This window comes from Pristiophorus japonicus, chromosome X, assembly GCF_044704955.1.
Source record: "Pristiophorus japonicus isolate sPriJap1 chromosome X, sPriJap1.hap1, whole genome shotgun sequence".
Classification (NCBI taxonomy): domain Eukaryota; kingdom Metazoa; phylum Chordata; class Chondrichthyes; family Pristiophoridae; genus Pristiophorus; species Pristiophorus japonicus.
In genome coordinates, this window is record NC_092010.1 from 33,938,244 (window position 1) to 34,181,818 (window position 243,575).

Sequence of the window (243,575 nt, forward strand, 5' to 3'; positions counted from 1 at the left end):
ACTGCCCTCTGACGTGGCCTTGCAAGCCAAGCAGTTGTATCAATACAGGGAAACTCAGGATGAGCAATTAATGCTGGTCTTGCCAGCATGCCCAGATGCTGACAATGAAAATGCAATGATTTATAATAGTGAATGAGATCCTTGTTTTAGTAAATGAGTTATTGCATCTGATTTTGTTAAACAGTGCTCAAAAAAGCTGTGCCTATTATTCCCCAATAAAGTATGTTCCCATGGAGTGTGATGGATAGGATGTGAGTTTGTGCCCATGATATCCCCACACTATGGCTCCCTGATCATGATCATAGTATCAGGGGCAGAAAGAAGGGATCTTTATTGCTCTTATGCTCCATCTAGTGGCCAGTTGTATTGGAGCGAGATTTTGCCAAACTGACACACATTCTGAGAACTGAAAATCAGAGAAATTTACAGCACGGAAAGAGGCCATTCGGCCCATCGTGTCCGCGCCGGCCAACAAAGAGCTACCCAGCCTAATCCCACTTACCAGCTCTTGGTCCGTAGCCCTGTAGGTTACGGCACTTCAAGTGCATATTTAAATGTGGTGAGGGTTTCTGCCTCTATCACCTTTTCAGGCAGTGAGTTCCAGACCCCCACCGCCCTCTGGGTGAATAAATTTCCCCTCAAATCCCCTCTAAACCTCCTACCAATTACTTTAAATCTATGCCCCCTGGTTGTTGACCCCTCTGCTAAGGGAAATAGGTCCTTCCTATCCACTCTATCTAGGCCCCTGATAATCTTATACACATCAATAAGGTCTCCTCTCAGCCTCCTCTGTTCCAATGAAAACAAACCCAGCTTATCCAATCTTTCCTCATAGCTAAAATTCTCCAGTCCAGGCAACATCCTCGTAAATCTCCTCTGTACCCTCTCCAGTGCAATCACATATTTTCTGTAATGTGGTGACCAGAACTGCACGCAGTACTCCAGCTGTGGCCTAACAAGTGTTTTATACAGTTCAAGCACAACCTCGCTGCTCTTGTGTTCTGTGCCTCGGCTAATAAAGGAAAGTATTCCGTATGCCGCCTTAACCACCTTATCTACCTGGCCTGCTACCTTCAGGGATCTATGGTCATGCACTCCAAGCTCCCTTTGTTCCTCTACACTGCTCAGTATCCTATCATTTAATGTGTATTCCCGTGCCTTGTTAGCCCTCCCCAAATTACCTCACTTCTCAGGATTAAATTCCATTTGCCACTGTTCTGCCATCTTATGACCAGATGATTGATTGAGCTCCTAACTTCAATCGAAAACAAAAGCTGAGTGTTGTCAATTTGGTAATGCAAAGCTTCAGCAATAACTGATTTAGGTGTTAGCTGTGGCTCAGTGGGTAGCACCCTTACCTGAGTCAGCAAGTTGTGGGTTCAAGCCCCACATCAAAGACTTGAGCACAAAATCCAGGCTGACACTTCAGTGCAGTACTGGAGAGCTACACTCGGAGGTGCCGTCTTTCGTATGAGTCAAACCGAGGCCCCGTCTGCTCTCTCTCAGGTGGATGTAAAACATCCCACGGCACTATTCGCAGAAGAGTTCTTCTCGGTGTCCTGGCCAATATTTATCCCTCAATCAACACCTAAAACAGATTATCCGGTCATTTATTTTATTGTTGCTTGTGGGACCCTGCTGTGTTAAAGTTTCAGGTTGATGACCTTTTATCAGAACGGTTTCTTTCCGCAAATGCTGCCTGATTTGCTGAGTGAAATCCACAGCAGGGACTATTTTACATAATTTGCAAGGTTGGTTTAGTGAGGCGCATTTCATTCAACAAGGACAGGCGAGGGTGACATAGAAACATAGAAAATAGGTGCAGGAGTAGGCCATTCGGCCCTTCTAGCCTGCACCGCCATTCAATGAGTTCATGGCTGAACATGCAACTTCAGTACCCCCTTCCTGCTTTCTCACCATACCCCTTGATTCCCCTAGTAGTAAGGACTTCATCTAACTCCTTTTTGAATATATTTAGTGAATTGGTCTCAACAACTTTCTGTGGTAGAGAATTCCACAGGTTCACCACTCTCTGGGTGAAGAAATTCCTCCTCATCTCGGTCCTAAATGGCTTCCCCCTTATCCTTAGACTGTGTCCCCTGGTTCTGGACTTCCCCAACATTGGGAACATTCTTCCTGCATCTAACCTGCCTAACCCCATCAGAATTTTAAACGTTTCTATGAGGTCCCCTCTCATTCTTCTGAACTCCAGTGAATACAAGCCCAGTTGATCCAGTCTTTCTTGATAGGTCAGTCCCGCCATCCCGGGAATCAGTCTGGTGAACCTTCGCTGCACTCCCTCAATAGCAAGAATGTCCTTCCTCAAGTTAGGAGACCAAAACTGTACACAATACTCCAGGTGTGGCCTCACCAAGGCCCTGTACAATTGTAGCAACACCTCCCTGCCCTTGTACTCAAATCCCCTTGCTATGAAGGCCAACATGCCATTTGCTTTCTTAACCGCCTGCCGTACCTGCATGCCAACCTTCAATGACTGATGTACCATGACACCCAGGTCTCTTTGCACCTGCCTTTTTCCTAATCTGTCACCATTCAGATAATAGTCTGTCTCTCTGTTTTTACCACCAAAGTGGATAACCTCACATTTATCCACATTATACTTCATCTGCCATGCATTTGCCCACTCACCTAACCTATCCAAGTCGCTCTGCAGCCTCATAGAATCCTCCTTGCAGCTCACACTGCCACCCAACTTAGTGTCATCCGCAAATTTGGAGATACTACATTTAATCCCCTCGTCTAAATCATTAATGTACAGTGTAAACAGCTGAGGCCCCAGCACAGAACCTTGCGGTATCCCACTAGTCACTGCCTGCCATTCTGAAAAGTCCCCATTTACTCCTACTCTTTGCTTCCTGTCTGACAACCAGTTCTCAATCCATGTCAGCACACTACCCCCAATCCCATGTGCTTTAACTTTGCACATTAATCTCTTGTGTGGGACCTTGTCGAAAGCCTTCTGAAAGTCCAAATATACCACATCAACTGGTTCTCCCTTGTCCACTCTACTGGAAACATCCTCAAAAAATTCCAGAAGATTTGTCAAGCATGATTTCCCTTTCACAAATCCATGCTGACTTGGACCTATCATATTACCTCTTTCCAAATGCAAGTGATGTCATTGCAAGTGACATCACTAGCAGAACCATAGATCTTCAGCAGGCGCTGAGAATGCCCGGCTCATGGGCAGGATGACATCACGGGTCAACCGAAAACCACAAGTACCCACACTGTCGCAAATCACTCCGTTAAACTAAACACTGGGTGAGAGCTGCGGTGACTGATGGGGAATTGTTTGTGGGTCACGGATTGTTAACAGGTTTATTGGGTATGAAGTGAATAGTGGCAGTGTCCTGACTTCCATCCAGTCCAATGACGTCACTTGCCACATACACTTTCCGAGAAATCAACTCACTGCCGTACATGGTCAAGAGCATGATCCAGGTCTTGGATGGTGGGGGGGCGGGGCTGGGGGGGAAGAGTGAGTACGTGATGTGGGTGTAAAGGGGATGGGGATGGAAGAACACAAGAACATGAGCAACGCCCAACAGAGGTGGGAGAACGTGATCCGTCTTCCCAGCAGGTTCTCCCTCTGATTTCCCCCACCGCCTCCGTTAGACCTGGATCACGTTCTGCCCCCATCCCCACTGTTCGCTCCGAGCCTCCCACCCCACTGAGTTCCTGACCTTCCCCTCGCTCCTGACTTCCTCCCCACCCACCAAAGTTTCTGACTGGCTCCCCCACCCTTTCCACAGGGAGGAACCGTGGCTGAGAATGAAAATGCAATAATTTATAATAGTGTGAATGAGATCCTTGTTTTAGTAAATGAGTTAGTGTCTGATTTTGTTAAACAGTGCTCAAAAAATCTGTGCCTAACAATTCCCCAATAAAGACAAAGTATGTTCCCATGGAGTGTGATGGATAGGATGTGAGCTTGTGCCCATGATATCCCCACACTGGCTTCTTGATCATGATCGTAGAATCAGGGGCAGAAGGAAGGGATCTTTATTGCTCTTATGCTCCATCTAGTGGCCATTTGTAGAGTAACATTATACAGGGCGTCCTTGTAAAGTTTCCGCTGTCCACCTTTGGCTCATTTGCCGTGAAGGAGTTCCGAGTAGAGCACTTGCTTTGGATTGTTCAGCCACCTAAGAACTCATTTTAAGAGTGGAAGCAAGTCTTCCTCGATTCTGAGGGATTGCCTATTATGATGAACATTATAGAGAGATTCTGCCAAACTGAAACACATTCTAAGCACTGAAAATCACTTTATGATCAGATGAGTAATTGAGCTCCTAACTTTAATCTAAAAAAAAGCTGAGTGTTGCCAGACAATTTGGCAATGCAAGGCATCAGCAATAACTTGTATTTATGCAGCACCTTTACCATAAAGAGTGTCCCAAGATGCTTCAGCAAAATGGATGGCAAGCAAGGGAGAGATGAGGTAGGCGACTAACTGCTCGGTCAAAGAAATTGGTTTGAGAAGGTTTTTAAAAAAGGTGTGGCGAGAGGTCCGGAGAGGAATTGTATAAAGCTCACAATCAAGCTGGAGTCTGTTCTCCCCTCACGTATAGGAAACGTTACAAGGACACCCTCAAAGCCTCCCTGATAAAATGCAACATCCCCACTGACACCTGGGAGTCCCTGGCAAAAGACCACCCTAAGTGGAGGAAGTGCATCTGGGAGGACGCTGAGCACCTCGAGTCTCATCGCCGAGAGCATGCAGAAACCAAGCGCAGACAGCGGAAGGAGATTGCGGCAAACCAGACTCCCCACCCACCCATTCCTCCAACGACTGTCTGTCCCACCTGTGACAGAGACTAATTCCTGTATTGGACTGTTCAGTCACCTGAGAACTCACTTTTGGAGTGGAAGCAAGTCTTCCTCGATTTCGAGGAACTGCCGATGATGATGATGACTGATTTCGAGGGACTGCCTATGATGATGATGACCGATTTCGAGGAACTGCCTATGATGATGATGACTGATGTCGAGGGACTGCCTATGATGATGATGACCGATTTCGAGGAACTGCCTATGATGATGATGACCGATTTTGAGGGACTGCCTATGATGATGACATCAGTAACTTCCACAGGGATTTAGGTGTCAGCTGTGGCTCAGTAGGTAGCACTCTCACCGGAGTCAGAAAGTTGTAAGTTCAAGCCCTACTTCAGAGACCCGAGCACAAAATCCAGGCTGACACTTCAGTGCAGTACTGGAGCGCTACACTCGGAGATGCCGTCTTTCGTATGAGACAAACCGAGGCCCCGTCTGCTCTCTCTCAGGTGGATGTAAAACATCCCACGGCACTATTTGCAGAAGAGCAGAGGAATTCTCCCCGGTGTCCTGGCCAATATTTATTCCTCAATCAACACCTAAAACAGATTATCCGGTCATTTATTTTATTGTTGCTTGTGGGACCCTGCTGTGTTAAAGTTTCAGGTTGATGATCTTTCATCGGAACGGTTTCTTTCCAGAAATGCTGCCTGATTTGCTGAGTGAAATCCACAGCAGGGACTATTTCACATAATTAGCAAGGTTGGTTCAGTGAGGCGCATTTCATTCAACAAGAACCGGCGAGGGTGATGTCATTGCAAGTGACATCACTAGCGGAGCCATAGATCTTCAGCAGGCGCTGAGAATGCCCGGCTCATGGGCAGGATGACATCACGGGTCAACCGAAAACCACAAGTACCCACACTGTCGCAAATCACTCCGTCAAACTAAACACTGGGTGAGAGCTGTGGCATTGTGTGAGGGTTACGGATTGTGAACAGGTTTATTGGGTACGAAGTGAATAGTGGCAGCGTACTGACTTCCGGATTCTGTCCAGTCCAATGACGTCACTTGCCACATATAAGCCTGGCTTTCCGAGAAATCAACTCACTGCCGTACATGGTCAAGAGCGTGATCCAGGTCTTGGAGGGTGGGCGGGGGGAGGAGGAAAGATATGGAGATATAAAGGGGTTGGGGGTGGAAGAAGAACATGATCAACGTCCAACAGAGGTGGAAGAATGTGATTCGTCTTCCCTTCAGGTTCTCCCTCTGATTTCCCCCCCCTCTCCGTTAGGCCTAGATCACGTTCTGCCCCCATCTCCACTGTTCGCTCCGTGCCTCCCATCCACCCCCCAGAGTTCCTGACCGCCCCACCCCCCAAAGTTCCGTCTTGTTCCCCGCCCTCTCCACAGGGAACCATGGGTGAGGCCACAGCCCTGCGGCCAGGCACCTGCATGATGGGAACATCAAGTGCGCAAGCGCAGCTCTTAGGGGGGTGAGATAAATAGAGTGTAGGCTGTGCCCTATGCATGTGCAGAACGTGTTTGTGCAAATAATCACTCTGATTAAACATTTCGAAAACATAAGTTATGGCCTTCAGCCCTTGCACCAAAAACTCCTGTTCCCTAGCCACCAACTCCCTCCCTCTCCCTAATCTCAGGCTAAATCAACCTGTTTGCAAGCCTCGCCAGCTTATTTGACCCCGAGCTGAGTTTTCGACCCCATATCCTCACCCACTTCCATCTCCGTATCACCATTCCCTGCCTCATTCCTACTTATTACCTCTAGACTCAACTATTCCAATTCTCTCCTGGCCAGCCTCCCGTCCATAAACGCAAACTCATCTAAAATAATCTGCTGCTCGTACCCTAACTCACACCAAGTCCCATCACCCATGCACACTGACCTATATTGGCTCCTGCTTCACCAACGCCTCGATTTTAAAATCCTCATGTTCAATTTTCTCCATGGCCTCGCCCCTCTGTAACCTCCTCCAGCCACCCAAGAACTCTGTTTTCCTCCCAACTCTTGCGCCACACCCAACTTCCTTCACCCCACTATTGGTGGCTGTGCACTCAGCCATCTAGGCCGAAAGCTCTGGAATGCCCTCCCTAAATCTCTCTCCTCACGAAGAAGCTAACTGAAATCTCAGGTGGGCAGAACAGTGGCAAATGGAATTCAATCCAGAGAGTGAGAGATAATGCATTTGGGGAGGGCTAACAAGGTAAGGGAATACGCATTAAATGGTAGGACACTAAGAAGTGTAGAGGAACAAAGGGACCTTGGAGTGCATGTCCACAGATCCCTGAAGGTAGCAGGCCAGGTAGATAAGGTGGTTAAGAAGGCATACAGAATACTTGCCTTTATTAGCCAAGGCATAGAACACAAGAGCAGGGACGTTATGCTTGAACTGTATAAAACACTGGTTAGGCCACAGCTAGAGTACTGCATGCAATTCTGGTCACATTACTGGAAAGTTGTGATTGCACTGGAGAGGGTACAGAGGAGATTTACGAGAATTTTAGCTATCAGGACAGAATGGATAGGCTGGGGTTGTTTTTTTTGGAAGAGAGAAGGCTGAGGGGAGACTTAATTTACTGTAAGAGAAAGGATAACCATTCGTGGCTAACTAAGGAAATAAAGGATGGTATCAAATTAAAAATAAGGGCATACAATGTGGCCAAGACTAGTGGGAGGCCAGAGGATTGGGAAATGTTTAAAAGCCAGCAAAAAACAACTAAAAAAATGATAGAGGGAAGAAAGATGATGGAAGTAAACTAGCACAAAATATAAAAAGATAGTAAGAGTTTCTACAGGTACATAAAAAGGAAAAGAGTGGCTAAAGTAAATGTTGGTCCCCTGGAGGATGAGACTGGGGAATTAATAATGGAGAACAGGGAAATGGCAGAAACGTTGAACAAATATTTTGTATCGGTCTTCACGGTAGAAGACACTAAAAACATCCCAATAGTGGATAGTCAAGGGGCTATAAGGAGGGAGGAACTTAATACAATCACTATGAAGTAGTACTAGGTAAAATAATGGGACTAAAGGCAGACAAGTCCCCTGGACCCGACAGCTTATATCCTAGGGTCTTAATAGTGGCTGCAGAGATCATGGATGCATTGGTTGTAATCTACCAAAATTCCCTGGATTTGGGGGAGGTCCCAGCAGATTGGAAAACTGCAAATGTAACATCCCTATTTAAAAAAGGAGGCAGACAAAAAGCAGGAAACTATAGACCAGTTAGCCTAACATCTATCGTTGGGAAAATGCTAGAGTCCATTATTAAGGAAGCAGGAGCAGGACATTTGGAAAAGCATACTTCAGTCAAGCAGAGTCAGAATGGTTTTATGAAAGGGAAATCATGTTTGACAAATTTGATGGGAGTTCTTTGAGAATGCAACGAGCAGGGTGGATAAGGGGGAACCAGTGGATGTGGTGGATTTGAATTTCCAGAAGGCATTCGATAACGTGCCACATAAGAGGTTACTGCACAAGATAAAAGTTCACGGGGTTGGGGGTAATATATTAGCATGGATAGAGGATTGGCTAACTAACAGAAAACAGAGTCGGGATAAATGGGTTATTTTCCGGTTGGCAAACAGTGACTAGTGGGGTGCCGCAGGGGCCTCAACTATTTACAATCTATATTAATGACTTGGATGAAGGGACCGGACCAAAAGGACAAAGGGTGTTAAAAAAACAAGCCTGAAGGCTTTGTGTCTTAATGCAAGGAGTATCCGCAATAAGGTGGATGAATTAACTGTGCAAATAGATGTTAACAAATATGATGTGATTGGGATTACAGAGACGTGGCTCCAGGATGATCAGGGCTGGAAACTCAACATCCAGGGGTATTCAACATTCAGGAAGGATAGAATAAAAGGAAAAGGAGGTGGGGTAGCATTGCTGGTTAAAGAGGAGATTAATGCAAGAGTTAGGAAAGACATCAGCTTGGATGATGTGGAATCTATATGGGTGGAGCTGCAGAACACCAAAGGGCAAAAAACGTTAGTGGGAGTTGTATACAGACCTCCAAACAGTAGTAGTGATGTTGGGGAGGGCATCAAACAGGAAATTAGGGGTGCATGCAATAAAGGTGCAGCAGTTATAATGGGTGACTTTAATATGCACATAGATTGGGCTAGCCAAACTGGAAGCAATACGGTAGAGGAGGATTTCCTGGAGTGCATAAGGGATGGTTTTCTAGACCAATATGTCGAGGAACCAACTAGGGGGGCAGGCCATCTTAGACTGGGTGTTGTGTAATGAGAGAGGATTAATTAGCAATCTCATTGTGCGAGGCCCCTTGGGGGAAGAGTGACCATAATATGGTGGAATTCTGCATTGGGATAGAGAATGAAACAGTTAATTCAGAGACCATGGTCCAGAACTTAAAGAAGGGTAACTTTGAAGGTATGAGGCGTGAATTGGCTAGGATTGATTGGTGAATGATACTTAAGGGGTTGACTGTGGATGGGCAATGGCAGACATTTAGAGACCGCATAGATGAAGTACAACAATTGTACATTCCTGTCTGGCGTAAAAATAAAAAAGGGAAGGTGGCTCAACCGTGGCTATCAAGGGAAATCAGGGATAGTATTAAAGCCAAGGAAGTGGCATACAAATTGGCCAGAAATAGCAGCGAACTCGGGGACTGGGAGAAATTTAGAACTCAGCAGAGGAGGACAAAGGGTTTGATTAGGGCAGGGAAAATAGAGTACGAGAAGAAGCTTGCAGGGAACATTAAGACGGATTGCAAAAGTTTCTATAGATATGTAAAGAGAAAAAGGTTAGTAAAGACAAACGTAGGTCCCCTGCAGTCAGAATCAGGGGAAGTCATAACGGGGAACAAAGAAATGGCAAACCAATTGAACAAGTACTTTGGTTCGGTATTCACTAAGGAGGACACAAACAACCTTCCGGATATAAAAGGGGTCAGAGGGTCTAGTAAGGAGGAGGAACTGAGGGAAATCTTTATTAGTCGGGAAATTGTGTTGGGGAAATTGATGGGATTGAAGGCCGATAAATCCCCAGGGCCTGATGGACTGCATCCCAGAGTACTTAAGGAGGTGGCCTTGGAAATAGCGGATGCATTGACAGTCATTTTCCAACATTCCATTGACTCTGGATCAGTTCCTATCGAGTGGAGGGTAGCCAATGTAACCCCACTTTTTAAAAAAGGAGGTAGAGAAAACAGGGAATTATAGACCGGTCAGCCTGACCTCAGTAGTGGGTAAAATGATGGAATCAATTATTAAGGATGTCATAGCAGCACATTTGGAAAGAGGTGACATGATAGGTCCAAGTCAGCATGGATTTGTGAAAGGGAAATTATGCTTGACAAATCTTCTGGAATTTTTTGAGGATGTTTCCAGTCAAGTGGACAAGGAAGAACCAGTTGATGTGGTATATTTGGACTTTCAGAAGGCTTTCAACAAGGTCCCACACAAGAGATTAATGTGCAAAGTTAAAGCACATGGGATTGGGGGTAGTGCGCTGACGTGGATTGAGAACTAGTTGTCAGACAGGAAGCAAAGAGTAGGAGTAAATGGGTACTTTTCAGAATGGCAGGCAGTGACTAGTGGGGTACCGCAAGGTTCTGTGCTGGGGCCCCAGCTGTTTACATTGTACATTAATGATTTAGACGAGGGGATTAAATGTAGTATCTCCAAATTTGCGGATGACACTAAGTTGGGTGGCAGTGTGAGCTGCGAGGAGGATGCTATGAGGCTGCAGAGTGACTTGGATAGGTTAGGTGAGTGGGCAAATGCATGGCAGATGAAGTATAATGTGGATAAATGTGAGGTTATCCACTTTGGTGGTAAAAACAGAGAGACAGACTATTATCTGAATGGTGACAGATTAGGAAAAGGGGAGGTGCAACGAGACCTGGGTGTCATGGTACATCAGTCATTGAAGGTTGGCATGCAGGTACAGCAGGCGGTTAAGAAAGCAAATGGCATGTTGGCCTTGATAGCGAGGGGATTTGAGTACAGGGGCAGGGAGGTGTTGCTACAGTTGTACAGGGCCTTGGTGAGGCCACACCTGGAGTATTGTGTACAGTTTTGGTCTCCTAACTTGAGGAAGAACATTCTTGCTGTTCAGGGAGTGCAGCGAAGATTCACCAGACTGATTCCCGGGATGGTGGGACTGACCTATCAAGAAAGACTGGATCAACTGGGCTTGTATTCACTGGAGTTCAGAAGAATGAGGGGACCTCATAGAAACGTTTAAAAATTCTGACGGGTTTAGACAGGTTAGATGCAGGAAGAATGTTCCCAATGTTGGGGAAGTCCAGAACCAGGGGTCACAGTCTAAGGATAAGGGGTAAGCCATTTAGGACCGAGATGAGAAGAAATTTCTTCACCCAGAGTGGTGAACCTGTGGAATTCTCTACCACAGAAAGTAGTTGAGGCCAATTCACTAAATATATTCAAAAGGGAGTTAGATGAAGTCCTTACTACTAGGGGGAATCAAGGGGTATGGCGAGAAAGCAGGAATGGGGTACTGAAGTTGCATGTTCAGCCAGGAACTCATTGAATGGCGGTGCAGGCTAAAAGGGCTGAATGGCCTACTCCTGCACCTATTTTCTATGTTTCTAAATGTAATGTAGCCAAGTTTGCTGATGATACAAAGATGGGTGGGAAAGCAAATTGTGAGGACACAAAAAAATCTGCAAAGGTATATAGACAGTCTAAGTGAGTGGACAAAAATTTGGCAGATGGGAGTATAATGTGGGGAACATGTGAGGTTATCCACTTTGGCAGAAAGAATTGAAAAGCAAACTATAATTTAAATGCAAAAAATTGCAAAGTGCTGCAGTCGGGGGAACCTGGGGGTCCTTGTGCATGAAACACAAAATGTTAGTATGCAGGTACAGCAAGTAATCAGGAAGGCAAATGGAATGTTGGCCTTTATTGCAAGGGGGATAGAGTATAAAAGCAGAGAAGTCCTGCTACAACGGTACAGGCTATTGGTAAGGCCACACCTGGAGTACTGCATAGAGTTTTGGTCTTCATATTTAAGGATATACTTGCATAGGTTGATTCCGGAGATGAGGGGGTTGACTTATGAGGATAGATTAAGCCTATAGACATTGGAGTTCAGATGAATGAAACATAAGATTAGTTAGGGTGCTCGAAAAGGTGGATGCAGAGAGGATTATTTCCACTCATAAGGGAAACTAAAACTCGGGGGCAGTCTTAAAATAAGGGGCCACCCATTTAAAACAGAGATGAGGAGCAATTTCTTCTCAGAGGGTTGTAAATCTGTGGAGGCTGGGTCATTGAATATATTTCAGAGATAGACAGATTTTTGAGCGATAAGGGAGTAAAGGGTTATAGGGAGCAGGCAGGGAAGTGGAGCAGAGTCCATGATCTTATTAAATGGCAGAGCTCACTGCCTGAAGGGTGGTAGAGGCAGAAATCCTCACCACATACCCCCACAAATTTCCACTCAAAACCTCCTACCAATTACTTTAAATCTTTGCCCCCTGGTTGTTGACCCCTCTGCTAAGGGAAATAGGTCCTTCCTATCCACTCTATCTCAGCCCCTCAATTTTATACACCTCAATAAAGGTCTCCCCTCAGCCTCTTGTTCCAAAAAACACAAACCCAGCCTCTTGTTCCAAAAAACACAAACCCAGCTTCTTGTTCCAAAAAAAACCCCCAGCCTATCCAATCTTTCCAGATAGCTAAAATTCTGCAGTCCAGGCAACATCCTCATAAATCTCCTCTGTACCCTCTATAGTGCAATCACATCTCCCCTGTAATGTGTCGACCAGAACTGCATGCAGTACTCCAGAGGTGGCCTAACCAGTGTTTTTACAATTCAAGCATAACCCCCCTGCTCTTGCATTCTGTATGCCTTCTAAGCCACCTTATTTACCTGGCCTGCTACAGTCAGGGAACTGTGGACATGCACCCCAAGGTCACTTTGTTCCTCTACAATGCTCAGTGTCCTCAGTAGTTAATGTGTATTCCCATGCCTTGTTAGCCCTCCCCAAATGCATTACTTCCTTAGCATCAACAACAATGAAGACATTGCTTAATTCATGCCAAACCCCATCAGTATTCAGTTCAGGCTAAACATTGCAGTGAGGGGAAGGAAGAGACAGCAAGACCCTGGCGGGATCCAACAAGTAAACAGGGAGCAAACACAGATCCAACAAGGAATGGTGCAATGGGTAAGCAGGACAGGGTGCCCGCAGCCAAGTTTATGGAGAGCAGGAAGTCAACAAGGAGTGTTTTGAGCAGAAATCATGACAGGTACAAGGTTTCCGGCAGCGAAGGAGTTGATGCAGTACTCATAATGAAGAGGCGATATGGGATCTGACGCTCAGCTTACGGTCAAACAGGAAGCACTGCTCTGCCTTTTCCATTATCAGCTGCACCTACCTAGACTTTTGTAACCTCAAGTCTGACCTAACCACCATGCTCACATTTTCTCTGGGTGGGCAGAGGGGAAGGATATTAGAGAATCAGAATTGGAAAAAACCCCCACAGAATATGGCTAATCACCCTATGCATCTCTGATCCTCGTCACCAAATGCCAATTTGACAGGAGGCATTGCAATGGAGTTTGATTCCATCCTCACCCAATTTCAGCAGATCCCCTGCCAGTTCACAGTTCAACACTGTTCCCCTGCCACTGAGGCTCAACGCAATCCCCTTACCACCAATTCTAGTTATGTTCAATTAACTTCCACAGACCAGGAATAAAACCTCCTGATCCAGGCACAGTAACTCACTACTGGAAATGATGGAGGTGGGAAGGGAAACCTTAGTTACAACACAGAATAAAAAGCAGGTTATAAGTCTCTCTCTCTGCCAAGCAACCAATCAGAAATAAACCACAACAGAAGAGGTACAATATAAATATGCAGACAGACTTTTCAGTGGTCCAACATTTTTATTATTTCAAACCAGATTATAGGATCCGTTAATGTTTACATAGGCTTTGGAGGAGGTCCACGTGGGATGTTGGCCTGGAAAGAAGAAAAGTAAAAAGATTCAGGTCCATACATTCACAGTCTGTTACACAACTAACCAGGCCTGTTCACAAATCCATCCAAACCAATGCCTCTCACAAATGGTCATCCATCACATCTTGATGTTACTGCAGATAACCCACTCACAATCCTTGTAATCAAGCCACAAATTGGGGAGATTTACCTGTATTCTGTTGTATATGCTATGGCAATTTCAATGAATACAAGCTAGCTACTAAAGTGGATTTAAAATGTTTGCGTATCTGTAAAAATGATCATAATATTGCACCCATCATGACCTTAGGGTGTCTCAAAGTACTTCACAGCCAATTAATCACTTTTTAAGTGAAGTCATTTACCCCCCCCCTCCCCCCGCAGACACCAACCTCGTTCTTAGAACAGTTTCATACACATTCATGCGAGCACTATCCGAGGGAAGGAGTGAAAAAAAATAATCACAATCAGGAACTCTGGTTGATTTACCCTCCTATATCCAGGGCAGCAGATATAAACCCAAAATTGAGAATTAGGGCATGGCCTGATTTTCTCCCTCTTCCCCCCCCCCCCCCCAGTTGAAGAGCTTCATTGGAAGAAGCCTTGAATAGCCTGCCAGTGATCTTTGGAGCCCAGTGTCACACCTCTAGTGAATTACAGTAATGGTTCGGTTTAAGAACAAGTCAGGAGGGTAAACTGACGTCACCAAGAAGCCTGGTGTGGTCAGAGACATTACAATTATCAGACAATCAGCAGCAGTTTTGACACTTACGCCTGGCCTGAAACGTGGAGGGGGGGTTCGGTCCTTCCTGGCCTCCCGGGAGCGATTTCTCACCACCTTGCTGTGGATGGCACAGCTGACGCAGTAATGTAACTTCACGTAGAGCTTGGGCAGAACGTATGCTGGAAACAATGAAAAGAGTGAAATTTCTAACAGAATCATCGATGACCAGGTCTGTCTTTAAACAGGTAGACAATCTGACAATCAACAAATTAGAACACTGAGAAAAATGGGCGAGCAAGTCAGCTATCACAGAAACTCACCATCAAAGACGCTGGCCTCCGAAATATCTCTGACTGCAGCAGCCTCCACAATGTTGCGGATAACAAACTTCTTAATGGCTTTGTCTTTGGGGACGCAGCGGGCGCAGTTTGTGCACCTGATTGGCTGGACATGGCCGCGGCCCTTCTTGGCACGTCCGTTGTTCCTTCGCTTCTTAGTCTGAAAGAAAGCCCCAATTAAAAACTATTGAACACGGTCATACAATTTGCCAGTGTTAGCATGTTACTTGACAAAGGAGCGAAGCCAAATATGGCCAAGGCCAACCTTCCAACATGCAGCGACCTAGAACCATGACTGAATTATACCAGCACCTCCAAGTACACAAATCGCAGCATCCTACTTTGTCATGGTCCAGATCACAGCACACGTCAGGGATCAACACACAGCTTTCATAAAATCCTCGAAATTTATGGCACACAAGGAGGCCATTCAACCCAGTGTCGGCTTTAGTTTCTTGGTGCGTACACGTTAACATCACACTGAGCAGTACATTTACCACCCAGTGCAGCTGGGGAGACAGGAAACCATCTCATTTATTCTCACCTCTTTCAAGCTGTGACAATTATTTAGTCTCCCTGTATGGCTCTTAGCATCGGTAGGCCTGGCCCCTCGATTCCTGGAGTGCCGCCTCCCACAATACCCACCAGACAGGGGGATCAAACGCCCAACCCGTCCCCAGGTACAAGTTGCTGCACCAGCACATTTAAAAAAAAAAATGTCTCAATACTCTAAACCTCAGGAGGAAAGGCCTTATTAACCACACATTGCCTTCAGCCACTGGCAAATGTTATAGCCCAACTGGAAACCATGTGCGTCCGTACCCTGCTTAGAACCCGGAGTGGATTCAGCCCCAAACCCGGAATGGATCGGCCACAAAACTCGGAGCCGACCCATCGCCAAAACCCGGAGTGGATCCCTGGACCACCAGCCCCAGCGGACGGGGAGGATGTGGGACGCCGCACGTTGCCGAGGATGGAGGCCCGAACAGCCCGTTTTGGAATCGGGCCCCCGGCAGTTCAAAAAAAAAACTCAGCCCGACCTTCCGGAGGCTCCGAGGGAACTCCGGCGAACCGGTGTGGCGCCGAGCGGGAGGCCGAGGCCATTCAGGCGGCTGTAGGCCTTAGGCCTGGGCGCCGCGCCCAACAGCAGCACTTTCCCGGGGGAAGGAAAGGGGCAGGAGGGGGAGGCGGACGCGGGCTGGTCGACAGGCGGGGGACCGTATGTGCCGGGGCCGGCCGGTTCCCCGCCCTCGGTGAGACCCGGGCTCTACCACCACTCACCATCTTCAGCACGAGTCGCAAAGAGGGACGGAAAGCGGCGCGCGCTCCTTTTATACCTCCGCGCTCAGGCCCAGCCGCCCAGCCACCCGCCCAAACCGCCTCCGCGCGCCCATTTCAAAGCCGCACAAGCGCGAGTCCGGCCGCACCATCTTCAATCTGCGCGGCCTTTGTCCAAACGTCTTTTTTAAATGAAGGATTGGTTCCGATAACGGCGGGGAACTCTTTTCTGTGCCGCGGACGACGACACGTTGTTTGGGCGGTGCAGCCGCGCGTTCCCAGCAGGCAGCGCGCCCAACAGAAGCCGCCAGAGCTGATTGGTCCGGCGGCCTGTCAATCACCGGACACACCAATCCCATCACACCGCCCCGCCCCCGGCTAAAGATCCAATTCCACAGGTACCTCCATCCCGACCACAACAACTTGCATTTATATAGCGCCTTTAACGAAATAAGATGGTCACAGGAGCATTGTAAGACAAAAACGAGAGATAGGGAGATATTACGGGCAGGTGACTAAAAGGTTCATCAAAGAGCGTCTTAAAGGAGATTTTAAACTAGATAAGGCTAACTAGAGGGAAGTCCTGGACACTTCACGCAGCCTAGACGATCATTTCGGAGCTGGAGCAGCGGGTGGAGTCAATAAGGTGCATCCACAAGGCTGAGAACGACGTGGATAGCAGGTTTCAGGAGGTGGTCACCCCACAGCTTAAAAGCGTGCAGGTAGAGGGGAAGTGGGTGACCACCAGACGTAGTAAGTGTGCCAGGCAGGTAGTGCAGGAGTCCTCCCGTGAGTCCATCTCGCTTTCAAACCAATATTCACTTCTGAGTATCGGTAAAGATGATGGTGCCTCTGGGGAGTGCAGCCGGAGCCAATTCCAAGGCACCACGGGTGGCTCAGCTGCACAGGGGGGAGGGACAAAGAACAAAAGAGCCCAAGTGATAGGGGAACGGACAGGCGTTCCTGCGGCCGTAGACGTGACTCGTGAATGGTTTTGTGCCTCCCTGGTGCCAGGGTCAAGGATGTCACAGAGCGGACGCAGGGCATCCTGGGGGGATAAACAGCTAGAGGTCGTGATCCATATCGGGACCAGCGACATAGGTAAAATAAGGGATGAGGTCCAACAGGAAGAATTCAGGGAGCTAGGAAGAAAATTAAAGGATAGGACCTCAAAGGTAGTAATCTCCAGGTTACTACCGGTGCCACGTGCTAATGAGTAGAGAATCGAGAGGATGAACACGTGGCTGGAAAGTTGATGTCGGAGGGAGGGCTTTAAATTCTTGAGACATTCTGGGGGAGATGGGACCTGGGTGTCGAGGAACTTACAGGGTAGGATTAAAAAAAAAGGGACGCTTATGTCATATCAACGGCTAAATACTATAGAATCTTTAGAGGAATATAGAAAGTTAAGAGTCAAAATTAAAAAGGATATTAGGAATGCTAAGAGAAAGCACGAGAAATTCTTGGCCAGTAAAATTAAGGAAAACCCTAAGATGTTCTATAAATATATTAAGAGTAAGAGGGTAACTAAAGAAAGGGTCGGGCCTATTAGAGACCATGAGGGTAATCTTTGTGTGGAGGTGGAAGATGTTAGGGGGGTTCTTAACAAATACTTTGCATCTGTTTTCACAAAGGAAAGGGGCAATGCAGTTCCTGCTATCGAGGAGAAGTGTGATATTCTGAATGAAGTAAATATAGTGAGCGAGGAAGTATTAAGGGGTTTAGCAGCTTTGAAAGTAGATAAGTCCCCAGGCCCAGATGAAATGCATCCCAGGCTGTTGAGCGAAGTAAAAGAGGAAATAGCAGAGGGCTTGATCATCATTTTTCAGTCCTCTTTGGATCTGGGCATTGTGCCAGTGGATTGGAGGACTGCTAATGTAGTACCCTTGTTTAAGAAGGGAGAAAGGGATAGGCCGAGTAATTACAGGCCTGTCAGCCTAACCTCAGTGGTGGGAAAATTATTGGAAAAATCCTGAAAGACAGGATAAATCTGCATTTGGAAAGACAAGGATTAATTAGGGACAGTCAGCACGGATTTGTTAAGGGAAGATCGTGTTTGACTAATCTGATTGAATTTTTTGAGGAGGTAACCAAGAGGGTCGATGAGGGTAGTGCGTATGATGTAGTATATATGGACTTTAGCAAGGCGTTTGATAAGGTCCCACATGGTAGACTGGTCATGAAGATTAAAGCCCATGGGATACAGGGCAAAGTGTCAAGTTGGATCCAAAATTGGCTTGGAGGTAGGAAGCAAAGAGTAATGATTGATTGATGTTTTTGTGACTGAAAGGATGTTTCCAGTGGGGTTCCGCAGGGCTCAGTATTGGGTTCCTTGCTTTTTGTGGTATATATCAACGATTTAGATTTGAATATAGAGAGTATGATTAAGAAGTTTGCAGACGACACTAAAATTGGCTGTGTGGTTGATAATGAAGAGGAAAGTCATGGGCTGCAGGAGGATATCAATCTACTGGTCAGGTGGGCAGAGCAGTGGCAAATGGAATTTAACTCAGAGAAGTGTGAGGTTTGGGAAGGCTAATAAGGAAAGGGTATACACATTAAGCTGTAGGCCACTTAATAGTGTAGATGAACAAAGGGACCTTGGAGTGCTTGTCCACAGAACCCTGAAAGTAGCAGGCCAGCTGGATAAGGCGGTTAAGAAGGCATACGGAATGCTTGCCTTTATTGACAGAGGCATAGAATATAAGAGCAGGAAGGTTATGCTTAAATTGTATAATACTTTGGTTAGGCCACAGCTGGAGTACTGCGTACAGTTCTGGTCGCCGTATTATAGGAAGGACGTGATTGCACTAGAGAGGGTGCAGAGGAGATTTACTCGGATGCTGCCTGGAATGGAGAATCTTAGTTATGAGGACAGATTGGATAGGCTGGGTTTGTTCTCATTGGAACAGAGGAGGTTGAGAGGAGACCTCATTGAGGTGTACAAAATATTGAGGGGCCTGGACATAGTGAATAGTAAGGGTCTATTTCCATTTGTGGCGGGATCTATTATGAGGGGGCATAGTTTTAAGGTGGTTGGTGGAAGGTTTAGAGGGGATTTGAGGGGGGGCTTCTTTACACAGAGGGTTGTGGGGATCTGGAACTCGCTGCCTGGAAGAGTGGTGGATGCAGAAACCCTCACCACTTTTAAGAGATAGTTGGATGGACACTTAAAGTGCAGTAACCTGCAGGGTTACGGACCTAGAGCTGGTAATTGGGATTAGACTGGATGACCTTTTGTTGGACGGAGCAAATATAATGGTAAGTACTGCAGGGAATAGGATACAGCCAGGGTGATCTCCTGTACTAGTTTCGATCGCCTGGATTAGTTTCGATCGCCTGGATGGGTCAGACGAATTTTCCCAGATTTTTTCTTCCTAAATTGGCCTGGGCTTTTATCTGGTTTTTGCCTCTTCTCGGAGATCACATGGCTCCGGTTGGGGTAGAGTGTAGAATGTTTTAGTACAAGGGGTGTCGCAGTTGTGGTGAGGCGGACTGGTTGGGCTGGGTGCTCTTTGCCTTTCCATCATTGTTCATAGGTTTATATGTAACCTTTAGGGCTGCTGACCGAGGGCCGTGTGGCTCTTTGTCGGTCGGCATGGACACGATGGGCTGAAATGACCTCCTTCTGCGCTGTAAATTTCTATGTTTCTATGAAAGAGAGGAAGAGTGATGCGTAGCCACGCAGTAATGGGAAAAGTCCCACACTGGCCGCTCACCGGCTTTCCATTTGCAAGTACTGTGCACGCACATGAATTTAAAGGGAGTGCGCAGTAAAAGGAAGACTTGCATTTATATAGCGCCTTTCACAACCACTGGATGTCTCAAAGTGCTTTACAGCCAATGAAGTACTTTTGAAGTGTTGCCACTGTTGTGCTGCTGGAAACACAGCAAGCTCCCACAAAGAGCAATGTGATAATGACCAGATAATCTGTTTTTTTGTCATGTTGAAATAAAAGAAACAGGCCACACAGAACAAAGCACAGCTTACAGAGAACATTGGCAGAGAGGATTAGGGAGGGAGTTCCAGAGCTTGGGGCCCAGGCAGCTGACGGCACGGCCACCGATGGTTGAGCGATTTATAATCAGGGATGCTCAGGAGGGCAGAATTAGAGGGGTGCAGAGTTCTCGGGGGGTGGGGGGTGGGGGGGGGGGGGGGGTTGTGGAGCTCGAGGAGATTACAGAGATAGGGAGGGGCAAGGCCATGGAGGGATTTGAAAACAAGGATGAGAATGTTTTTTTTGTTAAATCGAGATGTTGCCGGACTGGGAGCCAATGTCGGTCAGCAAGTACAGGGGTGATGGGTGAACGGGATTTGGTGCGAGTTAGGATACAGACAGCAGAGTATTGGATGACCTCAGGTTTATGGCAAGTGGATGGGAATCCACGAGAGCGTTGGACTAGTTGAGTCTGGAGTTAATAAAATCATGGATAAGGGTTTCAGCAGCCGATGGGCTGAGGCAGCAGCGCAGACAGGCGATGTTACAGAGATAGATGTAGGCGCTCTTGGTGATGTAGAGGATATGGGGTCGGAAGGTTATTTCAAGATAAAATTGGACGCAGAGGTTACGAAAAGTTTGGTTCAGCCTGAGACAGTGGTCAGGGAGAGGGATGGATTCGGTGGTTAGGGAATGGAGTTTGTAGCGGGGGTCAAAGGAAATGGCTATGGTCTTCCCAACGTTTAATGGGAAGAAGTTGTTGCTCATCTAGGATTGGATGTCAATAACCAGTCTGACAACACAGAGGCAGTGCAGGGGTCGAGAGAGGTTGTCAGTGTACATGTGGAATCTGACGTCATTTCAAAGTATCCATTGTATGTGAAGTACTTGAGATGTGATAAGGTGCTACATATCAGTGCAAATCTGTTCTTTAATTCTTTACCCTGTGTTTAAATAGCCTGCTGATATACGTTATCTGCTCTCACACATGAATAGCGATGTGGATCTGTAGAACTGTACCTCAGCATGAGCCAGCACCTTCAAGGTATGAGGGGAACGGGGGAGGGAAATATGTTTTTTTGTGTTTGTCGTCAGTGTGGGAACTGTCAATTTTCTTCTTTTAGTTAAGTGACTTTCTCCTTTCTAATTTATTAATTTCTACTTTCATTATCAATTACACAATCTTTCTTCCTACAGATATGCAACAAAATTCTGTGATTTTGCAGTCACCATATTTTCTCTTCCATCTCACTGTATTCCCCTAAAAAGAAAAGTCATAACATTTACAGAACAACTTGTATTTATATAGCGCCTTTAACGGAGTAAAACGTCCCAAGGCACTTCACAGGAGCATTATAAAACAAAATTTGACATTGAGCCATATAAGGAGATATTAAGACAGACAAAGAAGCAGGTTTTAAGGAGTGTCTTAAAGGAGGGGAGAGAGAGGGAGAGAGGTGGAGACGTTTAGGGAGGATATTCCAGGGCTTCAGGCTCAGGCAGCCGAAGGCACGGCCACCAATGGTTGAGCGATTAAAATCGGGGATGCTCAAGAGGGCAGAATTGGAGGAGTGCAGATATCTGTGGGTTGTAGGGCTGGAGGAGATTACAGAGATAGGGAGGGGTGAGGCCATGGAGGAATTTGAAAACGAGGATGAGAATTTCAAAATTGATGCGTTGCTTAACCGGGAGCCAGTGTAAGTCAGCGAGCACAGGGGGTGATGGGTGAGCGGGACTGGGTGCGAGTTAGGACACGGGCAGCCGAGTTTTGGATCACCTCTAGTTTACGTCGGGTAGAAGAAGGGAGGCCAGCCAGGAGTGCGTTGGATTAGTCAAGTCTAGAGGTAACAAAGGCATGGATGAGGACTTCAGCAGCGGATGAGCTGATGCAGAGGCGGAGTCGGGTGATGCTACGGAGGTGGAAATAGGCGGTCTTGGTGATGGAGCGGATACGTGGTCGGAAACTCATTTCGGGATCAAATATGACACCGAGGTTACGAAGTGTGGTTCAGCTCCAGATTGTTGCCAGCGAGAGGGATGGAGTCAGTGGATATGGAATGGAGTTTGTTGCAGGGACTAAAGACAATGGCTTCGGTCTTCCCAATATTTAGTCACAATTTCAAATATATCCATTAACTGGGCTCCAAAAACTCCTTCCCCTTCCACCAACAGCATAAGACAGACAGCCCACCAGCCCTTTAACCATCCTGGATTCTGAGCAATCTCTTTCTTCCCCTCCCCAAAACATATTTTACAATACCCACCTGGCCAGGTGACTCCCCAAGTTCAAAGGCCTAATTTAAATAACTAAAATTTGGTGCATGCAGCAATCCATCTCAAATCCCTCAGTGCCACCACGTGGCTGAGGCTCCAATCAACATGAAATTCAGGCCTGCCAGAAACCTAGGGCACCGACGATTTCTTACCTGTTTTTACCACCATATGGGAAGAGGTCGACTCCTGATCGATATTCAGGTCTTTGTCGTTTTTTTTCGACAAGACTGGAAGTCGGTCATAATCGGGGTGGAACTGCGGTGGTAAGTCCTGGTGAGGGACGGAAGTGGAGGCGAGACGGATTCTGCACTGCTGTCACTCAGCAGCGGAGCGGTGGTGACGTCATTGCGCCACCACGCGCTCTCCCCTCATTTATAGGGGGGAGAATCGGCAATTTTTTAGGATCGGCCACTGGGCCACAAGGGAGGGTTTCAGCCAGGCCAGCAGCCAGGAGGGGGTGCCAGGCTGCCTGTTGACGGCCCGGCCGAATTCGGGGCAATAATTGGCTGGCTGATCAGGAAGTCAGCCGGCAAAAAAAAAAACATGGCAGCCACGGCAGTGCGCCCTCCCCTTGAAGGGCCGCCACGCCGCGCACACACAAAGCAAGGTGCACCGACAGAAATAGCTGTCGGGGGCACTGCGCGGCGGAGGAATGATTTTTGGAGGTAAATTTGGGGCGGATTACGATGTAGGTGCGTGCTAGTGGTAGTTAGGGCTGTTTCAGTGGGAGGGGCAGAAACCTCATCGGAGATATTCAAAGAAGGAACCTCAGGAACGATAGGCACGAAGTTGGTACTTTGCAAAGACAGAGGTATTAGGGTTTTTTTTAGGGCAAGGGCAAGGACAGCAGTTTAGAAAGGGAGGGGGCCAATACATAAGAAATAGGAACAGGAGTAGGCCACACGGCCCCTCGAGCCTGCTCCGCCATTCAGTAAGATCATGGCTGATCCGATCATGGACTCAGCTCCACTTCCCTGCCCATTCCCCATAACTCTTTATCCCCTTATCGATTAAGAAACTGTCAATGTCCCAGCTTCCACAGCTCTCTGGGGCAGCGAATTCCACAGATTTACAACCCTCAGAAGAAATTTCTCCTCATCTCGGTTTTAAATGGGTGGCCCCTTATTCTAAGATCATGTCCTCTAGTTCTAGTCTCCCCCATCAGTGGAAACATCCTCTCTGCATCCACCTTGTCAAGTCCCCTCATAATCTTATACATTTCGATAAGATCACCTCTCATTCTTCTGAATTCCAATGAGTAGAGAACCAACTTACTCAACCTTTCCTCATAAGTCAAGCCCCTCATCTCCGGAATCAACCTAGTGAATGTGAGGAGAGGGAACCATTTACAATGTTTGAGAGCATGGGGGGCCAGGAAAGGAAGTTGGGAGATTAGCAGTTTAGTGGAAATGTGGTCAAGGGGTTCTGTGGACGAGATGAGCTCTGAAGGGGCATTGGGATTGGGATGGGAGTGGTGGAGATAAGACACACAGATTCAGGGTAGGGGCGGGGGATTTAGATTGGTGGGAAAGAGACAAGTATCATAGCTTAAGTATTCCAAGAGAATGAGAATCTTTGGCAGGCCTCGTCTGAAAACATTTGGGAACATGTGCAGGACCTATTCTCCAATGAAGGATCTTCTGACTTGAGTTCAGCAGCACTGCTGGCCAGAGAATGGGGGTGGGAGGGAGAGGGGAAAAAAAGGCAGAGACTTTCTGTGCGGGCATGGTTGAAGGTGAGGGTAAGACAGAGAGAAAGCTCAAGAAATCCTGTTGGAGCAGAAGCAATGAGAGAGATACCTTGTTGGAGGGGTGAAGACAGAGACCCTGTTGAAGTGGGGTGAGATTAGAGAGAGGGAGCAAAACCTTGTTGCAGGAATGGACAATGATTTCTCTGGCTTTGCTGGGAGCAGGAGAGAGGATCGCTGTTGGGGCTTAGTCATTGTCCCTGCTGCAACAATAGAAGCTCTACTAATTTGACCCAGATAAGTTTCTTATTTTATCGAGACATCTTACTAAGTTTTATTGTCTTTCTTAATGTAGAGATCCTCCTAGCTTTTGGATTGGTCCCTGCAAAGTGCATGATTGATAATTCTTTCTTGGTTAGCATGGACCACACAGATCCCAGAACCAGCCACAAAGGTCCAATCTCCCTGACCTACCTAACTCCACAGATTTAGTTTTGCTACTGCCAAACATGGTGACTGTCAGACCTGGAGCTTGCAAATCAACTCTACAACCCCCGCCCCCCTTCCTGTCCAACCCAGCCCAGCCTCTCTGCTCTCAGTCTGACCCAACTCTACAACAGTGTCTCGCCCACTCTCATCCCAACTCTGGAGCTGCCCCACTCCCTCACCACCTGTAAGCAACGCCACAGAGATCTACTATTACTTGTAAAAAGTTCAAGCCAAAGAGAGATGCTAGCTGTGGGCTTGCGGTCTAAGTGTATGTGTGGAAGAAAAATCATAGACATCTTCAGTCATTAAATCCCACTTGCAACAATATAGAATCACACAGCACAGAAGGAGGCCATTCAGCCCATTGTTTCTGTGCCAGCTTTTTAGAAGAGTTATCCAATTAGTCCCACTCCCCCTGCGCTTACCCCAATACCTCAAGTATTTATCTAATTCCCTTTTGTAAGTTACTATTGAATCTGCCTCCACCGCCCTTTCAGGCAGTATATATTCGGGAACAACTTGCTGCGTGAAAAAGTTTTTCCTCGTGTCGCCTTTGGTTCTTTTGCCAATTACCTTAAATCTGTGTCCTCTGGTTACCGACCCTCCTGGCTCTGGAAACAGTTTCTCCTTATTTACGTTATCAAAACTGTTCATGATTTTGAACACCTCGATTAAATCTCCACTTAACCTTCTCTGCTCTAAAGAGAACAACCCCGGCTTCTCCAGTCTCCCCATATAACTGATGTCCCTCATCCCTGGTACCATTGTGGTCAATCTCCTCTGCACCCTCTCTAAGGCTTTCACATCCTTCCTAAAGTGCGGTATCTGAAATTGGACACAATATTCCAGCTGAGGTCTAACCAATGTTTTATAAAAGTTTTGCATAAATTCCTTGCTTTCGTACTGCATGCCCCGACTAATAAAGCCAAGGATCCCATCTGCGTTTATTTTTTTAAAAACAACGTTCTCAATATGTCTTGCCACCTTGAAAGATTTGTGTACATAGGAGTTATATACTGGACAAAAATGTATTGTCATTTGATGTACAGCAATTCATGTAATTTGTAGAACAGGGCCCTCTAGAGGTAAGACTAAACAACCAAGCTGGACAAGCCAGTTCATCACAGAATAATAGAAATTCACAGCACAGAAGGAGGCCATTCAGCCCATCGTCTCAGCCGAAAAAGAGCTACCCAGCCCAATCCGATTTTCCAGCGATTGGTCCGTAACCCTGCAGGTTATGGCACTTCAGGTGCACATCCAAGTACTTTTCAAATGTGTTGAGGGTTTCTGCCCCTACCACCCTTTCAGGCAGTGAGTTCCAGACCCCACCCTCGAATGAAAAAAGTTGTTAACTTCCCTCTAATCCTTCTAACAATTAATTGAAATCTATGCCCGCTGGTTATTGACCCCTCTGCTAAGGGAAATAGGTCCTTCCTATCCATTCTATCTAGGCCCCTCATAATTTTGTACACCTCAATTAAATCTCCCTTTAGCCTCCTCTGTTCCAAAGAAAACAACCCCAGCTTATGCAATTTTTCCTCATAGCTAAAATTCTCCACTCCAGGCAGCATCCTTGTAAATCTCCTCTGTACCCTCTCCAGTGCAATCACATCCTTCCTGTAATGCGGTGACCAGAACTGCACGCAGTACTCCAGCTGCGGCCTAACCAGTGTTTTATACAGTTCAAGCGTAAACCCACCTGCTCTTTTATTCTATGCCTCGGCTAATAAAGACAAGTATTCCGTGTGCCTTCTTAACCACCTTATCTACCTGGCCTGCTACCTTCAGGGATCTGTGGACATGCACTCCAAGGTCCCTCTGTTCCTCTACACTTCTCAGTGTCCTACCATTTATTGTGAGCCTGTGGCTGACTGTACACGTGGATCTCTCCCCAACAGTTGCACTCCATAGTGTAAACATTCCGAAATTCAGTGAACCAATAACATTGTAAGCCTACAAAAATGCGGCTGTACAAATATATCATTGGGTTAAATTCACTCGTTTCAATCAACATGGTAAGCCAGTCCTGCCAGTCTGCACTTGGGAGTTTCCATGTATTGTACAATGGAGGCTAGCTACCAACAGCGACGTCGTTCTTCCAAAACACGATCATAAAAGCAACAAACCCTTTGAGCAATTCTTTCAGAAGTCGTAGCACCATTGCTCCGATTCTCTACCCCACTATATTTTACACTTAGTAAGGGACCATTTGCAAGCACACAAGAGCGCTCATGGGACTGGGGGGGGGGGTTCGGTGTTCCCTATACATCTATACCTATATTATACAAACATTTTGCATATGGTGCATGTCCACCTCAAAAGCGTGCACGGGGGTCAAAAAAATCATAAGTGGCTGAAATAACCACTGTCTGTCTGATTAATAGTGTCAATTGGCTGAAGTATCTCATTGACTAAATGTGAAGCAAAAAAAAAAACCACACACACTTCCATTCAGCAGCAAGCAGGCCTCACAGAACTGATCAAATCATTTCAGATTTTTCAAACTCGGCGGTCTAGAACCAGCAACTACCACGAAAATAAACGAAACCGCTCAAATAGCTTCAAACTATTTTCGACTGTCATTATCCTTCCTCCCCCAGGCTACTGTATACAGCTAGCATTTAGAACCTCAAAATGGCACAATGCTGAGAAAAATAAATCACGGAACTTCCCCATAAAATGTGCTATTTAAATGTTTAAACCATAGAATGATGCAGCACAGGAGGCCGCCATTCGGCCCATCGTGCCTGTGCCAGCTCTTTGAACAAGCTATCCAATTAGTCCCACTGCCCAGCTTTTTCCCCAAAACCCTGCATATTAGTTCTCCAAGGTGTTGTGGCATGTTCTCCAGAGCTTGGAGTCCAAGTACTGCTCCAGTTTGAGACGGGAATTTCACCTGGACCATGGATGCTGGGAACTTTCACACCCGGCTGTCAAATTCTCTTTGCAAGGGATGCAACATGCGAGTGCTTTCCACCCTGCTCCCGATGGAGGCACAAGACCCAAAGTCTGCTGCGACAATCCTCATCACATAACAATCAGACAGAAGATATGCAAACTATGAAGTGAGCAGCAGAGGCAGGAAAAAAAAAAGAAAAGACTTGCATTTATATAGCGCCTTTCATGACCACCAGATGTCTCAATACGCTTTACAGCCAATGAAGTACTTTTGAAGTGCAGTCACTGTTGTAATGTGGGAAACGCGGCAGCTAATTTGCGCACAGCAAGCTCCCACAAACAGCAATGTGATGATGACCAGAAATCCAACCACAGATTTTTTTGACTTTTCAAGCTACTAAATAATTCTGAATCATTGGAATTCTTTGGGGCAAGGAGATTTTTTTTTGCGTCACTGAGGGGGAAACCAGTTGTTTGCGCCAGGGTCACAAGGTGATATTTCGGAGGTGCTTTGATAGTGAGCTCAGACAATGCAGCCAGTCAGTCAGGGCATAGCATGGAGAATGGCCATTGAAGACACGTGTTGGGAGAAAGACTTTCCTGTTCTGCACTATATCTACTTCAGCATTTTACACAATCTTTCATAAATAATTCAATTAACAGTTTTCTAGGAAAAAAAACATGGTTTGGGAATGGGAAAAGTAAACAAAGTGCATGGATCTTAAGCAAGTACTATAAATCCACTGTGGAAGGTAGAGGAAAACAAATATTTTATAATGCAAATAACCGGGTTTGATGAGGGAAAGAGTAAATTATTTTCGTCTTAAACAAGTTTTGTAGTGTTCGGTAAATAGTCAAAAAATTGTATATCTGTGAGGCCTGTATCTTTTATATCAGTTGGAGGAGGGGGGGGGGGCGTTGGTGATTAGTGTAAAGCTTCACCTCGAGTCATACGATATATCATATGATGTATTGCTTCAGTAACGTTGCTCCCTTACAGCATTGGGCAAGCTACCAAGTTCAGGGGCCAAATGGCCTACTCCTGCTCCTATTTCTTATGTTCTTATGCTCAGGCTGAAGCAGAGGTTCTCTCTCCACAGGTACTGTACGCCCCCCCCCCTCAAATCTGCCGTCATCACCCCCTCCTCAAAATACCAACCCTCGACCTCGCCGTCCTTGCAAACTACCGCCCCATCTCCAACCTCCCTTTCCTCTCCAAAGTCCTTGAACATGTTGTCACCTCCCAAATCTGTGCCCATCTTTCCCGCAATTCCATGTTTGAATCCCTCCAATCCCGTTTCCACCCCTGCCACCCCATCATCATAGGCAGTCCCTCGAAGCGAGGATGACCTGCTTCCACACCAAAAAGGGATGCGTTCACAGATGTTACAATGAAGGACCTAATATTCCAGATCCAGAACTACATGTTGAAGGGTGGAAGATGCCTGTGGGTGGATTTTTTTAACGTGTGGTGGCCGTTGCACACCAGCCCCCACACGGGCTCGACAGAGCTAGGTCTTGGTCCAGTGGCAAGGATTAACCAGGACGACTGGAGACCTGCTCTGCTGCACAGACCGAGCGGGCACACACATAGCAGTGTGGGCTGGCTCGTGCTGCCCCTGGGCCCTCGCCTCTTCTCAGCCCTGAACTCACGGCTCTCCTGGGTCCCGGTCACTTCCATCTACAAACTCTTGCCGCTCCTTCGTCCCTCCTGCTGTGCCTGCTCGCACTGCAATCAGCGACCTGACTTTACAGGCGTCGCACTCCTGCAGTGGTATGCCGCCACACGCTGCTCCCTCTGATGGCTCCGGCCTGCTGATCTTCTTGCAGGCCAGGACCGCGCCGATTTCCGGGCTGGGCCAGGCCAGGCCGCTGCTCCCTCTAATGCAGCCTTTCAATCACAGTACTTACCCTGCCACTGTACTGAAACAGCTCTCATCATAGTCACAAATGACATCCTTTGTGATTGTGGCAAAGGTAACCTATCCCTCCTCGTCCTTTCTGCAGGCTTTGACACGGTTGACCACTCCATCATCCAGCTGGGTGGGACTGCACTCGCCTGGTTCTATTCTTATTATCTAATCGTAGCCAGAAAATCTCCTGCAATGGCTTCTCTTCCAGGCCCTACATCGTTATCTCTGGTGTCCCCCAAGGATCTATCCTTGGCCCCCTCCTATTCCTCATTTACATGTTGCCCCTTGGCGACATCATCTGGAAACACAGCGTCAGTTTCCACATGTACACTGACGACACCCAGCTCCACCTCACCCCCACTTCTCTCTCAACCCCTCCACGGTCTCTAAATTCAGACTGCTTGTCCGACATCCAGTTCTGGAAGAGCAGAAACTTTCTCCAATTGAATATTGGGAAGATCAAAGCCATTGTTTTTGGTCCCTGCCACAAACTCCGTTCCCTAGGCACTGACTACATCCCTCTCCCCAACTCCTGTCTGAGGCTAAACCAGACTGTTCACAACCTTGGGGTCATATTTGACCACATATCCGCAGCATAACTAAGACCGCCTATTTCCACCTCCATAACATAGCCCGTCTCCGCCCTCGTCTCAGCTCATCCGCTGCTGAAACCCTCATCCATACCTTTGTTACCTCCAGACTTGACTATTCCAATACATTCCTGGCCTGCCTCCCACATTCTACCCTACGTAAACTGGAGGTTATCCAAAACTCGGCTGCCCATGTCCTAACTCGCACCAAGTCCCGCTCATCCATCACCCCTGTACTCGCTGACCTACATTGGCTCCCAGTTAAGCAACGCCTCGATTTCAAAATTCTCATCCTTAGTTTCAAATCCCTCCATGGCCTCGCCCCTCCCTATCTCTGTAATCTCCTCCAGCCCCACAACCCCCCCACCCCCGAGATGTCTGCGCTCCTCTAATTCTGCCCTCTTGAGCATCCCTGATTATAATTGCTCCACCATTGGTGGCTGTGCCTTCTGTTGCCTGGGCCCCAAGCTCTGGAATTTCCTGCCTAAACCTCTCCACCTCTTTACCTCTCTTTCCTCCTTCAAGAGGCTCCTTAAAAGCTACCTCCTTGACCAAGCTTTTGGTCATCTGCAGTAATTTTTTCTTAAATATGGCTCGGTGCCAAATTTATATCTCATAACACTCCTGTGAAGCGCCTTGGGACATTTCACTCAGTTAAAGGCGCTATATAAACACAAGTTGTTGAAGCAGAACTCTGGTAAACATCTGAAGCTGCATGCACTCCAGGTTCCAGACTACACCTGATCAACTCTACATAAGGTCTAGTCATTTTTCTAAATTACATATAGACATATATAGGAGGGGGAAGGGACAAGCTCTGTGGATCTTTTAAAATAACATATGCCTGCTTTGAGGGACTGGAGAAGGTGCAAAAAAGATTTACTAGAAAGATACCAGATCTGAGATGTTATAGCTATCAGGAAAGGCTGGTCTCTTTTCTCCAGAAAAGAGAAGGCTGAGGGGTGGCCTGATCAAGGTCTTCAAGATAATGAAATAGTTTGATAGAGTAGACGAGAGAAAATGTTTCCACATGTGGGGGAGACCAGAACTAAGGGGCCATCAATATAAGGTAGTCACTAATAAATCCAATGGGGAATTCAGAAGAAACTTCTTTACCCAGAAAGTGGTGAGAATGTGGAACTCGCTACCACAGGGAGTGGTTGAGGCGAATAGTATAGATACATTTAAGGGGAAGCTAGATAAACATGAGGGAGAAAAGAACAGAAGTATATCATAGAATCATAGAAATTTACAGCACGGAAGGAGGCCATTTTGGCCCATCGTGCCTGTGCCGGGCGACAAGAGGCTACCCAGCCTATCCCACTTTCCAGCTCTCAGTCCGTAGCCCTGCAGGTTACAGCACTTCAAGTGCACATCCAAGTACTTTTTAAATGTGGTGAGGGTTTCCGCCTCTACCACCCTTTCAGGCAGAGAGTTCCAGACTCCCATCAGAAATTTCCCCTCTAAGCCTCCCCCAATTACTTTAAATTTATGCCCCCTGGTTGTGGAGCCCTCTGCTAAGGGAAATAGATCCTTCCTATCCACTCTATGTAGGCGCCTCATAAATTTTATACACATCAATTAGGTCTCCCCTCAGCTGATGGAGTTGGATGAAGAATTACATGGATAGACTGGAGAAGCTGGGGTTGTTCTCCTTAGAGCAGAGAAGGTCGAGAGGAGATTTGATCGAGGTGTTCAAAATCATGAGGGATCTGGACAGAGTAGATAGAGAGAAACTGTTCCCATTGGCAGAAGGGTCGAGAATCAGAGGACACAGATTTAAGGTGATTGGCAGAAGAACCAAAGGCAATATAAGAAAAAACTTTTTTAAACAGCGAGTGGTTAGGATCTGGAATGCACGGCCTCAGAGGGTGGTGGAGACAGATTCAATCGTGGCTTTCAAAAGGGAACTGGATACGTACATTAAGGAAAAAAATTTGCAGGGCTACGGGGAAAGGGTGGGGTAGTGGGACTGGCTGAGGTGCTCTTGCAGAGAGCCGGCACGGGCTCGACGGGCCGAATGGCCTCCTTCTGTGCTAGAAATACTGCACATCCACTATGTAAATAGAAACTTGTAAAATTTAAGCAGGACTTCACCTAATTAGAGTTCATATTTTTCTTCACTTCTCAAGGTATTGACTCTTTTTGGAGGAGTCACTCTCTGGTACTCCATCCAAGTTGTAATTATTCATTTGTGAGCCTCGACAGTGTGAGCAGGACATTTAACCACAGGGGCATCACAGCTAGGCCCAATCCAGTCCTCACCTCATGCACTCTTCCAACAGGTACCTCTGACAATTGAAAACAACGAGAAGTGGGAACCTATCTGATTTTCCCTCGTTAGTGGAGGCCAATTGTCGTGCTCCTACCGTCACCCAGCTGTGATCAGCACAGACGAAGGATGGGTCTGAGACCTTCCAGGTCCTATGGGTCAGCTGCTCAGTTGAACCATCAGGGGAACAAATAGAGGCTCTTTGAACTAAAACAGTAGGTGACTAAATCACAGTCCACCTTAAGACAATTCTGTTCCACTTGAATTTCTCTTCTTCGGCAGTCCCTCGGAGTCGAGGATGACTTGCTTCCACACTAAAAATGAGTTCTCAGGTGACTGATGAGACCAATGTGGGACCTACAGTCTCTGTCACAGGTGGGGCAGACGGTGGTTGGAGGGACGGGTGGGTGGGGTGCCTGGGTTGCCGTACGCTGTTTGTACTTGGCTTCAGCTTGCTCTCAGTGATGAGACTCGAGTTGTTCAGCGCCCTCCCGGATGCTCTTCCTCCACTTAGGGCGGTCTTGGGCCAGGTATTCCCAGGTGCTGGTGGGGATGTTGCACTTTATCAAGGAGGCTTCGAGGGTGTCCTTGAAGTGTTTCCTCTGCCCACCTGGGGCTCGCTTGCCGTGTCAAAGCCCTGAGTAGAGCGCTTGTTTTGGGAGTCTCGTATTGGGCATGTGAACAATGTGGCCCGCCCAACGAGCTGATTGAGCGTGGTCAGTGCTTCGATGCTGGGGATGTTGGCCTGAACGAGAACACTGACGTCGGTGCATCTAAGCTCCCAGTGGATTTGCAGGGTCTTGCGGAGGCAGCGCTGGTGGTACTTCTCCAGTGCTTTGAACACAGCACTTCCAGGGCAGAATTCCAACTACCACAGATTAAAGGGCATGTAAAAGAAAACAGTTCCATTAACATTTTCAAGTTTAAAAAAAAAAAAGGTTATGAATGAAATGGATTTGAATTATATTTAAATGATCTTTCTACAGATTGACAGTTGTGGGAAGAAAATGAACACCCAAGTTTCTAACCTTTCATCTCCCCCAGTTCAAGCTCATTTTTGCTTACTTCAGATTTAGTGCTTTTCATGCTATTTTTAGGAAATAAAATAATTCAGTTAAATTTGGTTCAAAATTTTAACCCCAAGTAATGGTTTATAATAGTTAATATTGTGCAGCTTGACAATCCTTCATCAGTCTTAGCAACTGCATTGTTCAACTGGTACATGGCATATAGACCAGAAGATCCCAGATTTGATCCGCAGTCTGTGTAAAGTTAACTGATCACAGCCAGGGCAGCAGTTGGGGCTCAGCACCCAGATTAAGGAGGGGAAAAGATAAGTTCGAGTTCCTGGTGGCTGTCCAGTGACCTTTGCTGCAAAGTATATGTTTGTGAATGTTGGACAATGACAGGATTGGACAGAGCTGTGATGCAGTTTGTCAAATAACCTGCTGCCGGTCACTGCTCAGACTCACCCAAAGAATGGCTAGTTAGAATCATAGGTTACAGCACAGAAGGAGGCCATTCAGCCCGTCGAGCCCATGCCTGCTCTCTGCAAGAGCACCTCAGCTAGTCCCACTTCCCCGCCCTTTCCCTGTAGCCCTGCAAAAAAATATTCTTCAGGTACTTATCCAATTCCCTTTTGAAAGCCATGATTGAATCTGCCTCCACCACCCTCAGGCAGCGCATTCCAGATCCTGACCACTCGCTGTGTAGCAAAGGTTTTCCTCATGTTGCCTTTGCCAATCAGCTTGAATCTTTGTCCTCTGGTTCTCATCAATGGCAACGGTTTCTCTCTATCTGAACCCCTCATGATTTTGGATATCTCGATCAAATCTCCTCTCAACCTTCTCTGCTTCTCTGGTCAATACACGTAACTGAAGCACCTCATCCCTGGAACCATTCTTGTAAACTTTTTCTGCACCCTCTCTAAGGCCTTCACATCCTTCCTAAAGTGCGGTGCCCAGAATTGGACACAATACTCCAGTTGAGGCCGAACCAGTGTTTTATAAAGGTTGCTTTTGTACTCTATGCCTCTATTTATGCTGTATGCTTTTTTAACCGCTTTCTCAACCTGCCCCGCCACCTTCATCTATACCCCCAGGTCTCTCTGTTCATGCACCCTCTTTAGAATTGTACCCTTCAGTTTATATTGTCTCTCCTCGTTCTTCCTACCAAAATGTATCACTTCACACTTTGCCACGTTAAATTTAATCTTCCATGTGTCCACCCATTTAACCAGTCTTCCTGAAGTCTATCACTATCCTCCTCACTATTCACTATACTTCCAAGTTTTCTGTCATCTGCAGATTTTGAAATTGTGCCCTGTTCTCCCAAATCCAAGTCATTAATATATAAAGAAAAGCAGTGGTTCTACTACCGACCCCTGGGGAACATCACTGTTTACCTTCCTCCAGTCCGGAAAACAACCGTTCACCACTACTCTCCGTTTTCTGTCACTTAGCCAATTTTGTATCCAGGCTGCCACGGTCCCTTTTATTCCATGGGCTTCAACTTTTTTGGCAAGCCTATTATGTGGCACTTTATCAAACGCCTCTTGGAAATCCATGTACACCACATCAATCCTCTGTTATCTCATCAGAATACTCGATCAAGATTGCTTTTAACATAACGGTACTGGCTTCCCTTCATTAATCCACGCTTGTCCAAGTTACTGTTAACTTTGTCCTTGATTATCGTTTATAAAAGCTTCCCCACTACCGAGGTTAAACTGATTGGCCTGTAGTTGCTGGGTTTATCCTTACACCCACTTTTAAAAAAGGGTGTAACATTTGCAATTCTCCAGTCTTCTGGCACCACCCCCGTATCCAAGGAAAGAAAGACAGACCTGGATTTATATAGCGCCTTTCACGACCACCGGACGCCTCAAAGCGCTTTACAGCCAATGAAGTTCTTTTAAAGTGTAGTCACTGTTGTAATGTGAGAAACACGGCAATCAATTTGCGCACAGCAAGCTCCCACAAACAGCAATGTGATAATGACCAGGTAATCTGTTTTGTTATGTTGATTGAGGGATAAATATTGGCCAGGGCACCGGGGATAACTCCCCCGCTCTTCTTCGAAATAGTGCCATGGGATCTTTTACGTCCACCTGAAAAAACAGACGGGGCCTCCGTTTAACGTCTCATCTGAAAGACGGCACCTCCGACAGTGCAGTACTCTCTCAGTACCGCACTGGAGTATCAGCCTAGATTTATGTGCTCAAGTCTTATATGGCTCAGAGACGTGGACTATATACAGCAGACACCTCAAAGCGCTGGAGATGTACCACCAGCACTGCCTCCGCAAGATCCTGCAAATCTACTGGGAGGATGGACGCACCATCTCGCTCAGGAAAACATCCCTAGCATCGAAGCACTGACCACACTCGACCAGCTCCGTTGGGTGGGCCACATCGTCCGCATGCCCGACATGAGACTCCCTAAGCAAGTGCTCTACTCGGAACTGCTACATGGCAAGCGAGCCCCAAGTGGGCAGAGGAAGTGTAACATCCCCACTGGCACCTGGGAATCCCTGGCCAAAGACCGCCCAAAGTGGAGGAAGAACATCTGGGAGGGTGCTGAGCACCTCGAGTCTCGTCGCCGAGAGCATGCAGAAACCAAGTGCAGATCGCGGAAGGAGCGTGCGGCAAACCAGACTCCCCACCCTTTCCCTCAACCACTGTCTGCCCCACCTGTGACAGAGACTATAATTCCCGTATTGGACTGTTCAGTCACCTGTGAACTCACTTTGAGAGTGGAAGCAAGTCTTCCTCGAAGGGTTGTAGGTGCGCGTAAAACCATATCCCAGCATTTTCAGAAGAAAACTGGAAAAAGTAAATACACAAGCCAAATTATTGCCATTCTCTCAAAAAAGGCAAGTTAAATTATAACATCCAAAAGTGTAAAATGATTATTGCCCACTAATCTCACCACATGCAGTGAAACACTTTGTATGAAACAGGATCAAATCACTGACAAACTTTGAAATGGACTTTCAGTATTTTCAACAGGGGGGGGGGGTCTAATAAAGGAAGTCATAAGCTGTCAGAATTTGTTTTCACCAAACAATGTGTGTTTATGATTTTTTTCCCCCTTCTGCTCCTCTTCTGAAGGTTGTGACTCATGCAGGGCTTGCCTTCAGATTCATAGCACCCAAGTGTGGGAGTCTAGGTTGCTCCATTTCCACAGCCCGTTCAATTGTTGGGAGTTTACAGACAAGCTTTGTTCTGACCTCACCAGATAGACACACACACATGCACTTTCCAGCAAGTGACGGATTGTGATCAAGAGCTTCGGTTGTTTTTCTTATTGTTCGTTCACGTCGCTGGTAAGGCCGGTATTTATTGCCCATCCCTAATTCCCCTCGAGAAGGTAGTGATGAGCCACCTTCTTGAACCGCTGCAGTCCGTGTGGTGATTCTTATTATAGTTTCTCATAGTGGTTTCGGAGTGGCTTGCTAGGCCATTTTAGAGGGCAATTAAGAGTCAACCACATTACTGTGGGTCTGGACTCTCATATAGGCCAGACCGGGTAAGGGCGGCAGATTTTCTAAAGGACATTAGTGAACCAGATGGGTTTTATAACAATTCTGTAGTTTCAAGGTCATCATTACTGATACTAGGTATTTATTTCAAATTCAGATGGAGGGCGAGAAAGTTTCATCTCAAACCAGTGTACTAAGCTTAAATAAAGGAGACTTTGAAGGTATGAGGGCAGAGTTGGCTAAAGTGGACTGGGAAAACAGATTAAAGTGTAGGACGGTTGGTGAACAGTGGTGTACATTTAAGGAGATATTTCATAACTCTCAAGAAGAATAAGGAGGAAAGGGTGTAAAAGAAAAGATAACCATCCGTGGCTAAGTGAAGAAATAAAGGATGGTATCCAATTAAAAACAAGGGCATACAAAGTGGCCAAAACTAGTGGGAGGACAGAAGATTGGGAAGCTTTTAAAAGCCAGCAAAGACTGACTAAAAATATGATTAAGAAAGGGAAGATAGACTATGAAAGTAAACTAGCACGAAATATAAAAAGAGATAGCAAGAGTTTCTATAGGTATATAAAAAGGAAAAGAGTGGCTAAAGTAAACATTGGTCCCTTAGAGGACGAGACCGGGGAATTAGTGATGGGGAACATGGAGATGGCAGAAACTCTGAACAAATATTTTGTATCAGTCTTTACGGTAGAGGACACTAACAATATTCCAACAGTGGATAGTCAAGGGGCTATAGGGGGAGAGGAACTTAACACAATCACAATCACTAAGGAGGTGGTACTCAGTAAGATAATGGGACTAAAGGAGGATAAATCCCTTGGACTGATGGCTTGCATCCTGGGGTCTTAAGAGAAGTGGCAGCAGAGATTGTGGATGCATTTACCAAAATTCCCTGGATTCTGGGGAGGTCCCAGCAGATTGGAAAACTGCAAATGTAACGCCCCTATTTAAAAAAGGAGGCTGACAAAAAGCAGGAAACTATAGACCACTTAGCCTAACATCTGAGGTTGGGAAAATGTTGGAGTCCATTATTAAAGAAGCAGTAACAGGACATTTGGAAAAACATAATTCAGTCAGGCAGAGTCAGCATGGATTTATGAAGGGGAAGTCATGTTTGACAAATTTGCTGGAATTCTTTAAGGATGTAACGAACAGGGTGGATAAAGGGGAACAAGTGGATGTGGTGTATTTGGATTTCCAGAAGGCATTCGATAAGGTGCCACATAAGAGGTTACTGCACAAGATAAAAGTTCACGGGGTTGGGGGTAATATATTAGCATGGATAGAGGATTGGCTAACTAACAGAGAATCGGGTTGGCAATCAGTAACTAGTGGGGTGCCGCAGGGATCAGTGCTGGGACCCCAACTATTTACAATCTATATTAACGACTTGGATGAAGGGACAGAGTGTAACGTAGCCAAGTTTGCTGACGATACAAAGATGGTCAGAAAAGCAATGTATGAGGACACAAAAAACCTGCAAAAGTACATAGACAGGCTAAGTGAGGTGAGTGGGCAAAAATTTGGCAGATGGAGTATAATGTTGGAAAGGGTGAGGTTATGCACTTTGGCAGAAAAAAAAAATCAAAGAGCAAGTTATTATTTAAATGGAGAAAAATTGCAAAGTGCTGCAGTAGGTTGGTGTGGGAGAAGTGGGTTTCGATTCGTGGGGCACTGGTACCAATACTCGGGAAAGAGAGAGCTGTTCCTTGGGGACGGACTACACCTGAACTATGCTGGGACCAGAGTTCTAGCGAATCGAATAACTAGGGAGGTAGACAGGGCTTTAAATTAAATAAGGGGGGTGGAGGGAGGGAGGTGGAGAAGTCACAGTGGAGAGAAATCTAGCATGCTAAAGAGAAAAGAAAAGGAAGCAATGCAGGAAAGTGATTGTGGTAAGGATAACCAGATTATGTCAGGAAGGGACAGAGCATACAAACAAAAGAGTGCACTAACAAATAGGGTCCAGGTAAGAACAAATAGCGATAAGACAAATAGGGCTATAGTACAAAATAATGTTCAGATGTCGAATAATGTTAAAAAGACAAATTTAAAAGCATTGTATCTGAATGCATGAAGCATCTGTAATAAGGTAGACGAATTAACAGCGCAAATAGATGTAAACGGATTGTTGCAATTATGGAGACATGGTTGCAGGGTGACCAGGGTTGAGAACTGAATATCCAAGGATATTCGATATTTAGGAAGGACAGGCAAAAAGGAAGAGGGGGTGGTGGTGTTGTTGTTAGTAAAGGATGAAATCAGAGCAACAGTGAGAAAGGATATTGGCTCAGAAAATCAAGGTGTAGAATCAGTCTGGGCGGAGCTAATGCGCACCAAGGGGCAGAAAACATTGGTGGGAGTTGTCAATAGGCCTCCAAACAGTAGTGCTAGTGTAGGGGATAGCATCAAACAGGAAATTAGAAATGTATGTAACAAGGGTACTACAGTAATTGTAGGTGACTTTAATCTACATATAGACTGGCCAAACCAAATTAGTAATAATACTGTGGCAGATGAATTCCTCGAGTTTATTTTTTAGACCAGTATGTTGAGGGGCCTACTAGGGAACAGGCTATCCTAGATTGGGTATTATGTAATGAGAAAGGGTTAATTAACAGTCTTGTTGTGCGGGGTCTTTTAGGGAAGAGTGACCATAACATGATTGAATTCTTTATTAAGATGGAAAGTGATGGAGTCCAATCCGAAACTAGGGTCCTAAATCTAAACAAAGGAAACTACAAAGGTATGAGGAATGAATTGGCTATGATAGATTGGGAAGATTCATTAAAAGGCACGACGGTGGATAGGCAATGGCTAACATTTAAGGAACGAATGCATGAATTGCAACAGTTATACATTCCTTTTTGGCGTAAAAACACAAAAGGAAAAGTGGCCCAACCATGACTAACAAAAGAAATTAAGGATAGTATTAGATATTATAGTGCTGGAGAAACTAATGGGACTGAAGGCAGATAAATCCCCAGGGCCTGATGATCTGCATCCCAGAGTACTAAAAGGGGTAGCCATGGAAATAGTGGATGCATTGGTTGTCATCTTCCAAAATTCTATAGATTATGGAACAGTTCCTGCAGATTGGAGGGTGGCAAATGTAACCCCACTATTTAAAAAAGGAGGGAGAGAGAAAACAGGGAATTACAGGCCAGTTAGCCTATCAGTAGTAGGGAAAATGCTGGAGTCTATTATAAAGACTTAGATAATATCAATGGAATTAGACAAAGTCAACATGGATTTATGAAAGGAAAATCATGTTTGACAAAGCTACTAGAGTTTTTTTGAGGATGTAACCGATAGAATAGATAAGGGCGAACCAGTGGATGTGGTGTATTTGGATTTTCAGAAGACCTTTGATAAAGTCCCATATAAGAGGTTAGTGTGCAAAATTAAAGCACGTAGGGTTGGGGGTAATGTAGTGGCATGGATTGAAAATTGGTTAACTGACAGGAAAGAGAGAGTAGGAATATATATAAATGATTTGGATGAGGGAACCAAATGAAATATTTCCAAGTTTGCTGATGACACAAAACTAGGAGGGATTATGAGTTGTGAGGAGGATGTAAAGACGCTGCAAGGCGATTTAGATAGGTTGAGTGAGTGGACAAACACATGGCATATGCAGTATAACTTGGATAAATGTGAAGTTATCCACTTTGTCCTTATGTTTTTCCTACCAAAGTATTATTTAAATGGTGATAGCTTGGGCAATGACGATATACAAATGAACCTGGGTGTCCTTGTACACCAGTCATTGAAAGCAAACATGCAGGTGCAGCAAGCAGTTAGGAAGGCAAATGGTACGTTAGCTTTCATTGCAAGAGGATTTAAGTATAGGAGCAAGGATGTCTTACTACAGGTGTACAGTGCCTTGGTGAGACCACACCTGGAGTATTGTGAAGTTTTGGTCTCCTTACCCAAGAAAGGATATACTTGCTATAGAGGGAGTGCAGCGAAGGTTCACCAGATTGATTCCTGGGATGGCAGGGGGAAGAGGAGAGATTGGGTCGACTAGGCCTGTATTCACTAGAGTTTAGAAGAATGAGAGGGGATCTCATTGAAACGTATAAAATTCTGACGGGGTTGGACAGACTGGATGTGGGGAGGATGTTTTCCTTGGCTGGGAAGTCTAGAACAAGGGGTCACAGTCTCAGGATACGGGGTAGGAAATTTAGGACCGAGATGAGGAGAAAGTTTTTAACTCAGAGGGTGGTGAACCTGTGGAGTTCTCTACCACAGAAGGCTGCAGAGGCCAAGTCACTGAATATATTTAAGAAGGAGATAGATAGATTTCTAGACAAAAAAGGCATCAAGGGTTATGGGGAAAAAGCGGGAATATGGTGTTGAAATAGAGGATCAGCCATAATCATATTGCAGGCTCGAAGGGCTGAATGGCCTACTACTGCTCCTATTTTCTATGTTTCTAGTATAGCGGGACCTGGGGGTACTTGTGCATAAAACACAAAATGTTAGTATGCAGGTATAGGAAGTGATCAGGAAGGCCAATGGAATCTTGGCCTTTATTGCAAAAGGGATGGAGTATAAAAACAGGTAAGTCTTGCTACAGTTATACAGGGTATTGGTGAGGCCACACCTGGAATACTGCGTACAGTTTTGGTTTCCATATTTAAGAAAGGATATACTTGCTTTGGAGGCAGTTCAGAGAAGGTTCACTAGGTTGATTCCGGGGATGAGGGGGTTGACTTATGAGGAAAGGTTGAGTGGGTTGGGCCTCTACTCATTGGAATTCAGAAGAATGAGGGGTGATCTTATTGAAACGTATAAGATTATGAGGGGGCTTGTCAAGGTGGATGCAGAGAGAATGTTTCCACTGATAGGGGAGACTAGAACTAGGGGGCATAATCTTAGAATAAGGGGCCGTCCATTTAAAACAGAGATGAGGAGGAATTTCTTTTCTCTGAGGGTTGCAAATCTGTGGAATTCGCTGTCTCAGAGAGCTGCGGAAACTGGGACACTGAATAAATTTAAGACAGAAATAGAGAGTTTCTTAACTGATAAGGGAATAAGGGGTTATGGGGAGCGGGCAGTGAAGTGGAGCTGAGTCCATGATCGGATCAGCCATGATTGTATTAAATGGCGGAGCAGGCTCGAGGGGCTGTATGGCCGACTCCTACTTCTTATGTTCTTATTCCAGATTTATTTAATTAACTGAATTTAAATTCCCCAGCTACCATGGTTGGAGTTGAACTCACGTCTCCAGATCATTAGTCCAGACCTCTGGATTACTGGTCCAGTAATATAACCACTATGCTACCATACCCACTCCCTCAAATGGAGCAAATAGTCAACAGTTGCATCGTAATAGCCCATAGACTGTGAGTAATCATCCTGACTGAGGTCAGCTAACTCAGAAGAGAACTGACCCTGGCGCCTCCCTGGTCTGCATGGTTCCGTACAGCACCCGGTGGATAATTTATCCACTGAGCTATCAAGGAGAGACCTTAACCTGTAATTATACTGCTGTTCTTTTACTATCTGGAACATCGTTTTTAAAGTACATAAACTTACTGAAAGTACTTTTCCAGTTCTCAATATACTGTAGCCTCTGAGGAAAGTGATTTCCCCCAAACCAGTTAGGAAAATGTACAAAAGCACTGAGCATGTCTCAATTGACAATATTCTCTGCATAATAACTGCTGTGGTAACTCGTTGGTGTTTTTCTTTTTCTTGTAGTTGAGAGGAGTGCATAGTGTGTACGAGGACAGTGTAGAAATGTCAAACTTAGATAGCCATCGTCACAAGTTTGTATTCGTTCCCACATCAATCAGAGGCATCGAAGCCTTTCTGAACATTGTGGTTTGGCCTAGCCAGGAACAGTACAGATTCAGTGCGCTCAACACCTAACTGCACTAACAAACAGGCTTCAGCTGTTCAAACAGCCATCCTGTTGCAGATGTTCATGCCGTGGTGTTTCTGTACAAATCAGTTTGTCTGAAAGCCTGTATTTTGAGTTATCGGAGTTTTCAATTAACCCTTTGAAACCCCATCCCAATAAAAATGCTTTTCTGATCCACAAAATCTGTTAAAATAGTCAGCAATTGCATCATAATATCCCATATACTGTATCACAACAGATATATTGCAACATTCGCAAATTAAATATCGATGTCTTCAGTACCTCTTTGATGATGAAGGTCGCAAGTCTTGAACAGCCATTACTCAAAGCTTGTTCCTTCCACAGTCCCCGTCATCAGACTCCATCCAACCCATTTAATCTTGAGGATTGAAACAGGGATCCTTCTGGTCTGTCGGGCCCAGTGCCACAACATACCTAGCCGAGTAACAGGACTTTTTATTTGTACAAAAAATTGAATGTTACAGCAACACTTAAATCATTGCCCCTCATCCATCAAACTGCTTATTCAGAGAATTATGAAAATGTGAGATATGTCCATAAGATTCATACTTTTAAATCTGTTATCACAGTGACAACACATCAATAGTACTTCATTTGCTGTGAAGTGTCATGGGATGCCCAGAGTGTGTGAAAGGTGCTATATAAATGCAAGTCTTAATTCACTTCAATATTCATCAGGCATGATTTTAAATTTGATTTTTTTTCCCCATTGGTAAATTTGTGCTTAAAATGAGGGATTTTCAGGGATAGGGAAAGTTATTTAAAAAAAACCAACTATCCCAATCAACTACTCCCAAATCAGGCATTACGTTGGTTAGATGCATAGTATAGGCCTTCTACTTTGCCCCATCTGTGTCTCTTTCATGCCAAGTTAACAGTTTTGTGTTACAAATTGACGCCCTGCAAGCAGTACTTTAATTCCATCAATCTGGGGCTGGATGCAAAACCTGCTCACACTGGAGCAGTGTTCCATTCCATCGCACACCCAGGAGGTCAATATCAATTTGTTTGAAAGATGTAGGGTCATTTTGCACTCATAGGGTTGGGAATTGTTTCCCCTTTACCCATGCAATCTCCTCCAGGAGATATGATTTGATCCATGGGCAAGCCAGTAACGAACAGGATTCAAGTGGGCAGGGGGGTAGGAGGAGGGGGGTCATCTCTTCCTTGTTGTGAATGTTGTGCTCATCAAGGTGACGGACATCATTGGTAGAAACGGAAATCCTCTACTTTTCACACTGTCAAATAGTCCAAAGTTTAGATCTTTCGGATGAGACGTTAAACCGAGGCCCCGTCTGCTCTCTCAGGTGGACGTAAAAGATCCCATGACACTATTTTGAAGAAGAGCAGGGGAGTTATCCCCGGTGTCCTGGGCCAATATTTATCCCTCAATCAACATAACAAAAACAGATTATCTGGTCATTATCACATTGCTGTTTGTGGGAGCTTGCTGTGCGCAAAGTGGCTGCTGCGTTTCCCACATTACAACAGCGACTACACTCCAAAAGTAATTCTTTGGCTGTGAAGTGCAGAGACGTCATGTGGTTGTGAAAGGTGCTATATAAATGCAAGTCTTTGTTTTCTTTTAGGTGTTGTGCATGTTAAAAAAAAAAGTTCTTTCTACTCTGCTAAATCAACTTCGAAGAATACTGTTTAAATGTTGTGTTTCCACGTTAGCCGACCGTACACTCGGGGAAATTGTCAGTTTATGGACAGTTTTTGTGCTGTGGACTCATTAGAAACTAGGCTGATGCTAAACAAGCCTCACTTTTTAATAGGACGGTTTATAGAAACATAGAAACACAGAAAATAGGTGCAGGAGTAGGCCATTCGGCCCTTCGAACCTGCACCGCTATTCAATATGATCATGGCTGATCATTCCCTCAGTACCCCTTTCCTGCTTTCTCTCGAGACCCCTTGATCCCTTTAGCCGTAATGGCCATATCTAACTCTCTCCTGAATATATCTAACGAACTGGCCTCGACAACTTTCTGCGGTAGAGAATTCCACAGGTTCACAATTCTCTGAGTGAAGAAGATTCTCCTCATCTCGGTCCTAAATGGCCTACCCCTTATCCTCAAGACTGTGACCCCTGGTTCTGGACTTCCCCAACATCGGGAACATTCTTCCTGCATCTAACCTGTCTAAACCCGTCAGAATTTTATATGTCTCTATGAAATCACCCCTCATTCTTCGAAAATCCAGTGAATACAGGCCCAGTCTCTCCTCATATGTCAGTCCTGCCATCCCAGGCATCAGTCTGGTGAATCTTCGCTGCACTCCCTCAATAGCAAGAACGTCCTTCCTCAGATTAGGAGACCAAAACGGAACACAATATTCAAGGTGAGGCCTCACCAAGGCCCTGTACAGCTGCAGTAAGACCTCCCTGCTCCTATACTCAAATCCCCTAGCTATGAAGGCCAACATGCCATTTGCCTTCTTCACTGTACCTGCATGCCAACTTTCAATGACTGATGTACCATGACACCCAGGTCTCGTTGCACCTCCCCTTTTCCTAATCTGCCGCCATTCACATATTCTGCCTTCATGTTTTTGCCCCCAAAGTCGATAACCTTACATTTATCCACATTATACTGCATCTACCATGCATTGGCCCACTCACCTAACCTGTCCAAGTCACCCTGCAGCCTCTTAGCATCCTCCTCACAGCTCACACCGCCACCCAGCTTAGTGTCATCTGCAAACTTGGAGATATTACACTCAATTCCTTCATCTAAATCATTTATGTATATTGTAAATAGCTGTGGTCCCAGCACTGAGGCACCCCACTCGTCACTGGATGCCATTATGAAAAGGACCAGTTTATTCCAACTCTCTGCTTCCTGTCTGTCAACCAGTTCTTTATCCACGTCAATACATTACCCCCAATACCACGTGCTTTAATTTTGCACACCAAACTCTTGTGTGGGACCTTGTCAAAAGCCTTTTGAAAGTCCAAATACACCACATCCACTGGTTCTCCCTTGTCCACTCTACCAGTTACATCCTCAAAAAATTCTCGAAGATTTGTCAAGCATGATTTCCCTTTCATAAATCCATGCCAACTTGGACCAATCCTGTCTCTGCTTTCCAAATGCGCTGCTATTTCATCTGTAATAATTGATTCCAACATTTTCCCCACCACTGATGTCAGGCTAACCGGTCTATAATTCCCCGTTTTCTCTCTCCCTCCTTTTTTAAAAAGTGGTGTTACATTAGCTACCCTCCAGTCCATAGGAACTGATCTAGTCAATAGAATGTTGGAAAATGATCACCAATGCATCCACTATTTCTAGGGCCACTTCCTTAAGTACTCTGGGATGCAGACTATCAGGCCCTGGGGATTTATCGGCTTTCAATCCCATCAACTTCCCTAACCCAATTTCCTGACTAAAGGATTTCCTTCAGTTCCTCCTTCTCGCTAGACCCTCGGTCCCCTAGTATTTCCAGAAGGTTATTTCGTGAAGACAGAACCAAAGTATTTGTTCAATTGGTCTGCCATTTCTTTGTTTCCCCCATTATAAATTCACCTGATTCTGACTGCAAGGGACCTACGTTTGTCTTCACTAATCTTTTTCGATTCACAAATCTACAGAAGCTTTTGCAGCCAGTTTTTATGTTCCCAGCAAGCTTCCTCTCATACGCTATTTTTCCCCTCCTAATTAAACCCTTTGTCCTCCTCTGCTGAATTCTAAATTTCTCCCAGTCCTGAGGTTTGCTGCGTTTTCTGGCCAATTTATATGCCTCTTCCTTAGATTTAACACTATCCCCAATTTCCCTTGTTAGCCACGGTTGAGCCACCTTCCCAGTTTTATTTTTACTTCAGACAGGGATGTACAATTGTTGAAGTTCATCCATGTGATCTTTAAATGTTTGCCATTGCCTATCCACCATCAACCCTTTAAGTATCATTCGCCAGTCTATTCTAGCCAATTCATGTCTCATACCATCGAAGTTACCTTTCCTTAAGTTCAGGACCCTAGTCTCTGAATTAACTGCGTCACTCTCCATCTTAAAGAATTCTACCATATTATGGTCACTCTTCCCCAAGGGGTCTCGCACAACAAGATTGCTAATTAGTCCTTTCTCATTACACATCACCCAGTCCAGGATGGCCAGCCCTCTAGTTGGTTCCTCGACATATTGGTCTCGAAAACCATCCCTAATACACTCCAGGAAATCCTCCTCCACAGTATTGTTACCAGTTTGGTTAGCCCAATCTATATGTAGATTAAAGTCGCCCATGATAACTGCTGTACCTTTATTGCATGCATCCCTAATTTCTTGTTTGATGCTGTCCCCAACCTCACTACTACTGTTTGGTGGTCTGTACACAACTCCCACTAGCGTTTTCTGCCCTTTGGGATTCCGCAGCTCTACCAATACAGATTCCACATCATCCAAGCTAATGTCCTTCCTTACTATTGCGTTAATTTCCTCTTTAACCAGCAACGCTACCCCACCTCCTTTTCCTTTCGGTCTATCCTTCCTGAATATTGAATACCCCTGGATGTTGAGTTTCCAGCCTTGGTCACCCTGGAGCCATGTCTCTGTAATCCCAATTATATCATATTCGTTAATAGCTGCCTGCGCAGTTAATACGTCCACCTTATTATGAATACTCCTCGCATTGAGGCACAGAGCCTTCAGGTATGTCTTTTTAACACACTTTGTCGCTTTAGAATTTTGCTGCAATGTGGCCCTTTTTGATTTGTCTTGGGTTTCTCTGCCCTCCACTTTTACTTTTTTTCTTTCTATCTTTTGCTTCTGCCCCCATTTTACTTCCCTCTGTCTCCCTGAATAGGTTCCCATCCCCCTGAATAGGTTCCCATCCCCCTGCCATATTAGTTTAACCGCTTCCCTTATAGCCAGCAGAGAAGGCTTTTAACTTGAAATTCTGCCCCACGTGAGAGCAGAAAGTCTGCTGGTCCATTGTGCCATCCAGCAACCCCCTTCTCCTTCCTTAAAAAAAAAAGGCAAGCAAGTTTGAGCCTCATTCTTTGAAGTCGACCACAATAGGTACATAGTCAGACATTTACAGTTTCATTGTGCTCACTCACTCCCTTCCCTCTGTTATTTTTTCCTCATTTGCACAAGGTTCCCCCAGGTTTCAAGTGAGAATGCTTGCATACAGGAAACAAGCATACGCCTTTTGTTTAAACATGAAACTTCTAGCTTGGAGCCGAGGAAGCTCAAATTCAGGTTAAAAGGTTTACTGAAAAGAAATGCAGAAACACACACACTGCTGGTCAATAGTGAGCCTTTGTTGTAGCTTCCTCAATCACTGGATTAGGTGCTGTTTAGTTGAAGCAAGGATTATTTGACCCGCACATCATGCAGACTGTACAAGCTTTGTCTACAGTATAACTATAGCAGTTATTTAGTTGTTAGTGGCTGAAAAAACATTATTTTCAGTGTTTCCGACACAAGTGTCAGGTTGGTTCAGTGGTAGCACTCCCTCCCGAGTCAGAAGGTTTTGGGTTGAAGCCCCACTCCAGAATTTAAGCACACAACCTCAGCTGACACGTCAGTGCCGTATTGAGGGAGCGCTGCACTCAGAGCTGCTATCTTTAAGATGAGATGTTAAACCGAGGCCCTACCTGCCCTCTTGGGTGGATGTAAAAGATCCCATAGCATTATTTGAAGAGGAGTAGGGGAGTTCTCCCCGGTGTCCTGGCCAGCATCAAAAACAAATTAACTGGCCATTCATTTCATTTGCTGTTTGTGGGACCTTGTGCGCAAAATGGTTGCTGCATTTGCCTATATAAAAGTGACTGCACTTCAAAGCAATTCATTTTATGTGAAGCAGTTTGAACGTTTGACAGATGTAATAAAGCACTATATAAATGCGAGCACAATATAAATGCAAGTTATCCCTCAACCAAAACAGATGATCTGATCCAAAACAAAAGCAAAATACAACAAATGCTGGAAATCTGAAAGAAAAACAGAAAATGCTGGAAACACTCAACAGGTCAGGCAACATCTGTGGAGAGAGAAACAGGGTTAGCATTTCAGGTCGATGACCCTTCGTCAGAACACACCAGTTCTGACGAACGGTCATCGACTTGAAACGTTAACTCATGTTCATCTGGGGAGAGAGAGAAACCAAGAAATAGAAGCAGGAGTAGGCCATACGGTCCCTCGAGCCTGCTCCGCCATTTAATACGATCATGGCTGATCCGATCATGGACTCGGCTCCACTTCCCTGCCTGCTCCCCATAACCCCTTATCGTTTAAGAAACTGTCTTATCTCGGTCTTAAATTTATTCAATGACCCAGCTTCCACAGCTCTCTGAGGCAGAAAATTCCACAGATTTACAACCCTCCGAGAAGAAATTCCTTCTCATTTCAGTTTTAAATGGGTGGCCCCTTATTCTAAGATTATGCCCCCTAGTTCTAGTCTCCCCCCATCAGTGGAAACATCCTCTCTGCATCCACTTTGTCGAGCCCCCTCGCAATCTTATGATGCTGCCTGACCTGCTGAGTGTTTCCAGCATTTTCTGTTTTTATTTCAGATGATCTGGTCATTTATCTCATTGCTCTTTGTGGGAGCTTGCTGTGTGCTATTTGGCTGCTGCATTTGCCTACTTTACAACAGTGACTACACTTCAGAAAGTGTGAAATGCTTTGGACCGTTCTGGGATGTGAAAAGCACTATGTATGCAAGGTCTTCATCAGTTTCCTAAAGGAAAAAAATTACACGGTAGGCTTCTTTGCATTTATGGTACAGGTGTGTGTGTGTGTGTGTGTGTGTGTGTGTGTATCTGGCCATGTTTATACAAAATAAAGCAATCAGAGCACGAAGTCACACGTATAGTCGCATTTTGAAAATAACCAACATGTCAACGGGTTCCTGAGTTTCTCAAGTTTATTTTAGTAGACCTTCAGCCATGACAGTACAAAACTTACAGTAGTTTTTCTCCAGTACACAAATATATATAATTATAATATAATACATGTACAAAGGCTCTGGAGCAGTTTTTAAAAGCAACATAATGCAATTCATATTGATCACAGGAGAAAAAAAAAGTCAAGACAATAACGGTCTGTTATCGTACTTACACACGAACATATACGAATAAGTCCATCAAGAAAACTACTGTAAAGAGGGACAGTGGAGTATTGCACTTGGAATTCCGTACATTTGTATAAAAACACAAGATTCACGCATTTTAAACACGCTATGGGTCAGCTTTTTTGAGGCAGCACATCTTTATTAAGATTACACTTTGCTGTCCTCGGACCAATTAATAACGGTTTCAAACTAAACAAAGTTTACACCTAAAGGTTAAAAAACTGCTTGCAAAAATCAAATCAGCAAGGTACAACGATTGCGATTATTCATAATTGATAGTCGATCCAGAATAGTCAGTTCATCATTGCTAATGTCATATTCACATTTTCATGAGGTATATAAGAATATGTGCATGTTTTTTTTTAAATTAAAAAAAAAATCGAAGAAATTGAGGGACTGGGCTTTTCTCCTTCCTAAATCAGAAGTGTCTTAGAATTTTGCTAAATAGCCAAAGACATGCAGTCTACTCCACTTTAGCATGTATCTAGTGTACATACTACAAGTGTATAAACTTTTGAAAAAACCCTCCAAACCATGGAAGTTTCTGCTTTAGGTTAGTGAAACACATTGTTCTGTAGTCCACACATACACAGTGAAATAAAAACAGAAAATGTGGCAATACAAAAGGTCTGTCCGCACCTGGAAAGCAAAAAAGATACTTCTGCCATGTCACAGATGTTGATTGATCTGCATTTGTACCATTTAGTGTTTTTATTTTAGGTTGCCAGCGTTTGAATGTTTTTTTTTAATCTATGCATACAGTGCACAACTAAAATAAATGTCCCACATTCTCCCCACTGCAAATGACAAGGTCATCATTTGTTTAAATAGATCTGTTCAACACCTTAAAGGAATTTCCTTCCAGACAAGCCTCATAAATTTGTGTTTGTGCACCATACTCTAGTATTGACCAGTTCCTGGCGATAAAAGTGAAGTTTAAAAATGGGCTTGCACTTTATATTTTTATTATTTATTAGATATCAGGATAATTATGACCTTTACATTGTCTCTGAATTGTTGGGTCTCAAATCCAAGAACAAAATCTTACTAAAAGCATCCTTCCCTGTCCTTTTCACGTTATTTAGTTTGGCTATACCCTGTACTGTGTTTATAGCCAAAAAAAATGCTTGTGCCAATATGCTTTAATGTTGAGTAGTACACTAATTCACCAGCTAAAATAGTAACACTGGTAACCGCCACTTACCCTCACGTTTGCAGCTCAAGCTGCTCCTTCCAGATACCAAAGTTTGGCATGGCAGGCTAACACTTTACTGAAATGCTGTCTCGATTGGGAAGGTGATCAGATTTTACTTTAGGGAAACCCATCACTTCGCATTGAAATCAGGTGACTGAAGAACATTGTGTCTGCGCAACTTCAAAAATGAGCATAAACAGTTTGGTGACTGCCACTAACCTGGATAAGCAGGATGACTGGTCATTTGTAAAATATCAAATGCATTTATGCCTACTTTTCAACATTAGGAACTGGAAGACAACAGGGTAACTTTGACAAATACAATTATATGTGAGCCAGAAGGCTACTCATATATAAAAATATAAGGGCCAATTTTCCTGACCCTTGTACCGAGGAAATGAGCATTCCCGGTACACAGGTCAGAGAAAAGTGGCAGCGACCCAAGATCACGGAGTCTGCACCGCTGTAATACTGCTTCGGCATTTCCAGAGCTTTCCTGCTGGGGCAAATTCTGGTCTGCACCTGCAGAAAGCCAGACGGTTCGGTACACGGGGCAGGAAGGGGCACTCACAGCCTTATTTCCCAGTAGTGACGCTTGCTGAGCACCCAAGTGCAGGGTTGCCCAGAAAAAGCTGACACTGTGGCCTGCTGCTCAATCCCAGAAGTTCCCTGGGCAGGCCAAAGATCTGAAGATAGACCTCAGTTATTTTTTGTTGTGGTTAATCTCCATCAGCAGCCAGAAGGTCCCAATCACTGAGGCGGCAGGCAGCTACAGGCCTGGGAAGCCTACAGCTGCTCTGGATTCTCCTGCCTCTGCTGCTGGTGCCAAGGTCTTGGACTGTACCAAGGGCGCTCCTGGGCCATTAAATGGCCTGGGACAGGAAGTAGGGGCGAGTCCGGGGTTGGACAGCTGTAGTGCACCTCGGGTGTCTTTAGTACCTGGGCAGAGGAAAATCAGTCATAAAATAAATGCTAATACATTTAAGCTTAATTTTAAACCTTCAGGAACTGGCAGATACCAGGGTAAAGCTGACAAATACAATTATGAGAGATTTCCTTTCAACAGTCTAAAGATCGTATTTCTAAATTATTTTAGTGCTAAACAGCTCAGCTGAATCCTGGATAGGTTAGTTTTTGTACTGTAGCATACTATGTACTGTTCTTAAGTGCAAGATAAAAACAGCTTAAGGAGGGTAAAGCTTTCTGCGATGCATGGCTTAAAGGCAGCAAGAGAGAATATTTGGAAAAATTCACAAAGTTACAGTAGAGAAACGTTTAAAATTCAAACTAAATCTGCGATGCGCCCTTTTTGAAAGAATACTTCTCTCGTATCAGACAGCATGTGCTTGATGCAGACAGTAGAATAAAGATTGAAGCGCACACATAGCTGCAATGGTTTCTAGATGCAGAAAAGATCAAATGAGTTCGATCAAATAGTGACACAAGGACTATAACTGGAAAAAATCCATTATACTCCTAACAGTGCACTGCAGTCATGTAGATGGTAACTTTAATGGACAGCAGTTAAAGGAGGTTAATATTTGCACAAGTAAAGCAGATAATCACTTACAAGTGTGCAGATATGAGAGACTGCTGGCCACAACTTCTTTTGAAACATGCACGAAGAACAAATCGGTTTTGTAACTTAAGTTGTTTGGTAATATTTTTTGCACTCTCAAGGCAAAGGATGTCAGGGGCTGTGGAAATTCACACTTTTGCATTGTATACACCAAATATTGAAACTGAGCTCTCCCGGGTCAAGTATAAAACAGCCAGATCCAGAGTAAAGCTGCCTCAACAATCCACTTCCTCAACTTTAGAAGAGCACGCCTCACTGCACCAGTGCAAGTCTTTCCATTGTCCACAGCAGCTTGTGGACTCGGAGATTTGCGCAGAGTTCCAAAGGTAGTTTCATGCTGCAGACCTATGCATCTGGGTTGAGACTACCAAAACATATTTCAAATAGGACCCGTACAGCTGGCTGAGAAGAGAGACTTTTGTCCCGTGATCTTGTCCGGATTGCAATCCAGTTCTCAGAAGCGAAAAGTTAATGTGTGAACCCATGGCACCAGCCTAACCTTGTATAAAATCTGTTGAAAATTATTCTTGGGTCATCACAAATGTGGAGTGTTTTTTTTAAAAAAGGTGGTCTAAAAAACAAAATCAAGTACAGTCACTGTAAAGCACCTCACTGCCACATTTAATGCTTTAAACTGATTTGAGATGCTAGCACTCGTGTCAGAGCAAGTACACCAAGCTCAGCAGATATTCTGGGATACGGCTATTTTCCAATACAGCTTTCTAAGCTGAGCGAGGACCAGACTACCCATCAGGAAATAAGCAAATGCTGCACTGAGTTTTATCTAAAGCTCTTCCTTTGAGGACAGTGAAACTTCAATTACTGACAAGGTTTAAAAAAAACCTCAAGATACACTCCTTTGACCAGGAGGGAATCCCTCCTAACTCCCTTCCTGGCTAAGCATTCTTTTCCTTACAGCCAGTTATGAAGTACTTTGGAACATTTCTTTGTTAAAAGCGCTATATAAATGCAAGTCAGGAGCTATTAATCCAAGGCATTACTTTTAGTAAAATTAAAAACAGCTAAAAGTCATGGCAAAAATTTAATTTATCCTAAAAATAATAAAGCCAATATTTGAAAATGTAACTTTTTAAAATTAGAGGATGAATATTTAAAAAAAAAAAGGAAATTTAGTAATGAGTTGTTTTTGGTGTTAAGTGAAAAATGACAAGTTCAGAGAATAATCAACTGACAACAGAAGTGATCGATTATCAAGTTCTTAAATAATTCAGCTAAACAACCACTAATCACTGCACCAGCTATAAATATTGACAAAGTGCTTTGGAAAGCTGTTCGAAAAAGATTCAAGTTGTTAGCTCTCGAGTGCGTGACCTGCAAAAGCTTGATTACTTCAGAAATCAAACACTTTTTTTTTTGTATAAAACTACATCTTTCATACAAAGACCAGTGTCCCAAGGAAACACAGGTAGAACCACAGATTTTTTTTTTTGTTTTGTTAAGTTTTATGATTTACAATCAAAAGAGGGCAAAATTAAAATTGATGACTATTTAAAACTCTTTACTGCAACACACACGTACCAGTGGGCGTTACTTGCGTTTTCTGCTTGATCAACATGGTTACAGTCACAGTTATACAGTATCCCTATTTTGCCCTCCTCATTCATAAACTAAATACATACATACATACATAGTCAGTAGATAGAAAAACAAGAAGCTTAATAAAAGGAATAATTTCATTCCAGATTTAAATACTACAAATGAAAAGGCTGGGGTACTGCAAGACAAATGGATGTCTTTTTGTGTTTGTTCTGCACAGAGGAGCCTCCATGCTTGATGATACGTGCAGGTATACTGCTGACTGCATTTAAGAGTGACACAACCCAATATAATCACTTCTTTTTCCTTTTTTGGATCAAACAGCAAGGATAGAAGGTGCAAATCCTCAGAATGTGCGCTATTAAAAAGTCACTTAATCCAAACATAATCCACCCTCTACCCATAAATGGTTAAGCTGCAATGAACTGTTAGAACAGACCAGAAAGAGATGATATATAAATTACATAATATACTCTATATTATATAATTATATATACAGAATATAGTAGTCATTAGGTGCCAGTAACAAAAAGTTGGGCTGCCCGACAGCCATTAGAATGGTCATTCATCACTAATTCAAAACAGCTTAAAGTTTTCTGCCACATGTAAATTATTTTTGGAAATAATAGATTATGGTAAAAGGAAAAACTATGATCATCATTATTTGCAGTTTAGCTCATATTTCAGTTATCTTATTGACTAACATCAGGGACTACAGCAAAGTCTACAAGTAGCCTTTAACAATTCCTACCTTCCATTTTTTTTGATGTGCCCTTTAAACACTGTTAGTTCTTTGTTCGATTTTATGACATTGAGCATCCTTCAGAGGGTTCCCCTCTCCCCTCCTAACAAACGTACCCAGAATTTTACATTTTCTTTCCTACAAAGTAAAACTGGGGGAAGTGCAGATGTGTGAAAGGAAGGTAAAAAGGTTTCTTGGCTTAAACCATCAATGTAAATGCAAAAATTGCTCTCAATTTATAGTTCCAAATCAAATGGAACTACCAAAATGGATCAAATTAACCTTCGTGCAACATGACTTGAGATTCAAAATTTGCAAGGGGACATTCAAATTCTGATCCTAGATATAAACTAGACCTCCTAGCCCATAGTATGCACTAATGCATGCATTGAAACCTATAATTTGATCCAACACATGTGCCGGTCCAAGGCAAAGTATAAACAGCATATAGATGGGATTCAGTTCAGATCCAATGTAACATTTTTGAACCAGATTCTGCCCCCCCCCCCCCACAACAGTGTAAAATAGGGCACAGTGATCGAATAATTAAAAAACATAGGGCTCCTTCCTGCAGTTCCCAGTCATCAGTAGTAGGTATTTGCCCTAAATGCTTTAAGTGGGCAGTTCTTCAAGATTATATACAAGTTAGTTCACTATTGGAGCAAGGTGCTGAAGAGCAATTTACATCACGTACCAATTTTTGGATCAAACAGCGATAAGTATAAAGGCAAAACTCTCATAAGAATAATTTCAAAGAAAAGCTTTTTTTTTGCTGTTGCTGGAAAATCTACTTGCTCCCTAGAGGAATCGACTATTTTACAAAATCACTGGCAAGCCATGGCAGTTGTTGAATATGGAAAAATTCCAGTTGTGGCAGCAACGATCACAAGGTAGTTATGCACTGGTTTCTTGATCTGTGGCTTTATTTACAGATTTTGCAACTTAAAAAAAAAAGTCGCTCAATTTTTGCTGCTCCTCCAGATTTTCTCTCCTTACTCCATTCATGACGGCTCATTTTTGTGGTTTCCACCCCACTCCCCCATCCCAGTCTTCACGCCATAAGAGGGTCAGAGACTGCAGACTGCTCTATAGGTTCATGAGGGAATATTACTGTCTGCGTAGATTAGTGGTACAAGAACTGCACTTGCATCAGACCAGTGTCAATCTGAACTCTGTCCCCCACAAGGTTGCATGTGGCAAGAGAAGAGTTAATAGAAAATAGACCGTATAAACAGTGCATTGTGAGATTTAAAATAATCAATGATGCCATTATTGACAATGGCATGGGTTGTTCCAACAGCAATTTAACAACCCCGCAAACCACCACAGGATAATAAGGGACTTCAATACCTGAGGATTTTCAAACTAAAACTATATTTTTTGGTGCCTTGCTCAGCATATTATAGAATGCTCTTTGGAAATTGTACAAAAATGTGCATGGGGAGGGCTAGGGAAGTGAATATGCGTTCTCTAATGTATAATATACACTGTATGCACTACCTTCCAGCAATCAGATACCAAAATATCTCCGTACCATGTTATACATTTTTTTCCCCACGTTGCCATTATATCTGAAGACTTCTGCCATTTCCAAGTTCCCACATTTAAAAGAACAGACTAGAAACAAAATCACCAAAACATGACTGAATGACATAAAACACTACATATAATACAACAGCTTTAATACAGAGGAGGGAATCAAAGGCAAGAACTTTGCGGAGCTCAGAAAACAATGATAAATGATTCAAGCTTCATTCTGGGAGCTTATGCAGTCCTCTGAACACTTGCCATGGTCTTGCAATTCACTCCCCAGTACCTATTACTGTACAATACATCAGAGGTCACAGCGTATCAAAGAACCTTTTCAAGGGCTAGAAGAGGGCAAGGGAGATGGGGGGGGGGGGTGTCTGTGGTTGAAAGCAGCGCTCCAAAAAACAGCCAGCAGGAGGAACTTTAAGACCACTACACAATGGATTATCACAAAAGTTACTTCTAAAAAAAAACTGCAAAAGTTGAGGAACTCAAATGTCAAATCCGTCTAGCCACCTGAAATTTTTAGTTCAGATTGGACTTGTAAAGGTTAACTTCGAATCAACCAACCAGTATTAGAACGGTTGAATGCGAGCTACATCCTGGTATCCTGAAGTTTTAATATTTTTCACTTTAGGACAATTGTTCAAATTGTAGAAGCCTTAAAGTAAAGCTACAAGGATTAAGCAGTGGACTGCTAACTGGAGAGAACCAAGTTCACATCTTAGCCTTGACTATTACCCATACTTGGACTTTCGCAGTCCTAGCAGAGATGCTTCAAATACAGTGCAGCCTTCCAAGATTTCTAATGTACACATGCAAGTAGGATGGCCAAGGAGTTGGACTTCTTGACTAAAGGATAGTGGGGATTGGCACAGGAAGAAATAAAGAAAACTAAAAATGGTACACTTCTGGGTATCCATGGCTACACAGAAGTTAGATAAAAGCTGTAAATGCCCCAGAGATGTCCATCAATCTGAACAATTTGCTTTTCCACAACTCAAGTGTGAACTGGTTGCATTAATAGTCATTTTATGGGCTGCTGTTCTTCAGGTGTATTGATGCACGTATCTCAACAGCACAATAAATCTCACGGGCATACAGAAAAATTAAACATGTGCAAGCAGCTAGTGGAAATCAAAATGTCAAATCGACTGAGGAGAACCTTCAAATAATGTTAAACATACATAATGAAAATATGCAAAGACACGGATGTGGAAATCCGCTTGTGCAAAATTCATTGGCACATATGATTCCATTGAAAGTATTACCAGTGCAGATCAAAATGTTTCATCAAACCAACAGCCCATTTAATGCCCAAATCTAGTGTTATTGAGCTCGTAGTTTTTTCAAAAAGTTTAATCCAAAGAAATCCTCAAGTGACTGCTGGAAAAATTTAATTTTCAGTATGTTTTTGATCATCTCCTTTACTTTCAGAAACACACAATGGTGTTGCATTAGGAATTAGATCCATTTATGTTCTTGCAAAGTGGCGAAGAAAGCCCATGCAACCATTAGGACATATTGTCACAACAATCCCACTACCATTATGTGCAAAGCAACATACAAGTCACTCATGAATCAAATCGTCTGCACTCATCAAATAAGCTCTCTACCCAGAGTTCCCCAAAGATCTTTAAATTATCAAATAAGAAAGCCAACAAGTTTTATGGGGAGGGGAAGTGGTGGTGATTTGAATCTAAAGGTTCCTTGAATTAACAGCATAAAGCAAGACAGTTGGAATTGATTTAGAAAGTAGTGAGGAGGCTGCTGGAAAGGTCACAGCAGTTACTCCAGGGTCAAAAAGATGACGTTATTTTCACCACGGAAGATGAATTTAGGCAGAAACAAGCATATATGATAAACTTGACTGAGGCCAAGATTCATCACTGTTTTGATACACTGGATATGGGGACCACTTTGCTCACAATGGTTTGCGCAGATCTGAACACTTTAAATACAGCAAAAATGAAATGGTGCTACAGCTTAAAGCTGCAAGGTACTGGCCCACAATCCGAAATCTACTTTTTGGAAAAATAATCAACCAACTCCCTTTAATTAAAGAATAGTATTGCATCTGCTCATCTCTAGTGTAGTCAGTCACATCGGTGTGACTAAGTAGGGCCATAGGTTCCAACCAGATCAACAGCTTGTGATCCAAACTCAGACCCACTTGGGGTTGAATAATACTTCTGAAGATGACAAATACAAAACATTGTACAACGCTATCTCTATAATTAAAGGCACGGAAGGCTATTTGTTTCAAGCTATGATTAAATTGAAAGTGCTTCAAGATTAAAAATAGGTAAATAAGATTTAAACTTGACAGCAAGTTTCCTTGACATGGTTTGTGGCTGTGAACAACATCCACTGGGAGCCATTTTAATGGGTTACTATATGTTGGGTGAGGACCCATCAATAGGAAACAAAAGCTCCATTTAATCTGATCTAAATGTACATTACCTGATTTAGACACTTACTGGACTGCTGGTTTGGTGCAGGTGTTCCTCCTCCTTTAACAGATCTGCTCAACACCACAATGAAAAACCATTTTAGAAATGAGACTCCTTTTAAAGTCAGGTGCAAGCAGAGCTGCATTGCTCATTGACAATGAGCCCAGATTCCAAACCTTCAAAACAAGTTCACTGCACTGGGGCGATATTCCCACTTCGTAAATGCTCGATCTTTGTAGCCTTTTGCAGTTGGATTGCAGTTTTAGCGCAACACTTAATTTGCCAGAATACAATAGTACCGTTAAGCGACAAGTGCAAGCACAAAAAATGGCGCAAGAAAGCATGTCGGACAGATGAACTTACAATCTCGAGCACAAGCCTCCCACACTGAACCATCATCCACCACCACGGCCTAGGATTTCCTATGGTTCAAAGCAGCCCCTCATCTTAATTTCCACCAGGAGCCACTTTTTCTCATTTTTAATTTTATTTAAGAGCTGGCTCAGAAACAATGACCCAAATTTAAAACTTGCTCCCTTTGCATCTAACTCAACTGTGACAGGACAGATAAAATTCATTTCCTGGTTTCTCTGTCCCTACAGCTTAGAGGACTAGCAGTGTTACAGAGACTCAAGGTTCCCCTTATCAATCTGTAACCAGTCCCTTTCCTTCAGAGACTAGAAATACAAGATTGTATCAGAGCGTGGACATAGAAATTTATACTAATATAGCAGGGCTTTTTAAAGTAGGTTTCAAATAAGTGTACTTTGCACAGATTAAAGACTTAAATCTTAAAAGCGTGCTTAAAATAATTGGGATGAGAAAAGAAAAAAGGCATTGAATTTAGATATTGGATCTGAACAAGAAATCGGCAGCTAGTTTGTGCTACCCCAACAGTGTGCAACATATATTTGTGTTGGAAACTAATGTGCAAAGACAATTTAAATACACAAATTCAGAGAACAATTCTTAGAAGTGTCAGTTCAAAACAAATTAATTAAATAACTGAAAATCTGAAAAAGGAAACTGATTAAGAACTAGGGTTGGACAAAAAAAAACTGTGACCCAGTCAGCCCCCCTCAAAACTCACAACCTAGCGTTTGCACTGGTGTCTTAAACTGATGATGTCACAGAGTCTCCTTTATAAAAATCTAACTCCTCCTTTTGGAGCAGCAGCTGAAAAACCTATTAAAGATATTCCATCATGGCTGTATGCGTTCATACAATATCCTTTATGAAAGGCAAATAGATTGTAAGCTCTCCTCTTGCCTTTCTTCTTCCTCTCTCCCCGTGCCCTCTCCCAAGTAAAAACTTTACAGCACCTCACTGGAGTGGAGTAGCTGGTAATATCCAATCCCTCACAAGATGTCCCATTCAGTAATCAGACTGAAAACTGGTTAATGTTTACCATAAATGTGGCTGCTGTGGCCCAATTATGGGACTCGAGCTGACAACCACAGGAGTGTGAAGCATCTGAATTTTTACACTACAGGATTTTATAAATATAAACATTGACAATATTTAAAAACTTCAACATTTGGGAAAGTCCTTTGAATAGATAACACATTAATTGTTTAAAATATATTAACCCTCTTCCTGCAACCATATTTAGTCAGAAGTAAAATATTTATATTATATGATTAAAGTTTTAAAAACTGCACATTCCTACATAACACCCAGACTTCTTCACAGCTTCAAATACAAATACTGCTCCAGTGTTGATGAACACAGATGGCTACCTCTCCCCATCGAGTATTCAGCCCTGCTGTGTTTCAGCCAAAAACTAACGAAACTCAATATGCACATGATAGTTAATGAATTGGGATATCGACGTTGGAGAAGGTTTGAACTTCAGACAGTACTGCCAGGCCACAAGTCAATATATTATGAAAACAGGGCACTCACTGGTGCTCTCAACCATGGAAAGTACAGAACATTAGAAACCATCATGCACCATAAATCTGAGCATTTTATTTTGTGCACATTTTCTAAGTGGTTGGCTACTCCGTGACATCATCAATCAGCTATCTTGGTGGGGAGGGGAAGGGGGAATAGGGAAGATTTAATTACCCATGACCATTAGCCACCAATTCAAAGCCTCTCGTCACCCAAGGTTGCATCATGGTAGTTATTATATCCAACAGTGAGAACGAGGTAGTTTGGATTACCTATGACACTAATTTCGTAAATTGTCTGATTTCACTACAACAGCTCCTCGAATTCCACTCATCCTCCATGGCTTCATGACCCTGTATATTACCAGGGTACTCCCTGGCTCAGCGGACAGGCTGATTACTTTGCACAGGGCAAGATGGGGCATCGTTTCAACTGGGATTTGACAAAGCTCACCACACGTACAGCAGGCAAGTAAACGTGAACCAGCGACAGGATTTGAATTTGTAACCACAGTGACAAAGGAGGCACAATCACTACTACATTATTGGGTATCTTCAAATTGAAGCAGTTAAAAACTTGTATTCTTTTATAAAGGTTACTCTTGCCAACAAGTTTCCCACCCCCCATACCATCACAGAATCTGGCTGGACACCCTAGTTGTGTAACTGGGTAGCCAAGTCACAATACTCTGGGATTAATCCACAGTTTTTGAACTGGGACTTGCAAAAGAAAAGTGGGCAAGTCATCTCTTGCATCATAAGTGTCAAAATTGCCAAGATGTTCAAGTACATCTTGGGCTTATTAATGTGAAAAATGGGCATTGTAAAATCTCAAACTTTGAAGACAAATGTCACCAAGACATAAACATAGGTAGTTCTCTTTGATACAGGTCATTTGGATAAATAACTGTTATTTATCTAACTTAAGAATTCATATGACTCTAAAAGGGTCAGTAGTTTCCACCAGATCATTCTTTTCTAAAGTTACACAAGGTCTTTAGGGTTTAATAACAGTTCAGCACCCTATTATCTGGAAGATTAAAACACAGTTGAAGCCCATTAATTGGGGTGCTTTGGTAGGAATGAAAATCTCATTTTCAATTCATCCCTATTGAGCAAAACCCACCTATACTACCTTATATACATAACAATAAATCAGTGCTTAAAAAAAAGTACCATAATCTGACTCTTCATTAACTGGCATCAACTGAAAAACTGGGCCCCTAGAAATAAGGATTTTTTTTTCTCCACTGAAGTTCAACTAAATAGCATTTAAGGTTAGCATCTTTGTGTCAAAGATGCAACAAAAAATTCTAGATGGGGAACATTTAGTTTTAATTGGAAAATGGAACCAAATTTAATCCCAGTTTATTCTGTAGATTAATCCCTGAAATCAATTATCTTGTCCAACCCTAGTAAGAACACCTCCTTCTTTAGCTGAAGTCAGTGCAAGGGGAGTAGAAAAGTATAGTCCAACTGGCCCTCTCTAACTCACTTTGTGCTCTCCTCGGACAATGTGCGAGGAGAATTCGTACCGATCCTGGCTGTGGTGGCCGCAGATGTTGCACTCAAAAGGGTCTCTGAATCCATGGCAACCCATGTGTATGGTAAACATTACGTGGTCAAGAAAGAGAACCCGGCAGTGGTTACACTTATAAGCCTTAACTTGTTCTCCATCCTCATTTAAGACTCTTAGGACCTCTTTGGCTGAGCTTTGAGCTGCTTTGGCAGATGATGGAGGCTCCTGTGCCTTTAGGTCCTCTTTGGAATAGGCCGGGCTTTGCCTTGTGGCATAGTTACTAGGGAAAGTGTGGGCATTCCTGTCTTCGTGGCTGCTTTCTGTATCTGTGGAATCATGACAACCATTGCTGGGAGACACTCCAAGCTCTACCAGTTGGTTCTTTGCTCTAGAATTCATATGTTCTGACACGTCTTCATGACCTTCTGCTGCCTCTCGACTTCCCTGCGCCTCAACTCGGCTGTGGATGGGATGTACATGGGAGTAGACTGCACTGATCACTGGCGTGATCTCCGGCATGCAACTGGTCATGGGGAGCCTTGGAGGCCTCATTGCTTCTGTTCCTAGATAGGACAGTGCACTGCCCAAATTCTGGTCCATGGGGTGAGGAGCCATCATCTCTACATCCTTCTCAAAATTGGAGTTCATCTCAAAGTGAACATCAGATAGGTTGAGGCGCATGTGTTTATCACCTGAAAAGAAAAGGATTAAGGGTTTAAAATCAGAAAACACAGAAAATAATCTGCAAGGAAGGGAAGTTAAAGGTAATTTAATTTACAATTCTGTTAGATCAATATATTGTAAATAAAATCAGTACCAAATGTCACAATTCTGGTTTCAGCAATGGTAACAATTGAAACCGTCTGTTTTCAAAATAGATTGCAATGTCAGCAGTGCAATAGTTAAAATGAATTAAAAGATGCTTTGATATTCATTCAGAAACACAAATGGTCAACAACATCCTCTTGGCATTATACTGACCCTGTCAAAGTTCAGAATCAAGGATGCCAAACTCTGTTGACCTGTATGTTTCACCATCACAATGAAGACATCAGGAAAAGCAAAGCACTTTGAAACCACAAGCTTGCAAAGGAGCCTTGGGCTATTTACTGACCAGTGGCATATGGACCAGCCAAACTTAATTGAGTGGGTCAGGAATGCAACTTTGAACTAGCACTGGAACAAAAATAATTAAAACTATAAATAAAACCTAAAACAACCAGGGAAAGATCTCACATTTCTACCTGCCAGTGATAGTAAATCTCAAAAACAAACAGGATTCCTCCCAATTTAGGACGTCTCAAAAGTTGCTGCTCTAAATCGCTAACATTTTGTTTGGACAGTGGATGGTTGAAATACCTTGAATATAAACATCTCTAATTTAGAGGTAGAAATAATCGAGACCAATTAAATATATGTTTAAGCCCAACACGAGAACTTTCAAGGCTATCTCTCTTAATCTGGAATTAAATAAAAGATGCATAAAAAGAAAATACAGCCCAACACCCAAACAAACAGAAAATTCTATGACAAAATGGAGCTTTTACTTCTTAAAAGGTTAGTGAGCATTTGCAACTTTGTTGAAAGTCATGTTACACATACACCAAGAGCCAGAATTTTGCATAAATTGGTAAAGCATAACCAAGACTTTATGCGGCCAGATCACCACGATGGATTATGCAGAATGCATTGGACCCAGATCAATCAATTGCATCATCCAGTTTGTTCCTTGTCGGGTTGAGTTCCCCTTTAATTTAGTTGCAAATATAGGAAAAGATTTAAGTTGCCGAGGGGAAAAGCATTTGTCAGGACTAAGACATGGAAAAACACACTTGTTCAACAACCTAACCTTCCACTGTCCTTTTGGGACATTAAAAAAAAAGTACACAGAAGCTCTTACCCACAAATTTCTGCGGAGTAGATCTTTTTCGCTTTGCAATGCTGTTAGCAAGCCTATCTATAAAAGAAGGCCTGTCAGGGGCTGGCTGAAGGATATGGTCAGGCATCACATCCATGTCACGGTTCTCCTCCCCTGCTGATGAGAGAAAGCACCCTAAAATCTGGTGATCAACTGATGCACATTGTACAGGCAGCATTGGGAATAACAGTGGAACTTGCTTTGAACCAGCTTTAGCGATCATTTTATACCGTTTAAATTCTTGTTAACCAATTCTACTTTGGCAACAAAAACAAATCAGAGCTCCATTACATTTTACGAGGCATTTTGCGCATTTGCGCCACAATTAAAGAGACCGACAAACTGTTGGCAACTTTGCCAGCTCTTAATTGTAATTTTCCGGAAGGTGGCGTACAAGCAGAATGCATTTTAGTTTTTTTTTGTTTTTATAAAGAGCATGGTGCAGTATACGAGATATCCAACTTGAACCCTAACCCAAGTTGAGTGCACTCACAGCATTCACTCCATGTGGCATGTATTCTCAATGCAATTGTAGGTCATTGATTTATCCTGTTTGAGCAGCGCCATGTCTTTAACTAGGTCCTATGTGAAATGAGTTTGGACAGCCTCAACCCAGTTTCAAGTAGCCATGGGCCCACAGCACAAAATTGCCCCTGATTTGACATTTATTGGCAATCTCAAACAGGCCATAATAATTGCTGGTGTGCAAAGTGTAAACATTCTTCTCACAGGTGGTCTGCTGAGGCTGAAGCGTTAAAGGAACAGAACAGGCTTTCCCGGGTGTTCTCTATGCCGATACTGGGTGGCTAAAGTGGAAAATGCTCCACTCCTCAGCACAGACATCTTTCACCTGGATGAGAACTAAATTCATTTGAAACAGTTCAACAAAAATAAAGTTTATGGAGGTTGAACAAATGAAAAACCTTTGTTCGCACCAAGTGTTTAAAAACAAATTTTACAGTCACTATTCAGGACATTCAACTGTCGCCAAGGTTCAAAAGGTAAAGGAAGAGCATGAAAAGATTAGAACACCTGATCCCTATTGATAACACCCTTAATGCTCCTTTACCGCTTACCTCCCCAAGGACCTTCCAGTTTCCTATAAAGCTGTGAATAAGACAGTAGCTGCAAATTTGCATTGGTCATTATAATTTTGCGGTTGTAGTATTAATATCGTAGTTTGCTCCATTAACACACAGTTTGGCTCTTCCAACAATTCAATGATTAGCTGACTCGGGTCCTGGGCTCGATTCCTGGTTTGGAGGGGCTGCTACAGCTTTTAGGGGGTGGCGGGGGTGGGAGAGGGAAAGAGAGGAGAAATGAGATAGCCAGGGTTCCTGCTCCTAATCACAATCCTCGTCTTGACTCACACAAAGAGGCAACTAGCAAAGCATTGGATGGTGGGTAGAAGAGTACTCAGCAAGGAGTCAATCTCTTCAGAAGCAGATTATGGTAAAGGCAAGAAAATTGGCAGAAGGAGGGGAGGAAATTTATATTCGATACTGGATTTATATTTCATTGTAACCCAGAAGACTAGCCTTCAGGTAATAAACAGATTTCTTATTTTCAGTATTTGGCTGTTAACTTAGTACTGCATGAACAAGACCAGTAATGTATTAAATATTAATAATGGAAGAGCTGATCCAAAGTCTTCAACATGGTTATAGTGTAAAACATATACCCAAGACAAACACAGCTACTGGACCCATTCAACGGCAGGTATTCTTCTATAGAGTTGCTACAACATTCTCTCCATTTTGGTACTACTGGTGGGTTGATCCCAATATCCCCCCCCCCCCCCCGCCCCACCTAATCTCTCCTGAAGGTACTGACGCATGCTGGGATACAGTGGGTATCATATCCAGGTACTGGAGGGCTTGCCCCCTCTTCAAAGAAGAAAATATTTCACGCGGAAATCTCAGGCACATTGCAAAGACAAAAGACCCAGCATGTAACAAGTATGTTGACCAAGGCAGCCCTCCAGTACCTCAGCCAAGTGGCCATTCTTCATGCACAAGTCTAGATTGAATGTCGGTCGGGTATATGATTGTCCTCACCCTACATCCACACACAGTATTTTGTTGTTGAGGCCACTGGATAGCAATCAGAAGCAGGAATCATGACTGATATTTCCACTCTCTAAACAAGGGTGGCTGAGGCCAATTTTAGCAGCCAACTGCCTTTGATCTTCTATACTAACTATCTGGTACCCAACTATCAGTAATACTATAATCTACAACATCACATCAGTGCATTTGATTAAATTATGTTAAGAGCTGGACAGCATTTCATAGTGAAAGATTTAGGCTGTACCATTAGGTACAAATATTGGATTATATTTGAGTCAGCTGGTGCTCGACACATGCATTTTTTGGATTTTGTGGCTTTAGATATGCATGAAACTGAAGTTTAAATTAACGTGGTGCAGTGGTCGGGAGAGTGGCTAATGGTCAGTCGGGATATGAACCCTACCTGGAATGAAGACAGCTTGAAAGCTTTAACACGCCTACTTCTGAAAGGTCTGCAATTTTAGAGCTGGGAGACAGCAAACAAGTGGTGGCCTGATTCCATGAAAACCAGCGGCACAAAATGAAACTGCCCGATTGGTTTCTATGTACTGCTGTGCAATCTGACATCTTCATTAGTAAGGGTCAGTAGATACAAACTTTACGAAGAAAAATATACAAGTAAACCATCAAAGTGACAGCTGCAGGAATCTTGGTAAAACTCTACTAGTTCACTATAATATGCTATTTAGCAGATTCTCAAACACCCCGATATTGCGAGAGTTCACTGTATTAACAGCAGAGTTGAACCAGTTTACAGACTGCATTTATTAATACTGGAAATGAGATACTAAATCTACTGCATAAATAGTTGTGAACTGGCATTGGTGGAAGCACAACGGCCCACAAATTACTGTTTGTGACATGCGCATACAAGATAAAATAAATTGGTAAATATAAAATAGCATACAAAGGAAGATCACATTAACTCATTAAGCTTTTGTATACTTAAAAATAATGTTCTTGAGCTGTTAGCAACACTGGCAAGGCAGCTTATTGCCCAGCCATAGTAGCCCTAAAGACATCAAGGGTCAAGCATGTAACGGGGAACTGGAGTTACACGTAGACTAGACTAGGTAGGAGTGTCAGGCCTCTCCCCGAAGGACATCAGTGAACTAGTTGGGTTTTTAACAACAATCTGGTCATTTTTTTGTTATGCCAGCTCACAATTTATTGAATTCATTTTCACAAAATGCCATGGTGGGATTTGAAGTCATCACCTCAGGGTTACTCATCAGAGCCATAACCACTGCACTACCGTACCCCCAGATAATATCGCAAACAGTAATTTCTAGGCTTATGTATTGTATTGTTTGGTGTATTCGACCACACAGAACATAACCTTTTATAGTTCATCAAAACAATTACTTATGCAGTGTCACACTTCACTATTTATTGTCCCTCCTCTTCCTTGTAACACCAGCCACACCCCATTCCCTGATTAAGAGGGTGGGCGGGCAAGTTAACATGCTCCCAAGTCTCTAGATGTACAAACAGCCCAGGGTGACAATTTTTCTGTTCCCATGGGGAACGCCTAGCCTCTTGACAGAGACTCAGCCAACATTGCTGAAATTAGAAATGCCTCATATGGGAGTCACAGGTAAAGAACAATAACCTACCTTGTACAGTCCATCACTCTTCACATGACAGTATCCCTCACACACCATAGGAACTTGTCCAATCTGGATTGGTTCTGGAAATCACACTTTGAGCATGACATCATTGAGAGCACCTCTCATGTGACATCCTGCTCCCATACTGTAGAGATGTCCAGGACCTGTGCAATAACTCTATTCTTTTTGATCTATCGTAACCTAAAAATGATTCCCCTAAAAATTCCCCAACCACAAAAACAAAAGTAATGGCCCAGCAGGGTCAGAGGGGATGGTGGTGTACAAGGAATGCTGTAACACAAAGAATGATGACGATCCTACAAGGTAATCTTACTTCATCATTCAGGCACCACAGGCATTACATTAAAGCACCAACATAGGAGGGAGAAAGGCCCCAACAGCGATGCTACAAACTCTGCTGCCAGATCAGAGAAAAACCTGGAGTTATCCAAATTTCAACAGTAACATCTGGTAAATGTGCAAGGAGCAGTCCACATAGCTACCTTACAGACACTCAAAGGAAACCCGATTAAGAAAAGCCCAGGAAGTAACATTGGTTAACAAGCAAGCTTAAAATCATATGTTTGAAGAAGTTTCAATGGTGGGTCTATCAGCTCATTAAGAACCAAAGCAAGCACTCTACTTGGAACTCCTTCACGGCAAACGAACCAAAGGTGGGCAGAGGAAACATTACAGGGACACCTCAAAGCCTCCCTGATAAAGTGCAACATCTCCACCGACACCTGGGAGTCCCTGGCCAAAGACTACCCTAAGTGGAGGAAGTGCATCCGGGAGGGCGCTGAGCACCTCGAGTCTCGTCGCTGAGAGCATGCAGAAATCAAGCACAGGCAGCGGAAAGAGCGTGCGGCAAACCAGTCCCACCCACCCCTTCCCTCAACGACTATCTGTCCCACCTGTGACAGGGACTGTGGCTCTCGTATTGGACTGTTCAGCCACCTAAGGACTCATTTTAAGAGTGGAAGCAAGTCTTCCTCGATTCCGAGGGACTGCCGATGATGATGATGATGATGATGATCTACTTTAATATCCCAGTCAAGAACAAGGGGCAGTCTATCGGGACCAAAGTTATACACAGCTCACAAAGTGATAAACTACCAGACCTGACATTGAGAGCTGAGGCCACATGTGCTCGTATATACTTTCGAGCTAGCTCAAAGCAATGCAGATATTCAGGATCATGAACCTCACATGTGGTAGTGAGGATAAAACTAGCCCATTTATGCTATGGTTTCAATATAAACTCAATAAAATTAAATACAACCTGCACATTCTGTCCATGCATACTGTGATCCAACCTCACATCATCAGATTGGAGCCATTACTCTGAAATGTGTCACTGTTAAAATGTTGTGCCATTGTGTGTCAGGGCCTGGTACCTCAGACGTGCATTAGACACTGCTCCTAATCCGTATTCTAATGACCTTTCCAGCAAATTGTTGCATGCATTCTCTACTGGAGGATCACAAGTTTCACACGTCATTTATTAACTGGACTATCGGGCAGGTCCTGGCCTTTTATACAGAGTTTAATACACAGGGAAGGGTCGTCACTCGAGAGTGGCCCTGATAATGCCTTTTAAAAAAAAAGACATGATTCCCAGAACCGTTCTATAGAACCAAAATCAAGACTGGACAAGTTCCCGTGATGTGTGAATGATACCTGAACGACAAAACACAGTTTCAAACATTAAATACACAGAAATGTATCAGAGTAAGGGGCAGTCCCAAGGTAAAGCTCTTGCTGACCAGATAACTATGCAACACTACAATTATTATTAGGATATGCCACTGCTGGTTACAGGTCTCACTACCCTTGGATAACTGTGGCACTGCTAGGTATAGTCTTTGCTGCCCCAGGCTAACTGTGCACTGCTGGTTACAGACCTTGCTGAGTAGATGGCTGTGGGGGCTCAGCATTCAGACTCTGCAGATAGTTGTGACAGCGTTCCTTGTGCTCCTCCAGCGAACTCTGCTGCTTGTAACTCCGCCCACAGTAATTACATTTATAAGGTTTGCCGACAGTGGGAGAGGAGACTAGAAAGAGACACAAAATTTGCAGATAAGCATTAGGTCGTGCAAGATGTCAGATTTCAAATCTATGATGCCGCACTGAATTGGACACAATATATGAAATGGAAACAGAAAATGCTGGAAATATGCAACAGTCCAACAGTATCCGAGAAGAGACAGGTTAACATTCCAGGCAGAAACCCTTCATCATTTCTAGGCATTTTCTTTTTTTCCCCCTGCAGATTTCTATAATTCTCAGTTTTTCATCTCATCGAGACAACATTTTCAGTTCCAGTCTATCGCCCTAATGCAGTCCCCGCAAGTCACCACAAGATTCATAGATGATCACAGGAATAAAAAGGTTCCAGCTTCTTCCTTCACAGCGCTGACATTTCACAGGCTACTAATGAGCAGTGTGTCAGAACAATTGATATTTAATAGAATTGCAACATTGTGTATGGAAAACCAAAAGTAATTCAATGTGAAAAGCTGCATCTCTGCAAATTAAACTGACTTTTAATCCCTGTGCACAGTAAAGCAATGGACACCTCTAAGATTCAAAACACACAAGGCTCTGATCTGGAGAAGTGTTTGCAATTAATGGGAACAGACACCCACTGGGTTTGACAGCATCTTTAAGACTGAAATAGGTAGCAGTGAAATAGAACAGAATCGGTGGGCAATAGTAGATTCAACACTTGACATGTCAAAATACTGTTGAGCAGAAAAAGTAGGTAGAATACATGTTATGTTACTAGGTCAGAAGACATCTTGAGACATCGAGGAGGACAAGGAGAGATAATGTACCAGGCCGAGATATAATTTGGGACTTTGATTAGGGCCGTCTCAGTGCTGTGGCAAGGGCGGAAACCTGAAATTCAAACATGGAGTTGAGAGAAAGATGGGCACGGATTTGGGAGGCGACATCATGTTCAAGGACTTGAGGATAGGGAGGTTGGAGAGTGAGCAGTGGTTTGCAAGGACAGGGGAGTCAAAGGTAGATTGTTTTTGTGGGGGGGGGGGGGGGGGGGGGGAATTGAGGACGGCCATTTTGAAAGGGCTAGATACAGTACCTGAAGAAAGGGAACCATTTACAATGTCAGCTAGCACGAGACCCAGGAAGGGAAGTTGGGTGTCAGCAATTTAGTGGCAATGGAGTTAAGGGAGCAGGAGGTTGGTCTTATGGACAAGTTAGGCGAGGAGAGGTTATTCGAGGAGTTCGGAAAGAAACTAAAGAAGGATGAAGGATTGGGGCTAGGACAGGGGAGGGGGTAGAGATGGGATAGCAGCAGAGGTAGCTGAACAGATAGTCCCAATCTAAGTGGCAAAAATGAGTTCCTTGCATGTGTTGTTGGAGGTGAGGGGTGGAGAGTTTAAGGAGATGAGTGGTAGTGGAGAAAGCTGGGGATTAACCAGGATGATCCTGGAGTAGTGGCCGATTTTGGCCCGATAGTGAATGATGTGGTCCAGCTAGATAAATGATGGATAGCTAAACCTGTTTTGCACCAGATACCGATAGATTCATCAGACTGGTCAACTTTTTCCTACCCATAGAAGTGGTATTAATCATTGTATGGCTTATCCATCATCACCACTAATCTTTGATGCCCATTTTTAACAAACTGATATGAAGCCTTTTAATCACTGAAAGCAGCAGCTCATATCAAAATGAAAAGTTAAGTCGAACACAAACATTATTTAAGGAGAAGCTTGCCAGTTGTACTGTGGTAGATGCAGTATATATTTCCAGAGCAATACCAATCCCTCTGTTACAAACAGCCAACCTGGTTTCAATAACCAGCTCCTCACCACCAAAACTACTCTTCCTACCTTTAAATATTGGTTCAACTGTTGTGGTCGGTAAACTGCTTACAACACACCCACACAAAAAGAAAAATGCACACTAACCATCCATCTATAGATGTATCTGAACTACAGCAAGCAGATATGAATGATTTCTTCTTGCTATTCCCTGTATAATTATGTTGCCTTCAATTTCCTGGATCCTTAAGTTTGATATACCACAAATGTCCCAATTCTTCCCACTGCATACATCTACTATCCAATCAAAAGCACTGTAGCACAAAGAGAAATCAATTGGATATGGTTAAAATGTTGACTGTACTTCCTCCAAAACAGTGGAGCAATCCACTGGAAGCTGCTGATTCTCTCTTCTCCTCCTCCCCCCCCGCCCCACACTTTATATTACAAGGTTATCTCCGACAGCAAAAAGTGTCAATGAACTCTGCAATATAGAAACAACCCAATTCTCTCACTGCAACATCAAAATCTCCTCAGAACAGTAGTTTTCATTTGGTGCCTCCAACCACTGGATGCTGGCAATTAGAAAATAGGAGCAGGAGTAGGCCATTCGGCCCTTCGAGCCTGATCATGATCCTCTCTCAACACCATATTTCTATTTTTTCCCCCATACCCCTTGATGTCTTTTGTTTCTAGAAATCTATCTATCTCCCGCTTAAATATATTCAGTGACTTGGCCTCCACAGCGTTCTGTAGCAGAGAATTCCACAGGTTCACCACCCTCCGAGTGAAAATTGAAGAATTGTAAACAGACATCCACCAGCAGTACCAAGGTGGGCTGTGGTAAGGCCAACTTCTCGGGATCTTCATAGAAGACAGTAAGGCAGTTTCCACTATCTGGCCAGTACAAGTCTTCCAACATCAGGGATGGACTGGCAAAATCATGAATGCGAATTTGTAGCAACCGCACATGCAGGGACAGGATCGGCACCAACGTTAACAAACAATAACTGGAAATGGTTCAGCAATAAAAAAGGTGGTGCGGGAATTACTGGCTGCTCTGGTTCAATCACATTAGAACACAAGAAATAGGAGGAGTAGGCCATTCAGCCCCTCGAGCCTGCTCCGCCATTCAATAAGATCATTAGCTGATCTGATCTTGGCCTCAACTCCACTTCATTGCCCGCTCCCCATAACCATCGACTCCCCTGTAGTTCAAAAATCTGTCTATCTCCACCTTAAATATATTCAATGACCCAGCTTCCACAGCTCTCTGGGGTAGAGAATTCCAAAGATTCACAATCTTCAGAAGAAATTCCTCCTCATCTCCATTTTAAATGGGCGATCCCTTATTCTGAAAATATGCCCCCTAGTTCTAGATTCCCCCACGAGGTGAAACATCCTTTCTGCAGCTACCCGGTCAAGCCCTCTCAGAATCTTAAGTTTCAATAAGACCACCTCTCATTCTTGCATCTTCAACAATAATTGTTCTTTTTCAATTGAGAATCAGTGAGCGCCCAGTCAAGGGAAACTGCTGAGTAAAAGCCGACCATGTCAGGGACAGTTGCAGTGTAATATTGGCTGCGAGAGTCTATTTTAAAAAAAAAACAAAATGTAATTGTGAGGCAAATGTGAAGTAAATGTACACCGGAGCGCTCTTGGCTTGAGACTTTCAAACTCCTGCCTCGCAGCTAACTTATGCTGCATGTGCATTGTAGATCCACTTCAGGTAGTGCTTCGATAATGCAGTTGCAGTTCCTGGTGATGTAGATTCTGTGAAATTTATATTTCAGGCCAGTTTCTACAGTATTAGATCCAGATTGAAACGACCACATTGGCACTCATTTTAATCTCAACAAGCTTTCTTTTGCGAGTGCTTGGGGCGGGGGGGGGGGGGGGGGGGAAGAGAAGTAAGAGAAGTTAACAACTTTAATGAGCACGGTTGTTCATTTTCATCTACTTTATTGCTAATGTTTTGTCACTTTGTCCATGTAAGCTCAGTCACAGCCCTTTCAAAAGGCACCCATTCAAAATAGAATGCTAATGTGGGGAGTGGCACCATTTTTGGGAAGTGGTTAATTTGATTTTTTTTTAATTCTTCTATTCAGAGCAGAAATTCTTCAGACAATTCACTCTCACATGCTATCTTGCCTGTGTTTTTAAAATCATGTTGCCGACCGAACCGTTCTGTTTTGTTTTTACTTCAAGTTTATACTTTCTTTTCCTCGCTAGGTTCCAGTTTAGATTTGCAGTCTCCTGCAATTATCCTGATCTTCGCAAGAGAAACAAAACCCAATTATGTCCACGTGCAATAGACTGAACAGATAGTAAATCCAGACTACTTTAATGTGTTCAGGACACAACCTTCCCATCCCGCAATGTGGTGCAACATGTTCAGCGAGCAAGCGATATCTACAAGTCCAATTCATTCACCCTCAAGTCAGAGACATCAAGCTGGACTAGGATGAAAATAGAGGGATTTGTTCCTTTTTCTCTCTCCACTTCCCTTCCCTCCATGGAGCAGAAACAGCACTGGAAATACAAGCAGGTCGATCAGTCTCTGGAAAACAAAGAGCTAGAAAATGCCTTTCCGCTGCAGGCCCCGTTGTCAGTTGTGTACCCCATCCAGCATTTTGGGATTTTATTTCACATTTCCAGCATTTGGATTTCTCCCCCCTATAAATGAGCAAACTTTTAATTGTCATAAAGCAATTAAATTAGATTTTAATATGGGAATTACTGTGAAAGTTTAGTGTTGGTGAAAAGGATGGACTATTTTCAAGCTTTCAAATATGATCATGCGATGCGACATCCATAAAAATATTTCAGGACATTTTTTAATGTGGATTCCAAAATAGATAAAATTTGCAAAATGACAGATCATTTAACTTGTACTTTTTTGTTTTGCGACTGTACAGTACAGGTTGAACCTTCCTTATCCAGAACTCCCTTATCCGGAACCACCCCTCGTCCAGAACCATTCCCGGCCACCGGGTGGCGCATGCGCAGAACTCTGACATGCACAAATTGAAGTCTTTCCTCGCTGCCGACTCCCGCAATCGCTGGACTGACCCCGCGATCCACTGCCCCATATGATCTCTCTGCTGCACTCCCAGCCCCAAACCAGCTGGCCCCAATATCCCCTTGCTCAGTACCTGTACTATCCAATTTAACGTGATCACCCCTCATCCGGAAAAATCCTTTATCCAGAACAGGCCAGGTCCCGAGTGTTCTGGATAAGGGAGGTTCAACCTGTACTCCTACCACAGCCCTCAGAAGGCTATAGGCATGCCTGCAAAGTGCTAATTCCCTAACTTGTTCCAAGTGACCAAAAAGACCAGAGTCAGGATTTAAAGGCATTTTCAGTTCAGTCCAGAAGACAGACATTTCATTGCAGTGAATTGACGGGCACTGTGGAAATTTCAGCCAAAGGGTTCCACACAGAGCTCATCTGCCACCTGGCATTAACAAAATAGCTGGTTTGTTTCCAAATTCCCAGATCTAGCTGGTTCAAGCTCTCTCCCACCATTCTCTCTTGGAGCCAGCTGGAATGACTGGCGCAAGACTGGTCATACTGCACTACCCGGTGCCCGAGAATTGGGCCAGTCTATTGGTGGGTGAGAACATGAGAACATGTAGCTGCCGCCTGTTCAACCCATCCACATTCAGACAGTGGTCCGAGCAGAGTGGCAGGAATGGCACTTCATTCGTTTTATTTAGAAAACATTATTGGAATACTACTGGCTCTATCAAATCAAGAAACTTAGCGTCTCTCAACACTGACAAACACACTTCACATTCAATGATGTACTATCAACACTGAATTTAACTTTTAGAATTTGCAATATAATGTACGTGAAGTCACTCATGTGATGAGTTTATCCAGTGAGCAACAACCAGATAAAGCAAGACGATCCAAAGTCTGATTTCCAGTTAGTGTTAAATTAGCTGCTCTCAACCAGTAGGGGAGTTTAGATGAATGAGGGGTGATCTCATTGAAACATACAAAATTCTTATCGGGTAGATGCAGGGAGGATGTTTCCCCCGGCTGGAGCGTCTAGAACCAGGGGTCGGCCATTTAGAACTGAGATGAGGAGAAATGTCTTCATAACTTAATAGGAGCAGGATTAGGCCATTCAGCCCATCGAGCCTGCTCCGCCATTCAATATCATGGCTGATCTAATCATGGACTCAATTCCACTTCCCTGCCCACTCCCCATGACCCTTTACTCCCTTATCATTCAAAAATCTGTCTATCTCCGCCTTAAATATATTCAATGACCCAGCCTCCACAGCTCTCTGGGGCAGAGAATTCCATAGATTTACAACCTTCTGAGAGAATAAATTCCTCCTCATCTCAGTTTTAAATGGGTGGCCCCTTATTCTGAGACTATGTCCCCTAGTTTTAGTTTCCCCGAGGAGTTGAAATATCCTCTCTGCATCCACCTTGTCGAGCCACCTCATTATCTTATATGTTTCGATAAGATCACTTCTCATCCTTCTGAACTCCAATGAGTACAGACCCAACCTATCTTCATAAGTCAATCCCCTCATCTCTGGAATCAACCTAGTGAACCTTCTCTGAACAGCTTCCAATGCAAGTATATCCTTCCTTAAATACGGAGACCAAAACTCTACGCAGTACTCTAGGTATGGCCTCACCAATACCCTATACAGTTGTAGCAGGACTTCTCTGCTTTTATACTCTATCCCCCTTGCAATAAAGACCAACATTCATAGAAACATAGAAAATAGGTGCAGGAGTAGGCCATTCGGCCCTGCACCGCCATTCAATGAGTTCATGGCTGAACATGCAACTTCAGTACCTCATTCCTGCTTTCTCGCCATACCCCTTGATCCCCCGAGTAGTAAGGACTTCATCTAACTCCCTTTTGAATATATTTAGTGAATTGGCCTCAACAACTTTCTGTGGTAGAGAATTCCACAGGTTCACCACTCTCTGGGTGAAGAAGTTTCTCCTCATCTCTGTCCTCAATGGCTTACCCCTTATCCTTAGACTGTGACCTCTGGTTCTGGACTTCCCCAACATTGGGAACATTCTTCCGACATCTAACCTGTCTGAACCCATCAGAATTTTAAACGTTTCTATGAGGTCCCCTCTCATTCTTCTGAACTCCAGTGAATACAAGCCCAGTTGATTCCATTTGCCTTCCTGATTACTTGCTGTACCTGCATGCTAACTTTTTGTGTTTCATGCACAAGGACCCCCAGGTCCCTCTGCACTGTAGCATTTTGCAATTTTTCTCCATTTAAATTATAATTTGCTTTTCTATTATTGCCGTAGTGGAAAACCTCACATTTTCCCACATTATACGCCATCTGCCAATTTTTTGCCCACTCATTTAGCCTGTCTATATCCTTTTCAGATTTTTTGTGTCCTTCTCACAATTTGCTTTCCCACCCTTCTTTGCATCAGCAAACTTGGCTACATTACACTCAGTCCCTTCATCCAAGTCATTCATATAGATTGTAAATAGTTGAGGCCCCTGCACCGATCCCTGCAGCACCCCACTAGTTGCTGTTTGCCAACCAGAAAATTACCCATTTATCCTGACACTCTGTTTTCTGTTAGTTAGCCAATCCTCTAGCCATGCTAATATATTACCCCAACCCCGTGAACTGTTATCTTGTGCAGTAACCTTTTATGTGTCACCTTATCGAATGCCTTCTGGAAATCCAAATACACCACAACCACTGGTTCCCCCTTATCCACCGTGCTCGTTACATCCTCAAAGAACTCCAACAAATTTGTTAAACATAATTTCCCTTTCATAAAACCATGCTGACTCTGCTTGACTGAATTATGCTTTTCCAAATGTCCTGCTACTGCTTCCTTAATAATGGGCTCCAGCATTTTCCCAATGGCAGATGTTAGGCTAACTGGTCTATAGTTTCCTGCTTTCTGTCTGCCTCCTTTTTTAAATAGGCGTTACATTTGCGGTTTTCCAATCCGCTGGGACCTCCTCCGAATCCAGGGGATTTTGGCAGATTACAACCAATGCATCCACTATCTCTGCAGCCACTTCTTTTAAGACATCAGGTCTATGGTGAATCTTTGGAATCCTTTACTCCTGAGGGCTATGGATGCTCAGTCGTTGAGTATATTCCAGACAGAGATCGTTAGATTTGGGGATATTAGGTGAATGAAGGGATATGGGGACAGTGCAGGAAAGTGGAGTTGAGGTCGAAGATTAGCCATTATCTTATTGAAAGGTGGAGCAGACTCGAGGGGTCAAATGGCCTACTCCTGCGCATGTTCTACAGTTGGCCATTCCAACAAAATGATAAACCAACTCCATGATGAGCATACTTGAACCCATCTTCCAATGCAACCACAAAATTCAGTCTTCATACACCATCACTGTAAATCAAATCAACCGTCCACAATGACTCTACATCAGCTCCCAACTCTTTGGAAGATATTCCAATTTAACTTTTTTGTCTGAACCTTCTGGTTTACACTACTGAGCTTTCCAGCATTAAGGAGTTGCAACAGCAGTTTAACAGCGTGTGATAGAAACTTATTTTTGTTCTTTCAGGAGAACTTGAGTTACTCATTGGGGCTGTTGCTGTAGTCATTTTTAAATGTATAAATGCTACAGTTTCAGATCAGCCACAGCAGATACAGCCGTCACCACTACAGCATGCAACAACAGTACAAGCAAGATTTCAATAACAAGGTAGAAACTGCTCTTTACTTATGAAAATGATATACATACAGTAGAGAGCTCATTTTAATAAGCGAACATATAAAAACTAGAAACCAATTTCTCCAATCCGGTGAGAGATGAACAGAAATGCATAGCTGCATCCTGCTCAGTCCATTCACACAAAACCTGCAGCAAGAGTGTCATTTTACTGTGGGAGAACACGAAACAGCTTCTTTAAATGGCTGTGTTTGGGGAAAGTTTTTGCAAAAGGTTGTATTGCCTGTAAAGAATGTGAAATACACTTTCTGCAAATTATAATTTGGACCAAATCATTTGATGTTTCCAGGAGCTATCGCAAACTGTGGGGATATTGGTCCCAAAAACAAAATGCTGCATATCGACCAATTAGTAATGTTATGGAAGTAATCCCTGAAATCCAGAGCCAGATTCCCCTTTCCCCCCACCACTGCTCAAGAAACTCAAATCCCTTTTCCCCAGACCAAGTCTTCTCTGCCCCCACACTCTTTCTACCCAGTGAATCTCTACCTTCTGCCACTCCTCACTGCTCCCACCCCATGCACGAGGTCCGTGAGTTCAGGAGACCAGAGAGGTCCGCGAGGTCAGGAGTCTGAGGAGGAGGAGGGCCGGAGGTCAGTGAGGAGTTCACAGCCCTCGTCCAGGTAGGTAAGTGGTTGGCTGTTTGACTGGTAAGTATCTCTCCCTCTCCTTTTCTCTTTAATCAGATAAGTCTAATTAGAGGAATGGCAGGGCAGCTCAGTCCTGTGGAGTGCATGTCCTGTGGCATGTGGGAAGTCCTGGATGCTTGGCGCGGCCTAGACAACCATGTGTGCAGGTGGTGTCTCCAGCTTCAACTACTCGAGCTCCGCGTTTCGGAGCTTGAACGGCGGCTGGAGTCACTGCAGTGCATCTGCGAGGCTGAGAACTACGTTGATCGCATGTTTCAGGTGGTGAGCAGCTTAAAAGCGTGCAGGGAGAAGGGAAAGTGGGTAAACACCAGACGGAGGAAGAACGCTAGACAGGTAGTGCAGGAGTCCCCTCAGTGAGTCCATCTCGCTTTCAAACCGATATTCTTTTTTGAGCACCGGTGAGGGCAGCCAGAGCCAAGTCCAAGGCACCACAGGTGGCGCAGCTGCACAAGCGGGAGGGACACAGAATAGCAGTGGTAGGGGATTCAATAGTTAGGGGAATAGAGAGGTGTTTCTGCGGCCGTAGACATGACTCCAGGATGGTATGGTGCCTCCCTGCTGCCAGGGTCAAGGATGTCACGGAGCGGACGCAGGGCATTTGGCAGGGGGGGTGGGGGAGGGAAAGAGAGGAAGGAAGAGGGTAAACAGCGAGAGGTCGTGGTCCATATCGGGACCAACAACATAGGTAGAAAGAGGGATGAGGTCCTGCAGGCAGAATTCATGGAGCTAAGAGAAGAATTAAAGGATAGGACCTCAGAAGGTAGTAATCTCCGGGTTACTACCAGTGCCACGTGCTAATGAGTACAAAAATAGAAGGATAGAGAGGATGAACACGTGGCTGGAGAGTTGGTGTAGGAGGGAGGGCTTTAAATTCCTGAAGCATTGGGACCGCTTCTGGGACGATAGCACCTGGAGAAACCGGACGTGTTGCACCTCAACAGCGCCGGGACCAATATCCTCGCGGGGAGTTTTGCTCGTGCTGTTGGGGAGAGTTTAAACTAGCTTGGCAGGTGGATAGGAACCCGAGAACAAATTCAATAGAGAAGGAAGTAAAGCTGAAATTGGAAAGCAAGAATATAGAAAGTGAATCTGTAAGACAGAGGAAAAAGGGTTAGTAAGTAGTAATCAGGGAGATCTTCCTGTGCTAAATGGTATATATGCCAACGATGTCTCCGCAAGATCCTACAAATCCCCTGGAAGGATAGACGCACTAACATTAGTGTCCTCGACCAGGCCAACATCCCCAGCATCGAAGCACTGACCACACTTGATCAGCTCCGCTGGGCAGGCCACATTGTCCACATGCCAGACACAAAACTCCCAAAGCAAACGCTCTACTCGGAAATCCTTCATGGCAAACGAGCCAAAGGTGGGCAGAGGAATCGTTACAAGGACACCCTCAAAGCTTCCCTGATAAAGTGCAACATCCCCACTGACACCTGGGAGTCCTCAGCCAAAGACCGTCCTAAGTGGAGGAAGTGCATCCGGGAGGGTGCTGAGCACCTCGAATCTCAACACCAAGCATGCAGAAATCAAGCGCAGGCAGCGGAACGAGCGTGCGGCAAACTTGTCCCACCCTCCCTTACCCTCAACGACTATGTGTTCCACCTGTGACAGGGACTGTGGTGCTTGTATTGGACTGTTCAGCCACCCAAGAACTCATTTTGAGTGGAAGCAAGTCTTCCTTGATTCCGAGGGACTGCCGATGATGATGATGATGGTTATATACTTCAATGCAAGGAGTATAGTGAATAAGGCGGATGAGCTAAGAGCACAGGTAGACACTTGAAAGTATGACATTATAGCCATTACAGAGACATGGCAGAAAGAGGGACAGGTTTGGCAGCTCAATATTCCTGGTTACATGATTTTTAGACAAGACTGAGAAGGGGGTTTAAAAAAAAGGGGAGGGGTCGCAGTATTGATTAAAGAAACTATTACAGCTGTGAGGAGGGATATGTTAGAGGGATCAAATGAGGCCATACGGGTCGAACTGAAAAAAAAAGGGGCGATCACACTGCTGGGTGTGTATTATAGGCCCCCAAACAGTGGGAGGGAGATAGATGAGCAAATATGTAGGCGCATTTCTGTGAAGTCCAAAAACCATAGAGCATTAATAGTAGAAGATTTTAACTATCCTAATATTGATTGGGACAAACAGTGCGAAGGGTATAGAGGGTGCGGAATTCTTAAAATGCATTCAAGAGAACTTTTTGAGTCAGTATGTAACAAGCCCAACACGAGAGGGGGCGGTCTTTAGTTTTGGGGAATGAAGCTGGGCAGGTTGAAGGGGTATTAGTGGGAAAGCACTTGGGTGCCAGTGACCATAATTCAGTCAGATTCAAGGTAGTTATGGACGAGGACAAGAATAGGCCTGGAATAAAAGTCCTAAATTGGGGAAAAGCTAACTTTGCTAAGTTGAGAAGTGATTTGGCCACAGTGGACTGGAAACAGCTACTTGTAGGTAAATCAGTGTCGGAACAGTGGGAGGCATTCAAGGAGGAGATCCGGAGGGCTCAGGCCAAATACATGCCCTTAAAGAAAAAGGGTGGGAATAACAATTCTAGAGCCCCCTGGATGTCGAGGGACTTACAGGGGAGGATAAAGAAAAAAAAGGGAAGCTTATGTCATATACCGATGGCTAAATACTATAGAATCTTTGGAGGAATATAGAAGGTTTAGAGTAAAATTAAAAAGGATATTAGGAATGCAAAGCGAGAGCATGAAAAATTCTTGGCAAGTAATATTAAGGAAAACCCAAAGATGTTCTATAAATATATTAAGAGCAAGAGGATAACTAAAGAAAGGGTAGGGCCTATTAGAGACCATGAAGGTAATCTGTGTGTGGAGGCGGAAGATGTTGGTATGGTTTTCAATGAATACTTTGCGCCTGTTTTCCACAAAGGAAAGGGGCAATGCAGATACTGCTATCGAGGTGGTGTGTGAAATTCTGGATGAAATAAACAGAAAGAGAGAGAAGGTATTAAGGGGTTTAGCAGCTTTGAAAGTGGAGAAGTCCCCAGGCCCGGATGAAATGTATCCCAGGCTGCTAAGTGAAGTAAAAGAGGAAATAGCAGAGGCTTTGACCATCACTTTCCAGTTCTCTTTGGATTTGGGCATGGTGCCACTTTCAAAGCTGCTAAACCCCTTAATACCTCCTCTCTCTCGCTGTTTATTTGGTACCCTTGTTTAAGAAGGGAGAAAGGGATAGGCCGAGTAATTACAGGCCTGTCAGCCTAACCTCAGTGGTGGGAAAATTATTGGAAAAAAATCCTGACAGGATAAATCTACATTTAGAAAGGCAAGGATTAATTAGGATCAATCAGCACGGATTTGTTAAGGGAAGATCATGTTTGACTAACCTGATTGAATTTTTTGAGGTAACCAGGAGGGTCGATGAGGGTAGTGCGTATGATATAGTGTATATGGACTTGAGCAAAGCTTTTGATAAGGTCCCACATGGTAGACTGGTCATTAAGGCAAAAGCCCATGGGATCCAGGGCAAAGTGGCAAGTTGGATCCAAAATTGGCTTAGAGGTAGGAAGCAAAGGGTAATGGTTGATGGATGTTTTTCTGACTGGAAGGATGTTTCTAGTGGGATTCCACAGGGCTCAGAACTGGGTCCCTTGCTTTACATCAATGGTATACATCAGTGGTCCACATCAATGATCCAATTTGAAGAAGTAGTTTGCAGATGACACTAAAATTAGCTGTGTGGTTGATAATGGAGGAAAGTCATGGACTGCAGGAGGATATCAATCTACTGGTCAGGTGGGCAGAGCAGTGGCAAATGGAACTTAATTTGGAGAAGTGTGAGGTGATGCACTTGGGGAGGGCGAATAAGGAAAGGGTATACACATTAAGCGATAGGCCACTTAATAGTGTAGATGAACAAAGGGACCTTGGAGTGCTTGTCCACAGATCCCTGAAAGTAGCAGGCCAGGTGGATAAGGTGGTTAAGAAGGCATACGGAATACTTGCCTTCATTGGCCGAGGCATAGAATACAAGAGCAGGGAGGTTCTGCTTAAATTGTATAATACTCGGGTTAGGCCACAGCTGGAGTACTGCGTGCAGTTCTGGTCGCCGTATTATAGGAAGGACGTGATTGCACTGGAGAGGATGCAGAGGAGATTTACTCGGATGCTGCCTGGAATGGAGAATCTTAGTTATGATGACAGATTGAATAGGCTGGGTTTGTTCTCTTTGGAACAGAGGAGGCTGAGGGGAGATCTCATTGAGGTGTATAACATTTTGAGGAGCCTGGATATAGTGGATAGCAAGGGCCTATTTCCCTTGGTGGAGGGGTCAATTATGAGGGCGCATAGTTTTAAGGTGGTTGGTGGAAGGTTCAGAGGGGATTTGAGGGGAAGCTTCTTCACACAGAGGGTTGTGGGGGTCTGGAACTCACTGCCTGGAAGGGTGGTAGAGGCAGAAACCCTCACCACATTTAAAAGGTGCTTGGATGTGCACTTGAAGTGCCAAAACCAGGACCTGGAGCTGGTAAGTGGGATCAGACTGAATAACCTTTTGTTGGCTGGCGCAGATACGATAGTAAGTACTGCAGGGAATCGAATACAGAGAATCTCCTGGACTAGTTTCGATCGCCTGGATGGGTCGGAGGAATTTTCCCAGATTTTTTTTTCCCCCCAATTGGCCTGGGTTTTTTTAATCTGGTTTTTGCCTCTCCCAGGAGATCACATGGCTCCGGTTGGGGTAGAGTATAAAATGTTGCGATGCATGGGGTGTCGCAGGTGTGAGAGGCGGACTGGTTGGGCGGATGCTCTTTACCTTTCCGCCATTGTTCATAGGTTTATATGTAACCTTTAGGGCTGCTGACCGAGTGTGGCTCTTTGTCGGCCGGCGCGGACACGATGGGCCGAAATGGTGCCCTTCTGCGCTGCAGAGTGCTATGCCAAGGTTGCACATCCACCACTCCCCACCACTGTTTACCTGTCTAAGAAAACTCCCATTTCTGGACTTTTGTCAATAGCACCCTTCTAATGCTCTCCCACACCCTGCCACTGCCATGCCAGCGCTCCCACACCCCAAATCCCCTGCCCTCACCCCAGGAGGGACCTACATCCCAGGGCCCCTTTTCTCCCACACACCACCCAGTGCTGCCATGTCACAACACATCTCTCCCACACCCAGGTATCCCTTTTCCTAGTGCCCCTAAACCCCATGACAGCCCATCCCGGTGCTTCCACATCCTGCAAGGGCCAGTTTATCCAGGCCCTTGACAATGCTCCCACATCCCATCACCCACACTCCAAAACCCCAGGATCACCTTCCCAAGACTACCAACCAAAACAACCATCCCCACGTCTGCCACAGGCAATTCCTGCAACCGACCTCCAGTGACCGGCAACATCCTTCCTGCCATTTTTCCTCAGTATCCTGGCCTTTTCTTTTATAAAAAAAAAGATAAAATGAACTATACTGACAAATGAACTTTTAACAGTAATCGTTCCCACACAAATAACCACTTAATTGGGCCAAAAAATCCAATAAAACTACAATTTAATTTCTTCAATCACCAAGTCATGTTATTTTACACGTATATCCTATGTAATCCTATGTATGTATGTCACAGGAGAGCCACCAGTAGATTAATAAAATACTTTGAAGGTGATTGTTAATGCAGATAAGCTGAATGCGGACGAGCACACACTATTAAAGTCTATGAGGCACACACGAGGGGAAGATTGTTTGTTTCAAGTTTCAGTACACAAAGGGGATTGGAGTGTGCAGGGGATTACACACTGGCCTTTCACCACTGGAATCTGGATTTGAATCTAACCCAGACTGACAGGAACAACATTTCCTGGTCTTCTGGGTGAGCAGTCCAATATTATAAGGGTTTGGCCAGTCTCAGTCCAAGTCCTAGAGATTGTTTCCTTGAAATAGTTTTCAAAACTGGGATGTCTACCAGCAGCTGGAGAGCAGGTGCTGGAAAATACTCTGTACAGTGTAGAATCCTGCTTGGTGTGGGTATAGAACACTGATGGAAAACACTTGGAAGAGCTGCTTAAATGAACTGAGTTTTCTATCCTGCACAGAATGTCTGGAATTTAGATGAAACGGGATATTTTCTTTTAATGCTTTGTTCACAAAGACCTTGTAGAGATGAGCGAGGGGCTAAAAGGCTGTATAATGTCAAAAGAGATTAGCATTTGTTTTGAATAAGTGATACATATGAAATATAGAAGCCTTTAGTTACAAGCAAAGCTGGAAGCCATTCTGTTTGAGAAATGAGAGAAAAGGTATTCCCCTCATTGCAAAGAACTACAGGAATTCAAGGTGATATTAGAAGTTAAAGGTGGTATTTAGCTAAAGCTAAGGGGGGGGAAAAAAAATAGAGGATTAAGGGAAAAACTCCAAAGATACCAGTGTTCTTGGATAATGCTCCTGGCTATTCAGATATTGAACTGAAACACAATCCTGGAAATAGGACATCATGACTTCAAATACTGGAGGCAGGAGTGATTGGGTCTTTTGTAGCATAGAACAGCCAGCGATACTTGGTGTTTTTGTCAAGATTGGCAGAAACACAAAATATCTCAGAGCTGGTGACTAAAATGGAAAGTCTAAGATACCCGAATAGAAGAGGGCATACACATGAAATAAGGCGACTCACAATCACAAAGAGCTCTTTGTATGGTGTAGATCCAATGCTGAAAGCAGCAAACATTCAAAATCAGAAATTAATGTGAATGAAAAGGAACTATTTGAAGCACTCTTCAGATGGCTTTGGCTATCATTTTTTCACTGCAGAGAGTGAAATAAACAGTCTGCCTCGAAAAATTGTTGAAGAACTCTCTATATATAAAAAAAACACTTTAGGAATACCTACTGATTTTCAGAGACTGAGCATGTTAAAGCACATTTTTCCATACGTCAGCAATGCAATTTTGCCTATGCAAAATTGTTTGCAATCCCATTGAATATTGGCACATGAATTCTAATGTAACCAACATCTTGCTCCCGTAAATCTGTTTTTTAAATAAATATCCCCGTTTAAAGTGGTGCGATAGCTTGAGCGTCAATGAACCACACCAGTGTGGCTGGGCAAAGGTTCTTATTGTGATCCCCTGCAGAGTGAACCCCAAACTCAACCAAGGAGGGATGCTCAGTGTAGGCTAGATACTTCCCCACAGGCTGTGCACTATTTCACCATCTCTTTTAAGTGAGGCCCAACTAAAGCCATGTTGCATTGTGCAATAGGGACACAGTAGGTTTTAAACGCTTCAAAACAAAATGGCAGTTTGATGTGTGAAGGGATAAAGCACAGTAGCTGCATTTGCCATCGTATCCAACTAATGATCTGATGTATACCATCAAACCACTCTCTTATGAACCATCCCCACACCCTGGACTGTTGATCAGTGTTTGTTATCAATAGGGTTCCTTTTTAAAGAGTACAGCAGTTCGAAACACAACCACCAAATTATGGCAGAAGAATATTCTGTAGTTTAACCTCTTCAGCAGCACACAGTTTATTTACACTGAAGAACTTACGTTACAAGTGTATCCTTAGAGGCTTCAAATGAAAGAAATTCTAAAAGACTTGACTAGCAGCAGTTTAAAAAGAAAAACAGAAAATATATTACAGCAGTAACACAACAAATGTAGACGGAGCTAGCACGGTTGGCTTCATAGAATATGCTCCAGCACTGAAACAGGCCGTTAGGTCCATCAAGTCTGTGCCAGTGTTTTCTTGCAATTTACATAAACTGGTTTGCTGTGTGAATGCTACAACTCTATAAAGTTCAATGTTGTTTGAAGAAGCTCCAAACTCCTCTCTACCAAATTCCTCGGAGATTTGGTCTCTGGAGTTTGTTAAAATTTGTTATTGTGGCAGTGGGAGCACAATTGGCCTCTGTCTCTAGTGAAAGGGAGGAGGAAAAATAACAGCCACACTTTCGATCACAGATTACCATCCAGTAAGCCCCACTGAAAAGGTGCATGTTGACATCTGCTAAGGGCAGGATCAGGCACAGCCATGATGCCACTCTGCTAGAACTCACTGTCCAATCTCGTGTGAATAGCCACTTGGGCAAGATACCAGAAGGGTGCCAGCCAGGTCTCGGGGATGTACACCAGCATGAATCACCATCTTCAGGAAAAGTAAGGGGAGAGAACTGGGAAGGAAGGGTGGAGTAAAGTAAAGAACCTAGAAATAAACATTTTAAAAGTAATTTAACAATTTCAAATTTAGAATCTTAAGCCATTAATTCTCAAAAGCCACAAATGACCAAACTAAGGGGGTGAGCAAGAGATGGCAACAAAACATTTTCAATTAATAGATACAACAGGTCTAGTTACCGGTGAATGAATACAAGGAATCCCAATACTGATCAGAACATAACTTACAATCTTGCAGTCACAGCCAAACAGCATTCTTCTAAGATGAATAGATTACAAAGTCTTGCTGAATTCTCAGCACCTTCTGACAATGTGATCTTTGGAGCATCTACCGTGTGCTGTGAAACGGGTATTATAGTCAGGCAATGGTTTACAGACAGTTGGGCAGACACGTGGTACAGCACACAAAAGGCAGAACGTAGGATGTAGTGAAAAAAAAGATTACCAGTTAAGATTATCATAAAATCGTTTCAGCAACATCTGCAGGTCATGTTGGTCTTGTTTAGTTTTCCCCTCAATTGCTAACCTTTCTTTACTAGTCTTGTTTCCCCTATAGGTAATCCAGCTTTATACCACAAGTTAGCCATGGAAAAAAATATGCTCGCCTCACATGTCGAAAAAAAGTCTCCATTTGCATATCGTGTTATGACTGGAAACATTGACATCACCCATTCCACTTGTCTGCCATATTGGTTCTAAACATTTAAAAAATGAAAACACATGCTGGTGGTGCGAATGGCATATTGAATAGGGTCTGATACGGGTTTAGGTGAAAGCGCGGTTGTGAAGAAAGCGGGTATAATTAATTCATAAGTTAGTTCCGTCAGGTCATATGCAGATTTAAAACTAATCTATTTTTGTGCATCTCACTTCGAAAAATCATTCCATATATTTAAAGAAGTTTGCAACTGATCTCACTATTAGCAGCCCACTCCTTACATTTTCCCCCAATACTGGCAGGTCTTTATACATATTCCATATACATACTGGCGAGTGATTCTAATCAAGTTCATATATTATAAAAAGGTATAGGAGAGAAGTGAAACGTAATTTTCACCAGTCACTAAAAAGTGCAGCCTTGACATCACTTGCAAGAAATCAGTGCAGATAGTTTCCTTGGTGTTTTAATGTTAATTAATTTGTAGACACCTCTACAAACACGGCATTTATGGATTTGTTGAGAGTGGAAAATACCCTGATGGACCTTTTTATGCTTCAGCCATGGTCTATATAGAAGCCATGGCAAATTGGGGTAATTTCAGACTTGGAACTTGTGTATTGTTACAGTTTATGTGAGATGAAACTTAATGGCAAAATAGAATACAAGAGGATGGATTGAAGCTGGATTTCTTAAGTTATTAGTACATTGTTTAGTCTCAATGGTTTCTGTAGTCAACTGACAGTTGAAAGTAGTGCAGAAGGATATTTGCAGGAGGGAATAAAAGGCATTATTTGTGGCATTACTGCAGGTTTACAGAGAAATACTTTTGAATGCAAGAGATTCATAGATGGAACAAATTATTTTGTAACCTTTGCTTTGTTGCAGGAAAATAGCTAGGTCGCTGTTAGGTTTCTCTCATACTCGGGAGCGAATGCCTCTATCTCTACAAACCGGAGTTTGATTTTATATACCCAATACCTGATAATGTAACATGACCCAGAGGTCGAACAGAAACGCTGTTGCTGCAATTAGGTCACTGGATTGGTACAGGCCCTCTTGTGTTCTCTTAGCCTTCGGATAGTGAAAGAACAAACACTATCAAGACTGTGACTTAATCTATAAAGTACAAAATAGATTTATTCGAAGTACAAAGTAGCAGAAAGCCAAAACAAAATATTTCACTGGATTACAGAATTTGTAACCTCAATCTCCTCAGGTACAGAAATATGATGTGACCCTTCACTTAACTTACTCAATATGACTACACCTGGACCAATGCCCATGACAATTTATACTTGAGGTTTTGTCATAAGCACTGAGTATTTAGATATTTGTCTTTCTCTTCCTATGAATGCAGAACTAAAAAACGGCAGCATGCTGCTCGAGATATACCTCCCTCTGTTGTTTAGAACTAGTAAAAAAGACTTGGATTTATGTAGCACCTTTCACGACCACCGGACGTCTCAAAGCACTTTACAGCCAATGAAGTATCTTTGGAGTGTAGTCACTTGTAATGTGGGAAATGTAGCATATGGGAATTCAAATGGTATTCTCCAGAGCTGAATATAGTTGAACAATTTAAATTGAATTGGTTTCCTGAACTTCTACCAGCCTCTATATTCAGGCTCATTACCGCCAACTGATTACACAGAATACTCAGCACAGAAACAGGCCAGTCCGCCCAACTAGTCTGTGCTGGTGTTTACATGCCACACCGTTCTGCTCCCATTCCATCACAGCCTTTCCGCATATCTTTCTATTCCCTTTTCGCTCATGTACTTGTCTAGTTTCCATTTGATAGCATCCAAGCTATTTGCCGCAATCACTTCCCATGGTAGCGAGTTCCACATTTTAACCACTGTATTGAGTAAAGAAATTTCATAGAATAAGAGAATGGTTACTGTATGGAAGGCGGCCATTCGGCCTGTCGAGTCCGTGCCGACTCTCAGCTAGTCCCACTCTCCCGCCCTTTCCCCGTAGCCCTGCAATTTTTTTTCCTTCCGATACTTATCCAACTCCCTTTTGAAAGATAAAATTAAGTCTGCTTCCACCACCCTTTCAGACAGTGCATTCCAGATCTTCACCACTCGCTGTGTAAAAAAGATTTTTACGTCGCCTTTCACTTTAAATCTGTGTCCTCTGGTTCTCGTCCCTTCCGTCAATGGGAACAGTTTCTCTCTATCTACTCTGTCCAGACCCCTCATGATTTTGAACACCTCTATCAAATCTCCTCTTAATCTTCTCTGCTCCAAGGAGAACAACCCCAGCTTCTCCAATCTATCAACATAACTGAAGTGCCTCGTCCCTGGAACCACTCTCAAATCTTTTCTGCATCTTCATTAAGGCCTTCATAACCTTCCTAAAGTGTGGTGTCCAGATTTGGACACAGTACTCCAGTTGGGACCAAACCAGAATTTTATATAAGTTCATGATAATTTTCACACTTTTGTACTCTATACCTCTATTTATGAAGCCTAGGATCCCGTAAGTGTTTTTAACTGCTTTCTCAACCTGCCTTGCCACCTTCAAAGATTTGTGCACACATACCTCCAGATCTCTTTGTTTGTGCACCCACTTTAGGATTGTACCCTTTAGTTTCTCATTCCTTATACCAAAATGCATCACTTTACACTTTTCTGCATTAAATTTAATCTGCCACGTGTCCACCCATTTCACCAGCCTGTCTGTCTTCCTGAAGTCTATCATTCTCCTCACTATACTGCCAAGTTTTGTGTCATCTGAAAATTTTGAAATTGTTCCCCATACATCTACGTCCAAGTCATTAATATAGATCAAGAAAAGCAGTGGTCCCAGAACCGACCCCTGGGGAACACCACTGTATACCTTCCTCCAGTCCAAAAACCATCCAACCATCCAAGTGACTGTTCATTTTGTCCCTGATTACTGTTTCTAAAAGTTTCCCCACTACCGAGGTTAAAGTGACTGGCCTGTAGTTGCTGGGTTTATCTTTACACCCTTTCTTGAACAATGGTGTAACATTTGCAATACTCCAGTCCTCTGGTACTACCACCGTATCTATGGAGGATTGGAATATTATGGCCAGTGCCTCCGTGATTTCCGCCCTCAATTCCCTCAGCATCCCAGGATGCATCCCATCCGCTCCTGGTGATTAAACTACTTTAAGCACAGCCAGCCTTTGATACCTTTATCAATGTTTATCCTATCAAATGTCTCCACTACCTCCTCCTTCACTATGTCTATGGCAGCATCGTCTTCCTTTGTGAAGAGAGATGCAAAGTACTCATTTAGTACCTCAGCCATACTCTCTGCCTCCATGCGTAGCTCTCCTTTTTGGTACCGAACCGCCCCACCCCTCCTTTTACTATTTATATGCCTACAGAAGGATTTTGGATTACCTTTTATGCTGGTGGACATTCCATTCTCATACCCTCTTTTTGGCCCTCGTTATCTTTTTCACTTCTCCACTGACCTTTCTATATATAACCAGATTCTCAGATGTATCTGCAACCTGACATTTGTCATACACACCTTTTCTGTTTCATCATATTGGCTATCTGTTTTGTCATCCAGGGATTCTGACTTTAGTTGCCCTACCTTTTGCCCTAGTGGGAATGTACCTCGACTGTACCCGAACTATTTCCTCTTTAAAGGCCTCATTCCCGATTGTATTCATTAGTAACTATCGTGTATTTATGGCTCCAAGTTTTGGATTTTTGGAAGCATTCTCTCCACCCCATTCATATAGACCTCTGTCAGGTCATCTCTAAGTCTGAATACAATCACCATCACTAATGAAGTAGTATTCGATAAAATAATGGGACGAGAGGCGGACAAGTCCCCTGGACCTGATGGCTTACATCCTAGGGTCTTAAAATAAGTGGCTGCAGAGATAGTGGTTGTAATCTACCAAAATTCCCTGGATTCTGGGGTGGTCCCAACGGAATGGAAAACTGCAAATGTAACAACCCTATTTAAAAAAGGAGGCAGACAAAAAGCAGGAAACTATAGACCAGTTAGCCTAACATCTGAGGTTGGGAAAATGTTGGAGTCCATTATTAAGGAAGCAGTAGCAAGACATTTGGAAAAGCATGATTCAAATCAATGTCAGCATGGTTTTATGAAAGGGAAATCACGTTTGACAAATTTGCTGGCGTTCTTTGAGGATGGTGGATAAGGGGGGACCAGGGGATGTGGTGTATTTGAATTTCCAGAAGGCATTCGATAAGATGCCACATAAAAGGTTATTCACAAGATAAAAGTTCACGGGGCTGGGGGTAATATATTAGCATGAATAGAGGATTGGCTAACTAACAGAAAACAGAGAGTCGGGATAAATGGGTCATTTTCCGGTTGGCAAACAGTGACTAGTGGGGTGCCACAGAGATCGGTGCTGGGTCAACAACTATTTACAATCTACATTAATGACTTGGATGAAAGGACCGTGTAATGTAGCCAAGTTTGCTGATGATACAAAGATGGGTGGGAAAACAAATTGTGAGGAGGACGCAAAAAATCTGCAAAGGGATATAGACAGGCTAAGTGAGTGGGCAAAAATTTTGCAGATGGAATATAATGTGGGAAAATGTGAAGTTATCCACTTTGGCAGAAAAAAATAGAAAGGCAAATTACAATTTAAATGGAGAAAAATTGCAAAGTGCTGCATACAGAGGGACCTAGGGGTCCTTGTGCATGAAACACAAAAAGTTAGTATGCAGGCCAATGGAGGTTAGAAGGATGAGAGGGGATCTCAGAAACATAAAATTCTGACAGGACTGGACAGGTTAGATACAGGAAGAATGCTCCTGATGTTGGGGAAGTCCAGAACCAGGGGACACAGTCTAAGGATAAGGGGTAAGCCATTTAGGACAGGGATGAGAAGAAACTTCTTCACTCAAAAGAGTTGTTAACCTGTGGAATTCTCTACCACAGAGAGTTGCTGATGCCAGTTCGTTGGATATATTCAAGAGGGAGTTAGATGTGGCCCTTATGGCTGAAGGGATCAAGGGGTATGGAGAGAAAGCAGGAAAGGGGTACTGAGGTGACGATCAGCCATGATCATATTGAATGGTGGTGTAGGCTCGAAGGGCCGAATGGCCTACTCCTGCACTTATTTTCTATGTTTCTATGAATCTTGGCCTTTATTGCAAAGGGGATAGAGTATAAAAGACGAGAAGTCCTGCTACAACTGTACAGGGTATTGGTAAAGCCACACCTAGAGTACTAAATACAGTTTTGGTCTCTGTATTTAAGGAAGGATATACTTGCATTGGAGGTTGTTCCGAGAAGGTTCACTAGGTTGATTCCGGAGATGAGGGGTTTGACTTACGAAGATAGGTTGGGCCTATACACATTGACGTTAAGAATGAAAGGTGATCTTATTGAAACATACAAGAGGGGGCTCGACAAAGTGGATGCAGAGAGGATATTTCCACTCATAGGGGAAACGAAAACTAGGGGACAATGTCTTAGAATAAGGGGCCGCCCATTCAAAACTGAGATGAGGAGGAATTTCTTCTCTGAGGGTTGTAAATCTATTGAATTCTCTGCCCCAGAGAGCTGTGGAGGCTGGGTCATTGAATATATTTAAGGCGGAGATTGACAAATTTTTGAGCGATAAAGGGAGTAAATGGGGAGCAGGCAGGGAAGTGGAGCTGAGTCTATGATCAGATCAGCCATGATTTTATTGAATGGTGGAGGAGGCTCACTGGGCCAAATGGTCTACTCCTGCTTCTTTTATGTTCTTTTCCGATAGCTGTAATTGCTTGCTTTGCCCTGAAAACATTCTCTGAAACTGGTTTCCATTTGCTTTGCAATCAAAACATATTGCCATAGGAATATTGCTTTTGAAGTGACATTTTGCATTCCAGACAGTGTTGCGTATCCTCTCCAATATGTGGAAACAAGGTAGTAGAGACACACACAAGCAAATGAGAAATTATTTCACAGTAAAAGTAACCAAATTTAAAGCAATAAGCCATAGCTCACAGTAATCAAAAATATATAAACTTTATGATTTGAATGGTAATAGAACTCCGATCGATATTAAAAAAATTGTTTTACAAGCAAAAGGAAAAATTTATTTCAAACAATTGACCATCAAATATTACTAAAAAAAAAACGACTTGCATTAATATACAGGTTGAACTTCCCTTATCCGGAACCCTCGGGACCTGGCCTGTTCTGGATAAGGGATTTTTCCGGTCGAGGGATGGTCACGTTAAATCGGATGGTACAGGTACTGAAGCAAGGGGCTATCGGGGCTGGCTGGCTTGGGGTTGGGAGTGCGGCAGAGAGATCATGGTGGGGTGGGGGGGGGGGGTGGATCGCAGGGTCAGTCCAGCGATTACGGGAGTCGGCAGTGAGGAAGGACGTCAATTTGTTCAGGTCGGAGTTCTGCGCATGTGCCACCTGGTGGCCGGGAATGGTTCTGGATAAGGGAGTTCTGGATAAGGGAGATTCAACCTGTGGTGCCTTTCATGACCACTGGACGTCTCAAAGTGCTTTACAGCCAATGCAGTACTTTTGGAGTGTAGTCACTGTTGTAATGTGGGAATCGCAGCAGCCAACTTGCCCACAGCAAGCTCCCACAAACAGCAATGTGGTAATGACCAGATAATCTGTTTATTTTGTTATGTTGATTGAGGGATAAATATTGGCCAGGACACTGGAGATAGTGCCATGGGATCTTTTACATCCACCTGAGGGGGCAGATGGGGACTCGGTTTAACCTCTCACCCGGAAGACATGCACTCCCTCAGCTCTGCACTGGAATGTCAGTTTAGATTTATGTGCTCAAGTCCCTGAAGTGGTATTTGAACCCACAACCTTCTGACTCAGCGGCGAGGGTACTACCAACTGAGTCACGGCTGGCACCTCAATGGTCTATTATCTTGTGATCAAACTTGTATAGTTCAAGAGTTAAATATAATGCACAAATCAGATCTCCAGAGATAGACTATGGTGCAATGTGAACGCTTTGTAAAATGTGACCATCTGGATAGAGGAATTTACAATCGAAGTGTTACAGTACCAAATTACTATGAGACAACTACTGAGTACACAAAATAAAGCCTATTTTCTGAAACAGCCATTTTTATTCAGAAGCATCAACTCAACACTGGTCTCCACAAAACTATTATAGTCCAGGTTACAAGAAACCTTCACAAAAATACAAAAGCAGGAAGGTCCTGCTGCAACTGTATAGGGTATTGGTGAGGCCGCACCTGGAGTACTGCGTGCAGTTTTGGGTCACCTTACTTAAGGAAGGATATACTGGCTTTGGAGGGGGTAACAGGTGATTCACTAGGCTGATTCCGGAGATGAGGGGGTTACCTTATGGTGATAGATTGAGTAGACTGGGTCTTTACTCGTTGGAGTTCAGAAGGATGAGGGGTGATCTTATAGAAACATTTAAAATAATGAAAGGGATAGACAAGATAGAGGCAGAGAGGTTGTTTCCACTGGTAGGGGAGACGAGAACTAGGGGGCACAGCCTCAAAATACAGGGGAGCCAATTTAAAACCGAGTTGAGAAGGAATTTCTTCTCCCAGAGGGTTGTGAATCTGTGGAATTCTCTGCCCAAGGAAGCAGTTGAGGCTAGCTCATTGAATGTATTCGAGTCACAGATAGATAGATTTTTAACCAATAAGGAAATTAAGGGTTACGGGGAGCGGGCGGGTAAGTGGAGCTGAGTCCACGGCCAGATCAGCCATGATCTTGTTGAATGGCGGAGCAGGCTCGAGGGGCTAGATGGCCTACTCCTGTTCCTAATTCTTATGTTCTTATGTTCTTACATATTTTTACATCAGTACTACTAAAATTATTAAAATGAATGACGCTCATCTTGCTCACAAGAGTGCAAAGTGACATTAGCCTGATCATAATGGTACTTCAATAGGACAGGCATGTACACTTGCGCTCTCATTATTTTAAATGAAGGAAGTCAGACCCAGTACAAGCCAACAGCGCAAACCAATCTCCTGAATAAGCCTCTTTCCCCCAATACATTCGAAATATTCACAAAGAATTTCCCTCACTACAGTCATTCATCAGGCTGAATTACACAACTGTGAATGGAACAACATTTTAGGATCTTAATTGTGTCCCAAAATTACTTTTCGGGTCAAGAAATAATTTCATAAAGCAAGGCACATAATAAAGTTACATTAAAAACCCCTTGCAAGATTCTCTGATTATTTGCACTAGCATTGTACGTTCAACCCCCACAAGTACATCATTGGCTGTGAAGCGCTGTAGGACATCCTTAGGCCGTGAAAGGCGCTACATAATTAACAAGTTCTTTCTTAATATAAAGGAGGGGACTTTCCAGTCTCCGAGGTGGAAGAAGTTACGCACTGCTCAATTCAAAAGAAGTTTTGTCTCATCAGGGATGCGTTTAACTGAAATAAAATAGATGGGTTTTCCATCATTCTGCGCATCTACTATTTATTATTAGCTCCCCTCCCACATTGCATATTCAATATTCAGGATCATGGTAGCCCTCAGGCTCGAGGCTAAAATGCACTTTTACGTAATTAGAAAAAAAATAAAGCATGTATTTTCAACCCAGTTGATTTTATCTTGTAAACTGCTAGCTAGCATGGCTTTGTTCGGTAAAGTCAAACTTTTTTTTTTAAATAGGGGATTTTTTTCCTTCTCTCGGCACCTGTTAACAGAAAATGTGGCACCTGCTCGATTGGCAAGAATGAAAATACCACAGTGATCTCGATTTGAGAACTGCAAAACACAACCAACTAGCACAAATTACTTCAGTTAGGGCCCGAGGGCATGTTTACGTCACGGAACCTTGTAAAAAGATTCCAACTGGAAAATGTTCGTAGTTTTCTCGCTTTACAAAAAAAGTTACATGCAATAACTAAACTGCATGTCTGCAGTGAGAGCAAAATATTTGGAAGAAAAGCTACTTAGCCATCAAGCTATTCTTTCAACAGATCACATTATTTTGCATTCTTATGGATTCTCTCTCATTTCGGTAATCTCTGGAGAAAGGGAAAACCACAGATAAGAATTTTCAAGATAAAACAAATTTCTCCCAGATTGTCAATGGTAATCTTGCAAAATTCCAGGATATCAAACCAACATTACAACCTGCACCACTCAATTCTAGCTAGTTGTATTCAACGAGGATATTTCCATGGTGCTAGCAGCACAAGAACCATTCTGTTCCATGCAATAATTATTCAGCTCGGTCTGCTCTTATACTTATAACCCTTCAGTCTGGTTTGTAACTAGATATTTAACCAAGCTCTTTTACGACGAATACAAACTACTAACTGCCTTTGCCAAGTCTACTCCACTTATCTACTACTCTACATGGGGGAAAACTTCTCATCTATAGCTGTGCTCGAGTTCAAAAGAGTTTTGCATTTACAGGTTTTCAAGACCCAAGCTTGGGGGTCACCTAACCACTACATACCAATCTCTCTCACATTCTCTCCTGTAAGCGTCAGTGATTATTGAGTCATGTCCCCTGCAAGTCGAGATGACCACTGATTCCTCCTGCCTCGTAACAAAATATGCGCTGGAGGAAACAACTCTTGCTGGGGTATCATTACAGAAGTGCTGGCAAGTGCGAGCTACAATGCTGAACATCAGCAGGTGATCATGGAGTGTGTTGCAGCCAAGTCGCTGGAGGGAGGCCAGAACGTCGGCGACCAGCTCTGCTGGATGGGCCACATCGTCTGCATTCCCGACTCGAGACTCCCTAAGCAAGCGCTCTACGCGGAACTCCTACACGGCAAGCAAGCCCCAGGTGGGCAGAGGAAACGTTTCAAGGACACCCTCAAAGCCTCCTTGATAAAATGCAACATCCCCACCGACACCTGGGAGTCCCTGGCCAAAAACCGCCCTAAGTAGAGGAAGTAAATCCGAGAGGGCGCTGAGCACCTCGCGTCTCATTGCCGCGAGCATGCAGAAAGCAAGCGCAGATAGCAGAAGGAGCATGCGGCAAACTAGTCCCACCCACCCTTTCCTTCAACGACTGTCTGCCCCACCTGTGAGAGAGATTGTAATTCCCGCATTGGACTGTACAGCCACCTGAGAACTCACTTTGAGAGTGGAAGCAAGTCTTCCTTGATTTCGAGGGACTGTCTATGATGATGATGCAGCCAAGTTTGATTCTGTCCTCACTTGTCATGCATACATATGCAATTTCCAGTAAGGGGAGGGTCACTGGGTAACGATCGGAGCAGGAACTCTGAGCAATTTGCTCCTCCCTACCCCGAGGAAACATAGGTCAGTTGGAGACACGCTGAGAGATCAGCTTTTGCACCGCCACCCATGAATCAAAACTGGCATCTTCCTGATCTGTATGGATCAGCAGCAAACAAGGCCATATACCCACAGGACCATTAGAGAGCCTCAAACAGATGATCTTTAAGAGAACACTACTAAAAAGGCATACTACAATTAATGGCATGTCGTACATTTTCTTCAAATTTCTTTTCAAATATATGTCCTGGTAAAATTGATTTAAAAAAAAAAAAAATCTTTGCAGCAAACTATGGTCATAGAACAGAAATCGAGACCTCGAGTAAGCCTATTTCCTGCACCTTACTCCTCCCCTAAACATAATTCCATTGTCCTCAAAGACTACTTAGTCAATTTCTTCTTTAATCTTTGAAACAACTGTTGTGCAAGATACATTTTCTTTTATAAAAGTTCACGTTTCTCGCCATGCTCCTCGCAAAATTCCACCCACCAACCTGCATGTGTTCGGAGATGTCCGCTGAGTGCATCCCTTCTCCGACAGGCATAATTACAGAATGGGCATTTAAACGGCTTCTCCCCAGAGTGTAATTTGATGTGCCGCAAGAGGTTTCCTTTCTGTGTGAACGAGGCTCCACACTGGTTACAATGGAAGGGGCGTTCACCTGAGGAAGAAAGATAGGCAGAAAGGTCAGAGCGAGGAAGAGAAAAAAAAATATATTTTTTAAATCAGCTTTTCAACCTAACATCTGTGTGTTCATTAAGGTGAAGGGTGACAATGCTAGAAAACAAAGGATTTTCCAATTTCTGGAATTCAAAGTGATGTACAGGTCATACTTAATTTGGAATGCAACTGACTTTTTGAAACTTGTCCATTTGAACAAGTGAAGATAGTAAACAGAAAATCATTTGCATTTATATCATGCTTTATCACGTCTCTCAGGACATTCCAAAGCGCTTCACATACAATGAATTGCTTTGGAAGTACAGACATGTGTAGGCGAACGCAGCAGCCATTTTACACACAGCAATGAACCCCCAAACAGCAAATGAGGTGAATGACCAGTTAATGTTTTTGGTGGTGTCGAAGAACAGAAGTTCACCAGGACATGTGGCAAACTCCCTGCTCTTCTTTAAATAGTGCCAGTGGATTCAACATCCACATGTACCAGTGGAATAGGCAGACAGAGCCTTGGTTTAATGTGTCATCCAATGAGCGGCACCCTCTGACCACCTTTGTGCTGCAGCCTAGATTTTGTGCTCAAGTGGAATGGGTTCAAATCCAGAACACCGGTTGAGGCTAGAATTCTGCCAATTGAGCCAGGCTGACACTGGATCCAAAAAAAAAAAAGTGGAGGTGTTTGAATCTGACACACTACCCAACCTTCAGACCGCCTGTCGGTCAAAACTGTTTATCATATAGATCACCAAATTTAAAATTGCTTTGGAAGGATCCAATAAGTCGATCACCATTATGATTAGCTGTGTACTCAGTTTAGTGTCATGCTGAATAGTTGATCAGGTTGTCAAGCTTAAACTGGAAGCAGCTACCAGGATGACCCATCTCAGATACAGTATGGTCCTAGAAGCACTTACTAAATGTACTAAATACAACAGAAGACAGACAAAAGGTATCATAATTGCTATTTGAGCATTCAAGATTTTAAGGGTTTGAGCACCAGCATCAGGTATCCTGACCTGCAAAGATATGATTACGAATCCACGAGCTGCTCAATTCTAGCCAGTTCAAGTTGCAGTTAGATGTGCCCAGAAAAAAGAACCAGAGGAAAAATTAGCAAGTAAGAAAACAAAAAGGAGAGAGAAAAAAAAAATCTAACCCACTGAGCACTGAAAGGCCCCTCAGCTTTCTTGCCACACATCGGTCAAAAATTAATCGAAATCAAATTTCATTAAACATACATTCTGTAAACACAGCATTCTGGTAATAAGCAAACAAACCATTGTAATTGTTTCTAGTAAGTTCTGTGCTCTTGCTGAGGGACATCAATACTGGGAAAAGGATTTGTTTTTAAAAAGACTTGTATCTGGTATAGCACAGGTCTGATGCAGGATACGGCTCGCTCTGCCTCAAAGCACGTTAACTCCAACCACACCAGAAACACCCAATACAGCAGTGCAATATTTCCATTCCCCACCCGAGCCATCCACGGGGCTTCACTGAATTTAGCGGCAACTTATTGTAGTCTTGCGCTGTGGGACTCACTTGAAGCTGAATTGTGCCAAACTGGTTACATTTTTGATTTTGCAGAGATATGTTGCTGCAGTCCTCAAATGGGTCGAGAGAAAAAGTGCAAATGGCAAATGCAAAAGCAGAACTCCAAAAAAAAAGCTCCAAGAATATTTGCAGAAAGTTTTTGGAAGGACACCTAAAATGTATGCAAGCTGAACTTTAAGTCCTCAAAATGTTCAGCTGCCAGAGTGGTGTGGACACTGCAGTTCCATTTGTCTGCTCCTATAACCGGAGGCTCCCAGGGACAGAAATAACTGGGCAAACTTCACAGGCAAATAAATCACAAGTGAGTTCAAACAACTGCCACCACAGATAGAGACTTTAAGCCCCACTACATGCCACTCCATTTCCTTACTTGTGTAAACATACTTACCAGTGTGGCTCCTCTTATGTACCATAAGAACATTCGGTCCGATGCAGACCATTCCGCATAGATCACACTTCAGTTTTCCATTAGGAAGGCGAATCCCTCCAGGAGAATGAGGTCCCTGCCCCGTGCCCTCACAGAATCCTAGCGGGTCCGACAAAGACTCATCCGCAATGATTGCTTCATCTTTATCACTAGCGCCATCCTCCTGTGCCAGAAGCCTCCCTGCCTCTTCATCGCTGTACATCTCAACCTTGATGGAGTTGGCTGCAAATGAACATCAGAAATGTCAGATGGAGCCGTAAGACGACAGGGCTAGACACCAGGTACGGGGCGCTGTTCAAGACGGGCCAGCTGGCAACTAGTGTGCAGCAACTAAATTTTGTGAACCCTCATGGAGCATCCTTAGCCAAACATTTGTAAGTTTGAAGCAAGAGAGGAGCCAGCATTATAGATGACCTGTGCCAAACCTCACCTGGGAGATCATTGCGTACAGAAACGGTGGGGGAGGGGGAAATCCAATTCTACAGCACTGTTGTCCTTCAGCTTATGAGCACACAATGAACATACATATATAAATAAAAACACAAGCACTCAAAAACACACAATTCACTCAGGCCATTTCATTTATCCACGTAACTGCAAACAAGTAATTTTTCAGCAACATTTAATGATACGATAGCAGACCTAGAAGACCTCTCCCAGGAATGAAGCAATAATTGGGATAAAAGATGTGAAAAGATCCACTCAAAGAACACAGTTTGGAAATGGACAGAATTGGACTCTTAAGTAATGAATGAGAACTATCAAGCGTAAATGATAGGATGACAACGACTTGGAGCAGCAGACAACAAAAACTGTGGCACGGCTAAGACAGCAGAAGCATTCGGAAAGGACGAGAGCACTCGCTGAGATGGAGAAGACTCGGTAGAAGTAGCAGGACAAAGAAAAATATACACAACAGTTAAAATGAAGCCTCCTGTAACCACTTTCAAACAACCCTCCCTCAAACACTAGTGTGTTATTCTTTCCATTTCCTCCTCTTCTCAACAGCTTACCAATGAACCCTCGCCTCCAGCTGAGAGAGAGAGAGCAGGCAAGGAACATGAATTTCTCCACAAGCACAATTGATAATGAGTGAATGGAACAGGTAATGTAATTTAAAAGGGAGAGGAAATTTACACAAGGTTTATGCTACCTTCCAGCTTTCAAAGTATTTCGTCTAATTTCCACACTTTCAGTGCAGTACTATTTATATTTTTCTTCTGGTTAAAGTAATGCACATCAGTACTGGGAAATGAAACACTTTTCTACTTTTGGTATCTGTGTCAGCATTCAGTATAGACAAATGCCTCTTTACAATCCCTGTATGCTATAAGCACCAAGGCGAATCTCGGTTCGAAGCGTTTGGAGTAGTTTTGTGCTACGGACTTTATCCCTCCCAGGAAATGGTTCAAAACCATCTTGCACTCCTGCAGTTTGGACTGTGTGGAAACCCAGGTCCTAGAGGCGACAGTAACAAGCCATCGACAAATAAACCATTAGAATAATCCAAGAGCCTTGAAATACACCATTAAAGATTAAATTGTTCAGGAGAACTAGGCTCCCCCATCATTGCCATCTATCAAGGTTTATCTTTCAGCCAGGAAAATGGTCAGTTTGGATGATGGCTACTGTGGAGAAGGCAATCAATGCCACTTATACCTAGTCAGCAGAAAGCATGGTTTTGCAGAAAAGCCCCATTCCCATTTCTTTCCCACAACCTGTCACAGAACACTCACTGTGGACAATAGAACAGTACTAGGAATCTAATTCACACCCTCTGGATGGAAGTCCAGCAACTACATTAGGTTCGGTCTCGAGAGCAACTACAGGATACAATCAGTGCTGTATTTAATATAAAAAGGCTTCTTTAAACTTCGCTTTGGAAGCGAGCAGTTAACAATAAAAATTAAAATTCAGAGCAAACAAAACAAGTTTAAATAAACTGGGTTTGAAAGATAAAAAAAATTACCTGCAACTTGAAATTTATTTCTCCTCAAAACTTGAAGATTCATTATTAGACGCAACAAGCGGTGTGAGGGTCAATGAGATTACAGAGGATTACATTTAGAACAGAGCCAAATCCGTAAAAGAAAAAAAAATGCAGTTTCTCAGAATGCATATCTCTTTCCATCTGTTTACGAGAGTTTTTGGATTTAAACTCGGGGATTGCATTCATAGATGCATTCAGTTTAAAAGAAAAAGACACTATGCAGCAGATTCAATCCCAAAATTAAATCTCATTATTCTGGATGAAATGTATCCATGCAATTTGTCATTATATTAGAAGTCCCAAGTCAAGCAGGATACCAACTGGCAAAATCAACAAACCATTCCCACAATCCTTGGCCTTTCAGTTCTATGAATGCAAAATTAGTCCGAATAGAAAAAGATTTTCTACTTTGTGTATTAAAATACCCAATTCAAAAACTGTCATGGCAACCAGTGGATTTGCCATGGTAGCAGACCACTCTAATACTGTAGTAAATGTCTGCGGAGAACCAACTGGAACACTCAAAAATAATGAGCAAGAAAAAAATAACCTGCCATTTAAAACGCAGGTCATATTTTCCAGCTCCACTTCTTTCCCATTTTCTCTTCATGAAGATGCTGGTATTGGCTGTGACATGGGTCCACAGTTGCTGGTAGTACCTTGCTTAAGTGGCTATTCATATGTGAGCTTTGACACAGAGTGCAAACAGCTCATTTGATCGATTTTTTAAAAAGTGGGATTTGGGGAGAGGATGAAGGAAAGAACTAAGGGTGGTGGTGGTGGGGGGGGGGGGGGGGGGGTGTGCTGGCAAGCTGAATATCACACCCGAGCGCAATCCTGCACTCACCATATAGGAGAGTCTGGAGCAGGAATCATGGCTGCTTTTATCCTCTGCTCAGCCCAGGAGCTCGGAGGCTCGCATGCCCACAGCCAAGTTCACCTCGTGGGACACAGACTGAAGTCAAACCTGGAACAACTGGTTTGTGTTGCACTAAGCTGTGTCTGTATCCATTAATAAGTCAATCATCTCATAAGTACATTCATCCCTTCGAGCCTGCGCTGCCATTCAATAAGAGACTGATCTTCTACTTCAATTCCACCTCGCCACACTATCCCCATATCCCTCGATTCCCTTAGTATCCAAAAATCTATCGTTCTCAGTCTTGAATATACTCAACAACTGAGCATCCACAGCCCTCTGGGTTCGAGAATTCCAAAGATTCACAACCTTTTTTGAGTGAAGAAATTTCTCTCCCATTTTTAATCTCTCTCACATTTCTTCCACTGCACACATCATTTCGAGGGCCAAAAGGCAACTATGTGACATGTTCCCTGGCTTCAACAATACTCCTATTAAGACAGGAAGTACTCCAAGATCATCCTGGGGTGACACCTGCCTCTTTGCTTTCCGCTCCCTCTTCAGCACCTCCCAACAGTACAGAACACGCTATATATTTTAACGTCAAACACTCCCCCTTCACGACAACACATTGGAACACCAACACACAGCTCCATTCATGCAATACTGACCAATAATTTTGCTACACATGAGTAAATTGGAATATATTACAGAAACTTAACTTGAAATGATCAATTTGGATTTCTGTGCTCCTCACACTTATCCATAAAAACTTTACATCTCAAACTGCACCTTGTATTTGAACTGTGAGTAAAGAAACCAACCTTAATTTTATACGAAACAAACTTATTGGAAAGTTTACGCAGCACAGTGCACATTTTCACTGATCTTTAATAAAATGAGTACATACACTTAGACAACATTCAACAATTTAGCACATAATGTTGGTTACTTAACACCAGGTTAGAATTCGAAAGTGGCAAAACATCATTCCTACCCCAATTTGGAGAGCACGCATTAAAGGTCCCAAATTGGTTTTAAAATCACACGATAATTACAGATAAGGAAGAACTTTCAGCCCATCTCAGCTTAACCATCCAGAATGGCCCAAGTGGGTCCCCATTATAGCACCCAATTGGGTCTTAAATGATTCTCCCCTCCATGACTGTATCCGGGGATTCCATTTCACATATTTATCACTGTGGTGGAGGTGCGACAGATGAGGGTACGGGGCCCAGGGGCAGCACGGGGCCAGCCCACACTGCGATGTGTGCACGCTAGGTCCGTGCAACAGAGCTGGTCTCCAGTCGTCCTGGTTAACCCTTGCCACTGGACCAAGACCTAGCTCTGTCGAGCCCTTGTGGTGGCTGGTGTGCACACGTTAAAAAAAATCCACGCACAGGTATATTCCATCCCCTCAATTGCCGCTCAGGACTGGAACATCGGGTCCTTCATCGAAACATCTGTGAACTTGTGGAAGCAAGTCATCCTCGTTCGAGGGACTGCCTGTGATTTATCACTGAAGAACGTCCCATCAATCCTAAACTTGTCTTGTACTAGTTTGAACCAGTGTCCCCTTGTCTTCTCTCAATTTAATTTGATGTAATTGTCCGGATTTTCCTTTTTCATAGCATTTACTATCTCATGTGCCTCTAAGATCACTTCTCAAGAAGTCCATCAAGGCTGAAAAGCCCAATTTTCTCCTTTTGCTGCTCACAAGTCAGACCACTTACCCTGGTGATCAATGGAAGGAGAGAGACAGGAGAAAAAGGGAGAGAGAAGAGAAACAAAGAAAAGGGAGGGAGAGAGGAAGAAATCCCATCAAGTTATACTCCATATTTGTGGACTTAATTTAAGAATGACCAAGGCATACCAACTAAAACCCCTTCAACAACATTGAGATTTTATATATAGGTCAGCTACGGAAGTCAGCTAAATTTTGCGTGGAAGAACTTGCAACCAACAAATAAAATAAACTCGCCCTATATGGAGCAAATGCTGCAAAATCAAATAACCAATGGTAGTGTGTGCTTTTAAATAAATTATTTTAAAATAACAGTATGATTAGTTCATATTACATTCGTTGTATCAAATCTTAGCAGCTTTACGTTTCGATGTACAGTATAAACTATTTCACTATAAGGTAGTCTCACCAATTACAATGTTGTCTTAACTTTAGACTATTTCCATTTAACTGCCTGTAAGCCTTTTAAATTATCAAAAATTCCACACTTCTCCCTTTGAGGATAGGCATGGCACAGTTGCTAATTTCATGATTAAATAGGGGGGCTTCAGTAGCATAGTGGTTATGTTACTGGACCAGTAATCCAGAAGCCTGGACTAATGATCCAGAGACATGAGTTTAGCTGAGAGTTTAAGCCCATGACGGGACCGGAGCATAGAAACATAGAAAATAGGAGCAGCAGTAGGCCATTCGTCCCTTCAAGCCTGTACTGCCATTCAATATGATCATGGCTGATCCTCTATCTCAACACCATATTCCTGCTTTTTCCCCATACCCCTTGATGCCTTGTGTCTAGAAATCTATCTATCTATCTCCCTCCCTCCCTCCCTCTTAAATATATTCAGTGACTTGGCCTGCACAGCCTTCTGTGGTCGAGAATTCCACAGGTTCACCAGCCTCAGTAAAGAAATCTCTCCTCATCTCAGTCCTAAGTTTCCAACCCCATATCCTGTGACTGTGACCCCTTGTTCTAGCCTTCCCAGCCCGGGGAAACATCCTCCCTCCATCCAGTCTATCCAACCCAGTCAGAATTTTATACGTTTCAATGAGATCCCCTCTCATTCTTCTAAGCTCTAGTGAATACAGGCCTAGTCGACCCAATAGCATGCGAACGAGGACGACACTTCAGTGCTGTACTGAGGAGCTACTGCACTGTGTCAGTCAGAGGTGGCATCTTTTGGACGAAAGGCTGAACTGAAGCCCCATGTGACTGCTCTGGTGGTTCAGGTGGGCATTAAAGATTCCAGGGTATTGTTTGAGAAACAGCAATTTCGGAGGTGTCCCGTTAGCATTGCTTGCTCAACCACAACACAGATTAATTGGTCATTTGTTTCATTGCAGCTCATCGGCTCTTGCTTTGCACAACTCACTGCATCAGTTGCCGACATAAACAGTCACTGCACTTCAAAGCGATTCACTGTACGTGAAGCACTGAGATATTTCCGAGAAACAAAAGACATTACGTGATTGCAAGCTTTTTGATTTTTTTCTTTTCCTTGGCTTGCAGTGTTACGCTGTTGCTTGGAGTCTTCCAGAGTTATGTACAGCAAGCACTGTTTGGGAGCCATTTCTTGGAAGAGAATTTTTAGGACAGCATCACAAAAATGCAAATACACTGGCAACGAAAGTAGTGGTGAAATGGTGGCCTCGGCAAATATTAGATAACCTAATTGTTATAAAACTCTCCACATGCAAAACGGATTTGCAGCCTTCTCCTCAAGTCTACAGTGTAAAGAATTTCTCATTAACATCCCAAATCACTACACAGAAGCGTAAATCAAAAGAAAAACAAAGGAGGAGATATTAGGAGTCACTTTAAGCTTGGTCAAAGAAGGGCTTTTTTTTTTTTGAGGGTCTTAAAGGAAGAGAGGGAGGTGGAGTGACAGAGATGTATTACAGAACGTGGGGCTAAGGCGGCTGAAGGCCCGGCCGCCAATGGTGGGGCGAAGGGAGTGGGGGATGCACAAGAGGCCAGAGGTGGAGGAACGCAGAGGGCTGGAGATGGTTGCAAAAATGAAGAGCAGAAAGGCGCTGAAGGGATGTAACACGAGGAAGGGCATTTGAAACTGGAGGCGCTGGCAGACCAGGAGACAATGTAGGTTAATGAGCACTGGAGTGATGTACCAGTGGGACTTCGTGTGCGATAGGATTCAGGCAGCAGAGTTTTGGATGTGCTTCAGTTTATGAAGGGTGGAAGATGGGAGGCCAGTCGGAGAGCATTGCAACAGTCGAGCCTGGAGGAGACAAATTCGCAGATGAGGGTTTCAGCAACAGATGGGCTGAGGCAGGAACAGAGCTGGGCAATGTTACGATAAGGGGCAGTTACAGAGGTGGAAGTGGACTGCAGGATAACTCCTGAAAAACCATGTGCACGATTCTGCCAACAGGATAAAGGAGCACGGTTGAGCAGCGTAAGCACCAGAGTCAGCTCAAAGACGCCGGTCTTCCGGAATCTGAACTAAATGAGCAAGTTCTATGGATTTTAACAGGAAAAATGCAACTTGTGTGAAGTCTACTTCCTTAATTTCCTTTTCTGAACAAACGTGCGATGCCTCCTGTATGGTAGTAGAAAACAGTATCGTACAGCAGCCTGGTGAATTACACTCCATGTAGACACGTTTGTGGATCCTCCCCACCTCCTCCATAATGGGTTGACTGGATAGTTTAATGCATGTGCCTTGCACTCAACCCTGCATGAATGCTACCTGGTACTGCACCCATTAGTGCAGAATGACTACCTTGATTTAATTGCACCAGTGTGCCAAACAACCATCAAAACTTTTCATTTTACTTAGCAGCGACAACCTCTTAAATTCCCATTTAAAAAGCCATTTACGGCTTCCTTTAGTAAACAGCAGCCAGCATTGCAACAATCAGTGACAACCTCACCATGCAGTAAGTGGCTCTCAGTAAGTGCAACATTTTCACCATAAAAGTTTTTTGCCCCAACCCCCCTTAGAGCTCAGACAAACATTTATTGAAACTGAAGAGGACTTAAAACAAGACATTTTGGAGTACCCAATTGTCAAGTCTTAGAAATTTACAGCACAGAAGGAGGCCATGTTGGTCCATCGTGTCCGCGCTGGCCGACAAAAAGCTATCCAGCCTTATCTGACTTTCCAGCTCTTGGTCCGTAGCCTTGTAGTTTACGGCACTTCAAGTGCACATCCAAGTACTTTTTAAATGCTGAGGGTTTCTGCCTCTACCACCCTTTCAGGCAGTGAGTTGGGTTCCCAAGCAATTTTTTTCTGATGGCATGACCAATTATATTTTTCATCTTTCGGATGGGACGTTAAACTGAGGCCCTGTCTGCTCTCAGGTGGACACAAAAGATCTCTCAGCGCTATTTTACACAAGAGCAGGGGATTTCTCCCCGGTGTCCTAGTCAAAAATTTATCCTTCAATCAACATCACTAAAACAGATTATCTGGTCATTATCATATTGCTGTTTGTGGGAGCTTGTTGTGCGTTAATTGGCTGCCGCGTTTCCTACATTACAACAGTGACTGCACTTCAAAAAGTACCTCATTAGCTGTAAACGCTTTGGGGCATCTGGTGGTCGTGAAAGGCACTACAGAAATGCAACTTTCTTAGTCACATTTTGATCAGAAAATTTAAAGAATGTGTGAGCATCCCTGAATGCTTCTTGATACTTGCACCATGTTGCATAGTAAAATCAACTGGGAAGGTCCCAATGTTCAATCTCTGGCCTGTGCTCACAGCTGGACAGTAGTAGGACCACTATAACCAGCCTTAGTATCTCTGAGCTTTTCGGAGGAGGCCGGAAAGTATATGCATTTGTACATCGAGTGAAGACAGGAATGGGCTCACGTGTGAAAAACCACATCGTGTCCTGACGCTCACTGTCCCGGCTTACACATGTAGAATAACTATTTGTAGCAATGTAAAAGGCAGCATATTGCAATGTACTGGTGCTCCAATGCAACATGTCAGAGTGGCAAGAGTATAGGAACAGGAGGTGGTCAGTCAGCCCATCAAGCCTACTCACGATTTTGTTAACCGCGCTAGCTCTTGCTTTAATCTGAATTTGCCCTGTACATATACCTGAAATACCGTTCTTCTCAAGTATCTCAATTAATGCTGCATCTTTCGCTGACTGGGCTAGTGCGTTCCAAATTCTCACAACTGACCACATGAAGGCATTTCACCTGCACTCACTTTCAAATGGCTGAATTCTAATTTTATTATTTCCCTTGCTCTGGATTCCTGTACTAGAAGGAAAAGTCTTCCCCTATACATATTCCTTCCCTCATTTTTAACACCTCAAATGTATCATCCCTCAATCTGCATCTTTCGGGAATACAACCCAATTTTAACCAGTCTCTCGTAGTAACAATGTTTCTTCATCCCAGGTATTAAGCTGGTGAATCAGGAGTCTGTTGAAGACCCAGGTTCATGCATGGAAATCCTTTAATGACAAGATCTTAATCTTGCTGTGCAATTAAGAGAAGCCATCAAGTAGAGGTCAAGTGCTTCTCTAAAGGAAAGGGAAAAAAGGCATGAGTCACGACAGAGCACCAGACAGCACAAAACTGGCAGAGACTTGCAATCTGCTGGACTGTCCTCGCAGGGAAGGGTACACAGTGATAAAAACTAATTAAAAATTCTTACTAAGTTAATAGACACCTCTGATGGCTGCAGTTCATCCAGTAAGTAGCTAAGCCAAACCGATCAGCAACATCACAGGTTCGGTATCTGCTCTGTGCTTAGTTAACTCAGTTAACCAAAGCAGCTGCTGGGTACAACAATTGGCTGGGTTGGGGAGGGAAAAAGAAACAAGGTTGTTTTGCTCCTAATCCCCATCTTGTAATCCCTGCTGGAGATGCACATGCGCACCAGGGGAGGACTCAATCAGGAATAAAACGTACAGGTCATGTCTCCTGTGGTTGAAATGCCTGCCAACAAACGTGATCAAGGCTCAAACTAAATGGCTACTTCGATCAGGAACTGGAGGGCGATCAGTGCCAAAGGAACTGGACCACAAGAAGAAGCCAACGCTTCCAGGAGAGGCAGGGAGAAAATTAGCAAGAGGGAAAAGGGACCTAGTAGCACTATTTGGTCACATGAAGACAGAAGCAAGCTACTAACGTATAGGCAGAATCTACGCAATAAACATGAAACTTTAAAATTACCGACATAAGCAGCAACACCACACAAAAGCAAGACTTTTAAAAAAATTGTATAGCGAACACAATGTATTTCCACAAATGGGCTGACCAAACGGTGCCAAAGGAGGAATACATCTTCTCGTGGATCACACTGTACTCAATAACAATCCTGTTAATCAGCGAGAAAGAAGGCAGATTTGAAATTCTTCTGGTTTGCTCTGACATTTCTCAGTAATACCCCAGCACTTAAACCTAAATGTTTTATAAAATACAATAATAGGGACATTTATCAGGAGATTTTAATATCAAAACAGAGGTGGAGATGTAACTAGGGTGGCATGACAATCTCTTTCGTCCACAACAAACATTCCCTCCTACCACCCAGTGACATTTGCAGTAGTGATGGAGACGATATCTGAACCAGGCCGCTTACAAAGAAGTGATCAGTTACCTCCCCCACCTCTCTGGTGTCACCCTTTAGATCCTTTATGAAGGGTCTCTTTCACAGAACGTGTTAATGCTGATAAGCATATCAGAAATGGCTAATGCAGTGTGCGCGCGCGCGCGGAGCGAAGGAAAGAAAATATCAATAAGTGTGGCTACGTAGCAGCACAATCTCTCGCACCTGCATTTGGGAACAGAACAGACGATATTAAAGCAGAAAGGTACCTGCAGTTCCCCTCAAAGGCTTCCATCATAGCTGGAACATCACAAGAAGGAATGGAGTGGAAGCTACCTGCTTCCATACAAACATATTGTCTCAAGACTGCTTTTGTGGATCTCCCAGCAACCAATTCTAAAGCTCAGAAATAGGGAGGCTGCCCACTGTCTGCTGGAGTGACTACAGCACATAATTCAATTCAAGCTGGGTAGATTAGGGTTTCTGTTAAAGCACAATTTACCGACATTAATCAAAAAGATTGACAGATTTAGGTGCCCAAATCTTCTGACCCCACTTAAACAAAAAAACAGGATTCAGAGTGGCCTAGATTTGAACAGGTTTGGATTTGTTAGAGTTGAAACAAACCCATACCCATTTACATTACAAAATATATGCCAGCTTCCTCGCTGCTGAATCTGCCATTCAAACTGCGCAGCAGCTTCAACAACAAATAACTGCACACGTATGAGATTTGCCAAGCTTTGGCCATGACTAGTCTATCCTCAAGGTGGGTCACCTGCTCAAAGATTTCAACCAAAAAATAGCCACTCAATGCATGGACACATCAAAGGCAGACTTTCGCTCCAATTTTGTTTTGCTCACTCTGGCACTGCACCCCCCCACCCCCCGCCAAAGGCAGACAGCATGACTGAGACAAAGAACTCAATGTGGGGAACATAGACCAACATACCACACTACCTGCTCCATACTCGCATCCAACTTTCTTATTCCAGTACTCAATGCAAACTAGTTACTGTGGTTAACCCGGATTAACCCTTAATACTTTCAAAGTTTTTCAAAAGGATGCACAAATACAACGAGGACAGTACGTTGGTCATTAATCATCATAACTTGTGGTAGAGCAAGCAGCTTCTCAAATTACTCTACCACTACTGCAAGAAAACTTGTGATTCCCAACTATAAACAACTTGTATTTATATAGCACCTTTAATGTCGTAAAGGCGTTTCACAAGAGCATTATCAAACAAAATTTGATAAAACTGAAGCAGTGAAAAATGATTTTAATACAGTCTTTTAGCTGGAGCAGGGGCACGTGCATGTAGTGAACGACAGCTACAATAAAATGGTTGCTGACCAGTTGGCCTTTGATGTAGCAGGTCGCAACTCATTTGGAGATGGAAATGAGTACAAAGGTCCTGCATTGCAATGAAACCCATCCACAGCAGTCAAGTCTCCCTCTTTTCTCATATGCTGAAATTAAAAACATCTGCTGATTTCTGAATTACAGACCCTGCAGAAATGCAACCCTTTTGAAAGGCTACTATTTTAACCAATCACTTCACTGAATTCAGTTTCTCAAGATGATACCAGCTGTCGTTTTAATTTCTGGCCTAGCTGACTATATAACAGAAATATTTTTAATTCCTCCTAAAATTATGAAAGTTAGCAATACAGAGTTCTGTGATGGTATTGCATATTCAAACACTATGGCTTCTTTGCAAAAAAAAAACTCCGAATGCTTTTTCCCTTGCTGCAGCTTTTCACCTGGCCTTTCTTCCTCTTTCGTGCATGTGCAGCTTGGGCGCTATTCTCTGCATATTTGCGCTTTCAGAGACACTTCAATTTTGCTGCTTTCCTCCCTGCCTATCCAGTTTCTTCCAAAGGGTCGGACATTCCCCTCCCACTACCATTATCATTGTCTCTTCCACCCCCCGCCCACCCCACCCTACTGCCAAAAAGAACAGGGCCACTCAGGAGACGGACCTAAAAAAAAAGTCACCACACGTCAATGCATGTAGGGAAAGCAAGGCGACTTCAGCTACAAACACAGAGGCAGCACAGAAAAGGACAAGCAGATTACTGGTGAGGGGAAACTAAAAACACAGATGAACTGCAAAGTGCAAACTACAAGAACTAAAAACTGGAGAGAAGGTAAATAGAAAATGCAAGGAGGAGAGAAGCAGGGAAGATGAGAAGCAGGGAAGATGAGAAGAAGGGAAAGTGGAACAGAAGGAGAAACAAGGACAGTAGGGGGGAAAACGATCTCGGGCAATTAACTGGGGCAGGAAAGCCCCCGACTTCGAATGGCAGATCCATACTCGCCACTGATGCTGCAACTCTGGCCCTAGCTGGGGCTGGCATACTCAAAAGTGCCACAATTTAGACTGTATCCATTTCTCAAAACAACACAATCAGAATTGCCCATAGCCCATGTGTCTATCGAGATGAATAAAGCAAGATGCACACTCCCAGCATATCCTCCGAATCAACATGACTAATGCAATGGGAAATGTGCTAGTTATAAAATAAATATACACCGTGCATCATTTCTGAACATAAATGCATTACATAAAAACCATAACGACCAACATTTCATTGGTACTAAAGGGATTCAGGTAAAACCTGCGACAGAGAGATCTGGCCAGTCCACATGGAATGTTTCCCTCTTCTCTTCTTACCCCCACCGTAAACCATTCCAGTGTTGCCCATGCCTCTCGGATACGCTCCTGACAACACATCATTCCAACTCTAGCACGATCTCTCCGTTAAAACTTGGTTCCCCCACCCCCTAAAATTTATTAGTTCGAGTCCAAGTTTAGGATTGATTGCAGTTTAACTGTTTTTACCTTCCCTCCTTCCTTTTTCTGAGTTAGATTTGCAATGGGCAAATAGTAAGGAATGACCTTTTCCTCAGTTGGTCTTGCTGGGACTTGATGGTGCTTGCAATGCCCCACAGTCCGGAGAAGACTTTACAGACTTTGTTTTCAACTGTTTTATGCATGCTGAATCAAGCTTTGTGCTGTTTTTACAGGTGTTCCAATATGTCATTGCTTAGAGTGACAAGTTACGCTGTTTGCATCTTGAAGGCATCTCTTGCTCATTAATAAAACACAGAGCTCGGCAGTGATAATAAAGAAAATAGTCACAAAAGACTCGAAAATCCCAAGGGGCCACTTCTGACATGGAAAAACCCCGGTGCATATTAAACCAACAAGAACAAATGCACATGTGGAGGTACCGGTGTCAATATTAGATGCAAAAGGCATCAAAGACCCAAAAGCTCCCAAGGGGCAGAAAGACTCACGGGGAAGGTGGCACCCAAGACTAGCCCAAAGTTTTTATTTTTAGCAAGCTGGCCAATAATCGTTGACGAACATTTTGGTGCAAAGTTGGCGAATCAACACTGAAAATAGCAGACAGCAATCAAGCACCTAGCACCAAAGCTCCATTCAATCCAGCTGCTCCCTCCTTCCCTCCCTTTAGAGTCCGGTCAAGATCCAAAAGTTAGATTAATGGCAGCACAGACGTTCAAAAAAGTGACAGGCAGACATAGTGCCCTGGGATATTTGGTTCTGGAATTCTCCTAGTACCAGTCAGCCTTCAATTTGGCAGCCACGCTGGGATAGGTGCTCACACCTCACTGTGTATCAAAACATCTATTATGAGACATGGCACTTGTAAATTAAGCCATTTGAAACTAGATCTTGTGTTGGGATACAGTTATGGCAGATGCCTTTCGTAAATTTGTTTTCCCACATTGGCTTTTAACCACAGTGTTTACATTTTACAAACTTATATTGAGAATATAAAAAAGGTGGAAATGTGTCAGTAATAGTTAACCACCACAGCCTGACTTTATAAGCTGGTGGCTCTACCATGCATTTCACACAGGCAAGCATTAAAAAGAGAGAATTTTTTTTATACATCAAATTCTCCTCCCCTCCAGAGGCCATTGACTCCTGCCAGATACAATTCTATGGATGGCAGTCAACCTCTGCAACCTTTGTATGTGCCAATTCCTCAAGTGCGAGCCTGAACAATGGGTGTTGGCAGGCTAATCACTCACAGCCAAGCCCAATTCTGTCTTCAACTGACCATACACATACAAACACTTCCCAACAGAGGTCATTGGATCGCAATCTGGGGTAAGAACCCGAGCTGATTTTTGTTCCCCTACTTGGCCAAGCGGTTGTGGTCAGCAATTGTAGGACATCCACTGCCAACCCAACTGTGATCAGTTAACTCTGCAGAGACCGAGAATTTAATTCTGGAATCCACAAAAAACATGATTCTAAAAACCGTTGAATTTTTAGTAATTGATGGCAGCTGAAATATATTACTCAATCCAAACTATTAAAAGGGTGAAATAAAGGCAATATGGCAAATATATTGCCAAAAAGAGAGCTAGCACAGCCTAGAGACAAAAGCGCATTCGAATACAAGGAGCAGAAATGAAGTGCAATGTGCAAAATAGGAGCAGATGAAAGTGTCAGCACAAGTTGGAAATGGACAAACTGGAGGTAGAAGAGAATCTCCTGAGGCGCTCAAAAGCTAAAAAAATCTCAAACTTTTCCTCCAGCTTCACCAGATTGACCATTACATTTTACAGCTCGTGTAAATGGAATGATATGTATAACAGTTACAGCCTTGAATAGGGCAGCCACCCATCAGTGTTCGAAGCTGCTTGAACAAAACTGTGCACATGCAGCCCATTTCATGACCAAAGCATTTAAAATAACAGCCCCGTCCCTATCCAAGTTTTGGCCAGTCAAAAGATAGCTGGGAAAGATGGTCCAGAAGTGAGTCAAATTTACCTCTCAGGCATATCTCTGATTATTATAGCCTCTTGCAATAAATCTTAACATAAGAAATAGAGGCAGGCTTAAGCCATACAGCCCCTCGAGCCTGCTCCGCCATTCAATAAGATCATCGACCTCAACTCCACTTTCACGCCCGATCTCCATACCCCTTCATTCCCCGAGAATAATATTTGCTCTAGATTCTGTTATCAAGTTTCTACTAGGAAATCATTTAAGCTTCCATTAGTGTAGGACTGGGAAAACAATGCACTGAATGTTCATCGACAGCATTCAGAACAAGAAGAAAATTAGGTCAATTGCCTCCTAGTCCTCCTCCATCACCCCAGAACCATAGAGGTTTACAGCAGAGAGGCGCCATTTGGCCCACTGTGGTTGCGCTAGCGCTTTGCAAGAGAAAGACTTGGATTTATATAGCGCCTTTCACGACCACCGGACGTCTCAAAGCATTTTACAGCCAATGAAGTACTTTTGGAGTGTAGTCACTGTTGTAATGTGGGAAACGCGGCAGTCAATTTGTGCACAGCAAGCTCTCACAAACAGCAATGTGATAATGACCAGATAATCTGTTTTTTTGTTATGTTGATTGAGGGATAAATATTGGCCAGGACACCGGGGATAACTCCCCCTGCTCTTCTTCGAAATAATGTCATGGTATCCTTTACGTCCACCTGAGAGAGCAGACGGAGCCTCGGATTAACGTCTCATCCGAACGGGTAACGAGAGCAATCAAAGTGTAATTGCACTACCCTATTCTCTCCCCATGGCCTTGTATCTTCTTTTACTTCAAGTATTTATCCAATTTTCCCCCTAAAGTTTTTTTTCCAGTGTTGCATGCTGGCGGTCCGCTCCCCAACGGCATTTCGAAACTGCCGGCACAACACTTTGATGAAACTTGTACCGGTGGTTTTCCACAAAAAAAAAAATAGGAATACTGCCGAAAAACCCAGCGGAAATGCTGACCAAATTCCAGCCCACAATGTTTCAACCACAGCCACTCCCCCTGGCAAAGCATTTTGTGCTTCAGCAGCTCTCTATGGGAAGAAAGGTCTCCTAACTTTTCTCTTCATAATGATTTTAAATTGATGACCCCTCAACCAGAGGAAATAGTATTTTCCTATTCATTATTGTAATTTTAGAAATCTCTATTTAATCCCCGCTTGGCTTTCTCCGATCCAGAGAAAATACTCACGCAATGTCTGAGCTTTCCTCAGAAATTTGAGATCTTTACAACGGAGGAAAGAGGTGCAGCTACCAAGATATGGTTACCACACACACGCACACAAACAAATAAGGAGAGAAAGACACAAGCCATGATTACAGATCAGGCCTCAGATGCCACAACAACTCCTGCAATTTTTATTTGCCATAAAAGTCAGTTGCCCCATTAATAATGATTTAGTGCAGCATTATGGTTTTCAAAAATTGAAATTAAGTGAGTTTCAATCTAGCATTTGTTTAATTTCTGCCCTCCTGCATTTTTCAATCAGATAAATTAACAGTTTATTGTCTTTTGATAGTTCAACTATGTCATTAAAATATAGTAAGATGTTAATCCATCTAATTGCAAAGTGTGAAAATACATGAAGCATTTCAGACTTGCGATATCCCCCAACTCCTGTAATTCCAAAAAGGAGTCTTGGAACTAACAATTTGGAGTACATATTGAAACTCCCAAAGCACAACAGATCAAAATGGGCTGTCTGCTGGTTAGGTTTCCGAGTGTATTGCGCTGTTCTTGTTTTTCGTTATTATGCAAAAGATTCAATAGTTAGTGGTGATACTGGAGCAACTTTTGACACTTGCACTCTGGTGCTTATTTAGATCAGATCATCGAAGGCCAGTACCCATCTGCCAGTTTCACAGTTAAACTGCCAAATCTGCCTCTCTTTATCCCAGCAGTAGATCTATTTTTTCCATGGGTCTACAATTCTACCAGCAAAAGAGAGGCAGATTTAGCGCAGTCAACTCGGGAAGCCGGCACATGGGCACACACTATTGTGATCTAAACGAAATAAGCCCCACGTGTAAAAACGTCAACGCCGACATTCAGAGGGGTATAGTACAGAGGCTGGATATTCAACTCAGCACTGGAGACATTAGAAAATGGGGCTCATGAAAGTACAGCAGAATAAATAATAAACACATGAAAAATAAACACTAAATTTGCCTATTCTCCAATTATTCAGGCATGGAACACCCAGCACCACCTTGCAGATGTTTATGTTCTAAAATGCTGCGTTCCAGAAGGCTTCGCATCACTGTAAAGAACCCTGCCACACACGTAAATGAAATTATTCCAATTTATTCCTTTTCAGAAATGCAATGTTTCTGTAAAACTGCATTAAACACATTGGGTCAGAAGTTACTGGAAAAATAAGGGCAAGTTAAATGCGCACGCGGTTATTGTATTAAAAACCCAGCATAGTACAGATACATTGTGAATTGCAAAGAGTCACAACTTGCTGGACAATGTGATACGCCACCACTTAGCTTCACAAAAACAAGATCTCGCTATCAATCTCCCCGTGAGTTAAGAAATTACTGTATTTGCACCGTAAATACGAATAAAACTCACCACAGAAAGTTAAAGCTGGTATTTAACAGTGTACGGGCCCTTTTAATGACAAGACTTATATCCCTGCAATGCCACTCAAGCTTTCCCGCTCAGAAAGGGAACTGAAACTGTGGCGTCTCACTCCTGCAGATAGTAAATTGTCCCGAGAGTTTCTAAAATGTCATGTTTTTTCTTGTTTTTCCTGTGTCTTTTATTTCACTCTCTCTTAAACCAATCTTTCTTTCCCTCTCCATTTCTCTTTCTATATCTCATTTCACTCCAATTCCGATTTCCTCTGTTCCTCTGGCTATCCTTAAATTGAATTGGTTAAGGAGATAGATCATTGGTCCCGTCGTTCACCATGGTACCAGGATCTCAAGGTCCCAACCTCAGCAGTTATCAACTTGCACTTACAGCAATTCGCAGCACAAAATTTTTTGAGAGCTGAAGGGGGCAGGGAAAAACAACTCACGGGGCACGCCACACAATTCTCCGCTCCAGCAAATTCTGGCCCACTATTTCCTTTAAGAGGACCAGTACGAATATCAAATGACTTCCACAGTCTCAGATAAAAATATATATGAGTTAACCTTTCATTAAAGGAAACAACCAAGACAAGTTTTAATATCTTGCTTCAGGGCATTTCAGACAGATCTTAACTGCTCATCCAGTTAGAAGAGTGATACTTTCAACAGAGTAACGTCCTCGCCAACCAAAAAAATTAATCTAGATCGATAAAACTTGCAAACAACCCAAGATGTATGCCAAGAGCTGCAGATTTTAGTACAACTACTGAAAATGCCAAGGATTGTATGAACACAAACTGTTAAGACCCTACCTCCTGTTGAAATTAAATATTTCAGTGGTGAATTCTCTTAAACACTTGCAAGGTATGTAGGTTTCCTACCAAATCAATACTGCAAAAATATTTCATAAATATTTTTGATGTTGAATGTTAGAAAAAACAAAATTGAACCAGTTTCTCTATTCAATCTTAGCAAATCAATTCAGATAATTGGTCTGAAAAATAACAGTCTGAAAAGGGTTAAATGAGTCAAACGAATGCACAATTTTTTTTAAAAAGGGAAAGAGACACATACCACTCAGAGAACGGCTGGGTGAAGAGTGCTGGCTGTTGGGGGTGCTCACCGTGGGACCCACCATCACCCCAGAGAACTCTTTGTCCATTGAAGAGTCACCGCTCCCTGTATGGAAAGAAAAGCAATTTTATGTTTAAAAAGACGGTAATTTAGCGCTGGAAACACAAATCACCTTTTTGATTTTGGACTATGGAAAATACTTTTTTTTTAAATAACGAGGGTGGAAGTGACTGGCATTCCCACAGCAATTTGCAATACAGAATCAACAGTATGAATTTTCAAAAACTTAAAAAGTTCAAATCCTGAGGATTCAACAACATATACAGCACGTCAGATAGACACACAATATACAGTACAACTGCAAGACATTTTCAAAATGATGCATTAGTTCTTGATATTTAGATATTTGGAGTCAATGCCATCCTTGCAAATGCCTGTACTATACAGTTAATTTCAGATAATCCATGGACCAAACACTTCCCAGTCACTCTCATTATACAGTACCAGTAGAGAATTGTCTGATGCATGCCCGAGACTCAGATACAGAATACTGATCAAGGCTTCACATAATTCAGCATCTCAATTGCTCAGTTCACTTGATATATTCGAAATGCATTGGCCAATTTCACTGCAACACGTTAGGTGGCTAATCTTTCACTCATTAATAGCTGCATGTAAAAGCTTTTTTTTTCTTATTTAGATTCCACCGCAGTGTAACGATTTACTGGACGGAGGCACAAATCTTGCAAATCAGTCAATTTGCATAATTCCACACAGAAATATTGATCATACACACAAGTATTCATCAGACTTTGTCAAATGCTTATTCGGATTTGATTGTACTCACTTGGCAATCACCTGGACAGTAGGATAATCTACTGAAATATCTTACACCTTTGCAGGCAAACTTTATACTACTTGTGACCTTTAAATCCAGAGGGGGAAAAATGACTTGGATCATAAATTAGCTGCTTGCACCACACACCCCAAAATCTCCACCAGTTCTTTAGTTGCAATCCCCAAATCAGCAACTACAATGCAGTGGCCAATCTGCATTCCACAAAATTATCTATTTATTTATTATTTAAACAGCATGGTATAATGAATTTTAGTTTAAACAGAAAAGGCACAGCGCAGTTAAATTTTTTAAAAACCCTTAGCAGAGTGAAAAATTGAGTTAAATGAACCGCCAGCTTCTGGAGAGAGACGAGGAACAGCTCGCACAGCCCTGACAATACACAGCAGCCACCACCTTTATATCACTCTCCCTGTGCCGAAATATAAACAGTCAAATTCATTTTTAAAAAGTAACCAAAAGTAAACTGAACATTCAGACAAGACATGGAGAGCTAGGGATGTAATCTGGGGGTCGGCAGAGAACATGAAAAATACAAGAAAGGTCCAAAAGTAATAACGAGAGAAGAGGTCCTTCAACCCAACTAGATCGATACAACGGCAGCTTTCTGTTTGCACCACCGTAACCTGAAATCACCCCCCTCTTCCGCCTTAAACCAAACCCTGTAACAACTTCAAATTCAACATTTGCAAAAAAATGAGCGCTGAAACAAAGCTTCCTTTGTTTAACAAAGCTTTGCATACTCATAAATTGACACCACCTGAATTTTGCTTCATTGGACATCTGTTTATTTTGAGCCAAAGTGTCAGAAGTGCAAGAACATGCTTTATTACAACCTTAGCAAAAACTAGTTCTTGGAATCCACTTGGATTTGGAAATTTTTCAGTTCTCAAGCCCACACACACACAAAAAAAGTTCAAATTCAGAGGCCACAGACAAATAACCCCGAAAATAAGAGTGACGTGATGCATTATTCCTTCTCAACCGCTATGCAATCTTTGATACAGTTGACCATGCCATCCTCCTCCAACACTTCTCCTTTGCTGTCCAGTTCCGTGGGAATGCATTTGCCTGGTCCACTTTTAGTTTCTAATCGTAGCCAGAATATCTCCAGCTTTGGCTACTCTTCCCACCCCTACATCGCCAGAGATGCCAAGATCCATCCCTGTCCCCCACCCCTTCTTCATCTACATACTATCCATGCTGACATCATTCGCAGATGAGTCAACTTCCACATGTGAAGTGTCATCGGAATACATCTCCACCCCCTCTTGTCCCCCTTATGCCGCTGTGCTATCAGACTGCGTGTCTGATATTCAGGCTTAGATGTCTCAACTTTCTCCAGCTCAACTTTCTCTACTGCCTCGCCTCCAATGCCATCCCACTCCCCAGCTACTATTCCAGGCTGAACCAGAATGTTCACCACCTTTCCATCCTGTTTGACCCTGAGCCAAGTATCCAGCCCCATATCCTCTCGATCACAACGATCGCCGACTTCCACCTCCAACATCCTCCACCCATAACTCAGCCTACCCGCCACTAAAAATGGTCATTCATGCCTTCATCACCTCCAGACTTGAATACTCCAAAGCTCTGGTGGTTGGTCTCCAATCCTCTACAAACTCCAACTCTTTCCAAAACTCTGCGGCTCATTTCCTACCCTGCACCAAATCCCAACTGCCCATCACCCCTTTTATTAATCTTCCTAACCACCTCCTTCTTTTTTCCTCACACCTCTGGAGTCTGTCCCCCTACATTAAAGGCTCTATATAACAATAACTTGCATTTTTCTATGTTAAAGGTGCTATACAAGACGTCCCACAGGACTGCACAAAAGCCTAATGAACAGAGAGCCAAAAGGTTGATGGAGTGACCATGAATATGGGTAGGAGAGTTCATATGGAGGGAGTGGTTTAGGGAGGACAGAAGGGCAGTGAATTTAGAGGAGAGAGGGCAAGTGGAGATGGAGATTGCCATGGATGGGGAGCTGCTCAGTGCAGAGGGTGAGGGAGGATATCACTGAGAAACTAGGAGCAGGGTGGGAAGGGTGGGAGGGGATTTTAAAAGGAGAGAGGGGTGGGACATGTGAGATACTCAAAGGAGAAGTGCCAGAGAAGTATGAAAAGAGACAGAGTGTGATTTGATGAGAAAAACTGCATCATTATCATGGCAGTTTGGGCAGAGCAGGTGGTGAAAAGTATATCCAACTGGGGAGGCTTCAACGTCACCTACCATGAGCCAAGTTTTTGTCAAAGCCAGGATGTCAATGCAATCACGCAGAAGGTGGTCGTGGATGGCAATGGTCTTGTGCACAAGTGAACAGAAATTCTAGAGGGAAATGCCGAGGGTCAGTGATTGATCCACGAAGCTAGTGGTGGGTGGAGTGAGTGGGATGTGAAGGTGGTGGGTGAGGTTAGCCCCCCAGAGGGCAGACTGCGCTGGAATGTCATCAAGCCAGGACGACACGAGAGGTGTAGTTGGCTTGCTGCTCCCAAGGAGGCAGTGACGGGTGCCTTGATGGGCTTTTTGGAGAATGCTAAGAGAGGCACAGGGGATAGCTGTGCGCTTTTTCAAGTGAGATTCAAAGTTGGAACAGTGGCAGGAGAGTAGGAAGGTAGATGGATAGAGATGAGGTGGGGTAAATTGGGGGGAGGGGGGGGAAAAGAGAGAAGAAGGGAAAAAGGGAAAGTTGCCATGATTGGGTGACAGGAAGGGGAGGAGTCGAGAGGAAGGCCCAAGAGAAAAAGGATAGGGAATCAGAAGAGACAGGTTCAGATCTGGAATGGCAGCCAAAATGTGGACACAAATGGACACAGGGAACTGAGGTTACACAGCCATGGCAGAGATTACAGGAAACAGGTCCTGCTTGTAAAGAGGACCATACAAATGCAAACAGTTGTTGTTGAGGTGCCTCAAAAGATATTTTCAAATATTCTAAAAAATTAAATCGAAATAGATCGAAAAGAAGATTAAGGGGCGGGGGCGACACTGCTTTAAAAGGCGGCAAATTAATACAATAAAAATAAATTAATACAATACCTGACTATGTTTAATTTGAGAAAATAAAGCTTGCTGCATCACAAATCTATAGGATATAGGTTTAAGATTCCAATCAGAGTAAAGGAATAAAAGAGAATTACCCCAGTCCACTCTCCCCTATTTTCCAGATTGTAGCCATGAAAGAATTCATAGATGACCGGGGGAGCAAGTAAATTGGCTACTCACCTCTGGAGTGGGTAAAGGGAGAAAGGGAGAAGTGTGTGTAACTGTTACGTGGTGTGGGAGTAAATCATGACCATATATTATTGCAGTGCAATGGAACCGTGTTGGTCCAAAATTGTGACAATTAACAGTATTTTCAGCAATGTAAAGTTCCGCTTTGTTGAACAGGTTCTGCAAGGAAACTCATGGATGAGCTTTTTGGCCAAGTGAGAGATAAGGAAAACATTTCACAGAAGTCAAGTCAAAACAAATTCAGCCACAAGGCGGTGTAGAGCAACAGCCAATAATGCCGCCCACCCCTTCCCCTGGCGCTCTCCATGGCATCGCTCAAATCAGGTACTGAGCCAAGTGGGGTGTACTAGCTCATTTGTTGAATTGACTCCACTTTCCCTTATTTTTAAATTTTAAATTTTATTGGATCAGAGCAGAAACAACAGCCCAAGTGATTCCTAGGAAAGCCTGTGCGATGGAAGCAAAACAGCTGCAGGATGACAGAAGCCAAGTAGAGTGGCAGCTGCCAAGTTTTAGCACCACAGCACATTTGGCAGTTGCAGCCTGCCAGTATTTATTATACCCTCAGCAGCTCCACATTTTAGTAGAATCGGACTAATTAAATCTCACCAAAGAAAATGCTTTTCATTCTTGGATACTAAAGGACTTGAGGGATATGAGGATATTGCGGGAAGGTGGCGTGGAGGTAGAAGATCGGCCATGATCTTATTGAATGGCTTGAAGGGCCGAATGGTCTACACCTGCTCTTTGTTTTTTTACGTTCATTCGGATAAATGTGAGATTTACTTGTAAACAAAAGCTGAATTGGCAGAGTTTCCTTCTTGCCTTATTTGGCAACAGTTATAACCTGTTAAAAAACTCTTCCCGATTGAGGACAAATGATATGAACTTCAGTCAATCATCGCTTAATTCTGGACTTCCTGATGTCCTCCTCCAAAAGGGTTTGCAGAAATTTGTTGAAATACTAATTAAACCCTGAGTTAATGACCACGCAATTGAGCTACTAATCTTGGCATACAACAGACGTACTCGTCAAAAATCACCCTCAATTCACGGACATTCAGTTACATATTATTTTGCTCCATAGCCAATGTCTAGTTTTCGCTCCGCTTTATAATTTCACATGGCTGTGAATGGCAAAGTCCCACCATCGGACCGTATATTAATCCCAGCTACGGATGGTGGGGTGAGGGGGGAAATGGAAGGCCACAATGGAAGTGTCAATCTGCCGCTCAACACAATGGGCCCAAGTTTCCACACGATAAAAAAACCTCGCAATTCTGGAGCGTTCTGCAGCTCCTTGTCTGCCTGGCACGGCGCCCAGGGGGGCGGAGCCTACACTCGTGCCGATTTTGTAAGTGGGAGGGGGCGGGTACTATTTAAATTAGTTTTTTTCCTGCCGGCAACGCTGCGCGTGCACGTTGGAGCGTTCGCGCATGCTCAGTGTGAAAAAAAACATTGGCACTCGGCCATTTTTGTAGTTCTTTGTAGCTGTTTAATTTTTGAAATTTTTTTAAATAAAAACACATTAGCACTTGCAGCCTTCTCACTGTCTCCTTCCCCCCCCCCCCTCCCCCGCGGGAACGAAGCGGCTGTTTAATTCCCCCCCCCTCCCCTCCACGGGAACAAAGCGGCTGTTTAATTCCCCCCCCCTCCCCTCCACGGGAACAAAGCGGCTGTTTAATTCCCCCCCCCTCCCCTCCACGGGAACAAAGCGGCTGTTTAATTCCCCCCCCCTCCCCTCCACGGGAACAAAGCGGCTGTTTAATTCCCCCCCCCTCCCCTCCACGGGAACAAAGCGGCTGTTTAATTCCCCCCCCCTCCCCTCCACGGGAACAAAGCGGCTGTTTAATTCCCCCCCCCTCCCCTCCACGGGAACAAAGCGGCTGTTTAATTCCCCCCCCCCCCCCCCGCGGGAACAAAGCGGCTGTTTAATTCCCCCCCCCCCCTCCACGGGAACAAAGCGGCTGTTTAATTACTACCCCCCCCCCCCCCCCCCCGCGGGAACAAAGCGGCTGTTTAATTCCCCCCCCCCCCTCCACGGGAACAAAGCGGCTGTTTAATTCCCCCCCCCCCCTCCACGGGAACAAAGCGGCTGTTTAATTCCTCCCCCCCGCGGGAACGAACGCTGCAGAATTCTCCGTGCCTGAAGCACTTTCACACAGGTAGGAAGATGGTTTATTTAATCTTTTCTTATAAATGTTTATTCAGGTTGGATTTATTTGTATAATATTTGTAGAAGTATAAATAAGGATTTATTGTAGAATTTAATGACTTCCCTTCCCCCCCCCCCCCCCCCCCCCCCCCCCCCCCCCAACCTCGTTCTGGACGCCTAATGTGTAACCTGCGCCTGATTTTTTAATGTGTAGAACAGGTTTTTTCAGTTCTACAAAAATCTTCACTTGCTCCATTCTACTTTAGTTTGGAGTACGTTTTCACTGTGGAAACTTTCAAATCAGGCGTCAGTCGCCAGACACGCCCCCTTTTGAAGAAAAAAATTCTGTTCCAAAGTAGAACTGTTCTACCTGACTAGAACTGCAGAAAAAAAATGTGGAGAATTGCGATTTCTAAGGTAGTCCGTTCTCCACCAGTTGCTCCTAAAAATCAGGCGCAAATCATGTGGAAACTTGGGCCCAATGTGTTTGCTCAAATGAATTGCTAATTTCAGAAACTTAAAAAAAAAAGGGGCCAGGGGAAGAAGTTAAAATTAAAGTTTTAAATAGTCAAATATATTTTGTAAAAAGCTATCCTTGCTATTAAAAAATCAACGGAGAAAGGGGAAAAACAGCAATTGTATGGATATAACTAATGTAAAAGAATCAGTTTTTAAAAAGTAGATTTAGATTATTCCTATTTCTAGATGTACTGAAGCACATAATAAGCTGCTTCATTTAATTTGGATTCTGGAAAGTCTGACATCCAGGAACTGGCTCCCTGCATTTGTACTGTTAAATCCCTTTTCTGTACATCTGTGGCAGGTTCTAATACTTGGATCCAAGAGTTTGACACAGAGCGACGGAAAACTATTTAACAGCACAAACACCAGCTCCTAAATGTTGAGCTCCCAGAATCCAAAATAAAACATTAAACTAGCTTATAAATAGAAATATAAAAACCACTGCTTGAAGTCAGAGTCAGACTTGAAGAAGCATTTTACTGCGTCATGTTTTAAGTAAAGTGTTACTTATAAACAGTGCATTGCAATAATTAGTAGTAATACAAACTCGCAAGATTCCCCTCAAATAACCCGTTAAATCTCCATTTGGCAGAAAGCATTCCTCAACTGTTTTCATTAAATTGGTGCCTGGCCAAATTGGGAGGGGGGAAATCATCTCGTTGGTTGAATGCAAAATGTACGAGATTTGAGGGGGGAAAAAATTCTTTCAATTTGCAATGTAACTCAAGCTTTAAAAGCAAAATCAAGCAGGCCACACTACTGCCAGGTATTTTCATACTGTTCGCGACACATCTTCCTGGAAATGCTTCTTCCAAGAAATGAAACCGAGCCAGCCTCCTCACAGTCTGCGACTGCACAGATTGAGAGAAAGTGGCCCACAGCATCAAGCAGTGTCAACAGATCCATAGCTTCAAGATGCTTCCCCTCTCAATTGGAGAGGCAAATTCTTAATACAGCATCATATTTAGTGGATCTCTCCTTCACACATGAAAAAAAATGTACAAAGTCAGTTCTGGTTATATATAATAATACAAAGTCAGTTCTTGTTTACTGACTTTAATGTTCTGGGAAATGAATTATTAGCAACGTTCCCTTTAAGCTGCGTGCGTGTGGCCCTGCAGTAATCTGGAAGGTCCCACGCAGGCCGCTCACGAGCTTCTCCATCTGAAATACCGAGCAAGCACAGAAAATGTAAAAGGAACGCGCATTGAAAGAAGCAGGCTGAGCCCAACAAAGACAATTTCGAGGGAGCATTGGTTATCAGGAAGACCTGCTTAGCAAATTTTAAAAAATCACCATTTTTCATGTACATTTGGAATTCTGAAATCATGTCAACAAGCAGCAGCATAATTAAATTACACACATAATTCCTTCCTTCTGCAGGGTGCGAGATTGTGCAATTTGTGCTGTGAGCCTGATAAAATACGTGATCTCAGCGAAAATAAAAGAATTACACACCTCCCATGTGGGACAGCGACTGTCATGTACTTTCCCCAATCCAGTAGGCTGTATTCACTGTTCATTGTGTGGTCTCCCCTAGAGTGCTGAGACCACACACAGATTAGGTGACCACTTTGCTATACCACTATTATACCCACAAGTGTGACCACGAGCTGAAACTGCAATCACTTTACAGAAGTATAAACTTAACTGGAGTGAAGTGTACAAACTTCTGTTATTTTGACCAAGTGACCAATCTTCCATCTGTGAGCCAAGACAATGAGTGCTGGCAGTGCGACCGCGTTGGTTATTGCACTCGGAACTCCTTCATGGCAAATGAACCAAAGGTGGACAGAGGAAACGTTTCAAGGACACCCTCAAAGCCTCCCTGATAAAGTGCAACATCCCCACCGACACCTGGGAGTCCCTGGCCAAAGACCACCCGAAGTGGAGGAAGTGCATCCGGGAGTGCGTTGAGTGCTTCGAGTCTCATCGCCGAGTGCGTGCTGAAAACAAACGCAGGCAGTGGAAAGAACGTGCGGCAAACCTGTCCCATCTTCCCTTACCCTCAACAACTGTCTGTCCCACCTGTGGCAAGGACTGTGGCTCTCGTATTGGACTGTTCCTCTCGTATTGGACTGTTCAGCCACCTAAGGACTCAGTCTAAGAGTGGAAGCAAGTCTTCCTCGATTCCGAGGGACTGCCTACGATGATGACGAGGATGGATATTGCAGCCGAGCCCAATCCTGTCCTCACCCTGCATCAACACACCCACTGGGCAGCAATCGGGAGCAGGAATCAGTCGATTTCTATCCCTCACTCCCCCATCATGGGGGACAGAGAGACTGATTCTAGTGTCCCCGTCTGATAACAGATTACACACTGGGTATCAAACCCAGCACCAACCAGGTCTTCCCCTACTTTCTTTCCAGAGGAACTGCTTTCCATCCCAACAGCAACCATACAACACATGCCTATTTACCCTGCCCCAGCCCCACACTATTACACAGGGCCTCATTATTATACTCAAGTGTGACCGTGAGTACCCCGTGGTTCCCCACTTTAACAAGCCTTTAGTCTCTCCATCTTTGGCCTTCTGCACTGTTTAAACCAGGCTCATGAGTATCGCATCTTTCTTCGGAGCTCTCTGCCGTTCTGGTCTGAGCATTGATTCAAACATTAGCTATATCCTCCACTTTCTTTACAGTATGGGGTGCTGGTGACGAGGGGTGAAGATTCATGTCTAGGGAACGGGAGATGGGTTGACATCTCTGGTGTAGACCCTGTATCAGAACATAGCGTCAATGGGGGAGGTTTTTTTTTTCTGTTTTCAGGATGAGCAAAGCCACTGTGCTTTTCCAACATTTTCTGTTAAATTTCAGAACCTCTTGCATCAGCAGATTTTTTTTTTTTTTTTTTTTTTTTAACGGTTCTCCAACTTCCCCTCTGTTTGTATTTGCCTCTCCCATATCGTCACCAACGTTCCTGTTAACCTGTGCAGCCACACAGCGGCCTGGAGGTCCCGCACAGGCCGCTCGACGGCTTTACAATGGAAAAACCGTGCACACGTGGAAATGTGCATGGGCCGTAAAGCTCGTTAGAGGGGCATCGCACTCAAGCAAAAATTAGAGGGAACATTGCTGGTCACCCTCAATTATTTGCACCACCTTTTGTTCTTTTAATGCTTTTTGTTGTCTCACTGAATGATTTTTTTTTTTTATATAAATTCTATTAAGCAGTATGAAAGTCATTCAACCGATTAACTCCCTCTCTGCCATAAGTGTATCTGTTACTTCCCCCCTAACTTAATTAAAATGCTTGCTTATATTTTAATTTTCAGTTCCGATGACATGTATGCGCTGAAATGTTAACTTGTCTTTCTACACATGCTGACTGATCTGTTGTTTGAACAGTCCTTTTTTTTAAAAATAATGTATTTCGATAATGATCCTCAAAAAGGTTTTTTACGTGCATAGGATGCAGTCTTTCATCACTTGTATTTTCTGAAAGTGACATCACATTTTGAATCTTCCTCCACGGTCTATTCAAACAAATTGAATACTTTAAAAAGTATCACAACTGCAGCATAAAAGTAACCTTTATGGCATTGACAACATTTTTTTTAAAAAAAGGTTTGAAAACTATTTGCTCCAAGCCGGGCTGCCTATTTCAGGGATTAGGCTAGGATCAGTTGGCCAACACCAATACAATTAAGGAAAATAAATTTGTTACCTGATCACTTATTGCCATACATTGACTATTTACCTTCTAATTTAAATTCCAGAAGAAATATGAGTCTGCTGCTGAAAATGTAAAGTGCAAGGGTGAAGCACAATCGGTTATTGCTTTTAACATGATCCATTTTCCCCAGAAGATCAATAGAGATTATGATGGGAAATGTCTGGTGTTATGTGCCAAGTATTCACATTTTGGAGATAGCGCAACAGGATCAGGAATTCTGCGTCTTTGTTTATACTTCCAACAAGTTATAAAATGGAAGACAATGTCTCCAGGAAAGAAAATCTGATAAAAAGGATCCCCTTTGATGCTTAGGGGACAGGTTTGGTGTGTGTTAATGTATACAGCTTGCCAAACAGACATCATTTCTGTGGTGCTCCAGCAATGGGAAAATAGTTACTGGGTGCAGGCTGGTTAGGGTACGCATCAATTCAAGGCTTCTCCAATCGAAGCATTTCATGGAAATACCAGGAAATAGTACTGTGGTTTCAATCCGGAAAAATTCAGAACTAACAGCAGAGCCTGCCCACACGTTAGTCTCCAACAGTACAGGCAGCTGAGAGCCTGCCGTGATCTTTTCTAAGTCACTTGAAAAATACTCAGGCGCGCGCACGCCCACACAGAACAGTATGACCTCCATATCACACTGTGTTGCAATCATTGAGAGTGGACCCACTCTGTGCTGGATGTTAGTCATGGTGGTCAATCTCACAGCCCACTGATGCTCCACGGTGCACTTAAGCACATGTTTGCTCCACAAGAAAACAATGTCAACTCGGAGAAAATTGACATGCAACAATTCTTGTGGATCTTTACATAGCTACTACAGGAACAGCACTGGCAGAGACTTGGCAACATAGTGACTGCCTACCCACTTGGTCAAGGGATTTTATATCCCTCCCAACGACATCTCCTATCAGAATACGGCTCCGTAGACATGAGGAATCCTGCAGTACCTTGTCCAAGTGGCAATTATTCCTATATCACCTTGAGGTGTCAGCAGACTATTCATCCAAGGAGGGCGTTGAGTTACATCCCACCATCCACATACATCCACTTCCAGCAGGGGTCACTGTATAGAAATTAGGAGCAAAAGTCTTGGACGACTTTCCCCTCCCTAGCCCAGTGGCATGGAGGTCAATGAGGTACAGTAGCATAGTGGTTATATCACTGGACCAATAATCTAGAGGCCTGGCCTAATGATCTGGAGACGCAAGTTCAAATCTCATCACGGCAGCTAGAATAAAAGACTAGAAGAATACTGGATTGTCGTAAAAACCCATCTGGTTCACTAATGTCCTTTAGGGAAGGAAATCTGCTGTGCTTACCTGGTCGGGCCCGTGTGAGACTCCAGACCGACAGCAATGTGGTCGACTCTTAACTGCCTTCTGCCACTCGGCTATATTCAAGGCAACTCACCACCAACTTCTCAAGGGCAATTAGGGATGGGCAATAAATTGCTGGCCTTGCCAGTGATGCCCACATCCAATGAATGAATTAAAAAATTACAGCGTACCAATGGAGAGGCATTCTCTCAGTATAGACGCAGGATCACAACTTGGAACCTTCCTGGTCTGTACAGCTATTGAGGAATGAGGAAACTAAACATTTCCAATGGAAGGGAGTACCCCTTTACAATACCATATTTTCATTTGCACCTATTTACAAGAAAATTTCTCTTAATGAGGTTCCTTACTAAAAAAAAAATTAAATCATTTTTAGAATTTAGGGGCAACATTCCAAAATGTACTTTTTCTTGAGACAAGAAAGTCACACGTCAGCCAGTGGCTCGCCTCCGTGTCAGAAGGTTGTGGGTTCAAGTCTCACTCCAGAGACTTGAACACAAAAATCTGGGCCAACGCTCCAGTGTAGTATTGAGGGAGCGCTGCACTGTCGGAGGTGCTGTCTTTCAGATGAGACGTTAAACCGAGGCCCCGTCTGCTCTCTCAGGTGGACGGAAAAGATCCCATGGCACTATTTTGAAGAGCAGGGGAGTTCTCCCCGGTGTCCTGGCTAATACTTATCCCTCAATCAACATAACAAAACAACAGATTATCTGGTCATTATCACATTGCTGTTTGTGGGAGCTTGTTGTGCGCAAATTGGCTGCTGCGTTTCCTACATTACAACAGTGACTACACTTCAAAAAAAAGTACTTAATTGGCTGTAAAGTGCTTTGGAATGTCCAGTGGTCGTGAAAGGTGCTATATAAATACAAGTCTTTCTGTTCTTTTATATTGTCATGGATGCGTGTCAATTCTTAATTACAGAATGCTAAAACTAAACTTCTCGCTCCCCCTCCCCTAAAGAGAGTCAATTCCTTCATGAGAATTCAATTCCACAGGGGGCAATTATTTTGCCAAGTGGCCTTATTCACACAGAAGCCTTGACAGTAAGTGCTGGCATGCTAGCTGAATGTGAAGCCGAGCAAGATGTTGCTCCCAGCAAGATCCCACACAAGCCCACTTCCTGTAGGGGTTACTAGATAGTGATCAGGAGCAGGAACCCCAGCCGACTTTCCATCCCCAGGGATTCTACAGCCAATTGTAGAATCCCAAAACTGCCCCAGTTGAGCTGAGCTAAGCAAACTAGGGACCTTCGTTATTGTAATGAGCAAGTTCAACTTCCTTAATCAAAAGCAGTACAGGGTGCTTATGAGGTTGGGATTGAAACACAGTGGGGACTTTTGCACACATCTGTCCTACACCTGACTACAGAGTACTTTCTCCAGACACTGGGCACCCCAAGTGGCAACATATATCATTCCTCAGTCGCAACATACCTCACCTTGAGAAGTACAAAAAGGTACATGAAATCATCACATTAAGGATTATATGTGGGATATTATACGATGATTTTGCAAAGTTAGAAAGGAAACTAATTGCTCCATGAGATGGCAAGTTGAAGTCAAAATGTTTTGGGAGGAAAACATTTTTTTTTGACACTTGGAAAGGTAACCATACACTTTTCCCTTACCTGAAATGTAACCACGACCATTGCAGTCTTCCATGTCCATTTTCAAAGGGTTCTGCTAGAAAGTGAAAAAAAGTGTTATACAGCTATTCTTCATATTAGTGATTTTTCAAACTTTTATATTTGAGGGACCATTTGTGTTGTGAGCAAAAGTGTCAGCTACCCCAGAAATAAAACCGTTACAGCAATAGAATGACCTTGCTGAGCCCCTGGTTACCGCACCGTATCCCTATGTTGCCGATCTTTCCTTTTGTGTGTAAAGTTCTATTTGTAAATAAGACTGAACAAATAGTCTTAGTTTGCACCAGTCGAGCGGCATGATATTTTCCCACCTTCCGAGGCAAAGTGAGAACATAATGGACATCCCCACATATTCTCCAAGTGATTTACCACGATTCCTGGTTAATTGTTGAACAATGGCTATGCTAACCCATATCTGTCAGAGACAAGAGAGACACAGGTTTCGGTTCATGAGAGATTCATCTGCCCGGCCTGTAACAAGAGTACACCTCTAAAAAATGTGATTCTTTGCACCTAGAAGTAAGCGTATGCATCAATTCAAAGCCTCTCGAACACAAACATTTTATGAAAATACCAGGACACAGTACTTCCGTTTTCCTAAATTTACTACTTGTCTATTATCAAAATACACGCCACACACACAAAAGAAATATGACTGACAAAATTCTGTATTTCAAGCAAATAAAAATGGAGGAATATTGTGTGCTTGGATCATAAATTTATTTAAAAGGGGGAAAAAAAAGATAGAGTCCATTGATATTCTATGTAGGATATTATACGATGTTTTTGCAAAGTTAGAAAGGAAACTAATTGCTTCATGAGATGGCAAGTTGAAGTCAAAATGTTTTGGGAGGAAAACATTTTTTTTGACACTTGGAAAGGTAACAGTACACTTTTCAACAATTAACCAGGAAAGCAATTGGGTCCATTTGAATTCTTTTACAATGGGAGTTCTTGGAATTCCTGGTTGAAACCAAGTATGTATGTCAGTGTTCTCAGTCAGGCCAACATCCCCAGCATCGAAGCACTGACCACACTCTACCAGCTCTGTTGGGTGGGCCACATCGTCCGCATGCCCGACACAAGACTCCCAAAGCAAGTGTTTTACTCAACTCCTACACGGCAAGCAAGCCCCAGGTGGACAGAGGAAACGTTTCAAGGACACCCTCAAAGCCTCCTTGATTAAGTGCAACATCCCCACCGGAACTTGGGAGTTCCTGGCCCAAGGTCGCCCTAAGTGGAATAAGAGCATCCGGGAGGGTGTTGAGCACCTCGAATCTCGTCGCCGAGAGCATGCAGAAATCAAGCGCAGACAGCGGAAGGAGTGTGCGGCAAACCAGACTCACCACCCACCCACCCTTTCCTTCGACCACTGTCTATCCCACCTGTGACAGAGCCTGTAATTCCCATATTAGACTGTACAGTCACCTGAGAACTCACTTTTAGAGTGGAAGCAAGTCTTCCTCGATTTCGAGGGACTGCTTATGATAATTGATGATGGTGTCATCTACTTCTTTATTGGTGTCTGGTACTACAGGGATCTGGTTTTGAAGCAGATTTCTTAAGTATACCCTGGTTAACACAAGGTATTGTACTAATGTTAGACTAGTTGTCAAACCCAGCCCGGAAAAGCAGTGAAAAAGAACGCTATAAAATAATTAATATAAAATATAAGCAGTTCTCATTTGATGATCTTCTCAAAGGGCATTAATTAGCAGGCATAAAATTAAACTGGATTCATAAAACATTATAATTGTCTCTGATATCAGGAGCATTCCAATCGTTTTTGAAAACGGCACGGATTAAATTCTCCTCTACAAAGTTATTTAGTGTACAATTATTCCATTTTTCAATCAATGTGTCTGACTGGAAGATCATCTATGGACAAACCCTAAGCATCAAACATTAGGTAGGCAGTTAAAATGCAGAAGTCTGAAAGGGAAAACATTCTGTAGATTTGGAAAATCTAAAAGTCAGTCATCCTAAAATAAATCAATTACTTGATCACTTAAGGTGCAACCACCTGGAATCTCATTTTTTCCTCATTTGAATAACCTAAATAGTGCTATGAAGGTTGTTTTGAAAATCACAAATGAATACTAATCAGAGATGAAGGCTATATATTGAAGAGTGGCATTTTTATAGTGGTTCAGAAAGTTTACTCTTTAAATCCACAGAAGTATTATGCTTCCAGTGTTTTCCAGGGAAGAATTGTGGCTTTTCCTTCCCCCCCCCCATAGAAGCACTTTCAAACTAGCTTACTAGGATTTCAACAAAGCATCTTGCCAATGCTTCAACTTAGACAATATTTCAACTCAGTATCTTTAGGCACACTGCCAGTATTTCTACAATGCGGTTTAAAGAAAATGTTTTCAGGATGTGGGCGTCGTTGGCAAGGTCACATTTACTGCCCAACCCTACTTGCCTGGAGGTGGTGGTGATAGTGAGCTTCCTCCTTGAACCACTGTAGTTCTTATGCTGATAGTGCTCTCACAACGGCGATAGGTAAGGAATTGTAGGATATTGACCCAGCAACAATGTGGGAACAGCAATATACGCCCAAGTGCATGTGAATTGGAGGGAAAATTGGCAGTGATGCTTCTGAGACATTGTTGCTTTTGTCCTTCTCGGTGGTAAGAGGTCACAGGGGGTGTTATCAAAGTAACCTTGGAGAGTTGCTGCAGTTAATCTGGTAGCTTGTAGATAAGGCATTCACAGTGCTCCAGTGGTCATTATGGAATCCACTGGCAGGGTCGCCAATCAAGCAAACTGCTCCAACCTTGTGTCAAGCTTAAGAGTGTTGTTGTGGCAAGTGGTGTGTACTCCGGTGCACTGGAGACCTGCATATGATGGATAGGCTTTGAGAGGACTGAGCCACTCCTCGTACAGTATCCAACCTCAGCTCTAATCAGTGTTAATATGGCTGGTCCAGTTAAACGTCTGGTCAATGGTGACGCCATTGACAGTTTGGGGAGATGGTCATTACCTGGCACAATTTTTATCTGCTACTTGTCAGCCTAAGCCTGGATACTATCCATGTCTTGTATAGGCTGGCATAAGCTTTCATTATGGAGCTGAACACTGAAATAGACAGTGGACAGCTGCACTCTTGACCTTATGATGGAGAGAAGCAGCTGAAGATGGTTGGGTCGAGGGTGCTTCCTTGAGGAATTCCTGCAGTGATGTCCTGGGACTGAGACGATTGGTCTCTGACAACCACGGCCATCTTCCTTTGCATCAGGCACGACTGGTGGGTTTCCTCATCAACCCCTGTTGACCTCAGTTTTGCAGGGTCTCCTTGTTGCCATTCTCGGTTGAATGTTGCCTTGGTGTTGAGGGCAGCTACTCTCGCCTCCCCTCTGGCATTCAGCTCGAGTCCCTGTCTGTGATGAGGTCTGGAGCAGTGTGCTCCTAGCAGGACCTAAACTGAGCTACGGTGAGCAGATTATTTGTCAGTAGGTATCACTTAATGGTACTATTGATAACTCCTTCATTTCACAGATAATTGGGAGGAAGCGGATAGGGTGTTAGTTGGCTGGATTAGATGATCCTGAAACTTAATTTATTCCAAACTCAATTTAAGAGTACAATTTACCTCCTGGCCTTGGAGTTAGCTCCTGTGTGGTGACGCAGATTTACAATAGGATGTGCATTGATCAGGACAGAAAACCTCGGCATGGGTTGGGCTGGTAATTTAGGCACAAAACCTGGATTGGACCAGTCCCAAAAGTAAGATCGGCAAGATCAGGATTTCCAATTCAGCGACAAAGCAATCCAATGAGAAGATATTACTAGCTGGTTACTGCTGTCAGATTGTGTCAAGACCATGCTAGAAGCGCTGGCGCCAGACGCACAGGACAACTGAAAAGTAAACTTGCAAGAATTCACTGGGCCGGTGGCCAAGGAGGCCCAAAGCCGCTTTTATATCATGCTAGGACTCGTACGTTATGATGTTTAAGTGAATCGCAGCAATTTATGATAGATTTGGGAATTTTCAGGGAATCATGGGGATAATGCAAGAAAGTGGCGTTGAGGTCGAAGATCAGCCATGATCTTATTAAATGGCGGAGCAGACTCGAGGGACCGAATGGCCTACTCCTGCTCCTATTTCTTGTTATGTTCAGTTGCAGTTGGCCGTGCGAGACCATGGGACAGCAACTGGCGCCACTCATGAGTCTTAGTATAATATAAAAACAGTTCAAGCGCATTTTCTTCCTGTATCCTTTTTAAGAACCCACGTCACTTTTATACTCTTGGTTTCGACATCCTTCATAAAGTAATGCACCCAAACGGGACACAATGGGCCCAAGTTTCCACATGATTTGCGCCTGATTTTTAGGAGCAACTGGTGGAGAACGGACTATCTTAGAAATCGCAATTCTCCACATTTTTTTTTCTGCAGTTCTAGTCAGGTAGAACAGTTCCACTTTGGAACAGAATTTTTTCTTCAAAAAGGGGGCGTGTCCGGCCACTGACACCTGATTTCAAAGTTTCCACAGTGAAAACGTACTCCAAACTAACTTAGAATGGAGCAAGTGAAGATTTTTGTAGAACTGAAAAAACCTGTTCTACACATTAAAAAATCAGGCGCAGGTTACAAATTAGGCGTCCAGAACGAGGTGGGGGGTGAGGGGGGGAAGGGAAGTCATTAAATTCCATAATAAATCCAACCTGAATCAACATTTATAAGCAAAGAAAAGATGAAATAAACCATCTTCCTACCTGTGTGAAAGTGCTTCAGGCAGGCCTTTCGGGACCGAAGGCTGAACGGGCCAGCCCGAGACTTCGGGCAGGGCCCGTTCCCCAGCACCAGATTTACAGGTAGGTGGCGTTGAGTCGGGTCGGGGAGGTTCGGTTCGGGTCGGGGGGGTCAGGTCAGGTCGGATGCAGTCCGGGGGCGGGGGCGGGGGGGAGCGGGAGTCGGGTCGGGTCCAGTGGGGGGGGGGGGGCGTCGGGTCGGGCGGAACGGGAGTCGGGTCGGGTCCAGTCCGGGGGGGGGGGGGGGGGGGGGGGGGAGAAAGCAGGAGCGCAGGTCGGGTCGGATCGGATCCAGTCGGGGGGGGGGGGGGGGGGGCGCGGCGGCGGCAGGAATCGGGTCGGGTCCGGAGGCGGGGGGGAGTGGGAGTCGGGTCGGGTCCAGTCCGGGGGGGGGGGGGGGGGGGGGGGAAGCAGGAGCTGGCCGTGGGAGGAGCCTTATTCACACAGCCCCCAGTGAGGCCCTTGGGCCAGGGCTAGGGGCTGCGTGCTTCGGGCGCCTGGAGCTACTGCACTTGCGTGCCCAATGTAGCGCGCATGTGCAGAGGTCCCGGCACTGTTTTCAGCGCAGGGACCTGGCTCCGCCCCCCCACAGCTCGTGCTGCGCTGCGCCAAGGGCCAGAGGACCTGCAGGGAGGTGGAGAATACCGAGGATTTTTTTAGGCGCACTTTGTGGCGCGAAAAACGGGCGTCCAGGTCGGGACTGCGCCGTTCTAGTCGCGTGTGGAAACTTGGGCCCTATATTCTTACTGCAGCCTAATTAATGATTTGTGTTGGTTTAACATAGAAACATAGAAAATAGGTGCAGGAGCAGGCCATTCAGCCCTTCTAGCCTGCACCGCCATTCAATGAGTTCATGGCTGAACATTCAACTTCAGTACCCCATTCCTGCTTTCACGCCATACCCCTTGATCCCCTGAGTAGTAAGGACTTCATCTAACTCCCTTTTGAATATATTTAGTGAATTGGCCTCAACTACTTTCTGTGGTAGAGAATTCCACAGGTTCACCACTCTCTGGGTGAAGAAGTTTCTCCTCATCTCGGTCCTAAATGGCTTACCCCTTATCCTTAGACTGTGACCTCTGGTTCTGGACTTCCCCAACATTGGGAACATTCTTCCTGCATCCAACCTGTCCAAACCCGTCAGAATTTTAAACGTTTCTATGACGTCCCCTCTCACTCTTCTGAACTCCAGTGAATACAAGCCCAGTTGATCCAGTCTTTCTTGATAGGTCAGTCCCACCATCCCGGGAATCAGTCTGGTGAATCTTCGCTGCACTCCCTCAATAGCAAGAACGTCCTTCCTCAAGTTAGGAGACCAAAACTGTACACAATACTCCAGGTGTGGCCTCACCAAGGCCCTGTGCAACACCTCCCTGCCCCTGTACTCAAATCCCCTCGCTATGAAGGCCAACATGCCATTTGCTTTCTTAACCGCCTGCTGTACCTGCATGCCAACCTTCAATGACTGATGTACCATGACACCCAGGTCTCGTTGCACCTTCCCTTTTCCTAATCTGTCCCCATTCAGATAATAGTCTGTCTCTCTGTTTTTACCACCAAAGTGGATAACCTCACATTTATCCACATTATACTTCATCTGCCACGCATTTGCCCACTCACCTAACCTATCCAAGTCACTCTGCAGCCTCATAGCATCCTCCTCGCAGCTCACACTGCCACCCAACTTAGTGTCATCCGCAAATTTGGAGATACTACATTTAATCCCCTCGTCTAAATCATTAATGTACAATGTAAACAACTGGGGCCCCAGCACAGAACCCTGCGGCACCCCACTAGTCACTGCCTGCCATTCCGAAAAGTACCCATTTACTCCTACTCTTTGCTTCCTGTCTGACAACCAGTTCTCAATCCACGTCAGCACACTACCCGCAATCCCATGTGCTTTAACTTTGCACATTAATCTCCTGTGTGGGACCTTGTCGAAAGCCTTCTGAAAGTCCAAATATACCACATCAACTGGTACTCCTTTGTCCACTTTATTGGAAACATCCTCAAAAAATTCCAGAAGATTTGTCAAGCATGATCTCCCTTTCACAAATCCATGCTGACTTGGACCTATCATGTCACCATTTTCCAAATGCGCTGCTATGACATCCTTAATAATTGATTCCATCATTTTACCCACTACTGAGGTCAGGCTGACCGGTCTATAATTCCGTGCTTTCTCTCTCCCTCCTTTTTTAAAAAGTGGGGTTACATTGGCTACCTTCCACTCGATAGGAACTGATCCAGAGTCAATGGAATGTTGGAAAATGACTGTCAATGCATCAGCTATTTCCAAGGCCACCTCCTTAAGTACTCTGGGATGCAGTCCATCAGGCCCTGGGGATTTATCGGCCTTCAATCCCATCAATTTCCCCAACACAATTTCCCGACTAATAAAGATTTCCCTCAGTTCCTCCTCCTTACTAGACCCTCTGACCACTTTTATATCCGGAAGGTTGTTTGTGTCCTCCTTAGTGAATACCGAACCAAAGTACTTGTTCAATTGGTCTGCCATTTCTTTGTTCCCTGTTATGACTTCCCCTGATTCTGACTGCAGGGGACCTATACGTTTGTCTTTACTAACCTTTTTCTCTTTACATATCTATAGAAACTTTTGCAATCCGCCTTAATGTTCCCTGCAAGCTTCTTCTCGTACTCCATTTTCCCTGCCCTAATCAAACCCTTTGTCCTCCTCTGCTGAGTTCTAAATTTCTCCCAGTCCCCAGGTTCGCTGCTATTTCTGGCCAATTTGTATGCCATTTCCTTGGCTTTAATACTATCCCTGATTTCCCTAGATAGCCACGGTTGAGCCACCTTCCCTTTTTTATTTTTACGCCAGACAGGAATGTACAATTGTTGTAATTCATCCATGCGGTCTCTAAATGTCTGCCATTGCCCATCCACAGTCAACCCCTTAAGTATCATTAGCCAATCTATCTTAGCCAATTCATGCCTCATACCTTCAAAGTTACCCTTCTTTAAGTTCTGGACCATGGTCTCTGAATTAACTGTTTCATTCTCCATCCTAATGCAGAATTCCACCATATTATGGTCACTCTTCCCCCAAGGGGCCTCGCACAATGAGATTGCTAATTAATCCTCTCTCATTACACAACACCCAGTCTAAGATGGCCTCCCCCCTAGTTGGTTCCTCGACATATTGGTCTAGAAAACCATCCCTTATGCACTCCAGGAAATCCTCCTCCATCGTATTGCTTCCAGTTTGGCTGGCCCAATCTATGTGCATATTAAAGTCACCCATTATAACGGCTGCACCTTTATTGCATGCACTCCTAATTTCCTGTTTGATGCCCTCCCCAACATCACTACTACTGTTTGGAGGTCTGTACACAACTCCCACTAACGATTTTTGCCCTTTAGTGTTCTGCAGCTCGACCCATATAGATTCCACATCATCCAAGCTGATGTCTTTCCTAACTATTGCATTAATCTCCTCTTTAACCAGCAATGCTATCCCACCTCCTTTTCCTTTTATTCTATCCTTCCTGAATGTTGAATACCCCTGGATGTTGAGTTCCCAGCCCTGATCATCCTGGAGCCACGTCTCCGTAATCCCAATCACATCATATTTGTTAACATCTATTTGCACAGTTAATTCAGCCACCTTATTGCGGATACTCCTTGCATTAAGACACAAAGCCTTCAGGTTTGCTTTTTTAACACCCTTTGTCCTTTTAGAATTTTGCTGTACAGTGGCCCTTTTTGTTCTTTGCCTTGGGTTTCTCTGCCCTCCACTTTTCCTCATCTCCTTTCTGTCTTTTGCTTTTGCCTCATTTTTGTCTCCCTCTGTCTCCCTGCATAGGTTCCCATCCCCCTGCAATATTAGTTTAACTCCTCCCCAACAACACTAGCAAACACTCCCCCTAGGACATTGGTTCCGGTCCTGCCCAGGTGCAGACCGTCCGGTTTGTACTGGTCCCACCTCCCCCAGAACCGGTTCCAATGCCCCAAGAATTTGAATCCCTCCCTGCTGCACCACTGCTCAAGCCATGTATTCATCTGCGCTATCCTGCGATTCCTACTCTGACTAGCACGTGGCACTGGTAGCAATCCCGAGATTACTACTTTTGAGGTCCTACTTTTTAATTTAGCTCCTAGCTCCTTAAATTCTTTTCGTAGGACCTCATCCCTTTTTTTACCTATGTCGTTGGTACCAATGTGCACCACGACAACTGGCTGTTCTCCCTCCCATTTCAGAATGTTTAGCATTACCAGTATTTTTGTAATCTATACCCCTATTTATAAAAACAAAACAGTTTGCTATTATAGCGAAGACTACCAAGTTTCAGACAGAGGACAAAGAAACAATGGTAAAAAATACTAAATAAATTCAGGGACAGAGAAGAAGAATAGACGATGGGCCAGAATATGCTGGTAAAATAACAGCAAGTTTAAAGCACCTCCATTATTAATGTGCAAATCATCCAGTAATTTGTGGCGAGGAAGGGATACCCCGGGAGTTGTGAATCTCCACAAATTATTGGACGATTTGCACCACACCGTTCTGCTTAGAAAAACAGCACCTTGCCCTCAACCTTCCTGTGAGTTCCAAGAATTTGCTGCATTTGCGCATTAATTTACAATTAAACTCACCGCAGAATGTTAGGACCAGTACTTAACAGTGTAAGTACCCTTTTTTATGACAAGATTTATGTTCCTGCAATGCCACTCAACCTCTCTGGCCCAGAAAGGGAACAATTGAAACTGTGGAGTCTCCATTTTGCAGGTCGCAAATTGTTGAAATTTAAAAAAAATGCTTCATATAATTTTTTTTTCTTATTTTGCCTGTGTCTCTTTTCTCCCTCTCTCTAAATCCAATCTTCCTTTCCCTCTCTATTTCTCTTTCGGTACCTGATTGAACTCTAATTTACCTAATTTCCTTCTCTGTCGTTCGTGTGTTTCTTTCTCAATCCTTAAATCTCATTGGTTAAGGAGATAGACTGGTGATCCTGTCGTTTGCCAAGGTCTCAAATGTCCCGCTGCCCCTGCATGTTATCAGCTCGCACTTCCAGAAATTTGCAGTGTTTTTTTTGGGAGGGGGGGGGGGGGGGGGGAAGAAAAGAGAAGTGCAGGAAAAGGAATTATGGAAGGGAGAGCGCATAAACTCCACAACTAATCACATTTAGCAAAAGAAGAAAAAACATCCAGTGAAACAGAATGTTTGATCTGGAGTTTTAGCATTTAAACAAAACCCGACAGCACAGGGCTCTGGATTTTCGACAGTAGACAGCAGAAAAACTGCCTCGGAATAACTGTTTGCAGTCACTTGAAAATCATTTGATGGTAATTCTTCTACTGTGAAGTAGAATTAAAGGTACCTTTATCTTACGCGCTTCTGCAGTTCAGGTCACGGGAGTCCAAATTCGTGATCCAGTTCTCTGAATTTACATTGGTAAAACCAGCTTCCTATCCCACCAGCAGAATAAAAGACCTAAATTTTCATGGGTCTATGAATCTATCATCTGCATTTAAAAAAGCCAGTTTTAGCAATATAAGCTGGCACAAAGACATCAGTCTCCCACAACCCAAACCACAAGTCCCAAATGTAAAAGTGCCGTAACCTACATGAGTGTTCATCATCTAACTAGGAACAAATGCTGGATTTTGATCATCATAAAACAGCTTTAGCTTCATCCCACTGATGTATAGTTACAATCATATTAGGGGAACCACGGGTTCAAACAGTCAATGGATACAATTGTTATTATTGCTCATGGTGCAAAGCTACCATCAGTCAGAACCCCTTCCACAAAGAGAATAATCTAGAGGACCTCATGTCCGGTTGGTCAGGGATAGCTCCCTCTATTTGCAACCCGAACTTGATCGGTACGCCAATCTGGACAGTGGTCTCCACCATTCATACAACCTCGTCTTAAATGACTTGGAAGAACCCCAATTACAAGTCATGGCTTCTTCGTACATGTGCTAGTTTGGTAGTGCTTTCATCTGTGTGCCAGAAAGTGTGGGTTCAAGCCCCGCTCTAGTGCCGTAACGCGAGTGTGCTGCTGGAGGTCATCTTTCAAATGAGATGCCAAACAGAGGCCCCATTTGTCAGTTCAGGTGGGTGTTGAAGATCCTATGGTACTATAAAAAGATGAGCATGGTGTACTCCTGATTCACTACAGCTATTTCTCTTCAATGTATCATGGTGGGTGGAGAAAGGGGATGAAAAAGTGCAAAAATGCAGAAAAAACATTTGTTCTAAAGATTGAGGAAATCAGAAATGGGTTTGAAAAGTTGTAGTGCCGAGTCACACAGAGCAGTTGGTATCAAGTTTGATTCCCAGTCTGTTGAGGGAGTGTGGACTTTGAGCAAGAACAGTAACGGGGTTGACTAATACACCCCGCTGTTGAATAGCCTGCTAATATTCCACCATCTAGGCTCGCATATGAAAGATTACAATGAAAGATAAGGTACAGGTAGGCTATGAGAAAGCATGGATTTAACACCAATACGAGTACTGCATCTTCAGGAGAGCGTAACAATGTCGTTACTCTAGTCAAGTGACAAACTGGTTTCCACACTCAAGAAAACGTCCAAAATTGATTCATACTCAAACCTGCGTAATCATTGAGTGAACAAGGATGAAAAAAAAAAGCAAAATACATTTTTAGCACTGTCGTGCTCATTCCCTCCAAGCAGACTCTGTCGGTTTGCATGTACACAACAGAAACAGATTAATTGCTTATTAGGAACTAAATGCAAAATACTTACTTAAAATACTTTGGTTACAATTACAGTTTAGCTGCTCAACATGGTTTGCTTTTAAATTTGGTGTAAAATTTAAATACAGATGCTGACCTGCTGAATTGAGCATGAAACAGTTAAAATTGTTCAGTTAACAGGTTTAGCACACTCCTCAAACAGAAAATGCTTCCAATTCTTCAGGTTTTACTCACTCGAGTGATTATTTTATTATAAAGAATTCAATTAAGTGGCGCCAACAGTAAAGTTTGAGGAATAATTTAACCAGTGAAGTCATTTTTTTTTTCAAAAACCCAGTGCCAATTCATTCCCATCAGGAATCAGTTTTTAAATTGAAACTGCAATCAGCAAGGGAAATAGACAGTATCCAATCCAATTAACTGAAATCACATTGAGAAACACTCTTGACCGTGAAATATTTAGCATTTTAGTTCCTAATAAGCAACTCCTAATCTGCTCCTGTTGTGTTCTCTTGACATTGGAGTGGTCTGACAATTACAATTTAACAATTGCACAACAGAAATTTGGGAGGGGAGTGGGGAATGATTTTTGATAATTTTACCTATCCTACCTTTAAAATAAATATCTCTAGTTTAATCCAAAAGGTAAATGAAAAAAATACTTTGATCAAAATATGGAGTATGTGAAAGTTCAGATCTAACTGAACTTCAGAACACAGTGCAGTAAAATGTAGCACATTCCTCTTAGAATTTAAAACCTGTCAATGAAAGTTTGGGTACTTACAACAGTATCGCTGGGGTTAAACATGATGTGCACGTGTCTCCTTGCTGGTGTAGTACAATGGATACTTTTAGACTGGATCGCTGTACAGCTGCTTCAAATGCAAGTGACTTTGCAATGAAGGAGCTGAACTAGAAGAACAGTTAAATAGCAAAGCACATTTCTACGTAATCGAAGGCTGCTGTCTGACTCACTCGCTATCCAACTTTTCAGATTGAAAATTACTAGGCAAAACTAGAGCATGCACTTTGGTTTAATAGGTGTACCTCCCTTCGAATGAAGTGGAAATGCATTAGCCATTTATTTCAGCAATATTGAAAGGCCAAAGGAAACATTTAGAAATAGAAGTGCTCGATATAAGAAAAAAAAAACAGATTTTCATCCACTACTGGGAGAGCTCTGTAAATGCAGCTATTAAGACAGCCACTCAGGGCTACTTACCAGCAGCTTAAGGGGAAATCATTCCCTTTTTCTATGGTGGCAGTGGCCTCCACTAAGCATCTTATCCCAACATTGCACAAAGAACTGGAACTCACTATGGAGAAAAATTAAGTGCACAAACCTGCAACCTTCCAATCTGTAGCAAGAACACAAGAACTTAACAAACAGGAGCAGCAGTAAGTCATTCGACCCTTTGTGTCTGTAATATCATGGCTGATCTACCGCAACTCCACTTTCCCGCCCAATCCCCACGTCCCTTGATACCTTTAATCATACATGTTCTTTAATGGAATTATAGTAACCTTGTGACAATACACTTGATAGAACCAGGATATGAAGAGAGTACGAAAACTCATCTGTTGCAGTTGTTGGAATTACAATCTGGCAATCAACATGTACCATTGCACTGAATTTTCAGGACAAACCAATAAGCTTGTGAAAAAAAACCAGGCTTTTCATTAATGATGACATTTATGCCAGTGAAAATTATATATTTGTTTCTCCTCAGCTCAGTCCTAAATGGCCTACCCCTTATCCTTCGACTATGTCCCCTGGTTCTGGACTTCCCCAACATCGGGAACATTCTTCCTGCATCTCACTTGTCCAGTCAGAATTTTATATGTTTCTATGAGATCCCCTCTCATTCATCTAAACTCCAGTGAATACAGGCCCAGTCGATCCAGTCTCTCCTCATATGTCAGTCCTGCCATCCTGGAATCAGTCTGGTGAATCTTCGCTGCACTCCCTCAATAACAAGAACATCCTTCCTCAGAATAGGAGACCAAAACTGAACACAATGGGGCCAAGTTTCGGCCTGAGTTGCTCCTGTTTTTTTTGGAGCAACTGGTTTAGAATGGAGTATCTTAGAAATTGCAATTCTCGGCATTTAGTTTGCTCCAGTTCTAGTCAGTTAGAACAGTTTCAGTTTGGAACAGATTTTTTTTCCAAAAGGGGGCGTGTCCAGCCACTTGCGCCTGTTTTGAAAGTTTAGGCAGTGAAAACTTACTCCAAACTAACTGAGAATGGAGTAAGTGTAGATTTTTGTACGCTCAGAAAAACCTTGTCTACACTTAGAAAATCAGGCGTAGGGAATGGGGGTTTAAAGGGAAGTTTACAAACATTAAACACTTCAATTTTACAAAAAGAGTCATCAATAATAAATGATAAATACATCAATAAATCAACCAATAAATCAATCCAAAAAAAAATTAATAAAAAATTAAAAAAAAATAAAAAACAAAACATTTTGTACACCGGGAGTCCTCCAACAGCGTGCTGAGACGGCCCCCCCCGTGTGTCTCTATCTCTCTGTGTGTGTCTCTATCTGTCAGTGTCTGTGTCTCTGACAGCGAGGGGAGGAGGGGAGAGAAGAGGGAGGGAGGGGGAGGAGACAGACAGACAGAAAGCGAGAGCGAGAGCAAGAGAGAACCGGCCCCTTGGACTTACCGGATTGACAGGTTGGGTCCGGGGTGGAGAGAGCGCGGGTCGGGGCGGAGGGGGTCGGTCGGTTGGGGGGGGGGGGGGGGGGGAGGCAGAGATCGGTTTGGGGAGAGGGGGGGGGGGGGGTCGGGAGCGGAGGTCGGTTGGGGAGGGGGGTGGGGGGCGAAGGTCGAGAGCAGGGGAAGCGGAGGTCGGAACAGGGGGGGGGGGGGGGTCAAGTCGGGTCCGGAGGAAGCAGGAGCTGGGCGTGGGAGGCAGCCTTATCGACGCAGCCCCAGTGAGGCCATTGGGCCAGGGCTAGGGGCTGTGTGCTTCGGGCCCCTCCCACACAGTTTTGGGCGCCTGGAGCTACTGCACATGCGCGCCCACTGTAGCGCGCCTGTGCAGAGGTCCCGGCACTGTTTTCAGCGCAGGGACCTGGCTCCGCCCCCTACAGCTCGTGCTGCGCTGCGCCCAGCTCGAGGGCCTGCAGAGAGCCGGAGAATAGGCAAGTTTTTTTTTTAGGCGCACTTGGTGATGCGAAAAACGGGCGTCCAGGTCGAAACTTGGGTCCAATATTCCAGGTGAGGCCTCATTAAGGCCCTATACAACTGCAGTAAGACCTCCCTGCTCCTATACTCAAATCCCCTAGCTATGAAGGCCAACATACCATTTGCCTTCTTCATCACCTGCTGTACCTGCATGCCAACTTTCAATGACTGATGTACCATGACACCCAGGTCTCGTTGCACCTCCCTTTTTCCTAATCTGCCGCCATTCAGATAATATTCTGCCTTCGTGTTTTTGCCACCAAAGTGGATAACCTCACATTTATCCACATTATACTGCATCTGCCATGTGTTTGCTCACTCACCTAACATGTCCAAGTCACCCTGCAGCCTCTTAGTGTCCTCCTCACAGCTCACACCACCACCCAGCTTAGTGTCATCTGCAAACTTGGAGATATTACACTCAATTCTTCATCTAAATCATTAAATGTATATTGTAAATAGCTGGAGTCCCAGCACTGAGCCTTGCGGCACCCCACTAGTCACTGCCTGCCATTCTGAAAAGGACCCGTTGATCCCGACTCTCTGCGTCCTGTCTGCCAACCAGTTCTCTATCCACATCAGTACATTACCCCCAATACCATGTGTTGTGTATCTGTAAAGCATGCACTCCCATGTTCCACCACCAGGGAGCGCATCCCCTGAAGTCCCAAGGGATCCCAGCATCCATTGGGAGTACTGTATATAAGCCAGCCCCCTAAGGCCTGTTCCTCACTCTGGAGTATCTTACTAAAGACTGAGGTCACTGTTACTTTAATCTCCGTGTGTGCAGTCTCATCTGTGTTAGGAACACAATAACTGCCGACGAGGATATGAATCCAACGCAAAGTTGCAGCAAACTGTGGGCATCCTGGAGAAGTTCTCGGAGGGTGAGGACTGGGAAGCCAATGTCGAACGGCGAGACCAGTACTTTGTAGCCAACGAGCTGGATGGAGAAGGAAGCGCTGCAAAAAGGAGAGCGGTCCTCCTCACAGTCTGCGGGGCACCGACCTACAGCCTCATGAAGAATCTTCTGGCTGCGGTGTAACCCACAGAAAAGTCGTATGAGGAGCTGTGTACACTGGTTCGGGAGCATCTTACCTCGCCATCAGCACGCTCTCCCTCGGGTTATCAGTTCTACACGTGCCAGCAATCTGAAGATCAGGAAGTGGCAAGCCACGTCGCCGAGCTAAGGCGGCTTGTAGGACAATGCGAGTTTGATGGCTACCTAAAGCAGATGCTCAGAGACTTTTTTGTACTGGGCATTGGCCACGAGACCATCTTACGAAAACTTTTGACTGCAGAGACACCGACCCTCAGTAAGGCCATTGCGATAGCACAGGCGTTTATGTCCACCAGTGATAACACCAAACAAATCTCTCAGCACACAAGTGCTAGCAATGTTCACAAATTAACTGGAACTGTGTTAACTGGAAATGTGCAGGGCTGAAATCACGAGTCTGCAACTGCTAACAGGCCTCAGGTGGCCCAGATGACTCAGAGTCCGCAACAAAGGATGAATGCAAGGCAATTCACACCTTGTTGGCGTTGTGGAGGCTTCCATTCAGCCTATTCGTGCCGCTTCAAAGGGTATATTTGCAAGAGCTGTGGAACAATGGGGCACCTCCAACGAGCTTGCAGACAAGCTTCTAGCTCTGCAAAACCTGCTAACCACGTGGCAGAGGAAGATTGGTCCATGGTGGATCAAAGCAATTTCGAGCCTGAGAGAGAGCAGGCAGATGCTGAAGTACATGGGGTGCACACCTTTTCGACGAAATGTCCACCTATAATGCTGAATGTAAAATTGAATGGCTTACCCGTAGCCATGGAACTGGACACTGGCGCTAGCCAATCCATCATGAGTAAAAAGATGTTTGAGAGATTGTGGTGCAACAAGGCACTCAGACCAGCCCTGAGCCCCATCCACACGAAACTGAGAACGTACACCAAAGAGCTTATCACTGTCCTGGGCAGCACCATGGTCAAGGTCACAGTGCACGAACCGCCACTCTGGATTGTCCCGGGCGATGGCCCCACCTGCTTGGAAGGAGCTGGCTGGGCAAAATCCGCTGGAACTGGGATGACACGTGTCGATGAGGCCTCATGTACCCAGGTTCTTAACAAATTTCCTTCCTTTTGAGCCAAGCATTGGAAACTTTTTCGGGGTGAAGGTGCGGAACCACTTGGTCCCAGAGGCATGACCCATTCACCACAAGATGTGAGCGGTACCTCACATGATGAGGGAGAGTGGAAATTGAGCTGGACAGGCTGCAACATGAGGGCATCATCTCCCCAGTGGAATTCAGCAAGTGGGCCAGCCCGATTGTTCCAGTTCTCAAAAGTGATGGCACGGTCAGGATTTGCGGCAATTATAAAGTACCTATTAATCGTTTCTCACTACAGGACCAATACCCGCGACCTAAGGCAGATGACCTATTTGCGGCGCTGGCAGGAGGCAAGACGTTCACCAAGCTCGACCTGACTTCGGCCTACATGACGCAGGAGCTGGAGGAGTCTTCGAAGGGCCTCACCTGCATCAACACGCACAAGGGACTGTTCATCTATAACCGATGCCAGTTTGGAATTTGGTCGGCTGCAGCAATCTTCCAGAGAAACATGGAGAGCCTACTCAAGTCGGTACCACACACAGTGGTTTTTCAGGCGACATATTGGTCACTGGTCGGGACACCGTCGAGCACCTACAAAACCTGGAGGTGGTCCTCCAGCGACTGGATCGCGTAGGGCTACGGCTGAAGAGGTCGAAATGAGTCTTCATGGCAACAGAAGTGGAGTTTTTGGGGAGAAAGATCGCGGCGGATGGCATTCGGCCCACAGACGCCAAGACAGAGGCTATCAGGAACAGGCCCAGGCCACAGAACGTCACGGAACTGCGGTCGTTCCTGGGGCTCAACTATTTTGGTAACTTCCAACCGGGGTTGAGCACCCTCTTCGAGCCCCTACATGTGTTATTGCGTAAAGGTGAGAACTGGGAATGGGGAAAAAACCAAGTAATTGCTTTTGAGAAAGCCAGAAACATTTTATGCTCCAACAGGCTGCTTGTATTGTATAACCCGTGTAAAAGACTTGTGCTAGCATGTGATGCGTCGTCGTACGGAGTGGGGTGTGTATTACAACAAGCTAACGTTGCGGGGAAGTTGCAATCTGTCGCCTATGCCTCCAGGAGCTTGTCTAAGGCCGAGAGGGCCTACAGCATGATTGAGAAAGAGGCATTAGTGTGTGTGTTCGGGTTAAATAAAATGCATCAGTACCTGTTTGGCCTCAAATTTGAGCTGGAAACCGATCACAAGCCCTTCATATCCCTGTTCGCTGAAAACAAGGGGATAAATACAAATGCCTCATCGCATACAAAGGTGAGCACTCGTGCTATTAGCGTATAACTATACCATCCACCACAGGCCAGGCACCGAGAACTGTGCGGATGCGCTCAGTCGGCTACCATTGCTCACCACGAGGGTGGAAATGGCGCAGCCCACAGACTTGTTGATGGTCATGGAAGCGTTTGAAAATGATAAATCACCTGTCACGGCCCGCCAGATTCGGACTTGGACCAGCCAAGATCCTCTGCTGTCCTTAGTAAAAAACTGTGTACTGCATGGGAGCTGGGCCAGCAAGAGCTAATCAAGCCGTTCCAACGGCAAAAGGACGAGCTGTCCATTCAGGCAGACTGCCTGCTGTGGGGTAACCACGTAGTGCTACCCAAAAAGGGCAGGGAGATGTTCATCTCGGATCTCAATTACTATACCCAGGTGTGTGCCGTGATGAAAGTGATAGCCTGATCCCACGTGTGGTGGCCCGGTATCGACTCTGACTTAGAGTCCTGTGTACAGCAATGCAGCGTGTGCTCAGTTGAGCAACGCGCCCAGAGAGGCACCACTAAGTTTGTGGTCCTGGCCCTCCAGACCATGGTCGAGGATCCATGTCGACTATGCGGGCCCATTTCTCGGTAAAATGTTCCTGGTGGTGGTGGATGCTTTTTCAAAATGGATTGAATGTGAAATAATGTCGGGAAGCACCGCCACCACTACCATTGAAAGTCTGAGGGCCATGTTTGCCACCCACGGCCTGCCTGACATACTGGTCAGTGACAACGGACCATGTTTCACCAGTGCCGAATTTAAAGAATTCATGACCCGCAATGGGATCAAACATGTCACCTCGGCCCCGTTTAAACCAGCCTCCAATGGGCAGGCAGAGCAGGCAGTACAAACAATCAGAGCCTTAAACGAGTCAGAGAAGGCCCACTCCAAACCCGCCTGTCCTAAGTACTGCTCAGCTACCGCACGAGACCCCACCCTATCACAGGGGTGCCCCCGGCTGAGCTACTCATGAAAAGGACACTTAAAACCAGACTCTCGCTGGTCCACCCCAACCTGCATGATCAGGTAGAGAGCAGGCGGCAGCAACAAAATGTAAACGATGGTCGCGCCACTGTGTCACGTGAATTTGATCTGAATGACCCTGTGTATGTGCTAAACTATGGACATAGAAAATAGGTGGAGTAGGCCATTCGGCCCTTCGAGCCTGCACCGCCATTCAATGAGTTCATGGCTGAACATGCAACTTCAGTAACCCATTCCTGCTTTCTCACCATACCCCTTGATCCCCCTAGTAGTAAGGACTACATCTAACTCCTTTTTGAATATATTTAGTGAATTGGCCTCAACAACTTTCTGTGGTAGAGAATTCCACAGGTTCACCACTCGCTGGGTGAAGAAATTCCTCCTCATCTCGGTCCTAAATGGCTTACCCCTTATCCTTAGACTGTGTCCCCTGGTTCTGGACTTCCCCAACATTGGGAACATTCTTCCTGCATCTAACCTGTCTAACCCCATCAGAATTTTAAACGTTTCTGAGGTCCCCTCTCATTCTTCTGAACTCCAGTGAATACAAGCCCAGTTGATCCAGTCTTTCTTGATAGGTCAGTCCCACCATCCCGGGAATCAGTCTGGTGAACCTTCGCTGCACTCCCTCAATAGCAAGAATGTCCTTCCTCAGGTTAGGAGACCAAAACTATACACAATACTCCAGGTGTGGCCTCACCAAGGCCCTGTACAACTGTAGCAACACCTCCCTGCCCCTGTACTCAAATCCCCTCGCTATGAAGGCCAACATGCCATTTGCTTTCTTAACCGCCTGCTGTACCTGCATGCCAACCTTCAATGATTGATGTACCATGACACCCAGGTCTCTTTGCACCTCCCCTTTTCCTAATCTGTCCCCATTCAGATAATAGTCTGTCTCTCTGTTTTTACCACCAAAGTGGATAACCTCACATTTATCCACATTATACTTCATCTGCCATGCATTTGCCCACTCACCTAACCTATCCAAGTCGCTCTGCAGCCTCATAGCATCCTCCTCGCAGCTCACACTGCCACCCAACTTAGTGTCATCCAAGTGGATCGCGGACACGGTGATAGCTAAAGAAGGGAATAGGGGGGTTTGTAGTCAAACTAGACAATGGACAAATTTGCAGAAAGCACCTGGACCAAACGAGGCTGCGGTTCACAGACTGCCCTGAACAACCCACAGCAGACTGTCCTGAACAACCCACAGCAGACACCACCTTTTTCGAGCCCACAACACACACCCAAAGGATCAACGACACCACGCCGGACCAGGAAATCGAACCCATCACGCCCAACAGCCCAGGCTCACCCAGCAGCCCTGCAGGGCCAACAACACGCCAGCCCAGCGAGGGCACAGCCAACACACCAGAACAGACATTTGTACCGAGGCGGTCCACCAGGGAAAGAAAGGCTCCCGACCACCTCACCTTGTAAATAGTTTTCACTTTGACTTTGGGGCCGGGGTTGGGTGGGGAAAAGAATGATGTTGTGTATCTGTAAAGCATGTACTCCCATGTTCCGCCACCAGGGAGCGCATCCCCTGAAGTCCCAAAGGATCCCAGCATCCCTTGGGAGCACTGTACATAAGCCAGCCCGCAAGGCCTGTTCCTCATTCTGCAGTGTCTTAATAAAGATTGAGGTCACTGTTACTTTAACCTCCCTGTATGCAGTCTCATCTGTGTTCGGAACACAATACCATGCGCTTTGATTTTGCACACTAATCTCTTGTGTGGACCTTGTCAAAAGCCTTTTGAAAGTCCAAATACACCACATCCACTGGTTCTCCCTTATCCACTCTACTCGTTACATCCTCAAAAAATTCTAGAAGATTTGTCAAGCATGATTTCCCTTTCATAAATCCATGCTGACTTGGACCGATCCTGTCACGGCTTTCCAAATGCGCTGCTATTTCATCTTTAATAATTGATTCCAACATTTTCCCCACTACTGATGTCAGGCTAACCAGTCTATAATTACCCGTTTTCTTTCTCCCTCCTTTCATAAAAAGTGGTGTTACATTAGCTACTCTCCCGTCCATAGGAACTGATCCAGAGTCGATAGACTGTTGGAAAATGACCACCAATGCATCCACTATTTCTAGGGCCACTTCCTTAACTACTCTGGGATGCAGACTATCGGGCCCTGGGGATTTATCGGCCTTCAATCCCATCAATTTCCCACCCAATAAGGATTTCCTTCAGTTCCTCCTTCTCTCTTGACCCTCGGTCCCCTAGTATTTCCGGAAGGTTATTTGTGTCTTCCGTCGTGAAAACAGAACCAAAGTATTTGTTCAACTGGTCTGCCATTTCTTTATTCCCCATTATAAATTCACCTGAATCTGATTGCAAGGGACCTATGTTTGTCTTCACAAATCTTTTTCTCTTCACATATCTATAGAAGCTTTTGCAGTCAGTTTTTATGTTCCCAGCAAGCTTCCTCTCATACTCTATTTTCCCCCTCCTAATTAAACCCTTTGTCCTCCTCTGCTGAATTCTAAATTTCTCCAGTCCTCAGGTTTGCTGCTTTTTCTGGCCAATTTATATGCCTCTTCCTTGGATTTAACACTATCCCTACTTTCCCTTGTTAGCCATGGTTGAGCCATCTTCCCAGTTTTATTTTTACTCCAGACAGGGATGTACAATTGTTGAAGTTCATCCATGCGATCTTTAAATGTTTGCCATTGCCTATCCACCGTCAACCCTTCAACTATCATTCGCCAGTCTATTCTAGCCAATTCACGTCTCGTGAGAAAAGACGGGGCCAGGGACAGATACTTGGGTGACGCTAAAGGTAACGATGCGGGAGTGGAAATCAATGCCATTGCAGGAGATTTTCTGGCTACGATTAGATAAGAATGGAACCAGGTGAGTGCATTCCCACCCAGCTGGACGACGGTGGAGAGGTGTTGGAGGAGGATGGAGTGGTCAATTGTGTCAAAGGCTGCAGACAGGTCAAGGGGGATGGAGTATAAAAGTACAGAAGTCTTGCTACAACTTTACAGGGCGTTGGCAAGACCACATCTGGAGTACTGTGTACAGTTTTGGTCTCCTTATTTAAAGGAGGGATAGACTTGCATCGGAGGCAGTTCAAAGAAGGTTCACTAGGATGATTGCTGGGATGAAGGGGTTGTCTTCTGAGGAACGGTTGAGCAGGTTGGACCTGTCCTCATTGGAGTTTCGTAGAATGAGAGGTGATCTTATTGAAACATAAGATTCTGAGGGGTTCGACAGGGTAGATGCTGAGAGGATGTTTCCACTTGTGGGGGAATCGAGAACTTGAGGGCATAGTTTCAGAATAATGGGTCGCCCATTTAAAACGGAGATGCGGAGGAATTTCTTCTCAGGCTCGTGAGTCTTTGGAATTCTCTACCCCAGAGAGCTGTGGAGGCTGAGTCATTGAATATATTCAAGGCAGAGACACAGATTTTTGAACTGCACAGGGGTGTCAGGGGTTATGGGGAACAGGCAGGAAAGTGGACTTGAGGCCAAGATCAGATCAGCCACGATCATATTGAATGGCGGAGTAGGCTCGCGGGGCCTACTCCTGCTCCTATTTCTTATGTTACCCACATTTATTTACACAATGCTCGGGGACACTGCTTTTCTGAGCCTCGCCAGACTCTCTCAAACCCGAGACAGCCTTTTCTTAAATGTTAAAATTCAAGTTGAACCATGTTTACTGTTGTGGCTCCAGCCACTATGATGGTGGGATAATCAAAATTGTTGGAGACTTTGCAGTTCTGATCTTGCTTTTCGCAAGCAATGCCTTGGTGTGTGGCCCAAGTTGGCCTTTGATTGACGACCTTGGTTTTCAGGAGAGTATCAGTGTTGTAAGTGTAACAGTGTGCTGCTGTCCTTGCTCCATACCAAAGTCGGAATGGAAGACTGACTTTCAGTGCAGTATAAAGACTGCAGTCCTCAAGGCAGTACCTGGTAAAGTTGACTACAGTCTCCTTTTTAAAAAAAAATCCTAATTAGACTGCGTATGTTTCCCTTTCCTCCCGACAGAGATGCATACACATCACATCAGCACAAAATATACAGCATACATACAGACACGAGGGATACAATAGGTGTGCATCTCCAGACCTGATGGTTTGTGAAGAATAATGGAAAATATTAGTTTATCCCCCACCCCAAAATCCAGAAGGTGATGACTCCACCGTAAAATTATCCAGCAATATATCTGTATGGCAATAAATTAGTAAACACTGCATATACTTTACAACTCGTTAGAAATTTACAAACATTCTGTATTTATTTGAAAAGCTGCAAAAAGATTTTTGCCATTTATTGGCACAAATTATGGTTGCAGGATTCAAATGGACTCGATTGAAATTTTCTATAGTCATCCTGTTCAGAGCAATGATATTCAGATTGAAGTATTGTGTTAAGTGAAGCCTTGGGATTATTTTTTTTTTTACACAAGGAAAAATATGGCACACAGAAATCTAGAGGAATCCAACTATAACTTGGGAAGCCTACATCGAAGAGGATAGAACCAGATTTCTGAATTCTGATTCACCCAACTGAGCCGATATGTATTGCAAACTATACAACTTCCCACCTTTTACAACGAGTGGTGGGGAAACAATGTATTTTATAGAGATCTTCTGCGGTTCCTTTCCATAATTTAGACATTAAAAAAAAAGAAAGAAAAGTTCATGCGCATTTAGTAGAGCACGCAACCGCTTTTTGGAAAGCCACAAAAAGATATTCAATCGTTAACTCTGCAACTCTTTGGTTGCACACAGATTAAATGTCAGCTTCACCACACCGTGGTCGCTTCAGGCTCACTGCACGCCACCAAGTTCTGACTGAGGGGAACTTCCAGGTGAAGTTTATTCTTGATCATTTACAATTTGAATCCATTCTTCAGAGTATGTCAGATAAACAAAAAATTCCAAAATTACAACTTAAAAAAAAAACTATTTTACGAAGTGTAACACAAATCACCGCATTTCTTTAGTTTAAACTGACAGTAGAAATTTATGGCAGCAAGGTGTTCCATTGTCACAAACCAAATGCACATCAGATGTACAGAAACACTTGCAGGCAACAGTATTTTTTTCCAAATCATATTGAATTAAGCAAAGTTGCACGTTTTTCCACATTCCAAAGAAACATCATTCTACCAGTTACGAAGCCACATACCTTTGGCACTCTGTCAATACTACGATTTACTCACTGGCAACACCATACAGGTTCTTCATTACCTGCAAAAGTGCCAGATTGAACAATCTTCTGCTCCTCAATTAAGTCTTAGACATGAGGTGAACATTTTTCTTTTTCAAAAATGTCATGGCCTCTACAATGCCAAAACATATTGTAAAATTTAAATAAACTACAAAGAATAAGTGACTAAAAATAATAATCCTATGTTCGAATATTTGTAAAGTTTCTACAGCACCATATTGAACTGAATTACCGCCCTACGCTCATCTCTATGCATTGAAGTTGTGATCTACAGCTTCAATCAGACAGATTTATTTTTAAGAGCACGCAGAACAACTTACATTTATATCGTACTCTGCACAGAGTAGACATCACCATCTCAGGAGCTCTTTACAGAGAGGTGAACACAGAACAGAAAAAGGGAGAAATACAAGTGAAGGAAGGAGGTGGATCGATAGATATTTGATGAGATATTAGATAGACCGCCTTCCTTTACTTCTATTTCCTCCTTTCTTTTATATACACACACACACACATACATATATAGCGAGAGAGTGAGCACGAGTGAGCGAGATAGATTTTGGAAAAGAATTCCAGAGCCAGGGGCTTAATAGCCACTGATGAAACTAAAAAGGAAAAGAAATTTAAAAATAAATCAGATTTGCTGACAATGGTCCAGAAGCCTCCATTCCCATTTTAATGATGACACTAAAACTGCATAAATCCTTTATGCGCAAAAACATATTTGTGCACGATAAGCCTTATAATCCTCCCCCAATACACCACATACATTAAGCAAAACGGATTTCAAGAATTTCTTTTCTTTCAAGAAAGTGTTGAGAATCAGTAGCGCTATAGCTGTGAAAAGCAAACTAAAGACCTGTGAAGTTGGTTTTAACAATTAAAAATTCTCTTTCAAAGCTGACCAGTTCTGCCAGCAATTGAACTCATGCAAACCTACTGCCACACAGCAAACAAGAGACTCCATCCAGATTGAATTACATTTTCGAAGAAAAACAAGTTGAATAGAATAGTCTATAAACTTCTGGCAGACAGTGGAATCCAAGAACAAATGTTAATTTTATGAAAGTCTGCATTTTCACAGCATTAAAAAAAAAGTGGTTTTTAAAATCCTGAGCATTCCACCAATTTAGTAGGTTTTAAAAAAAAAAATCACTGCCTGGTGCGACATGGAATTAAATAGAACAAAAAAGGTTGCAGGTGGAGTCCATGGTTTGTGCCGAGTTAGAGCAGCAAACTATAATTGCCTCAGCTAGGGAGGGGAGAAATCGTCCAGACTTCTCGCTTCACTTCAAATCGCTGTGCAGCGACACTGTTGAAAGTGCATACATGTGGATGTTAAGTGAGATGACCCCCACTCACTCACTGTTCAGGATCATACAAGAATTAATGGCCACTTAGCAAGATACTGGAGGGCTGCTGCTGCCATCATCGCCTGCAGAACTGTACACCATCTTCAGAAGAGAGACAAGAAAAGGCCCCCTGTGGACAGTCCTATGATCAACACAACTGGAGGGGGAAAAAAAAAGGGCAGTTAAAAGTCACTTTCATATTGGTCCTCTCAAGTCAGATTCTGGAAGCCTGGCGTCTGTGAACCGCCGCCTGGTATTCATGCTGTCAAATCCAGTTTCTCTAGACTGCCGGCAGACTTGTAGACCCAGTTTTACCTGTGCCTACAAGTTGGCCGCCAGTCTTCTAAAAATCAGGTTCAACAGCATAAAACACAGGATTCAGCTCACAGATTCTAGGCTCCTGGAATCAACTTAAAAGTCCAATATTTAAGACCCTAAAATACCACCATTGTACACCTTTAATAAATGGATCTTCACTCCAATTCCTCTTGCTTCCAGTACTGACGTTTGCTGCCTTTTGCAGCACTGACTGTAAAAGTGTTGCAAGAATAAATAAAGCAGCACCAAGACCCACCAAAACATAGTAACATTCCCAGAAGGATAGACCAACAGCTTCTCACTAGCAGGCTATTTCAGACCACCCTACGGGCCTGGAATAAAAAATGTTTGATAACCAGAACTTGCCAGTGGAAACAGTTTTCCCTTATTTACTCCATCAAAACTCCTCATAATTTTGAACGCCTCTATTAAATCTTCCCTTAACCTTCTCTGCTCTAAGGAGAGCATTCTTAGCTTCTCAAATCTCTCCACAAGTACCTCATTTACGCATCATTCTCGCAAATCTCCTCTGCAGGGCCTTAGTGTCCTTCCTAAAGTGTGGTGCCCAGACTTGGACAATACACTAGCTGAAGTGTACCCAGTGATTTAGAAAGGTTTAGTATAACTTCCTTGCTGTTGTACTCTATGCCTCTATTTATAAAGCCCAGGATTTCATATGCTTTTTAACAACCTTAGCAACCTGTCCTGCCACCTTCAAAAATGTGTGTGAAGCCACAGGTCTTTCTGTAACCAGCAGCCTTCATTATAAATCTTGGAAGTGTGTCAAATCCAGTAATTGTGCAGAAACTGGACGAAAACTCAACTACATTTGAACAAAAACGACTTTTTTTCTCCTCAATAAAGAAGCTAAAACCTGATTTTCAGTTTATGTAAAATGTCACCAAAATACAGTTCATTTTTAAAGGTTGGGAAAAACTTGCAATTATATAGCTATTTTCATGACCTCAGAACATCCAACGAAGGATTAACACAGCCAATTAAGTTCTTTTGAAGTCTTGTAATGTAGGGAAACACCACAGCCAATTAGTATATAGCAAGGTCCCACATATAGCAATTAGATAAATGACCGGATAAACAGTTTGTGTGGTGTTGGTTAAGGGATAAATATTGTCCAGGACACACACAACTCCCCTGCTCCTCAGCAGAGTGTGTCACAGGATCATTTACGTGAACTTGAGGGGGGGGGGGAAACGTGGCCTTTGTTTTTTTAATATTGATAGACTTACTTCAAAATATACCTTCCAGAAATGTTATGAATTCAAGCATAAAATGTGCATGTGAAAATTCACTGAATTTTTTTGTAAGATTAAGAATGGGAATTGTTTTTTTTTTAAATCTAAAAGGAGAAGTGTAGCTTTAAAAAGTTCATTTCTTTGAATTCTAGTAGTGAGCAACCCTTCACTTTAATGTTCAACTCAACCTTGTGTTTGTTTTTTTGAAGTGCAATTTTGTCCCTAATAAGCCATTCTGAAAGGCACCATTTTCTAGCTGCTGTCAATTTATCTTTTGAAGTATGACTGGGACTTCAAAAAAATATTGTACTTCACCTCCACGGTGTTTAGAGCAAAGTGGGAAAGTTAAAAGTGCAGTTAGCTTATTCAAAGTGTAGTTAGTATATTCAAAAATCTGCTCTTCTCCCCAACCAAGTACTGGACTTCTACTGCAAGTACAACCACAAATACTTGTCTCTTCCCTCTCCCCATCTTGATGTAGCTCATTTACAGACATAAAAAGGTTTTATTGATTACAGAAATATGATACAATAGAGGTGCCAGCTAGATGTGGACCTAGTTACAAACAGGGCTAAAGGGTTACAAACAGCGCTCTCGGGAAAGTGAGAGCCACTTCCCAGAAACTAAACAGAATAAGCTGGACTGGTGCCACCATGAGGCGTGCACACTTCGAACCCAATAATGTTATATATCAGTGATTCTATTAATAATCCTTCATTGAATTTCATCAAATGTTACCAGTGGTGTTCACAAAGTCTGCAGAAAAATTAAACAGAAACTTTATTCACGAAAATGAATCCAGCGACAAACTTTTATAGCCAAATGATCAGTTTACCCAGTCAGTCAATGCATTATTACTGGCTGCTTACCAGTTAGGCTATTCAATCCTGGGCTACTGAATTCCCTTTGTCGCTTTCAAAATCTCTGGCCTTTCAGTTAGGGCATCTGCAAAAAAAAAAAGCACTATTCTCTTCAAGTTTCTAATGGTGAATAAAGTTCTAACTTAAGAGATGTCAGGGATGAGCAAACATTGCTTTATACCCAGCACAGCAGAATGCAGATAAACACGTGGCTTGTTTGCCAAGAAGGGAGACACTTGGATTGGAATTCCTTAAAAAAAGTTTTTTTTTAAATTAACACTTGCAGCTCAGCCCATTTATTCACCCAGGATCAACTGAACCTCGAACACGTATTACAGGATATATTGATGAAAATCCACAATCATTACAAGTACTTTTATTGTGGATATATTGCAAGATTTTTCAGACCACACTTCAGCTTTATTTTGCTTGCTTTGACGGAATTTGGCCAAGGAACTCAGCAACAATGAACGGACTAGAGTAAGTTATGGCAAGTGTGCGAGCCTATTGGCCATCAACTGGTTACAATGAGCTTCATTTCACACTTCAGAGGTCACTCAGCATCTACCATATCTTATGTAGATGACATCCACATTTCAGGATAGAGTGCCGAATTATCGTTAGTTATTAGCACTTTATAATAATTGGTTAGGTTTGTATCGGACTGACAATATACAAAAGCAAATGTAACTTAGGACATAAATCAGAATAATCACTGCAATTCAAAAGCAATCCATTGTGTGAAGCACTTAAAAGGCATTGACATCACGCATTACATAAATTCAAGTATTATTATATACTGGTGCTTTATCCTTGGATCTCGAGGGCTGCGCGGGTCAGTCAGCACATAATGCAGTCGGAACAGAAAAGGTGAACACAAATTAAATTACGTGGAACCATATTTCAGATGTATTTTGAGTGTTCAATTTTCAAAGAGGGGAGGGTACAGAGAACAAGGACAAGGATAATTCCAAGAGTAAGGGTCTAAGTTATAAGTACAGACTTGAAAAACTGAACTCTTTCATTCAAAAGGTGGTTTTGGGAGACAGCGACTTAAGCCTGGTCTTTAAAATTGTGAGGGATAGATATACAAGCAGGTTATTAGCCCAGGAGCACAGAACTAGAGGAGAATAGGTTTAAAATTAAACCTGAAGCAAGACTAGAGATGAGGGGAAAAACTTCCCCTTGGAATAGTGGATATGTAGGACAGTCTGTAAGCAAAAGCAGTTCATGCAGTGTCAATTCCTTCAAAAAGGTGATAAATAATTGGTTAGAAACAGGACTTGAGGTTGCTGGGATAGGTATAGACAGATGATCAAATAGCAGGAATGAGTGATGTACAGATATTCTGGGAGTTTTGTTTATTATATTTGATGGCCTAGGAGTAATTATGTGGCACATTTCCTTCAAGAGAATAAATAAATATTGCTATAATGGGCCAATTCCACATGCTGTGGAAGGAGTAAGCTTGACGGGCTGAAATGTACTTAACTTAATGTTCTTAGAGAAGGGTTTTTTGACTTACAACACACACTTCCAAAACGCAAGACTGTTAAATGGATCATTTGGAGAAACTTTACTAAGAGGCTAAAGTAATTTACACTACACTAGGATCAGAATGAAGCAGTTTTACTTAACAGCGACACTACAGTTTACATCGGTTATACGGCACAGAAACAGGCCAATCAGCCCAACCAGTCCATGCCGGTGTTATGCTCCACTTGAGCCTCCTCCCGCCTTTCCTCATCTAACTCTCAACATAACCCTCATATGCTTGTCTAGCCGGCCCTTAAATATATCTATACTATTCACCTCAACCACTCCCTGTTGTAATGAGTTCCACATTCTCACTACTGTCTGGATAAAGAATTTTCTTCTGAATTCCCTATTGGATTTCTTGGTGACGATCTTATATTGATGGCCTCTAGTTATGCTCTTCCCCACAAGTGAAAACATTCTCTCTGTATCCACTATCAAAATCTTTCATAATTTTAAAGACCTCTATTCGGTCATACCTCAGCCTTCTTTTTGTCCCCCACCCCCAAAGAGAAAAGAGACCCAGACCCAACCTGTTCATCCTTTCCCGATATGAATACCCTCGCATTTCTGGTATCATCCTTCTAAATCTTCTCTGCATCCTCTCCAGTGCCTCTATATCCTTTTTATGATATGGCGACCAGAACTGTACGCAGTACCCCAAAGTGTGGTCTAAGGTTCGATACAGGTTTAGCATAACTTCACTACTTTTCAATGCTGTACCTCTAGAAATGAACCCTAGTGCTTGGTTTGCTTTTTTTTTTTAAATGGCCTTGCTAACCTGTGTCGCAACTTTTAGTCATTTGTGTATTTGTATTCAGAGATCCCTTAGTTCCTCTACCCCACCTAGACTCGCACCCTCCAAGTAATAAGTGACACCTCTATTCTTCCTACCAAAATGTAAAACCGTAAATGCAGCCAGAATCCAAAGTCAGGGTTCAACTCGACAACGGAGCAAAGTGGTGAGACTCGTTGGAGGAAAGAGTTTCACTCCACAGTCAGGTCAGGGCCCAATTGCACTTAAACTGACCCGAAACTTTTAGCGCAAATGCAGCCTGAAACACAATCAGCTCCAGAGTGGCGATTTGTACCAATTCCCTCTACAGAAAGTTCCTAATATCAGACTACCTGGGAGGAGGCACAAAATGATGCAAAGGACATCCCAGAGAAGTAAAGTTTACGATATATATTCAGCTTCTTTGCACCAATCTATAAAGGCTGCATTACTGGCAATATACTACAATGCAGTAATCTCATTGAAGGATTTAGATACCAGAGCAGTTTCTTCAGCTGAACCCCAAAGTCTGGATTACTGCAGTAATCCTCTTCTAGATATCTCGTTTTTAACCTTGCACATTCTACGAAGTTCACAGCTTTTCCTTAAGCCTTGTTGTTGCCTTTAATATTGCACAGAATAAAATGGTTCTTCTGCAGAAGAATTCACAATCCTCCAAGCAAATGGTATGTTGGCCTTTAGTACAAGAGAATTTGAGTACAAGAGTAAAGACTGCAATTATACAGGGCCCTGGTGAGACCATACCTGGAGTATTGTGCACAGTTTTGGTCTCCTTACCCAAGGAAGGCTATACTTGCCATAGAGGGAGTGCAACGAAGGTTCACCAGACTGATTCCTGGGATGGGGGGATTGCCCTATGAGGGGGGGATTGTCCTATGGAGGAGAGATTGAGTAGATTATGCCTACATTCTCTAGTGTTTAGAAGAATGAGAGGTGATCTCATTATAATCATACAAAATTCTTACAGGGCTCGACAGGGTAGATGCAGGGAGGATGTTTCCCCTGGCTGGGGAGTCTCGAACCAGGGGTCACAGTTTCAGAATAAGGGGTCGGTCATTTAGGACTGAGATGAGAAATTCCTTCACCCAGAGGGTGGTGAATCTTTGGAATTCTCTACCCCAGAGGGCTGTGGAGGCTCAGTTGATAGATTTGTGAATATTAAGGGAATCAAGGGATATGGGGATAGTGCAGGAAAGTGGAGTTGAGGTCGATGATCAGCCGTGATGTTATGGAATGGCGGAGCAAGCTCGAGGGGCCGAATGGCCTACTCCTGCTCCTAATTCTTATGTTCTTATGCAAAAGTTTTCATGTAAAGATTTTCTCATCAGTAAGTTGGTATAAAATACTCAGTCTTCAAATTTAAAAACAGACTAAAAAATGCCTTTTATCATGTGTATTAAAGCATTAGCACCGTTACAATCTCCAGTACAGCCCTTCATCTTTAGCATCTTGGATTTCCAAAATAAGTAGTTTTATTGGCTGGTTTTTGCAAGTGTTGTGATTAATCATAGAAGTTAACAGCATGGAAGGCCATTTTGGCCCATCTTGTCTGTGCCGGCCAACAAGAGGCTATCCATAGAGAAGGAACAATATATTTGACAAGTTTGTGGTTAATAAACCCAGGTTGCTTTACTCCCACGTAATTTCCTTGTGTCTTCGTTTTTCCCCACTTTAAAATGTTGTTTTTAAGTTTTTTCAATTTTCAGGTCCCTTTCAACTTTGTTTTCTTGACTTTTAGACCTGGTGTTTGTTTGGTTGCTGTTACCATGCTTACAGGAGAAAGGAGATCCTGCACCCAGCAACTCTAGGCTGGAAGGTGCCAAGAAAGTCCGAAACTTACTTTTATTCTATTAATTCTGCATCAATGCATGTCGACTGCACATATATCTGCACACCCCATTGGAATTAGTGTACGCCTTGGAAGATGTTATGCATCTATCAGGATTGGGGACAGCATGATTAGAATGTGTTGGTGTACCATGCCACAGAATTTAAGAACAAGTTTGTGCCTGCGATTCCTGATCTCAGCCACTTCAGCAGATTTGAGAAGTAGGAGAAAGAGGAAGAGGAAGAGGAAGGGGAAGGGGAAGGGGAAGGGGAAGGGGAAGGGGAAGGGGAAGGGGAAGGGGAAGGGGAAGGGGAAGGGGAAGGGGAAAAGGGAGGGAAAAAAAAAAAATCACGTGGGCTATTGCTGCATACTTCGGAGCTGTTGACTCACAAGCAGTACTGGTCAAAGCCTGGGAAGAGTACTCATGCTCATTCTCTTGGCCAAGCAGCAGCGCATCATTCATTGAAAAGGGGAAGATGTTCTGAACTAAAGTTGGCCTTGAAGGACTTTACAGCAAATGAAAGCAGAATGTTGGTAACAGACCAATTTACGCAGGCCGTGCGACAATACAGGAAGCTATTAACTACAGCTCATGTTTTCAAACCACACCAGGCTCCACAACGCCTTGGAAAACCCATTGGGCAAAGTTACTGAGACAGAGTCCACAAAATAAGACCAACTTCAATGTCTGACAGCTTTGACACCTTAAAAAACACATCAGGTCTGCATGCGTGTTCCGAACGACTGCAGTACCTACAGTGGAACTTACAACAAAGCAAGCGCCCAAAAATACTGAAATAAAGTATATAACACACACACTAGTTTTATGACAGACACCCACTCCGAGGAATAACTAACTACTTCTAATGCTATGCGTTGGGATTTAATACTCCATTCAAATCATAATTAGCTAGGTGGCCAAGTCACAAGGCTCACTTAAAAACTGTAATGCAACATTTCAATTTTACAATAATTGTCAGCTCTTTCTCATCCCTTCAAAATATCTTCACATGAATTAAGCAACGCTGACAAAACTGGCTGAATTCCTTTCGCGCTGGCCCCGCCAGGTATATAGCTCTATTATTAGTACATTTCTAAATATCAAAGTAAAATCAACTTTGCAGACTGCAACCAGAAACGTATGTTAAACTTGATCTGGTGTTGGATTACAGTCCAACACCCACTAATAACCTGACATGTTCCTGCATGCTTGGGCTTTTCAGCATATCCACCTGTATCTCCTAATGGAGTTGACATGGTTTTTGACACGCTTGACATATAATGGAAATGAAACAAAGTATTTGATACACTCGAATTCGATAATGTCCTTTCATGAGACGTGCATTTACTTTGAGTCTACCAATCACAAAAGAAAGGCACTTTTTCTTCCTGGCGAAAATCGGCACAATATACTCAAAACAAATATCCTTATTTTAGAGCCTGTAAAAAATAACTATCCGTCTAACTTTTACAAGAAAACAGGTACCTCATTGCTCTCAATCACTATCCAGAGAGAAATCCGCTCACCATACTTTGAGAGATGCCCTCGATTATTCCAATCCACTCCCGTGTAGCGCACGTGGAATTCTTCCACATAATAATTAGGAGCAGAAGTAGGCCATTCGGCCCCTCAAGCCTGCTACGCCATTCAATAAGATCATGATCTTCTACCTCAACTCCACTTTCCTGCCCTATCCCCATATCCATCGATATCCAAAAATCTATTGATCTCGGTCTTGAATATACTCAACGACTGAGCCTCCAGTCCTCTGGGGTGGAGAATTGCAAAGATTCAGAACCCTCTGAGTGAAGAAGTTTCTCCTCATCTCAGTCCTAAATGGCCGACTCCTTCTCCAGAAATTGTGACCTTTGGTTCTAGACTCCCCAGCTAGGGGAAACATCCTCCCTGCATCTACTGTTATGCCCTGTAAGCACTGTGTATGTTTCAATGAGATCACCTCTCATTCTTTTTAACTCGAGAATATAGGCCTAGTCTACTCAGTCTCTCATTAGGACAATCCCCCCCCCCCCCATCTCACATTCACTGCAATATGGCGTTTGAAATAGTTTCCACAGTGCTACTTTTATGATGCACTTTTCCAAGTCAAGATGGCAGTTGTTCCGAGCCAAGCTCCTAAGTATACATGAAATTTATTCACAAAGAATTTTAAAACATCAAGGAACTGAGTTTATTCCCCTTCTCATGACCAACTAAGCTTCTCACCACCACATCAGTGGCACTACTACTTTTAAGATACAGTACATTAATAAAAACATTCGGCAGGAACTTGCAAATATAAAAGGGGGAGGGGGGGGGGGGAAAGAAAGGAGAGAAGTTTTCTTAAATAGCAGGTATGAGTTTGAGGACCCGCTGATTCAGCTATTTAGCCCTGGCCGAGAATGAACAAAAAACATTGTAATTTTACACCGGACTTCAAGAATAACATATCCACATGAATATCAAGAAAACTTAACTTTTCTACTACTTTTCCAGAATGATTCACACACTTTGTACAAGAATAATTCATTTTGGTTGCAGGGTGGGGGGGGGGGGGCAGAAATAAATCAACAAGAGTCTTGTCTGGAGAACCAGAATCAAAGCCTAATCTTTATAGATCAGTAGTGTGTCCAAGTGTGCAATGCAGGAAGGAAGGAGATTGTACAAGTGCAGGATCACTGCCAGGGCCAGAATATCAATACAAAATTTCAGACATAGCAGGCATTAAAAAAAAGCATTAAGACATTCAGGCAAGTTTTGATGCTGGGCTTCGTGAAACTCTGCAGGGCAACAGAGCCTCACCTTATTTTGATGCTTTCACTCACTAAAACCTCATGAGAATTTGGTCACAGCGAAGAGGTCGTAGTGTCTCAGAAGGCCGCTTTGGGGCAGGTTCGGCTCCTGAAGAACCATGGTGGATGCCACTAACAGAATATTGCAATTAAAAAAAAGAGTAGAACGTTCAAAAATGTCACAAATGCAGTAGCTACAATTTCAGGCCAGGAAGGCGACTCTTTGGGGACAGTGGAGAAAGAGGATGAAGATTTATAAAACAATTTAAAATGATTACGGGTATGGCCACGACACTGTTTACCCATTTACTGGCGGTGAAAGCATTCCTTTGAAAACAATGAGAATTCCTGTAGTTTCCAGCCAGATCCTGAAAGAAAGTACGAAAGAAACCTTAGGTGTACTTCCAAAGGCGAGGGGGTCACAGCTAGTCATTTACAGAACACCATCCATAAATTGGAGTTTTTACAAGGGCACAAAGAGTCTTAAGCATATGAGGAGATAGAGCACTTAAAAAAAGTGGGAGTTTAATTGTTCTTTTATGCTTATGCATCATTGGACACCCTATCATTGCACCCTTTAATCACCAGAGGGATTTCTACATCAATATTAGCAACAAAAACATTTACTTTGTAGACTGCCCTTTGAAAGACACTGGAATATTCATTCGGTTTTTCTCTCCAGTTTGTCGAGTACCTCATCAGCAGCATAGGCAGTCCCTCGAAATCGAGGAAGACTTGCTTCCACTCCTGAAGTGAGTTCTTTGGTGGCTGAAAGTCCAATAAGAGAGCCACAGTTAGTCGTTGAGGGAAAGGGTGGGTGGGACTGGTTTGCCGCACGCTCTTTCCGCTTGATTTCTGCACGCTCTCGGCGATGAGACTCGAGGTGCTCAGCGCCTTCTCAGATGCACTTCCTCCACTTAGGGCAGTCTTGGGCCAGGGACTCCCAGGTGTTGGTGGGGATGTCGCACTTTATCAGGGAGGCTTTGAGGGTGTCCTTGTAACGTTTCCGCTGCCCACCTTTGGCTCGTTTGCCGTGAAGGAGCTTCAAGTAGAGCACTTGTTTTGGGAGTCTCATGTCTGGCATGCGAACAATGTGGCCTGCCCAGCGGAGTTGAATGGTCAGTGCTTCAATCACACTCGATGCTGGGAATGTTGGCCTGGACGAGGATTTATAGGATCTTGCGGAGACATCGTTGGTAATATTTCTCCAGCGACGAGGTGTCTGTTGTACATGGTCCATGTTTCTGAGCCATACAGGAGGGCAGGTATTACTACAGCCCTGTAGACCATGAGCTTGGTGGCAGTTTTAAGGGCCTGGTCTTCAAACACTCTTTTCCTCACTCAAGTACCTACACACTGGACTCTCAACCGAGAGAAAAAAAGACTTGGATTTCAATAGTTCCTTTCATGACCTCTGGACGTCTCAAAGTGTATTAAAGCCAACGATGTACTATTTGGGGTGTAGTCACTGTTGTAATGTAGGAAACGCGGCAGCCAAATTGCACACAGGAAGCTCCCACAAACAGCAATGTGATCCTGACCAGATAATCTGTTTTTTTTGTTATGTTGATTGAGGGATAAATATTGGCCAGGACACCAGGGATAACTCCCCTGCTCTGCTTCGAAAGTGCCATGGGATCTTTTACGTCCACTTGAGAGCGCAGACGGGGCCTCGGTTCAACGTCTCATCTCAGACAGTGCAGCGCTCCCTCAGTCCTGCACTGGAGTGTCAGTCTAGATTTGTTTTGTGCTCAAGTCTCTGGAGTGGGAGAGAGAAGAGTAAGCAGTCAAGTTTTTCTTCTGTGCAAATTCTGTGATCATGGTGAGGGATGTTATTGGTGGGAAACAGAACACTCTTCGTTTCAGGTACCCAGTATCAAGCACGCCCAGGTTTAGTGTAGAGTTGGGGCAACTTTGTGCCATGGCATATGTCCACTGGGAACTTGATTGTGTCTGCCCGACTCAATCATGGAGAACTCTTGCAACCAGCAGAGATGGAACATTCATCCCATTCACCTGGGCTCGATTCAAACCTAGGTCCCAGACGTGACTGGTTAGTGTTTAACCTACTACACCATCCAGTCACCAAATATTCATCTTTTGATTGACTTTCATTCTTCGATTACAACAGGGCAAGTTTTTACAGTCAACACGGTTGTTTGGGGGAAGAAACTGCCCAGGGAACCCACCAATCAAACACACCATCTAAAAGGCACTTCAACAATGCATGTGTGTCACTGGTTCAGATTTGCTAAAGGCAGGGGGGCCAGGAATACCACCAATTGTTCCAATTGCCAAGTTGGAGGTATGGCTGCTGACATCAGGACACACATCTTTTAGTCTGTTAACTGTCCTGTACTTTAAATGACCCGGCTCATCATTAGTTTTTATTATCATAACTGTTGCACATGCTTCTGAAACACACCATTGGTAAACAGAAGAATACATTCAAACTGGCTATAGAGTGAACCTCAATCTTTCAGATATCAAGGCAGCAACACTTCACGCACGCACGCTCGTCCGTCAAGTTATTCATGCGCAGATCGCTGGGATTCAGATCTGGTCTAGAGTCCAGGTGCACTGCATAATTGTAAAAGCAAGAGAGCAGAGCATTTAACTGCTTTCCCATGACCTGGACTTTGGGAACCACCAAATATAAAAACAGCTTAATAGTATATATGACAGGCACTGGCATCATCTGTGGAAATCTCCACTGACTTAAATGCCTCTCTCAAATATTGGCCGGGGGGGGGGGGGGGGGGAGGAATTTCGAAACCACTTGAAGTGGAGTCTGCTGTTGATGCAGGTCACTAGAACATAATAACAAGAAATAGGAGGAGTCCATTCGGCCCCTCGAGCCTGCTCCGTCATCAAATAAGATCATGGCTGATCTTAGATCTCAACTCCACTTTCCTGCACTATCCCCATATCCCTTGATTCACTTAATATTCAAAAATCTATCGATCTTGGTCTTGAATATACTCAATGACTGAGCCTCCACAGCCCTCTGGGGCAGAGAATTGCAAAGATTCACCACCCTCTGAGTGAAGAAATTTCTTCTCATCTCAGTCCTAAATGGCTGACCCCTGATTCTGAGACTGTGACCCCTGGTTCTAGACTCCCCCAGCCAGAGGAAACATCCTCCCTGCATCTAACCTGTCAAGCCCTGGAAGAATCTTGTCACAGAATACCAAGACGTAGATCTGCACGTGCAATTCTCCAGGTGGCCAGTTTTTGATCATCACTGGGTCACCAGGAGAGGATCCTTGCAAAAGGAACCGTTTGCTTTCCAACTCCACAGGAACGGAGAAACACACACGCAAGTCACCCCTGGATCACTCTTGTGCACCTCCTTATGGCCAGTTACAGAGCTGAGGTAACAAGGGCCCACAAACAGATCAACTCTCCATCCTCTGGTACACAACTGAAAGAAAATTAATGCAATTGGAAAGCTCAAATGGATAACAGAGCTGAAAATAAATAAAACCCAAAGAATCAGAGCAAGGATAAGGAGGTCGATGCCACACTCACTCCGCCAATTTCTCACTGTGCTGCCAGAGGTGTCAGAAAAAAAGGCTTCACATCAGGTGTGTGGTGGGAAGAGTTAGTTTCCCCTTTCATGCCATTTATTTTCCCCTCACCTCTCCGTAAAGCCCAAGCCCATTCAAAACATGAATACTACTCCTATAATCGGGCATGATTCTTCTAGTGTCTGCCATGTACTTGAGGAGGATACTTGAAACGGCTTGTTTGATCGATGAGCTTTCTCTCCTGTCTAGCCTCCATCTGACAGGTTATAGGCTTTTAAAACCCAACCTTCACATCACTTAATCATGACTTCTGGGCTTACCTTTACTTGGCCTCTCTCCCCTTTTCACATCACCTAGGTTACTCAATTAAAAAAAAAACATGCAGCGCTGCTCTAATGTGCATCTTGGCGACTTGTTTCAGAGATGTATTGGTGTCGATTTGGAAGCAAGTTGCTCACCCAGCCATACGTGGTATTGCCAGAGACAGACCAAGGAAAAGGCGAGGAAGAAAAGAAAGCAGAAGGATTGGTGGCAGTACAACCAAAGTCATGGGATAAAAAATACACACGAGCTGCTCGAAGATGCTTTGTAAATACATACATGCACATCAATAGTGCACCAGTTTCTTTTGTGGTACTTAAAGTTGGGGGGGGGGGAGGAACCTTAATACCATGGGAGGCGGTTTAATATCAAGACCTATTCCATAATGTTATTGTTTAGTTGGTAGCACCCTTGCCTCGCAATCAGAAGTCTGTGGGCTCAAACCCCACTCCGAGACAGACATTTTAGTGCAGCATGGAAGGAGTGCTGTACTTTGGAGATGTCGTCTTGCAGATGAGATTTTAAACCGAGGCCCCTTCTGCCTCTTTAGGTGGATGATGTAGATCCCATATCACAATTTGCAAGAGGAGCAAGGAGCTCTCCCTTAACTAACACCACTAAAACACTCATTGAGCCCATGAGCGCTTGTCCATTTTGTGCACAGCAGGATCCGACAATCACATTCACCAATCCAAGTGACCACTTTTCAAAAGTAGTTCATTTGAAGATTTTTTGATCATTTGAAAAATGCCATAAAGTGCTATATAATTGCAGTGCATTCTACCACTCTGCACAAGTGATTAAAAAAAAGTTGCAGAAAAGGAGAGTTAAGGTCAAAGATCAGCCATGAACTTATTGAACAGCAGAGCAGGCTCGAGGGGCCGTATGGCTTACTCGTGCTCCTAATTTTTATATTATATAATAGAAATGGCAAACTCAGTTTCTAGAACACTTTCAGTATGATAATGTATGTTTATCAATTCTGATAAACGTTTTTTTTTTAAATGCAAATCGGTGTTAGAATTTCAGGACCTTAATAAACTGCCTAGTTCAAACTCCCACAGCAAAGCAAAAGAGGAAATAGCAGAGGCTCTGACCATCATTTTCCATCAAGTCTGGCTTCGTGTGGCGCCAGAGGACTGCTAATGTTGTACCTTTGTTTAAGAAGGGAGAAAGGGATAGACCGAGTAATTATAGGCCAGTCAGTCTAATCTCAGTAGTGGGAAAAAATCCTGAAGGACAGGATAAATCTACATTTAGATAGACACAGGTTAATCAGGGACAGTCAGCACGGATTTGCTAAGGGAAGGTCGTGTCCGACTAACTTGATTGAATTTTGAGAGGAGGTAGCCAGGAGGGTCGATGAGGGCAGTGTGTATGATGTAGTATACATGGATTTTAGCAAAGCAGTCCACATGGCAGACTGGTCACGAAAGTAAAAGCCCATGGGATCCAGGGCAAAGTGGCAAGTTGGATCCAAAATTGGCTTAGAGGCAGGAAGCAAAGGGTAACGTTTGATGGGTGTTTTTATGACTGGAAGGAGGTTTCCAGTGGGGTTCTGCAGGGCTCAGTACTAGGTCCCTTGATTTTTGAGATATACGTCAATGATCTAGACTTGAATATAGGGGGTATGATTAAGAAGTTTGCAGATGATACTAAAATAAGCTGTGTGGTTGATAATGAACAAGAAAGCTGCGGACTGCAGGAAGATATCACTCAACTGGTCAGGTGGGCAGAACAGTGGCAAATGGAATTTAATCCGGAGAAGTGTGAGGTAATGCATTTGGGGAGGGCTAACCAGGAAAGGGAATACACATTAAAATGGTAAGATACTGAGAAATGCAGAGGAATAAAGGGACCTGGGAGTGCATGTCCACAGATCCCTGAAGGTAGCAGGCCAGGTAGATAAGGTTAAGGCAGCATACGGAATGCTTGCCTTTATTAGCGGAGGCATAGAATACAAGAGCAGGGAGGTTAGGCTTCAACCAGATAAAACACTGCTTAGGCCGCAGCTGGAGTAGTTAGTGCACACAGTTCTGGTCACCGCATTATAGGAAGGACGTGATTGCACTGGAGAGGGTACAGAGGAGATTTACGAGGATGTTGCCAGGAGTGGGGAATCTTAGCTATGAGGACAGATTGGATAGGCTGGGTTTGTTTTCCTTGGAACAGAGGAGGCTGAGGGGAGATCTCATTGAGGTGTATAAAATTATGAGGGGCCTGGATATAGTGGATAGAAAGGGCATATTTCCCTTAGCAAAGGGGTCAACAGCCAGGGGGCACAAATTTAAAGTAATTGGTAGAAGGTTTAAAGGGGATTTGAGGGGAAATGTCTGCACCCAGAGGGTGGTGGGGGTCTGGAACTCACTGCCTGAAAGGGTGGTAGAGGCAGAAACCCTCATATTTAAAAAGTACTTGGATGTGCACTTGAAGTGCCGTAACCTGCAGGGTTACGGACCTAGAGCTGGAAAGCCTCTTGTTGGCTGAGACGGGCACGATGGCCCAAAATGGCCTCCTTCCGTGCTGTAAACTTCTATAATTCTATAATGTCTCCGACCACACAGTGCGTTCCAGTGAATAAGTCTGCATGTCAGTAGGGAGATCACATTTAGTAGAGCAACGCTGTCCAAAATTATTTTCATCCTTGGGGACAGTGATAAACAAGCACGCCTTCAGATCTCCAGTGGCACACTGGTTCAAGTGAATTTATTTCACAAGACTCCAGACGCAAGGGTAGAAAACCATCCACACCAGCAGTCAGCTGCAAAGAAACCTATTCCTGGATCCAAGGACCACATTCTAACCTGCCAAATCACTTCCTCTTCACTCTGGTTCTATAGAATTCCTGATCCGGACAGAACTCGATGCAAGATCCTGATCCAAGCACATTTTCCCCTGTGATCCAGGCCTTCCAAGCTCAAACTGAAGATTGTTACCATTTCATTGACAAAAGCAAATACATTGCAAGTCTTATCTTTTCTACATCAATAGTTGTAGCTGTCCCAGTCCGCAAAACAAAAATGTCCTCTTTAGTCTCCATGGGCTAGGCATCTTCAGAGGGTTGGGAAGTATCTAGTTTCAAAAACATCCACCATAAGCTCCTTTAATGCCAGTACTAGGTCAGAAAGAGAATTCACCCTTCAATTTCCCCTTGCTCTTTGAAATTGCCTGCCCTCTATTTGGCTTTTCCTTGACAACACAGCTGTGACGGGGAAGTCACCACATTAAGGATGGTAGGTGCAGAGCACCACCTTGACACTCTGGCACAGCTCCCTGAAAGCACCAGGGTGGTGCCCACTACACCAAGCTTCAATTAGGATATTTTATACTGCTTTGATTTACAGTGGAGTAAACGAGGCCACAAGACAAACACTGCAGGATTAGCTCCCGATAGCTTAAATGAGTAAGAGCACTAGCCAGTGTGCTAATGTGTTAGTGTGTCAGCCGTGGCTCAGTGGGTAGCACTCTCGCCTCCAAGTCAGAGGTCATGGGTTCATGTCCCACTCGAGACTGGAGCACAAAAAGCAAGGCCGACACTCCAGTGCAGTGCTGAGGGAGCACTGCACTGACGGAGGTGCTGTCTTTCGGATGAGACCAAGGCCCCGTCTGCTCTCAGGTGGACGAAAAGATCCCACGGCACTATTTCAAAGAAGAACAGGGGAGTTCTCCCCGGTGTCTGAGCCAATATTTATCCCTCAACCAACATCACTAAAACAGATTACCTGTTCATTGGAGCTTGCTGTGCATAGGTTGGCTGCTGCTTTCCCTACGTTACAACAGTGACTACACTTCAAAAGTACTTCATCAGCATGGGATGTCCTGTGGTCATGAAGGCGCTATACAAATGTAAGTCTTTGAGTGAACCGCACAGAGCAGGAAATTCAAGATTCAACCCTGGTCTTTACTGGGCTTTCTCTCATCTCAGCTAGGGCAACATTGGGAACGTTACAATCCTCATTTGTATCCAGTGTGGATGTCAAGCAAAGATAGCTTTGAGCTGGCACTATGGGCCCAAGTTTCCACACTATAAAAAACGGGCGCCCCTCCGAGCTGGACGCCCGTTTTTGGCGCCGGAAAAAAAACTCGCGATTCTGGAGAGCCCTGCAGCTCCTTGTCTGCTTGGCGTGGCGCCCAGGGGGGCTGAGCCTACACTCGCGCCGATTTTGTAAGTGGGAGGGGGCGGGTACCATTTAAATTAGTTTTTTTCCTGCCGGCAACGCTGCACGTGCGCGTTGGAGCGTTCTTGCACGCGCAGTGTAAAGGAAACATTGGCACTCGGCCATTTCTGTAGTTCTTTGTAGCTGTTTAGTTTTTGAACATTTTTTAATAAAAGCACTTTGCAATCAGCACGGAGAAGGCTGCAGGAAGCCTCAGAAAGTTGAGGCAGCCGTTTCCCGACGACCTCCCCCTTTTGTCGTCGGGAAATGGCTCCTCAATTTCTGAGGCTTCCTGCCGCCTTCTGTCTCCTTCCCTTCCCCCTCCTCCTCCCCCCCCCCCCCCCCGCTTTTGCCTCCTCCTCCTCCTCCCCCCCCCCCCCGCCGCCGCCGCGTTCGGTCGGTCGGTTGGGTCCCTCCCACCCGCCCGCCGTCTGGAATGGCTTCCCCCCCCCCCTTCGTTCGGTCGCTCGCCCGCCGTCTGGAACGGCTTCCTTCCCCCCCCCCCCCCCCCCCACCCCCCGCGTTCGGTCGGTTCCCTCCCGCCCGCCCGCCGTCTGGAACTGCTCCCCCCCCCCACCCCCTGGCGTTCGGTCGGTCGGTCGGTTCCCTCCCGCCCACCTAGAACGGCTTCCTTCCCGCCCCCCGCGTTTGGTCGGTTCCCTCCCTCCTTCGGGAACGGCTGCCTCGTTTTGTGAGGCTTGCTGCAGCATTCTTCCTGGCTGAAGCATTTTCACACAGGTAGGAAGATGGTTTATTTAATCTTTTCTTTGCTTATTAAATTTTTATTCAGGTTGGATTTATTTGTATAATATTCGTTCTGGACGCCTAATTTGTAACCTGCGCCTGTTAGTTTGGAGTACGTTTTCACTGTGGAAACTTTCAAATCAGGCGTCAGTGGCCAGACACGCCCACTTTTGAAGAAAAAATTCTGTTCCAAAGTGGAACTGTTCTACCTGACTAGAACTGCAGAAAAAAAGTGGAGAATTGCGATTTCTAAGATAGTCCGTTCTCCACCAGTTGCTCCTAAAAATCAGGCGCAAATCATGTGGAAACTTGGGCCCTATGGAACTGTACTCCACCAACAGTTGGCAACTTCAGGAGAGCAGAATTAAAGGGACGGGGGGTGAAGAAAGAAGGGTGGAAAAATTGAACGTCTTCATTTCCTGCATACTTATTTCAGTGCAAGACCACAGCGTTCCCCAAATTAATCAGATTTTCATCTGGAGTGCTTAGAGAAGCTAAGCAGATATTGTGTCCAGGTTGTATCTTGTGCTGAGGACTCCATTTTGTGAATAAAAAGCAGTGTCTGCAGAAAGCTGCTGAAGCAGACATTATCTGGAACAGGTCCAGATCAGCTCAGACCCTTAAGGCCCCTTCGTGGCTGGTACAAGTTGGAGTCAGAAAAATAGCTGTTTGTTCTTTGTGTAGTTCTGACCTCTGGTAGATAATTCTATCTTTCCTGCAGCCGAAGGAGTAGCATTTACCTTTTCCCTAGATGTCGAGTGAAGGCCGTGGATATCGACCAGACAGCAAATCTCTGGAATGCAGAGCTAATGAAAGTTCATGTAAATTAAGGGTACAGGTCATGTAGGTATTTGATGCAATGCCCTGAAGCTGAGGGTATAATAACTGGACCAATGTAATGTGAAATTAGGGAAGAGAGGGTTGGCCAGTCTGTTACTGAGCTCAGAAACTGTAGCGCAAGGTTTCCCCACAGTCTTCGCATCATTAAGTGTGGAGTCTGAGTATCATTTCCTCTAATAAATCTATAGGCTCAGAGTCTAGAACACTCATTCCTGCCACAGAAACGACTCCATACTTTTCTCTTGAGCATTTCCAACAAGCTAGTTGCTCCCCAATTTTGTAGTTGTCTGACAAAGGAAGATATTGAAATAGGTGATCCCTTCAAAGCACGTTATGGCAATAGAAAACACGAGACTTGGAAGGTTGGCCCTACAGATATGCTACGAAATCTCCTCAGCAACAAACATGGGCACTTTCTCACACAGTTCCAGCAACTGAGTCTGCCTACAAAACGGCCAAAAAACAATTCAGCGCTTTCAAATACAGCAGTACATTTAGAGGTCTAAATGTAGTCTCCTTAAGGAATGCATTATTTTGTATTTGTTTTAACAAAGACTCTTGTGTTGTTTTAATCTGGATTCAGTCAACTCAAAATGTATACTTAATCCCAACACAGAATTCCACTAAACCAGACTATTCCCCATTCACTTAAACAGCAGAGAATTCCTGATCCAAGCATAACACAACACTAAATCGTGATCCAAGCATAAAACATTACACAACCCATTGAATTTTAATACTCAGCAGACTAAAACCAAGTTCCACCTCGCCACCAAAGTACATTTTCAAAAGTTCACATTTTTGCAGAATCAGTGTGTAAAATACCCACCTGAAATACTCCTCATCCGACCCCCATCTTCTGAAGACACCAACTCGTGCAGGGCTACAGTTTCACAGGTGCATTTCATGTCACCATTCTTCACATGCAAGTCTAAATAGTGACTGTTGGTAGGCTATTTGACCGTAGGAGCGAGCACAGTCCTGTTCCGACTCGATATCCACACATGTGCAGTCTCCAACTGTGGTCACTGTTGGTTGGTTTGTCCCCTTCTTCGTCGAGGAGACACAGAGACCAATTTCAGCATCTCTGCCACCCCAATTATCAGCCAATTCCGCATAGACTGGGAATGTAACCAGGAATCTTCGGATCTGTATGGTTCAGTTACTCACTACCTTGACCAAGGTCCCCGGCCTGCGAGCACCAGCGGAGCAGGCCGGGGAGCGGAAGGAGCAGCACGTGCTAGAGCAGGAGGGCAACGGCAGTGAAGAGGGATGTCACCAAGATCCAGGTCGCTGATTGAAGCGTGGGCAGGTACAGCAGGAACGGCGAGAGATTGTAGAGGGACGTGATCAGGGCCCAGGAGAGGCGCGAGTTCGGGACCCAGAAGAGCCGAGGGCCCAGGGGCAGCACGGGCCAGCCCACACTGCGATGTGTGCGCGCACTAGGTCCGTGCATCAGAGCCGGTCTCCAGTCGCCTTGGTTAATCCTTGCCACTAGGCCAAGACCTAGCTCTGTTGAGCCTGTGTGGTGGCTGGTGTGCAACGGTCACCACACGTTAAAAAAAATCCACGCACAGGCATCTTCCACCCTTCAACGTGTAGTTCGGGATCTGGAATATCAGGTACTTCATTGAAACACCTGTGAACATTTTGACATGGAAGCAAGTCATCCTCGATTTGATGATGATGACCTTGACCAACCAAACCATCAAAGGTCAGTTAAATATCTTCGGTTTTTATTTGGAGTGACTATAGCCGATTTTGCACGGTGCTCGTTTAGCTTGGATTCCAGGAGCCTCCACCCAGTGTTTACACTATTAAAGCTATCTCTCATGTCAAAGACAGATTAGTAGAGCAATGGATCCACAATTCTGGCGATAAGACAGTATGAGAGAGCTGGATTTAGTGTAAACACAGAGTGCTAGCTCATGAACCTGGGCCTCCCCAAATCCAAAAAGCATCATCATAGGCGGTCCCTTGAACGAGGATGACTTGCTTCCACACCAGAAGGGATGAGTTCATAGACGTTTCAATGGAGGATCCGATGTTCCAGTCCTGAACTCCAGGGGTGGAAGATGCCTGTGCGTGGAATTTTTTTAACGTGTGGTGACCGTTGTACACCAGCCACCACACAGGCTCGAGCTAGGTCTTGGTCCAGTGGCAAGGGTTAACCAAGACTACTGGAGACTAGCTCTGCTGCACGGACCTAGTGCACACACATATCGCAGTGTGGGCTGGCCCGTGCTGCCCCCAGCTCTTCTGGGCCCCGTACCCTCATTTGCCGCACCTCCGCTACGACCTTCCCGCTCCTCTGCTGTACCTGGGTCCCGCAACGTTTCCAGTGCATAGAGTGATGAGCAAATTAGCTGTGTCGGCCAGCAACAGAAATCATGATCCAAACACAACAATTGTACACAAACCCGTTTGTCAAGAAAACATGAATTAGAGACTTAGTGAAAATACTACAAACTGATTCTACCTTTGGCCATCTCTGGAAATGATGCAGATTATCTCTATTCTCTTTGTTGTCGTGTTCATTCTCCCAGCACAGTCATCAACGGTCACATTATCAGGACTAAATGATAACATTCTTCATTTCCACATGCCTTAGCAATTATTTTTTCAATATAAGCTGCTTGTGGACATGGAAATTAAAAGGTTTCCAATTAAATAACAAATGTAAATTAAAAAACCTTCACTGATAATTTGTTCAAAACACTGCTTTTTTTTTTTTACACATACATTAGAAATAACAGTTACGCTGTCTAAATTCTCTTCAGTAGTCACTTTCTGCAATTATACAAGGGCACCCAAGCAGCTTCTTGACAGCTTCATCATCATAGGCAGTCCCTCGAAATCGAGGAAGACTTGCTTCCACTCTGTAAAAGTGAGTTCTCAGGTGACTGAATTACAGTCTCTGTCACAGGTAGGACAGTCAGTCAGTCATTGAAGGAAAGGGTGGGTGGGGTGTCTGGTTTGCTGCACGCTCCTTCCGCTGCCTGCTCTTGTTTTCTGCACGCTCTCGGCGACGAGACTCGAAGTGCTCAGCGCCCTCCCGGATGCTCTTCCTCCACTTAGGGCGGTCTTTGGCCAAGGACTCCCAGGTATCAGTGGGGATGTTGAACTTTATCAGGGAGGCTTTGTATACAACTTAGTATACAAGTGAACCACAGTGTGCAACTGAGCCACAAGGAAGGTGTAGGAAGGGAACGGTACCATATTGGTAATGTTTTAAAAACAGAAAATGCTGGAAATCTCAGCAGGTCAGGCACCATCTGTGGAAAGAAACAGAATTAACGTTTCAGGCCGATGACCCTTCGTCAGAACTGGCGACCTGAAACGTCAACTCTCTTTCTCCCGCCACAGATGCTGCCTGACCCGCTGAGATTGCCAGCATTTTCTGTTTTTAATTCAGATTCCAGCATCCGCAGTATTTTGCTTTTGTATTAGTGGTAATATTACTGGACTAGTAATCCAGAACAGGAGTTCAAATCCCACCACGGCAGCTGGGGAATTTAAATGGAGTTAAATCAATCAGTAATAAAAAGCTAGTATCAGTAATGGTGGCCACGTAACTACCGGATTACAGTAAAAACCCATCTAGTTCTAGTGTCCTTTAGGGAAGATAATCTGCCATCCTTACTCGGTCTGGCCTGTGTGAGACTCCAGGCACACCCGGTCTGGCCTGTATGTGACTCCAGACCCACAGTGATTTATTTGGCTCTTAACTGGCCTAGCAAGCCACTCAGGGGCAATTAGGGATGGGCAGTAAATACTGGAACTGCCAGCGACGCCACATCCTGTGAATGAATTTTTAAAAAAGATTCAATTACCCATTCAGACTAAGTTAATCCAGCTATAGCACAACAGCAACTGGCCTCAGGTGTCCCTTTGCTAGGGAATGAATGGAAGAAGAGTGCCTGATCACTAGTCAGCGACCCCGGATGGAAATCAAGTGGGTACACTGACGTCAGACAAGAAAGATCAAACTTACCTTTATAATAGCACCATTCACTTCCTCACGACATCCCAAAGAGCCTCACAACCGATGAAGTACTTGAAGTGTAGTCACTATTGTAATGTAGAGAAATGCAGCAGCCAAAATTGCACACACAAACAGCAATGTGATGAATGACTAGATAATCAGTTTGCGTGGCGGCGGTTAAGGGATAAATATTGGCCAGGACACCAGGGGAACTCCCCTGCTATTCTTCGAATAGTGCCATGGGATCTTTTACATCCATCAGAGGGGGAAAATGGGGTCTACTGCACAACGTCGAACGACTTGGGTTGTCACTTTCTCAAAGTAAATTTTAAAAGGCGGTCGGTCAGACAGAATCTTCGGTTGTCTGATGTTTACGAGGTTGCTGCATAGATGGTCCCTCGTTTACTCCTGGTAAACATCCCATTACTTCACACAAAATTGAAGACCAATAGGTCTGCAGTTGCCAGTGTCTGTTCTATCACCCTTTTTGAATTAACTTGGCAATAGTATATTTTTAAAGTGTTCCCTTGATCAGACAAGCTTAAAAAAGTTACACATCAAGTATTCTGCACTCTGTTCTAGGTATTTAATGACGGCACAAGAAAAGATGCAAGGACTGCAGAGCTTTCTGAGCATGCAGAAGTCCAGTGTTCCTAACGATACACAAACAAGAAAGAATAGAACATGGTTCGAACAGATTTTCGTGAGCCAGTGGATTTCAAAAGTGACAATGTGTATCACAAGGAACATACGCAGGACATTAGCAAACTGGACATTTGTTTCTTCCTCAAAAATGTGAACTGATAATTCAACTCACTGGTATTTATGGGATGCTGTTGGTGTAGAATGGCTGCTGTGGTTGCCTACACAACAGTTGCTGCTCCACACAACACTACATAAATGCAAGTATTTCACTTCAAATATCAAGTACCAAAGACAAACTACTCATTTTTTTATAGCCCAAACAAATTTGAAGCCCGATTACACATTTCTTTTCAGACACTTGGATATTGGGTTAGAAAGTACATAAATTTCCATGTTTGGGAGTAGAAGTCACACTGAATCATTCTCTGTTGCACCTGCCAGTAATTCGAAATGTTAATATCCAGGTTGAAAGTATAAAAAAGATAAATTAGCATGAAGAAAATACTTGAATATTCAGGATCATTGTCTCTTATTTGACTGTTTCCTTGCAGTAAAAGTCCAAGTCACACCCAAGATTTACTGAGAAATGATTGTGGCTTATTTGCCAGAATTGGCATACCACAAAGCTGTTGCAAGGTTATTTTTGAAGTGCATCATGCAGACCATTACATCGTATACCAAACATTTAGCAGCTGCAAATGGGGCAGAAACTGGCTCCACAGGTAAACACCTTGGACCCGAAATTGGTCAACACACCGTCCGCGGACCGCCGACGTACCGCCCAAAATCGCGAAATTCATCAAAAAATACCTACATATTCGCTCGGCGGAAAATTCATCAGCGACATACCGCCAGTCGGTATGCATACCGTCCGCCCATGCACATCGCCGACATACCGCCCAAAATTGCAAAATTCATCACTTATCACCAACATACCGCCGATCCTGCAGACCGCCCTGGAAAAGGCGAAAGGCGGTTTTAAGTCGATCTTCAGTCGCTGTAATAGAAATTGTGTCGCTCAACCCCCAGTCTCTTGCCCTCCCCCACCGCAATCTCCACCGTCCCCACCCCTGCAATGATCTCAACCCCCCATTAAGTTCATTCTATATGTGTAAATAAAATAAAACCTGCAATCAAAATAAACAGGTGCTATTTTCTACAAGGGAATACTGTACATACCTCCACAGCGATCTCAGGCCGGCAGTCTCTGGACACTCGGCGATGCCTCTCCCGGTGAGGGGGGGGGGGGGGGGGGGAAGGGGAGGGAGCTTCACAGCAGCATGCCCACAACACTAAAGCCGAAGATTCCCGAGTGAAAAGGACTCACCGCCCGCACACCGGTGGCTGCTCTTCGCTCCCGCCCGCTGCGCTCCGCATACCGCCGAAAAAAAGTGTCATGAAAATGGCACACACTCCGCTCCAGCAGTACTGGGTGGTACCACTGAGAAATGGACAGACCATTGGCATCGACCAATTTCGGCCCCCTTGCCCATAGCATTACTCCACAGACGTGAGCATCGTGGGAAATGACATCCTTTGTGACTGTGACAAAGGTAAACTATCCCTCTTCGTCCTTCTCGACCTGTCTGCAGCCTTTCACACAGTTGACCACGCCATCCTCCTCCAACGCCTCTCCACCGTCGTCCAGCTGGGTGGGACTGCACTCGCCTGGTTCCATTCTTATCTAATCGTAGCCAGAAAATCACCTGCAATGGCTTCTCTTCCCACTCCCGCATCGTTACCTCTGGTGTTCCCCAAGGATCTATCCTTGGCCCCCTCCTATTTCTCATCTATATGCTGCCCCTTGGCAACATCATCCGAAAACACAGTCAGTTTCCACATGTATGCTGACGACACTCAGCTCCACCTCACTACCACTTCTCTCGACCCCTCCATGGTCCCTAAATTGTCAGACTGCTTGTCTGACATCCAATACTGGATGAGCAGAAATTTTCTCCAATTAAATATTGGAAAGACCGAAGCCATTGTTTTTAGTCCCTGCCTAAAAACTGCATTCCCTAGCCACCAACTCCATCCCCTGGACCTGATGCCTTTATATCCTAGGGTCTTAAGAGAAGTGGCTGCAGAGATAGTGAATGCATTGGTTGTAATCTACCAAAATTCCCTGGACTCTGGGACGGTCCCATCAGATTGGAAAACAGCAAATCTAACGCCCCTATTTAAAAAAGGAGGCAGACAAAAAGCAGGAAACTATAGACCAGTTAGCCCAACATCTGTCATTGGGAAAATGCTGGAGTCCGGTATTAAGGAAGCAGTAGCAGGACATTTGGAAAAGCATAATTCAATCAAGCAGAGTCAGCATGGTTTTATGAAAGGGAAATCATGTTTGACAAATTTGGAGTTCTTTGAAGATGTAACGAGTAGGGTTGATAAGGGGGAACCAGTGGATGTGGTGTATTTGGATTTCCAGAAGGCATTCGATAAGGTGCCACATAAAAGGCACAAGATAAAAGCTCACTGGGTTAGAGGTAATATATTAGCATGGATCGGGGATTGGCTAACTAATAGAAAACAGAGTCGGGATAAATGGGTCATTTTCCAGTTGGCAAACAGTAACTAGTGGGGTGCCGCAGGGATCGGTGCTGGGCCCTCAACTATTTACAATCTATATTAATGATTTGGATGAAGGGACAGAGTGTAATGTAGCCAAATTTGCTGATGATACAAAGATGGGTGGGAAAGCAAATTGTGAGGAGCACACAAAAAATTGGCAAAGGGATATAGATAGGCTAAGTGAGTGGGCAAAAATGTGACAGATGGAGTATAATGTGAGGTTATCCACTTTGGCAGGAAAAATAGAAAAGCAAATTATAATTTAAATGGAGAAAAATTGCAAAATGCTACAGTAGAGAGAGACCTGGGGGTCCTTGTGCATGAAATACAAAAAGTTAGTATGCAGGTACAGCAAGTAATCAGGAAGGCAAATGGAATGTTGGCCTTTATTGCAAGGGGGACAGAGTATAAAAGCAGAAAAGTCCTGCTACAACTGTACAGGGTATTAGTGAGGCCACACGTGGAATACTGCGTACAGTTTTAGTTTCCGTATTTAAGAAAGGATATACTTGCATTGGAAACTGTTCAGGGAAGGTTCACTAGGTTGATTCCGGAGATGAGGGGGTTGACTTATGAGGATCGGTTGAGTAGGTTAGGCCTATACTCATTGGAGTTCAGAAGAATGAGAGGTGATCTTATTGAAACTTAAGATAATGAGGGGGCTCGACAAGGTGGATGCAAAGAGGATATTTTCACTCATAGGGGAAACTAAAACGAGGGAACATAGTCTTAGAATAAGGGGCCACCCATTTAAAACTGAGATGAGGAGAAATTTCCTCTGAGGGTCATGAATCTATGGAATTCTCTGCCCCAGAGAGCTGTGGAGGCCGAGTCATTGACTATATTTAAGGCGGAGATAGACAGATTTTTGAGCAGTAAGGGAGTAAAGGGTTATGGGGAGCAAGCAGGGAAAGTGGAGCTGAGTCCATGATCAGATCTTATTAAATGGCAGAGCAGGCTCGAAGGGCCAAATGGCCTACTCCTGCTCCTATTTCTTATGTTCTTATTCTACCCTGCGTAAACTGGAGGTCATCCAAAACTCGGCTGCCCATCTCCTAACTCGCACCAAGTCCCGCTCACCCATCACCCCTGTGCTCGCTGACCTACATTGGCTCCCGGTTAAGCAACGCCTCAATTTCAAAATTCTCATCCTGGTTTACAAATCCCTCCATGGCCTCGCCCCTCCCCATCTCTGTAATCTCCTTCAGCCTCACAACCCTCCCCTGCCCCACCCGAGATGTCTGCGCTCCTCAAATTCTGCCCTTTTGAACATCCCTGAATATAACTGCTCAACCCATTTGTGGCCAGGCCTTCAGCTGCCTAGGCCCAAAGCTCTGGAACTCCCTCCCTAAACCTCTCCGCCTCTCTTTCCTCCTTTAAGACACTCCTTAAAACATACCTCTCTGACCAAGCAATTTCTGCTTAAATGTGGCTCGATGTCAAATTTATTTGTTTTGTCTTATCATCATCATAGGTGGATCATCACCACAAGTGGTCCCTCGTATCGAGGATGTCTTGCTTTCACGCCAAAAAAGGGATGAGGTCACCAGGTGTTTCAATGAAAGACCTAAATTCCAGGTCCCGAACTACATGTTGAAAGGTGGAAAACGCCTGTGCGTGGATTTTTTTTTTTTTTTTTTTTATAAACGTGTGGTGGCCGTTGCACACCAGCCACCACATGGGCTTGACAGAGCTAGGTCTTGGTCCAGTGGCAAGGATTAACCAAGACGACTGGAGACCAGCTCTGCTGCACGGACCTAGTGCGCACACATATCGCAGTGTGGGCTGGCCCGTGCTGCCCCTGGGCCCTCGCCTCTTCTGGGCCCTGAACTCACACCGCTCCTGGCCCCCAATCACGTCACTCCACAATCACTCGCCACTCCTGCGCCGCGATCCTGCCCACGCTCCAGTCAGCGACCAACCCAGTCATCCTCTTCACAGCCATCGCTCTCCAGTACCTTGAAGTGGTATGCTCCTTTGAAGGCCCCGACCTGCTGATGGTCCTTGCAGGTCAGGGCCGCCAACCTGTGAAGCGCCTTGGGACATTTTACTATGTTAAAGGTGCTATATAAATACATGTTGTTGTTGTTGTTGTTGAAGATAGATATTTTATATTATATATGAATCGAATATTATATATGTTACATTCTGCTTCTCCTACTGGAGAAGAGATAACACAGCAATTGTAAAATCTAGCTGACCCAGCCAATATCTCTAATAAATGAGTAGCTGCATCTCACTGGGCTATTCTGCTAAATATCTTCAAATATAGCAAACACCAGATAAATATATACATGTTACCTGATGGATCCGAATTGTGTTCAAAGCACTGGACTATCATTTTCCAAGCCGTTCCATTACATGCCAAACTCCAATGGACCAAATCCCTTCCCATGCACTCCCATTGTAATCGAATTCCAAAGGACCAAATCACTTCCATTCACTCAAATTCTAAACACATTCCATTGGACCAAATGCTTCCATTATAAGTGAATTCCAATGGATCAAATGGCTCCATTCATTCCCCTCGTGAGTGAATTCCAATGGACCAAATCCCTTCAGTTCACTTCTATTATCTAAAATTCCTAATCCAAGCATAAAGTATTCCCAATTACTGTATCCATGTGTTTGTAGTGCAGAACACTGAATATCCAGCACACCAGTTACCTCTTAAAACACCAACAGCCTTCAAAAGAGATGAATGGAGAGGGGGGGGGGGGGGGGGGAAGGTGGATTAGTTGAGTTGTATATTGCAATTAAAAATATATGAGTGGATTTGTATTAAATGAGGTGTACACAATATATACTACAAGGGTCAAGGTCTAGAGTGCAGGACATCATGACAGAGTGAAAGATAACAGGGTAAATCAGAAAGCAGTAATTAGGTGATTCCATACTTGGGAATTTAAAAGCATGTTAGTTGTAGGAAAGATGAAATATTGTGGGAGGTTAAGGAACTAGAGTTTTGAGGTCCTGGGAGAAAGTGAAAGAACAGGGCGAGCTTTCAATGAGCAAGTCTGGAATAATAACTCGGCAAGAAATGCCACCCTCAGGCATGGGAAGAAAAATTAGAGAAAACTGGGTGGAATTTTTTTTTTCTAAATAAGCAAAATCTGCAATCAAATCCCACTTTATTCCTTCCTTATACTGAGCCAGTGGATTAATGACAGCACCATCAGACAGAGAGCTAAAGTAACAAGGACAGAAAGTGCAAGATCAGGATTTCATTGCAGTCAGCACAATGTGCCAAATATTAAAATAATTCACATTAAACATCATTTACTCTCATCAACTCACTATCTTCAGCTTTTACTCTGCCATTCCCAAAGACAAGATAATCTCGGCTACTTTTTTTTTGACTGGCATCCCAAGGCTACCTCACCGACATATGTACCTGAACAAGAAGTGTCAGGGTATACACCCACAGACAGCACTACAACCAAGCCCAATTCAGTCCTGAGCTGTTGCCCACACACAATCACTAAGGAGGTGGTACTCAGTAAGATAATGGGACTAAAGGCAGATAAATCCCCTGGACCTGATGGCTTGCACCTTAGGGTCTTAAGAGAAGTAGCAGCAGAGACTGTGGATGCATTGGTTGTAATTTATTAAAATTCCCTAGATTCTGGAGAGGTCCCAGCAGATTGGAAAACTGCAAATGTAACGTCCCTATTTAAAAAAGGAGGCAGACAAAAAGCAGGAAACTATAGACTAGTTAGCCTAACATCTGTGGTTAGGAAAACGTTGGAGTCCATTATTAAAGAAGCACTAACAGGACATTTGGAAAAGCAAAATTCGGTCAGGCAGAGTCAGCATAGATTTATGAAGGGGAAGTCATGGTTGACAAATTTGCTGGAGATCTTTGAGAATGTAACGAACAGGGTGAATAAAGGGGAACCAGTGGTTGTGGTGTATTTGGACTTCCAGAAGACATTTGACAAGGTGCCACATAAAAAGGTTACAACACAAGATATAAGTTCACGGGGTTGGAGGCAAAATATTAGCATAGATAGAGGATTGGCTAACTAACAGAGAATCAGGATAAATGGTTAATTCTCTGGTTGGCAACCAGTAACTAGTGGGGTGCCGCAGGGATCAGTGCTGGGACCCCAACTATTTACAATCTATATTAACGACTTGAAAGAAGGGACCGAGTGTAACGTAGCCAAGTTTGCTGACGATACAAAGATGGGAGGAAAAGCAAAGAGGAGGACACAAAAAATCTGCAAAAGAACATAGACAGGTTAAGTGAGTGGGCAAAAATTTGGCAGATGGCGTATAATATTGGAAAGTGTGAGGTCATGCACTTTGGCAGAAAAAAATCAAAGAGCAAGTTATTATTTAAATGGAGAAAGATTGCAAAGTGCTGCAGTACAGGGGGACCTGGAGGTACTTGTGCATGAAACACAAAAGGATAGTATGCAGGTACAGCAAGTGATCAGGAAGGCCAATGGTATCTTGGCCTTTATTGCAAAGGGGATGGAGTATAAAAGCAGGGAAGTCTTACTACAGCTATACAAGGTATTGGTGAGGTCACACCTGGAATACTGCATGCAGTTTTGGTTTCCATATTTACGAAAGGATATACTTGCTTTGGAGGCAATTCAGAGAAGGTTCACTAGGTTGATTCCGGTGGTTGCCTTATGAGGAAAGGTTGAGTCGGTTGGGCCTCGACTCATTGGAATTCAGAAGAATGAGAGGTGATCTTATAGAAACGTATAAGATTATGAGGGGGCTTGACAAGGTGGATGCAGAGAGGATGCTTCCACTGATGGGGGAGACTGGAACTAGAGGGCACGATCTTAGAATAAGGGGCCGCCCATTTAAAACAGAGATGAGGAGAAATTTCTTCTCTGAAGATTGTGAATCTGTGGAATTCGCTGCCTCAGAGAGCTGTGGAAGCTGGGACATTAAATAAATTTAAGACAGAAAGAGACAGTTTCTTAATCGATAAGAGGATATGGGGTTATGGGGAACGGGCAGGGAAGTGGAGCGGAGGCCATGATCAGATCAGCCATGATCTTACTGAATGGCGGAGTAGGCTCGAGGGGCCGTATGGCCTACTCCTGTTCCTATTTCTTATACCTTTCCAACAGGAACCAATGAGTAGCAGTCAGAAGCAGGTTCAGTTTCTCTCCCCCACCCCCAACTCAAGGCGCTGAGGCCAACAGTAGCATCACAGCCGAGATCAGTGAATTTAGCACAGATCGTGGACTGAACCCAAGTATCTCGGACATGTATGACTCATTGCAACACTGCAATGATTTTCTGGGTAAATCTACCGTGGAGCGCTTCCTGCTGCTCGTGCAAGAGCAACCCAAGAAGCCCCGCCCCCCCACAAAAAACACCAGATAAGCATTTAGACAATCACAAGTACAAGCCCGCATCTTGCCATTAGTATGGGGACGAGAATGTACCAACATTAACACAGCCGGTTGAAATTAGCCTTGCAATTTCATCACACTCAAGAAGCTCAACACCATCCAGGACAGAGCAGCCCGCTTGATTGGCACACCATCCACCACCTTAAACATTCACATCATCCACCACCGGTGCACTGTGGCTGCAGTGTGTACCATCTACAAGATGCACTGCAGTAATTAGCCAAGGCTTCTTTGACAGCACCTTCCTAACATAGAAAATAGGTGTAGGAGTAGGCCATTCGGCCCTTCGAGCCTGCACTGCCATTCAATGAGTTCACCCGTGACCTCTACCACCTAGAAGGACAAGGGCAGCAGGAGCATGGGAGCACCATCACCTCCAAGTCACACACCATCATGACTTTGAATATATCAGCCGTTCCTTCATAGTCACTGGGTTAAAACTCCCTCCCTAACAGAACCTTCAACACACAGACTGCAGCGGTTCAAGAAGGCAGCTCACCACCATCTCTCACAGATAACTAGGGATGGTCAATAAATGCTGGCCTGGCCAGTGACACCCACATTCCGTAAATTAATATTTAAAAATATATATTAAAGTACTTTACAGGAATACACAACAGGGTGGTGGACTGCAGCTCCAATGAACTGCACGCGTCTCAGCTGAATCACTGTCGGTAGCATGTGAGGACTAGGTGCTTTCCTAGAAAGTAAATGGGGAGGGGAACAACAAAGTATCAACCAGCATATTTTGAACATCTCCAAGCAACAGGTTTCAGTGACATTGGCCAGTATCAAGTCACTTGACACCCTTGCAGCGGAGGGAAGTCAAGAAAAAAAAATGGGAGAGGAAAACATTTCTTCCTCTTCCCCAAAAGGCAACAACTAAGCCATGATATAGTTCTGTGAACTCCAGAAACTCACCCTCTCTAAACCTATACATGAAGGACAAAGTGTCTATGATATATTCTTTACGACATCACAAACACACAGACTTCACAAGATGGCTCCATTACTTTTTATTCTTGTAAACAGCAATGGCTGCATTATATTACAGTGTCCAACAGACTAGATGACCATAGGACCTCACAGCCAAGCTCCATCCAGTTCTCAGTCAACATCCATTCATGTGCATTTCCCAGCAGGACTCAATGGGTAACAATCAAGAGCAGAAATACTGACTGATTTTTTTTCCCCCAACCTAGCCTTGGGGCACTGTAGAAAATTGTTGCATCCACAAAAGACAGACAGACTTACATTTATATAGCACCTTTCACGACCACCGGACGTCTCAAAGCGCTTTACAGCCAATGAAGTACTTTTGGAGTGTAGTCACTGTTGTAATGTGGGAAACGCGGCAGCCAATTTGCACACAGCAAGCTCCCAGAAACAGCAATGTGATTGAGGGATAAATATTGGCCAGAACACCGGGGAGAACGCCCCTGCTCTTCTTCGAAATAGTGCCGTGGGATCTTTTACGTCCACTTGAGAGAACGTCGGGCACATATGACTCAGTACAACATTTCACGGTGGATTTACCCAAAAATCATTGGAGCTCTTCCCGCTGCCTGTGCAGGTTAATGCCTCGTCCAAAAGGCGGTACCTCAGACAGTGCAGCGCTCCCCTCAGCACTGCACCGGAGTATCAGCCTAGATTTGTGTGCTCAAATCTCCGGAGAGGGACTTGAACCCACAACCTTCTGACTCAGAGGCACATGTGCTACCCACTGAGCCGTGGCCGGCACCAGTGCAATGAAGTTGAGATCAGCTATGTCAACACAAGCCATCACACCAGGCAGTGTATTTACCTACAGTTACTGAGAGGTAAGAGACTTAAAAAAAAGAGATTTCACTCTTAACTTGCTACATATACATTCATTAAATACAATATTTTCACAGCTTTCCCCAATGGCTCAGTTAGTAAAGGCGGTATGTAACTGAGCCACATAGGTCCCAGGTTAAATTGTCAAGACTATGCCAAGTAAGCTAATCTCAGCCGAGGTCCTACAAAATGGGTCCCGAATCAGGAAGGGAGAGGTTAAGAGGGGTAACCAAAGGCTTGGTCAGAGAGATGGGGTTTGAGAAGGTTTTAAAGGAAAGAGCCAGGTGGAGAGGCTTAGATGAGAATTTAATACAACCACCATCACTAATGAAGTAGTACTCGGTAAAATAATAGGACTAAAGGCAGACAAGTCTCCTGGACCTGATGGCTTACATCCTAGGGTCTTAAAGTGGTTGCAGGGAGATAGTGGATGCATTGGTTGTAATCTACCAAAATTCGCTGGATTCTGGAGAGGTCCCAGCAGATTGGAAAACCACAAATGTAACTCCCCTATTTAAAAAAAGGAGGCAGACAGAAAGCAGGAAACTATAGACCAGTTAGCCTAACATCTGTCATTGGGGAAAATGCTGGAGTTCATTATTAAGGAGCAGGACATTTGGAAAAGCATGATTCAATCAAGCAGAGTCAGAATGGTTTTCTGAAAGGAAAATCATGTTTGACAAATTTGCTGGAGTTCTTTGAGGATGTAACGAGCAGGGTAAATAAAGGGAACCAGTGGATGTGGTGTATTTAGATTTCTAGAAGGCATTCGATAAGGTACCACGTAAGAAGTTACTGCACAAGATAAAAAGTTCACGGGGCTGGGGGTAATATATTAGCATGGATAGAGGATTGGCTAACTAATAGAAAAGAGAGTCGGGATAAATGGGTCATTTTTCGGTTGGTAAATAGTAACTAGTGGGGTGCCGCAGGGATCGGTGCTGGGGCCTCAACTATTTACAATCTGTCAGGTATGTAACCACAATGTAACGCCACTGTATTACTGTATACATTCAACCTAGATGCACACCTTGACCACAAGGGGTGAACTTGTGGGAGACATTCCTTACCTGATTACACAGGTATAAAAAAGGGAGGTCCCACGCAGGGTCATCGTCTTTGGAGTCCTGTGAATAAAGAGTTATGGTCACAGAGTGACCTTGTCCCCAGAATGTGCCTCGTGTGGTTTCATACTGTAGAGTAAGGACTTTACACAATCTATATTAATGACTTGGATGAAAGGACAGAGTGTAATGTTGCCAAGTTTGCTGATGATACAAAGATGGGTGGGAAAGCAAATTATGAGGAGGACGCAAAAAATCTGCAAAGGGATATAGACAGGCTAAGTGAGTGGGCAAAAATTTAGCAGATGGAGTATAATGTGGGAAATGTGAGGTTATCCACTTTGGCAGAAATAATAGAAAGCAAATTATAATTTAAATGGAGAAAAATTGCAAAGTGCTGCAGTACAGAGGGACCCGGGGGTCCTTGTGCATGAAACACAAAAAGTTAGTATGCAGGTACAGCAAGTAATCAGGAAGGCAAATGGAATGTTGGTCTTTATTGCAAGGGAGAAAACAGTATAAAAGCAGAGAAGCCCTGCTACAACTGTACAGGGTATTAGTGAGGCCACACCTGGAGTACTGCGTACAGTTTTGGTCTCCATTTTAAGGACGGATATACTTGCATTGGAGGCTGTTCAGAGAAGGTTCACTCGGTTGATTCCGGAGACTTATGAAGATAGGTTGAGCCTGTACACATTGGAGTTCAGAAGAATGAGAGGTGATCTTATTGAAACATATAAGATAATGAGGGGGCTCAACAAGGTGGGAGAGAGGATATTTCCACTCATAGGGGAAACTAAACTGAGATGAGGAGGAATTTCTTCTCTGAGGGTTGTAAATCTATGGAATTCTCTGCCCCAGAGAGCTGTGGAGGCTGGGTCATTGAATATATTTAAGGCAGAGATAGACAGATTTTTGAGCGATAAGGGAGTCAAGGGTTATGGAAAGGGAAGTGGAGCGGAGTCCATGATCAGATCAGCCATGATCTTATTGAATGGCAGAGCAGGCTCGAGGGGCCAAATGACCTCCTCCTGCTTCTGCTCCTATTTCTTATGTTAAGTGAATAGGACCCATGCAAAAAACCAATAATAGCACGAAGTGAGGGCATGCACAAAATGGCAACGCCAGAGGTACTTGGGGAAGGGATGTACAAGGAAGGAGAGGGGTACAGAGGTTGGGTGGGGCAAGGCCAAAGAAGATTTTAACGGCAAGGATTTTAAATTTAATGCGTTGGGGAATGGGGAGCCAGTGTAGGTCAGCAAGGACCAGCACGATAGGTGAGCAAGGTGCTGGCGATAAGTGCAGCAGAATTAGGCAATGAAATAGGCTTGTTAATTGGTAGTGCGCAGTTATTAGTCTTTTACATTTAGCAAACACTATTGATGGCAAATATGTGCTTCTCCCCCTGTTGATGGCACTCTTCAGTTACAAAGCTAGTGACCTCCAGAGACTCGCATTTTTAGACAGCGATGGCACCTTTAAGCATAAACAGGGGAGAGCCACTCACCTGCAACCATAATATAAATTTGCCCAGGTTTTTGGCATCATCTGTGACTGTACCAGTTTGCTAATTAAAAATGATTCAATACGCTAGTTCAGCAAGCGATTGTTAAATCTGCTTCTGGTAATTCAGGAAAATCCATTTGTAATCAATTCAATTTGCATACATAAATGAGCATCATCTTTTTAATTGACCTTTCAAACTTGAAGGATAAATTGACAGATTTTGTTATTATTGAAAATCCAACACATGATTACACCAACAATGCCATGGCTTTCTCACGTTATGCTTTTCCCTGCTAAAACAAATGGTGATTCAGGAAAAGAAACAGGAATTTCAAGTCTCAAGTATAAAATTGTGACTTTTAGAAGAAAACAAAGGGTCAAAGCCACATGACAGCCACTCTTAGATCTTAAAGATTTCTAAGCAGAACACCTCAAAGCAAATAGACATTCACAAAGCAAACACTCTCCAGACTTTGTGCTTTTTTTCTGCTTTTAGAATAGCTGCTATGATTCCCTGAAAAACTATCCCTCAAGTACTTTCTCCAAGAGGATCAGCAGCCATTTTAGTAACAAGAGGTGCAGACAAGGACTCATGGTGGAAGGGACTGAAAGAGGTGAAAGAACAAGGAATGAGATGGTAAAACGAAAAGATTTAACGGAAGAATGACAACACAGTTAAAATGGTTTATAGCCGAACCTTAGATGAAAATATCTTATTGTTTCTCTCACACATGAAGGAAGAATTATTCCAAAAGCACAAGGGTTTTTTGGGCTGGGGGAAAGGGACAAAATGCACAGATAAACTGATCTGTGAACACTTAGTCAACACAAATCTAGTTGTGTTGCTTTGCCCAACTGGAGACGAGTACTATTTCTGCACCAGATCCAACAATACAGCAAGGTTGCAATTTTATTATGGTCTTTTTGGGGAAAATCATTAGTCATGGCTAAAAAAGTTAGCCGTCCCAGAAACCACAGTAAAAGTCACAACAAGTCATAAACATGTTTTTTGTGGCTGCCTTTAATTTGCTGTATTGTTTAACACCTCGGATTGTGGTTGATGTGTGGTTCAGAGTCTGCAGTGCTGGACTACATCTGCTGGATTTTTGCATCCCGAGGTTTTACCACTGAGTTTTGTCCACGGGCTTCAGACCTCACATCAGATCATTGCAATACACTGTGGGAAGGTCATGGAGTCCATGGGAACATTACCACCTCCACGTTGCTCTCCAAGTCACACACCATCCTGACTTGGAAATATATCGGCGTTCCTTCATCGTCGTTGGGGAGGAAGTTCCAGGATTTTGACCCAACAGCACTGTGGGAGCACCTTCACCACACGGACTGCAGCAGTTCAAGAAGGTGGCTCACCACCACCTTTTCAAGAGCAATTAGGGATGGGCAATAAATGCTGTCCTTGCAGTGACGCCCACAACCCAGAACAAATAATAACAGAAAAAGGATTGCTGGATGATGGTAAAGATGCTGCCTCATGCTTTGGAGGGGGGGAGGGGGGGAAAGGAAAAAAAAAAATCGAATTACCACATTGAGAGAGGCTTTCAGTGAAGTGCAATAAGAGAGAAAGGGGGACAGGGGTGCTGGCACACTCCGCCTCAGAAGGCCCTCGAGCCATTAAAGTCTCAAAGCTTTCTGAAATCAGACTCTGTATTTATGGAGTCCCGAGGTGGATTCTGACTGAAGGGGAATCGCAGCGCTGTTGGAAGCTGCCAGCATTATCTTTATTTTATTCCCGACCAGCATATAAACCGTTCCTGCTCTCCTGGAAAGGAGCACTTTTCATTAATAGCACTCCTCACGGATGTGTTGTTCAGTGAGTGGGAGGGCTTGGTGGACCCACATTGGCGAGCAACACAAGAGCCAGCAGCAGGCAGGCAGAGTGACCGAAAAGGCTGACCAAGTTTTCTGGATCACTGGAATCAAGTTCAGCTATACATGCACACCTGTCTTCACTTGCCCTCTGATTTTTTTCTTTGGCGTTAAAAAGGACACAGGATCCTTGACAAAACTATCAGCTCAACAATAGTGTGTGATTAGAAGTTCCTTTTGAGAGGTTTGCCAGATAGAGCACTCCATCTCCACAAAAGTATGCAAAACAGGTTTTAAAAATAAATACATTTTCCCAATTCATCACTGCAGTGTGAATATGCATGCTGAAACGAAGAGAGAAAACAGCCCCTCAGAGCAAGCAGTACTTGAATGCATTTTTTAAACTTCAATTGTTCTTTGGTCACAACACACTCATAAATTACATTCACAGTGTACAGTCTACATGGTACCCTGAATTCACAAGAGAACCTGAAAGTGGCTTGTGGACAACTCTAGAGACGGTTTCTAGGGAGTGGAAACATTGGGATGTACCAATGGGTATTCGCTGTGTCACCATTGCTTTATGCCCAGAAGAGCTGAGGGCCCGGGGGCAGCACCGGCCTGCCCACACTGCAATAGGTGCGCGCGCTTGGTCCGTGCAAGAGGTGGCTGATGTGCAACGGTCACCACACGTTTAAAAAAAAATCCACGCAAAGGCATCTTCCACCCCCTCAATTGGAGTTCAGGACTGGTACATCGGGTCCTTCATCGAAACACTTGTGAACTCGTGGAAGCAAGTCATCCTCGTTCGAGGGACTGCCTATGATGATGATGACTCCTTTATACATCTCCACAGTTGGGGGACATCAACCTTGTTCCTCCTCATGTGGTGCTAAAGGTGAGCAATATCACCAATTGGCCAGCCAGCAGTAGGTCAGGAATAGGAACCAAATTCTCATAATTCAGGCACAGCGAGGACCTGACTTCCTGGACTCTGCTCTTCCATAGTGCTTCAACCCACCTTGACCACAAGGGGATCTATCTGCCATCACCTCAGTGAGAACATCAGAAATAGGAGCAGGAGTAGGCCACGTGACCCCTCGAGCCTGCTCCGCCATTCAATAAGATCATTGGCTGATCTGATCTTGGCCTCAACTCCACTTCCCTGCCCGCTCTCTATAACCCTTGATGCACTATTAAGCTGCAGTAATCAGCAAGCCTAGATGCATTTCCTTGCACTTGGGTCTGTTTGACAAGACCAGCTCCATACCCTGTGCTAATATTACTTGCTGTTTTTGTGCATTATAAATACATACCAGTAACAAACTCAAGAACAGTGATGTACAACATTTGTGTGGCAACACATTTCTCCTTGCTGATGTCTCCCCCCAACCCCAAGCTATATTTTTTCACCACCTGCCCACAATGGTGGTGTGGTCCTCATACCCAAATCACACCTTAGTTTCTCCCTTAAAATCCTTGTTCTCTTCCGCGGCCCCCAAGCCCCACCCCACATTTCTCACAAGAGATATGCTCCCTGCACCTCTCCCCCCATTTAAACTCTCCTACTCACTCATGGCCACCCCCTTCACCTTGCCATCTCACGTGACCTCTATTCCCATGGTCTTGGTGACAAACAAAGCCATCTCCAATCACTTCCTAGTAGTCTTCACTACTCACATACCCATCCCCTTCCAACCCTTCTACATTTGTGGCCTCTGCCAAAACTGCCCACTACACCAGGATCATCTTGGAAAGCAAAGATAATCCCTGGCTTCTTTTCTGCACTACCAAATGTCAACCACTCTCCATCCTCACCTCCAAGTTCAAGGAGCTTAATATATTATTTGTTACTAAGATTGAGACCATCCTTTCAGGCGTCTCTGCATCCCACATCCATCCATCCGACCCTCCCTCCCTCCAAGCTCACCATGTTCATGAGACCCACCTCCTGCTCCCTTTACTCCATTCCCATTAAACTGCGAACCACCCAACTTTCCTATCTGGCCCCCATGCCAACTGACAATGTAAATGGTTCCGTCACCTCAGGTCCTGTCCTCCTCCCTTTCAAAACTGCTCTCATTATCCCCTCCGCAAGCCCATTCTTTACTCCCTCTCCTTGCAAACTACCGCCCCATCTTCAACCTCCCGTTTCTCTCCAAAAACTTTGAACTTGTTGCACACCTTTCCCACAAATCCATGTTTGAATTCTGCCCCTGTCACAGCAATGGAATGGCCATAATCAAAGTCACAAATGGTATTGTGCGTGACTTATGATGCATTTTCTCTCCTCATCTTCTCTGCAGCCTTTGAAAGGGTCGACCATCCCATCCTCTTCCAAACCACCTCCTCCATGATGCAACTCAGTGGCACTGCGCTCACTGGTTTCCACTCTTGCCCATCAAATCATAGCCAGGTCATCTCCAGCAATAATTTCTCTTCCCACCTCTGCACCGTCACATCTGGAGTCCTTGGCCCCCTCCTCTACATGCTGTCCCTTACCAACATCATGTGAAGACATACAGACAGCTTCCACAAGTATGCTGAAAACATCTAGCTCTACAGCTGCACCACCTCTTTCAACCCCTCCTCTTGCTTGTCTGAGAGTCTTGGATGCACCTCAATTTCCTCCAGTATTGGGAAGACCAAGATCGTTGTCAGCCCCTAGAACAAACTCTGTACCCTAGCCACCAATTTCAACCCCCTTCCCAGTCACTGTCTCAAGTTGCAACTGAACATCCTATTCAACTCTAAACTGAGTTTTTGACCCCTTATCATCTCCATCACAAAGACCTACTTCCACCTCCACTTCTGCCTTCTGCTGTGTAGGTCTCATGCTCTGAAATTCCCTTGGTTAAACCCCTCTGCACTTCCCTCTCCTCCTTAAAATGCACCGCGTTGACTATATTTGTGATCACCAGCTGCACCAATTTTTCAGTCTTTGGCTCAGCGTCCATTTTCTGTTAGCCTGACTGAGTCTCGGTGAAACACCTTGGGATGTTTTCCTGTGCTATATAAATGCAAGTTGTGTGTTCTTATAAAAAAATTTATTAAACCCAAGAATTCACCAAGTTCCTAGCTTCCCTGCTTATACATGCAGATGGCACAGATCTATTTGTTGAAAATCAAAACAAAGAAAAGCGTAAAAGGCAGGTATGCACGGGACAGGACTGCAAACTATGTTTCAATAGATCCTTCAGTACAATGAAACCCCCACTGTATCATAGATGAATCCCAAGTACATAACCAGTTTGCAGAGAAAAGTTATGTTTGGATCAGGAATTCCAGATAAAATGGAGATAATAGTTTGCAAGTCTGTGCACTACAGCCTATTTAATATCATTTAAACAAGTCAAACAAAAATACCACACAAAATCTTTTACAGAAAACTGATTGGACTTCTAAAACATGCTGCTGTTTCTGGATAAATGTAGCAATGCTGAGCTTTCAAAACCAGAAAACTGGAGTCGGGGTGTGGGGTGTAGGGGGCCGGGGGGGGAAAAGAGAAGAAACATTTTATGCATGATCAGGAGTGCTATACAATGGGAATGAATGGGAAATGCTTTAGTCCATTGGAATTCTATACAATGCAAGGCAAGTGCTTTGTTCTATTGGAATTCTATTGGAGTCAACTGTATGCCATTAGTACAATTTAAAAAATTGAAAATTGGTACAAAATAAGCCCATAAAAATTTAAGATTTTGAGCAAACTTCATGTTGCTGTTGTTGAGTGTCACATCAGTCTACCATGCACTGTAATCATTTGGAGAACTGGCTTTGATTGGATGAAGAGGAGAAATTTCTTCTTTGAGGGTTGTAAATCTGTGGAAGCTGGGACATTGAATAAATTTAAGACAGAAATAGACAGTTTTTTAAACAATAAGGTGTTATGGGGAGCAGGTGGGGAAGTGATCCATGATCAGATCAGCCACGATCTTATTGAATGGTAGAGCAGGCTCGAGGGGTCTTTTGGCCTGCTCCTATTTCTTATGTTATACAAAGGAACCCAATAAAATGTTCGAAAACAGAAAATGCTGGAAATACTCAGCAGGTCAGGCAGCATCTGTAGAGAGAGAAAGGTAGGGTCAATGTTTCAGGTCGATGACCTTTCGTCGCAGTAGTCGGAGCCAGTTGCTGAGAAAAAGAGAGATGTAGATGCAAGAGCATTTTAGCAAACGCATGATCAAACACAAGAAGAGAACAGATAGCAATGAAGGTGATCTGGGGCACAAGAGACAACAATTATGCGAAAGGAGGAGCAGAACTTGTTCAAGGTGGACATCCCTGGAGTAGAAGTGGCAGTGAATGAAACAAAAAACTGAAATTGTTGCAAGCACTCAATAAGTTAACATTTTAGGTTGATGACCATTCAAACAAAAATGCTCTGATGGGCTGCAGGTAAGGTAATTTACTGCTTAAAAATACTGGCAATTTTAATGCAGTAAATCTCAAACCATATTCATGGTCAATAATAAATGATTTTGTCTAGTTGCAAAATAAAATGTATTCAAAACCTTTTATCTGCACATTTTTCCTGTCAACTTTTGCCATTATAAATTCCTATGGGCATATTTAAAACAGAAACTGCCTATGTAATCTTACCACACTGTAATTACACCTCACCACCAGTGGAGGTGCTGCGGTGCATCACTGGCAGGAGGGTGTAACTTCAGGATGACAAGTTTATCCAGATGTGGAAACAACAGAATGTATGACTTTAAAAATGGAGAGTGAATTACATCGGTGCACCCTGGTCAAATTACCCTCCCTCCCCCGGCCTCCACCACTCTAGCCCTAGTCTCAACTCCGTGTGTAACACCATGCTGGATTGATTTAGAGATTAAAAATCTAAATCGGAATGACCAGGGCGACAGAAACTAGTGGAAAGACAAAAAGAAAAATAAATTCACTAGCAGTAAATTTGAGCTCTGTATAGCGTGAGCATCTCACATACCAATCTAATACAGGTACAAAAAAATATAGACTACACAGTTTTCAGAGCGTTATATCAGCATTTATATAGCATGCACACACTCCTACCATAACCCTAGGCTTAGTCTTTGGAATGCAGTGCCTTGGCCCTTGGCATCAGGGATACCAATGTAGCAAATGGTCATCAAATTGCTCCTCCTACACAGGACAATGCAGACCAGTATCCAGAGCGAACTGACGAGGTGCTAATGCAAACTGGTCATCAGTCCTTGAACTAAACCAAGCAGAAACCAACTATAACCACTTCTGGGGAAAATCCTTCCCTGTTGCTGCCAACCTTCATCACCAACCACTTTCACCCGTACCAATTAAAAAAACCACTCTACTGCTAGGAGCAGAGAGTTCAGAATGCAGCCAATATGAAGCAAAATGTTTCAGGAACGAGATGAAAATATTATACACCAGCAATGTCTCCAAGAGGTCAGTGAAATTTTCAGCATTGTTACCACGAGAGACCTTGCAACATACCAATACAAGTTTCTAAAAGGATTTAACCCAGCACTCCCAAAGTAGCCATCTTGTAACATTCCAGGCACAGTTGTTACGTAACGCTGCAGTGAGCATTTACTGAGGGCATGTCACACTGCTCAATCACTCATCATTGCTTCCACCCATGGAGCTGATCCAAGCTTTGCACTACTGTGTGATTTTTCTTTTCAAATTTCTGGCAGCGACAGTAAAGAACAAGACACCCAGCACCATTGTAATAACTTTCCAATGGCTGGGAGCAGGAAATGTATTTATTTTGACCCCAAGAGTATTTCCTTACAGCAATCCCACTTCGCTCAGAGATTCATAACTGCCATTTCTAATCTCAGGTCAGGCAATAGGAGGTACCACAGGCAACAGGGGTTAAAGTACAGATAAGAGAAAGTTATTTAACAGTCAGAAGGCAAATAAACTTGGGCCTTTTTTCACACCACCTGACAGCGAGTTATATAGCTGCACTGGCAGAGTTTGGAAGCAAATTAGGTGGCTGCCTTATTACCTGGGGAACAGTCTAGGATGTAGATGGGGGACCATATTTATAAAAATCATAATTTAAAGGACTCTCACACATGCAACTCAAATGATGCGTAGTCGAAGCGGCACATAATTTTAAGCCTCTTGTGATGCAGGTACATACCTCACTCCAACAATACCGGACATCACAGTCACCACAACTGACAGAATGCTCCCTTCTACCATTGCAAGCTACAAAAGTATTTAACCAAATTGATATTAAATTATTAAAAATAACTATTTAGTCAGTCAGTCAGTCATCGGGCAAACATGGCCACATTTCAGGACAATAAAGTCAGGACTGATTTCATAATTCTGTTGCTTTTGTTTAAAAATCAAATGTCAAGACTATATTTCCCATCGCATTCCATTACTCTAACTGCATCCAAATTCTGGACAGCATATTTATCACATAATCCAGCTGCAGTATGCCAGTCACACCTTTATTCAGAACTGCCCTGTAAAATTCACCTTTTACACTGGTAAGACCAACACAGCAGACCTACAATAATGCATCTTTGTTCACATTCTGTAGCTCTTTTTGACCATGCTATCACCATTTAAGGACTTGGGCGTGCAATCTTGTGTGTTGCATCCACCACTCAAATTTTGATTCCATTCGACCATGGTTTGAAATTATAGGCGAGGATTCTGATGTCACACAAAAGGCCTCATTCCAGGCAACTGAATAACTTGCGGGGGGAGCGAGAAACAAAATACATACGTGAATTATCAAACACCACAAATAGCCTCGGTCCAAATGGATTTCATGTGCAGTTTGAACAATGAGCGTGAAATAAACAGAGATCACACTGAACACTGCAGCTGGCTTGAACTTCTGTGAGGGGGATCTTCATAACTGACAACACACCTGCAGCACACGTTAGCTACAGGTCTGAGAGCCAGGAAAGGCCATCAGCAGACTCCTCGGGGGGGGGGGGGGGGGCATCAGTCTCCTGCAATGCAACACCTTGAATCCCACTGGAGCCCAACCTCACTTGGCCACCAAATGCCATTCCCTTTATTATGAAGCGGCCGCAAACTCACACTTAACTGCGCCAGACAGCCCGGCCGGCCAATCGGCGCGCGCAAATTCCCCAGAGGCGCCAATGAGTGGCGAGGGGGGGGGCGGGACCTCCGGTAGCAGGTGCGGTTGACTGAGAAAAGGAGACAAACGGCTCAAAACCCAGCAGTTTAAAAAAAAAAATTGGCGTTTGGAAGTTGTTGTTTTTTCCCCCGCCCGAGCGGAAAATGGAAATCAGAGCGAGCAAAGTGCCCGGATTTCTTGTCGAGGGAAGTTAGATTTCGAAAACGAACCACCCGCCCCCCTCACAAGATAACAGTGGAATAAACGTTAGGCCCCGGCTTCGCTCTCCCTGACAGCGCGACGCACACCGACATTTCACGGACCGCCGGCTCCACCAATAAACCACCGGCACCCTGACGGCAGAAAATCGTTTTTTTACCTCAGCAATTGGCGTTCACAGGTACAGCAGCATTAACCCCGCTCGACTCCGAGCGGTTGGATTCCAGTCAGCGAGCAACTTCCGCCATAACTTCCGAGCAACACTGCCAGGCCCGGCAATCGAGCAGCGCCGCATCGATTCCAGCCAGGGAGCCAGGCCGCAGAGCAGACAGTCGAAACAGGGATTGCCGTGGGCACCAAACCCTCCCCAAGTGTTTTTGGTGGGGGAGTAACAAAAAGGAGGAAAGACTTGTATTTCAATAGCGCTTTTCACGACCACCTGATGTCTAAAAGTGCTTTACAGCCAATGAAGTACTTTTGAAGTGTAATCACTGTTGTAATGTAGGAAACGACACAGCCAATTTGCACACAGCAAGCTCTCACAAACAGCAATGTGATACTGACCAGATAATCTGTTCCAGTGACTACACTCCAAAAGTACTTCATTGGCTGTAAAACTCTTTGAGACGTCTGGTGGTCGTCAAAGATACTATATAAATCCCAGTATTTCTCTGTTGAACTCAAGACATCGCCTCCTATTCTAACAGAAAGGAAAAGGAGGTGGGGTGGCGTTGCTGGTTAAAGGGAAAATTAATGCAATAGTTTAATGCTTGGATGATGTGGAATCGGTATAGGTGGAGCTACGGAATACCAAAGGGCAGAAAATGCTGGTGGGAGTTGTGTACAGACCACTAAACAGTAGTAGTGAAGTTGGGGACAGCATCAAACAAGAAATTAGGGATGCGTTCAATAAAGATACAGCAGTTATCATGGGCAACTTTAATCTACATATTGATTGGGCTAACCAAACTGGTAGCAACGTGGTGGAGGAGGATTTCCTGGAGTGTACTGGGGATAGTTTCCAAGACCAATATGTCAAGGAACCAACTAGAGGGCTGGCCATCCTAAACTGGGTGATGTGTAATGAGAAAGGACTAATTAGCAATCTTGTTGTGCGAGGCCCCTTGGGGGGAAGTGACCATAATATGGTAGAATTCTTTATTAAGATGGAGAGTGACACAGTTAATTCAGAAACTAGGGTCCTGAACTTAAGGAAAGGTAACTTCGATGGTATGAGACGTGAATTGGCTAGAATAGACTGGCGAGTGATACTTAAAGGGTTGACGGTGGATAGGCAATGGCAAACATTTAAAGATCACATGGATGAACTTCAACAATTGTACATCCCTGTCTGGAGTAAAAAATAAAATGGGGAAGGTGGCTCAACCGTGGCTAACAAGGGAAATTAAGAATAGTGTTAAATCCAAGGAAGAGGCATATAAATTGGCCAAAAAAAGCAGCAAATCTGAGGACTGGGAGAATTTTGTAATACAGCAGAGGAGGACAAAGGGTTTAATTAGGAGGGGGAAAATAGAGTATGAGAGGAAGCTTGCTGGCAACATAAAAACTGACTGCAAAAACTTCTATAGATACGTGAAGAGAAAAAGATTAGTGAAAACAAACGTAGTTCCCTTGCAGTCAGATTCAGGTGAATTTATAATGGGGAACAAAAAAATGGCAGACCAGTTCAACAAATACTTTGGTCCTGTCTTCACGAAGGAAGACACAAATAACCTTCCGGAAATACAAGGGGACCGAGGGTCTAGTGAGAAGGAGGAACTGAAGGAAATCCTTATTAGACAGGAAATTGTGTGAGGGAAAATGATGGGATTTGAAGGCCGATAAATCCCCAGGGCCTGATAGTCTGCATCCCAGAGTACTTAAGGAAGTAGCCCTAGAAATAGTGGATGCATTGGTGATCATTTTCCAACAGTCCATCGACTCTGGATCGGTTCCTATGGACTGGAGGGTAGCTAATGTAACACCACTTTTTAAGAAAGGAGGGAGAGAGAAAATGGGTAATTATAGACCGGTGAGCCTGACATCAGTAGTGGGAAAAATGTTGGAATCAATTATTAAAGATGAAATAGCAGCACATTTGGAAAGCAGTGACGGGATCGGTCCAAGTCAGCATGGATTTATGAAAGGGAAATCCTGCTTGACAAATCTTCTAGAAATTTTTGAGGCTGTAACTGGTAGAGTGGACAAGGGAGAACCAGTGGATGTGGTGTATTTGGACTTTCAAAAGGCCTTTGACAAGGTCCCACACAAGAAATTGGTGTGCAAAATTAAAGCACGTGGTATTGGGGGTAATGTACTGACGTGGATAGAGAACTGGTTGGCAGACAGGAAGCAGAGAGTCGGGATAAACGGGTCCTTTTCAAAATGGCAGGCAGTGACTAGTGGGGTGCCGCAGGGCTCAGTGCTGGGTCCCCAGCTATTTATAATATACATTAATGATTTGGATGAGGGAATTGAATGTAATATCTCCAAGTTTGCAGATGACACTAAGCTGGGTGGCGGTGTGAGCTGTGAGGAGGATGCTAAAAGGCTGCAGGGTGACTTGGACAGGTTAGGTGAGCGGGCAAACGCGTGGCAGATGCAGTATAATGTGGGTAAATGTGAGGTTATCCACTTTGGTGGCAAAAACATGAAGGCAGACTATCTGAATGGCGGCAGATTAGGAAAAGGGGAGGTGCAACGAGACCTGGGTGTCATGGTACATCAGTCATTGAAAGTTGGCATGCAGGTACAGCAGGCGGTGAAGAAGGCAAATGGTATGTTGGCCTTCATAGCTAGGGGTTTTGAGTATAGGAGCAGGGAGGTCTTACTGCAGTTGTACAGAGCCTTGGTGAGGCCTCACCTGGAATATTGTGTTCAGTTTTGGTCTCCTAATCTGAGGAAGAACGTTCTTGCTATTGAGGGAGTGCAGCAAAGGTTCACCAGACTGATTTCCGAGATGGCAGGACTGACATATGAGGAGAGACTGGATCGACTGGGCCTGTATTCACTGGCATTTAGAAGGATGAGAGAGGATCTCACAGAAAGATATAAAATCTGATGGGACTGGACAGGTTAGATGCAGGAAGAATGTTCCCGATGTTGGGGAAGTCCAGAACCAGGGGACACAGTCTAAGGATAAGGGGTAAGCCATTTAGGACTGAGATAAGGAGAAACTTCTTCATTCAGAGAGTTGTTAACCTGTGGAATTCCCTACTGCAGAGAGTTGTTGATGCCAGTTCGTTGGATATATTCAAGAGGGAGTTAGATATGGCCCTTACGGCTAAAGGGATCAAGGGGTATGGAGAGAAAGCAGGAAAGGGGTACTGAGGTGGAGGATCAGCCATGATCTTATTGAATGATGGTGCAGGCTCAAAGGGCCGAATGGCCTACTCCTGCACCTATTTTCTATGTTTCTAACTCATTTTTTCCCACTTACCCACGTGTAGCCTGCTTTACTGTAAGTTTCCATCAAAACAGTAACTTGCATTTATATAGCACCTTTAATATAGTAAAACATCCCATTGCACTTCACAGGAGCATTAACAAACAAAATTTGACACCAAGCCACATAAGTAGAAATTAGGGCAGGTGACCAAAAGCGTGGACAAGAGATCGGTTTTAAGGAGGAAAGAGAGGTAAAGAGGTGGAGAGGTTTAGGGAAGGAGTTCCAGAGCTTAGGGCCCAGGCATCAAAAGGCATGGCCACCGATAGTGGAGCGACTATAATCAGTGATCTCAAAAGGGCAGAATTAGAGGAGCGCAGATATCTCGGGGCTAGTGGAGATTACAGAGATAGGGAGGGGCGAGGCCATGGAGGGATTTGAAAACAAGGGTGAGAATTTTGAAATCGAGGCGTTGCTTAATCGGGAGCCAATGTCGGTCAGTGAGCGGGACTTGGTGCAAGTTAGGACACGGGGCAGCCGAGTTTGGATCACCTCTAGTTTACGTCGGGTAGAACATGGGAGGCCAGCCAGGAGTGTGTTGGAATAAGTCGAGTCTAGAGTTAACAAAGGCACGGATGAAGGTCAGATTGACTCTCCTTCGACATCAGTGAATTATTTCTACCAAGTGAACAGAAACTGAAAATCCATAATCATTTTTTTTTTGCTTTTGCATTCCTATTAACGAATTAATTCAAGTGAACATTGAAAATGTATCCTTTACCACGTTTTACATTTCAAATTGCCAAGCCAGAGAATCAAATGCAGAATTTATTGCATTATGATCAGGAGAAACAACTAAAAACAAAGTTGTAGTATTGCAAAGCCAGGAGACAGTGATTTACACCATTAAAGACTTGGATTTATATAGCGCCTTTCACAACCACTGGACATCTCAAAGCGCTTTACAGCCAATGAAGTACTTTTGGAGTGTAGTCACTGTTGCAATGTAGAGAAGTGGATAACAGAAAACTTACTTCATATCAAAAACAAAGATAGCAGCAATTTTTGTGTGTCCTTCATGTTTATCTTTGGATTTTCATCAATAAAGAGTGAATGGAATACTTACCTCTTCAGACAAATATCATTGATTTCCAAGTCAGATATTATCACGGTCCAATATGGTGTGCAATTCCCTCTACATTGCATTCTCTCCCACTCTCAAAAGAGACAGTCTCCACCATTGGGGTATTTCTGCAGACATCTATCCCAACAAACCGAGATTACCAAATTATAGGCTGATTTTTGGTCTATCGATAATGAAAATAAGATTGACCATGCCACTTATAATTGAACCCTTAAGGAGACACTGGATTGCCCCAGTATCAAACAAACAATGACAAAAATTGCTCCCTTTTTGGAGGGGCACAATTAATAAAACCCAAATCATAAAAAAGACAAAGGAACGTTCTCAATTTAATTATTATCATTTCCAGTGTCGCCCACATACTTCAGTCCCTGCGGTGCCCACCGGTTGTGGAAGGCATCAAGTGTACCGGCAGACATTGCATGCTCCCTCTCCAGGGCCACCCAGGCACGGACAAGACCATAGAAGAGAGGCAGGCAATCGGAGCAACCACCCCCACAGGCCGCGTCCAACCTGGACCTGTAGATGGCCACCTTGTATAGGCCCAAGAGCAGAACCACGAGGAGGTCCCACAAACAAACAATGTGATTATGACCAGATAATCTGTTTTTAGTGATGTTGATTGCGGGATAAATATCGTTCGGAAGGGAGTTCCAGGATTTTGCGACAATGAAGGAACCCGTTTTTAATTTGCACCTACCTACTCAGTTGTCATTTGTGCTCTGTTGTATAAATATAAAATTCAAGCCAATTAGCTTCAATAAGTTTGCATATATGCAGATTTGTGTGCCACAAAAAGTGTGACATGATCATCTAAATAATGTTTTTCCTATTTCTTCATCAAATATTTCTGCAGCGGTACTTAATCATCTAGAATTTCTTACGAGGTTCTCTCAATTAGCAGCCGTAACTTTGGCAGGAGGCCCAGGCAAACGGCCGTTTTGTTACCATAGCAACAGTGATGACACTTACAAGTAATTAATTGGCTGTAAAGACCTTTGCGACACCCTGAGGATGTTAAAGGCTCTTTCGAAGTTTAAGTTGTTTCGAACTAACAAAATGTCAGCTACAAGTGGTCAGCTGAAACAGTGAGTTTTTTTTAAAAAAGCATAGATTTGATTGTCAACAAATAAATCTGATTCGTGAATGACATAAATAGATCTATTGTTGTTCTCCTTATACCAAACATTTTCAAGTTGTGGCAAACCTCAAATAGACTCGAGTAATTTCTTTTTAAGTCTCTGATGCTCAGAAACACGTCGTCTGACTCACAGCAAGAGAGCGCTCTTTCATCCAATGGGATCGGTTACTTACAACCCTCCTGGTGTAATGGAACAGCTGGAAAAGTAGTGTCTGATTATGATCAAGTGTTAAAACCACCAAGCTGAGGAAATACAACTGTTGCAAGCCATTCTCCCTTTGTTGACTGAAGTGTTAAAACTGCTAACGTTTTGATTGAAACCTGAACCTGAAAGAAATGGTTTGATCTTAAATTATAAAAATGTGTTTTTCTTTGATGACTCTTGATCTTCAGTTTCCTACTCACAGCGCCTCTATACATTAAGGAAAAAATAGGAGATCCGTAAGAAATCCTAACTATCGCAAGAGGCTGTGTTTCAAAGAACTTACTGTAAGGAGCTGTAAGAATTACAGATGCTGTATTTGTTTTAACTAATCAACCTAATTTGTGTAGTGTAAACTTGGTTACTTTCGTGTTAATATATTGCTGATCTTTCTGCTTCTGTGTATTATTTTACTTGTCAATAAATCTGAACAAGTAGTTTTAGCCTGTACACAGCGGCCGAATGGTGTGGTATTTTTACACCTTCTGAAGTGATAGAAGAATATGGTAGGCATTCCACATATTCAGCAACAAGTAATTGCCGCAATTCAAAGTTAATGGTTAGACCTGGGCTACACTGACCCATGCTCGACAGAGAACATAGACTCAGGTTTCGGTTAACAAGGGACTCAGACTGATTATGAAAACGGTCATCCCGTTATAAACACAAGAAAGCGTGTTGGGGAAAATCTCAAATGGTAACTCGACATAAGGAATTTGGTGAAGCAGCAACAAGGAGGAACATGGAGGCTTGTTTCCCCCAGTCTTCCGAGTGTCTGATCTGAAAAGAGGTATTGCAATGGTGGAGGCAGGAGGAGCAAGTCAGCGGTGTGATTTCTTGGTTGCATTTGTGCAGCCTTTGCAATTGTGAGGAAATACACACCGTGGACATATTGGCCAAGGCTTTCCAATCTTGTTACCGACAGTAACCCATTTATTTTAAATGGTCCTGGCAGGCCTGTCTTCCACCTTCGCAAAGGCTGAACCAGCTGCAAGACAAGCAAGTTAAAACAAACAGACAACAGAACCGCTCGATGTTATGTGCAAGTGCAGAAACCGAGCTCCTTTTCACAAGGATCTGAAAGCCAGCTGGAGGATGCACTGTAACAGCTTGATTCAGCTGTAGTTTCACACTGAAATGATAAAAGTCCTTATTTTGTTTGAAACTGTGTGCCAGCACCTGCTGTTTGCAAGCCCCACCCTTGCAGCAGAGTGGAAAAGAGTGAAGCAATTGATTTTTTTCCTCTCTCAAAACTAATAGTGACATAAACCATAAGCCTCAGGACTTTTGTGTGAGGAAAATTCTAGACATTCTCACGACAGATGCTAAGACTGGCCATTTAGAACATGCCACAAAGAAACTGAAACATGAATTCTAAAAGCTTTCTTTAGTTAGAGAGTAACTGTACCAGTTGTGTTTTCTTTTGAACATTTAAAAATCCTAGATCACTATTGTTTATCGAAAGTGTATTTATATTTCTCAGTACACGTTAAATTGAGTCTTTGCTCAGTGTGTACCTATTCAATTTTTCTTTTGTAAGGACACATTATCGTACAATAAGCACACACACCTTTTTCTTGCCCTTCCCACTCCCCAAACATCCCCCTCCGCCTGAGCACTTTGCTAGAAGGCCTTCAGTGCCACTTTTCTTAATTTTTTCATCCTCCTCTTCTGTCAACAGGGATAATGCTGGGATGACATTTCTATGGACGCCAACAGCCCTCTCGTCTCTTGCCCAAATAGAAACATAGAAAATAGGTGCAGGAGTAGGCCATTCGGCCCTTCGAGCCTGCACCACCATTCAATGAGATCATGGCTGATCATGCATTTCAGTACCACATTCCTGCTTTCTCTCCATACCCTTTGATCCCTTTAGCCGTAAGGACCATATCTAACTCCCTTTTGAATATATCTAACGAACTGGCCCCAACAACGTTCTGTGGTAGAGAATTCCACATGCCCACAACTGAGTGAAGAAATTTTTCCTCATCTCAGTCCAAAATGGCTTACCTCTTATCCTTAAACTGTGACCCCTGGGTTCTGGACTTCCCCAACATCGGGAACGTCCTTCCTGCATCTAACCTGTCCAATCCCATCAGAATTTTATATGTTTCTATGACCTCATTCTTCTAAATTCCGTTGAATGCAAGCCTAGTCGATCCAGTCTTTCTTCATATGTCAGTCCTGCCATCCCAGGAATCAGTCTGGTGAACCTTCGCTGCACTCCCTCAAAAGCAAGAATGTCCTTCCTCAGATTAGGAGACCAAAACTGTACACAATATTCAAGGTGTGGCCTTACCAAGGCCTTGTACAACTGTAGTAAGACCTCCCTGTTCCTGTAGCCATTACGCATGCGTGGGCCAAGATTGAGCGCATCAGCCTAGTGCTCAACCCTAGTCTTCCCTGCAGAGATCACTGAATTACAACTGGGAGCAGGAAACCGGGATGATCTTCCCCTCCCCAGCCCAGGTGTGTTACGGCCACTACTGCTCCCCCACCGGAGATCTACCAACTCAGTACCGAGCAGGGATGGAACCAGAGTCCTTGTTGCTATGTAAGGTTCGATACGAAACCATGCAATGCATATCCCCCCAGTGCTACTCTTAGTTGGGCACCAAGAAATTCATGAGAGTCCAGCCCTGACAGAAACACCTTGGGGATTAACCCTTCATCCCGCCAATCAACGTGTTTATGCTCCATGCCTTAATGTTACGAGGTCAAGAAAAGACCACTTTAAATGGCTGTGAACATTCTGTTGACAAATATTGAAAACCAAAGTTTTGAATCGGTCAACAAAACCACCTGATGCCATCACATCCATTAAACTCATGAGCCAGTTGTTAAAACAGCAAAACTAATAGACGGCCACGCATTAGCATGGATAGAAGATTGGCTGACAAACAGAAAACAAAGAGTCAGGATAAATGGTTCATTCTCTGGTTGGCAATCAACAATGAGTGGAGTGCCGCAGGGATCAGTGCTGGGACCCCAACTACTTAAAATCTATATTAACGACTTGGAAGAGGGGACCGAGTGTAATGTAGCCAGGTTTGCTGACGATACAAAGATGGGAGGAAGGGCAATGTATGAGGAGGACATTAAGAGGCTGCAAGAGGACATAGGCTAAGTGAGTGGGCAAGAATTTGGCAGATGGAGTATAATGTTGGAAAGTGTGAGGTCATGCACTTTGGCAGAAAAAAATCAAAGAGCAAGTTATTATTTAAATGGAAAAAGATTGCAAAGTGCTGCAGTACAGCGGGACCTGGGGGTACTTGTGCATGAAACGCAAAAGGATAGTATGCAGGTACAGCAAGTGATCAGGAAGGCCAATGGAATCTTGGCCTTTATTGCAAAGGGGATGAAGTATAAAAGCAGGGAAGTCTTGCTACAGTTATACAAGGTATTGGTGAGGCCACACCTGGAATACTGCGTGCCGTTTTGGTTTCCATATTTACGAAAGGATACACTTGCTTTGGAGGCAGTTCAGAGAAGGTTCACTAGGTTGATCCCGGGGATGAGGGGGTTGAATTATGAGGAAAGGTTGAGTAGGTTGGGCCTCTACTCATTGGAATTCAGAAGAATGAGAGGTGATCTTATAGAAACGTATAAGATTATGAGGGGGCTTGACAAGGTGGATGCAGAGAGGATGTTTCCACTGATGGGGGAGACTAGAACTAGAGGGCATGATCTTAGAATAAGGGGCTGCCCATTTAAAACAGAGATGGAGAAATTTCTTCTCTGAGGGTTGTAAATCTGTGGAATTCACTGCCTCAGAGAGCTGTGGAAGCTGGGACATTAAATAAATTTGACAGAAATAGACAGTTTCTTAAACGATATGGGGAGCGGGCAGGGAAGTGGACCCGAGTCCATGATCAGATCAGCCATGATCTCATTGAATGGCGGAGCAGGCTTGAGGGGCCTTATGGCCTACTCTTATTCCTATTTCTTATGTTCTTATGTACACAACTTCATACAAATAGGGATAAAATTAGACATCAGAGGAATAGTTTATTCTACTCAGAAAATGATTAGTGGGTTGCAAAGGTCACTTGCAAACTAAGATACATGTCCCATCTCTTCTCATCAGTGTAATATCTATAAAATTCTTCAGGGGCTTGACAGGGTAGATGCTGGGAGGATGCTTCCCCTGGCTGGGGAATCTTGAACCAGGGGTCACAGTCTCAGGATAAGGGGTCGGCCATTTCTTCACTCAAAGGGTTGTGTATATATGGAATTCTCTATCCCAGAGGGCTGTGGATGCTCAGTCGTTGAGTATATTCAAGACAGAAGTCAATAGATTTTTGGATACCAAGGAAACCAAGGGATATGGGGAGAGGGCGGGAAGGTGGAGTTGAGATAGAAGATCAGCCATGATCTTATTGAATGGTGGAGCAGGCTCGAAGGGCTGAATAGCCTACCCCTGCTCTTATTTCTTATATTCTTATGATTACCATTGCTAAGAAAGCAAATTTGTAATGATATAATACCTGCCATATATTGCATATACTTTCAGGTTTGAATCACACTCAGTTTTATTACTCTCATATGTCACGCCACTCTACTCCATTCAATGTTCCTGTTGGATAATAGAGAATTTCTTCCCTTAAAAACACTACTGACAAATGAGTTTAAGGTTGATAGTACTCTCCTGCCTGTGTGGCACTAAGCCATACAGATCAAGAGGTCCCTGATGATCTTCAATCTGTGCTCATCTCAGCTGAGTGTTACAATTGGCCTCAGTGTCCTTAGGGTAGGAAGGGGAACGATAGAAACATAGAAACATAGAAAATAGGTGCAGGAGCAGGCCATTCAGCCCTTCTAGCCTGCACCGCCATTCAACGAGTTCATGGCTGAACATGAAACTTCAGTACCCACTTCCTGCTTTCACGCCATACCCCTTGATCCCCCGAGTAGTAAGGACTTCATCTAACTCCCTTTTGAATATATTTAGTGAATTGGCCTCAACTACTTCCTGTGGTAGAGAATTCCACAGGTTCACCACTCTCTGGGTGAAGAAGTTTCTCCTTATCTCGGTCCTAAATGGCTTACCCCTTATCCTTAGACTGTGACCCCTGGTTCTGGACTTCCCCAACATTGGGAACATTCTTCCTGCATCCAACCTGTCCAAACCCGTCAGAATTTTAAACGTTTCTATGAGGTCCCCTCTCACTCTTCTGAACTCCAGTGAATACAAGCCCAGTTGATCCAGTCTTTGATAGGTCAGTCCCACCATCCCGGGAATCAGTCTGGTGAATCTTCGCTGCACTCCCTCAATAGCAAGTATGTCCTTCCTCAAGTTAGGAGACCAAAACTGTACACAATACTCCAGGTGTGGCCTCACCAAGGCCCTGTACAACTGTAGCAACACCTCCCTGCCCCTGCACTCAAATCCCCTCGCTATGAAGGCCAACATGCCATTTGCTTTCTTAACCGCCTGCTGTACCTGCATGCCAACCTTCAATGACTGATGTACCATGACACCCAGGTCTCGTTGCACCTTCCCTTTTCCTAATCTGTCACCATTCAGATAATAGTCTGTCTCTCTGTTTTTACCACCAAAGTGGATAACCTCACATTTATCCACATTATACTTCATCTGCCACGCATTTGCCCACTCACCTAACCTATCCAAGTCACTCTGTAGCCTCATAGCATCCTCCTCGCAGCTCACACTGCCTCCCAACTTAGTGTCATCCGCAAATTTGGAGATACTACATTTAATCCCCTCGTCTAAATCATTAATGTACAATGTAAACAGCTGGGGCCCCAGCACAGAACCCTGCGGTACCCCACTAGTCACTGCCTGCCATTCCGAAAAGTACCCATTTACTCCTACTCTTTGCTTCCTGTCTGACAACCAGTTCTCAATCCACGTCAGCACACTACCCCCAATCCCATGTGCTTTAACTTTGCACATTAATCTCCTGTGTGGGACCTTGTCGAAAGCCTTCTGAAAGTCCAAATATACCACATCAACTGGTACTCCTTTGTCCACTTTATTGGAAACATCCTCAAAAAATTCCAGAAGATTTGTCAAGCATGATCTCCCTTTCACAAATCCATGCTGACTTGGACCTATCATGTCACCATTTTCCAAATGCGCTGCTATGACATCCTTAATAATTGATTCCATCATTTTACCCACTACTGAGGTCAGGCTGACCGGTCTATAATTCCCTGCTTTCTCTCTCCCTCCTTTTTTAAAAAGTGGGGTTACATTGGCTACCCTCCACTCGATAGGAACTGATCCAGAGTCAATGGAATGTTGGAAAATGACTGTCAATGCATCCGCTATTTCCAAGGCCACCTCCTTAAGTACTCTGGGATGCAGTCCATCAGGCCCTGGGGATTTATCGGCCTTCAATCCCATCAATTTCCCCAACACAATTTCCCGACTAATAAAGATTTCCCTCAGTTCCTCCTCCTCAATAGACCCTCTGACCACTTTTATATCCGGAAGGTTGTTTGTGTCCTCCTTAGTGAATACTGAACCAAAGTACTTGTTCAATTGGTCTGCCATTTCTTTGTTCCCCGTTATGACTTCCCCTGATTCTGACTGCAGGGGACCTACGTTTGTCTTTACTAACCTTTTTCTCTTTACATACCTATAGAAACTTTTGCAATCCGCCTTAATGTTCCCTGCAAGCTTCTTCTCGTACTCCATTTTCCCTGCCCTAATCAAACCCTTTGTCCTCCTCTGCCGAGTTCTAAATTTCTCCCAGTCCCCAGGTTCGCTGCTATTTCTGGCCAATTTGTATGCCATTTCCTTGGCTTTAATACTATCCCTGATTTCCCTAGATAGCCACGGTTGAGCCACCTTCCCTTTTTTATTTTTACGCCAGACAGGAATGTACAATTGTTGTAATTCATCCATGCGTTCTCTAAATGTCTGCCATTGCCCATCCACAGTCAACCCCTTAAGTATCATTAGCCAATCTATCTTAGCCAATTCATGCCTCATACCTTCAAAGTTACCCTTCTTTAAGTTCTGGACCATGGTCTCTGAATTAACTGTTTCATTCTCCATCCTAATGCAGAATTCCACCATATTATGGTCACTCTTCCCCAAGGGGCCTCGCACAATGAGATTGCTAATTAATCCTCTCTCATTACACAACACCCAGTCTAAGATGGCCTCCCCCCTAGTTGGTTCCTCGACATATTGGTCTAGAAAACCATCCCTTATGCATTCCAGGAAATCCTCCTCCACCGTATTGCTTCCAGTTTGGCTAGCCCAATCTATGTGCATATTAAAGTCACCCATTATAACTGCTGCACCTTTATTGCATGCACTCCTAATTTCCTGTTTGATGCCCTCCCCAACATCACTACTACTGTTTGGAGGTCTGTACACAACTCCCACTAACGATTTTTGCCCTTTAGTGTTCTGCAGCTCTACCCATATAGATTCCACATCATCCAAGCTAATGTCTTTCCTAACTATTGCATTAATCTCCTCTTTAACCAGCAATGCTACCCCACCTCCTTTTCCTTTTATTCTATCCTTCCTGAATGTTGAATACCCCTGGATGTTGAGTTCCCAGCCCTGATCATCCTGGAGCCACGTCTCCGTAATCCCAATCACATCATATTTGTTAACATCTATTTGCACAATTAATTCATCCACCTTATTGCGGATACTCCTTGCATTAAGACACAAAGCCTTCAGGCTTGCTTTTTTAACACCCTTTGTCCTTTTAGAATTTTGCTGTACAGTGGCCCTTTTTGTTCTTTGCCTTGGGTTTCTCTGCCCTCCACTTTTCCTCATCTCCTTTCTGTCTTTTGCTTTTGCCTCCTTTTTGTCTCCCTCTGTCTCCCTGTATAGGTTCCCATCCCCCTGCAATATTAGTTTAACTCCTCTTTACTAATAGCCAGGGTTCCCACTCCTGATTGCTCTCCAAGGCCCCTGGCGGAAAGATCGCGTCTCCAAATAATCTAACGTCACCATCCAAACTCGCACATGAATGCTGAAATTCTGTTCTGGGGTCCTGGTTAAGAATGATCAGTCGCTCATTCAAATTGAGATCAATTTATCGTCCTAAAGTAATGCACTCGTCCAACCATCTGCTATTTTGCAAAATAACCTACATAAAATGCCAAGTTGTATTTCAGCTACTGAAGCATCTTAACAGAGCTCCAATGGATTTCCCCAATGGCGATGTAAATCCTTCATATTTAGGCAAATTAGGTGTCTGACTTCATTGTAAACAGGAGATTCTGAGCACTGTAGAGTCAAAACGCAAACAGGAAGACAGAGCTCTAATACGGTAAATGTCAGCACCATATACTCTATGTCTGACCTTTTGTAATTCACAGTATTTCCAGTAAAATCATTAATCAAGGGGTTTAAAGAGGAAGAGTCTGATCAAGATTAGAAAATAAACTTGTGCAAATCCAACCGCAGTGTTCTAATAAGTCTTAAAAACAGAAAACCGCTTGCAAACTGTGACCAGTTTCTGAATTCTGGAGCACAAGGGTTGATATTCTATGTACATGTGTAGTTATAGAAATGGAATATGAATAACGATATTTTTCAAATTCCAATAACCACTACCGCAGATGCATCATTGGTAATTAATGAGACGGGTCTGTCTGTTTCAGTATTCGGGAAATGTTCGTGTTTTCCAGGAAAGTACAAGATCTTTGGAAAACTAATTGCAGAGAGTTAACATTCTTCATTTTTTTTGAATATAGTAATGTGGAGGAGGGATACTGCTATGATACTAAAAGAAAGTGTTTGGATCCCAAGGAAAAGTGCTCGAGAGGAAATAATAAAATGAAAGGAAAATCCAAGTATTTTTTTTTTGCATTAAATTAATTTATAGAACTAGAAATGTATTTGTTGAACACAAAGTGCAAGGTAACGGGCAGGCGGCCTAATTAAGGCGTGACATTGATTGAGAGATTAGAATGCCAGGGTACAGTATGCACAGAAAGAGCAGACACCATAAAGTAAGGAGGGCTAGCAAAATGGCGGCTCACCACCACCTTCTCAAGGGGCAATTAGGGATGGGCAATAAATGCTGACCTTGCCGGCGACGTCCACATCCCAGGGACAAATAATAATTAAAAATGAGGACCCTGGATCTAAAGAAATAGTAAATTACTCACAGATTTCAACAACAACAACTTGTATTTATTTAACGCCTTTAATGTAGTAAAACATCCCAAGGCGCTTCACAGGAGTGTGAGAAGACAAAACAAATAAATTTGACACTGAGCCACATAAGAAGAAATTAAGGCAGATGACCAAAACTTTGATCAAAGAGGTCGGTTTTAAGGAGCGTCTTAAAGGAGGAAAGAGAGTTAGAGAGGCGGAGAGGTTTAGGGAGGGAGTTTCAGAGCTTGGGGCCCAGGCAGCTGAATGCACAGCCACCGATGGTTGAGCAGTTATAATCAGGGATGCTCAAGGGGGCAGAATTTGAGGAGCGCAGACATCTCCGGGGGGGGGGGAGGGGGAGGGGGGGGTGTGGCGGGAGCGGGGTTGTGAGGCTGAAGGAGATTACAGAGATTGGGAGGGGAGAGGCCATGGAGGGATTTGTAAACAAGGATGAGAATTTTAAAATCGAGGCATTGTTTAACCGGGAGCCAATGTAGGTCAGCGAGCACAGGGGTGATGGGTGAGTGGGATTCGGTGCAAGTTAGAACACAGGCAGCCGAGTTTTGGATGACCTTAAGTTTACATAGGGTAGAATGTGGGAGGCCAGCTAGGAGTGCATTGTAGTCAAGTCTAGAGGTAACAAAGGCATGAATGAGGGTTTCAGCAGCAGATGAGCTGAGGCAGGGGGCAGAGACGGGCAATATTACGGAGGTGGAAATAGACAATTTTAGTTATGCATGGATATGTGGCCGGAAGCTCAATTCAGGGTCAAATATGACACCTAGGTTCTGAACAGTCTGGTTCAGCCTCAGACAGATGCTGGGGAGAGGGATGGAGTCAGTGGTTAGGGAACGCAGTTTGTGGCGGGGACCAAAGACAATGGCTTCGGTCCTCCCAATATTTAATTGGAGAAAATTTCTGCTCATCCAGTACTGGATGTCGGGCAAGCAGTCTGACAATTTAGAGACTGTGGAGAGGTCGAGAGAAGTGGTGGAGAGGTAGAGCTGGGTGTCGTCAGCGTACATGTGGAAACTGACGGTGTGTTTTTGGATGATGTTGCCAAGGGGCAGCATATAGATGAGAAATAGGAGGGGACCAAGGACCGATCCTTGGGGGACACCAGAGGTAATGATGCAGGAGTGGCAAGAGAAGCCATTGCAGGTGATTTTCTGGCTACAATTAGATAGATAAGAATGGAACCAGGCGAGTGCATTTCCACCCAGCTGGTGGAGAGGCGTTGAAGGAGGATGATGGAGTGGTCACCCGTGTCAAAGGCTGCAGACAGGTCGAGAAGGACGAGGAGGAATATCTTTGTCACAGTCACAAAGGATGTCATTTGTGACTTTGATGAGAGCCGTTTCGGTACTGTGGCAGGGGTGGAAACCAGATTGAAGGGATTCAAACATGGAGTTCCAGGAAAGATGGGCACAGATTTGGGAGGCGACAACATGTTCAAGGACTTAGGAGAGGAAAGCTGGGGTCAAGGGTTGTTTTTTTGGAGAGGGGTAATGACGGCAGATTTGAAGGAGAGGGGGAGAGTACCTGAGGAGAGAATTGTTGACAATGTCAGCTAACATGGGAGTCAGAAAATGAAGTTTTTGAACAATAGGGATGCTATCAACAAAGTTTAATAATTACATGAAGCAAATGTGACACTTGCTGGAAGTGTGAGCTATACACAAGACTTTTACTATCTTACTAGCTGATCTCTCATGGTGGTGCACATAGGGAATCAAGACCAATCAGATGAACTAGGGTTAAAGGGCAGGGATGACTGCACCAACATGAGCAAATATAAATAATTCAGTCCCCATTTTAAAGTCAGCGATTCTCTCCTTAATCTTATATATTTAAATTTTATGTTATTATTTATAGTTAAATAGCAAAATGTAGGACAATTTGAGAAGCACAAAAGTAGAGTTGGTTGGAGCAGAGAAGTTCCTCCACAGCACAGGATGAGCAGCTAGAGTTGCTACAGCACCACCACTGGCAGGAGGGTGTCATTACAGCGTGACAAGCTGACAGAGCCAGTTTCCATTATAGATGTAGACATAGGGATTTATAAACAGAAATGTTAATAGAAAATTGTGGCAGAAACATGACAGTAGTAAGTAAAGTTTTGTAGACAGAATTTGAATATATTGCTGATGATACAAATATGGGAGGAAAAGCAATGTGTGAGGACACAAAAATATCTACAAAAGGACATAGACAGGCTAAGTGAGTGGGCAAAAATTTGGCAGATGGAGTAGAATGTTGGAAAGTGAGAGATCATGCAGTTTGGTAGAAAAAAAAAATCAAAGAGCAAGTTATTATTTAAATGGAGAAAGACTGCAAAGTGCCGCAGTACAGCGGGGCCTGGGGGTACTTGTGTATGAAACACAAAAGGTTAGTATGCAGGTACAGCAAGTGATCAGGAAGGCCAATGGAATCTTGGCCTTTATTGCAAAGGGGATGGAGTATAAAAGCAGGGAAGTCTTGCTAGTTATACAGGGTATTGGTGAGGCCACACCTGGAATACTGCATAGAGTTTTGGTTTCCATATTTAAGAAAGGATATACTTGCTTTGGAGGCAGTTCAGGGAAGGTTCACTAGGATGATTCCAGAGATGAGGGGTTTGACTTATGAGGAAAGGTTGAGTAGGTTGGGCCTCTACTCATTTGAATACAGAAGAATGAGAGTTGATCTTATCAAAACGTATAAGATTATGAGGGGGCTTGACAAGGTGGATGCAGAGTGGATGTTTCTACTGATGGGAGAGACTAGAACTAGGAGGCATAATCTTAGAATATGGGGCCGCCCATTTAAAACTGAGATGAGAATGAATTTCTTCTCTCAGAGGGTTATAAATCTGTGGAATTTGCTGCCTCAGAGAGCTGTGGAAGCTAGCTCATTGAATGGATTTAGGACAGAGATAGACAGTTTCTTAACTGATAAGGGAATAAGGGGTTATGGGGAGCGGGTAGGGAAGTGGAGCTGAGTCCATGATCGGATCAGCCATGATCGTACTAAATGGCGGAGCAGGCTTGAGGGGCCATATGGCCTACTCCTGCTCCTATTTCTTATGTTCTTAGATATATAACTGTCTTGTCCAACACAGCAGAAACAGCATGGATTGCAGTCAAGGATAGTACAAAAAAATAAGGTGCTTTTTGATTGATGTTATAGATGTCCTGGAGAGGAGCAGAGAGTAGTCAGGGAATAGTTGGCTTTTGTTTTCCTCTAGGTAACTGTTAACTTTACAACACACTCAAGAAGCCCACTGGAGTAGTAAAGGACATTGTAGTTTATTCAGTGCCAAACAATTTCCATTGTAGTTATTACCTTGTAGTTATGTAGTCAGGCAGAGTCAGCATGGATTTATGAAAGGGAAGTCATGTTTGACAAGTTTGCTGGAATTCTTTGAGGATGTAACGAACAGGGTGGATAAAGGGGAACCAGTGGATGTGGTGTATTTGGACTTCCAGAAGGCATTTGACAAGGTGCCACATAAAAGGTTACTGCACAAGATAAAATTTCACGGGGCTGGGGGTAATATATTAGCATGGATAGAGGATTGGCCAACAAACAGAGTGGGATAAATGATTCATTCTTGGGTTGGCAACCAGTAACTAGTGAGGTGCCGCAGGGATCATTGCTGGGACCCCAACTATTTACAATCTATATTAATGAATTGGAGGAAGGGACGGAGTGTAACGTAGCCAAGTTTGCTGACGATAAAAAGATGGGAGGAAAAGCAATGTATGAGGAGGACACAAAAATTTTGCAAAAGGACATAGACAGGCTAAGTGAGTGGGCAAAAATTTGGCAGATGGAGTATAATGTTGGAAAGGGTGAGGTTATGCACTTTGGCAGAAAAAAAAATCAAAGAGCAAGTTATTATTTAAATGGAGAAAGATTGCAAAGTGCTGCAGTACAGTGGGACCTGGGGGTACTTGTGCATGAAACACAAAAGGATAGTATGCAGGTACAGCAAGTGATCAGGAAGGCCAATGGAATCTTGGCCTTTATTGCAAAGGGAATGGAGTATAAAAGCAGTGAAGTCTTGCTACAGTTGTACAGGGTATTGGTGAGGCCACACCTGGAATACTGCGTACAGTTTTGGTTTCCATATTTACGAAAGGATATACGTGCTTTGGAGACAGTTCAGAGAAGGTTCACAAGGTTGATTCCGGAGATGAGGGGTTTGACTTATGAGGAAAGGTTGAGTAGGTTGGGCCTCTACTCACTGGCATTCAGAAGAATGAGGTGATCTTATCGAAGCGTTTAAGATTATGTGGGAGCTTGACAAGGTGGATGCAGAGAGGATGTTTCCACTGATAGTGGAGACTAGAACTAGAGGGCATAATCTTAGACTAAGGGGCTGCCCATTTAAAACTGAGATGAGGAGAAATTTCTTCTCTGAGGGTTGTAAATCTGTGGAATTCGCTGCCTCAGAAAGTTGTGGAAGCTGGGACATTGAATAAATTTAAGACAGAAATAGACAGTTTCTTAAACGATAAGGGAATAAGGGGTTATGGAGAGCGGGCGGGGAAGTGGAGCTGAGTCCATGATCAGATCAGCCATGATCGTATTAAATGGCGGAGCAGGCTCAAGGGGCCTTATGGCCTACTCCTGCTCCTATTTCTTATGTTCTTATACCTTGAATGCTCCCAAATACCCACCTCTGTGGGGCCCATGTTAATTAGCTAACCATTGCCTTGTAGGAGGCTGAACACTGCCTGCAAGACTACTTTACACAGCTTATCTATTTAATAGCACGGGGAACATGATCAACAGTGATCACAGCTGTTCGGAGAGATCATTTATTTTTCCAATCAGAAAGCAGTGTGGGACATACAGATTTGTTTGTCTAAATCAGAAGTTGGGATGTAGCAGCGCAAGTAAGTTTTAATTTTATGATCGACATTTTAAGTCGGAGTTAAGCACCAGAGGCTACATTCTGGGAGCTGTAGTCCAGCGAAGTGACATGCACGCAGTGACAATGCTGCATTCTGAGAGTTGGACATCAAAGCGACACTGGCCTGCTGTCTGGTGGAGCTTTCATATTTGCAGGAAAGGCCTTGCAAACTTTGGAACCAACCTAAAATTAGGCTTTAGGGAGAGGGTAGGCTTGTAGAGGGGAATATTATTACAGCGATTTAAAGCACAGGAAAGACACCTATGGGTAATTTTAATGATTTTGCTGCGATTTTTCTTTTAATACATGTTAGAAATTGTATTTTTAGCACTGCGTCCTTGGGTTACTGAGAAAGCTAGAGGGTCATAAAAACATTTTCAAAAAAATATATTAAGCAATTTTACTCATTGCCCTCTCTTCCCCGCCATTAGTATTCACAGTGTGTTTCTTTGCGCAGACAGTGAAAGAAAATCAAAAAAAGTCGATAAAAAACAGCATTCTTTGCCAGTCGTTTGACTATTCACTTATTGTTTTGTTGCTTGGTTGCTTTCCTAACGAATGAATAATATCAGATAACAGTGATTTGTTGTTTTTTTTATGAATGTGATAACATTTGAGCCACTCAAGCAGGACATGCACTTTGCGTGTATGACTTTGAAGTGTGTTGAATAGTCTTCCTATGCACTACAAGACTTTGAAGTTGATGGATCTGCTTTTGCCAGTTGAGCACTCAGTTCCTTAATCTCTTCCAACCGGGAGCAGGATTTTGAGTTTTACATTGAACGAGCGGATGCACAGGGAAGGGTATCAAGGAATAGGGAGCTATGGCAGGTAAATGGAGTTCAGGTACAGAGCAGCCATTATCTAATTGAATGGTGGAGCAGGCTCAAGGGACTGAATGGCCTATTCCTGTTTCTAAACTCTAATTACTTTCAGGTACAATGGATTACATAGGATATACAGCACAGAAACAGGACATTCGGCCCAACCAGTCCATGCCAGCGTTTATGCTCCACTCGAGCCTCCTCCCATCTTTCCTCATCTAAATCTATCAGCATAACCCTCTATTTCCTTCTCCCTCATATGCTTGTCTAGCCTCCCCTTAAATGCATCTATATGGGATTGCATATGGTTAGGATGAAAATTTTGAAATATTGCAGATTGTAATAGTATGTCATTTGGGCAGTGAATGTGAAATCTGCTTAAAACAATCACCAACTCAGAACTTACAGGAAGTCACAAATAACCGATCACATTTTTCTTCCCAAGTCTCTGACCACGCAACAAGAAGAAAACGTTGTCCTTCTTGCATTCTCGCTGTGTTGAAATCAGAACCCATCACACAGTCTCCTCCTCTAACTCACTCATTCCCAGGGCCTCACAACAGTGGAACACCTCGCCTCCCTCAGTCCTCTCATCCTCCAACAGTCGACAGGCTTTTATGTCCAATCTTGGCATAAGTACAACATGATTTACCCTGTCTTCGCTCCTGCTCTTCGCAACCTTGGTGCTCTCCTGCACTATGGGCCTTGGCCCTTTACCTAGGTATCTCACGCGGATTGTTTGCAAAATTCTCAAGTCACGTAAAATAAAATTAGATGATCAGAATTGCACTATTCCAAATGTATTGTCAGTTGTGGCTCAGTGGGTAGCACATCAGAAGATTGTTGGTTCAAGCCCCACTCCAGAGACTAGAGCACATAAATCCAGGCTTGCACTCCATTGTAGTGCTATGGGAGCGCTACACTGTTGGAGGTTCCGTCTTTCGGTTGAGACGTTAAACCGAGGCCCCGTTTGCTCTTTCAGGTCGACATAAAAGATCCCATGGTACAGGAGAGGGGAGTTATTCCCGGTGTCCTTACCAATATTTAGCCCTCAATAAACATCACTAAAACAGATTAGCTGGTCATTATCACGTTGCTGTTGGTGGGAGCTTGCTGTGCGCAAAATTGGCTGCTGCGTTTCCTACATTACAACAGTGACTACACTTTAAAAGTGCTTCATTGGCTGTAAAGTGCTTTGAGATGTCTGGTGGTCGTGAAAGGCGCTATATTAATGCAAGTCTGTCTTTCTTCTTCATACAGCACCTTTCATGACCAGTTAATCTGCTTTTGGCAGCTTTGGTGGAAGAATAATTAATCGGCCAGGACACTGGGAGAACTCCCTGTTCTTCTTCAAATAGTTCCATGGGATTTTGTGTGTCTACCTGAACAGGCAGACATGACTTCAATTTGCTGCCATGCACAGAGACCTGGGGGTCTCGAGAGATCGCACTTCTCAAGCCACGGTATTATATTACACTGCTCAATTCACGCTAGTCTGCTGTCAAGACTCATTGCTTCAGTTTATGGAGGCTGTAGTATGGGATGTCCAATTCTCTTAACTGTGCAGTGTAGTAGAATCTGTACAGTCTGCTGCTGGTAGTCTCCTGCTTTCCACATGACGAGGCTATAATTGTAACTCTTTGACTCAGACCGTCCCTACAAAAAGGCCATCAGTTATTAACTGTCTCCATTATCAGGAAGCTGCAGGATGCAATTTTAAATTCTTTGGCTAGAAGTGCATAACACACAATCTGTACCCGTTTCCAGCAGGTATAGCCACCGAGACTGTGGGGGCGGGAGAGGCGTGAAGAGGTGTATACTGAGGGCTGAGTGTTCAATTCCATGACATCGCATTCAAAAATATGCTGGGTGATAAAGTAAGTAAAATACCACAAAGAGGTAGTCACCCTGCCCCACCAAGCAAGAGGCCCAATAGGGTAGTTTGCAAAAACATGCTGTACTACATTCCTTATGGTTAAAATTTGAACTGACGTACTTCTCGACGACGAGGGAAATTGTTTTTGTTGGTAGATGCGCAAAGAGGATACTTACGATGTGCGTGGAATGGAAGGAAAGACTTGCATTTCTATAGCCTTTCATTTCACCACCGGACATCCCAAAGTGCTTTACAGCCAATGAAGTACTTTTGGAGTGCAGTCACTGTTGTAATGTGGGAAACGCGGCAGCCAATTTGCGCACAGCAAGCTCCCACAAACAGTAATGTGATAATGACCTGATAATCTGTTTTTGAGATATTGATTGAGGGATAAATATTGGCCAGGACACCGGGGATAACTCCCTTGCTCTTCTTCAAAATAGTGCCTTGGGATCTTTTATGTCCACCTGAGAGAGCAGACGGTGACCCATACTGAGACATGCCTACATCTGCTGGCAGCAGAAGGGCACTGGAATATGGCTGGCAGCAAGTGTCTGCCCATTTCCTTGGCCAGAGAACCCACATGGCACCAAATAAAATGTTTTAAATGGGACAGAAAAAAAAAGGCGTTACCGTGAGCTTATCGTATATACCAGACAGGCGATGTCCTATATCTGCACATTATTTCCCCATAGACCTGCAGTAATGACGCCACAAACCTGTAAAATCCCTCCTGTGAACATCATGGTCTACTGTTGTCACTTTACTACAGAAAGCCGCAAGGCATTAGAAAAAAAAATTCTCGGCCCATGTTAAAAAAAAACATTATCTCTGCTTTCATCTTTTTAATCACTAGTCAAGATGAAGAGTTTTTAAAAAATGAATCTAAAATATAAGCAAGTTGCAAAGAAAAAAACGTGTTGCCAACCTTGTATGTGAAACACGTCTACGTTTCCTTAGGCATGAAACCATTAGCAACAAAAACAGGAAGGCCAATAAATATAATAACTTAAATTCTGACATACATAATTATAGCATTGCGAGGTAAACTGCTTCACCTTTGTTCTCAGATTGTCAATGCCAACAGAATCCCTCAGTTTGATTGCAACCTTCTAATTGCCCATTGCAATCAGGATTCTCAGTACATCATAGGTAAACTGCGAGGAGAAAAATGAGAAGACAGTCACCTTGTTATACTGTCCTGCAAAGTTCTACTGGATACCACATACCCACAAAACAAACAATACCTCAACACCACCAACTTACATTTATATAGCACTTTAAAGTCGTAAAATGTCCCACAGCATTTCACAGCACAGCATTCACCGAGCCAAAGAAGGAGACATCAGGACAGGTGACCAAAAGCCTGGTCAAAGTGGTAGATTTTAACATAGAAACATAGAAAATGGTGCAGGAGTAGCCATTCGGCCCTTCGAGCCTGCACCATCATTCAATATGATCATGGCTGATCATGCAACTTCAGTACCCCACTCCTGCTTTCTCTCCATACCCCCGATCCCTTTAGCTGTAAGGGCCACATCTAACTCCCTTTTGAATATATCCAACGAACTGGCCTCAACAACTTTCTGTAGTAGAGAATTCCACAGGTTCACAATTCTCTGAGTGAAGAAGTTTCTCCTCATCTCGGTCCTATATGGCTTACCCCTTATCTTTAGACTGTGACCCCTGGTTCTGGACTTCCCCAACATCGGGAACATTCTTCCTGCATCTAACTTGTCCAACCCCGTCAGAATTTTATTTTATATGCTTCTATGAGATCCCCTCATTCTTCTAAATTCCAGTGAATATAAGCCTAGTCGATCCAGGCTTCTTCATATGTCAGTCCTGCCATCCCGGGAATCAGTCTGGTGAACCTTCCAGTCTGCATTCCCTCAATAGCAAGAATGTCCTTCCTCAGATTAGGAGACCAAAACTGCACACAATACTCAAGTTGTGGTCTCACCAAGGCCCTGTACAACTGCAGCAAGATCTCCCTGCTCCTATACTCAAATCCTCTCGCTATGAAGGCCAACATGTCATTTGCTTTCTTAACTGCCTGCTGTACTGGCATGCCAACTTTCAATGACTGATGTACCATGACACCCAGGTCTCGTTGTACCTCCCCTTTTACTAATCTGTCACCATTCAGATAATATTCTGCCTTCCTGTTTTTGCCACCAAAGTGGATAACCTCACACTTATCCACATTATACTGCATCTGCCATGCATTTGCCCACTCACCTAACCTGTCCAAGTCACCCTGCAGCCTCTCAGCATCCTCCTCACAGCTCACACCGCCACCCAGCTTAGTGTCATCTGCAAACATGGAGCTATTACATTCAATTCCTTCATCTAAATCATTAATATATATTGTAAATAGCTAGGGGTCCCAGCACTGAACCTTGCGGTACCCCACTAGTCACTGCCTGCCATTCTGAAAAGGACCTGTTTATTCCCACTCTTTGCTTCCTGTCTGCCAAGCAGTTCTCTATCCACGTCAATACATTACCCCCAATCCCACGTGCCTTAATTTTGCACACCAATCTCTTGAGTGGGACCTTGTCAAAAGCCTTTTGAAAGTCCAAATACACCACATCCACTGGTTCTCCCTTGTCCACTCTACTAGTTACATCCTACAATTCTAGAAGATTTGTCAAGCATGATTTCCCTTTCATAAATCCATGCTGACTTGGACCGATCCTGTCACAGCTTTCCAAATGCACTGCTATTACATGTTTCATAATTGATTCCAGCATTTTCCCCACCGCCGATGTCAGGCTAACCGGTCGATAATTCCCTGTTTTCTCTCTCCCTCCTTTTTTAAAAAGGGGGGTTACATTAGCTACCCTCCAATCCAATCCTTTAAGGAGTGTCTTAAAGGAAGAGAGGTGAAGAGGTTTAGGGGGGGAAATTCCAGAGCTTAGGTCCCAGGTAGTTGAAGGCACAGTCGCCAATTATGGGGTGAAGGAAGTGGCGTTTGAACAAGAGGCCACGAGTGGAATTCTTGAAGGGTTGTAGGACTGGAGGAGGTTATAGATAGGGAAGGGAGGGGCGAGGCCATGGAGGGATTTGAACATAAGAATGAGAATTTTAAAACTGAGGTGTTGGTGGACCGGGAACCAATGTAGGTCAGCGACCACAGGAATGATGGATGAACGGGACTTGGTGCGAGTTAGGAAATGAGCAAGAGTTTTTTTGGATGAGTTTAAGATTATGGAGAGTGGAAGATGAGAGGCAGGTCAGGAGAGTATTGAAATAGTTGAGTCTGGAGGTAACAAAAGCATGGATGAGGGTTTCATCAGCAGATGGGCTGAGGCAGGGGCGGAGATGGGCAATATTACGAAGTTGGAAGTAGGCGGTCTTGGTGACGGAGAGGATTATTGGGTTCGAAGCTTAGTTCATGGTCAAAAAGGATGCTGAGGTTGCAAACAGTCTGGTTCAACCTGAGACAGTGGCCACGGAGGGGGGGATGGGGGGGGGGGGGCGGATGGAATCGGGCGTGAGGGACAGATTTTTTGGCAGGGGCCGAAGACAATAACTTCGGTCTTCCCAATGTTTAACTGGAAGAAATTTCGGCTCATCCACGACTGGATGGTGAACAAGCACTCTGACAAAACAGAGGCAATGGAGGGGTCGAGAGAAGTGATGGTGAGGTGGAGCCCGGTGTTGTCAGCGTACATGCAGCACCAGTGCCCGTGAATTGTATACTTTCAAATAGCGCTTTAAACAGTCATCTGCATTAGTTCCTTCTTGTGAAAGAACATCAGTCATCAGCTGTCACTCAGTCCTCCAGCTCAACATCAATTTCTTGCAGTGTTCAGTTCCTGCCTCTATGTGGCACTGTGTTATATCAAGAAGAATGGAAAGATTTGAATAATTTCCAAACACCACAAGAAACCTTCACTAAAAAAAAAGTTGTTCACAGGGACATAGTTGCACTGCCACTAAAACATTTTTTGTTAGCAAATTGAAGATATTACACAAATATCTGGAATTCAGAGAGAATTTTTAACTCTCCTCAGTGACGGATTTGTACTTGTACCAGGGAAAATGGAAGAATCACTACCCTGCCAGATTGGTATGCTAATTAGGCCATCTCATTCGAACAAGATCTTCCCTTTTTCTCGGTTCTGATTTCCTAATATTTCTTAGATTCCTTTTTAACATTTTTTGGCATTAGGTTCCTCCTTATATTTACCACCTCTGAGCAAGACCTATAGCAAGACTATGGGGAAAGAGCAGGGGGAGTGGGACTAATTGGACAGCTCTTTTGAAGAGCTGGCACGGGCTCGATGGGTTCTTCCTCTGTGCTGTAAGATTCTATGACGTCCTCATGTTCTTTGAGGACTTTTAGTAATGTGCAGAATCAGTGCGATTATTAAATCAATGAGTGAATCTATTGATATAATTATAAGTCTTACAATTAGCTTATATCCATTAGACTTGGCAGTATAAAGTGTACACTCCAGCTCAAAGTGTGACATATGCAAAGTGTATGTCACACTGTAGGTCATGCTTGCTTGATGATATTTGAGTCAATCATGGCTAATTGAATTGCCTGAAATATAATAGAACAAGTGAATGAACAACAATTACCAGAGAGAAGGGAAACCAATGAAATCAGGCAAAATATATTTGAACATGCTTTCAGCCACTATCTCATCTTGTCACGAAAGTGAGGTTACAGCACTAAAAATAAGGGCCCAAATTTTTCACTCGGGTGACACTAGCTTATTGGCACAACTCCAGCTGATTGAAGCAGGAGCGGAAATATCTTTCGGAGCCACTCCCTGCTCTCCCGTGCACTTCTTGGATTTTCCGCGGGTCGTGACGGAGACATACATAGCCCATTTATGGGTGAGCGTATTGAAATGCTATGCAAATGGAAGAAATTCATCATCCAATGTGTTTCCTGTCATTTGTGCCCTCGCAGAGCTAGGCACCAGGAATACCGGTACCTGGGCGGGTAGCATTGTGATGGTGGTGGGGGCGAGTTAAATATTAAAGGACTGCCTTAGTCTGTGCAATTAATCACAGGGTAATCGACTGCGCAGGCTAAATGGAAAGGTCTTTCTGGCAGCATGCCTCCCACAGTCATTACCTATTTCTGCCCAGGCAGGCTCAGATGTGCAAAGTGCTTTAACCCTGGAAAATTGATCAGGGTCAGAAGTGGAGCCCAGGGGCACAGGAAGTTTGAACCACAAAGATGAGCCAGGGTTTCACAAACTGAAATATTACTGAAATAAGAAACACATACGAAACAGGCAGACAGGAAAAGACCAGCTGGTCCATCAAGCCTGCCCCACACCATGATGGCTGGAGCATCAGGCCTGGACACGTCCCGCCCCAACAGGAAGATCATCTCTTGGGAGAGGCAAAAAACCCCCCAGAGAAAATCCCAGGGCCAATAAGGGGGAAGAAAACCTGGGAAGATTCCTCTCCGACCCCCTCAGATGATCATAACCAGTCCCGGAGATCACATAGAAATTAGGTGCAGGAGCAGGCCATTCGGCCCTTCGAACCTGCACCACCATTCAATAAGATCATGGCTGATCATGCACCTCAGTACCCCTTTCCTGCTTTCTCTCCATACCTCTTGATCCCTTTGGCCGTAAGGGCCATATCTAACCCTTTTTGAATATAGAATATATCAAACAAACTGGCCTCAACAACTTTCTGCGGCATAGAATTCCACAGGTTAACCACTCTCTGAGTGAAGAAGTTTCTCCTCATCTCGGTCCTAAATGGCTTACCCCTTATTCTTAGACTGTGACCCCTGGTTCTGGAACTCCCCAGCAATGGGAACATTCTTCCTGTCTCTAACTTGTCCAATCCCATCAGAATTTTATATGTTTCTATAAGATCCCCTTTCATTCTTCTAAACTCCAGTGGACAGGCCCAATCGATCCAGTCTCTCCTCATATGTCAATCCTGTCATCCCAGGAATCAATCTGGTGAACCTTCGCTGTACTCCCTCAATAGCAAGAATGTCCTTCCTCATATTAGGAGACCAAAACTGAACACAATATTCCAGGTGAGGCCTCACCAAGGCTCTGTACAACTGCAGTAAGACCTCCCTGCTCCTATACTCAAATCCTCCAGCTATGAAGACCAACATGCCATTTGCCTTCTTCACCACCTGCTGTACCTGCTTCAATGACTGATGTACCATGACACCCAGGTCTCGTTGCACCATCCCTTTTCCTAATCGGTCACCATTCAGATAATATTGTCTTCCTGTTTTTGCCACCAAAGTGGATAACCTTTATCCACATTATACTGCATCTACCATGCATTTGCTCACTCACCTAACCTGTCCAAGTCACCCTGCAGCCTCTTAGCATCCTCCTCAGCATCCTCCTCACAGCTCACACCGCAACCAGCTTAGTGTCATCTGCAAACTTGGAGATATTACATTCAATTCCTTCATTCAAATCATTGATGTATATTGTAAATAGCTGGGGTCCCAGCATTGAACCCTGCAGCATCCCACTGGTCACTGCCTGCCATTCTGAAAAGGACCTGTTTATTGTGACTCTCTGCTTCCTGTCTGCCAACCAGTTCTCTATCCACGTCAATACATTACCCCCAATACCATGTGCTTTAATTTTGCACACCAATCTCTTGTGTGGGACCTTGTCAAAAGCCTTTTGAAAGTCCAAATACACCGCATCCACTGGTTCTCCCTTGTCCACTCTACTAGTTACATCCTTAAAAAATTCTAGAAGATTTGTCAAGCATGATTTCCCTTTCATAAATCCATGCTGACTTGGACCGATCCTGTCACTGCTTTCCAAATGCTCTGCTATTTCATCTTTAATAATTAATTCCAATATTTTCCCCATCACTGGATGTCAGGCTAACCGGTCTATAATTCCCTGTTTTCTCTCTCCCTTTATTTTTTTAAAAAGCCTACGTTATCTGATTATCCACTTACCTTCCACGTGATGCAGATCTCTGCCCCAAGTCAAGAACTGGCCTAGCTCCCTCCTGAAGCCATGCAAAGAGCCAGCAAAATAATTCATCAAAAAAGTCGTCAAAATGAATCATCTGCTTGACTTTTCCTCTCCGGAGGCCTGTCCCTTGCCGGAGGCTGGAGTCGGACTTTTGCTGCAGTTCCTCAAGTTGGAAATTTCACTTAAGCTTTTGATGCTGGAGTTTTGCAGCTCCTGTGAATAAATTCTGCACGTGAAAAAGATGCGTCAAGATGCAACTAGAAAGGGCGGGGCAGGGAGGGAAATAGTACAAAAAGTAGAATACCAGATTGGATTTAGACAGATTTTAGAAAGATGAGTAGAGGGCTCGTTGAGGTGAGGTGGAAATAGAAATTAGCACACGGAATGCGTACCAGGGGGATGTTTCTTAAAGTTAGATTGTAAAGGTACAGAATAAATATACTCAATTAAACAAAGGAAACTTCTATTAGTTTTAGGATGCCAGGGATAAATAAAAAGGTTAGAAATCAATTCAAATTGAAGGCCTATGGTGACTATAAGAATAATAATGATAAACTAGAGGAGACAACGAGAAAATAAAGTGGGATATGTTAAGAGCGAATAAGGAGAAAATTTCAAAAAACATCAAAAGGAACAGTATTTTACAAGTACAACAGGAAAAAGAGAATAGTTAAAAATGAGGTGAGACCCCTAAGATAGCCGAGCTGTGTATACATATGATTAGGATTTGGTTTAAACTCATATGATTAAGGTTTTTGTTTTCTTTTTACTTATAAATGGCTTGTGGATTTGTATGTAGCTAGAAATAATGAAATGGTCAAAGTTGTTCATTCCAAGGATGCTTTCGGGTTCAATAGTGTAAAGTCAAACGATAGATACTTGAACAGTTTAATACAGTGGTTCTCAATCTGGGGGTCTGTAGAGTTTCCAGGGGTCCGCGAAATAATGTGAGCGGAATCTATTGCTGCGATGGTGCAGGTTGGGTGCGCGCTGTTGTCTGTTATTTTGATTTCCTTCATTCGCTCCAGTAGCGCAGCCGAGAGTTCGATGTCAGGCCTGCGGTCATAGAAACATAGAAAATAGCAGTAGTGGGCCATTTGGCCCTTCGAGCCTGCACCGCCATTCAATATGATCATGGCTGATCCTCTATCTCAACACCATATTCCCACTTTTTCCCCATACCCCTTGATGCCTTTTGTGTCTAGAAATCTATCTATCTCCTTCTTGAATATATTCAGTGACTTGGCCTCCACAGCTTTCTGTGGTACAGAATTCCACAGGTTCACCACCCTCTGAGTGAAAAACTTTCTCCTCACTATTTCCATGGTTACCTCTTTTAGTACTCTGGGATGCAGATCATCAGGCCCTGGGGATTTATCTGCCTTCAGTCCCATTAGTTTCTCCAGCACTATTTTCTTACTAATAATCATTTCCTTTAATTCCTCTTGCTCACTAGACCCTTGGTTCCCGAGCATTTCTGGGATGTTATTTGTGTCCTCTTCTGTGAAGACAGAACCGAAGTATTTATTTAATTGTTCTGCCATTTCCTTGTTCCTCATTATAAATTCTCCCGTTTCTGTCTGTAAAAGACCTACATTTGTCTTTACTAATCTTTTTCTTTTTACGTACTTGTAGAAACTTTTGCAGTCGGTTTTTATGTTCCTTGCAAGATTACTCTCATCCTCTATTTTTCCCCCTCTTAATCAATCTCTTGGTCTTTTTTTGCTGAATTCTAAACTGCTCCCAATCCTCAGGCTTGCTACTTTTTCTGGCAACTTTGTATGACTCCTCTTTGGATCTAATACTATCCTTAATTTCTTTTGTTAGCCATGGTTGGGCCACTTTTCCTTTTGTGTTTTTACGCCAGAAAGGAATGTATAACTGTTACAATTCATGCATTTGTTGCTTAAATATTAGCCATTGCCCATCCACCGTCATACCTTTTAATGAATCTTCCCAATCTATCATAGCCAATTCATTCCTCATACATTTGTTTAGATTTAGGACCCGAATTTCCAATTAGACTACTTCACTTTCCATCTTAATAAAGAATTCAATCATGTTATTATGGTCACTCTCCTCCAAAGGACCCCGCACAACAAGACTGTTAATTAACCCCTTCTCATTGCACAATACCCAATCTGGGATAGCCTGGTTCCCTAGTAGGCTCCTCAACATACTGGTTCCACCCAGACTGATTCTACATCTTGATTTTCTGAGCCAATATCCTTTCTCACTATTGCTCTGATTCCATCCTTTACTAACAACGCCACACCACCCCCTTTTCCTTATCGCCTGTCCTTCCTAAATATTGAATATCCTTGGATATTCAGTTCCCAACCCTGGTCACCCTGCAACCATGTCATAAGAACATAAGAATTAGGAACAGGAGTAGGCCATCTAGCCCCTCGAGCCTGCTCCGTCATTCAACAAGATCATGGCTGATCTGGCCGTGGACTCAGCTCCACTTACCCACCCGCTCCCCATAACCCTTAATTCCCTTATTGGTTAAAAATCTCTCTGTGATTTGAATACATTTAACGAGCTAGCCTCAACTGCTTCCTTGGGCAGAGAATTCCACAGATTCACAACCCTTTGAGAGAAGAAATTCCTTCTCAACTCGGTTTTAAATTGGCTCCCCCGTATTTTGAGGCTGTGCCCCCTAGTTCTAGTCTCCCCGACCAGTGGAAACAACCTCTCTGCCTCTATCTTGTCTATCCCTTTCATGATTTTAAATGTTTCTATAAGATCACCCCTCATCCTTCTGAACTCCAACGAGTAAAGACCCAGTCTACTCAATCTATCATCATAAGGTAACCCCCTCATCTCCGGAATCAGCCTAGTGAATCGTCTCTGTATCCCCTCCAAAGCTAGTATATCCTTCCTTAAGTAAGGTGACCAAAACTGCACGCAGTACTCCAGGTGCGGCCTCACCAATACCCTGTACAGTTGCAGCAGGACCTCCCTGCTTTTGTACTCCATCCCTCTCGCAATGAAGGCCAACATTCCATTCGCCTTCCTGATTACCTGCTGCACCTGCAAACTAACTTTTTGGGATTCATGCACAAGGAACTCAAAAGAGTTTCATGCACAAGGACCCCCAGGTCCCTCTGCACCGCAGCATGTTGTAATTTCTCCCCATTCAAATAATATTCCCTTTTACTGTTTTTTTTCCCCAAGGTGGATGACCTCACATTTTCCGACATTGTATTCCATCTGCCAAACCTTAGCCCATTCGCTTAACCTTTCTAAATCTCTTTGCAGCCTCTCTGTGTCCTCTGCACAACCCGCTTTCCCACTAATCTTTGTGTCATCTGCAAATTTTGTTACACTACACTCTGTCCCCTCTTCCAGGTCATCTATGTACATTGTAAACAGTTGTGGTCCCAGCACCGATCCCTGTGGCACACCACTAACCACCGATTTCCAACCCGAAAAGGACCCATTTATCCCGACTCTCTGCTTTCTGTTAGCCAGCCAATTCTCGATCCATGCTAATACATTTCCTCTGACTCCGCGTACCTTTATCTTCTGCAGTAACCTTTTGTGTGGCACCTTATCGAATGCCTTTTGGAAATCTAAATACACCACATCCATCGGTACACCTCTATCCACCGTGCTCATTATATTCTCAAAGAATTCCAGTAAATTAGTTAAACATGATTTCCCCTTCACGAATCCATGTTGCATCTGCTTGATTGCACTATTCCTATCTAGATGTCCCGCTATTTCTTCCTTAATGATAGCTTCAAGCATTTTCCCCACTACAGATGTTAAACTAACCGGCCTATAGTTACCTGCCTTTTGTCTGCCCCCTTTTTTAAACAGAGGTGTTACATTAGCTGCTTTCCAATCCGCTGGTACCTCCCCAGAGTCCAGAGAATTTTGGTAGATTATAACGAATGCATCTGCTATAGCTTCCGCAATCTCTTTTAATACCCTGGGATGCATTTCATCAGGACCAGGGGACTTGTCTACCTTGAGTCCCATTAGCCTGTCCAGCGCTACCCCCCTAGTGATAGTGATTGTCTCAAGGTCCTCCCTTCCCACATTCCCGTGACCAGCAATTTTTGGCATGGTTTTTGTGTCTTCCACTGTGAAGACCGAAGCAAATTAATTGTTTAAGGTCTCAGCCATTTCCACATTTCCCATTATTAAATCCCCCTTCTCATCTTCTCAGGGACCAATATTTACTTTAGTCACTCTTTTCCGTTTTATATATCGGTAAAAGCTTTTACTATCTGTTTTTATGTTTTGCGCAAGTTTACTTTCGTAATCTATCTTTCCTTTCTTTATTGCTTTCTTAGTCATTCTTTGCTGTCGTTTAAAATTTTCCCAATCTTCTAGTTTCCCACTAACCTTGGCTACCTTATACGCATTGGTTTTTAATTTGATACTCTCCTTTATTTCCTTGGTTATCCATGGCTGGTTATCCCTTCTCTTACCGCCCTTCTTTTTCACTGGAATATATTTTTGTTGAGCACTATGAAAGAGCTCCTTAAAAGTCCTCCACTGTTCCTCAATTGTGCCACCGTTTAGTCTGTGTTCCCAGTTTACTTTAGCCAACTCTGCCCTCATCCCACTGTAGTCCCCTTTGTTTAAGCATAGTACGCTCGTTTGAGACACTACTTCCTCACCCTCAATCTGTATGACAAATTCAACCACACTGTGATCACTCATTCCGAGAGGATCTTTTACTAGGAGATCGTTTATTATTCCTGTCTCATTACACAGGACAGATCTAAGATAGCTTGCTCCCTTGTAGGTTCTGTAACATACTGTTCCAAGAAACAATCCCGTATGCATTCTATGAATTCCTCCTCCAGGCTACCCCGTGCGATTTGATTTGACCAATCGATATGTAGGTTAAAAGCCCCCATGATTACTGCCGTTGCTTTTTCACATGCCTCCATTATTCCCTTGATTATTGTCCGCCCCACCGTGAAGTTATTATTTGGGGGCCTATAAACTACACCCACCAGTGACTTTTCCCCCTTACTATCTCTAATCTCCACCCACAATGATTCAACATTTTGTTCATTAGAGCCAATATCATCTCTCACAACTGCCCTGATATCATCTTTTATTAACAGAGCTACCCCACCTCCTTTCCCTTCTTGTCTATCTTTCCGAATTGTCAGATACCCCTGTATGTTTAATTCCCAGTCCTAGCCACCCTGCAACCATGTTTCTGTAATGGCCACCAAATCATACCCATTTGTAATGATTTGTGCCGTTAACTCATTTACTTTATTTCGAATGCTGTTAGGTAGAGTGTTTTAATACTAGTTTTTAAACAATGATTTTTAGTTTTGACCCCTCCTGCAGCCCCTTTATATTCATACATATTGTCCCTTCCTATCACCTTGTGGTTTACACTTACCCCAGTGCTACTCTGCTCTGTTGCCTCCTGCCTTTTGCATTCTTTCTTGGGGTCCTGTTCATTTGAGCTCTCATCCACTCTAACTAGCTCAGAGCCCTCTCCTGGGTTCCGAATACACCTCGCATTGAGGCACCGAGCTTTCAGGCTTGCCTTTTTATTACACTTTGACCCTTTAGAATTTTGCTGTAGTGGCCTTTTTGTTTTTTGCCTTGGGTTTCTCTGCCCTCCACTTTTACTCATCTCCTTTCTGTCTTTTGCTTCTGTCTCCATTTTGTTTCCCTCTGTCTCCCTGCATTGGTTCCCATCCCCCTGCCATATTAGTTTAACTCCTCCCCAACAGCACTGGCAAACACTCCCCCTTGGACATTGGTTCCGGCCCTGCCTAGGTGCAGATCATCCGGTTTGTACTGGTCCCACCTCCCCCAGAACCGGTTCCAATGCCTCCTTGCTGCACCACTGCTCAAGTCACGTATTCATCTGAGCTATCCTGCGATTCCTACTCTGACTAGCTCTTGGCACTGGTAGCAATCCCGAGATTACTACTTTTGAGGTCCTACTTTTTAATTTTAGCTCCTAGCTCCTTAAATTCATCTCGTAGGACCTCATCCCTTTTTTTTAAAACCTATATCGTTGGTAACAATGTGCACCACGACAACTGGCTATTCACCCTCCCTTTTCAGAATGTCCTGCACCTGCTCCGAGACATCCTTGACTCTTGCACCAGGGAGACAACATACCATCCTGGAGTCTCGGTTGCGGCTGCAGAAATGCCTATCCGTAACTGCAACTATATCGTATCCGTTTACATCTATTTGCGCTGATAATTCGTCTACCTTATTACGGATGCTTCGTGCATTCAGATACAGTGCTTTTAATGTGTCTTTTTAACATTAGACCTTAACATTATTTTGTACTATAGCCCTATTTGTTTTACCACTATTTGTTCTTACCTGGACCCCATTTGTTAGTGCACTCTTGTTTGTATGCTCTGTCCCTTCCTGACATAATCTGATTATCCTTACCACAATCACTTTCCTGCATTGCTTCCTTTTCTTTTCTCTTTAGCATGCTAATTTCTCTCCACTACGACCCTCCTCCTGCCCCCCCCGACCCCCTTATTTAGTTTAAAGCCCTGTCTACCTCCCTAGTTATTCGATTCGCTAGAACTCTGGTCCCAGCATTGTTCAGGTGTAGTCCGTCCCCACGGAACCAGCTCTCTCTTTCCCGAGTATTGGTACCAGTGCCCCACGAATCGAAACCCACTTCTCCCACACCAACCTCTAAGCCACACATTCATCTCCCTGATTCTATTGACCCTATGCCAATTTGCTCATGGCTCAGGTAATAATGCAGAGATTATTACCTTTGTGGTTCTACTTTTCAATTTAGTCCCTAGCTGTTCAAACTCTCTCAGCAGAACCTCTTTCTTAGTCCTACCTATGTCAACTGGATCGTCCTCCTCCCACTCCAAGTTCTTCTCCAGCCTGGAGGAGATGTCCTTTACCCTGGCATCGGATGGGCAATACAGCCTTCGGGATGCACGCTCTCGGCTGCAGAGAACCCTATCTAACCCCCTAACTATATTGTCCCCTACTACAACCACCTGCCTCTTTACTCCCCCCACTTGAATGGCTTTCTGCACCACGGTGCCTTGGTCAGTCTGCTCGTCCACCCCGCAGTCTGCACACTTGTCCACAAGGGTTGCAAGAACCTCAAATCCATTGGACAAGTGCAGGGACTGAGGCTCCTGCAAACTACCTCCTGGATCCCCGTACCTGCCTCACTCACAGTCACACCCTCCTGTCCCTGACCACGTGTCAATTCTAAATTATTGAATCTAGTGGTTGCCTCATGGAGCAAAAGGTACAGGTAACTTTCTCCCTCCCTGATGTCTCGCAATGTCTGCAGCTCGGACTCCAGCTCCTCAACTCGGAGCCGGAGTTCCTTGAGCCGCAGACACTTACCACAGATGCGGTTGCCCTGGACCAAAACGTCCAGAAGCTCCCACATATTGCAGCAGCAACACATCTCCTGTTTTCCCATTATTTAATTTAATTAATTAGTTTAGTGTTAATCAAAGTATTTATCCTATATAGTTTATTGAATTAGTTAAACAAATAAAAGAGATTAGAGATTAGAAATTAGTTATATGCTATATATTAATTTAAAAGAACTTAGCCCACAATCACTTACCTGCCTTACCTGTGATGTAACACTGCAGAGTTCTCCCCACCTAGAGTCGTGCGTTCTCCTGGGAGAGGCATAAAACCAGATAAAAACCCAGGCCAATTGGGGGAAAAAATCTGGGAAAATTCCTCTCCAATCCAACCAGGCGATCGAAACTGGTCCAGGAGATCACGCTGGCCGTACTAGATCCCTTGAAGTTGCAGATCTGCTGTGGCTTTTATCCCCACTCTCAGACCTCGGTCTGCTCCCGCTCAGGTACATCGCCACTCAAACTCTCAGGTTCCCCACCCTGAGCTGCTGCACTCGCACAGCGAGACACTGGCAAGCGATCGCCGGGTGGGCACTGGGGCCGAGGCAGCTCTGGAAACGGACATGTAATCGGATTAGCGGGGACTCGGACTGCCTGAGCAACCCAAGAGAGGATAGAGGCCCCAAGAGACACCGGCAATGAATTCACGGGGCTGAAGCTGGGGGAGGCTAGGAAGGAGCCGCCACGTCAGCATGGTCCAGGGGCTTCGGTCACGGAGTACGGCAGCTGGGCCTGTGACTGGACCCGGACTAAAGCTGTGGTCCCAGCTACTGGCAGTGTCCTGATAGCACAAATGCTGCACACCAGGCAGTGTGTCAGCGATATTCCAGTGCAGACAGGCCGGTAAACAGCAGAGGGGGAGGGGAAAAAACCCTGAAACACTCAGCAGCTGTGCAGTGAGTAGGCAGGGTTACATAACAACAAAAGAAATATGAGCAGGAGTAGGCCATACGGCCCCTCGAGCCTGCTTCACCATTTAATAAGATCATGGCTGATCCGATCATAGGTCCACTTCCCTGCCCGCTCCCCATAACCCCTTATCGTTTAAAAAACTGTCTATCTCTGTCTTAAATTTATTCAATGTCCCAGCTTCCACAGCTCTCTGGGGCAGCAAATTCCACAGATCCACAACCCTCAGAGAAGAAATTTCTCCTCATCTCAGTTTTAAATGGGCGGTCCCTTATTCCAAGATTATGCCCTCTAGTTCTAGTCTCCCCCATCAGTGGAAACATCCTCTCTGCATCCACCTTCCCCCTCATAATCTTATATGTTTCGATAAGATCATCTCTCATTCTTCTGAATTCCAATGAGTAGAGGCACAACCTACTCAACCTTTCCTCATAATTCAACCCCCTCATCCCCGGAACCAACCTAGTGAACCTTCTCTGAACTGCCTCCAAAGCAAGTATATCCTTTCGTAAATATGGAAACCAAAACTGCGCGCAGTATTCCAGGTGTGGCCTTACCAATACCCTGTACAGCTGTAGCAAGACTTTCCTGCTTTTATACTCCATCCCCTTTGCAATAAAGGCCAAGATTCCATTGGCCTTCTTGATCACTTGCTGTACCTGCATACTATCCTTTTGTGTTTCATGCACAAGTACCCCCAGGTCCCGCTGTTCTGCAGCACTTTGCAATCTTTCTCCATTTAAATAATAACTTGCTCTTTGATTTGACCTGAAACGGTGCCAGTTTTTCCAACATGAGCCACCCAGCCTAATCCCACTCCAGGGAGGTGTCATGCGATGAAGTATTCAACAGGAATGTTGCTGAACCTGCAGGGTCACCTTTCAGCTGAAGGGAAGATAAAGATTTTCACACCAATGTTCATTATAATTGGACAGCCCTGGCAAAATTTGACGCAAGTCCCTTTAACAGGACACCAATGAACTTTACATTCAGAAATGTGCAAGGAGTTCATAGTATTAGAATTTAGATGGGGTTCCGAGATTAATAATCCAATTGAATAGGGGTCCTTCAACCAAAAAAGCTCGAGAACCACTGGTTTAATAAAAAATATTTTTTTAACTTTACAGAGGAAAATACCCAACAGTTTCTTCATGACTTTTGCACGTGCAACCAACAGCTCCCACCTCGGTGCTTTCTTTCTCTTAACTTTGATGGCGTCACTTACTCTTTCATCTATTTATATTCTTGGCCTCTATCTCCTGACCTCAAACGGAACTCCCACATCGCCCCCATTATTAAAGCTGTCTCCTCTTAACTCTTGCTAAAGATCAAGTTCAACCAAGTCTTTAATTCTGCTCCCACATCACACAAGACGCTTCTGGCATCCCCTCAAACTGCTGATCATTTGATCAACAAGAGGCACTGGAGCGGGTGCAGCGAAGATTTACAAGGATGATACCAGAAATGCGAGGGTGTACATATCAGGAAAGGATGAACAGGCTGGGTCTGTTTTCTTTTGAAAAGAGAAGGCGGAGAGCTGAACGAATAGAGGTCTTTAAAATTATGAAAGGTTTTGATAGCGTGGATACAGGGAGAATGTTTCCACTTGTGGGGAAGAGCATAACTAGAGGCCATCGATATAAGATAGACACCAAGAATTCAAATAGAAAATTCAGAAAAAACTTCTTTACCTAGAGAGTGGTGAGAATGTGGAACTCGCAACCACAGAGAATGGTTGAAGCGAATAGTATAGATGCATTTAAGAGGAGGCTAGACAAGCACATGAGGGAGAAAGGAAGAGAGGGTTATGGTGAGAGATTTAGATGAGGAAAGATGGGAGGAGGCTCGAGTGGAGCATAAACGCTGGCATGGACTGGTTGGGCTGAATGGCCTGTTTCTGTGTCGTATATCCTGTGTAATCTTTCTCCCACCAAGCTTCCAACCCCTCCCTTTCATCTCATCACAAACTTTGGAGTAGTAGTGAAAAATGGCCACCTCTTACAGACCCCGTCAGATTTGCAGGTCCAAAGGTGGAGACAACATATCATGCAGGTCTGTGATGTGCTTATGACCAAACAATAGCATCATGTTCAGGGATCGCGATCATTTTCTTAATTTCCTTGATGAAGATAAAGAAGTCTTTCATACAATGCGTTTTAAAAGTGGGATCTGAAACATCCACATGCTCCTGGGAGGGCGGGCCTGAGAATGAACACGGAACTGTTTTCATACACATGCGTGCTTATATCATGGCAAAATAGGGTCATGACACACAGCAAATGCACTGAACCAGCTTTGCACATTTAGCAAGTACAGGAGGCACCGCATCAGGCAGCAGCTTCCAAGCTCAACAAAAACGTAGGTCTCTGCTGCCCTCAGATGTCAGATCAATTTGAATCGAGTGTCATCAATAGCAAGAGTACTACATGCCTGCCATTGACAGCATTCTCTCAACGTTGGAGCGCTTTTGATTCTAAATGACCCATGTTCCCTTATTCTGTTGCACGGTTTTTGTTATT

The 243,575-nt window shown here is 43.9% G+C and overlaps 2 protein-coding genes and 1 long non-coding RNA gene across 8 annotated transcripts; 1 reads left to right on the forward strand and 2 right to left on the reverse strand.

Moving 5' to 3' along the window:
- Window positions 1-13,696: 13,696 nt before the first annotated feature.
- On the reverse strand, window positions 13,697-16,435 carry rps26 (ribosomal protein S26). 2 transcript variants are annotated; one of them, XM_070869554.1, is made up of 4 exons: window positions 16,279-16,435; window positions 14,834-15,011; window positions 14,562-14,692; window positions 13,697-13,792 (listed from the first exon to the last, which is right to left on the reverse strand). In XM_070869554.1, exons 1-4 carry the CDS (start codon window positions 16,279-16,281, stop codon window positions 13,754-13,756), a joined length of 351 nt encoding a protein of 116 aa, XP_070725655.1. In that variant the 5' UTR covers window positions 16,282-16,435; the 3' UTR covers window positions 13,697-13,753. The 2 variants fall into 2 exon arrangements, with proteins under 2 accessions (XP_070725655.1, XP_070725654.1); XM_070869553.1 differs by lacking the exon at window positions 16,279-16,435 and adding an exon at window positions 16,133-16,182.
- A 4,605-nt stretch (window positions 16,436-21,040) lies between these two features.
- LOC139240962 (uncharacterized) lies at window positions 21,041-74,275 on the forward strand. The gene is made up of 3 exons (XR_011588762.1): window positions 21,041-21,112; window positions 60,923-61,074; window positions 73,746-74,275. It is a non-coding gene; the product is annotated as an uncharacterized lncRNA (long non-coding RNA).
- ikzf4 (IKAROS family zinc finger 4) lies at window positions 57,637-203,485 on the reverse strand. Of its 5 annotated transcripts, XM_070869548.1 has the most exons (9): window positions 203,401-203,485; window positions 160,605-160,680; window positions 132,591-132,645; window positions 119,170-119,274; window positions 100,532-100,792; window positions 98,405-98,572; window positions 69,627-69,776; window positions 64,026-64,157; window positions 57,637-62,817 (listed from the first exon to the last, which is right to left on the reverse strand). In XM_070869548.1, the coding sequence occupies exons 3-9, from the start codon at window positions 132,628-132,630 to the stop codon at window positions 62,093-62,095; spliced, it is 1,581 nt and encodes a 526-aa protein (XP_070725649.1). In that variant the 5' UTR covers window positions 132,631-132,645; window positions 160,605-160,680; window positions 203,401-203,485; the 3' UTR covers window positions 57,637-62,092. The 5 variants fall into 5 exon arrangements, with proteins under 5 accessions (XP_070725649.1, XP_070725650.1, XP_070725651.1 ...); XM_070869549.1 differs by lacking the exon at window positions 160,605-160,680 and having other exon boundaries at window positions 132,591-132,642; XM_070869550.1 differs by lacking the exon at window positions 160,605-160,680.
- Window positions 203,486-243,575: the final 40,090 nt, after the last annotated feature.

Excerpts from the sequence above, each read along its gene's own strand:
- rps26 (XM_070869554.1), bottom strand. Across the intron at positions 14,693-14,833 it reads GGAGGCCAGCGTCTTTGATG|CATACGTTCTGCCCAAGCTC; the intron begins GTGAGTTTCTGT and ends CATTGTTTCCAG. Across the intron at positions 13,793-14,561 it reads CTCCACGTTTCAGGCCAGGC|GCCAACATCCCACGTGGACC; the intron begins GTAAGTGTCAAA and ends TCTTCTTTCCAG.
- ikzf4 (XM_070869549.1), bottom strand. The coding sequence starts at position 132,630 with ATGGACATGGAAGACTGCAATGGTCGTGGTTACATTTCAG. Across the intron at positions 98,573-100,531 it reads ACATAAGAGGAGCCACACTG|GTGAACGCCCCTTCCATTGT; the intron begins GTAAGTATGTTT and ends TTTCTTCCTCAG. Across the intron at positions 64,158-69,626 it reads ACAGCCATCTACTCAGCAAG|GGGAGGAGAACCGTGACATG; the intron begins GTCTGTAACCAG and ends TCTCATCAGCAG.